The 288,358-nt window shown below is 45.5% G+C and overlaps 3 protein-coding genes across 10 annotated transcripts; 1 reads left to right on the plus strand and 2 right to left on the minus strand.

Annotated features, from left to right (window-relative positions):
• Positions 1 to 4,548: 4,548 nt before the first annotated feature.
• On the minus strand, positions 4,549 to 46,563 carry CASP7 (caspase 7). Its single transcript, XM_005888653.3, has 7 exons — positions 46,436 to 46,563; positions 38,911 to 39,020; positions 13,357 to 13,493; positions 12,625 to 12,753; positions 9,680 to 9,855; positions 8,998 to 9,127; positions 4,549 to 6,379 (listed from the first exon to the last, which is right to left on the minus strand). The coding sequence occupies exons 2-7, from the start codon at positions 39,018 to 39,020 to the stop codon at positions 6,156 to 6,158; spliced, it is 906 nt and encodes a 301-aa protein (XP_005888715.1). The 5' UTR covers positions 46,436 to 46,563; the 3' UTR covers positions 4,549 to 6,155.
• A 9,346-nt stretch (positions 46,564 to 55,909) lies between these two features.
• NRAP (nebulin related anchoring protein) lies at positions 55,910 to 131,571 on the plus strand. Of its 8 annotated transcripts, none has more exons than XM_070363471.1 (42): positions 55,911 to 56,160; positions 56,454 to 56,548; positions 57,112 to 57,199; positions 61,421 to 61,525; positions 62,846 to 62,950; positions 64,757 to 64,861; positions 65,560 to 65,664; positions 66,833 to 66,940; positions 67,235 to 67,339; positions 71,752 to 71,859; positions 72,850 to 72,966; positions 75,630 to 75,734; positions 77,180 to 77,287; positions 78,854 to 78,958; positions 83,439 to 83,537; positions 85,097 to 85,201; positions 86,213 to 86,320; positions 86,585 to 86,686; positions 88,054 to 88,251; positions 88,840 to 88,944; positions 91,600 to 91,698; positions 93,003 to 93,107; positions 94,948 to 95,055; positions 96,758 to 97,069; positions 98,179 to 98,283; positions 101,292 to 101,390; positions 103,610 to 103,714; positions 104,809 to 104,916; positions 105,465 to 105,578; positions 107,255 to 107,452; positions 109,391 to 109,495; positions 110,745 to 110,843; positions 112,992 to 113,096; positions 113,440 to 113,547; positions 114,415 to 114,726; positions 121,606 to 121,710; positions 122,498 to 122,596; positions 123,839 to 123,943; positions 127,522 to 127,629; positions 129,393 to 129,704; positions 130,655 to 130,786; positions 131,321 to 131,571. In XM_070363471.1, exons 1-42 carry the CDS (start codon positions 56,089 to 56,091, stop codon positions 131,423 to 131,425), a joined length of 5,196 nt encoding a protein of 1,731 aa, XP_070219572.1. In that variant the 5' UTR covers positions 55,911 to 56,088; the 3' UTR covers positions 131,426 to 131,571. The 8 variants fall into 8 exon arrangements, 6 of the variants coding, with proteins under 6 accessions (XP_070219573.1, XP_070219576.1, XP_070219572.1 ...); XM_005888655.2 differs by having other exon boundaries at positions 71,755 to 71,859; XM_070363472.1 differs by lacking the exon at positions 122,498 to 122,596 and having other exon boundaries at positions 55,910 to 56,160.
• A 423-nt stretch (positions 131,572 to 131,994) lies between these two features.
• HABP2 (hyaluronan binding protein 2) lies at positions 131,995 to 148,940 on the minus strand. Its single transcript, XM_005888654.2, has 11 exons — positions 145,452 to 148,940; positions 143,876 to 143,983; positions 142,349 to 142,465; positions 141,191 to 141,310; positions 140,512 to 140,683; positions 139,225 to 139,322; positions 137,054 to 137,309; positions 136,516 to 136,658; positions 135,541 to 135,675; positions 134,413 to 134,558; positions 131,995 to 132,159 (listed from the first exon to the last, which is right to left on the minus strand). Exons 1-11 carry the CDS (start codon positions 145,570 to 145,572, stop codon positions 131,995 to 131,997), a joined length of 1,581 nt encoding a protein of 526 aa, XP_005888716.2. The 5' UTR covers positions 145,573 to 148,940.
• Between the last annotated feature and the right edge of the window lie 139,418 nt (positions 148,941 to 288,358).

The raw sequence follows: 288,358 nt of genomic DNA on the forward strand, positions 1-288,358 counted from the left end.
ATTGGAAAAACTAATGCTGAAGCTGAAGCTCCAATACACTGGCCACCTGATACGAAGAGCAGACTCATTGGAAAAGATTCTGACGCTGGGAAAGACTGAGGGCAGGAGGAGAAGGGGGCGACAGAGAATGAGATGGTTGGATGGTATCACCAATTCAATGGACAAGTGTTTGAGCAAACTCCAGGAGATATTGAAGGACAGGAAAGCCTGGAGTGCTGCAGTCCATGGGGTCACGCAGAGTCAGACACGACTGAGCAACTGAGTGACTGCTGCTGCACCGACATAAGCAAATCAAAATCTAAGCCTATAAACATCTCAAGTTCAGGAAAGAGAAAGCTAAGGGCAACCAATCACAGCCAACCTGGGTTTAAGCTACAGCCAATCAATAATTTCCTTACTTTGCTTCCACTTTTTCCCTGTAAAAGATTTTCCCCAGCTCCATTTAGGGAGCACTTCTAACCACTTCCCCTTTGGCTTAAATAAATTCCTAAAATTTTAGTTTGCCTCAGTTTATCTTTTAATGGGACTCAGAGCCAAGTTTCTTTCTTTATTTCAAAGGTCTATTTATTATTTATTTACCACCTTTTTTTTTTTGCTGTGGTAGGTCTTTGTTGCAGCACACAAGTTTTCTCTGGAATGCAACTCTCGTTGCGGGGGCACGGACTTCTCACTGTGGTGGCTTCTCTTGTTTCAGAGCATGGACTCTAGGCATGTGGGGTTCAGTAGTTGGAGCATGTGGGCTTGGTAGTTGTGGCACACAGGCTTAGTTGCTCTGTGGCACATGGGGTACTCCTGGACCAGGGATGGATCTGGTGTCCCTTGCATTGCAAGGCAAATTCTCAACCACTGGACTACCAGGGAAGCATCCAGAGCCAAGTTTCTAAATACTGATGGTTAAAAGCACCTCTGCTAATGCTGGCTCATAAGAAAGAATTTGATGCTGTGAGCACTGATATGCCTCAAACAACTGAAGCTGGAACTAGCAACTTATTTTATTTTGTTTTTATTCTTTGGCTGTGCTGCACAGCTTGTGGGATCTCAGTTCCCCTGCCAGGGACTGAACTTAAGGCCACAGCAGTGAAAGCATGGAGTTGCAAACCACTAGGCCAGCTGGCAACTCCCTGGAACTAGCAGTTTAGGCCAAACCTATCAGACTGTTTCTACCTCCCTTTCTACCAAATTCCTTCTGAACCTCATGCCATCTACCTGGATCTGGCCATCAAAGCTCAAGAAATGCCTGGCTTGTATTCCTGCTTTTATAAGCCCAAGTGCCTTCCAAATGTAAATCCTTTGACACAGGTTGGCTTTAAATGCTTAAAACAAATTTATTAGAAAATTGTACTGTCATTAATATTTATATAAACCAAACTTCACGCTAAAGTCAACTCATCATATCTGGCTTTTGGCTTTTCAGGTGTTGATCATGTACTTTTAGACGGTTAGACAAGCATGAACTTGCAAGCTAATGGTGTTTCCATGTCCACACCAATACTGTGGCGCTGGCTGGGACCTTCCAAATGTGTGCTTGGTGTGTCTGTGCTAATGATTTATGAATCAGAATTATTTACTATCTGACCCAAAACAAAGTACTGAAATATATCAAGGGTGATCTATGGCCTGAGGGCACACTGGCAGGGAGAGGCAATTATTCTCTCAACTGGGAGGACAGGTGGGAAGAGAAAGGATCTGTGGTTTCAGTGCACAACAATCTGTGCCTGTGACAAAACCATGCAAAGAATGGCTCCCTTAATCCCATTCAGTCTATGAAAGACATTTTAAAGCCTGCAATTCACATTCTCAAACATTTTGAGAACGTGTAAACAATCTTATTGTATCATTCAGCAGAAGGCTCACTTAAAATGGAGATGGGCATAGAAAGTATACCATGGAGATTAATGGCATCATATAATTTTACAAGAAGATTTTGCTGAAGATTAAAACATGCTTGAAACATGTCTTCTGTGAAAGCTCCAAAACATGTTATGTTCTTTCATGAATTCTTTTTAGGCATATGGTGCTAGAGAAGACTCTTGGGAGTCCCTTGGACTACAAGGAGACCAAACCAGTCAATCCTAAAAGAAATCATCTGTGAGCCAGGACATTAAAATACACTTGCTCCTTGGAAGGAAAGCTATGACAAACCTAGACAGCATATTAAAAAGTAAAGACATCACTTTCCTGACAAATGTCTGTATACTCAAAGCTATGGTTTTTCCAATAGTCATGTATGGATGTAAGAGCTGGACTATGAAGAATGCTGAGCGCCACAGAATTGATGCTTTCAAATTGTGGTGCTGGAGAAGACTCTTGAGAGTCCCTTAGACAGCAAGGAGATCAAATCAGTCAATCCTAAAGGAAAGTGAAAGTGAAAGTGGCTCAGTCATGTCTGACTCTTTGTGACCCCATGGGGTTCTCCAGGCCACAATACTGGAGAGAGTAGCCGTTCCCTGAAATCAACCCTTAATATTCATTGGAAAGACTGATGCTGAAGCTGAAGTTCCAATACTTTGGCCACCTGATGCAAAGAGCCAACTCATTGGAAAAGTCCCTGATGCTGGGAAAGACTGAAGGCAAAAGGAGAAGTGGGCAGCAGAGGATGAGGCGGTTAGATAGCATCACTGACTCATTGGATGTGAATATGAGCAACCTCTGGGAGACAGTGGAGGACAGAGTAGCCTGGTGTGCTGCAGTCCATGGGGTCACAAAGAGCCAGACACGACTTAGTGACTGAACAACAGAAAAGTATTATGAAGCTCCAGCTTCAGTGCACAGGGGAAGCAAAACGTGTAAACAAGTGGTCCTTGCCGTCAAACCTGAGTTTCTCAAACTGCCACATGCATGTGGATCCCCTGGGGCTCTGGTTAAAATGCAGGTTCTTGCTGAACATGTCTGAAGCAGGGCCTGGGATTCTGCATTTCTGACAAGCCCCCAGGGCATGTGGATGTTGCGGGGCACAGACCTTGTATTTACAAGGCAAAAACATTTATAAGGCAAAACAGTGTAAAAGAACCTTTTGACTTTGCATATTTTTGCAAAGAGCTCTGAAGTTCTTTGCAGAACTCTGAAGGATAACTTTCCTTCGGACATGCGTGCTACTTGGGGCTACTGGTAGCCCCTTTGTGTCCCTGCCTAAAGACACAGATGCATTGCTGCTGCTTTAATTTGGTGACCACCACAGCTTCTCACCTGTCCAGACATCTGATGGAAAAGAACCTGCCAGATGGAAAGCCAGACAGAAGGGTGTGTTCCTAGGAAGTCAAGAGGCAATCCGTGGTGCCCAGAGTATCTAGTCCAAAGATTTCGGGTGATGCACTGCAAGGCTGGACAAGAGAAAGGATTTGTCAACCAGTGTCCATGTCCTTTCAGTGAACATTATCTTCTTTCTCGGTTTCCTTGAGGTCTTAAACCGTGCTGAATACACTGCATCCTAGTAGAGAGACCTATTTTGGGCAATTTACAAATATAATCAGCTTATGATGGTTTATGGAAGTTTGCTCAGAGGAAAAAGCTCAGGGCAGAGCCTAAAGCTGGTACTTAAAATAGGCCAGTGGCATCTTGAGAAAAAGCAAACAGAAACCCAGACTTGAGCCCATGATGCCAAGGGAAGCATCTTCCTCATAGACGTCAGCACTCTGCTTGGTATTTTTGCAAGGAGGAAGCTTGGACTCTAAGTAACAATAACCAGGAATGTGTATTCACCAGGATTGAGTTCTCCTTTAGAGTAATTTTTCATCAGAATTTCAGATTATAAAAAGATCAAAAAGTTTAAGAACGGAGATGGGTATGAACACATAAACAACTTGGGATAGGATTTCTGATCTTGGTAAATGAGAGCATCTGCCCCATGATGTACTCCAAGACAAAGGCTATTTTCTAACAGTGATTTATATCTTGGGACTAAGGAGCATGAGGTAATATTCATAATTTATAAACTTAATACCTATGACTGCTCAGAGAACTAAAAAACAAAAAATTAATGCTGACATTAATGCTGATCACGTCTGCCTATTTAATGAAGATTACAAGGCAAATAACTAGAGTGCCATGATTTTTACTTCAAATTACAATGCACTTGGGCATATTCTAAGATAGGGAACTTTAATAGGATGGCCTATTTCCCAAAGAACAGCCAGTGAATTCTGAGAACAGTGGGGTAGATGCTTGTTGATTTTTTTGATTCATGATCACCACTTATGTTTTGAACATTTGGTATATTTTAGATGGCAGGAAACCAGGGGCAAGTCTAAGAAACTGGCCTTAAATTAGTTCTTTCGTTGAAAGAAGATACTTTTACACGATCTGATTTTGTTGCCAAATTAATAAATGCCGGTCCATCACAAATAGCTTTACAGGTTCATTAACCGTTTATGTGAAAATTTTCAGCTTCCTAAGTGATGATTTACTTGTTGTTTTATTAGTGTCCTAGCTTCAAAAGAAATCATGAATTACGTTCTGTGTTGAGGTCAAGTCATAGAGTCAGTTCTTATCCTGTTTTCTCATTTTCCAACTGCCATAAAAAACAAAACAAAACTTCAAAAGGAAAGCAAATGAGCAGATTAGGAATTAACCACATTTTAATCAATAAATATAAACACTTGTTAACAAGTTACTAGGCAAAATAAAACAGTAATTTATCAAGAATTCAAAAGAGAACACCACCTTGAAAACACAGGGCAAACATTTTCACCATAAACCTTTCTCCATTTAGAGAATTAGAGGTCACAAAAATTTACTCTGAATAAAGCTTGGAATAACCTAAAAAGTTCCAGGTAGATTATAAAGCTAAAACAGATGATTTTGCACATAGTAGGTAACGCACAGATTGTCTGACAACTCAATGAATAAATTACTGAATGGATGAATCGCTGAACACAGGGAATAGAATTCCTTCTGTTCACATTGTGAACCAGGCCCATAACCATTTCTCGTTCCTTCTCTGCCTCACTATGCCTGGCTATGCTCTGTATTGCAGGAAATCACATTTCCAAGGACCCTTGCCAGATGGCTTCCAGGTAGAGCTGGAAGGGTAAGGTGTTGAAGGAAGATTACAGGGCAGGAGGAGAGGTGGAAAAAATGAGGAATTCTTCCAGGTCTGACTCATCTGGTGTTGTTTCATGGTGGGCAGTGGCTTTGTCCCTGCCATTGCTTCATTTCCTGCAACTCCTGGGCGGTCTAGCTCCCACCAGGCAGCCCCACCATGGTTCCAGCTCCTGTGCAGGATCCCAGTTTCTGGACTTAAGGAACCGCACCTCCTCATAAGCCTATGTGACAACGCACGTGCATGTTAGGTCACCTCTGTCGTGTCTGACTCTGTGACTCTATGGCCTATAGCCCACCAGGCTCCTCTGTTCATGGGATTCTCCAGGCAAGAGTACTGGAGTGGGTTGCCATGCCCTCCTCCAGGGGATCTTCCTGACTCAGGGATTGAACCCGAGTCTCTTACCTTTCCTGCGTTGGCAGGCGCATTCTTCATCACTAGTGCCACCTGGGTTACAGCTTCCTTTCATTTATCTTCTCTTTCATCATCTACGTATGTCAATTTCCTCTATTAAATTCTCTCTACTGAAATACCTAGAATGGTTTCCGTTTTCTTGACTGGATCCCGACTGCTACATATTAGAATCATTTTATTTTTTCCTGCCTCTTAACATATCTGGGAATTTTTGCACAAGAATCTTCCCTAAGTCAATGAAAAATTCACTCAAACTGCATTCGATATTCCACTTTCTGCAATATAGGCGAATGAATATCCCTTTGGCTGTTTTTTGTCAAGACTCTCTTTGCCACTACGAATATGACTCTGACAGTCTTCCAAAGTCACCACCAGTTATGGTGGACACAGTCAAAAGTCACTTGCAGAGGTCATTTTTGTTGTATGTACTAAGTGCGACAACAAGGAGAAAGACAGACAAAATGAATCTTAAGAGAAAAAGTCATCAAATGGATAACAATGTAAAAAAAAAAAAGTCTCTGAAAATTCAGAGACCGTAAGACAGCACCAGAGAGTTTCTTTCCCATTGAATCAATAATTTTCCTGAAATTAAAATCTTTTAGAATTTCTGGATCTTTTAAGAGCATTACAAAAAAAATTTCTGATTCATCAACAAATGATCCATAGTTTCTCAGCTGGAATGCACCCCTGGAATGAATTATCTTCAGAAGTAGAGTTCCTTGGTGAGCATGGAGACCACACATGGAATCTGCTTCTTCTCGTGGAAGCGTGGGTCATCAGACTGGGATTCAAAGTGCCTGGCCACCCTGTCATTCACCCGGGTGAGGATCTGCAAGATCTCCAGGCTCTTCCCATGCTCATTCAGGATGGAGCAGAGGGCCTGCACAAACCAGGAGCCACTCCCTGGGTTCCTCCATGAATAATAGCCTTCAATGGGAGAAGAGAAAGGAGATGATGTCAGCTGACCTGGCTGCTGCTTTGCTCACTACCCAGAAGGAGCTGTCTGTGATTGGGGCCTTCACATGCGCTCTTCTGAAATAACATCAGTGCCCACTTACCCATACTGGATATGTGTTCTCCAAACTCTGTACTCCAGGGAATCATTCTAAAACACAAATCTCATGTTGTCCCTGAGAAATGGAATATTTCCTGCCATATCAGTAAACGAGGATGTCACAGCCATCAGTGACTGCAGCTCTCCAATGTGAGCTGGTGAGCCCAAAGGGCACTCAGGAAGGAGAAGAATACCTGTGATCCGGCAGCCGGCAGACTGCAGCCACTCCCGATGGTGAGCCTCAAGGGAGCTCAGGTTGTGAAAAACACAGGATACTGGCCCCAGTAGTTGATGCATATGAAAGCAGTGATTTCAGGCAGTTCAGACTCTTGCCTCTTCCCATACATAGAGAAGCACTACATTAATTTGGGTTATCTGGTTTTCTTTAATTAACAATAACCTTTTGATGTTCAAACTACCTGCCCTTTTGTTGCAAAACTTCTATATAACCTGGCTCCTTCCCTTGTCTCCTTGGAGTTCTCCCAAGATTACTTGAGATGCTATCTCCTGGGCTTAAGTCCTAAAAATTTCCATGTAATAAAACATAACTCTCAAGTTTTAGGTTGTGAATATTTTTTAAGTCAACATCCCTCTCTTACCTAAAACAGCTCCTTCTATATAAGGGTGAAATTTAGGCTGCTTAGCCCTATCTAGGTTTGAACCTTGTTCATGCCCAGTCCTGCAGTCCATGGGGTCGTGAACAGTTGGACACAACTTGGCTAATGAACAACAACAACAGCATGCCAGTCATATCCTGTGCTATGGCCTCTCTCCCCTCCCTGGGCCACGTCAGTGAAGAGGCAGTGGTCTACAAGCTAGGGTAGCAGCTCTCATCAGAAGCCACAATGCCTGGCACCTTGATCTCAACCTCCAGAACTGTGAAAAATGAACTTCTGCTCCTCAGCCTGTGGACTTACATTAGAGCTGCCTGAAAAGACTAACACACCCTGTGGTCCGGCTCTTGAGTTTTACCAATGCACTGAGCCACCTGCCCCGGGCACTCTGTCTGATAAGCCATTTCAACCTTCCTCCTGTTATTTGATTTTTTAAGACTCGGTTACAGAATTTCTTTCTTCGGAAGCCTCTCTCACCTGCCTCCCTAGAATTCACCCTTAGATCCACCCTTCTTCCTTCAGTTCTGCCAGGACCTGGCTTAGGGCCCCTCCAACTCGACTGACAGGTTGGATTGCACAACTACATGCTCCCATGACTCTGCCTTCCTCTCAAGGGCAGGAACCAAATTTCTTTTTTACAGGATTCTTAAAACTTGTGAAGTTTCCATTCTCACAAAATCCCATTTGTACATCTTTCCAGAGCTGGTTTTCCAAACACAACAGCCAACTTACTGTAACCAGTACTTCTATACCAAGCACTTGACAAACTACTACCGCAGATGGGAGAATTCTGAGTGATGGTTTTTAACCCCAAACAATGGAACTTCACTGAACTTGCTCAGGCAAACCCAAGCAAGAGGGAGGCTTGGTTGCTGCTGACATTTCTGGTGCTTGTTTACAGGCTACTGTATAAAGGAATCCTGGTCTGAGCTAAATGACTCTATTATGTATGAAAATCTCTATATGACCCTGGGCAGGTCACTTAAACTTACTCAAGCTCAATTTTTTTTTTTTTTCTATCTGTAAAATGAGGACAGAAGTAACACCCCTCCTAACTACTACAGAATTATTTCAGGGTAAAAGACATGAAAAACACTCAGTAAATAGGTGCCATAGACACGCTTGTTCTTACAATTACCAATAATAATAACAATCATAAATGAGAGAATTCAGCTTTCTTTTGGAGAGAAAAGTGACAATATCCCCATGGTAAGCAGAACAGTGGCCCTCAGAAATGCTCATGGCATAAAGTAGGGGTCCTCAGGATCTAATGCCTGATGACCTGAGGTGGAGCTGATGTAATAATAATAGAAATAAAGTGCACAATACATGCAATGTGCTTGAATCATCTGGAAACTGTCCATCCCCACCCTGGTCCATGGAAAACCTATTTTCCATGAATCATGTCCCTGGTGCCGAAAAGGCTGGGAACTGCTGCCCTAGAGCACTTCACAGATGGGGCTGAGGTCAAGGAAACAAGATAGAGAAATTACCCTGGGATTATCCAGACAGGACTAATCTAACCACAGGAGCCCTTATAAGAGGGTCAGAAAGAACGTTAAGGATGGAAGGAGAGTCAGGTATGAGGCTGCTGGCTTTGAAGCTGGAGGAAGGGGGCCACAGGCCAAGGGATGCAGGCAGTTCTAACCATGCTGGGAAAGCAAGGCTGTGGATTTGCGCCCCCTACAGTCTCTAGAAGGAACTGCTGCCCATTCTGGAATTCTGACCAGTGGAACTGTAAGGTAATACATTTGTGTGTGTTCAGCCACCATGTTCGCCGCAATTTATCACTGCAGCAATAGGAAACTAACAGAGCTCCAAGTCTCCATTTCAAAGGTGGGATGCATGGTGTGGTTAGCAGACAAGGGACTTGATACCTGGAACTGTGGAATAGGCAAAGAGAAAGTCGGCTTCAACTGGGATCTTATAACGGGGATTAGCATCAGTGTCATTGATAGGTCCCGAGTCGGCCTGGATCCCGTCATCGAGCTCTGTTCCCCGGCAAGCCTAAAATCAAAGCAGAGATGGCTGCATGAAGCTGAAAATAGGAACATGTGTGCTATTCACAGCTGTATCCCACTGCAGTCTTAGAACTGTGCTTGGCATGTACCAGCAACACAACGATGTCCAAGATAATCTGAAGATGTGTTGAATTAGCAAGCAGAGCAACTAAAAAGACTATAATGTCTTAAACTAAGATAATTTGTGATCTAATGCAAATACAGATGCCAAGCATTAGAGGTAGAAAAATACAACCTAAATTTGCATACCCCAATGGAAACAGCATGTAGATTTGTAAAAAATGATACAAGCCAAGTCACTCTGTAATCTTTTTTCATTTCTATTGACTTCGTTTTTTTAAATTATTTTAATACTTAAAGAAAATTAATGTATTTGTCTGTGCTGGGTCTTAATTGCAGCTTAGTTGCACTTAATTATGACACGTGGGATCCAGTTCCCCGACCAGGGATTGAACCTGGGCCCCCGGCACTGGGAGAGCAGAGTCTTAGCCACTGGACTACCAGGGAAGTCTCTCTATAGACTCTGAAAAGGGATTACCTGAATGAAGAAGAGTTTGGGTTTCTCTAACAGGGTTTTGCATCGATCCCCCCTAAAATGGGCTGTCAAGTCCTTTATTGCTGTCTTGCCATCTGTTCCATAAATTAAATTTTCTTCTCCATGGCTTAATAAGATGCAGGCGAAGCAGGCTGAATTTCTGTGGTCTTCTTCAGAAGCTGCAAGCCATCGATACATTGAAAAGTTAAAATATGACTCCTGGGTGTGGGACCTCAGACGTTCTATTCCCTTCCAGTCTGGCGGCTGCCACTGACGAAGAGGGACAGGCAGAGGGTGGAGGAGCACCCTGTATGACACTGAGGAGAGGTTAGAGGGAGAATTCTAGAATTCCCACTGAGTCTGAAACCAGAACAAGGCTGCCTCATGTGGAAGAGAATCCCACAGGCAAGCGGGCTTCAGGCAGCTTCTGGGACAGCATATTGGGCTGCTGAAGGCTGGGGCCTTGGTTAGGTCTGTGACACTGGGCAAGCTGCTTAACCATTTTGTGTCTTGGTTTTCTTGTCTGTAAAATGGAGCTACCCATTAAATGGGTTGGTATTTGCAAAGCAGACCACATGAGTATCAAGCAAGTATTTGTTAAAGAAAATAAAACACACTAAGTGAAACAAGACTCTGACTAAAGAAGAGAGGCCCTATGATTTCACGTATATGAGGTTCCTAGGGTAATCAGGTTCACAAGGCAGAAAGCAGAATGGTGGTTACCAGGGGCTGAGGGGAGGGGAAACGGGGCCTTAGGGTTTAATGGGGACAGAGTTTCAGTTGTGCAAGATGAAAAGAGTTCTTCTGGAGGTAGGTGGTGGTGGTTGCCAAACAAGGTGAATGCATTACTTTTACTGAAAAGAAAAGAAAGAGTTAGTCGCTCAGTCGTGCCCGACTCTTTGAGATCCCATGAACTGTAGCCCACCAGGTTCCTCTGTCCATGGGATTCTCCAGGCAAGAATACTGGAGTGGGTTGCCATGCCCTCCTCCAGGGGATCTTCCTGACCGGGATCAAATGTGGATCTCTTACATCTCTCCTGCATTGGCAGGCGGGTTCTTTACGACTAGCGCCACCAGGGAAGGCCCAGTAAGTTGGCTTAGCTTGATCTCATCTACGGTTCTATGGTTCTAACTAACTAGCTAGCTAGAAACTATGCACTATAACCTTTCTTCTGCTCTTCATCCGTGATGAGAGAAGAGTAAGATTCAGAATTTCTTAATTCCATGGCAGTCAAGTGGTTAGGACTCCATGCTCTCACTGCTGAGGGCCTGAGTTTGATTCCTGGTTGGGGAGCTAAAATTCCACAAGCTGCGATGTGGCCAAAAAAATAATAGTAGTAAAAGAATTTCCTGAACACCTACTGCAGCAGTGATCTAGGTACTTTGCCCAAGTTACCTTACTTAATCTCTACAAGAGCCCCTTGAAGTAGGCCTCATTCATTTTTATTTCACTGATAAAAAATGGCATCTCAGAGACATCCTAGAACTTTGCCCTGTCAAGAAAAATCACCACATTGCTATTTTGATAGGACGATAAACGAGAATTCTGTGATCCTGATGTGACCTGGGCTCAGGTGGAATAATCTGCTTTTTAAAAAATATTTGTTTTTATTTGCTGATTTGGCTGAGTGGAATCCTAGTAGCAGCATATGGGAGCTTCGACCTCCCTTGTGGAGTGTGGAAGCTTTCTAATTGTGGCATAAGAAGTCTTAGTTGTGCCATGTAAATTCTCTGACCAGGGATCGAACCTGGGCCCCCTGCATTGGGAGCATGTGGTCTTAGCCACCTGGCCTCCAGGGAAGTCCCAGTATAACTCACTTTTCATAAGAACAGAAACCACCATTGGGAAAAGTCCTTACATCTGTATAGGGCATTACCCTTCTCAAATCATGCTCACAAGCTTTCCCTCAGCTAATGCTAATTGCAACCCCAAGAAGTAGGACTTACTGTATCATGATCCACATTTCAGGAAAGCAAAAAACCAGGAGGGCACAGATACCCTGCCTTGCTCACCCTTGGACTGCTCAAACTTGGACTAGACCCCAAATGTGTACTCGTGATTTCCAGTCTGCTCTACCACGTGGCCTACTAGGGTACCGAAGGTCGGCTCGTAAGATCCTTGTTTGAAGAAGTAAGGAAAAGATGCCTGGTTTTTAAAAATGTAAGAGATGGGTACTTAAGAGAGAGTGTTATAAAGTGGGGAGAGGGACCTTTTTCTTGTTTAGCTGCGCATCTGAGAAAAGCATCAGTAGTTGAAACTTTCTACCCTCTGCCCATGGGTCACTGTCTAACAGGTTGGGAGGGTGTTACTTTCAATTATTTGCCCTAAATGTGAGAATATCATAGGTAGCTTCCACTAGATAGGTGTGGGATAATAGAAAACATAATTGTTCTGGAATTAGTTAATGCTTGAGTTTTGGTCCTGCTCCTCCTAACTGTGCCTTCAGTATGACCCTTATTCTCTCTCTAAACCTCTGTCCCTACATTTATGAAATGGGCACGATGATGTTGTTGGCCAACACGGCAGGGGTTCCATTAAAGATCTAAAGAAACAATTCTGTGAACATGTTGTGTAAGAATTAAGGTAGTTCTGAAGTGTATGGGGATTATTATTCTCTATCTGCCACCAGTGAAAATTTATACTTAAACTCTGTTCTGGACAGAAAGGTAAGATTTGCTACTTTATTAGCCTTTTGAAATTGAGACTGTTGTGTAGCTACAGAACCTATTGCTGTGAGGTAAGCTGCTTTCCTCCTTTGAGGGGGAAATCTAAGTTTACCAAGAGAGACAGGTGTCCTGGAGACAGGTATGCAGTCGCCTGGAGGAAGGAAAGGCCTCCCATGCTGAGATCCCTCCCCCCGTCACGTGAAGGCAGCTTCTCAGACCAGGTGGGGCTGGCTCCACTGGGGAGCAGGAAGATGAATGAAGGAGCAGGGGCAGGAGTGTACCTTTTTTCAGCAGATCTTGCATCTTGGCACAAGAGCAGTCATTATAGACACTCACATCGAAACCCAGGCTCCGGAAGCACTTGAAAAGAGCCTCTGCATCTTTGTCTGTGCCGTTGCGGACACCCATTCCTGTGGGAATCAAGCACCGAGTTCACCAATGGGCGCCACATGCACAGAAGGTGAGTACCACCGCCCCCCTCCCCACCAAAAGGTAAGCCCCTTCATGAGGCTTGTACTCGTGCTCAGTCATGTCCGACTCTTTGCTACCCCATGGTCTGCAGCCCACCAGGCTCCTCTGTCCATGAGGACTCTCCAGGCAAGAATACTGGAGTGGATTGCCGTTTCCTCCTCCAGGGGATCTTCCCCACCCAGGGATCAAAGCTGCGTCTCCTGTGGCTCCTGCATTGGCAGGTGGATTCTTTAGCGCTAGCACCACCTGGGAAGCCCATCACCTGGCTCAGCCGACGCCAAGCAGCCCGCCCCCACCTTCATCCTCTGAGTCCTTTGGTCCAAGCCCCACATCTGCTAACCCACATGATGGGAATCTCAGACTGAAAGTTCCCAGTTTCCCCTCATCCCTCTCTCCTGGACACGTGCCACCGCCTGTGCAGGGGCTGTCTGCCATAGCAGGTAGACACAGAGGCCTTCTGACGAACGTCTGATACCAGTCTGAATGAAGCTGAAGGAACTGGAAGGGAACAGGAGAGCTGAGCCCATACCCCCAGCACCCACCTGTTATTCTGTCGAAGTTCTTGTTGTTTATGATGATGCATTTGCCCACCTTCTCAAAATTCATGTTATACTGATACGTAGGCACTCGGTCCCGGGGGATGTTGACTGATTTCCCTGAGTCATTTTTCTTCTTCTTACTGGGAAAATATAAAGCCAGTCAAGGGCTATCGAAGATGTCAAGACAGTAATGACCTCTTGATTTTACTACTAGCATAAAAGGCATGCCTAAGAACGCTGCAATGTCTGTGGGGAAAAAAAAGACCTGGGGTGGACAGATTGTTCTGTTTAACTGTCGTATTTAAAGTGAGCAGGATCTCCTGCTTAATTTCATTAGATGCTACAGAAATGCCAACTAAAATCATAATGTGATACCAGTACGCTCCTTACAAGTGCTACAGGGTATCGGTGACTATGCCTTAGAGTACGACAGGGTGTTCAGCACCTGGAGTTACTATTCGATGCTGGGGGAGCCCACTTTGTACATCCCTCTGTGGAAACTGGCAGAATCTACCAAAACTGAACTTAAACATATCCTTTGAGAGACCCAGTCCACTGCTGGGTATCCAGCCCAAAGGAGAGCAGATGTTTACCTAAGGACAGAGCCACGCGTGTGCACAGCAGTACTGTTTAGTAACAGCCCCAAACAGGGAGTAATCCAAATGTCCATTTACAGTAGAATGGATTAACTGTGGAATATTCGTACAGCGCAACACTACAGATATGGAGATGTGGGCTCAGACCACTGCAATCAAGCAAATATTACAATAAAGTGAGTCAGATTTTTCTTTTTTTGGTTTCCCAGTGTATATAAAAGTTATGTTTACACTACACTGTAGTCTACTGTGTGCAACAGCATTATTTCTTAAAAAAAAAATGTAGGTGTACCTTTATTAAAAATACTTTATTGCTGACTTCCCTGGTGGTCTAATGGCTAAGACTCTCCCAAATGCTGGGGGCCTGGGTCTGATCCCTGGTCAGGGAAGTAGATCCCACATGCCACAACAGAAGATCCTGCATGCCACCATGAAGACTGAAGACACCACATGCTGCAGCTAACACTTGGCACCGCCAAATAAACTAATACATAATTTAAAAAACTGCTAAAAAATTCTAACCATCATCTGACAACATAGGGTTTGTCACAAGCCTTCAATATGTAAAAAAAAAATTCATGATCTGTGATGCATGATGAATAGAGTGCATTAAAACACATGCCTACAATAATGAGATGAATAAACTATGACAACACAGAGCCATGCGGACGCATCTCAGATAACACTGAGTGAAAGAACCTAGACACAAAAGGGTACGTAAGTGTGTGCACTTCTCCATATGGATCTTATCATTCAATCAACATTTCCATGAAAGGGGGAAAAAGGAATAGTAACTTAAAATGGAAAGTAGGCCCCTTCCAATCTCCAGACCCTGACCGTCCAGTTTCTAAGAGTCAGGCACACAGGCACTGAAGCTGGAACCTGGGGCATTGTTGAGAGGGTAGAGGGAAAAAACATCAGATTGAGTGGGGAGCTGCATCGCTAGTCACCCACCTGAATGTAAATTCCATGAGAGAAAAAAATATATATATATATATTCTGAAAATAAAATCTCTTCTGAAAAATTGCAGAATTCCCAATACCTAGAACAATGCCTGGCTTGTAAGTTGCTCAATAAATATTTTGCTGTAAGCTACAGATCAATATTCTTCATGAATACAGATGCAAAAATCCTTGATGAAATCTTAGAAGCCAATTCTGCAAATCTATAAATAGGATTATACACCATGACCAAGTATGATTGATCCCATGAACACAAGGTTCATGGGATCCAATTTAACATCCAAAAATCAATCTATATAATCCATCATATTAACAGAATAAAGGACAAAACCTATGTGATAGACTCAGTTGGTGCAAAAAAGCATTTGACAAAACCCAATACCCTGCTGAGTTAAATTCACCCACTCCAGTCCATTTTAGTTCGCTGATTCTTAAAATGTCAGTGTTCACTCTTGCTGTTTCCTGTTTGGCCACTTCCAATTGACCTTGATTCATATCCTGAACATTCTAGGTTCCTATGCAATATTGCTCTTTACAGCATCAGACTTTACTTCCATCATCAGTCACATCTACAACTGGGTATTGTTTTTGCTTTGGCTCCGTCTCTTCATTCTGGAGTTATTTCTCCACTGATCTCAAGTAGCATATTGGGCACCTGCCAACCTGGGGAGTTCATCTTTCAGTGTCCTATCTTTTTGCCTTTTCATACTGTTCATGGAGTTCTCAAGGCAAGAATACTGAAGTGGTGTGCCATTCCCTTCTCCAGTGGACCATGTTTTGTCAGAACTCTCCACCATGACCTGTCTATCTTCGGTGGCCCTAAATGGCATGGCTCATAGTTTCATTGAGTTAGACAAGGCTGTGGTCCATGTGATCAGTTTGATTAGTTTTCTGTGACTGTGGTTTTCATTCTGTCTGCCCTCTGATGGAGAAGGATAAGAGGCTTATGGAAGCTTCGTAATGGGAGAGACTAACTGAGGGGGAAACTGGGTCTTATTTTGATGCAGGATCATGCACAGCAAATCTTTAATCCAATTTTCTGTTGATGGGTGGAGCTGTGTTAGGTAAGAATCCTTTAGAAGAAATGGAGTAGCCCTCATAATCAACAAAAGAGTACAAAATGCAGTACTTGGATGCAATGTCAAAAATGACAGAATGATCTCTGTTCCTTTCTAAGGCAAACCATTCAATATCACAGTAATCCAAGTCTATGCCCCGACCAGTAATGCTGAAGAAGCTGAAGTTAAACAGTTCTATGAAGACCTACAAGACCTTCTAGGGCTAATACCCAAAGAAGATGTCCTTTTCATTGTAGGGGACTGGAACACAAAAGTAGGAAGTCAAGAAACACCTGGAGTAACAGGCAAATTTGGCTTTGGAGTACAAAATGAAGCAGGGCAAAGCTAATAGAGTTTTGCCAAGAGAACACACTGGTCATAGCAAACACCCTCTTCCAACAACACAAGAGAAGACTTTACACATGGACATCACCAGGTAGTCAATAAACAAATCAGACTGATTATATTCTTTGCAGCCAAAGATGGAGAAGCTCTATATAGTCAGCAAAAACAAGACTGGAAGCCGACAGTGGCTCAGATCATGAACTCCTTATTGCCAAATTTAGACTTATATTGAATAAAGTAGGGAAAACCACTAGACCATTCAGGTATGATCTAAATCAAATCCCTTATGATTATACAGTGGAAGTGAGAAATAGATTTAAGGGCCTAGATCTGATAGACAGAGTGCCAGAAGAACTATGGATGGAAGTTTGTGACACTGTACAGGAGACAGTGATCAAGACCATCCCCAAGAAAAAGAAATGCAAAAAGACAAAATGGTTGTTTGAGGAGGCCTTACAAATAGCTGAGAAAAGAAGAGAAGTGAAAGGCAAAGGAGAAAAGGAAAGATATACCCATTTGAATGCACAGTTCCAAAGAAGAGCAAGGAGAGATAAGAAAGTCTTCCTCAGTGATCAATGCAAAGAAATAGAGGAAAACAATAGAGTGGGAAAGACTAGAGATCTCTTCAAGATAATTAGAGATACTAAGGGAACATTTCATGCAAAGATGGGCTCGATAAAGGACAGAAATGGTATGAACTTAACAGAAACAGAAGACATTAAGGTGAGGTGGCAAGAATACACAGAAGAACTGTACAAAAAAGATGTTCATGAACCAGATAACCACGATGGTGTGATCACTCACCTAGAACCAGACATCCTGGAATGAGAAGTCAAATGGGCCTTAGGAAGCATCACTACGAACAAAGCTGAAGGTGATGGAATTCCAATTGAGCTATTTAAAATCCTAAAAGATGATGCTGTGCAATTGCTGCACTCAATATGCCAGCAAATCTGGAAAACTCAGCAGTGACCACAGGACTGGAAAAGGTCAGTTTTCTTTCCAATCCCAAAGAAAGTCAACAAAGAATGCTCAAACTACTGTACAATTGCACTCATCTCACATGCTAGCAAAGTAATGCTCAAAATTCTCCAAGCCAGGCTTCAACAGTACGTGAACTGTGAAATTCCAGATGTTCAAGTTGGATTTAGAAAAGGCAGAGGAACCAGAGATCAAATTGCCAACATCCTCTGGATCATCGAAAAAGCCAAAGAGTTACAGAAAAACATCTACTTCTGCTTTATTGACTACATTAACGTCTTTGACTCTGTGGATCACAACAAACTGGAAAACTCTTAAAGATATGGGAATACCAGATCACTCTACCTGCCTCCTAAGAAATCTGTATGCAGGTCAAGAAGCAACAGTTAGAACTGGACATGGAACAAGAGACTGGTATGTCAAGGCTGTATGTTGTCACCCTGCTTATTTAATTTATATGCAGAGTACATCATGAGAAATGCCAGGCTGGATGAAGCACAAGCTGGAATCAAGACTGCCGGGAGAAATATCAATAACCTCAGATACGCAGATGACATCACCTTATGGCAGAAAACAAAGAACTAAAGAGCCTCTCAATGAAAGTGAAAGAGGAGAGTGAAAATGTTGGCTTAAAACTCAACATTCAGAAAACTAAGATCATGGCATCTGGTCCCATCACTTCATGGTAAATAGATGCGGAAACAATGGAAACAGTGACAGACTTCCAACCAGTCAATCCCAAAGGAAATTAGTCCTGAATGTTCATTGGAAGGACTGATACTGAAGCTGAAACTCCAATACTTTTGCCACCTGATGTGAAGAGCTGACTCACTGGAAAAGACCCTGATGCTGGAAAGATTGAAGGCGGGAGGAGAAGGGGATGACAGAGGATGAGATGGTTGGATGGCATCACCGACTCAATGGATATGAGTTTGAGCAAGCTCTGGTAGATGGTGATAGACAGGGAAGCCTGGCTTGCTGCAGTCCATGGGGTCTCAAAAGAGTTGGACATGACTGAGAGACTAAACTAAACCAAACACCCTGCTATGAGAAAAATCATAATTAGACTAGGATTACAATGGCACTAACTCAGCCTGCAAAGGGCATCTATGAAAAACCCACTGCTAATATCATATTTGATGAAATAAAATTTATATTTTTAGGCAGGGCAAGAAAAAATTAAACACAAACTCTGTTTGTTTGGGCTTCCCCTCCCTTCCTAATGTGCAGTAAGCCTCTGCATTATACATTAACCAGGGCTCTTCTAGGATGCGGAGAAGGCAATGGCACCCTGTACTCCAGTACTCCTGCCTGGAAAATCCCATGGACGGAGGAGCCTGGTAGGCTGCAGTCCATAGGGTCGGTAAGAGTCGAACACGACTGAGTGACTTCGCTTTTACGCATTGGAGAAGGAAATGGCAACCCACTCCAGTGTTCTTGCCTGGAGAATCCCAGGGGCGATGGAGCCTGGTGGGCTGCCGTCTATGGGGTCGCACAGAGTTGGACACGACTGAAGCGACTTAGCAGCAGCAGCGGCAGCTTCTAGGATGGGACTGCCTGCTCAGCTGCAAAGATCAGTACTTCTTTTTTCTTCTGATGCTAGCAATGTATATAATATTCTCTCCTGATTCTGCAGGGGGTCATGGTGACTTGCTGCTGGCTTGCTTTGTGCTTACCTGGGACTGTGTGTCTTTGGTGAACTTCATGTGAAATACCAGTGTGTCTTTTTTTTTTTTTAATTAAGTTATTTATGTGGCTGCTTTGGGTCTTAGTCGTGGCACGTGGAATCTTTGTTGAGGCAGGTGGGCTCAGTATTTGTAGGGTAAGGGTTTAGATGCTCCACGGCATACGGGACTTTAGTTCCTCAACTAGGGATTGAACTCGTGTCCTCTGAATCGCAAGGTGAATTCCTCATCGCTGGACTACCAAAATCCCCAGTATGCAATTTTGATGTATGATCCTATGTCTCAAAAATGTTTATAATTATGCCTTTCACTTCTAACAGGTGGAGCAGTTCTCAGAGCTTTCTGTGAATCTGCTTCCTAGAGTACAATTCTCAAGTTTCAAAACTCCTGTTTTTTCTGACTTGATAGTTAACTGAATTTTCATGACATACTTAATGATAAAAGGCTGAAAGCTTCCCGCTTGAGATCAGGAAAAAGTCAAATGTATCCACTCCTGCCACTTCTACTAAATATGGCAAGAAAGGTTTTAGTTGGGACAGTCAGGATTAAAAAAGTGTCATATGAATGAATGAATCAGGTTTTGTTTGCTCATTTGGCAGACATGGAAACTGAGGTCCACAGAGAGGAAGGGAGTTGTCCAAGGTCACCCAGTTAGTGATCGGCAGAGTGGGACCATCCCAGGTCTCCTCCTTCATGTCAGAGTTCCAGAGCCCTATGCCCTTGAGTATTTGTTAGAGTGATGTATCCACCACCCTCCCAAAGCTCTGATCAAAAGTTGGAAGAAGGAGCTTCTTTGGTGGTTAAGTGGTTAAGACATCACCTTTAATGCAGGGGGTGAGGTTTCGATTCCTGGTCAGGGATCTAAGCTCCCACATGCCTTGCAGCCAAAACCCCAGACATAAAACAGAAGCAATGCTGTAGCAAATGCAATAAAGACTTTAAAAATGGTTCATATTAAAACCAATTTTTTTTAAAAAGTTGGGATAAGTAAAATGAAAGTGAAAGCTGAGCTTGTTTCCTGGTCCAAGGGTCCTTTACTCTGGGTCTTCACTCAATGTTACCCGAGTTTATCAGAATCTGAAAGGAGGTGGCCTTTCCCCTCCTACCTTGGCCCACATTACAGATGAGCTGTGTAAGTTCAACATTCAGATTCCTTATTGCTGTTTTCAGCTTCAGCGTGACTTTATCTTCTACTTTTATAAGGTCAAATTTCTTCTGTCATATCATTTTATTTCTAAAAGAGAAATGTCCTCGGTCTGGTCTCCTACCTTCTAAGACTCCCCTTCTCCTTTGTTTCCTGTCTGTTTACAGGGGTGACGCCAATCTTCCTTCATCCTGCTTCCCCCAGGGCTTTCCTGGTGGCTCAGTGGTAAAGAATCTGTCTTCAATGCAGGAGACGTGCCTTCAATACCTCGGTCGGGAAGATTCTCCGGAGAAGGAAATGGCAATCCACTCCAGTAATCTTGCCTGGAGAATCCCATGAACAGAGGGGCGTGGTGGGCTAGAGTCCATAGCGTCGCAAAGAGTTGGACACGACTGAACGACTAAACAATTTCCCCCAGAGAGGCAGCACAAAAGAGCCCTGGACTTGGGGTCAGACAGAGGTCTGCACTGTCCCGTGTGCCCTGGGTCGGTGAGTCTCTGCTTTCACAGAGCATCAGCTTCCTCTCTTGAATTCCCTGGGGCCTCTGTGACTGTCACAAAACAGTGGGGAGTTTCGGTGACAGCAGGTCTTCCCGTGGCGTCTTCTCCCGCTCTAAGGCCTCCATAAAAGCTCAGAGATGAGTGTCAGCAAAAGTGTTTCTGTCCTGGTCAAGGACACCCCGTTTGGGGAGGAGCAGCATTGGTTTCCTTATTGCCACTGTGTCAATGACCTCCACAGATGGTGTTCTCTGTGCAAGTTAAAATATCTACACCGTATTTCACACGTTTACAGAATCTCTGGTCTTCAACTGACACCTCTGAGGTAGAAGGATGGGGTATAATCACACCCATTTTATACATAATAATAACAATAATTGGCATCTGTCAGTATTTCTCATGGGCTGCTATCTTGATAAAATTCTCATATCTGCATTTTCTCACTGACTCCTGACAGGTCTTTAGCTAATTTATGGCCCCAGTCCATGGGGTCGCAAAACAGTTGGACACAACCTAGCAACTAAACAACAAAGACCCTAACAAGAGGAGCATTAAGTCTGACATGCTGGAGGCCAAGTTTAAGACCTTTAAGAGATAAAATTTTACTTTTGTTTTCTAAAATATAGATTATTTTCAAGCAATCTGTACAATGATATCCAAATAATAAACAAGCTGTGATATCTTTAGGCTGCCATTAACCCAACCTCAGGGGTGATAAATCAAACTACACCAGCAAGTATCTTTTATAAGAAAAACAGGCTCTGGGGATTCCCTGGCCATCCAGGGGTTAGGACTCTGCACTATCCATGCTGAAGGTGAGGGGTTTGATCCCTGGTCAGACAACTGAGATCCTGTAAGCCACAGCACAGCCAAAGAGGTAAAAACAAAGAAAAACAAGTTCAGCTAAAAATTACATAAAGAAAAGGACTCAGTTTCTATCAGAACAGAATTTGGAAAATAAACTGCTTTAAAAATAGGAACACAAAAGTATGCATGTAAAGATATACAACTTAAAGAAAATACTTTCCATGGTTCTAAAAAGTACCTTAAAAATGAATATGAATGTGATTCTGATCCTGATTAAATATCTTAAGGGAGGTTAAGGACAACTTCCCTTTCTTACTCTTTCCCCAAAAAGAAGGCTGAGCGCCAAAGAATTGTTGCTTTCCAATTGTGGTGCTAGAGAAGACTCTTGGACTTGGAGAGTCCCTTGGACTGCAAGGAGATCAAACCAGTCAATCCTAAAGGAAATAACCCTGAATACTCATTGGAAGGACTGATGCTGAGGCCGAAGCTCCAATAATCTGGCTACCTAATGCAAACAGCTGACTCATTGGAAAAGACCCTGATGCTGGGAAATATTGAAGGCAAAAGGAGAAGAGGGAAGCAGAGGATGAAATGATTGGATAGCATCACTGATTCAATGGACATGAACTTGGGCAAACTCCAGGAGACAGTGAGGGCCAGGGAGTGCTGCAGTCCACGGGGTCACAAAGAGTCAGAGACGACTTAGCGACTGAACAAGAACAACAACATTCTTCCCCTAAACTGAAATCTCATTTTCAAAATGAACTTCATATCTGCTTCCTCCTTCTGGATTTGAGCGTCCGTATTCATTTTTCCTTCTAACCTAAATAGGTTTTTGTTAAAAAACCTATTTTGAAACCCAGGTCTTTCTCTACCAAAGATGTGGATCAAAGAGTGATAATCAACTTAATCCCATCGAGTTCATCTTGCTAAGAGGCACCAGGGAAGTCCCGCTAAGAGGCACAGGTTTTGAGAAAACTCCACCTGTAGCTTAAGTCTGGGGAAGCAAACCCTGATGATTAGACTATGTAACAAGAGACAAGTAAGAGGAAGAACCGATAGTCGAGAAGTCACCAGGGGAAAAGAGCCAGGAAGAAACCAATTGGACCTGACTTTCCTGGTGGTCCAGTGGCTAAGAATCCACCTGCCAATGCAAAGGACATGGGTTCGATCCCTCCTCGGGGAAGATTTCACATGCCGCCTTGGAGAAACTAAGCCCGTGTGCCATGACTACTGAGCCTGCACACCTAGAGCCTGTGCTCTGCAACAAGAGAAGCCATGCAGTGAGAAGCCCTTGCCCTGCAACTAGAGAGAAGCCCTCACTTGACACAATCAGAGAAAGTCTTCATATAGCAATGAAGACCCAGCCCAGCCAAAAGCAACAAAAAGCAAAAACCAAAATAATAAAAAACAAAACCCAAGTGGACTGAAGACTGTTGCCTGTGGATGTATTCTGCAAGAAAGAGTCCAAGAGACTAGAGTCCACCACGTACTAGTTGGGAGGCTTCAGGCTCCCTCTTCCTAGGGATTATCTAGCTCCCTTCCACCCCATTGTCCTTCTTGTGCCATCTCTCCCACTCTGTCAGTTACTGCTGCCAGGCTGCGGCAGAGACATGAATTGAGCACAGCCTCACACGTAGGAAGGGGACTGACTCTTGAGAGGGGCTTATGTTCGGAAGCCCCAGTCGCTGATTCCGCAGGACACAGGACAATCATTGTGCTTAAGTCTTTCTTTTGTGTCTGACACCTAACATTGTTTGGAAATACTTTTGGACAAGTTCTCTTCCATTTTTTTTTCCCCTCCACTGTTCCCATTTCCAATTTTGAAACTTAATAATAGCAAGCCGCCTTGAAAAGACCTGGCTGGCAGACCTAAGTTTATTCACTTAGCCACTCCCTCTTATAATAACCATCAGGGCAAGTATCAAGATCCAATTCGGTCTCTACTTCCTGGATGGACTCTAAAAGAGAGGGTCTTGAATCCAAATCAAACAGTATTGTTAAAAAATAATGGGGAGGCTCTCCCTGTCTTGCTGTGGCATAATTGCCAATAAGTAGCGTTAAGCGAAGAGCAAAACAAAGCAGTAGAGGAGTGGGAACACTGTGCCACCTGCCAGGAAAAATGAGTACCTAGCTTGGATTTGCATAAAGAGACTCCTGCAGGATGATACAAAGGACAAATCCACAAATTCTGGGACTGGACTGCTTGGGTTTGAAACTCTGCTCCAGCACATTGCTGAATGATAGTGGGCAAGTTACTTAACCTAACCTCTCTGTGCTTCAGTTTCCTCATTTGTAAAAAGAACAATAACAGCCTCTGCCCCAAAGCTAGTAAACAAGTTAATACCCACAAAGCACTTAGAACTGTGTTTGGCATGTAGTAAGCTGTAAATAAATGTCATTATTATTACTCATGTTTCCCCATCTATTTCCCATGAAGTGATGGGACCATATGCCATGATCTTAGTTTTCTGAATGTTGAGCTTTAAGCCAACTTTTTGGATGGGGAAACAGTGGAAACAGTGTCAGACTTTATTTTTGGGGGCTCCAAAATCCCTGCAGATGGTGACTGCAGCCATGAAATTAAAAGATGCTTACTCCTTGGAAGGAAAGTTATGATCAACCTAGATAGCATATTAAAAAGCAGAGAGATTACTTTGCCAACAAATGTCCATCTAGTCAAAGCTATGGGTTTTCCAGTGGTCATGTATGGATGTGAGAGTTGGACTGTGAAGAAAGCTGAGTGCCAAAGAACTGATGCTTTTGAACTGTGGTGTTGGAGAAGACTCTTGAGAGTCTCTTGGACTGCAAGGAGGTCCAACCAGTCCATCCTAAAGGAGATCAGTCCTGGGTGTTCATTGGAAGGAATGATGCTAAAGCTGAAGCTCCAGTACTTTGGTCACCTCATGCGAAGAGTTGACTCATTGGAAAAGACCCTGATGCTGGGAGGGATTGGGGGCAGGAGGAGAAGGGGATGACAGAGGATGAGATGGCTGGATGGCATTACCAACTCAATGGACATGAGTTTGAGTGAACTCCAGGAGTTGGTGATGGACAGGGAGGCCTGGCGTGCTGCGATTCACGGGGTCGCAAAGAGTCAGACACGACTGAGCAACTGAACTGAACTGAACTGATTACTCATGTTATTTATCACATGCATGCCTGTCAAGTCTCTTTAGTCATATCTGACTCTTTGAGACCCTATGGACCAGAGCCTGCCAGGCTCCTCTGTCAATGGGATTCTCCAAGCAGAAGTATGGAGTCGGTTGCCACGCCCTCCTCCAGGGGATCTTCCCGATCCAGGGATGCAAACTGAGTCTCTTACCTCTCCGTCTCCTGCAATGGCAGGTGGGCTCTTTACCACTAGTGCCACCTGGGAAGTCCATGTTATTTATTAAGTAGCATCAAAAGTGATTACCTGTGTTCTAGAGGCCAAGGGTAAGATAGTAGGAAGGAGGAAGAATTTTGACTGTATATCTCTTTTTGTATCTATGAATAAGTTACCTATTCAAAGATTTTTAAAAGTTATTACTTAATAGTTAAAAATCACTTGCTGCAAATGAATTTCAAGATTGGGTCTGTTTTGAACATTACTTTTTTGAAACTTTTGGATTCATACTTTTTTTGTGCAATTGTTGAGAGATGTCCCTGAATACCCCATTTTTCTGTTTTCTACTGCAATTTCACCTCTTTCCCTAACTTTTAAAACTTCTTCCTCCTCTATGTGTCAATAGTAACAATAATAATAAATACAGTTCTACTAAGTACCACTTTTTGAACACTTGCTGCTTTACATATTATATCTCATGTAATCTTTACAATAACTCTTTGAGGCATTAACCCCATAACTCATAGAACAGATTGCATTAACTTGTCCAAGATCACAAAGCTAGACAGTGGCAGTGCCCATATTTATTCTGCGGTCTAACACCTTATTCCAGCGTTTCTCTGTTAAAACAGATTCCCAGGCTTCGCCCTAGATCCAGGCTCTGATCCCCAGGCCTGGGTGTTTTCTTGGAGACACTCACACCCTCAGAAGCCTGAGGGCCTCAGCACTAGTCTGGGCCCTTTTGACCCTGACCTTTCACTCCTGTCTCTGCTCTTGCTTTAAGACACCTGGTTACTTCCAGAGCCAGTGGAAGCAGATGTCCCAGTCCTGAGGGGTAGACCAGTCCATCTCCCTCCTAAACAAGGTAGGAAGCACCAGCTCGTCCACCCTATCAAATGCCACTCTTCACAGGGCTGCAGCCTTTGGGCCCCTTAGCTCTGGGCCAGATCACACGAGATATGCCTTGGGGAGCACGGCCTTGTGGAAGGCACCCTGGGTCAGCAGCATGGCTATATTTAGGGTCACGTGTGGGATTTATGGCTCTCCACGAAATCTGCAAGGTAACAGAGGTGACAGCTGAGCTGAACATTAAACCGAAATTAACAGCAACAACCAAGACACTTTCAGGAAACGCCTCTTTGCAAGCAAGGTCATCCTGATGTGCCCTTGTTTGCACAACGTTTGAGCGAGTCTCCAGCACTGCCTTGGTGGCCCCATAACTCATATCAGCACAGTGTAGGGAGGGGAGTTCTGCCATCCCAGCGTTAGCAGCTCATAAAGTTACTGTCTGGAGATCAATGGCCAGAGCCAAGCAGATTGTTAGATAAACAACTGCTGTTGGACAGAATCATAAGACCCTCAAAAGCTCCAAAGAGATGGTACTAATCCATCAGCCAAGTGCACAGAGATGAAGGTGGTCTGGTCCACACCTCAGCACTGCAGGGTCTCCAAAGCTGAGGGGCCGGGGAGGGAACAAACAGGGTGATAAGAAGCTTTCAAGGATCCAGATTAAAAACTTCAGCTGATGATCCTCCCCCGAAGATGAGATTTTCTAAAAGTGGCTGTTCTTGTCCTCTCAGGTTTATCTAGCTTTTCTGCAGGAGCTGCTACCATATGTGAAAACTGCTATTACAGAGACCCCAAGAGGTGGACACGACGCACACTTTGTTCCAGTCCAGGTCAATGGAAACCAGCCCTTCTCTTGAATCTGACAAATGGCATAAATGGTGGAGGAACCACTTCAGATATCCCCCAAGTCACCAGGAACAAGGATCACTGATATATTTTTAAATTTTATTTTTTTGAACTATAGTCGATTTACAATGTTGTGCAGCAAAGTGATTCAGATACACATATCTGAATATACATATATTTTTCACATGTTCTTCCATCATGGTTTACCACACGATACTGAATACAGTCCCCTGTGCTCTACAGTAGGGCCTTGTTGTTCCATTAATATTCTTTAATAGTGTTTAATGCTTTAACGAAGTCTGTTAATAATCATTACCAACATTTGTTCTACAAAGTACAATGAGAGGTATGGAAGGATCTAACAAATAAAGACCAGCCATGGTACTTTTAAAGCCAGATTCTATGCCTTCCCATTCTACCCTCCCCAGGCCCCATTCTGTCCCCTCCCTTTGCTGATTTTGTGCTGATAAACTTAGTCTCTAACTTGACCTTTCTACATTCTGAACACACTGGCCAAGATTACTGCGCTGAGGAGAAACACCGGATTCTGGTTTTGAACCCTGCTGTTAAGTTCAAGGCTCTGATAAACCATTGAATTAAAAGTTCCAAAATCCTCTTAAAAGCTCATGTGTTACACAATTGGCTGCAGATTTAAAAAAAAAACAAATCTGACCACAAAATCACCATGCTTAATTGTGGCCAGACAAGCAAGATCACAAGAGCCACGAAGGCCTAGCAGAAGGACTGACTTAGGAAGTGCGTTCAAGTGTGCACTCAGATACAATGAGCAGCTAATTTACAGAAGCTGGCTGGCTGACTATGGTGCTTCCCCACCATCCTTCATGTTGCCTGCTGTTGTAGTTCCTCGCTCATATGAGGAAGGACCACTATCTTCAACTCCCAGATGCATTCCGGTAAGCTCAAATCTCTGCTAGAACACAGCTAATGCCAGCACTGATTATCAGGAAGGAACTAGATAATTCTAACCTCTTAGATTGAGAGCCATTTTTCAGAACCTCAAATTTCACAGTGCACAGCCAACTCAGTCATTTCAGCAACATCAAGAGGCAAAGAATTACAACCAAGCTCCGATGGTTATTTATACAAAAAGACTTCCTTGAAGAATCCACAGTCACTCGTACCAGAAAACATTATAGGATAAAAATACTGTGCCTACTTTACAAAGAAGTAAAAAACCTCAGAAGGCGCACAATAAATTTTTATAATACACTCGGCACAAGTATTATTTTCCCCATCACCAGAGTGAATAAATACAGGTTTTATCTTCTTACAGATCCCCTAGGCTGCTCAAAATGTGAATTATACCTTTCTATATTTGGAAGGGAATATATAAGCACCCAAACCCGCTCCTATTTATTTTCTAAAGTGTCTCCATGAATAGGATTCCCAGTAGCTCTGTTTGCAGACATTCATCAGCACCAAAGTAAACACACCACCAGGCACACAATTCCCAAGGGCTGCTTCGATCGGAACCAGAGCTCTGGTTTTCATAGCTGCTTTGTCTAAATATTTTTGCGATGATTCATTCATGGTTTCAAGATTTAAGGAGAGGGCATCCCCAGGTTGGGACACACCAAGGCACAGAACAAGACCAACAGGAAGGAAAAGAGTGAAGGTGGTACCTCATGTCTCCATCCGAAAGCACCCCCCTCTGCATCAGAACTACACTTCGCCCTGCGATGACCGGCAGCGAGTTTCCTTCTTCCCTGAAATAATAAAAACTCAACATGCTCGGAGCTCAGCAGGGGCAGGAGACTGGCACAGTCCGCCCGGCCCTGAAGGCCTGTGACTGAATCAGCAGTGAACTGCACGCTGGACTTTTCCATAGGACCATTCACACTGGGGCTGGGAACATCACACTGGCCTCCCCCTTCTCTGCTGACCGGCAGAAATGCCCAGGCTCCACGTGGCTGCCTCCTCCCCATTCCCGGACGGCTCCCTAGAGAAAAAGTGACTTTCTAGGAACTTGGGGTCCCAAGGGAAAACCCACACACTTCCACGAAGATGCAGCCAGCAGCACCATTTTTAAGAGTGAAAAACTAGAAACGATGGGACAATGGCCGAGCAGGGGACAGAGGATAGGGAGAATAAAATACTACACAGCTATTTAAAGTGATGAGCATGCAGATGCAGGCAACCCACCGAAGTGTCAAATGCACAAAAAGGTGGCAAAACAGCACACACAGGAACTGCGAAAAGGTGTAAAATTTTATGTAAGTGAACGAAAGTAGGAAGTGAGTGTGTGTTCAGTCAGAGTTCAAATTCATTAAGGTTATTTTTTTTCCTTATCAAGATACTCAAGATAGTACTGTAAGTAATAAAACAAAAGACCACAGATGTATACCAAGCCCCTTAATTTTCAATTAAGGCATATAATCATTTTTCAAGGGTCCTGAAAAAAGCAAATGGTTCAGGAAATGACTATAATTTTCCCCTTTCACTCCTCCAAATGCAATGAGGAAGAGGCGAACACATAAAAACCCAGATTATTAAGCAAACAGCTCAGCAGTGCTGTTCTCAATTTCCTGGTTCAAGGTCACAGTCAATGAAAGGTGTGAAGCTGATGAAGTCGAGTTACAACATCTGCTCTCCTGGGCAAACCTCCTAATCACTTGCCATCCTCAGATTTGTGAAGGAGAGGAAACTGGCTCCATTCCTTCTCAGAAACTACATTTGCAAAAATACACTTCCATTGGGAAACAAAGTCAGTTTAAAGTCAGGCTAAGGAGAAGAATTACCAGCCTCCATATTTCCAACTTCCTCCTTGAAAAAAGAATAGAGACCTCTGGCAATACAAACTGATAAATGACTTAATCATTCAGGGGAAATAAAGGACTGAATTCTCTTTAAATAGCCTAGAACAAAGTGGGAGACACAATGGTATCTGTATTGTGGCTGCAGGCTCCAGAACTGAGAACAGCTCAGACACTTCGTTTTGATTCTCTTACAAGCACTTCATCTACCTCTTCCACTTTCAGCCGCGGAGTTTACAGAGTCATCTTAACAGCTGTAGGCCAGACAGAAAGCCCTAAGCACCAGCGAGCTGGGGTTTGATCATGCTAGGCCATAATGCACATTTCTTACTGTGACTACAAGCTCCCTTGAGAAACAATGGGTCTTATTCTCATAGTATTTTTCTATTACTGGACTTCTATGCTAACGGCGTTTGAAAAGTTCTATTACTATTTACCTGCCTTTCTCACCTTTTAAAAAACCTTTTATTTTGTATTGGGGTATAGCCAATGAACAACGCTGTTCAGGTGACCAGCGAAGGGGCTTGGCCACACATATACATGTATCCATTCTCTCCCAAACTCCTTTCTCACTTTCTCTGTTAACTTTATAGCTTCATTATTTCTCTTCTAGAAGAGCAATCATCTATACATGTAGAAGTTATGGCTTCAGAGTTTTAGACTGCCTGATCATGTTTCAGAGGTGTGGCTCGCTGCTCCTGAAACGGTCACGTGGCCCCCTTTATCAGAAAGCCCATCGCTAGCCCTGTTGAAATGCTGTCTGTATACCATCCCTCAGCTGAAGTGAAGCAGAAAGGGAGCAGTTTCAATGAAGAATTAAATTTGCTGACCCACTTGGGTGGAAGAAAAAAACCGCCCCGCTGGTGGATTAATATGGTTGAATAGCTCGATGTCACTGCACTTGTGGACGGTACTTGATGCAGTGCCCCCAAGTCAGACCCGGGTCTTGGTCTTACTGGGTGACTGTGAACAGAGGACTTAACCTCTCTGGTCTTCACTTTCTTTGATCATTACAGAAGGGGACCTGGATAAATTACCTTTCAAGGAGTTCTCTGGTTTGAAATTACGGTTCTAAGATTTCTCCCTCATCATGTCCTTTAATTCTCATAAACAACCCAGTGGGTGGTATTGATATTTCTCCCACACAGATGAGGAAACTGAGGCTCAAGAAAGCCAAAACATTTGCTCTAGTTGCTCAACTAGAGTGGGACTCAGGGCCAGGATCTGAACCTGAGTTGTCCAACTCTACACCAGCACGGCTGTCATTTTAAGCAATACCATCACTGCTTCAACTACATCATTAAACCATGATTACTCTTTATATAAAAAATGGGGAGACAGGCCTCCAGGATTCCAGGGTCTGAACTTGAAGGCTACCTTTACTGAAAATGTAAACTGCCTGGCTATATTTTAAAGTTCTTTTTCTCTTAGGGTGCTTGGACCTGGTCTCTTTCAATCAATGAGTATGACTGAATGACTTTTGCTTAATTAGGGACACAGTCTTTGGAATGAGTTAATGTCTGCTTTGTCCCTTCTTTTCTCCAATTCGCACACCCCCCCTCCAAATGAACAGGCAGGCCACCTGGATCTTTCTTATAACCACACAAATAACACTTTTTTAAAACAAAATAGGGACCTGTTTACATATAACACTTACTGGTGGAGCAACTCAAGCTGCAGCCCAGGAGAAAGAAGAATTACAACCAAGTGCTATTTATGAAACACACTCCAGGAAGGACAAAAGTTGGACCACAGAGATGACACAGAGGGGAAAGCCCATGGGATCTGAGCCAGAGCCTCAAAGTAGGGAATTTATCAAGCTTCGAAAACAAGCCTTTTCTCCTGCCCTCCTCACTCAGGAACTGGAAGGATAAACACACCCCTTGGCAGGGACACCCCTGGCTCCACCAAGGCCCCGGGGAAATTTGAGAGCCTGTGCAATCTGTTTTCTGCGTTTTTTATTTCCTTTAATAGTGACCTTGGGCAGAGCTCAGAAAGGAGTCTCTGATTTCTCAGCTGCAGTGTTGCTGGGAGGGGGTATCTTCCAGGCTACTGGACAGGGCTTGGTTTTGTATCTGCCATGGCTTCCAGTGGTGCCACTGGGACAAAACTCACCCTGTTCAAGGGCCTCCACTGAGACCTGTGCTGCGTGGCCTGGCCTGACCATCACTCCCCTGTGGCTTTGTGCCCCACCCCCACTCCCCACCAGGCAGGCTCTTCCCGTCCCCTGATAACCCACTGTCTATTCTGACAAGTCCATCCTCCTCCAGCTTGCCCCCATCCTTCCTCTCCCAGCCTCATGCAGCTCCCAATACTCTACAATTCTGTGAACAGCTATTCCCGGTTACCAACTATTTTAGCTGGGCCTAGATATTCATTAAGAACTTGAGTTTATACCCAGAGCAGGGACCACATCATTAACACGGATGGCAGGTAACCTGGGCTAGGACCTAGGGTTACTGTTAATATCAAGAGAGATCCTTCTTCCAGTGCTCAGATGACACGAAGTCTTGTTCAAAAATGATGGCTCATAATGAACATAGATGGCACACACACAGTTGTCCCTTCGTATCTGAGGGCGATTGGTTCTGGAATCCCTGAGGATACCAAAGTCCTTGGATGCTCAAGTACGGTGTTTAAAATGGGGTAGTATTTGCATATAGGGCTTCCCAGGTGGCAACAGTGGTAAAGAACCTGCCTGCCAAAGCAAGAGACCTAAGAGATGGGGATTCAGTCCCCGGTTGGGAAGATCCCCTGGAGAAGGGAATAGCAACCCACTCCAGTATTCTTGCCTGGAGAATCCTATGGACGGAGGAACCTGATGGGCTACAGTCCAGGAGGTTGCAAAGAGTCCAACATGACTGAAGCGACTTAGCACCGTGTGCATATAATATAGGCATATCCTCCCTTATACTTTAAATTATCCTTAGATTACTTACATAATACTTGAAACAATGTAAATGCTGTGTGAATAGTTGCTGGTACTCTGCAAATCCATTTTGCTTTTTGAACCTTTCTGAAACCCCCTCTCCCAAATTTTTAATCCACAGTTGGTTAGATTCACAGGTACAGAACAGAGAGCACACAGCACTTACTTCTTCTAACTCATTTAAAACAATTTTTAATGGAACTTTTTCTATTTTTATTTAAAAAAATTATTGGAATATAGTTACTAAGTCCAAGCATTTTACTAATTTAAATTTTACATTCTAAATATTTTTACTTTGAGGTTCTCTGTCTTTTCCAAGTGTACTTCAGTAATCAGATAAGTAGAAGACATTTTAATAAAGTTTTGTGTTTTAAGAAATACGAAATAAGGAACAGTCTGGTTTACTCTGGAAAAGAAATGGCAACCTACTCCAGTACTCTTGCCTGGAAAATGCCATGGACAGAGGAACCTGGTAGGCTACCGTCCATGGTGCTGCAAAGAATCGAATACAATTGAGGGACTTCACTTACTCAGGGCCCAAAGAAATGGGCTTCCCTGATGGTTCAAGAGACCTGGGTTCGATCCCTGGGTCGGGAAGATTCCCCTGGAGAAGGAAATGGCAACCCACTCCAGTGCTCTTGCCTGGAAAATCCCATGGACAGAGGAGCCTGGCAGGCTGTAGTCCATAGGGTGGCAAAGAGTCAGACATGACAGAGCATGAATGCAATGAAATGGAAATAAAACGATGCTGTCATGCCATCTAGTGGCAGTGAGACAAAAAACCAAGACAAGTCTAAGGGCCTGGGACCACCTAGATCACTGCGTCCATCCCACCCAGACTTCTGGGGAGAAAAGAGAGGTCTTTTTGTTTCCCGGAGTCCTTGGGGTTTCCAGTGGAGGGTGAGGGTCCTCAATCAGAGACAGATGGGGTGCTACTGCCCCTGCCACTGCCTTCAGCTCAGTTCAGTCACTCAGTCGTGTCCGACTCTGTGACTCCATGGACTGCAGAACGCCAGTCTTCCCTGTACATCACCAACTCCTGGAGCTTGCTCAAACTCATGTCCATCCAGTCCACTGCTTTACCTTCCTGCAATTCTGACACCTAGAGAAGGGAGCTGGGGATGGGCCAGGAGGGAAGATGCCTGCCATCAGCTGCAGGGAGCACCCAGGGCAGCAGCAACACTCCCACACCACAGGCTGCACCCACCCCTCTGGCGTGAGGGATGCAAAGTTCCCCACACTCTGCAGAGGGAACCACGGAGGGGCTGCCACACACCTGCCAGACTTGCAGGAAACAACCAGTATCTAGGGCTGCGTTCACCCCAGTTACCGAATTACAACCCCAGTCAGAATCCATAAAGCACAGACGGTAAGTGTGGGTGTCCATGGGCCAGGTGTGGTAAGGGACACTCCCTCTTTGCTTCATATTATCCTGTCTTAATCACACTTGGAGTTTCACCCCATCATATACGAGGTCTCTGACACCATCCAAGTTTCTCACGAGGTTTTGGTCAGCAAAGCCACAGGCAGCAGGCACGGTCTGAAGCAGGAAGCACTGAAAGGCAGCAAATGCTGCCTCGGTGCTATCACCGTGACACTGGAGATAGAAAGGGCTTTACCCCTTTGCTGAGCTAGAGGGCTCAGTGGGCACGAGCCACCTTCAACACTCCCTGGGATCCAGGTTCACTTTCCTCTTGTCAATCTCTTCTCTGGCTTCTCCTTCCATTCGGTCAAAGTTTGACAACTTCTATCTCTCAGAAGCTCTGGAGGCCTCCGTCCCGCTCCATCTACACCATCCACTCTGCCTGGGGAACTCCTAACCTGCTTCCTCTCCCCACAAACCCCTCTTCAGAGCATCCCCCTCCGTGCTGCAGCTTGGGTGATCTTGTGGGTTTCTGTAGGTATTATCGATCAAGTCACTCTATGGCTTAAACCCTTTAGTGACCTCCCCATCCTTAGAACCAATTCCAGATCCTTTCTGTGACCTGTAGACAAGTCCTTCTAAAATCCGGCTCGGCCAATCTCTCCCCATCTCTGCTCTGCCCACTCCTGACACCATCACACTTCAGTTACTGGTTCCATGTGTGGTTTCCCTACCAGAGTGTGAGTGTCTGAGGCAGAGACCACACTGATCATGTTGGTCTGCTTGCCAGCTGCAAACCCAGGGCCAAACACAGGACCTGGCACGTAAAGGCGGCGACTGAGAGTGGTGGTCAGAGTGTGAATGTCTGAGGCAGAGACCACACTAGCATGTGGGTCTGCTTGCCCGCTGCAAACCCAGGGCCAAACACAGGACCTGGCACAAACAGGTGGCAACTGAGAGTGGTGGTTGAGAGCTCATGAGTAAAGGTTGAGAGGCAGGTGAGTAAAGGTTCAAATCCTGGCTCTGCCACTAGTCAACTATGGGACTTGCTGCAAGGGACTTACGTTCTCTCAGTCACTCTGCAAATATTTACTGAATGGGACTTCCCTGGTGGCTCGGTGGATAAGAATCTGTCTGCCAATGCAGGGGACACTGGTTCGATCCCTGGTCCAGGAAGATTCCACATGTGGTGGAGTAACAGAGCTCATGTGCCACAACTACTGGAGCCCACGCGCCTAGAGTCTGCGCTCCACAACAGCAGAAGCCACTGCAATGAGAAACCCACACACTGCAACCAGAACTACCTCCCAATGGAGACCCAGCACAGCCAAAAGTAAGTAATACATTTTAAAAAAATGAATGAACAAATGAAATAATCAATTACTGACCGAAATGATATCTCAAGTGGTTAATTTTAAAGATACTTTACTAGATGAAAGAAACTTCTATCCTATTAAAGTTAAATAACAAAAAAAAATCAAACAAAAAAAGGGAGGAAAAATCTAAATTTTAAGCGTTTGTCACACATTTTACTTGAATTTTAACTGACTCTTTGGTAGGTGACTGGTGTTTATCTAACATGGGTACAGGTCAGATCTGACTGAAGGCAGAGAAAATAAACAATATTTCACAACCTGGATGAAGACAACATTAAATTGACATTTAATGTAGCTTGAATACTGTTTAGTAAGTCAACAATTATGGATGCAATTCATATAACTAAAATAGGCAGTTCAGAAGATGGAATTTAATTTAAATATTTTTCAAGGGTACTTACTGTTTATTTTGATAATATGAAGGCTGACGTTAATATCAGCCACACTATAAAAAAGGTAAGATCCCCTGGAGTAAGGGAATGGCTACCCACTCCAGTATTCTTGCCTGGAGAACTCCATGGATAGAGGAGCCTGGTGGGCTACAGTCCATGGGGTTGCAAAAAGTCTGACCACGACTGAGAAACTAATACATAAAAAAGGTGTAGTGGGCCAGAATATAGGTTATATCCAGGCTTATTTACCTTTCCAAAGAATTTAGGGGGGTAAAAAACCCCAGCATCAAAGACCACACCTATTTTGTGCCAGATGATGGGTCTTCTAGGCAGTGGTCTCCAACCAGGATGCTCGAAGACTTTCCGAGGGATGCAGACAAGACATTTTTAAGTGAATGAATTGCCAGATCCGCAGTTTCCATTTGTATTTTTCCTAAAACTGGTCTGCTTGAGTATGCTACCACCTCCCCTTTACGAACTCCCATCTTGCCAACAGAAGAAAAGGGTGGACTTCTCACCTACCCTGAATCTTAGATGACCTAGAAACTGCCACATGATCTGACAAAGGGCCAAACATCAGTGTCCATGTGTCTCCCTGGCTCGCATTGAGGTGTGCTGAAGTAGGAGGCAGGGGCTCGTTATTAATACTTATACAAGAGTCTGATCAGGGTGAAGGATGGCATTAGAAATAGGGCTGTTTGGGGCCACACTGGACTGTTTAGATCCAATTATATATCAAAAAATATTTAAAAATACACATGATAAGATGAAATGAGAGTGGGTGACTCTCATTTAAGGATTTTAACACCCTGATTATTCCCAAAGACGCTATCACTTCTGAGCTAGAGTCCTGGGAGAACAAAGTAAACACTTAATCACAAATAAGTGAATAAATAAAGCCCAGCACCGGGCTTTGTGCCTTTTCCTTCCTTCCTTATTTCCATTTGGTTTTGGGTGACTGTTGGAGAACAATGTCAACAACTCAGGTGGAGAATAGAGAAGGAGAGCAGTTCATGAGGAGAAAGGACCAGTTTTCAAAAATAAATAAACAGCATCCAGGGTAAAAGCATCTCACCAAAACGATACTGACTAATATTTATTAATGCAATTTTAATTATCTTCTATCTATTGGAGCATTTTGGGTTAAACAAGTTGCCTTTAAGTAAAAAAGAAACAGGTTGAATTAATAGTTATTTGAGGAGTTTTGATCAAGTCTTTTTGGTGTACTTCCCAGAAACTGAAAAAAATTAAAGGTCTCAAGGGTTGAATAACAATTTATTTTGTAAGTCAGATACTTTCCAATTCTTTATTTTCAATACAACTGAAGAAAGAGCTAATTGAGCTGTCGTGTTCGGCACAGAACTCAGAAAGAACTGAAAGAATTAAGTGACATTATCACAAAACTGCTGCCATCCCATGTACTTATTCACAGTTTCTCAGCATGTCTATCTCTAAAAATGAAAAACAGGAAAAAATGATGATACGAAACTCTTTCTTATTCTAGCAAAAAGTATTATTTGTCCATTTAATCACAAACTAGCTTTTCAAATGCCCTCCCCTCCCATATTTGATCATTATTTCTATGAAAAATTATTTAACAGCACTAACAATTTATCAACATTTATTTGTTCTGATCAACTGTCAATAAAAAACAATAACTTAGTTTAGGAGAAATTTCTTTCAATACTCATAAAACCTGGAAAAATGTCTCATACTCATAAATACTCATAAAACTCATAAATACTCATAAAACATACTCAATACTCATAAAACCTGAAAAAATATATATGTTAAAGAAATGTATGATGAGGTGATACTCATAAAATCATAAATCATAAAATCATAAAATCATAAATCATAAAATCACAAATCATAAAATCATAAAATCATAAATCATAAAATCATAAAAATACTCAAATACTCATAAAACTCATAAATACTCATAAAACATACTCAATACTCATAAAACCTGAAAAAATATATATGTTAAAGAAATGTATGATGAGGTGATCAATAAAAGACTTTCAAGCAACTAAATCTATTACATCAGAATAAAATACTGTGGACAGAGACAATAAAAAAAAGGGTTCGAGGGGAAAAAAAAGAAATATAAAAATTCTAGATGTTACAGGACAGCTTGTTCACGAACCTTTCTAATGGGTTAAATTACTAAAGAATTAGACTCCATACACTCAAAGGGATGATTTTTAAATGTTAGTCTTGAGAACACCCTTTTCATTTTCATAATTTCTGGGAAGTATAACAAAAGGCTTTACTAAGACTTCTGAAATGACTATTACATGATTCCAGTTTCTCTTTTACTTAGAGGCAATCTACTTAACCTGAATACTCGAGAGAGACGGGAAAACAGAAATACTATTACATCCTTTGCAAATATTTTGACAAGAAATTTATATGTCACCTTAAAGTGTATGGGGAGGTGTGTGTCTTAGTTTTACATTATTTGGGGGGGGTATGTGAGCAGAAACATTTGAAGGCCACTGCATTGGGGAATGGTTCAGCCTGGACCACCTGACCTCATGACTTTGAAAAGTTTTTAGCAATCGGAGCTGTATTTTCTGGTCGTCTCATGGGATACCTTTGGCCCTAAATGGCAACCAGTGCCAATGGAATGCAGATCTAGGATGCTGAGGTCTTCCCACTTTTCTGAGCCTTGTTTGGGATGATGTGACCCAAGGCTCTCTGTGGGATGTTGCAGGGAGCTAGAATGCCCCTTGTCACCAGCAATTCCCTTCTGGAGCACTGCTGGGGAGCACTCCCTAACCTCAGACTTTATCCCCCTCACTGTCTCTCCAACGTGGGGCTTGGTTTAGGAGCTAGCAAGAAGGCTGATGCTTCTGACCACAGACCATCCCTGCCTCTTGCCAGGGAGCCCCACTCACTGCCCTTCCACGACCAATGTTAAGGAGGGCAGGTAAGGGGCTCCTCCACTTCCCTGCAGCCCTACTTTTAAGTAGAAAGCACAGCAGAGGTGCTAAGTGAGCAGTGCTGGTGCTACTTGGATTCTAATCTCAGCTCTACCAGTTATTCACTGCCATCGCAAAGGCAGGCTACTAAACCTCATAATGTCTCAGTTTACTTACCTGTTAAGTGATGCTAACAACAAAACCATCTCCTGGGGTTGTGAGGATTACATGCAATACTAAGCTGGCATACAAAAGCTTAATAAAGAAAGCTGTTATTATTAAATGTAAAGCTCAGGATTTAAGAAGTGAAAAAAGGAAAAGGAAACGGTAGGAATCAGCAGGGTGCAACCCTAAAATCGCCTATCCCATGGTCCCCAGTTCGGCCTTTCAGCCAAGCCTGGTCCCAACTGGCAGCAGTAATAATCCATGCTTTTTCTCAAAGGAGGCTGGCTGTAATTTACCTCTGATGGGGAGCTGGTGTCCCCCACACCTGGGCCTACCCTGGAGATAGGGGAGTGCACAGGGGGACCCCAGTGTTGTCATACACAGCAGCAGGATTCTGCACAAATCTCCCATGCACAGCACAGGCTTCCTCCCCGAAGGCCCCCCTTCTGCCTGGGTGAGTGGAGATGACAGAGGCGTGACAGGCTGAAGTGACCCAGGGTTCCTCTTTAACTCAGCGAGAAAGGAAACTTACCTGAAGATCGATGAGACAAAAGAGGACCGGTCTGGCTTTGCATCAACTGTATCATTGTTTGCGGGATCCTCAGCCCCCTGCTCCACAATATGGCCTTGTTCGTCTGCCATCTGGAAGGAAAAAAAAACAACCAGAAAATTGGTACCCAGTGGCATCACTGGCCTCATGATGTTTTAAATAACACTCATTCAGTGACACAGTTTTTATTTAAGCCTAGAGATGATCAGTATTGCCTATCTGGGCTCCAGGGCTGCCATACCAATAACTCATTCAAGTGCTCGAGTGCCAGCTCTACTTCAGGCTTCCCTCCAGAGTCTGGATACACAGCTGCAAAGAAAGCAAAGTCCTTGTCCCTCTGGGAGCTTCTAATCCAGCATCCATGATTTTGTTAAATGTTCACTGTGTAGGAGAAACTGTGGAAGGTTCATCAAGGTCTGTAATAACAAGAAACTCCTCCTGAATTCCTGACAGGTTGTAAGATGTTCATCCTTTGCCTGGCATCCCTCAAGCCCAGTTCAAAAAACAGGGACTTCACTGGTGGCTCCTTGGTTAAGAATCCGCCTTCCAATGCAGGGGACACGGGTTTGATCCCTGGTCCAGGAAGATACCACATGCTGCAGAGCAGCTAAGCCTGTGCCCCACAACTATTGAGCCTGTGCTCTAGAGCCTGGAGAGCCTAGGTGCCGAAAATACTTTAGCTCACATGCCCTAGAACCTGTGCTCTGCAACAAAAGAAGCCATTGCAATCAGAAGCCTGCTGCCACAACTAGACAAGACCTGTGAGCAGCAATGAAGACCCAGTTCAGCCAAAAAATAAATAAATAAAACAGCGGCAACCTGGAGTATAAAGCTCTCTGTTTCAGATGATTTTACATAGTTCTACCAAACAAATTTTCACCAACTTATTTTTCTGCTCAAGAATCTTCACAAGATCCCTACAATCTAAAAGTACAAATCTTAAACTGAACTCCTTGGCTCTTCAATATCTAGTACTGGTTTACTAGTTGCTCAGTCGTGTCTCACTCCTTGGGATCATATGGACTGTAGCCCGCCAGACTCCTCTGTCCATGGAATTTTCCAGGCAAGAATACTGGAGTGGCTTGCCATTTCCTTCTCCAGGGGATTTTCCTGACCCAGGAATCAAACCCAAGCCTCTTGTGTCTCCTGCACGGGCAGGCAGACTCTACCACTGAGCCACCTGGGAAGCTCATCTCTTACTAGAGTAGATGACAAACTATGGCCTACCATCTGTTTTCTTCATTTGGGGATTCTCTAAGTTTTATTTGTTCTTCCTTTTTCTAATTTTGTAAGGTTGAAGCTAAAGTTACTGATTTGTGACCTTCTTTCCTACATACACGTGTTCAGTGCTAAAAATCTCACACTACATACTCACCACCTGTTTTTGTAAATAAAGTTTAATTGGAACACAGTCACATCCATTCATTTACATATTGTCGGTAGCTATTTTCCCACCACAACCACAATTGAATGAATGTGACAGACATCATGTGGCCTGAAGTGCCTAAAATATTACCACCTGGCCCTTTAAAAAAAGATTCACTAACCCCTGATGTAGGATAATTACTAGCCAACAGGATCCCCTGGGACTTCCTAGGTGGCTCAAGAGGTAAATAATCCACCTGCCAAAGCAGGAGACAAGGGGCTTGATCCCTGGGTTGGGAAAATTCCCTGGAGGAGGAAATGGAAACCCATTCCAGTATCCTTGCCTGGGAAATCCCAGGGACCGAGGAGCCTGGTGAGCTATAGTCCCTGGACTGGCATAGAGTCAGACACAACTAAGCAACCAGACAATAGAATCTCCTACTCACCTACTACTTCCCTTACTTTAAGTAGCAAAATTAACAATAATAAAAATTAAAACTCACATTTATTATTTGCCGAGCTAATCGCTTTCTAAGTATTATCTTATTTAATACTTTCCCAAATGATGTCGGGATGTCCCTGGTGATGCCAGTGGTAAAGAACCTGCCTACCAATGCAGGAGACATAAGAGATGGGGGTTGGATCCCTGGATTGAGAAGATCCCCTGGAGGAGGGCATGGCAACCTACCCCAGTACTCCTGCCTGGAAAATTCCATGGACAGAGGAGCCTGGTGGGGCTACAGTCCATAGGGTCATAAAGTGTCAGATACGACAGAAGCAACTTAGCACACGTGCATACAAATACTATTAGATCAGCCCTAGGATCACTGCCTTTGACATATGAGGAACAAGAGGTTAGAAAAAGTCAGTAACTGGCCCCAGGCTAAGTAACTAGTAAACCAAACTCGGAACTGAAGCCAGCAACAACACTCAGAGCCCAGCCCTCACCAACATATCATTCAGCCTCCCAGGCTCTGAGCATCCCTGGGCCCATCATGTTCCATCAGGGCTTATGGTTCTTTCAGTCTGGAAGTCATCACCCAAACCTTTGCTGGACAAGCCATCTTTGGCCAGATGGCTAGTTGTCCATCTTCAGAATTCGGTTCAATGGTACCTCTGCTGGGAGGTCCTCCCTGATTACATCTACCTCCCCAGCTCCTTCCCTTCCCCAGTCCCTTTACAGTCCTTGTATTTGTCTTGATTATCAGCACTCTACTTATTGCTTGACATTGTCAAACATGACAATGTAAGTTCATCCTGATAGAGGCAGCTGGCACTCATAAAGTATTTGCTAAACAAATATTAATTGAATGGGAAGTTGGAAGAAACAAACACCCCCAAGGAAGAGAATTAGCTAAAAGTGACACAGCTGGTCAGAAACAGAGCCTGTACTAGAGTTCTTTCTCCTAAACCAAATCCTGGGTCCTTTCCTGTAAAGGGCGTGGCCTTTTGTAACAAAGCGAAACCTCCCCAGACTCTGGTTTCAGTCTCAGCGATCGTGGGGTCACAGGTGGCAGCTGCAGGTCTGTACTCCTATCAGCCTCACCCCCAGAAATTTTCACCCAGTTGGAAAATAAGAAGGTATCTATCTGACTGTGCCCCAGAGCACAAGCAATGACTTTTGGAGGGGGCAGAAGGAATCTAGATGGGGGGAGGCGTCCAAGATGGCAAAGCGCTGACCCTGTAGCCCTGAGTGGTATTATCCTGTCACCTTGCAGCTTATTTAGGGGTCAGCTGGACAGTGAGAAGTGACAGGGAGAGTGAGTTCCGTGACCAGATCTCTACAAGGACAGTGAGAAGTCTGATGGCCATCTTGTTTCTCAACACATAATGAACACCCAACCATAGACAGCAAGCTGTTTCCGATTGGGAGGCAGTTAAGATTTTTCAGATTAGGACCCAAACCGTTTCTCAAAAACAGAGATAACCCATATCAAGAGGAAATGGATGTTAAGTATCAGCTCAGTTCAGTTCAGTTCAGTCGCTCAGTTGTGTCCGACTCTTTGTGACCCCATGAATCGCACCAGGCCAGGCCTCCCTGTCCATCACCAACTCCTGGAGTTCACTCAGACTCATGTCCATCGAGTTGGTGATGCCATCCAACCATCTCATCCTTTGTTGTCCCCTTCTCCTAATGCCCCCAATCCCTCCCAGCATCAGAGTCTTTTCCAATGAGTCAACTCTTCGCATGAGGTGGCCAAAGTACTGGAGTTTCAGCTTTAGCATCATTCCTTCCAAAGAAATCCCAGGGCTGATCTCCTTCAGAATGGACTGGTTGGATCTCCTTGCAGTCCAAGGGACTCTCAAGAGTCTTCTCCAACACCACAATTCAAAAGCATGTTAAGTATGCTGCTGCTGCTGCTAAGTCGCTTCAGTCGTGTCTGACTCTGTGCGACCCCATGGACTGCAGCCTACCAGACTCCTCCATCCATGGGATTTTCCAGGCAACAGTACTGGAGTGGGGTGTCATTGCCTTCTCCGATGTTAAGTATAGACATGTAGAAAACACAATCATTTTTATTTCATCTCCTTCACACAGACTTAGTTACTTGTGGATCATTATTAGTAAAGCAAGGAGATATTTTCGAAATTAACAAGTTAATGTTATACAAAATCCACCAGAAAAAGATAACTTTGACATGTGGTGTTGAAGCCTTAAGTCTTTTGTCCTAGAGACTGTCAAACAGAGTGAAGTAAGTCAGAAAGAATCACATATTAATGCTAAGGCTAATCTTAAAGAATGAACCTAGGATATATGATTGATGATAAAACAACGCGACCATTATATAGACCATTATATCTATGTATCAATATATGGATACAAGTTCCCGGAAGTTCAATGCACCAGGTGCGTACTAGGAGTCCAGGAGGCACCTGACCTGGCCCTGCCTTGCTGAGAGACAGGCATCGACGCATTGCATGAACGTTGACAACCATGATCAGGGCCACTTGTGGTCAGAGCAAGGACCTGACCAAGCCCCAAAGGAATTAGGGAAGCTTCTCTTGACCTGGTATTCCTGGTGGTTCAGATGGTGAAGAGTCGGCCTGCAGTGCAGGAGACCCGGGTTCATTCCCTGGGTCGGGAAGATCCCCTGGAGAAGGAAATGGCAACCCACTGCAGTATTCTCGCCTGAAGAATCCCATGGACAGAAGAGCCTGGCGGACTATAGCTCATGGGGTCGCCAAGAGTTGGACACGACTGAACGAATAACACTTTCACACTTTTACTCTTGACCTGAGGTCTGAAAAGCGGAAGCAGAGAGGGTGGAAGTGAGGGAGGCAGCGAAATGCATGCCTATCAAGCATCCAACACGCTCCATCGACAGAGGGGAGCAACGTAGACCCCTCATCCCTCCCTGACACTTGAAAGGGGCTTTGGATGTAAGTGACAGGCTGATTTCCACAGCTCAGAGGGAGGAAGATCTCCAGAGCTTTCTTTGCAAACAGTAAGCCAGAAGCGTCTTCTGTTTGACACCTATAGCATTTTTCTGGCCTGAGGCTGAACACTGTCTAGGGGGGCACTGAGAGACCCTTCTAAACGTTTAGAACATGTGTCTAAAATGAGGCAGTGAGCTGGAGCTTCATTCTTGTATCTGTAAGGCTAAACATTCAGTGACTGTCTTATTCCTCTGAGGCTGGCCTTAATTTCTGGTGGATGCAAAGTTCACCCAGAGTGAACTGGGTGACCGAGTGGGGTGCCTGCTCTTGGTCCCATCATTTCAGTTAAGCCAAGGCTTGGTGTTGACCTTTTATTTACTCTTCTCTTTGAATCCCAAGATAATCCAGGCCTATCTCGGTCTGCTAACTGGAGAGAGCATGTCTGGCGTCGTTTTCTTGTATTCATTCCTGCTATAAGGCTAAGGCTGCAAAGACTAGTCAGTCATTTGGGGGAATATATAGCTTATTCAATTGTCAAACATATCTATCTTCTTTTTAATAAATTAATATTTAATACACATACAGCATTAGCAATGCCAGGCACTCAGTTATTATTATTACTCTTACTATTATCCACTAGGACTCTTATTTGTCATTTGAGAAGTTATCTTAATCATTTTTTTTCTTTTTTTTTTTGTCTCGGTCATAGAAAAGTGCCAGGTATACAACAGGCACTCAATAAATATTTCTTTATTAACATCACAACTGAAATGTACTTAAACATTTTAAATCCTTCAGGGCCCTGACTAAATTGTTGACATGGGACAGACAACGGAATCAAAGGGACTCAGGAAGGTGGCTGAGAGCCTAGTCATGGTGAACTGCAGGCCAGGGGTGTAAATCAGCACCTCCACCTATATTAGCCACGGGACCTTGAACAAAGCCCTGGAGGAGGGCATGGCAACCCACTCCAGTATTCTTGCCTAAAGAATCCCATGGACAGAAAAGCCTGGTGGGCTACGGTCCATAGGATTGCAAAGAGTCAGACACGACTGAAGCCACTTAGCACACATGCACACGCTTGAACAAAGTACTCAATGTCTTCAAGCCTCAGTTTCCTCATCTGTAAAATGGGAAAACAGTGATGCCTAAGTCACACATGGCTGTGAGGATGAATGGAACAATGCATGTAAGATGCTAAATGTTCTAATTTCACCGTGTCTAAATGTTCAATAAATACTCCCTATTATCACCACTGTCTGGAGAACTCAAGACTAAGACAACACTCTCCTGTCAACTCTCACTGGTATATAAAAAGAATAGAAACATGTATATGCATGGCTGAGTCTGTTTACTGTTCACCTGAATCTATCACAACATTGTTAATTGGCTATACCCCAATACAAAATGTTTTGGTGTTAAAAAAATTTTTTTTAATTAAAAAAGAAAGAATGCTACAAAGCATGAAAAAAAATCACATTAATATTTTAAACAGCTTTTGTGAAGACTGAAAAAAAAGTTACCCTAGTGATTATTTCTACACAGGTTTAAGTGACTCATACATATGTAGTAAGAAATCCACATATGATAAGAATTTCCAGCTATTATCTGGGAATAGCTGGTAAGAATTCCCAGCTATTATCTGAATTTTATTGCAGCTGTTTCCCATGAAAAGTGACATAATACAACTTGTGCCTCACCCTAGCCCCAATGAAGACAATTTTTCTAAAAGGCTCAAAGAGAAGGCACCTAGAGTACCTCCACCGCTCACCTCCAGCACCTGTGCGGGGAGAAGGGGGTGGTTTCTGCTGGGCCCTGAAGTACTCTACTGTCCCCTGATGCTCACAGCACTGCCAGGAAGCTGGAGCCTATTACAGAAGAAACTTCGGTTTTTTCAGAGAGGTTAAATAACCTGCCCAAAGCCACACAGCTAACAGGAGGCGGAAGTCGACTATGAAACCAGGCAGTGGCTGGCGACCTAGATGGCCATCAGGCTCCAAGACCCTGAAGGAATAAAATGGCCTGTAAGTAAACAAAGGTTAGGGCCACGTCCTTGGCCAGCCCAGGAGTTCAAGGGAAAAGGCCCAGCGATTACTCAAAATCACTCGCAAGTAATTTTACTGCCCCATAAAAGGCAAACTTGCATACAAGGGTTAAAGGTTGCAGACGGAGAGTCCTGCCTTTCTCCACTTCCTCAAGGAATCAAGAGCCCCGCAGGATGACAGCGGCTTAAGTTTACCTGTAGTGTGCTAAGCCCAGACAGAGGCACTGCTGTGCACTGCAATCACCTCATTCAGCCTCTCGGCCCACCACCATACCCATTTCACAGACAGGCACAGAGAGGGTCAAGGCCCCACAGCTGACAGGCGGGACGCTGGGACTGGAACCCTGGGCTGTCAGACACGGGAAGCCCCCTGTGTTAGCCAGACGAGAGAACAAACCCCTCCCGCCCTCCCAGGTACCACCACCCCACTTCTCGCCCTCCCAGGTCCATCCCTCCTTCTTTTCCGAAGCCCGAATAGCACCGAGTGTCCCGAGCCCGGGGGCTAGAAGGAAAGAGAGGACTGAGCAAAGTAGGTGATGCTGGGGGTGGGGAGAGCCTTCTTTCCCAAGTTTTACTGCTGTGCCCGAAGGGACCCAACCCCCGACGACCGCGCTCGGAACAACACCGAGAGGGCAGCCGGGCGGAAAGGGAGGAAAGCGGGAGAAGGAAGGGCGGCGGCCCACGGGAGATACGCCCGGCGGAGACGGGGGCCGAAGTTACCTTTCCCACGGCGACCGGACGGCTGGAGATGGCGTACGTCTCCGTCGCTCCGCTGCAAGGGTCTGCGGCGGCTTGAACGAAATCGAAACTAAAAGCTCCAGCGTAACCGGGGGAGGAGTCGCCCGGGGCTGGACCCGGACCGGGCGGGGCTGCGTGCGCCGCCTCCGACTCCGGACCCCGCGGTCCGTACCGTCGGCCGCGCTCAGGATCCCCGCGCCTCCGCGCGCCCTATCCGGGAGAGCGCACCCAGCCGCGCTGGCCCTGCGTCGCGCGCGCAGTCCCCGGAGAGCGCCCGGGGCACAGCTGGCGAGCATGCGGGGCAAAGTTTGCAGAGCTCTATAGGGATCCCGCCGCCGCGCGCGCAGTTCCTCCGAGAAATTTTTGCAGAATCGATCGCGCTCCCAGTGACCCGAAGAGCGCGCTCTGCAAATCCGCCGCACGCAGTGTCCCCAGCTGTGCTGAACTGAGAGCACGCCCGGCCGACTTCCCAGGGGCGCCGGATCATGGGGCGCTCGTCAGAGTCCCCGCTTCTGCCCTTTCGCTGCTGCCCTCGGTTTACAGCTCGACTTCGGCCTCCGCATCAGCTCCGGGACCCAGTCCCCAAAGCCCGAAGGCTGCTGCCCAGCCAGATCCTGACCCCACTGTGTGCGGGTCGGGCCCCTCGGGGGACTGGGCGCCCGCATCTGCACGAGTTTACCAAGGGCAGGCGGTGGGAGCCGCTGTGGTCTCCAGCTGCCATAACTTGGTTACACTCCGCGGCGCGCCTTTCTGCAGAGCGCGTTCCCACAGCCCAACACCTCCTGCTGGCCTGGATGTAGCTCCAGAATCATTCCTGGACTGTCTATTGAGCGCCACCACGTGTCAGCCACTGGGTGCGTGCGTGCCTGCTGAGTCGCTCAGTTGTGTCCGACTCTTTGCGACCGCATGAACTGTAACCTGCCAGGCTCCTGTGTCTATGGTATTCTGCAGGCAAAGATCCTGGTTCGGGTTCCCGTTCCCTCCTCTAGGGGGGGATCTTCCCGACCCAGGGATCTAACCCCCGTGTCTTTGGTCTTCGGCATTGGTAGCCATGTTGTTTACCGCTAGTGCCACCTGGGAAGCCCAGCCACCGGGTGTGTGGCCGTAAGTTAGTCTAAAACGGGAGAGACATTGTAGTTGCCCCAATACCACTTCACCCCTCACCCACGCGTGCCCCCACATTTGTCTTTCTTCAACCTGGAGACCAGCGGAGGTCTCCAAGGCCTCGCTCTCCGAGACTTCTCACCGGACTGGCTAATGAACACAGGCGCGCTGAGGTGTAAATAGCTGAGGAGAAATTACAGTTTTCTTCACACCAGAGACATTTGCTATGAAACTATAAACGCCTTGAGTGAAAGGAGTGAACCTTGAGGATGTGACGTCAGGCAAGAACGGGCATCTCCTCTTTGCTCTCCTCTGGGCCTGAGACTTCAATATGCTCCATAAAATCTCACCAGGTAAGGACACTTTATTGGTTTAAGAAACACTGGCCCCAGGCAAGTGTAAGTGAATAATTATAATTTAATAAGTTCTGCCAGAATCCTGAATTCATGAATATTTTAAACAGGCCATTATACTATTTATACTATGGCTGTGCTATACTGAACGTCTGTGCACTGGTCCGCCAATTCATGTGTTGAAACTTAATCCCCAGAGTGATGACGTTAGGAGGTGGGGCCGTTGAGAAGTGCTTAAATCTTGAAAGTGGAGCCCTGCGGTTCTTGCCCTTGTAAAGCTGGCCTGACAGAGCTTCCTGGCCTTTGCCACCAAGTGAGGACACAGAGAGAAATTGCAGTCTGTAACCCAAAGAAGGCTTTGACTAGAACCCAACCATAATGGCACTCTGTTCTTGGTCTTCTAGCCTCCAGTACTGTGAGGAATAAATTTCTGTTGTTCGTAAGCTATTCAGCCTGTGGTATTTTGTTACAGCAACTGAGACTAAGACAGGCTGTCCTATTCTTTCTTTAATACCCATATTTCTGAAATGTCAGGGCCAACTAAGTCATTGTAGACCCAAAGATAAAATACTTTTTGAAGGAATTCAATTGTGAATCACTTGAGAAATGAAAAATCCTTTAGTAAGGCAAATACATCACTCTTTAATTAATCTGATTTATACAATTAAATTTTTTCAAGTTATAATACCATAAAATACCTGAAATACCATAAAACAGTGATAGATGTGGAGGATGCTTCACAACTAATCCCTCTGCTCATGTTATAGATAAAGAATCTGAGGTGCAGAGAGATTGCCCACAACACAAGCTTGCTAGTGACAGAACCAGGATCAGGATGCTTATAAAAATAATAAATTTTCCATCCACAAGAATTATGTCATAATTATATCATTAAAACGTGTTGCACACAGGAATTCACTGCTGACTCAGATAGAAAGATGATTTGAAGCAAAACTTCCCTTTTTAAGTTCTGTAGTGTGGTCTGATATGGCAACTCTGAAAGTATTGCTCCAAGGATAGATTATTACAACACCGACAAATAAAACTACAGATATGTGAAAGGGAAGAAACAGTTTAAATTTTTTCCCTCCCTGGCGAGGCAGCAAAAGAGACACAGATGTAAAGAACAGTCTTTTGGACTCTGTGGGAGAAGGCAAGGGTGGGATGATTTGAGAGAATAGTGTTGAAACATGTATATTATCATATGTGAAATAGATCTCCAGTCCAGGTTTGATGCGTGAGACAGGGTGCTCAAGGCTGGTGCACTGGGATGACCCTGATGGACGGGATGGGGAGGGAGGTGGGAGTGGGGTTCAGGATGGGGAACACATGTATACCCATGGCTGACATGTCAATGTACAGCAAAAACCACTACAATATTGTAAAGTAATTAGCCTCCAATTAAAATTAATTAATTAATTTTAAAAATCGACATTCAAAAAAAAAAAAAAAAAAATTTCCCTCTCTGATAATTGTACTGACCTGTTAGATCCAAATGCTATTTTCTTCTAACAGTATTTCCTGTGTTTCTCTAGCTTTGGCCCATGTCACTGTTTTCTGCTTCCTTTCCAAACTCACATGATTAGAGCTAAGTCTTTCTCTTCACCCCAGAAAAATCCCCAACTCCATTATTCAGAAGTCTTTACAAGAGCTGACCTCATGGGTGCTCCTGAGTTGATCCCTCTGGACTTTGCCTCTGGCCCTCTGCTCTAGTCACCAGGATGCGGCTGCTAATCCTGCTGAGCCCAACAGTCCCACCTTCATCCTGCTGGGTACCACACCTCCATGAGATACAATCAGCGACTGCTTCTCTTGCTGTTCACAGAACAGCTCAGGCCAGGCCATGACTTCGTACAAGGATACATGACTTCGCCACTGAAGGATAATCCCTTGAGTAACAGAAATGCCCATCTTAGGACTCACAGGCCCAAACCCAGACTCTGGCTGAGGCACCAGCAGGCTTCTGCAAAGGGACAGAGGTGTGGGTCAGGGTTCAGGCTGAATTCCCTGACAAGAATAATTGATGCTATTAACCACTGCCTGTAAGCCCTCTGTTCTGTGAAAATGGAACTGGGTTTTTAAATAATTTTCCTTTGCCTGTGGTCCTAGATTCAACTTTGCCAGTTGGGGACAGTAGAGAAAGATTGTTGTTATTAAGTCGTCAAGTCATGTCCGACTGTTTGCAAGCCCATGGACTGCAGAACACCAGGCTTCCCTGTCCCTCACCTCTCCCAGAATTTGCCCAAGTTCATGTCTGTTGAGTTGGTAATGCCATCCAACCAGTGATGCCATCCCTTCATGGATCACTGCCTTGTCATGGCTTGTGTAACTCGGTGAAGCTATGAGTTGTGATGTGCAGGGCCATCCAGGACAGACGGGTCTTAGTGGGAAGTTCTGACAAAACGTGACCCCTTGGAGGAGGGAATGCAAACCACCCCAGTACACTTGCCGTGAGAACCCCGTGAACTGTATAAAAAGGCAAAAAGTGAGAGACTGCAGGAGTTAAAGGTTTTGTTCCCTGGCTCTGGTGTGTCTGGCATACTTTGGAGGAATCGGGCTCCTACAACAGGGATGCATGCCTTCTAGGTTCCTATCACACACCTGGCTTCCCCAGCGCCCGGCTGGGCCTGCTGGGCACCAGTACCCGGCAATTAGCAACTTCCCTGGCACCCCCTTCAGGCATCCTTCCATTGAGATACTTCCCCACGAGCAGCTCTCTCTGGCACTAGAGGACAGATCACTAGCAAGTTCCACTGGCATAGTCCCCAAACTTCTCTGTATCTAGTAAGCCATTAACATGCTCTCTCCAATAAAGTTTGGATCACAGCTCTGGGGTGGGAAGAAGGCACCCACCTTCTGGGGTGGGTCTCTTCCTTAGGCCTTCTAGGGGTAATGGCAAGTTGTTGTTCAAAGTCGCTCAGTCGTGTCCGACTCTTTGCAACCCCATGGATTGCAGCATGCCAGGCTTCCCTGTCCTTCATCATCTCAAACTCATGAGTTTGAGTCAAACTCGTGTTTGCTCAAACTCATGTCCGTTGAGTCGGTGATGCCATCCAACCATCTTGTCCTCTGTTGTCCCCTTCTCCTGCCTTCAATATTTCCCAGCATCAGGGTCTTTTCTAATGAATTGGCTCTTCACATCAGGTGGCCAAAGTATTGGAGCTTCAGCTTTAACCTCAGTCTTCCAATGAATATTCAGGATTGATTTCCTTTAGGATTGACTGATTTGACCTCCTTGCAGTCCAAGGGACTTAATGGCAAGTTAAGTTGTATTATATTGTTGGGCTTCCCTAGTGGCTCGGGGGGTAAAGAATCTGCCTGCAGTTCAGACCCCGGTTCAATCCCTGGGTCGGGAAGATCCCCTGGAGAAGGGCATTACAACCCACTCCAGTATTCTTGCCTAGAAAATTCCATGGACAGAGGAGCCTGACAGGCTATATGGAATGAATTGTTTTTTTTGCCTCCAACTTCATACTTTGAAATCAACTCTGCCTCTGTCTAACCCCATGTGATCACCCCCAGGCACCTGAAAACACCAAGGGATGAGGGTGAGAGTGGGGTTGGAGTTCTGACCTGGGAAAGCCTGACAGCTAGAGGCAAGCCCTTGCTTCTTGAATTCTCCACCCCAAGTGTTGGTCACACGTTGCACGGTGCAGAGAAGAGGAAGGAGGGAACAGAATTGACACCAGCAGCCGGAAAAGAAGACCGTGGGAGTTCATGGTGTATTTCATGTAAACACTTTCCTTCCTCCTTCTCAAGTTGCCTTGAGTGACTGACCTTGCGGTACCCTGTGCGCATCCCTTCGGCTCATCAATAGCTCCTTGTGTGGCACCAGGACCCCCTTAAGTTCCTGCAGCATCAGCCCCCTGCTTCTATGCCTCTGGGCTTTCTCTGAATCTGTAGAAGTCTGTTCAGCTTGTGCAGACAGGTGTACTCTAGAGGTGGAGGGAGTTAATGCCCCTGAGATGCAGCCAATGGGAGATGAGAGTTGGGTGGATAAGTATCCCAGCCTCTGTCCTTCAGTGGGATGGTTTGGGGAAATATTCTACACAACGCCTCAGAGGATCCCTAACAATATTGAGCCTCAGTTGCCCAGTGGTAATTAGCTCAGGATGCGCCCTTTATTGACTCTTCTTTCTCTGCTCACTCACCTCAGACCCTCATTCTTACCTTGTAAGATCATCTCCCAAATATACCACCTACAGCCAAATCCTCACCTCATGCTCTGCTTGTGGGAGAAGCTGAACTAAGGTAGGCACGCACACACCCCACCATGGGAGGAACAAGCCCAGTCTAACTAGACTGGCGATGACAGACAGAGGCTTGATACTTTCTTTTTACTTCTCTTTGGTCATCTCTTCATAATCTCAAAACCATTTTACATCCATGGCCCTGCAGGGCATTGGAAATGGTTCAGAGCTAGGAGGAATTACCTCATAATCTCAATGACAGAACCAGGGTTCAAAAAGATCTTGACTGGCTGAAGCAATGGGGCTGCCATCAATAGGATACAATTTAAAAGAAACAAGTGCTATGGTAAAGTTGAAAAGAATCGATTGTTCATGTACTGAACATGATAGTCACTAATGTGAAATGAAATGTGGGGTTTTTCATTGATCACAATCTCCCTGTGAGTCAAGACTTAAAAAAAAGAAGCAATATGGGACACTGTTGACAGAAGCATCTAAATCAGAGCTTAACAGGCCTCTACTTGAGCTGACTCTGGCTCACCACCACCAAGCCCAAGTCCTGGACTTTCTGCTGATAGGCCAACACCACACACCTCTCAGGTGCCTCTTTCCATCCACTTAGCCTCACCTGTCTTAAGACTTATGCCAGTCCAGCCTTGGCAGTGGCCGCTAGCTCTATGTCGGTTTAGCCAACAGTGTCTTTGATCTGCTGTTGCCCTTGCGTTTTTCCCTGTTGCTATTGAGACATAGGATGCTGTGGGATTCCCTGGGCACATGCACAGCATGGATGTCTAAGGGAGTTAACACCCAGTGGGACCAGACATTAGTCAGTGGTGGGCAGGGCCAGTAGGTACTTCCTTCCCACTTCCTTCCTTTAGCAGACATTCCTGAGTAGCAGTGGCTTATGTGGCTTCTTGGAAAGTAGAGACCAAGAGATCCAACGTCCAAAGCTTCTGTGGGAAAGGATGTTGACTCTCCCCTCCACTTCCTGCCTTCTTACTTCTGCCCCCTGGATCACACTTCTGAATAAAGTGCTCTCATGGAAGCCTTTGCCCCAGGTTCTATTTTGTGGGAAATCCAGACTAACACATGTTGTCTGAACGGATCCCAGGGGCCAGAGGAGCACCCTTGTTCATTGGCTAAGATGTGGAGGGTCTGATGTAATCGCTGTCAGAAAGGGGAGGGGCTCTGCCTGATGTGAGAGGGTTAGAATGCACACAGGGAAGCCCATCCACGAGGTCTGTAAAGCAGATGAGGGCTGTGTGTCTCTGGCACCAGCAATGCATGTTCATTTCGGTCTTTAAACTGTCCCACTTACAGTTCTATGGGGTTGTTTCTTCTCACAATTTCTGATACATAATAAGCACCTTTCAAAAGCAGAAGTGATGGTACAAGTCAGATTTAGCATCTTGCGTTTGGGTCATCCTTGTTTTCACAACTTATAGCAGTGATGCAATCACAGCCTTAGAGAAGCGTTAGGTCATTTTTCTTTAAAGGAAATCTGGCTGCGATTCCGCATCCCTCTGGATTGGGGCAGAGTTCTTTCTCAGTGATTATTGAGACTTCCAGCCCATGTCCAGGTATAGCTGGAGAAATCCCACACAGAGCAAAATATCTGGGGAAAGTGTAGGTCTTTTTGTAAAAGGTATTATTTGGCCGGGTCTTGGTTGTGGCACACGAAATCTGTATTGCAGCATCTTTACTTGTGGCATGTGGACACTTGGTTGTGAGATGTGAGATCTAGTTCCTCGACCAGGGGTCGAACCCAGACCCCCTGCATTGGGAGCGCAGAGTCGTAGCCCCTGGACCACCGGGGAAGTCCCTAACCTGTAGGTCTTAGTTCTTTGCCTTTACTGTTCCCTTTTGTTCAGGCCGTGTTGTATCACATTTCAGCCTGAGTCTTCCTGAGTCTGGGCCCCTACTCAAAGTCTCCTTCTGGTGCTGAGAGGGCAGCTCTGCGCCCGCTCTCTCTCTGTGAGGACCTCACGGCACCCTCTCCTAAGCGTCATGGGGACGCTGTTCTTCTTCACCTGCTCTGTGGCCTCCTCCTCCCGTGGTTCTCCTGTCACAACACAGAAACACTACTGGGTTCTCTCTGTCTTCCCCGAGGTCCCCCCAGCAGTTTCCTCAGAGCCTTTTCTCGAGGTGGAAAGTCACTAATTGGTACCCTGCTGATTAACTACTGCCCATGACCCTGTTTTATTGTTTTATTCCCAGTGTTTTTCAAAAGAGGGAATTTCAGGTGCAGATGCAGATAGCTGGCTTTTCTGGAAGAGTCAGAATATTTGTCCCTGCTGGCTACTGATTCCCTCATCACAAGCTGGCTGGGGTGGAGAGGTGGTTCAGATGGGGCCTGTGACCTGTGGCTTCACCTCGGTCCCAGCAGGCATGTTGGCATCAGTGTTGATTTCTTTGATTTGATAAATATTTGTTGAGCATGTTTTCTGTATCAGACCTTGTTCTCTGCATCAGGAATACAGAAAGGACAACATGGACCAAGGACCCCATTTTGATGAAATATCTTGATGGAGGAGACAGATAATTTTTAAAAGCAGATATACTAATATTTAAGGTGTCAGGTGGTGGTAACTGCTGTGAAGAACATAAAGCAGGAAGAGGGTTGTAGAAGAAAGACAGTGAGCTGAGGGGTGGGGACAAATGTGTTGCCATTTTTTGTAAGCTGTTTCTGAAAGGTCTGTATTCAGTGACATTTAGGCAAAGAGGGGCTTCACAAAGCCAAGAAAAGAAACTGACTTCACGCTGCTCCCTGGGAATCAAGGGACTAAGCAAGACCTGGAAGGCAAGAACTTTTGGGACCCGCCTAAGATAACAGAGGTCAGCACTCAGAGAGTTCTCATCTGCCCTTATTTTTGCATCCTTGCAGAAGCTAAACCTGAATTGATATCTTAATAAATTTTCCGTCCTACTCTTATAAAGATTTTAATCTATTTAAAAACATTTCATTGAAGTACTGTTGGTTTACAATATTGTGTTAATTTCTGCTGTACAGCAGAGTGACTCAGTTATACATATGTATATTCTTGTTCGTATTCTTTTCCATTATGGTTTGTCACAGGGTTTTGAATACAGTTCCCTGTGCCATACCGTAGGATCCTGTTGTTTATCCGTCCTATCTATAACAGTTTGCCTCTGCTAATCCCAAACTCCCAAGCCTTCCCACCCCCATCCAGCTCTCCCTTGGCAACCGCAAGTCTGTTCTCTATGTCTGAGTCGTTTTTGTTTCAGGTACATTCATTTGTGTCCTGTTTTAGATTCCCCATATAAGTGATATATCATATGGTATTTGTCTTTCTCTGTCTGACTTACTTTCAGTCATCTCTAGATCCATGCATGTTGCTAGAAATAGCCTTATTTCATTCTTTTTTATGGTTGGATGATATTAAACATTTTTAAGAGATAAGGCTAAATTTCAAATATGGTATTTACCCTCTATGGAGTGAGTAAATCTTTTTTCATTTTCCTCGGAGGGGTGAGTTGGACCTTCTGCTTTAGTCACAGGCCTCACAGAGAGAGCTTTTCTCATTTAGTCGTCGTATGAGGGTGTGGGGTATACCTTTGGCTTCTTTTCTTGGGTTATGATCACAGCTAGTGTTAAACTACTGCATGCTGCCTGATCATACACAAGGATTTGGTCATCCACATAAACATGATGCTGTTGTGAGTTCACTTTTCTATTTAGAGAAACATGTCAGCTAGAAATACCTCCACCTTATTACCCAGACGCATGCGTGCCGAGCAAGTCTCCAAAATAGCCCTTTGAGTAAGTGGCAGCTTTAAAAACCATCCAGCCACCGACTTCAAACCAGAACGTCAGCAGAGGAGAGTGGAAGTTGGATACTGAACGGTCAAGGTGCCCACAGGAATTTAATAGGAGTCAGGACTTTGGAGGCTTGAACAACCAGACGGTGGCTTCTCTTTGGATTTCTTGCCTGTTACCGATCTTGGTCTTCTCTCTTCAGACTTCACGATGAATGTGCAGGCTTGTTCTAGGTGTGGGTACGGGGTGTACCCTGCTGAGAAGATCAACTGTCTAGACCAGGTCAGTAGACATTTTTTGGCCTTTGCAAATTGTCACAAACTTGGGAAATATATCTTGTCACATATGGACATGTGGGTTTTTCTGAGCCACCAAGATATAATGTTTTCCCCACTCTTCTTCAGTTCTACCAATTTCTAGCTACATCTCCTGTATTGTCTCAAAAATTTGTAGCCGAGTATGAGTTTTATCATCATTTTATCCCTAAAGCTCATTTTTTTTTTGCCCTGAAATATATGATTCCTGAGAATGAAAGAAAAGGTAATTTTGCTCAATCTTTTCTATTTGGTTTCTAGATATGGCACAAAGCTTGTTTTCACTGTGAAGTTTGCAAAATGATGCTATCAGTGAATAACTTTGTGAGTCACCAGAAAAAGCCATACTGTCACGCGTAAGTGTTTGATGTCCTTCCCCACCACCTCTTGAATTATATTTGGTTTTTTTTTTTTTTTTAAATAAGTAACCAACCAGAGGTTCAAATTGCGCACTCCAGGGTTAAATCCAAGAACCCAAGAAATGTCTTCTCAAAAGTTTTTACTTACATACAGTCATTAAAGAGATCTGACACAGGATTTTATGCAATGGACAGAAAGTTGAAAATTTCAGATTTCTTACAAGTGAAAAACAAAATATATCCTCTATAACCCCATGTCAAATTATTAAAGATTATGCAGAACAGTATAATTGATGTGGCTATGCAGAAAGCTTTAAAATGTTTTCTTTTAAATAATTTCAGGTAAATAATTTCAGTTAAATTTGGTGTTTACGTTAAATAGGTTGAATTTATTTGATTTGCTTTTCTTTCTTTACGACTTATTGCCTGGAAACTCTTGAATTTAATTATTACGTCTTATATTTTTTTGATGTAAAAAGTGACTCTTCCTTTAAGAATAGTCACTCAGTCGTCTTGGATAAAGTACATTTCTAATTCTGATTTATATCTACTTTTTGTAGCCATAACCCCAAGAACAACACTTTTACAAGTGTCTATTACACTCCATTAAATCTAAATGTGCGGAAACCTCCAGAGGCCATTTGTGGGGTAAGTTACTTAATTTTGAATTTCAAAATAGTATTTAAAGAAAATTGCTTAGCTCAGGCGTTTCTTAGTTTTTAAGTGTCTCTGTAAATATGGAGAAAATGGGCAGATTTACATCTAGGCAGAAAATGGGCAGGTTTACACCTAGGCATGTTTAAGTAACAAATATTGCTATTTGTCCTACCACAACATAGACGCCCATCCAGGATAATCCAGCTTGAATATCTGAGATCTTGTATCCATTTTAATCTCCTTGTGTCTGTCCATTCTGTACACATTGATATAGCAGGCCATACGTACACCAGGTGCTTAATACATAAAACAAATCATATATAGTTGGAAAATATCACAAAGCCCTTTTCTTTGCCCATTGTATTTGGGTACAGACATGGAAACCTCTAGTTCCACACTCTTAAATCTCTCTGCATTCGGTAGTGTTTAAGATCTCTTACCCTGTGGGTAGGGGTAGGTCCGAGATATTTTGATCTGGAGCTAATGTTTGGGTAGGCCAGGAGGCCATATTGATTAACCAACCTGTTTTGAAAAACTAACAGTAGAGTTTTGTCAGGTAACTATTGACCAGACGCTTGCATTTATTAAAATGATGAATCATTTCACTTGCCTCCCCCGGGCCCCATAGCAAGTTGCTTAGGGGATGGAACTAGCAGCTTTCTAAAATTAGAGAATGACACAGGAGGTGGAAGGCTCTCTAGTAATCTGCCTTCCTCATGTTACCTCACCCTATCCTGACTCTCCTGCCTGCCCAGGCCACGTCCTCCTCAAGAAGACGGTTTAGCTTGAGCTTATCCTGATCATGGCTTTCTACACATAGTTGCCAACTAGCTTATTTCACTAAGTGCTTTGCTCCAATTGTGAGTTTATTTATTTATTTTTTAACAAGTTTAGGTAACATTTACTGTGTAATTGCTTAACTAACTTAATACATTACAATCCAATAAAGTAAATACTATTATTGTCCCATTCTACTGGTGCAGAAACTGAGGCTTGGAGAGTTGTTCCTATATCTAGCATTGACTTCTAACAACTGAGAAGCCTGAAGAGTTCTCAAGCCATCCATTACTGAGAAGGCGGATTCTTTTACGATTTTGCTTTCATCTGTTTTTGCTTGTTTGTGTGGGTTTTGTTGTTTGTGTTTGTCTCTTAATGTCTAACTCAAAATTGACTGTACTGAACTTAACTCTCAGTTCGACAGAGTGCCAGGCATGTTGCAAGGCCCTTTATCTGTATAATCTCACTTGTTCTTCACAAAACCCTCTGCAGTATTACATTATAGCTGGAGAGGCTGAGGCTCACAGAAGTTAAGGAACTTGCCCAGTTTTTCCCGGCCAGTTGAATGTATACAAACCCAGATCTCTATTACTCTAGGACCCACATCCTGAACTGCTCAGTCAGCCTACTCCCACGTACCTAGGGTGTGGCAAAATCTTACAACAGATCAGGCAGTACTTCCTTCCTTTGAAGTGGTGGCGAATTCACTTTTTTGTAACTTGTATGACAGGCCGGACCTGGAGCGAGATTATGGCTGGTTCTATTTCCAGCCACAGGCAGTGACGTGAGCTTCCCAGGAAGTCTGTGTGTGTGTGTTAGTTCACATCTATGTGAATATGTGTGTATGTGTGTAAATATGTGTGTTTGCATATGGGGAGTGTATATATGTGTGTATGTAGGTGTAAATATGTGTGCACGTGTATACATGTGTGTATACATGGTGTATATACATGTGCGTATATACATGAATGTGTATATACATGCCTGTGTGCACATTTGTGTATGTGTGTGGTATGTGTATATGTGTATATGTGTGTTATCTCTGTGTGTATATGGTGGATGTGTGTTTACGTGCATGTGTATATACTCGCATATGTGTGTACATGCATATGCGTGCATGCGTGTACACACACGTGTGTGTCTGTGTGTGTATGCATATATGTGTATACGTGTGCGTGTGTGCGTGTGCATGTGTACAGAACAACTGACTGCTGAGACCCCTTTCTCCTCCTTTCCCACCAGGGGAAAAATCAAGTGGACACTCATGTCCCTTCTAGGCCCCAGATCTTACAACCCCACTGGGGAATGTTGTGGGTTGCATTCTTACTCCCTTTTCTTCTCTGGGAGACTTTGCCAACTGAATAAAAAACAGATTCATAGTGCATGTGCTAAAATTAAAAAAGGAAAGAAAGGGATTCTTCAGTTACGGCGATAAAGGTGAAATGGCATTTGAAGCTGGTCAACATTTTTCTGTTTTTTTAAATATCACTCTTCGAAAAATAATGCATAAATAAATATTCAGTAAGACAGAATTTCCTGTTTGGTAGGTGTGAATGGAACTTTTAGCAGAACAGAACATCTAGATTCTCTCCTATTCAGAGAATGAACTTTAACCCTTAATGCTTTCTTATTCCACAAATAACATTTATGGCTTTTTTCCTCTTCCTATTTCCTCCAAATAGTCATGAGCCCTGTGAAAGGTCTCTAGAGAGGCAGGCACCCCCGCCTTCCCCTCACTGCCTATACTGTGGGAGAAGGGCAGAAAATACAGATTCCTGTGTACTTTGGTCACGTGATTCTGATTCCTTTAGTCAGTGGCTGTAAAGGAGGGCGATTTTGCCCCCTAGGGGATATTTGGTGACGTCTGAGGGACTTTTTCTGGTCAAAACTGGGACGGTAAGAATACTGGTGACATCTGGTGGATAGAGACCACCCATCTTGCTCAGCATCCTGCCATGAGCTAGACAGGGTGCCCCCAACAAGAAATGAACTGGCCCCAAATGTCAGTGGAGCTGCTTACATGAAACTTTGCCATGAGTTTATGTAGTGTTTAGGTAATTTCTCAATAGCCAAGGGAAAAGGCATGTAAAGATTTCTCAATTTATGTACTTAAAAATATACATGTTAGTGCTGCATTAAGCAAGCCCAGACAAAGTGCCCTTGACAGGGAACTAAAATTCCCGGGTTCTAAACCTGGCTTTGCTAACCTGCTGAATGATTTCAATAAGTTCGCTTCTCTTCTCTGAGCTTCTTTCCTCATCTGTAAAATCAATGATTTAAATTTCAACTTGTTTAAGTTGCAGATTTCTGGGTTCCATCTTGGATCTCAAACATTATGATATCTGGGTTTGAACCTGAGCCCTGATATTTTCTTTTGTGGTTAGTTCTTCTTATGTTGCCCTTAAGAAATCTTTGCCTATTCCGAAATCATGAAGATATGGTTAGATGTCAGTTCTCTTCAAATTGATTGACGCAGTCAATGCAGTCCCAGCCAAGATTCTGGTGTTTTTCATAAAAATAGACAAACTGATTCTAAAACTGATATGAGCATACAGTGATTCTAGAATGGCCAAGAAATCTTGAAGAACAAAATCAAAGGACTTAGGTTACCAGGTTTCTAGGCTCCTCTGTCCATGAAATTCTCCAGGCAAGAATATTGAAGTTCCCTTCTGCAGAGGATCTTCCCCATCCAAGGATCGAATCCAGGTCTCCTACATGGCAGGCGGATTCTTTACCATCTGAGCCACCAGGGTACCTCTTCTAGTTGTTAACTCAGTGTAGTATTGGCAGTACTGTAGAATTGACAGCTCAGTGGAGAACAATACAAGGTTAAGAAATAGAGGTGCACATATGTGGTTACTGGAGTTACAACAAGAGCACCACTGCAATTCAGAGTAGCAGGAATCATCTTTAAATAAATGGTACCCGAGTGACTGGACACTTACGTAGAAGAAATGGACTTGATACCTACCTCATACCTATACATAAACATTAATACAGGGTGTGTTATGGATCAAGATGTAAAAGGTGGAATCATAAAGCATAGGAGAACACCTACATGAATTTGAGGAGCCAGCATTGAACAAGCTCCCTGAGTGTTGCACAGGCTAGTTAGGAACCACTGCTCTCATGTCTGGTGTTTTCTAAGCTGAATACTTGGTACTGTGTGATAAGCTTGTAGAGACATTGTCTTTTTATTTGCCCTGCAAAATAGAGCTTTGCACACAGTAGGTGCTATCCACGTGCCACTTGGCTGGTGGTACAGATGAAGCCGGTGGTGACTCTTGACAGTACAGTGTGGCTTTGTTGTACAGTTAGGATGCTCTGTAGTTGAGACGTAGGACCCGCTCCCCCCGCCCCCAATTTCGTTCTGTGTTGTTTGTTACCTTTCTCATTTCTGATGGAAACATTACTGACGACGTCTTCACTGTGCAGATCGGTGGCCAGGAGGATGGTGAACGGTTTAAGTCGGTTTTTCACTGGGACATGAAATCCAAGGATGAGGCCGCCGCACCTAACAGGCAACCACAGGTGGATGAGGTGAGGCGAGAGTTATAAACAGGTTTGGAAGCAGAGAAAGGAATGACACATTGTGCAGGTGACATGTGTAGTCAGCATTACTTCGAGAGGGAATTGGTTAAGCTTTCTTTTATCCATCTTATCCTTCCAGCGGTCTACAGAAGACCTCCATGGTCTGTTTCCCACATTTTCACAATACTTGGTATTACCAGACAAAAGTGTTGACAACCTGTATCTTGTTTTTTTCTGTTTAAACTTTCCTGATTGCGAGTATAGTTGAGCGTATTTTCACATATGAATGATCTGACTTTCCAGATCGCCAAAGCATGGTTCTACCCAACCTGTCCAGCTTGCTGTACCTTCAGCCCCCTTGGCTCCCTATCTCTTCCCCCCAGTTCCAGTCAAACCCATTTCCTCATGGTCTTTCACACAAAGTCTATCATTGCCCTCATGCTTTTATTCATGGTAGTCCCCACTCTTAGAATTTATTCAACATGTGTGTTTTTATTTTTTGCCTTTTTAAAATCAGCATGCCTTTATTGAGTATTATATGCCAGGCACTATTCCAGGCTGCTGGAATACATCAGTGCACAAAACAGACGAAAATCTCTGCCTTCGTGGAACAGACCTCCTTGAGCAGATGCTTTTTCTTGTCTCTTTGCATCATCTGGTAACTGACCTCACCCCTGGAGGTCCAGCTCAAATTCCTGTCCAAATCAGGGCCCTCACATGGAGATTGCTTTCTCAAAACTCTCACTGTGTTTATCTTCAATACAGTACCTTTAAGCACCAAGCGTTTTCTAATTGCTAATTGTTTCATATATTAGTTTTATCTCCCTAGAAAAACCACACATATCTTAAAAGAAGAATTTTGTCTTCTTTTTTTTTCTTTTTTGATAATCTTTTCCTAGTGCTAATTGCTTAATCTAGCACTTGGCACACAACAGGTAGCAGATTTTTGAAGCTTGGCTGAATAATGCTGATTAAGCTCAGATAGGTGGCTTGTCCACAGCAACTCCCCACTGCCCCATCTTGGTGCAATAATGTGCAAAAAAATGTTAAGTTACATTTGGAACTCTGCTGTGATATCAGTCAATCTCTGAAAGTTTTGGTTATTTAGGAGATGAGGTTATTTTCTAGTTTGGAAAAAATGAACATTCTGGCTAGCTGAGACCTGCCATTTATCAGGAGGAGTTTATCATTTTAAGAGAATTTCTGTCTTCTCTATCTTATGTTGACGGTGTGGGTGGGTGTTGCTGGAAGGGTCGGGTAGGTAGGGTGATCTTGCCAAGCAAGTGTGTGGGCTGTGTGTTTGTATGCACTTGTGTTTCTCCTCTCCAGAGAGCCTATTGGAGTGGATACAGGGAAGGGGACGCCTGGTGCCCAGGAGCTCTTCCAGACCCTGAAATCGTAAGGATGGTGGAGGCACGAAAGTCACTGGGTGAGGTAAGGGGCCTAGAAGATTACTTTAGCAGTTAGCTTGAATGTTCATTAAGATTGTGATAGAATACTGGTCCTCGCCCAAACATTCCCATGTCCTAGTCCCTGGAACCTGTGAATATGCTACTATGCATGGCCAAAGGTATGATGAAGGTAGGGATTTTTTTAACAGAATATAGCTGCTTTGCTTCCCAGGTAGCTCAGTGGTAAAGAATCCACCTGTCAATGCAGGAGAGGCTGGAGACAAGGGAGACACGGATTTGACCCTTGGGTTGGGAAGATCCCCTGGAGGAGGAAATGGCAGCCCACTGCAGTATTCTGGCCTGGAAAATCCCATGGACAGAGGAGCCTGATGGGCTACAGTCCATCGGGTTGCGAAGAGTTGGACACGACTGAGCAACAGAACAAACGTACATATATGTGATTTACAGCGTTGTGTTAGTTTCTGACGTACAGCAGAGTGATTCATTTATATGTATACATACATAGGCGCGTATATTCTTTTTCATGTTCTTTTCCATTATAATTAATTACAAGATAATGAATATAGTTCTCTGTGCTAGCCAGTGGGACCTTGCTGTTTATTTTATATATAGTAGTTTGTATCTGCTAAACTCAAGCTCCTAATTAAGGTAAGGATCTTGAGATAGGAAGATTATCCTGGATGATTAACATGGACCAAATGTGATCATAAGGGTGCTTATAAGGAGGGAGGCAGGAGAGTCAGAGTCAGAGAAAAGATGATGCGACAACAGAAACAGAGGTCAAAACTGTTTAGGGCTGTAAACCAAGAACTGTGGACAGCCTCTTGAAGCTGGAAAAGGCAAAGAAATGGATTTCCTACCAGAGCCTTCAGAATCAGCCCTGATGCCCTATTTTAGATTTTGGAACTGTCACACCATAAGAGAGATCTTAGTAGGTTTTCATTGTAGGAAAGACAATTTTACCCCAGGCTATGGAATTCCTTAATGATTTGCATGCTGTATCCTCTAGTCCTCTCCCTAAACCCAGGGCACCTGTCTTTTGAAGAAACCACTTTGGAAAATATTGTTAGTCTTGAGTAAGTTTTCTTTAGCACATGGAAAGAAAGCAACTGAAGCATAGTTGCTAAGGTGCTGTGTTTTGTTAGGAAAGCAGACTAGCAAAGATATTCAAAAGTAAGGAGGAGAAAAGAACAGATATTTCACTCCCAGTGCTGTAGAAATGTGTCTGGTGGTGGTTGAGTCGTTAAGTTGTGTCCAACTCTGTGACCCTATGAACTGGAGAGCCTGCCATGGACTGCGGGCCCATGGACTGAGGAGCCTGCCAGGCTTCTCAGTCCATAAGGACTTTCCAGGCAAGAATAGTGGAGTGGGTTGCCATTTCCTTCTCCAGGGGATCTTCCTGACCCAGGGATCTAACGTAGGTGCCCTGCACTGCAGGCAGATTCTTTACCGACTGAGCTACCAGGGAAGCCCAGAACTGTGTCTAGCGGATGAGTCGCTGAAAGGTCTCCTGCGGAATAATTGCTGCATTATCTTACAAGCCTTTGAGTCAAGGGGCCTCCCTTGGGTTGTGCCAGGTTCCACAGAGTTTAATATAAACAATGAAAGGGAAACTCTTTGACCTAGGAAATATGATTTCTTTAGCCTTGAAGGTGTTAATTTAAATCACCAAGTGAATAATTTTCAAATTTATTCCAGGAGACCAAAATATTTTCCTAGTACCATATACATCCAGTTGCATCGGTTCTGATGATGCTTGCTGTTGCAGTTTATTCATTCCCATTGGAGATCCTGTTGGTTCTCATGCTGACATTGGTCTCACCAACAGGAGTATCCAGAAGACTATGAGCAACAGAGAGGAAAAGGGAGTTTTCCAGCCATGATCACACCTGCTTATCAAAGGGCCAAGATCGCCAACCAGCTGGCCAGCCAAGTGAGTGCCTTACTGCTAACTCACCATTGATTACACTAATTTTTGTCATTAGTGAATCCCTGGGATTCAGGTAAAATCCAACAGGAGAGTTCTTTGGGGGCAGTAGGTACCCTGAGTACAATATTATGAAGAAGACTGTGTTCTTATCTTTTGTATATCAGTCATTCTCTATGCCTGTGCCTCCTCTATCAATGGAGAGAAGACCATGTCACTCACCCCGAAACTGAACCAAATAATATTTCGAGGTTAAGCATCAAGGACACTGATTTTTATTAAGAGGATGGCAGATCCTACTGAAGAACAGCATAGCTGGTTGATTTAGAGCTCAGATTCTGGAGCCAGCTGTATTGGGATTCGAATCCTGGCTCTCTTGCTTCATATCTGTGGGACCCTGCACGAATTACTTAACCTCTGTGTTCCCCAGCTGCTCATCTGTAAAATGGGGCAAATCATAGTCCTGCCTCATGTGATTGTTACGGAGACAAATGAATATTTGTTCAAGTTTAGCAGTTCCTGGCACTCTCTTGGACTGAACACATGTGCGTGTTTTTGGAGAGGAGCCCATAAAGCAGGCCAGAAAGACTTGCCATAGGTTTGCCTTGAGTGTTGCCCAGTGGTGTAGCTTTAGGACAGCTGCAGGGAGAGGTCCTACAAAAGCTGCTGGGTGTTACCTTGACTTCGTGCTGTCTCTTCGCCAGGTGGAGTACAAGAGAGGGCATGATGAGCGCATCTCCAGGTTCAGCACGGTGGCGGATACCCCCGAGCTGCTCCGGGCCAAGGCTGGTGGACAGCTTCAAAGTGATGTAAGAAATGATAGAAGCCAGGGATTTCCCTGGTGGTCTAGTGGATGGGACTCCATGTTTCCACTGCAGGGGGGCCTGGGTTCAATCCCTGGTCTGGGAACTAGGATCTCCCATACCATTTGTGTGTTAGTCGCTCAGTCACATCTGACTCTTTGCGACCCCACAGGTTGCTGCCCGCCAGGCTCCTCTGTCCATGGAATTTCCCCAGGCAAGAATCCTGGGGTGGGTTGCCATTCCTTTCTCCAGAGGATCTTCCTGACCCAGGGATCAAACCTGGGTCTCCCACATTGCAGGCAGATTCTTCACTGTCTGAGCCACCAGGGAAGTCTATGGAGTCCCATGCCATGTGGAGTGGCCAAAAAGAAAAGAAAGCAATGATGGTGGCCAGATGCTGTGATTCTTCTTTAAGGTTCCCCACTCTTTCCTAACGTGGAGAAGGGTGGTCAGGTCAGATTCAGCAGCTAGCACAGGCCACGTGAAAACTCTTCCTTAGAAAACTCAGACGGTAAAGTGTCTGCCTACGATGCAGGAGACACAGGTTCGATCCCTGGGTCAGGCAGATCCTCTGGAGAAGGAAATGGCAACCCGCTCCAGTACTCTTGCCTGGAAAATCCCGTGGACGGAGAAGCCCGGTAGGCTACAGTTCATGGGGCCGCAAAGAGTTGGACACAACTGAGCGACTTCACTCCCTTCACTTCACTTCAGTAACAAACCAGATATTTCTGATTAACCTGAAAGAATTCTCTCCTTGTCACTGCAAATTACAGAATAGAACTTCCGAAGAATTTGTACCATTTGCCTTTTCAATTCCAGTTGCTCCACAGCATAATAAGACTGAAAACTTAGTGTTGTTCTGATTGGGAAGCTTAAGCACGAATCCAGGTTCAGCTTAACGAGTGGCTTCTGCTTGCCTTGGTTGGCCTGCAGCAGGTACTCACAAGTATGTGTTGAATTCTGGCCTGAGCATCTCCATGTATCAGACACTGAGCTGGGTGTTGGGAATAAAATGGTAAACAAGAGTCTATCAAGCGCTAAACCTACTACGTTGCCTAAGAGATCTGATGGGAGATGTGCAGGTGTTATGGGAGCCCTTAGAGGGGCTTCTCACTCAGATTGCCCGGTAGATGGTGGGAATGTGGTATGTGATTCAAAATATTTCTTTTTTCAGGTGAGATACACAGAGGCCTATGAACAGCAGAGAGGGAAAGGCAGTTTCCCTGCTATGATCACACCTGCTTATCAGATAGCCAAAAGAGCCAACGAGCTGGCAAGTGATGTAAGTGTCCCAGGCTATGTTGTCACAGGAGGGGAGGAGTCAGGAAGTTACCCAGACCTGGCAAGTCCAGCTTCCTGCCTTCTTTTGTGTGCACTGTGGATCCAAGAAAGAACTTTCCTTCCAAGTTTTCAGTCAGTTTTACTAGAACAATGATCAGGCACTTTTATGTCTAAGACACACTCCCTAGACTCGAGCAGAAAAAGAGCATTCCGTAGACATTCATTTTGACTCTTCTAACCCGTGTGCATAAGAGGCTAAATTTACCAGGTGTATCCTTCTCTCCCCTCCACATAGGTGAGATACCATCAACAATATCAAAGAGAAATGAAGGGAATGGCTGGCCCTGCTGCTGGAGCTGAGGGCCCGTTGCCAAAGGAATACATGGACCAGTATGGCCAGGTATGTGATAAAGTGACTTCCTGGGAGACTACCCTTTTGGATGGTCAGGTCTCAGTTTGGCAACCCTCTAGCCCATGACACACCCTGTGACAGTTTAATCAGGGGTTGGGCTGTCGTCTATATTTGCCCTATTTATGGAAAGTGGATTTCAAAGCCAGAAAATAGCAGGCAAACAGTTACACAGGTTTCAACTTGACTCACTTAGGAAAACAAATTCTAAATACTTTATCTTTCTTTAAAAAAAAAACAAAAACTAAAGGACCTATATCAGCATGGTGTGTTTGCTAGGAGTAAAGCATCCTCATCTATTCATTGAAGAAAAATCCTGAGGACTCAGACTGGCTGTGTTTAGCCTGTCACTGCGTAGTAGCACCAAAGGGATCAATGCATGTCTTGAAAAATATTTCGCTGAGTAGCAGGATTCTTTTTCTTAGAAAGTGAATTTCTTATCTAGGTTGCCAGATAAAGCAATATGCCAGAGGGAAAAAAAGGCATATTGCTTTATGCCTTTTTTTCTCAATTTCATTCTTCAATGAACTACATCTTGACAAGATGTAAAAAGATTGAGTGACAATTACAAGCTAATTTCATTTGCACATCCCTCTGTATTTTCTGGTACTAGACAGCTATTGTAAGGGGGAAATGGAACATTATGTTTTCATGGTTGTAAGTAAAGAATGTTGGAAGACCAAATATGTGTTCTGGAAGAGTACATTCAATTGGCCTTAGTTGATATTTTTTTTCTTAATTTGACAGTTGTTTAAATTTTCTGGCACTGAGTAGACTTTACAACACATGTGACTTATTTGACATATATAATTTATAAAAGGAAGCAAATAACTGATTTCTCTTCTTCAGAAAACTGAGATGCTTATCAGTTCAGTTCAGTTCAGTCGCTCAGTCGTGTCCAACTCTTTGCGACCCCATGAACTGCAGCACGCCAGGCCTCCCTGTCCATCACCAACTCCTGGAGTTTACTCAAACTCATGTCCACTGAGTCGGTGATGCCATCCAACCATGTCATCCTCTGTTGTCCCCTTCTCCTCCTGCCCTCAATCTTTCCTGACCATTGTGGGGTATATTCATGTGAAACTTTGAATGAATATAAAGATAGGTTTTGGTCCCTTTGCAAAATGTCTATCTGAACACAAATGTCTGATTTTGAGTTTATAAGGCAATTTTATTAAATTCCACAATAATTGTTAGTCAAATGGTTTCTAGTGCTTAAAGCTCAGTGAAGATATTTGTTATAATTGTATTTATTTATTTATTTTTGGCTGTGCTGCATCTTTGTTGTGGTGCAGGCTCTTCTCTAGCTGCGGCGAGCGGGAGCTGCTCTCTAGTTGCAGCGTGAGGTTTCTCCTTGCATTAGTCTCCCTGGTTGTGGAGAGCAGGCTCTAGCGCGTGCAGCTCCGGTCGTTGCGGCATGCGGCTGCTGCTAAGTCGCGTCAGTCATGTCCGACTCTGTGCGACCCCATAGACGGCAGCCCACCAGGCTCCCCCGTCCCTGGGATTCTCCAGGCAAGAGCACTGGAGTGGGTTGCCATTTCCTTCTCCAATGCATGAAAGTGAAAAGTAAAAGTGAAGTCACTCAGTGGTGTCTGACTCTTAGCGACCCCATGGACTGCAGCCTACCAGGCTCCTCCGTCCATGGGATTTCCCAGGCAAGAGTACTGGAGTGGGGTGCCATTGCCTTCTCCATGCGGCATGTGGACTCTAGAGCAAAGGCTCAATAGTCGTAATGCATGGGCTTACTTGCTTTGCGGCATGTGGGATCTTCCTGAATCAGGGATTGAACTCATGTCTCCTGCATTGACAGGGAGATTCCTTACCACTGAGCCCCCAGGGAAACCCCAAAATATGTTTTTATTGGTTTAATGTTGTAAATATGTTGCTCAGATGGTCTGGACAACTTTTCAAAGTCAGTTTTAAAAATACTTGGCTTCCATATTCAGCAGAAAATATTTTGTTCTATATTTGGGCCGTCCTATCTGCCACTGTTACCACACACATATAATTTCTTATATGTATCTAGGCCTTTCTATACACAGTGATGAAATTCCTAGTGCCAGAGTGGAGCCTTGATTATTAGGGCATTTTGCTTGAAGTTCCAATCATGATAATGGGCTTCCCAGGTGGCGCTACTGGTAAAGAATTCATCTGCCAATGCAGGAGATATAAGAGACGTGGGTTCAATGCCTGGGTTGGGAAGATCCCTTGGAATAGGAAATAGCACCCCAGTCCAGTGAACTTGCCTGGAAAATTCCATGGGCAGGGGAGCCTGGTGGGCTACAGTCATTGGGGCTGCAAAGTGTCGGATATGACTGAGCGACTGAGCACACGGCATACGGAATCCTGATAATAACAGATAAAAGAATCAAAGTAGGTCTGGTTTGATAGCACCACCAGCAGCTGTCGGTCAAGAGGACTCCATCCCCTGTGGCATTTCACTGATATACGTGACACATCAGGGTGAGATCAGGGGGGAGTGAGAGAGAAACAGGCAGTCAGAGGAACTATAAATATCTGTAATGCCTAAATGACAAAGCAATTCATTCTTTTTAATGCGTATTTTTTAGGTTAATGGACTTTACCATGTAATCTATTATTTGTCATCTTCCCAATAGGATTAAGGGTCTCAAAAAGATTTACATACTAAAAAAAAAAAGATTTACATGCACAACATATATTCATATAAACAGAGACGTTAAAATAAAGCTGCAAACCAACTCCAAATCATAAAGCAGAAAGGGCAAAAGGAGGCTACCAAAGAATTTGAGTCTTTGTTATTATTATTTTTTTAGCTTAACTTTTTTCACTTAGTTCATGTGGCCCAGAACCTTCTGGCAACCAACCAAAAAGGAGCTCTTAGGCTAAGCAGTTGTCATTACTGGGTAGAAAGGAACCCTGGGCATTCTAATTTTACCCAACTGTTTCATATAAGACAGTAGTGTGCCAGACTCTGAACCGTGTTGCTGGAACCAGGCAGCCCCACCGCGGAGGAGGCCAGAGTGAGATGGAGTCATGAGCCCGAGGGGACACACTAAGGGTTGTTTCAGATCTGTGGGAGCACAGATTAGGAAGCAGCCGCTTCTGCCTGGGGCAGGCCCGGGAATGAGGGAGGAGCTCCCCGGAGAGAAGGTAGCATCTGACGGACTTTTGAAGTACATCCGGTTCCTGATTGCCAGGGAAGGTGTACACCAGTGACGTGAGGCTTCCCAGGTGGCGCTAGTGGTAAAGATCCTGCTTGCTAGTGAAGGAGACCTAAGAGCCTTGGATTCGATCCTGGGTCGGGAAGATCCCATCGAGGCAGGCTGGCAACCCACTCCAATACTCTTGCCTGGAGAATCCCATGGACAGAGGAGCCTGGTGGGCTAAGTCCGTAGGGTCGCAAAGAGCTGGACATGACTGAAGCGACTTAGCACATGAGGACAGTTCCATGAGAAGGAAGGTACTCCTTTATGGGAGTGGCTGGATGATGTGGTGGGGAGGAAGGAAGAAATCAAGACTCAGGTTGTAATACTTAGTTTGAAATAAACATTTGGTCCCAGTTGAGATCATCTTATGGAAATCTGAAATCTTTTCCTCCCAATATCAAAAATTTAAATCGTTATATAACCTTCCTTTATTGGTAAATGAAATGAATCCATCACTGGGGGAGGCAGTTTGTGGGATATCAGTGCCTCTCTGCATAGATCTGCCAACAGGTCAGAGAACAGTAGCATTCAAGACCCCTGGAAGACAGAGGGACTTTCCTGGTGTCTTTTAAGAGATGATTACTCCACGGGCCTAGGAGACTCATACAGTTTCTTAACTTATCTGATGGAAACGATGATGCCAATGATAATCACTTCCGTTTACTTAGTGCTGACCCCAGTAAGTGTGCTGGACAATAGTAGGTGGGTCTGCCTCCAGAGTCCACCAGCTCAGTAACCACGTGTGCTGCTCTTAGGGCTGAACACAGGAGGGTTCAGTGTGGACCGGCCTTCATGGGAACAGGAAATGTAAGAACAAGAGATGTAGGAGAGATCATTGCTAATCCCCTCCCCATTCCAGGGGTAGAGCATTACTGATTAAAGTTTTTTAAAATTCACTAATTATTTGGCTGCACTGAGTCTTTGTTGCTGCTCAAGGGCTTTCTGTGTTGGCAGTGAGCGGCAGGGGCTGCTCTCTAGCTGTTGTGCGTGAGCTCCTCATCGTGGTGGCTTCTCTCGTTGCAGAGCACAGTCTCTAGTGCACTTGGGCTTCGGGAGTTGCTGCACTCAGCCTCAGGAGTTGTGACACACAGGCTTAGTTGCCCCCGCAACATGTGGGAGCCTACGTCCCAGGCCAGGAAGAGAACCCGTGTCTCCAGATTCTTAATTGCTAGACCACCAGGGAAGTCCCCTGATTAAAATTTTCGATTGCCCCAGCAGGGTTACTCAGAAGAGTATGGCGAGCACAGAGGAAAGGGCAGCTTCCCGGCCATGATCACCCCAGCTTATCAGAACGCCAAGAAAGCCAACGAACTCGCTAGTGATGTAAGTACCTCATTGGGACAACCCACAGAGCCACAAAAGCAGAGGAAAAATTAAACTCTGGAGACTGTGCTTCCTGAAACCTACACCCAGTTTAATTTTTCAGAGCAGAGTCAAAGCACAATGTTAACCTTCAATTCCTATCCAAATTTCTGACGTCTGCTTTTTGGGTTCATACTGTTAGGTCACATTTGTCTGCTTTAAAGGAGATTGACATGGACAAACCACATAACTTGCTTGAGGTCAGCTGAAGCAAGCGCTGATACCAGTCTAGCCAGATCAGGTGGAGTTAGGAGAGTCTTTGCAAAATAACCCACTTTAGAAATTGAGCACTCAAGAGGAATAGCTGATTAAAATAAATAGTATGATTATCAAATTGGCTGTAACCCAGTTGATAAAATAATTTTTATTTGCAGAATGTTAGCCAGTTGGCCATCCTTGAAAGATAAGCTATTGTTACCCTTGGTAAAGTCATTACACTTGGTAAAGCAACAGGCACACTGCAGATCTTTCACCAACTTGAACTTGATCAATCATCAGAGGCCCAGCATTCATCTCATACCCCCTTTGCCCTTCTCCTTTACTTTGTTCCTACTCAGTTATCACCCATTTCCCTAGAAAAGTGCACTTTGGCCTGAAAGGGGAAATAAAGGACACATTCATCACTCGAGACTGGATGAGAAATGGTCTTTAAAACCAAAGGCAGAATGGGTTTCTGGATGATACTTCTAGGTATGATCATTGTGAGACCTTTCTTTATGTAGAACTGGAATGTAAAGTGTAAAAAATGTGAAAGGGGGCAGTAATATTTTAATCTAAAAGGGAGTGAGTGGTTTAGGGACTTAGTGGAGGAAAAACCCATGTGATTTTTTTTTTTCCTCCAGAAAATTGTATTAAATAAATGTTGACATGAAATGTGGAGTAGATGTGTAGTAACTTCTCTCCTGGAGAATGAAACAACAACTCTGGTTGTTCTTCGTGTGCTTCTTTCAGATAAAATACAGGCAGGACTTCAATAAGATGAAGGGCGCTGCACATTATCATTCCCTCCCAGCCCAGGACAACTTGGTTCTGAAGCGGGCTCAGAGCGTGAACAAGCTCGTGAGTGAGGTATGTACGGGGACGGTCCCATCTGTGTGCTGTCACTTCCTTTGGTTCCGACAGACAGTGAAGGGGTGACCCCAGAATGAAAAATTCTGTCTTAACGCCACATGAACTACACACGTGTTACCAGTTTCCAAAGAATGAATAGGTAGTCAAAAGCAATTCATAACAGAGCATAGAACCAAACTAATTAAATCTTTCTCTGATGGTTCAGAAGTTTCCTCCTGAAATTCTCACAGGGCTGTGGATAGTCCAGAGTTCCCAGTAGTAGATTTCTAGTTGCCAGAATTTGGATGAACCAACTTTTATAACCATATATCATTCTTACAGAGTGGACATCAAAGATGAGGGGTGTTTTGAACATGGAACCTCCCTCATTCTCTTATTTTTGTAGTCAAGTTTCCAAGAAGCTCTGTGTGCTGTATGAATTCCTCTTGCCTTAGAGGCAGACCTGACGGCCAGAGACTGTGTTTTGTTTGGCCTGCCAAGGGGTTAGGATTTTTAGAATTGCCAGGGCAATTTGCAAGGGAATATCCCCTCTAGTTCCCCATATCCTTTTTATTGTTCTTGAGTTTCTTAAAGCAGCTTCTTCCCTGTTTGCATCACCTATCAGGACCCTGAAGGCATTTGAGTTGTCAGCCTCTTGCCAGGCCATGCATAGGACTCATCTAACAAGTTGTCTGCAACTCAAAAAAGGATGTGCAAATATCCTAAAAGATTTTTCTTCTCTTCCCTGTCAGTCCTTTATCCCAAAAAGTGCCTTAGCCTGTAATGCTGCTCAGAATCACAAGAGTGTACATTTCCTGGGCATCATCAGAAACTTCAGATACTTAAAAATAGTGGATAGGTGCCAAGCCCACGGAACCTGCATTTTAAAAAAATTGTATATTTGGCTGTGCCAGGTCTTAGTTGCTGCATATGGGATCTGGTTCCCTGACCAGGGATCGAACCCAAGCCCCTTGCCTGGAATGGGGAGGCTTAGCCGTGGGACCACCATGGAAGCCCAGAACCTGCATTTTAAACAGATTGTCCATGTGATTCTTATGCTCTAGGCCAGAGTTCAGCAAACTATGGTCTGAGTAACAAATCTGGCCCACAGCCTATTTTTAGAAATGAAGTCTTATTGAAATACATCGTGTATCTGCTTTTGAACGATACGGGCAGAATAGATAGATGGTACATCGTGCAGGGCTTCCCAGGTGGCACACAGGGTCGCAAAGAGTTGGACATGACTGAAGTGACTCAGTGCACACACACATACACACACACACACACATACACACGTCCTACCAAGACTCAAATGTTTACTATCTGCTCATTTACAGAAAAAGTTTGCTGAATCTTGCGTTTTGACTCATGGAACATTAGATCTAGGTGGGGTCTTTGCAGTCTTTTGTCTCTGGCTTTGTCATAGACCTGGAAAAGTCAAGTGTCTTATTGTGGTTCTGATAGACTTCTAGGGGCAGAACCAGAACCAGACCCAGGAATAACACTGTTACCATTTTGGCCTTTTTCTACGTGAAAGTGAAAGTGTTAATTGCTCATTTGTGTCCAACTCTTTTCGGACCCTATGGGCTGTAGCTCACCAGGCTACCCCATTCATGGGATTTTCCAGGCAAGAATATTGGAGTGGGTTGCCATTTCCTTCTCCAGGAATCTTTTCAACCCAGGGGTTGAACCCAGGTCTTTTGCATTACAGGCAGACTCTTTACGATCTGAGCCACCAGGGAAGCCCTTTTCTATGTGAATGTACTATAAACAAATATATGAATATAAAAACATTTTTTATAGAGTTAGAATTCAACTGTGTGTACAGTTTTATGTGCTTTTCTTCATTTTATATCATATTATAAGCATTATGATGCATCTTGCAAACTTTAAGAGGCATATTCCCACCAAATGTTTTATAAGGTATGATAATAAATTGTATTTCCTTTGGTAAACATCACAAGGGAACCTTCCATTTCTTTTTGCCATTATGCTTCTCTAGTAAGACAAACCAGCCCTGCCTCTATTAATGGTAACTAGCCTTCAGCTGCCTTCTCCAATTACCTGGAATGACTTGGAGTCTATTTAATAATGACCTCACATCTTACATACAACGACCCAGAGGAGCTCAGCTAGCCATTTAAAATTAGAACGCACTCCTGTGTTTATGTGTGGTCTCATTTATTATGTTCTTTGGTAAAGTAACTTTTTTGGTTAAATTCTACTGAAGTATATATACAGAGAAGTGCATATATCTTAAGTGTTCAATAGGAAGAATTTCCACAAGTGGACTCATCTTTGTAATAAGCAATCAGATCAAAAAACAGAACATGACCAGAAGAAGTCCTGATATCCCCCCAGACACCTGTCTTCAGAAGTAACCACTGTCCTGATTTCTAAGGCTGTTTTGCCTTTTTTTTTTGAGCTATGTAAGAATCTTAAAAAGTATTTACTCTTGAAAGGGACTATATATTTTTTAATATTCAGAACCAAACTGATTGTTTGCTTATTAACTATTTGAAAGGAAAACATGTATTGTTGACCTACAGTAGCCTATGCCTGGTATTTCAAAATCTTCAGTTGAAAGTTTTCTAAAAATATCCTAAGTTGAGCCCTGGTGACATTTTCAAGAGTGACTTTGGGTTTGGTTCTCCTGTGCATCTGGTGTTTTGGTTTCCAAGGTGGAGTATAAGAAGGATCTGGAAAGTAGTAAAGGTCATAGTATCAACTACTGTGAAACGCCTCAATTCAGGAATGTGTGCAAGATTTCAAAATTCACCAGCGATGTGAGTTTTTAATGCCTAAGCCTTTGTTTGGCCTTTTTTTTTTTAATGACCTGAATTTCTTGGTCTCTTAAGAGACCATGTATGTGAATGCATCTGGATGTCTTGGAGAAGCATGGCTTCTTGGGCACAGATACTATGAGTGTTGATAGAGATTGCCTGCTGGGGCTGGTCCATGGAGTGTTAAATCCCCAGCATGCACTTGACCCTGAATCCTCAGGGCTGCATCTGCCCTCTTGCCTCCTTCATGTAAAACAGTATCCAGATCCTAGGGCAAATGCTGGTGAGGAAGCCTAGCTGAGCATGCAGCGTTCCCTCTCAACTTGACTTTGTGCTTCTTAAATTAGTACATAATTTCAGTTATCCTGCACGGTCACCTGGGGGGCCAGGTGTTATTTCCCCATCTTACAGCTGAGCAGATGTATGCTGGCGTGGCATTTGCAAATTTGGAAATTCTCAAAGTCTGGGGATGTATCCTTGAGAACAAAGACTGGTTTATATGATTGTACTTCTACTTAGTTGCTTATCGTAGTAAAATCTGAAATCACGTGGGACTTTGTAAGGCTTAGTAAGGAATTTTTTTTTTTTTTTTGCATACATGCCATAGTTGAGCGCACCAGCTTTGGAGCTGACGGGCCTGGTTCCATAATTGGCTAAGTGGCCGACTTTGGGCAAGTTGCTTAAGTTCATGGAGCCATTTGCCTGTCTGTAAAATGGGGATGATAATAAATCCTTCCTGCTCATAGAGTGTTTGTGAAGATTAACTGAGATAAATAGAACTATATCTGATGTAGAGTCATAGTATTCTGTTAAAATACTCTCAGTGCCTGGAAACTCAATGGCCTCCCAAGGTAGGTGATTTTAATGTAGCTTTATTAGAAAGTACTCAGATTTTTCTGACTTCTTGTCTTCTTGTTTTGTTCTTTGTAAGCTGCATTTGGGACATAATATAGTTACTTAACATGGTCACGGCAATAACCAATGTGTCATGTAAAAGGTGCAGAATTTGGCAAAGCCCGGGTTTTATTCTTCATGTATCTAGAAGGAGTGGTAATAGCATGCAGTGCAGGGCTTGGGGCATGGGGTTGCATGCAGCCCCTGTGTGATCAGTGCTTGTCCTTGGAAAGCTCCACATTCATGTGATAGGTTTTCACATTGGAAAAATCTGGTATGTTTACAACTGAAAATGTTAAAAAAAAAAATCAGGTCTGTTATGTGCTGTCTATGCATCAGATCCTGTGTTTGCTTGTATGCTTGTTTTATCCCAACTTCTTGAATTCTAATTTTTTTTTTGGTTTGTCTTATTTTTAATTCGCTGACCCACTGAATACATAAATAGGCTCTATTTAATCATTTATATGTTGGATTTAGTGCATTAAGATGAGTCGTTTGTCTTCCACGAGTTGGGGAGAGAATGCTTTTGTTGAAGGTTTTGTGTTCCCATGTAGAATAAATATAAAGAAAACTACCAGAACCGCATGAGAGGCCGCTATGAAGGAGTCGGGATGGACAAACGGATGCTCCATGCTCTGAAAGTTGGAAGCCTGGCAAGCAATGTGAGTCCTGTTGTGAAGGGCCTGCATGTCCTTGGGGTCTATTGGGGTGGAGGGAGAAAGGCCACGAGGAATTCAGCCAATTCTTTCCCAACCTCCCCTTTTAAAAAGTCAGTGTTTTGTTGTGTAAAGACTGACCTCAAAGAGTTTCTAAATGTTAATCAATACAACCAACGCTAGGTAAAAAATCCTTGAAAATTTTCAAAAGCTTCCATGTATTAATCTCAGCTTTCTCTGCTTTGAAGAGTACTTAGATCTATTGTAATTGATCCAGTGTAACAAAAACTTTCAGTTTCTGAGAGATAAAGAGAAATGGATGAGCGTGATTCTCATTTGAAATGCTTCAGATTTCCAAAGTGTTTATGATTTATTTGAAACTGGTTGGTTGGTTGACTGATTTATTCATTTGTTCCATCTTAATGTTCATTGTAGATTTCCTGTGTCCAGGCACTGCTCAATGTAGTGGGATAACAAGATAGATTAGGTCCCTCTTTTTGCTAAAGCATGTGATCTATTATCTCTGTCTTTGTCCATTTAGTTTCAGTTCAGTCACTCAGTCGTATCCGACTCTTTTCGACCCCATGAATCACAGCACGCCAGGCCTCCCTGTCCATCACCAGCTCCCGGAGTTCACTCAGACTCATGTGCATCGAGTTGGTGATGCCATCCAGCCATCTCATCCTCTTTCATCCCCTTCTCCTCCTGCCCCCAATCCCTCCCAGCATCAGGGTCTTTTCCAATGAGTCAACTCTTTGCATGAGGTGGCCAAAGTACTGGAGTTTCAGCTTTAGCATCATTCCTCCAATGAACACCCAGGACTGATCTCCTTTAGAATGGACTGGTTGGATCTCCTTGCAGTCCAAGGGACTCTCAAGAGTCTTCTCCAACACCACAGTTCAAAAGCATCAATTCTTTGGCACTCAGCTTTCTTCACAGTCCAACTTTCACATCCATGCATGACCACTGGAAAAATCATAGCCTTGACTAGACGTACCTTTGTTGGCAAAGTAATATCTCTGCTTTTTAATATGCTGTCTAGGTTGGCCATAACTTTCCTTCATTCAGTTTACACGTTTGCAAATGCCAGAGTGTACATCTTGGAAGTAAAGGACACTAAGAAGAAGCTGATCTCATTATTAAAACATACACATGTCAAATTTCATCTGCCTGAGAAAGTCAAATTTGACCTTTAGAAAAAAATTTCAAGTACTCTGAAGACTCTTGAATTTTCATTTATTTTCTGGGCATTAGCCAAGAAGCTCTTTTATTGTATACTTGTATGCAAATGCTTCTTCTTTAACAAAAAAATCTACAAGGGACTCCATGGTTAATAAGAAAGATAAAATAAATGTGCTACAGATAAAGTTAGCTAATTTTGGGTTAATTAAGAAGAAGAATTCAAATTAATTAAAGGCAAAAGTGTGAATGTAATTTAATTTTCCTTGGAGGTGATGAAACTGAATTAATTTTGTTTCTGGTTATTTAAAGAATATTTTTATGACATTCAAACAAAGTCACAAGAAAGTGGGGGCTAATTGCTCTTTTTTTGGTCTTTTCTTTGTGTTTCAGATTGCCTACAAGGCTGATTACAAACACGATGTTGTCGACTACAACTACCCGGCCACTCTTACCCCTTCCTATCAAACAACAGTGAAACTGGCTCCCTTGAAAGACGTGAGTCCTTCCCCAGTAGACCTGTATTCCTCATCACTTCCCTCCAATGGAGTGATTCTTAGCGAGACAGAAAGAAACAGGATACAGCAGTTCTTAGGCGATACAAGGGACTGAGAAACAGTAACTCTTTTCTAACACGACATTCATATATTCATGTCTGGAAACTCTTGGATTTCCAACATAAGGCAGAGACAACCCTGGTTTCGTCTTGGAAACGTCTTAGAATTTGGGAACTATATCTGCTGCTGGGCACATTTAAAGTAATTATTTGCTAGCAGTGATGAGGTTTATTTTTTTTTTTTAAGTTTTATGTTTGAGGACCAGAGGAAGTAAACTGAAATAGCTATAAGTTGAGAGGAAATGGCAGCATTGGCTTAATTATTTTCTCCAGGAGCACTTAATTATTTTCCCCAGGAGAAATATGTGTGTAATTTTTAAATTTAATTTTATATAATATTAAATAAAATAATTTAAGATTAAGTAAAATAACTTAATTTTATTATGTAATATTATAGCAGTGATTTGATTTATTTATAGTTTGGTTTATCTCCAATGAAATATGTATAATTAATTAATTTCATTGTTTTCTAATTGCAAGAATTTTACTACATGTTGATTACAGAAAATTTAGAAAATACAGAAATGTACAAGGGAAACAGTAGAAGTTATCTGCTGTTTTAAAAAGTATATAAGGTGGTTTAGAACTGAGTTGTCAGTGAGAGTCACGGACTCTTCAGTCAGTCATGGACCTCCCTGGTGGTCCAGTGTTTAAGACTTCACCTTCCAATGCAGGAGATGAGGTTTGGATCCCTGGTCAGGAAGCTAAGATCCTACATGCCTCATGGCCGAAAAACCAAAACATGAAACAGAAACTATATTGTAACAAATTCAATAAAGACTTTAAAAAGGGTCCACATCAAAAAAAAATCTTAAAAAAATAATTTAGTATGTTATTCAACTTGTGCCCATTGAGTGCTCAGGGCTACTTTCCTTCACATTCTTCTGGAGTCAGCACAGCTCCAGCAGTTGACTTGGTCTGTGCTGTTGGTAGATAGGTCTTTGCAGCTGTTTCCCTTTTGCTCCGAGTAGGAGCAGTGGCAAGTTCAGCTGGGCATCTCCAGCATCTAACACAGATACAGGACAACAAAGGCCAGTCAGTGGCAAATGACAGCTTGATGGATGAAAGGGACTTTTCAGACATGTGAAAAAGCCGGGGATGGGAAGTAGAATATAAAGAGCCCCCATTTTGCTTCTCCCTTTCCCAGAAAGTTTGGTTGCATTGACTTACTCATTTCACCTTAATGAAATTCAAGTTTAAACTTGGCTACAAAAGCCAGGTTTCTTTTTTTGGCTGCATACATTACCTGAGTAACGAGAAATCAAGAGCATCTCATAAAATCTGAGTGAGTTCTTTCACAGTGGGCTTCTGAGTGAGTTCTTTCTTTGAGTGGGCTTCCATAGTAGCTCAGTCAATAAAGAATCCGCCTGCAATGCAGGAGGCTGGGGTTCAATCCCTGGGTCAGGAAGATCACCTGGAGAAGGAAGTGGCAACCCACTCCAGTATTCTTGCTTGGGAAATCCCATGGACAGAGGAGCCTGGCGGGCTGCAGTCCATGGGGTTGCATAGAGTCGGACATGACTGAGGAACTAACACTTTCACTTTGACAGTAGAATTCTAGAAACAATGCTTAGTAACACAAATGAAATGAGAGAGGGTCCTACAACTATTATATAGGGTCATGTTATATGTTATAACATGTTATATGTTACAACATGACTTGCTATTACATTTGCCTATATAAGACAGTGGATCAAACCAGGCATCTGCAATAGAGTCAGCTCAACCTGGAGAAGTCTGAGAGATGAATTAAACTAGACTGGATTAGAAACATTAATTGGAAGCAGAGGTAGATTCTGCACTGGCAGCCCGTGAGCCAGATCCAGGTTGCAGAGGTATTTGGTGTGGCCACATAGTGTTAAGAAACTTGTTTTTGAAACGATATGTAGAAATTGTGAGTTCACACAGGAACTGTGGCCCTAGTTCCTGCGTCGCAGCAGTTGATGGGGACCGAGTGCCCACTTCTTCTATCACCTTCACCTGCTTTACTTTTTTTATTTTCCTGGCTCCTGTGTGAAAATTTTTACCGCCCTTAATGTAGGACTTTAGTTTTCAGGAAGTTTGGGAATCCATTTATATTTGAGGTCTCTCTTTCTGTCTGGTAGTCTTAAAGTTGGTCAGGTATCCCTGAAATCAAATAAACAAGCATGGGCCCTTAATTAGAGAGCATTCCTTTCAGATGGATTTTAAAAACACTAATAGCATTAAAATGAGACTCTACCCTCAGCAAAGGGACCTTTCAGAAAGTAGACTGAAGCATTGACCAAGCATCTGTGATGTTGCAAAGATATAATTAATCATGGAGAGTGTTAATTATGTCCTGCAGAGGAAAGTAATTGTGCTCTGCAACATACTTAATGCAGAATTATCAGGAAGGAATGTGCCATTTAAAAAACAGAGTTTTGTGACATTTTATCATGCATAATTCTGAATTCTATTAGACTCTATTATGAGATGATAATTTTCCCTCTGACTTAGTGCGTTAGGAAGCTACTATAGTGTAATCTCATTAATATTTGACATTGAAATGACTTCATATTTCCTAGTTTTTCTACATACCCCAGGTCCAAAACTCAGAATGTAAAAAATCTTTTCTCCTTGAATTGTTAACTAAATAGAATGAAGCAATGCTGTCCCTTTTCTCCAAATCCCAACAAAAGATTCTGTAGTCTAGTACTTGGAACACTCTGTTCTTAGATCTTGTTCTAGAAGCTAATTTATAAGTCTTTTTGATTTTTGTTTTGTTTGTTTTCTAATTTGTCATAATACATCTCCTTCTGTAAGCAGAGATAGCTCTGGTTATAGGGAACCCCTGACTCATCTATAAGATAACAGGTAACAGTTCCAAGCACACCAGCATTGGCAAAACCACAGTTATAGTATGCAGTCTGGGAGCCACTTTGGGAGGCCGACTGCTGGGATTTGAACTCTAGCTCTGATACCAGGGACTTTCCTGTTGGCTCAGACAGTAAAGAATCTTCCTGCAATGCGGGAGACCGGGATTCAACCCCTGGTGGGGAAGATACCCGAGGAGAAGGGAATAGCTATCCGCTCTAGTATTTTTGCCTGGAAAATTCCATGAACAGAGGAGCCTGATGGGCTACGGTTCATGGCATCTCAAAGAGTCAAACATGACTGAGTGACTAACACTTACTTTCTGACACCGGCTGGTGACCTTGAGCAAGTCACTTCAGGGCTCTGTGCTTCAGTTCACATGTTGTAAGGTGGGGATAACAGTGCTCCCCACAGGGTGGTTGGGAAGATTGAATGTGTAAATAAACGTAAAGCACTTGCAGTAGTGGCAGGCACATAGTAAGTGCTATTTTTCAGTCGTAATTGTTGTTTAGCTCCTGTTGGAACAGGCAAGAATGGAGTGAGTCCAAGCAAGAGATGCCATCTCAAGCTTTTCACTGGGTCTGTTTCCCTTGGGTCAGTGGGTTTTAAAATACTGAACTGTTTCTCAACATTTAAAATTGTAAGAATTTATATAATAATATGGGTTTCTGGTTTCTTTGGGATAACTGGACTGTCTGGCTACTCTGAGTCCCATTTGATCAAGATCACCATCTCTCAGAGCTGAGCGGTAGCTCTGCCCTTTGCCACAGCCCCCACCACTCCTCATTACTCCCCAACAATGAGGCCAAACACTGAGCCAAGACAAGTGCCATCCAGCTAGTGGTCTGTGACTCACAGGGGTGAGCTGTCACCCAGGGAGGTGTCAACAGGAGGTGACGGCAGGTGGGTAGGATGACAAAGACATCAGACTCTTGTTTAGACAGACAGGATATAGTAGAACAGTGCAAGGCTGCCCCCTGTGAGGGCAGAGCCCCCTGCTGTGGGATCATGGTCGAGGCAGTAGGTGGAGTGTGGACAGAGACGTAAGAGCTAGTGGGAGGCTAGAAAGTGGGGTGTGGAGGCCTAAAGAAGCTGCCATACTGTACAGGATCCTGGGTGGGGCCCTGGGCTTTGGGCAATTAAACAGAGGCATGAAGACCATGTGTGAGATGTTTGATGGTAATCTGACTGCTACTAACAGATCCAGAACCTAATTGACTAAAGGGCCTAGCTTGGAGATGGTAGGTTTTAAAATTCCTTTCTCTGATTGGCAATGTGGATGATCACCCTTTCTTCCATTCCCTGGCCATTCAGTTGAACTCTTTTTATGAGCCGCTTATTCAGTCACTCACTCTTCAGGGGACTGTTTCTCCATCTATGGGCTTGGAGTCTCTGTTGGTCTCCAACTGGAATCTTCGGGTTTTGCTTTGGTCATTTGAGAATCATGGCTCTATATGCCTGGGGGGAGGGAGCTAAGGAAATCTTAAAGCAAAGTACAGGTGACACCTTGTACCTCTCTGCATCCAGGTCAACTACAGGCAAAGCATCGACAAGCTGAAGTACAGCTCTGTGACCAACACGCCTCAGATTGTTCAAGCCAAAATCAATGCCCAGCAACTGAGTCGTGTAAGTGACACCCTCTCCACCCGGCTAGATGTGGGGGACTTGCAGTTGCTTTGCAGGGTTCTGGATATCTGGTTCCCCAAAGATTTGACTTCCATTGATGGTGTCATATGTCCTGTTACAAGCACGAGATGGTTCTTTTTAAAAGTTACTATTTTTAATATTTGTTTATGTTTGGCTGCGCTGGGTCTTCCTTGCGCTGTGCGTGCAGCCTTTCTATAGCTGCGGCAGTCAGGGGCTCCTCTCTAGCTGTGATGCTTGAGCTTCTCATTGCGGTAGCTTTTCTAGTTTCGGAGCATGGACCCTAGAGTAGTTGTGATGTGCCAGCTTAGTTGGTCATGTGCCAGCATGTGGGATCCGCCCAGACCAGGGATCAAACCCATGTCCGTTGCTTTGACAGGCGGATTCTTAATCACTGGACCTCTAGGAGAGTCCAGAAATCACTCTCTTTGATTTAAACTTTATTTTATAAATTTCAAATACATTCAGAAGTATAAAGAACAGCATAATGAACCCCCAGGCAGCCGTCACTCAGCTTCAGTGAATTAACTCGTAGCCAGTCTTGCTTCAGTATGCACATCCACTGCCCACCTCCATATTATTTTGAAGGAAATCCTAGGTATTGTATAATTTAATCTACAGATATTTTAGTATGAATCTCTAAAATGTAAAAATAATTTTAAACATATTTATACAACTTTGATATAGCACACCAAAAAAACCAACAAAAATTCTTAACATCACCAATGTCCAGGTGGGATTCAGCATTCCAGTTGTCTCATAGGGTTATTTTTTTTTTTTCGCAGTTTGTCTGAATCAAGCTCCAGATAAGGTCCACACTTTGTGATTGGTTGATATGTCTTCAAGACTATTTTGATCTTTACGTTTTCCTCTTTATCTCTTTTCTTGCAAGTTGTTTGTTGAAGAAACTGAACTGGTTATCCTATAAAGTTTCCCACATCTGAGCTTTGCTGACTGTATCCCAGTGTGATTGCACATGTGTTCTTCTGGCCTCCAGTGCCTACAAAATAATAGTTGGATCTCTAGGTTTGGTCAGGCTCAGGTTTAATTTGGGGGCAAGACTGCTTTTCATATGATGCTGTGTTCTTCCGTTGGGAATCATAAAATGTCTGGTTGGCTGTTTGTGTGTGTGGTTTAAGATGGTCTGTTTCCAATGTGGGCAGACATTTGATAATTACTCTTTGAGTATCTAACTGCACATAGCGAGAGGTTTGGCATTGCAGTAAGTTTAAAAAAATGAGTTTCATACCCTCAAGTGCTTCAGAGGCCAGCGGGTGAGGTAGCCACAGGGAAGTCTTTTGCAAGCTTGTAACTGTGAGCATGCCTTTGAGTTGTTTGACTTTTCATTTGGCATCTTCCGTCTGTTAATTTAAAACATTCGTAAAATTACAGGCTTCCTTGTGAAATGCCTTTTCCAGAAATTCCTTCTCGGCTACGGGCCTACAAAAAGAGACTGAGAAAGAGCGCATTCTCTCCAAAGTTCTCCTTCTGTCATGTCAAAACCATGTGCTTACCCTGCGGGTTTATTTGAAATCCAACAGGTGAATTACCGTGCTGACTATGAGAAAAACAAGTTGAATTATACGTTGCCCCAGGATGTCCCTCAGCTGGTGAAGGCTAGAACCAACGCGGAATTGTTTAGTGAGGTGAGCAAGGAGCATGGGTGAGAACGCTGTGGGGGCTATAAACAGATGTGAAAATGAAGGGACAAGGCTGGTCCAGCAAACAGGGCCCAGGGACTCCTCTGTTCATGGAGAGGTTCATCAGAGGCACCCATCAGGTTGTAATTTTGAATGTTGCTGCCTCATGGCATGTGGTAGTTCATGAGAATAAACTGATCACAGCAATTGAATTCCCAGTGTTTGTGCATGTGTATGGTGTATGCTGGAACACACACATACACACACTCATACACACTCATCATCATCCCCATCATCATCCTGATGACTCCTAGCTGGTGCTTTGCTGTGTGAGTAAAGTTTAAGTTTGAAGAAGACAAAACTTAATCACCAGATTCTCCCAGGAGTCACAATGAGGCTATGACTAGGCTTCTTATTCTAGATGGGAATTGTAGGGCAGGAGAAAGGAAAGAGGAACTAACCTGGGAGGTGGTGGTTTAGTCGCTAAGTCATGTCCCACTCTTGGGACCCTGTGGACTGTAGCCCACCAGGCTCTTCTGTCCATGGAATTCCCCAAGCGGGAATACTGGAGTAGGTTGCTATGCCCCTTCTCCAGGGGATCTTTCCCACCCAGGAATTGAACCCACATCTCTTATGTCTCCTGCATTGGTAGGCTGGTTCTTTACCACTAGCGCCACGAGGAAAGCCCCTTAGACAGATATATGATATTATTTTTGCAAATGGTAAACTGAGGACCAAAAAAGTGAAGTAGTTTGTCCAAGGTCACATGATCAGGCAGCGACAGTGCTGGGATGAACCCGTGGGTCTTCTCATTGCCCTGTCCCATCATTGCCCCACACGGCCCTGCAGCGAGGGAATCCACAGTGTTAACAATTGTTGTTATCACTTCAGTAGTAACAGCCAAGATTCTGCTCTGTAAACAGATGAAGGTGCCAACTTTGTAATTTAAAAAACTTCTGTTCAACTTTTGGCAAGACTGGACAGTGATTCCCATTCACCTGTGATTCTGTTTGTCAGGTTAAGTACAGAGAAGGCTGGGAGAAGACAAAGGGGAAAGGATTTGAGATGAAGCTGGATGCCATGTCTCTGCTGGCTGCCAAAGCTTCCGGAGAGCTTGCAAGCAATGTAGGTTTCTCTCGTTAACTCAGAAATGCATAAAAAACAGTTCCAGTAAAACATCAATGGTCCCGCAGAAAAGAATAATGACTGTTAATATTGTAAACATTGCTACGCATTAATCTTCTACTGGGTTTGAGAGGTGTTGGGAGGTGTTTTTTCAGAATAGTTCTCCTTGCACTTGTCACTTGGACATGGTCCCCCTTGCACTAACCACAGTCCCTCCAATGGCAAAGTTTATCTCTCACAGTTGACTTTCCTCTTTCTCTCCAGATTAAATACAAAGAGGAGTATGAAAAAGCAAAAGGCAAAGTCCTAGGAACCACAGACTCAAGGCTGCTGCACTCCCTTCAGGTTGCCAAGATGAGCAGTGAGGTAAAATCTTTTCTACTCCTCAACCCCCTCATTTAGGGCTGTGTTGCTGTGAAAGTTTTTCCCAGCCTGCTTCACCTGAAACTGTCATTTTTCCACTTCCGCTTGTAATTTCTTTCCTGGCTTATGTGGGAAATGTTTTCTTCCTTTATCTTGGCAAAGACTACTATTCTTTTAAAGGAGATGAGAAGTGTGTGGTCTCTAAGGGTGACCGGCATCTGCTGTTCGTGGTACAGGATGTTCGTCCACATCTATTCACTCTGAAATGTTTACTGAACAACTACTCTGCGCGAGATATTGTGTGAGACACGGGGGCTGTAAGAGTAAACAGCACATAACTGGTGTCTCTCTAATGGAGTTTAAGTGCATTGGGAGCATTAGACAGGAAGCATTCTGTTTATTGAGGTGGTGAGGCTGGCTTATGATGCTTTGGGAGTGCAGTCAGTTATGATTACCTGTTGAGTCATGGAGGAACCAGGGCTTGAACAGAATAAGAGAATTGCATCTTATAACCATTTTGGATGTGCCCTATGGAACAAGCCCTCTAATGTCCTCAGTCATGAAGTATACAGAGACGCTGAGCATTTGGCTTCAGTTTAGACAGAGAACAACACTGGTTTTGCATACTCGGAGCAAATGGGGCCAAAAAAGATGGCCTTGCCCTAAGTCATATTGTCGTCAGTGGTAGTGGCTGAGGAATAGAGAATTTGACCTAGAAGTTAAGAACTCTTACCTTACTCCAAACTTACTCCTAGACTTTTTCTGCTGTACCACACTTCCTCACCATCACACCATCATCACCACCGTCACACTATCACCACCATCATCACCACCATCATCACCACCATCCAGCCTCATTGACCCCCTCATTGCCAACATTTATCAGGTGTTTGCTGTATACCATCCCTGCACTAAGTGGGTTTCGGCTACTGTTTTGTTTACTTTTCACAATAGGCCTCCAAGGAAAATGAGCCTTTAGAGAGGTGATGTGACTTCCCAGAGGCCACCTAGCTGGCAAAGTTCAGATCAGATTTGAACTCAAGCTTGGCTGACCCTGGAGCCCAAACTTTGCTATATTTGCCTCTCAAAGCTTCCACAGAAACCATGGATCGAGTGTTTTCTTCCTAGAGCAGCTGAGTGAAAAGAGTTAGGACGCATTTCTCACAGAGGCAAAGTAGTGTGAAACCTCGGTTCCCAGGTGCCACCACCTGGCAGAGCCAGGACTTGGGTCTCACCCTCTGGACAGACAGGTGGCATTGCCCAGAGTGCCAGTTCCTCATGGAAGCCTGGGCTTCTTTCCTGCATTTGTTTCCACGTCAGTCCCGCCAAGGCAGGCTTCCAGTAATAGAGTGTGTTTTGGTGCCTTCAAGGTTGAATACAAGAAAGGCTTTGAAAAGAGTAAGACCCACTTTCACCTGCCCATGGACATGGTCAACATCAGGCATGCTAAGAAGGCCCAAGCTCTGGCCAGTGACCTGGACTACAGGAAAAGACTGCACGAATACACCGTGCTGCCCGAAGATATGAAGACTCTCTGGGCCAAGAAAGCCTACGGGCTCCAGAGCGAGGTGAGCTTTGACTCTTTGCCTGCTCTCCCCATGCAGCTCTTGCAGCTGATATGGTGACATTTTCAGAGTGATTTAGAACTTGTCCATGAGTCTGTTAGGTGACTCAGGACCAGGAAGAACTGCTGGAGGTGTGCCAGGCCCAGGGGGATGGATGGGGAGGTAGAGATGGAGATGGAGTTAGAATCAAGACAGTGGAGACCAGAGGGTGGAGGGTTGAGACTCAGAGCTATTGTGAAAGTCAAGGTGTGTTGGTAATGGGATGAGCAAAGAGGAAAGCAAGTGCGAAAGTGGTAAAGCTGATAAACGTTGTAAAGTACATCTAGGAAGTATAGCAGGTTGGCAGATAAAGTCCTTAGGCCAAAAGTCTGAAAAGCCCTCCTTTTTGGTGAAGGTGCTGGTGGTTCAGAACTAAGGAAGAATAGCCTCGTCTGGTTACAGGGTGGGCAGTGGCTTCACCCCCGAGCAGAGTTCTGCCTGATTATGATGAAGGGCTGAGAAAACGCAAGAGTGAGCACTTTCCTAAGTCTCCGTTAACTTCTCCCAGTCTGCATCCATGTGTCTGATTAAGCTTGGTCTTCCTCTTTGCAGCTGCAGTACAAGGCTGACCTGGCGTGGATGAAAGGGGTCGGGTGGCTGACTGAGGGCAGTCTCAACTTGGAACAGGCCAAGAAGGCTGGACAGCTGGTCAGCGAGGTAACCTGAGCCCAAGCCCCTGGCTTCTTGTCCTTCTCAGCCCAAGTGACCCCAGAGAGCCATCTTTCCCTCTGAATTCTCCTCAACCCCCAGGCTTAGTTTTTGAGTGAGACTCAAGGGAGTACTTCTTCATTTTGCACGTGTAGCTCACCCTGAATTAGCTTTCTACACCCTTACGCTTCCTGGGACGTTGTTGTAGGAAGCCGACCGATTTAAGTAGTACTTGCATCGATGAGTCAGAATGGTTGTGATATACAGTTAGGACATAGGAAATGTGTTTGTTGTGTAAGGAGTGTGTGATTACTTCTGAATCAGAGGATCTGGTATTTAGAGGTCAGTATTCTCATCATGCTTTTTGGGAAAAAAAACAAAAAACAAAAACCACCTGATGCTGGTAAAGATTGAAGGTAGGAGGAGAAGGGAACAACAGAGGATGAGATGGTTGGATGGCATCACCGATTCAATGGACATGAGTTTGAGCAAATTCCAGGAGACGGTGAAGGACAGGGAAGCCTGGCGTGCTGCGTGCAGTCCATGGGTTCTCAGAGTCGGACTAAGCGACTGAACAACAGTTCTCACCATGTCGTGCCGTAAACTCACTGTAGACTTTAGGCAAGTCATTCAACCTTTCCAATCCTCCTTCTCTCTTATACAAATGAGAAGGTTGGCTAGGATCCTCCCCAAATCCCTGTGGCTCCAAGCCTGTGCTTCTCTTTACTCCGTGTACAGCTGGTGTCGGCAGCAGGCAGAGGAGGACTTTTGGAGGACATTTCATTTGCAAATGTGACTATTTCAGGAACCCCGTTTGGGATCTTCAAAGGGGGTTCTTATTTTGGTGCCAGGAAGGCTGAGTCGGCATTTTTCTTGCATATGGTAATCGTAGTGCTGGTAACAGCTGCCGTTTATAGGCTGATAATAATTATGCAGCCAGTGCTGTCCTTCATTGATGACTGTGAGTGTATTACACACCCATGGTTCATTTATCACTCAGATTTTATTACTCCTCTGTGAGTAGACACTAGTATTATTATATTCACATCCCCATTTTACATAGGTGGAAGGTAAGACAGAGTTACATTTCCAGAAGTGGCAGAGCTGGGATCTGTACTTAGTGTTTTGGTCCAATGCATCAGCTCTGGACAATTAAGCAATATTGGATTCCCGAAGCACCTTTTCTGATTTATCCTTATTTATCCACTGCACTCATCCTTCTCTCAGACAGACACATTCAAGGTTAGGGTGTTTGAATAAGGAAGGTAGAGAGAAGAGAATACCCTTGAGGGTTCCCATCACTTAACTTCTTTGAGACCAATTGAAATCCGAGTGGTACAAGCCGAGCCCCATTTGTCTTGGACAGGTGTGTGGTAAGGGGACCTTATGCCTTAGGCATGCCTGATCCCATCTCACTCATGTACTGACTCATTGTTAAGCTCCTCAAGGGCCAAGAAGATACCTTTTCCTTTGCCTTTCTCATAGCCCTGCTCTGCCCTGGGCAGGGTGGGTTCTTGGCTCCTCACTCGGCACTTCTGATTTGACCAATGCAGAGACTGGGACACACAGGGATTTCCAACCATGGAAAGGCAATGTGACTTCCTTTAATTATGTGGTGAAGGGGTTTTCCCATTCAACATGCTCCAATGAGAAAGGGAAAGTACAAGTCTCTTTGGAATATTTTTTGTAGAATTTCTTTTCTTCCTCATGGGAGGAAGTTCAAAACTTTCAATATTCCAATCCTTATTTGTGCTTCAATTGGTATCAGCAATCCTCTTGCTGATGGCACTGGGGGCTCTGCTCACCTGTGATCTCCCCACAAGTTTTTGTTCAATAGGCCATTCTCAGATCTTCCCTTCCCATCAGCTTTGGCAACTCCAATGGAAAAGCCAGAGGAAGTAAACCTCCAGGAAGGACAAGAAGGCCCCGTGGGGGAACAGAATTAGCACATGTAATTTTTGCCAGTGGCTTTGTGGGTGTGAGATGGGGACACGAGGAAGACAAGCCCTCAGTAATCTGGAACACGGAGAGCTGTGAGGGCAGAACCCACCTGGCCACCTGCCTTCTGGATGTGGCTCCTGGCCTTTCCTTTCACAATACTTCCTGGAACATCCTGACAGCACTGTGAATAACAGTGACTGCGAGCACAGTGATCACTTACTCTGTCCAAGGACTCCCCTCGTGGGAAGGGAGGCTTTGAAGCCTTTGCACCACCCGCAGTAAAGCAGCTTGTATTGTTTCCCACATTGTACAGTCCAAGCCTGAGCAGCCCAGGGGATCCAAGGGTCTGCCCAAGGCCATGAAGCCAGAAAGAGGTTGGGGAGATTTGGACCTCAGGTTTCATGGCTATCAAGTCCAAGTTCCCTCCACTCAGCTCTCCTATGTCAGATCTAAGTTTACAAAATGGATCCATCCCAGGGCTCACGGTGACACACAGGGTTCACTGAAGTGAAGATTCAAATCCCCATTCAGTAGAAGCGACTAAAACAAGCTCACCAGGCTGAAAGTCTCAGGTCTGAGTGGTCCTCTTTAAGCTAAAGGAATAGCTGGACCATCCCCCTTGGGAAAATTCTTGGGTCACAGAAAGTATGTGGGTGTTTGCATGTATGTGATGGTGGGAACAGCCCGATCTAATGCTACTGAGTCTCTTTTCTTTGGAAACAGAAAAACTACAGGCAGAGGGTGGATGAGCTGAAGTTCACCAGTGTGGCCGACAGCTCCCAGATGGAGCATGCCAAGAAGAGCCAGGAACTGCAGAGCGGGGTGAGTCCTGGGCTGCCCTTTCTCCTGCGACCTGCTGTGTCACGGGCCTGGACACCTCCAGGACCACAGCAGGTGCTGCCCAGGCACAAGCCAGGAGCCAAAGAGCCTTCCCTTTAAATAGGCTGGAGCCTGCTTTCCACGGGCTTCCAGGCCTCCCTACCGTACTCACCGTATTTCTCCTCTGTTTGTTAAGGACAGACGTCAGCTGACATTGTTCTTTTTCAGTTTTTACGCTAGTTCCTTCTTCTTTCTTTCTCCTTCTCTCCCTCATCAAGGACTCCAGAATTCTGGAGCCTGTAGAGAGTTATCTTAGAGGAGGATAGCATTTGCTTGTGAGATGGTGCACTTCATGCCCACTTGCACTCAAATGTGGAAGGTAGAAAACTGAAACACCGCATATGTTATTTACACGTTAGGGATCAACAGCTGAGCAGGCGTAGTGCTACCATCTGGCCAGGACGTCCCTCGCTCTCCTTTCTAAAGGTTCAGATACATCTGCCAGGAAGGATGCAATAAACATAATTCGGAGTCAGCAGAAATCCACTGCATGCAAACAGGCTGGGAAGTGGGAGAGAAGGGAAGAGAAAAAGAGCAGGAGTGATTCAGTTTCCATGGAGAAGATGTTCACTCATGCTGCCTTTTTGGTCACTGTTCGCTTTCCAGGTGTCACTACCTGTGGATGTGCTAGGTTTGATCTTGAGGTGCAGGAGGCAGGAGATACTTCTTATTTTTCACACTTGGGGAGTCCATGTTCATCTTAGCCCTCTAGTGGGTCATTTGTGTGGCCATAGACACTGTGGATGGGAACAGCTTGGGGAAGTTGATGCCTCCTGGGAAAATGGGGCTTCCCTGATGGCTCAGATGGTGAAGAATCTGCCTGCAATACAGGAAACTCAGGTTCGAGGGTCAGAAAGATCCCCTGGAGAAGGGAATGGCAATCCAATCCAGTATGCTTGCCTGGAGAATCCCATGGATGGAGGAGTCTGGCAGGCTATAGTCCATGGGGTCACAAAGAGTCAGACACCACTGAGCGACTAACATTTTCACTTTCTTTAAGGGAAAATGAGAACCTTAGAGGGGTTCTCAGATTGGTCCCTTGGCCACGTTTTCCTCCCAGCGGCTCACTGCTGCTGCTCATTCCCTAGTCATCTATTCTGCCTTAAGCCTCATTTCCTGCATGCTGCCAGCCAGCATCTGGCCTTATTGATCTTGTAATGGATTTTCCATGTAAGACCAGAAGAACCGAGCAGCCAGCCACCTCCTCCTTTGCCTTCTGCTCCTGACCCAGTGTTCTCTCCCAACAGGTGGCCTACAAGGCAGAGCATGAGCAGTCCGTCCATCAGTACAGCATTAGCAAAGACGAGCCTCTCTTCCTACAGGCCCGAGCCAACGCTGCCAATCTCAGCGAGGTACAGTCGGGGGTGGCAGGGAGGGGAGGCGTGCTGAGGGCTCTACTTTCCTGTATGTAGGCACCTGATCTGTAAAGCCCACCAGCTGTATCAGTGTGTCTGTGTCCACTGAGGCTGCCTGTATACATCTGGTCGTTGTAAACTCACCAGTATTAGTGGGCGGGAGGGGCTTCCCTGGTGGCTCAGTGGTAAAGAATATGCCTGCCAAACAGGAGATGCTGGTTCAGTCCCTGAGTCAGGAAGATTCCCTGGAGGAAGAAATGACAACCCACTCTAGTATTCTTGCCTGGAAAATCCCAGGGACAGAGAAGCCTGGTGGGTTACAGTCTTTGAGGTTACAAAAGAGTCGGATGCCATTGAGTGATGGAGCATGCACACATGCACGCGTGTGTGCGTGCAGACAACCTTTGGTAGGAATGAGCATCAGCTATATGGTGGAGTAGGAGGCAGTGGTTATTCTGGGGTTGGAGTTGAAACAACATAAGAATAGTGATAGAGAAGGGAGTGAAAAAGAGCTCAGAAATTGGCTCCAAACTCTCTGGGTTTTTAGCACTTACTAGGTATGCAACCGGAGAAGGCAATGGCACACCACTCCAGTACTCTTGCCTGGAAAACCCCATGGACGGAGGAGCCTGGTAGGCTGCAGTCCATGGGGTCGCTGAGAGTCAGACATGACTGAGCGACTTCACTTTCACTTTTCACTTTCATGCATTGGAGAAGGAAATGGCAACCCACTCCAGTGTTCTTGCCTGGAGAATCCCAGGGACAGGGGAGCCTGCTGCGCTGCCGTCTCTGGGGTCGCACAGAGTCGGACACGACTGAAGCGACTTAGCAGCAGCAGCAGGTATGCAACCGTGGGCAATTTCTTTGCTCTCAGTGGTCCCACTGGCAAATGAAGGCACGCTTATTTCCCTCTACACTGGGTTGCCCCGAAGTCTCAGTGAGCTGATATACGGCAAGCACAGGGAGGAGCATGCTCAGAGCAGTTATTCCTTAGGCACAAAAGCTTGCGGAGTTCCAACTTTTCTTCTCTTTCTTCTAAGGAAGGGCCTTTCTTGGCTCTTCTGCTGGTCTCCCAGGTCTTTGGGGTCCTGATGCAGGTATTTGGGAGAGGAGGGGAGAATGGGAAGGAGAAACAGAAGCTAAATTGATTCACACACAGAAAGAGAGGGAGCCTTAGATGGTGAAGAATCTGCCTGCAATGCAGAAGACCTGGGTTCAATCCCTGGTTTGGGAAGATGTCTTGGAGAAGGAAATGTATACCCACTCCAGTATTCTTGCCTGAAGAACCTCATGGACAGAGGAGCCTAGTGGGCTATAGTCCATGGGGTCGCAAAGAGTCGGACACCACTGAGCCACTTTCACTTTCCAGAAGAAAGAACTTGAAATCTGGAGGTGGGGGCAGGACAGGAAGTGGGAGGAGCAAAGGAAAGACCCACATGCACTAGAGGTTGGGCTCAGAAAGAGAAAGGGGTGCACCAGGAACAGCTGCTGGGCTGGTGGGGTGTGCAGACAGAGGCGGGGAGCAGACTCTTCAGAAGTGCTGCAGTGTGTTGCGCGGTGTCATTCCACCTATGACCTGTCACTAGACTTCCATGAAGACTCTTAGTATTTTCCAGGGCTTCTGGAGTTCAGTGTCTGCTTCTTTCAGCCAAATTCCTGTAAGGCAAGAGGCCAAAAGGTGGAACAAGAAGGCCTGGTTATATTCAGGCTATAAATTTCTCTGGGTCTCAGGGTTTCTATGGAAGGATGTAATGGGTGTTTGCCTCCTGGAGAAGCTGTTATAGAGTCTAAAGGAAGTCCTCTCACTTCAGGATGATCTCTTTTCTCCTACCCTTAGAAACTGTATAAGAGTAGCTGGGAAAACCAGAAGGCGAAAGCGTTTGATCTGCGTCTTGACTCCTTGGCCTTCCTGGCAGCCAAAGCCAAGAGGGACCTGGCCAGTGAGGTAAGTCAGTCCCCAGTTTGCACTCGGCATCATGAATCCTGACATCTATATCTGGGAGATTCCGAAAGTGTCCTGGCAGGTTTTTAGTCTCTCTGAGCCTCAGGATTCTAATCTGTAAAATGGAGATAAGTATGACCATCTTGAAGTGAGATAATCGTGTAAGTGTCAAGCACACTGCCTGCCGCACACTTGTTTTTGGTAAGTGGTAACTGGTGTTATCACTAGTAGTAGCGTGAGTAGTAATCCAAACCACTTATTTTACAGGTAAACTGATGCCCAGAGACATTCCATGACTTTCTAGGGATGTGGAGGCCTGCTGAGGTTAGAGTACAGACTCAGGTGTTGGAATGACTCGGGGTAAAATCCCCGCTCCATCACCAAATAGCTTGTGACTTGGGGTAGGCTGTCCCACCTTTCAAAATCTCAGTGAACACACGGGTAAATTGATAATTGCAAAACGGTTATGAGGAAAGGGGATGCACTGACGTGGGTTAAGTGTTTTGTAGTCCAGTGCTGTCTACTACGAGTCCGATGTGAGATAAGGAGCTTAGGCCAGATTGCCTGACATTGGCGGCTCAGACGGTAAAGAATCTGCTTGCAATGCAGGAGACCTGGGGAGCAGCTTTCACTTTCACTGCTTCCTTCATCAAGAAAGTCTTGCTTCCAAAAAAACCCCCAAATATATATATATATATATATATGTGTGTGTGTGTGTGTGTGTGTGTACATTCTGTATCTATTGTGTATGTATATGTAATAATATATATATATACACACAAAAATATACCCATAAATGTGTATAGATATCAGCTGAACTAAACAATGGCTTGGCAATGTGGTTGATGTACATTATGACACAAGCCCTTTGTCTCATCACAAACCAGCACTTGTCTATAGATGCACTTTTGAGTGGCACAGATTTATACCATCCCGGGCTCATTGCAAATGTTCAATGAGCCAAGGATCACTATCTGCCAATAAATTGTGGCGGATAGTGATCCTGTTGTTCTTCTTGGCAGATTTGAGAGTAGAGCCCATGTCTCCTGATGACCTCAGTAATGATGATGTTGAAATGATGCCACACACCAGCATCCTGCTACAGTTTTCAAAGCATTTCCATATTTATTCTTTCTTCAGATCCTCATAAATCTAGATCTAGTGTTTCTTTTTCAGGCCAGTGTGTTCCTTTTGCTCCCCGTAACTCCTAAATATTTACACGTACCTCAGTTGTCTTTCGTTTGAACATCTTTCTGAAATAGCAGTTGTGTTTTAGGTATTCTGTGTCTTTTTCATTTCATGATGACTTTCCATACTATTCTTGCTGTTATCAAAAAAGATTACAAAATGGCTTTCATGAAAGCAACAGGCCACTTAAAAACAAACCCAGGAAGAGTAATCTCAAATAATATAGAGACAAGGTGGACTTTCCCCAGGAAATGGGGAGAAGACTGTTTGATAGCTGAACTTTCAGTTTAGTTCTGAGGTTCTGGCAGTACAGGTGTAAAGGGAAATAATGGGTTGTAATTTTTTTTTTCAATATTTGATGAAAGGAAATATATCAGTTGTTCAAAGGAGGCACAATTTCTATGACACTAATTCTGATAGGTCCTGTTGTATAACTTTAACTTTCTTGTGTGACTTGATGCTTAATTCCTTTAGGAGATATCTGCTAAGGAACCCCTGCTCTCTTTCTTTTGTTTAGGTGAAGTACAAAGAAGATTATGAAAAATCCAGAGGGAAGCTCATTGGAGCTCAGGGTGCCCAGGGGGATTCGCAAATGAGCCACTCGCTGCAAATGTCCAAGCTCCAGAGTGAACTGGAATACAAGAAGGGCTTCGAGGACACCAAGTCTCAGTGCCACGTCCCCCTGGACATGATCCACCTCGTGCATGCCCGCAAGGCTCAGCACTTAGCCACAGACATAGGCTACAAGACGGCATCCCATCACTTTACAGCTTTGCCCACAGACATGAAGGTGGAATGGGCCAAGAAGGCTTACGGTTTACAGAGTGATGTAAGCTCCTTGTGTGTGTGTGTGCGCGTGTGTGCACTAGTGTCTCCCAAACCCTTCAGGACATAGTCTATACTTTGAGATACCTGTTTCTGGATCCCTCAGGGGAAACATTTAAGCTTCCTAGTGCCTTAATTTTACTCAAAACTATGTCCATTTTAAATTCGGTACTACCAAACAGAAAATTATACAGCTTCCTTTTTCTTCTTGGCATTCTGATGGACATAGGTTATCTATGTTTCTCCTAATTGCTGGGTTGGCGAGGGGATGTATATGTGACATTCTTAACTGTGACCTGCCCGTGGAGAGAGCATTCCTGGTACTCAGGCCCAGGTCAGTCGTCCCATGTTTAGAAAGGGCAGCTTGCTAGTCCTCCACAACCCTTCTCCGCCTTCCCCGTCGTGTTCTTTCGTCTTCGGTTGACTGGCGAACTGAAAAGACAGGTCAGCGACAGTCAGACTGTCACCCCTGGAGGTGGGCTGGGGGGAGTGCAGACACACCCTTCCAGGTAGAGCTCTTTTAGGATGGAGAGGTGATCTGCTAGTTTCAGAGATGTGTCCATATAAATGATTTTCCATTAAAACTATTACTCCTTCCATGGCAAAGAAAGAAATGAGAAATCCCTCCCCTGCTGCCCTGCGCTGAGGTTCTTAAGAAGGAATTGGCACCGTGGGAAGTCTCGCATGTCTTGTGAAATTCCCTCAGATAGCTCCCCACCCGGGTTCCGTTGTGGATTCTCATTTTCTTCTCCCCTGCGTGTCATTTTAAACAAGAAACCGGGGAAAGCAGACAATAAGGCCGCGCTTCTTCCTGAGGTTGCCGTGGACCTGTAATGAGGGATGCGACTGATGGGGGCCCCCCTCCGTCCAGCTTCACCCCCAGCAGTGTCGGGTGGGGCTAAAGCCACCATCCGCGGGTCGGCTCCAATTAAGGGAGAAATTAATTTACATTTTGGAGCCCTACCTGTGACTGTGCAGAAATGGATAAGACAAAAGTGGCATCTAATTTGACTCAGCTGGCACCAAGGTGGCATTGGGGAGCCATTAATAGCCCTTTAAATGTCTGCACACCAACAATGGCCTGCCTTTTTTTCCCCCTTTCTCCTTTGTCAGAACCAATACAGGGCAGATGTGAAGTGGATGAAAGGGACGGGCTGGGTCGCCACCGGGTCATTAAATGTGGAGCAGGCGAAGAAGGCAGGAGAACTCATTAGCGAGGTGAGATTCCCTGACAGCGTGCAGCGGGCCTGGCTGCATTAGGCGTGCGGCATTTCTGTATAAAATTAAAATAATTTCCACTCAAAAGGCAAAGAAAAAGGCAAAGCTACATGAAAGGCCTCCAAACCCGGACTAGGGCCGGTAATTAGAGGAAAACCACATACCAAACACACCCCAGTAGGGGCCCAGAGAGCCCTGGCAAAAACAAAGTGGGTGACAAATGATATTATGAATAATAATGACAATCAAACAGAGCTCGATTGCTACCCACCAACTTACCTTTTTAATGAAGCAACACGGGAGAGATGATAAAAAGACACATTTATCGCACCCAGAAAGCCCTTTGGTGACTTCACGCACATTTTCTTCCTCTTTCTTTCCGAGGCAGGCAGTGTAAACAGTTTTTGAATATTCACGTGGTGTCGAACATGTGACACGGTTCTTTTTTTGTTGGAGGGTCTCATTTCTGTTTGAAATTCACTGCTGTCTACTTGCAGCCACCCTGGCTGGACTCACAGGCTTCTGAAAGGAACCCTTTCCTCCCTTTCTAGGACAGTATCCCTGAGCAGATCTTTTAAAGACTAGGTCAGCGTTTCTTGACGTTGGCCCTGTGGACATTTTGATTCGTTGTTGTGGGGCTCTCCTGGGCCTGGCAGGGCTTTTGGCGGCATCGCTGGCCTCTAAGCATTAGACGCTCACGGCACTCTTTCCCAGTCGTGACAACCAAATATGCCTCCAGACACTGTTGCAAGGTGGAGTGACTGCCCCGGCTGGACACATCAGAGTCATCTTTGTCTCACATTCACAGAGAGGCTGCACACCCTCGATGAGCCAAATCCACTCTGTAATGTCTGCTTCGGAAGGCACTTGCTCAGCAGCCTGGTCTTTCTGGATGTTCCTTTGTGAGGAGGAGACATAATGACTATAGGCCCTGGAGACTTCAACCTTGACAGTGTTTTGGTCCCAGTTCAGTTCAGTTCAGTCGTGTCCGACTCTTTGCGACCCCATGAATCGCAGCACGCCAGGCCTCCCTGTCCATCACCAACTCCCAGAGTTCACTCAGACTCACGTCCATCGAGTCAGTGATGCCGTCCAGCCATCTCATCCTCTGTCGTCCCCTTCTCCTCCTGCCCCCAGTCCCTCCCAGCATCAGAGTCTTTTCCAATGAGTCAACTCTTCGCGTGAGTGTGCCCTCCTCCAGGGGATCTTTCCCACCCAGGAATCAAACCAGCGTCTCTTGTGTCTCCCAGCACCACCTGGGAAGCCCAATGTGTCACAGAGCTGATTTCAAAAATGGCCTTGCTCTGATTGACCTAAGTTTTAGAAATGTTAGTGGACATTCAAGGCTCAGAAGACCTTGGGAGTTCTGTAGAGATTGTACTGCCCTGAGTATTAAATAATTCAGTCTTATTAAGGAGAAGCTCCCTTAGGAGGGTGAACATGAGAAACTTAACACATTTAGAATTGAAGATTCATGCTCCCAAACTCTCCATATTGGACCCACTCATAAAAATAAAGGCCGTTGTACACATGATTTAGACTTTGAGATGATTCCTTCGTGTATTTAAGTCTGGAAGACAAGGGATCTTTTTTGGAACCATCCTTCCTATAGTGGTCTTAATTTTCCAACCCATTTTGCAAACTTATTTAACAAACTTGCTTGTCTTCCGTGCTTTGTGTGTGCTCAGTTACTCAGTTGTGTCCAACTCTTTGCGACCCCATGGACTGTAACCCACCAGGCTCCTCTGTCCATGGCGTAGGAAATGGAGCATGTTGCCGTTTCCTATTCCAGGGGACTCTCCATGCTTTATACAGGTCTTCAGACTTTAGGAAGGACATCTTTCAGCAACTTTTCCCAACCATCTCATTCCAGTTTGGCATGTTTCCAGTTTAGTGTCAAATTGAATTGATTTCTTAGTTTTCAGATGGAATGCCAGGCTCTGTGAAAGAGCCACAGATGCACACACATGTGTCATTTAAACCAGGAGTTAGCAAACTTTTTAATAAAGGACCTGATGGTAGATATTTTTGGTTTTGTGGGCCACCCCGCTTCTGTTATAACTACTCACCTCTACCATTGTAGCCAGATACAGCCATAGATAAACATGTAAATGAATGAGCACAAGTGTGTTCTAATAAAACTTTATTTACAAAACAAATGATGGACCAAATTCAGCTGGACATTTAACTGTCTTCTTAAGATAACCCAGTATACAAATATCCAACCTAAAGGAAGTGTTTCTAAAATAATTGTTTGATTGGATAAAGGATATACTTCATAATTCCATTAAGAAAGCAACTGTTTTACTCTCCTGGAACTGTACTTTGATTGAAAAAAAAAAAAAAACAGGAATTAATTTAAGCATGATTGTCAGAATATTTCAAACTTGGGTATCTCAGACTTTGTTAGCACTTGTATTTCTTGTAACCCTTATTGTTTGTTCCAGTCTCTTTCAAATTGTCTGATGATTCCTTTCAATAAGAGCACTCTTTTTCTTGTTATTATAACATTTATAGAATTATTGCATGTGTTAACCGGTTTGTGCAGTCACTGACTGTTAAAGTAAGGGTTTTGACTGTGATAACCTCTTCCAAGTTCTTTTGTGGAAGGAACTTAGAAAGCTTCAACGATAAATGTAGCTATGAATGTTCTTTCCTGCTTGGGAGACCCAAACTAAGGTATGTAAACAACTGCAAGACAGTATCTGACGGCTACATAAAGAATCCTTTCCTAAGTGTGTGTCCTACAGTATTTTACCCATATAATCTAATTTTGAGATGTTTTCTTTGCACCAGGTAGAAATACTTTAATGTTAATTGACATGAGGTTATTCTTAAATTGAAACAAATATTAACCTGAAGGCACCTAGGCTATAAAGATGGAGGAAACCGAATAATAATTATGTTCACAAATTCACTCTAATCTCAAGCAACCTATGATTTTCTCTTTCAAATGGCATGAAAGAGCAGCACAAAATTCACAGCTTTGATCTTTTTCTGCTCAACAGAAGAAGTACCGGCAGCATCCAGATGCTTTGAAGTTTACCAGTATTAAAGACACTCCGGAGATGGTCCAGGCCAGAATTAGTTATACCCAAGCAGTGGATGTAAGTGATAATGTATATACATTATGACTCTAAGAGTGGGCTCTTCTTTCAACCCTGCGATTGAAGCTGAGGGGTTCTTGGCTTGCTCCTTCTGTTGTTCTAAGGATGAAGGAGCTTCTTATCCTTTGCTGAGACTCACCTTAGCAGGGGTGCTTCTTCATCAGGATGCAAATGGGGTGTTACCACTGCTCTTAGCTGCCAAGTGGGGCTCCACCACCCCAATGCCCCCAGCTTTCATTCCTTCCCATTTGCATGTCTCCAGGATTTGTCTGTGGTTAAGGCCTTTTCCCCTTCTTTTTGTTTTGAAACACTGTTTTCAGAAATGGGACTTTGAGGCAAAATTCTTGATTATTGGAATACTTAGGAATTGGAATGCTTAGGGTTTCTTGGGACCCAGGGCAGGAATTTTGGCTTTCTGAATTCCCCTAAAGACTTTGAAAGTGATTTGGATCTGATTTATGTACATTAGACTAACTTTCAAGCCATTTCCCATCTTCCCTTTATAAAGTGAAACCAAAATCTGGCCTTTTGCCCTCTCAGCGCAGAGTTCCTTGGAGACTGGGAAGAATGACAAGGTCCTCTAAAAATTCACGTTAAGGCAGGATTAGCCCTGTTTGGCTGATTCTCCTGAGAGGGGCCCCTGGGTCATTGCGCAGGACAGACAGGCCTTTAAAATATCTTCAGACCTCTTAACTTGCCACGAGGGAAATTGACAAACCTTGGTAGGGAGGAGTTGCCAAATGTCTCCGTTGCTTCCCAATTGAAGAAATTACTCCTGTTGTGCCGTATTCGAAAGACATTCTGAGGTGGCTCGAGTGCCTATCTGAATATGTTATGGGATGGTTTACAGACTTATGGGTTTAGAAATTTATTATGTCTTGACAATCAGCCCGTCAGAAGCGAATTTAATTCTGAGAAACATAGATGGTCAAACAAGAACTTGTGTAGGAAGAGAAAAAAGATAACCTGCATTTTCCTTATCCTAACCAACTCTAGGGGGCAGTGCTGTGATACGTAGAAACTTGGACACGTCTAATAAGATTTGGGATGGAAAAGCCTGGTTTAGAAACTTTCTCCGGTGGTGGATGCCAACTCCATGTGTCACTGCTAACTGCTAGAATTATCATAAGCCCAGATCAGAGATCTGGATGGACAGAGCCCCAGACCCACCCAACCCACTGGGAAGAGGTTTATTAATTAGCATAAGAATCCTTGAGGTGGCAGGGATGAGGGGAGGATGGAGGTAAGCCCAGGGAAAATCTCAGCTGTGGAAGAACCATTCTCTCTTGTGCCTGCTGTATTTTGAGGTCCTCTCCTTGTTGTTATTGTTCAGCCACTCAGTCGTGTCAGCTCTTTGCCACCCCATGGACTCCACACACCAGGCTTCCCTGTCTTGCCCTATCTTCTGGAGTTTGCTCAAAGTCATGTCCATTGAGTTTGCTCAAAGTCATGTCCATTGAGTCTGTGATGCCATCCAACCATCTCATCCTCAGCCGCATGTCCTCTTCTCAGTTCAGTTCAGTTCAGTTCAGTCGCTCAGTCGTGTCCGACTGTTTGCGACCCCATGAATCGCAGCATGCCAGGCCTCCCTGTCCATCACCAACTCCCGGAGTTCACTCAGACTCACGTCCATTGAGTCAGTGATGCCATCCAGCCATCTCATCCTCTGTCGTCCCCTTCTCCTCCTGCCCCCAATCCCTCCCAGAGTCTTTTCCAATGAGTCAACTCTTCACATGAGGTGGCCAAAGTACTGGAGTTTCAGCTTTAGCATCATTCCTTCCAAAGAAATCCCAGGGCTGATCTCCTTCAGAATGGACTGGTTGGATCTCCTTGCAGTCCAAGGGACTCTCAAGAGTCTTCTCCAATACCACAGTTCAAAAGCTAGCTCATAGTTAATAACGAAATTCCTAGAGATTAACCAGACCTCGTTCTCTCATTTGACACCCATCTCAGCAGTGTGCTCCAAGGGGAGTGTTCACTGAGAGGGCAAGTTTCAGCCTGTCATGTTCTGGGATGGGAAGAACTTGGGAGGGAGTGACGTGCATGTCATCCGCACAGGTGAGGATCACTGTGCCGTCCAGGAGGAGGCAGGACACCCAAGATCCTGTCTCCACGGGGAGGGAACAGCGGCAGTGCCTTTGTCTCCTGGAGGGTAACCTGGCCGATGGTTGCGTGGGGGAGGCTTCTGGGTTTAATGCAAAATCTCTCTGCATCCACAGAGGTTGTACCGAGAGCAAGGAGAAAACCTAAAGCATCACTACACGCAGACCACTGACCTCCCTGAAGTCCTGCTGGCCAAGCTGAATGCCATGAATATCAGCGAGGTGAGGCTGGGGAATATCAGGAGGGGAAAGGGAAAGTGTTTGTCTTTCTGTTGTGTCCGACTCTTTGCGACCCCACGGACTGTAATGCACGAGGCTTCTCAGTGCATGGGATTCTCCAGGCAAGAATACTGGAGTGGGTAACCATTCCCTTCTCCAAGAGATCTTTCCAACCCAGGGATCGAACCTGGGTCTCCTGCATTACAGGCAGATTCTTTACCATGTGAGCCACCAGGGAAGCCCTGATGGAGGGGGCGTTGGTTTTAATTACGGGAGATCCCGGACTTGCACAATGGCACTGCACCTGTGCTTGGACGCATCCTGCGCTCCAGCTCTCGGTTTAATGCTCTGCTGTCACCGAATATGCGAGTTTCCTGAACAAGGGGCCCCATGTTTTCCTTTCCACTGGACCCTGCACACTGTGGCTGGTCGTGCAGAAGAGCCAAGCACATTGATAAGGATGAGACTGGGAAAACTTCCTTCGTACAAAGGGCATTTATACTGAGGGGCTGGAATATAGGTGAAGCCCTATTTTCTACACGAAGCTATATTCTATAGCCTCAGAATATAGGTGAAGACATCCAGCCAAAGAGAGACTTGGGAGACTGAGCTCTTTCCTTCCCTCATCCCTGTCAGCAACCCTTGCCTCTTCTTCAGTGGAGACAGTCGAATCCCCTTGATTCTCCGTCAGGAGCTGTGCACCTACAGCCTCATGCCTCCTTCCAATCAGCTTGCTGTTCAGAACAATCTGGTTCTGACTCCAGAGCTCTTGCCTTTTAAACCCCACCCCCAGCCCCACGGCACCCCCTCCAAGGCTGGACACGAGACAGGTTCCAGCTCTCGGTTGATTTTTGCTGAACCACAGGGATCTCTTAATTGGGGGCTGCTGCTGCTGCTAAGTCGCTTCAGTCGTCTTAGCGACCCCATGGACTATAGCCCACCAGGCTCCTCCGTCCATGGGATTTTCCAGGCAAGAGTACTGGAGTAGGGTGCCATTGCGTCTCCTAATTGGGGGCAGCACTCCACAAGAAACCAGATTCTCATTTTGATCGTGGGAATTTAGGAAAGGTCTTTATTGGTGCCCATCTTCTCAACAGACACGTTATAAGGAATCCTGGAGCAAACTTCGAGACGGTGGCTATAAGCTGAGACTGGATGCCATTCCATTCCAGGCAGCAAAGGCTTCTGGCGAAATTATAAGTGATGTGAGCTTCCACCCACAGTCCTGTGACAATGTTTAATACTCCCCCATTTGTATTCCTTTTGCCCCTAACCCCTGCCTTCTTTTGCCTGTAGCTAATACCCTTTCCTATCCCCAACTGACTGTGTCAGGGCAATCAGATAACGACCGGTGAGAAAGAACATGCCTTACAACAACAACAAAAATCCCCTAGCCGGGTACAAAGCTGATGCTGGCCTATAACTATGGACCCCGGGCAGATGAAACGCACCCTCCGCCAAGCGCTTTCCTAAAGCCAGTCCATGTGAAGAGACTGGTGACAATGCACCCACCTTCCTCCCAGCCTGGGCCGCCCAAGCACTCTCATGTCCTGCCATTTCATATCCCAGCCCTTTAGTCATTGGGAGGCTTGCATATGAAAGAACCGGCCTTTTGACGACTCCCGCGCCTTTTCTTTTAACTCACCCAGTTACTGTCAAAAGAACAAAACATTTTTTTGCCCAATACCCACCTCTTCCATTCCGTGTCCCTTGTCCCTGAGCTGTTACTCTCTCCCGCTCTCTTTCCCTTTAGTACAAATACAAAGAGGCATTTGAGAAAATGAAAGGGCAGATGCTCGGCTCCCGGAGCTTGGAAGATGATATCAGCCTTGCGCATTCAGTGTACGCGAGCTCTCTGCAGAGCCAAGTAAGTGGGAGAGAACTCAGTGGAGCCTGGACCCCCAAACCTAATGATGACGCACAGCCCACAGATGTCCTTCGTCCTTCTGGTTGTGGATTTTGGCTCTGTCCCGGCTAGCTGGGTGGCATGGTCAGGACCCTTGGCCCCTCTGGGCTTCAGCTTCTTCCTCTGTCAAGTGAGAGATTGAGCATTCTTTGATTCTTTCATTCTATGATTTTGACCAGCAGCCACAAATGGAGGCCTGTGGGTTGGATTTTGGACTGCAGAGGTATTTTGTTGGGTCTGCAGAGAAGATTAATTGCAGACTTTTCAAAATGGGAAACTTGGCATGAAAGTTTTAAAGTTCTGTGCAGAAGCCAGGCCTGGATTCCTCAAGGCTACCATTGAAGTTGATTACTTAGAGCCCCGTTTAGAAGGGATCTGTGCCCTCCTGGTCATGCAGCCCAGCCCTGCTCACCCACTTCCTCCTTCACTCAGTTATGCTACCTGACTGGCTCCTGGTGACATCTGAGTTTGCACCCCTTGACTTTGATCCTCTGAGTGCTGGCACACACGTGTGTGGTATCCCCTTGCACATATGTGAGTTGGCTAATGGGTGGGATGAAATCTAATACTGTCCGACATGTAGTAGAGGACTAAACACTATAACACGCAGTGTCTCATTTAATCATAAACTTATTTCTAGGAACATCATTTGTTCATCCTGGTTACTGATAAGGAAACCTAGGCCCTGAGTGTCTCAGTCCCTTGCTCAAGGTCGGCTGCAAAGGGGCAGAGCTGCACATGGAGCCAGCTGTCCATCGCATGCTCTCTCCACAGCTTCACATGTTCTCTGGCTCAGTTTCCCTGTTTCTAACATTTCTTTCCACTTTCCATACCGGGGTGGGATTGGACCTGAATTGTCCGTGACTGTATTCTAGGGGTTGGGGGAGGATGAGCAGAAGTGCAGGTGGGTGGTTAGGGAGGAGTGGGCAGAGCTTGGAGGGCAGTGGGAAGGCTGGAGGAAGAAGAGATGGCGATTATGCATCTGACTCCCCAGAAAGCCCAGAATGAGCTTCGAGGATCTTCAAACAGCTCCTCTGAGGACTGGGGTGGAGCTTGAGGTCTACAAACAGGCCTCCCCCTTCCCGTTGCAGGATGCATGTTGGGCTCTTGGGAACTCATCCCTCAAAACTGGCTTTTCAAGCATCCGCCCACTGCTCTCGGTTCCCAGATTTACTAGGATGTCATTGTTTAATGCTTGAAGACGCTCTCCATCGGCTAGCATACGAGGAGAAACCCTGGTGTCTCAGTCTGAACTTGAGAGGATGATAAGAATTGCTGGGGAGCAGGAGGCAGCTCAGCTATGCCTCCTCTTGCTTTTCGAAAGAGAGACAATCTCGACTTGAACTAGGGAACCACTGACATTTTATCTGCCCCTTGAACTTCTGTATTTTCCCCAAGTCGGGGAACCCTGAGCCTGGGTCATCCCAATCAATGACCCCCAAGAGCTGAGAGTGGCGAGTGGCAGGACCTAGAGATGAGTCCTGTTTATTAAGCCAGTGCCCATAAGAACGGAGGACCGGCCCTTCTAAGAACACCCCTCGGGGCTCACCTGGGACAGTCCCAGCACATTGCTCTCCCTCATGGCCCTGATGCAAACGGCGGCTTTGAAATAACTGTCGATCTGTCTGCCCATCTAGGTGAATTACAAGAAAGACTTTGAACACTCAAAGGCGCAGTTCCATCTGCCGTTGGACATGGTAACCCTGGTGCATGCCAAGAAGGCTCAGACCCTGGCCAGCGACCAGGACTACAGACACCCGCTCCCCCAGTACACGTCCTTGGCTGAGGACCTGAGGCTCAGCTGCGCCAAGAGAGCTCACAAGTTGCAGAGTGAGGTAAGGGGACCTGCCTCTCTCGTCGAGCTCTTTTCCTCTTAAATTTGACCGTGAGGCAGTGACCCACAAGCTCCTGTTGGCTCGGTGGGGGCTCCAGAGATGAAGAATCCTATATCTGGGGTTTCTTTTGAAGCATTGCTGCCGTTGTTCCTGCCTTGCTCTTCAGAAGCACAGTCACATAAATCTATTAGTAATGGTATCAATTTATTGAGTGTGTTAAGTGTGTGTTTAGTCGCTCAGTCGTGTCCGACTTTGCCACCCCATGGACTTAACTTTCCCCTATGGAGTCCGCCAGGCTCCTCTATCCTTGGAATTCTCCAGGCAAGGATACGGAGTGGGTTGCCATTTCCTTCTCCAACTTATTGAGTATTTCTGCTGAATTCTAGGCGTTGCATTTACAAGCACTGTCTCTTTTAATACTCAAAATAACTCAATAGTTTTTATCCCCATTTTACAGAGAAACTATAGTGAGTCTCAAAGAAGTGAAATAGCTCATGCGAGATCACAGAACTATAACTGAGAAAGGGGTGCTGAGATTCGAGGCTCACGGTTAGCATGTTCAGGAGTTGTCAGTGGTGTTGTCTCTGGTCCAGTTTGGGCTGGGGGTTCCTCTAGGAGCCTCGTATGTGGGTCACCCGTCTTCTGAAGAGGCCTGAGGTCTGCCAGGAGAGGTGCTCAGAGCCCCTTTGGAACTAACCCAATTCAGGCAGAGGAGAGTGTTGGGCGGTTGTTGTTCAGTCGCTCAGTCATGTCGGACTCTGTGACCCCATGGACTGCAGCATGCCAGCCTTCCCTGTCTTCACCATCTCCCGGAGTTTGCTCAAACTCATGTCCATTGAGCCAGTGAGACAGAGGGCAGGGAAATCAGGGCCCCAGAGACCATCCCTGGGCCCTCCCAAGGGATCTCCAGAGGCCTTCACACTCCCTACAAGTGCGTTTCTAGCTCATCCTGCCCATTTTCTTAAGCAGACAGGCCTGGGAGCATCGGGAAGTGTTGAAGAACTTCCTCACTTACCGGAGGTATCTCCCAACAGGCAGCAACATCCTTTTTGGTGCTCATCTTATCCCCCAGCTTGCTGCATTTCCATTGCTGGGAGATTTGCAAGTAAGGGGCCTGAGTTGGAAATAAAACAAGCTCTCCCCCACCCCCCCCACCCCACCCCCCAAAAAAAACCCTGCTTTCTGGTTTGGCAGAGCCTGAGAGCTGAGTGGCGCTCAGATCTGGGTTGCTGTCGTCTGATGGAATTTTCTGCCCGTGTGCGGCGTTTACTGAGTGACATAAACTGTCAGGAACCCAGGAGCAGCTGGAGGAACTAGCAAGCCGCCACGCTCAGCTAAGGGGCCCGTTTGTCACTTGCGCAGAGCCCTGACTGTCCCTGCCTCCCATTGCCTTAGCAATTGGAAGGAGGCATGCCCAGGGGGTGCCTTGGTGGCTGAAGGGGAGTGAATTTGAGGCCCTCTTTAAACTGTCAGCCCAGACCCTTCAGGTACACACCCCTGCCCCCACCCCAACAGACTCAGGGCTTTGTCAGATTATTCTGGATTCATTTATTAGTTCTTTCTTAACCCATGATTAATTCATGCCACCCTCTGCTGCTGGGGTTTGTTTTGAAGACCTATTAAATCATTTCCACATTTGCCCCAAGACAGCTGACTTTCTAACCACAATCCGCTCCAGCGATTATTTTTTGATAGCCCACATGAAAATAAAAATCTGCTGAGCACCCCTCTAACAGCTACAGAGACGAGTGACAGCAGAATTATTTTCTTCTGACCTACATTTTTGTTTCCCTAATGAGCATTTACTCAGAAGCCTGTGTGCGTTCGCTGAGTATTATGTGTCTGGAGAGGCTGGTTTGGCCTTGAGTTCTAATTACGATGCTGTCTGTTGTGGGTCCTTCCTTGTTCCACAAGTTTGGTTTTTCTGATTCCTTGTAGAATTTGTACCGGTCGGACCTGAACTTTATGCGGGGTGTTGCCTGCGTCATTCCAGGCACGTTAGAGATTGAAGGGAGAAAGAGAGCATCTGAACTCATCAGTGAGGTAACTGGGGGCCCAGGATGGGGTGGGGGTGTCAAGTATATTCCACAGTAGAGATTAAACTACTATCAGTGTGTCTTATTAAAGCCAATTAGATGCTACACTGTTAGCCATGGTGACTCACCCAGCCTCTCCCCTTACTCTCTTCTCCATTCAGACAGGGTGGTACGTAAGATAACTTTGCAGATTCCGGGTCAGGTCCTGTATTAATACCATACGAGAATTATTCACTGGTTCGTAAGATGTACTTTCCCAGAATCCATTTGAAGAGTGGCTTGTGAAAAGACAGCAGGCTTTGGAGACACAGATGGTGATTCATTTGCTGTGTGACCTCAAGCCAGTCACCTGCCCTCTCTGAGCCTCAATATCTTAATCAGTCAAATGGGAATACTGAGACCTGTCTCATTTAGTTTTTGAGAGGATCAATAGTCATCTAAGCACTGTGCTTCTTTGTTGGCTGTGTATGAAATCGTTGCTGTGAGCCTGGTGATAATTTCTTGGTAAAAAGATAGAAGTCTAGAATTCTAAGCTTTTTGAACTCCTGAGGAATCTTGCCCGCCTCTAGGAGGGCTCTGGGACTTTCGTTCCCAGTAGACTGGCATAATGGAAGGCATTGGAAGTGAAAGGCGGTCAGCGTCCAGCCTGGGTGCCTCAGAATGGCTTATGCGTTGATTGATTAGAAGCTCTGAGCAAGCAGAATGGGCCTCACTGTGGGAGTCGAGATTTAACTTTGTGCTTTGCTTTTCCAATGAAATCTCTAAAGCAGGTGGTTTCTAAACTTCTTGGTGCATCAGAATCCCCTTTGGAAACTTAAAAAAAAAATTACAGAGGCCTGAGGCTACTGCCGATTTATTGAATCCCATTTCCTAGGGTGGTGTGCAGGCATGTGGGTTATTTTAAGCTGAACGATTGTTTCCCATGTACCCTCAAAGCTGAGGAATCCAGGGTCTTCAGTGAGCAAAGGAAATTTGAGAGCAAAACATGAATTTCAATAGTCATGTTCATATTCATGGCAAAGGACTAGCTCTCCCTTTCTTGTTAATAAGCATCCGATTCCATCTGTCCTCCTCCTCTCTGTTTGTTCGTCTCACTGAGTTCTGAGGTCACAAGAGCAGGTGATGGACTGGATTCTGGGTCATAGACTGGCGAGCTTCGCAAAATGAGGGTTTATTACTAGTGCTTAAAGAGCTGATTCTTCCTCTGGTTTTGCACCTCACCTTGTCCTCTTATTCCCTCCTGTGTGTGACTTCAGAGTAAATATCGTCAGCATCCCCAGTCGCTCAAGTACACAGCCGTGACAGACACACCCAGCCTCACTCATGCAAAACTCAGCAACCAGATTACAAACGAGGTAAAACCTTCAGATGACTTCGGGATGGGCTTTTTAAAAAACTGCTAGATTGTTTAAAAAAAAAAAGTATGAATATTTGTGGGACGAGGGAGATGGGGAGCAGGGGAAAGCATGCATGTTTGCATGGAAAGAAAGGAATATCATTAGATGAAACTGAAATAGTTTCCAGAAGGAAAAAAGGCCCAGTAGAAAGCCTGTGGCCTTGCCACCCCCCACCCCAACCCCAAATGCATTTACAGACTGACAGCATCAGTATCCCCTGGGAGCTTGTTAGAAATGCCGAACCTCAGGCCCCACCCAAGAGCCATCGAATCCACGAGGTCATTTAAGACCCTCACGGGTTTGCTTTGCACATGAAAGTTTGAGAAGTGCTGGTCTGTCATTTTCTGTCCTAGCTGGGAAGATATTGGCTAACCCTTCTTCCATCATCATTCCGACGATGTGATGGGAAGGATTTGTGGTTGTCCAGGGACGGTGATTGATACAGTGTGAAGTCTGCCAGCTTTCTTGGTTCTCTGCCTTCCCATCTTCTTGCTCACCACTTACCCAATTCTCACTGTAATATTCGAGCAGAGGGGGCCCAGGGGAGAGACTCTTAATTCCCTCAAATCATCGTTCCAGCTCTACCTCTTCGAAGTGGTTCTCTGACATGTTTGAAATAGCAAGTGAGCTTGGCAGAGAATGAAATGAGTTTTTCAGATTCTCCCTTCTGACCCTAGCTTTTGAAAGTCAGTTGAGATTTGGGTATTTATATATTAGTTTCCACTCTTACCCCAAGATTGGGTTAAGAAGACCCAAAGGGCTGTGTGCAACGTTATCAATTTAAGATTCCCACCGAACCTATCTTGCCTGCTTTGTGATCGGTCTGGCCTCAGAGAACTCGGCAACCGCAGGCCATGTCTAATTACAAGAGCATGTGTTTTCATGCCGGCTGAGGCCCTGCACGGGAGCACTGGTGTGTTTGCCCGTGGGAGGATCCTGGGACTTTAGTGAAGGATGCAGACGGGGTTTGGGAACCTCCTTTCCAACCAGCAGAACGGCTCCTAAATTTCCCAGATATTAACATTGTCTTTATACGTGTCCTCAGCAAAAAAAAAAAAAAAAATATATATATATATATATTTATATACACACAATGGAAAGAACTGTAACAGTATTCCTAAAGGTGTTGCCCTCCCCCCCAATTATTGAGCAAAGTAGAGGGCAGGGAAAAATACCTTTTCTTTGACTCACCTTGGGTTCTCGGCTGGGGCTCTGTAACAAAAGACAGATGAACAAGGGAAAAGCATTCACATTTATTTAGGATGAGCTTTAGGGGATGCAGGAGTCTTCGTAAGGAAATGGAGATCAGGAGGAACTGTTAAACCTGAGCGTTTTTATTCCAGGTTTGATGAGGAATGTAAGATCGTGGGCAGGTGTCGTAGAACAAAAAGGGATGAGCTGAGGCTAGGAAATTGGGGGACACTGAGCGAGGTCTGCTTGTTCAGATGCCTCTCGGGTTCCTCGGGGTTCAGAGATCAGATGCCCCTTTCTCCCTCCACCAGAGGGAGGGCAGCTCCCCCAGGAGGCATGTGACCTGCTTCGGGGGGAAGGTCAGAGAGAGGGCTTCCATCTCCTGCTACTTCCAGATTCCTTTTGCTTAAAATATGCATTACGCTAAGGTACCCTATTTGGAGGTAACATGTCCTGAACCCCGTCACAAGCAACTTGCAATTTTTTTACGCATTCCTTTCATAGCACTCAATTTGACTCATGAAAGACTATCTTTCCTTCAAGTTTTTAAAAAATTTTGATGTGGATCATTTTAAATCTTTATTGAATTTCTTACAGTATTGCTTGCTTTTTTTAAAAATTTTATATTTTTGGTTTTTTGGCCATGAGGCACGTGGGATCCTAGCTCTCCAACCAAGGACTGAACCCACACCCTCTGCATTGGAAGGCAAAGTCTTAAACACTGGCCCTCCAGGGAAATCCCATGAAAGATTACCTTTATTGAAAGAAATATCTTCCCCAAGCTGAGGGTGTGTCCATGACATAGCGAATGGCCTTTTACAAACGTATTTATTTCCCAGTTGCAAAGGAAGGACCTCCAGTCCTGCAGAAATGCACAGCATTTACCTTCTTGTTTTTTTTCCCCCTTCTGCCCAGCGCCTCTATAAAGCAGCAGGGGAAGATGCGAGACACCAGTACACAATGACCCTGGGCCTGCCCGAGTTTGTCCGAGCGAAAACAAACGCGGCCAATCTGAGTGACGTAAGCCTTTCCCATCGCTGAGGTTGAGATGATCTCCAAGGCCAAGTCTCTGTCTGTGATGGGACATAACAGTGACCCTGCTGGCATTCGCAGAAACTTTCAGCCATGTATCTGGTCGACATGCATGTTAAACATACCTTTTCCCAGATGTGTTGATATGTATGTGTCAGAGCCCACTTCCGGGAGGGTGCTAATGAGATTTTCTTTGCCAAGTCGAAAGCTTTTGCTTGTCAGAAATCTGTTCTGCGACACTACATGACAAATGAAGTGGGTAGCCTTTGTTCATGGAGTCGTGTAATTTTTTTGTTTGTTTTCTTAAGATCTACATGTGTTCCTACCATAGGCAAAATACAAGGAGTCTTGGAGGAATCTCCATGCTCAAGGCTACAAGCTAACAATAGATGCTCTGCCCTTCCAGGCGGCTCGAGTCTCTGGAGACATAGCCAGTGATGTGAGTTGAATGATACGACCTTCCATTCTGCCTAATTTCTGTTAACTTCATGTAAAACAATGTCTACGGCTGGTTTCCCTGAATTAAAGCAGATCTTTCACCATGTGAAACAGGATGTCATCTGCGGAATATATTAGTTATGAATGAGATTCTTTGATGGAGAGAGGGAAAGAAAGGCCCTGGTAATCAGAAGCAAAATGCAGGCAAAGATCTCCAGCAGAAAGGAGATTACATTTTATTTCTAATTGTAGCATCTAGGCAACCATCCCCCTGTAATGTGTGAACTGTCTGTTTTCTAACTCCACCCAGATTTAGAAAGAGAATTTGCAGTAGAAATTGTAGTGTGGCCGTAGCTCAGTCCCCTCTTGACTCTCTGTAGCTTCCTGCATCGGCGGTAGGGTTTGCAGCTGTGTTTCAGCCACTTGACTCATAGCGTCCATAGCTTTGGGACATGAAGGTGACTTTCTCTTTCCCACAAACAAATCGCAGAAAATGTAGACTTCAAATAAATGTATCCTGTCTTTTGGGTTTGATGTTTTGCCAAGTGTGAAGGGATAAAGCACAACTTTCTCTTTCACCCTTTTTGATAAATTCCTTTTGGCCATAGAACTCGTAAGGGGAGCGGGCCCTTGCTTTGGTTCTAAGAATCTAGTTTTAATTAGATGGGAGGAAGGGAGCACTGTTTTAATTGTTCCTCCCCCAGGGCGGGGGAAGCAGGCTCTCCGGCCAGCCTCACTGTGCCATTTCTTATAATCATCCCCGTCTCGTGTAAGAATAGGTGATTTTCTTAGTGACCGCGAGGAAGAGGCACAGCCAGAACATCAGTGGGCCAAACGCCGGCCCCTGACCGCCTGGTTCTCCTTCCAGTTTCTCTACAGACATGACTTTGTGAAGGAGCGAGGACGGCTGATCGGGGCCCAGAGCGTGAGTGACGACCCCCGGCTCCAGCACTGTCAGCGGGTGGGCCAGCTGCAGAGCGAGCTTCAGTACAGGAGGCAGGCGGCGGGCAGCAGAGCGCAGTGCCACCTGCCCATGGACATGGTGCCACTGGTCCACGCCCGGAAGGCCCAGGCCCTGGCCAGCGACCTTGACTACAGGACACAGTGCCACGCGTTCACAGCGCTGCCCGAGGACCTGAGGATGGCCTGGGCCAAGAAGGCCCATGCCCTGCAGAGTGAGGTAGGGGGTCTGTGGATCACACATCAGTCCCCGACTTCTTCCTCCCACCAGGCCTGGGTGCACATCTCTGCCTCTTCCTTAGCCCTTCAGATCCCTTCATCAGCCCCCACCCCTCATCAATGACTTGCTTGGTCTGTATCATCTAGGTTGGGATTATTCAGCCAACAGATATTTACTGAGCACCTGCCATGCCACAGGCATCCCTCAAGGCCCTGGAATATAGCAGTCAGCAAAAAAGCTCAAAAGTTCCTGGTGTCAGGGAGCTTCCGGTCTGTGGGAAGATGCAGCTGTGTGGTGTGTCAGATGGAGACAGAGCAGGGAAGTGGGGTGTGTGTCAAAGTGTGAAAGTGTTAGCTCGGTCACGTCTGACTCTTTGCGACCCCATGGACTGTGGCCCACCAGGCTCCTCTGTCCATGGGAAGTCACCAAGCAAGAATACTGGAGTGGGTTGCCATGCCCTTCTCCAGGGCATCTTCCTGACCCAGGGATCAAACCTGGGTCTCCCCTGTTGCAGGCAGATTCTTTACCATCTGAGCCAGCAGGGATGGCCAGGTAAGCATATGTGTGCAACATAAAAAAATGAGGGACAGGGTCACTCTCATCCTCTGTCACCCCCTTCTCCTCCTGCCTTCAATCTTTCCCAGCAGCAGGGTCTCTTCCAATGAGTCAGCTCTTCCTATCAGGTGGCCTAAGTATTGGAGCTTCACCTCCAGCATCAGTCCTTCTGATGAATATTCAGGGTTGTTTTCCTTTAGGACTGACTGACTTGATCCCCTTGCAGTCCAAGGAGGATGAGATGGTTAGTGGCATCGCCAATTCAGTGGATATGAATTTTGAGCAAACTCTGGGGGATAGAGACATACAGGGACAGGGACAAGGACAGCACTGGCGTGCTGCAGTCCATGGGATCGCAAAGAGTCGGACACGACTCGCGACTGAACAATGACAAAGACAGGGTCACTCTCGCTGCAGAGGTGACATTTGAGCAAAGACCCTGGGTGGCAGCAGCCTCAGCATATCTGGGACTGGACTGAAGCGAGTGCCTGAGTGTGTGAGTGAGGAGGATGCCCCAGGGGATGGGATGGGGGTCAGAGAAAGAGACCCAGGGCCCGACTGTGTGCACTGGGGATGTCCCTGAGGCGAGGTGGAGAGTTGTGCCCAGAGCTGCCGTTCACCAGAGCTGACTGCTCACCAGTACGGCACCCTCGCTTCAACACTTAGGGGTGAGAGCCTTGCTTGCTCCTCCTGTTGCACAGATGAGGTCACGTGAGGGGCTGAGGCAGGCCTGGCTCCAGAACCCATGCTCTCAACCATGCCACCCTCCTGGAGCAGGGGAGTCACGCTTCCTATGATGCAGGTGTGAATGCTTAGGCCCAGAGAGGGGACGTCCCATGCGGGGGCATTAAGTCCCGCCCTTAGTGGACGTCTCCAGACTCAGTTCCTCTGAAGTCAGTTCCAGGCCACTCCAAGTTTCGGCTCCTTCAGAAGGGCCAGGGTGGTGATGAAAATGTGGTCGCGGTCAGCACTTCCAGGCCACGTGCCCATGGCAGGCTCTGCACCATGCTTGCTTATGTGTATCATCTCCCCCAGCCCCACAGCTCCCCCGGGAAGAAGGTGAGGTTTCAGAGCAGGTCTCATGAGACTGTAGTCACATGAACCCTTGTCGTCCATATCGGGGTTTCCAAACTTGGGCACCTTTGACACTTGGGGCTGGATGCTTTGCTGTGTGGGCCAGTCTTGTGCGTTGCAGCATCCCTGGCCTCTACCCTCAAGATGCCATCAGCACCCCTCGATGTGACAATCAGAAATGTCTCCATATATTGCCCAATGCACCTGGGGGATAAAACTGTACTGAGAACTCTGTTCTCAGTTGAGGACTGTCTATATGATGCACTGCGCTGAGCACACACAGTGCATGGTCCATAGGAACATGCCAGAGGCTGTGAGCTGTTAGGATTGTTTTCCACCAAGCCTCCTGATTCTGGGGGCCTTAGGGCAGTGACTGCTCCGAGTTTAGTTATGTGGCACAGGCAGAGTGTTGAAAACACCCAGTTGATGATTAATTATGACAACAATGATGCAATGATTTAATGAATGCCGTGATCATCTAATTATGAATCAAGATTTGCTGGGACTGTAGTACTGAGTGGGTACCAGCCAGGGGAGCGTGGAGCAGGGCATGCATATGCTGAAGCACAGCCCAGGACCCACCCTGAGGTCCCTAAGAAGAGGTTCTTAGTTTGACTCAGAGTACAGCCCAGGACCCTTCTGTCGGTGGCCTCTTCCGGGGAGAAAATAAACCTCCTGGGACAGGACAGGCCACTGTGGGAAGATTAGGGGCTCGGCTAGAAGCCCAGCTTCGTCCGTCAGCAGCCACTTGGCTTTCTAGGCCTTCATGTTTCTAGAAAAGCAAAGATGTTTGGTTTATTGGTGATCTCAGATTTCAGGATTCATAGATAAATGTTTTTTTAAATGCTGACATCATCATAGTATCAGACTATTTTACTATGTAAGGAAAAAGACCAAAAACCAACTCTTACCTCAAGCTACCATTTATATCACTGTTACTTCTGAAAAGAAAGGATATTTTAACACACACACACACACACACACACACAAATAAGAACAACAAGAAAAAAAGAGAGTCCTTCCCAAGAAACACTTGTTGGCAATCATAGACTTATACTTTACCAAATGCGATATGTTTTGTGCTGAGAATTTATTGCCTGATTTACGAATGACCATGTTGGGCTTCATGCGTTGTTTTGAAACTTCAGGTTTGTTAAACTGGGTGGTCTTGGGCTCCAAGATCCTGTGAACAGCAGACCCCCAGAATGTCCATCTGGTCTGGAGGCTTGTTCTCTTGCAGTCATCACTGAAAATCCAATTCCACGTGGTTATGTTCCAGTAAAAAGGAAACAAAGGCTTCTTGTGAGCTCATGCAGTTCAGCAGAGTTCCGGGCAGGAACAGCAGCTCCGGTAGCCATCAGTCGTTCTCCTTACCTCTCCCATCCAGGCCGGAAAGCAAGCTGTGGGTCTCGGTGCTCACCCTTGGCAGGAGGGTCCTCAAGGCTGTGACTGCTGAAGTCTTGGAAAAGTCGTGCTTACCTCAGGGATGCGTCTGAGACACGTGCTCCGCCCAGGCTGTGCTCCACCACCAGGGGGTGCTAGTTCAGTCACCTCTTCAGTCAGTCAGTTCAGTTGCTCAGTCGTGTCCGACTGTTTGCGACCCCGTGAATTGCAGCACGCCAGGCCTCCCTGTCCATCGCCAACTCCTGGAGTTCACTCAAACTCACGTCCATGGAGTCGGTGATGCCATCCAGCCATCTCATCCTCTGTCATCCCCTTCTCCTCCTGCCCCCAATCGCTCCCAGCATCAGAGTCTTTTCCAGTGAGTCAGCTCTTCGCATGAGGTGGCCAAAGTACTGGAGTTTCAGCTTTAGCATCATTCCTTCCAAAGGACACCCAGGACTGATCTCCTTTAGAATGGACTGGTTGGATCTCCTTGCAGTCCAAGGGACTCTCAAGAGTCCTCTCCAACACCACAGTTCAAAAGCATCAATTCCTCGGCACTCAGCTTTCTTCACAGTCCAGCTCTCACATCCATACATGACCACTGGGAAAACCATAGCCTTGACTAGATGGACCTTTGTTGGCAAAGTAATATCTCTGCTTTTCAATATGCTATCTAGGTTGGTCATAACTTTCCTTCCAAGGAGAAAGCATCTTTTAATTTCATGGCTGCAGTCACCATCTGCAGTGATTTTGGAGCCCCCAAAAATTAAGTCTGACACTGTTTCCACTGTTTCCCCATCTATTTCCCATGAAGTGATGGGACCAGATGCCATGATCTTTGTTTTCTGAATGTTGAGCTTTAAGCCAACCTTTTCATTCTCCACTTTCACTTTCATCAAGAGGCTTTTTAGTTCCTCTTTACTTTGTGCCATAAGGGTGGTGTCATCTGCATATCTGAGGTGATTGATATTTCTCCCGGCAATCTTGATTCCAGCTTCTGCCTCTTCCAGCCCAGCATTTCTTGGTCCTTTCCAAATCTGCCACTCCATGCTCCTCTCTGCGAGCTCACATAAGGGCTGCAGGCATCCTGCAAAGCACATGAAGGGACCGTCAAGGGGACAGTCTTGGCCCCAGCCTTTATGGCTGCAAGGCCTCAGGAGACTCCTTAAGCTTCCCCGGCTTCCGTTTCCCCATCAGAAATAACAGCAATGACAGTAACAATACCTAAGAAGTACGGAATGCTTATCTCAGGCTAGGCATTTATTTAAATATTTTGCATGAACGATCTCATGTAGTATCTAGGTAGGTACTGTAAGTACTTCCATTTTTACAGATGTGGTAACTAACACATCTATAAATTTTCAGGAATTTGCTCAGGGTCATAAGCTGCCAGGGAAATGACTTGCTCAAGACCATATGTCTTGTTAAGAGGCAAAGCCCGGCTCTGGGCTCCTGACTCTGGAGTTAGCGCTATCTGGCTCCCCCTGGTGGCTAGATTAGGAACCCAGGCGCTCTGGCTCTTGAGGGTTCTCTTAAGAACCACCTGCACAGGGTCCCAAAGGACAGCAGCTGGTGACTTATCTGAGAATCTGAGCATTTAACCCCCCAGATTGTTCTATAGTTGGGAATTTTGAGAATGGCACAAGGACTGAATGAAGTAATGAAAGTGAAAATGAAAGTTGCTCAGTCGTGTCTGACCCATGGATTCTAGCCTACCAGGCTCCTCTGTCCATGGAATATTCCAGGCAAGAGTACTGGAGTGGGTTGCCATTTCCTTCTCCAGGGGATCTTCCCCACCCAGGAATCGAACCCAGGTCTCCCACATTGCAGGCAGACGTTTTACCGTCTGAGCCACCAGGGAAGCCCCAAATGAGTCTGAAGCAAACCACACCCTTTGCAAGATAGTTGTTATAGTGATTCTTATTATTAATATGACAAATATACCCCTTCCCCTGACCACCTCCTGGGTGCACCTCCTGGTTATGTAATTCCTGTTAGAGCTCAAGGGTTACAAGCTACAGCTTTTGGGTCTCCAGAATGGGGGGCACCAGGAATCTCACGTGTGACTCTGAAGGTGGCATCCAGGCCTTCATATGTACAAGGGCAAGTAGTGAGGCTGCCACCTGGGGAAGCAAGGTACAGCTGGGCAGCCTGAGAAGATCTCTTATTATCTTAGAATCCTTCTTGGAAACCATCTTTGGGCCGATTCTCCTTGACTACCCTCCTTGCTCCTCCTCCCCTCTTTTATGGTGAGGTCTCGGGCAGGCGTGTTGTTTTTAGGGTCTGCGTGAATAGTCAAAGCGGGGCTGGGAGCAGAAATATCAATAGACAATCCATTTATAAGCGAGTCGGAGGCGCAGTCAGATCTTTGGGGAACCTGCGTCTTGCCTTCTGACTCACCTGCGCTCGCACTGTTCAGCTCAACAAAAGGCAAGTTGAAAGCATGCGCCCCCACTTCATCTCACTTATGAAAGGAGCAAGGCCCGGCTGTGAAGAGGCCCTGTAGGATTATTCTCTCTAACTTAGAAATTTATCCAATTTTCTCTGTTCTTTATCAGAGTGGAAGGCAAAAGCTTTGCTGGTGTAGACTGAAAGATCGCGGTATAAAAAGCAATTTCACTGACATGGGGTTTTGAAATGTGCTCCCAAACCCGAGTGATGTCCCCCTTCAGCAGTTGGAAAGCAGAGTGGGATTTGCACAGGGGCCTTAGCCAGCAGACAGTAGATCAGAAACAGACCCTCTTTGAGGCCAGCTGTGAGGAGCACTGTGATTCCTGAAATGAAAGAAAGCTAAAAAGGCCGAAAGGCTGATTTCAGGAGCGGGTATTTTGCGTTACCGCAGAGCTTGTATCTAAATTAGAGAAATGCCAGCAACTTCGTTTAGTTCCAAATTTCACATTTCCTTAGAGAGTCCTTTTTCTTCCTTAAAAATGCCTAATTTCCATATGGAGAGGAAGAAAAGCTTTTTCAGAGACTGTCTCAATGTAGGTAATGGTGGGCAGATCAAGGAATGGTAATAAGATTAAACATTTCAGGAGATTCCTAATCAGGCCCATTGTCTTAAAACCCCACTTACTGTTTTCTTCCTGGAATTGATGCTGTGGTTCTGATCTTCCAAGTCCTTAAGAGGAGGAAAATGGCTAAAGTTTAAGCCTATTGTGCAATGTAGGCAAATCCTGAGTAACCAGAGGAGGAGGGGTAAACTGAGGCATGGAAATGTTAAGGCGGTTTACACACCATTCCCCAGTTGTAGCCAGGTTTGTTGCAGTTTTGAGAGTCCTGCAAAGAACTGCCCCTTCCCCACCACTGCAAAGAAAAAAACAAATCTAACACACAGAATATCTTTTACCCCTCAGGACTCTCAGGTGTTTTCATGAGAACAGAGGATTGTCATGACCTTCAGGTATCACAGAGAGAAACTGAGTCACATTTTGGTACAGTGATTTGCCCTGAGTCACAGCAGGTTTGATCCAGAGCTCAAAGCCCTTTGATCCGCTGAAAGTGTGTAAAACGTTTCTGTTTAGGCAGGCGGTCAATCGCCTCACTGCCAGAATGAAACCAAATAATCAAGGCTGATGTGTGGGCTGGGGTGTCTATCTCAGATCTTTCTTAAGGGATCATTCCCATAGGTCACAACCTTCTGCTTGGAATCCAGCCAGTTTACATGTGGGACCTGCTTGTATCTTACATGTGATCCGTTACTTAATTCTGGGCAGAATGCACAAACTCAAATAGTTTGCCTTGGCGACATGCAGAACTCACCCAAATGAAGATATTGAAATGTTGTGATGAAGCATTTTTATGGATGCCACAATGGTTTGCAGCCCTTTCCTGATAAAAGCCAGTGTTTTTTTCTTCTCACAGCTGCGCTACAAGTCGGACCTGATGGGCATGAAGGGGACAGGATGGCTGGCGCTGAGTTCCCCACAGATAGAAAGTGCAAAGAAGGCCGGAGAACTCATCAGTGAGGTATCATTAACCTGACTCTACCACAAACACACCCTGGCGTTTATCTCCTCCTGACAAGGGAACTTGCAGATGGATTGGAGAGCCTGGGAGCGCCCATGACACTGGACTCCTGATTTCTTTCTGGGGCTATTTGCAATCAAATCCCAAAACAGAACAAGATTTGGCTCCCAGTGAATTCACTTGCTGGCGAGTTAAAGGCTTGTTCCAATCATTAGAGGATGACCAACAAATGTTCTATGTACAATTATGATCTAACCTGACCCATTATTTTCATGGAGATAAGGAGAGGGTTTGCCACCCGTCTCCTGAGTTTACTCAGTTCAATGTCCTAGGGTTATCTGACTTCAGAGGGTGTTAAAAGTTGCCCAGAGATGGTTACATTAACTGAACTCCCCCCGCCCCCATGTTGATGACCCAGAGTTTCTTGCCCTGGGAACTCCTTGCGAGCATAGCACTGCCTTCTTTAGTTCCTTAATAACAGAATCTACTTGAATAGGGTCTGGGCAGGGCTGACCTAAGGCTGAATCCTTCCATCTACTGAATTCCTTTTCTTGTGATGAGCTTTGGCATTTTGCAGCCTCTCTTTTCAAGAATGTAAATACCTGTAAAATGGTCCTTATCACAGAGGCAGCTTGAATCTCTTCTGTATGCTGGTGAGGTGGCCACAAAGAAGAGAGATTTCTTTCCCAAGCATGTCATTGGTACATCTGGTACTAGGGTAAAGCGGCATCTGGAAAAATGCACGGTGTTTGATTGTTTCTTGAGAGTCTTGGTCTTTCTCTTACAGACCAAATACCGTGAAAAACCAGACACCATCAAGTTTACCACAGTGGTTGACTCCCCAGACCTAGTTCATGCCAAGAACAGCTACATGCATTGCAATGAGGTGGGTGTTTTCTGCTCACTCATCCCAGGCTTAATAGGGGGTAGGGCTGCACAGTGGCCAGTGCTTAAGATGTAAGTGCAAACCTTCTGTCCCTTACCTAGGCGATCTTGGGTCAGTTTTCTAATGTCTTTTAGCCATGGTTCCCTTATTTGAAATAAAGATAATGATAGCAACCATTTCATAAGATGGAGTGAATTAAATGAGGATGAAGTAAATAAAACTTCATGAAGCTTTTAGCAAGTATTTAGAATATAGTAAGTCCTCAGTAAATGTCCCTAGTTTGACTCATAATCATCACAATAGTAATACTAAGTATTGTTGATGGACCCTTACCAAACACTAGGTCATATATATCTTAATTGTCCATAGATGATAATGGAATTAAATCTTAACATAAGCCAATTAGGAAAAAAAGCAGCTATATAAAGAACTTCTTTCTACTGTATAATTTAGCCCCATTTCCTCTCTCCTGTATTAATTTTGAAGAATAGGAAATTACATATTTTCTTCTCTGAAATCCTCCAGGGATTGGATTTTTGCACACTGACAAAGCTGCCCCCTGCTCACAGAGTCCAAGTGCGGTACTGACCAGTTCATGTTTGAAAACACAAACTGAATTTGGGAAAGGGTTGGAATGTTAAATATTTTATTTCCTCTCTAAAACTGGATGAGACTCAACCACCTCCTAAAATTATTTGCAGTTTTTAGATCACTGCCCTAAAAATAGCCATTAAGAGAAAGCTTGATTTCTAAAATTGTGTCTTCTTGGGACACAGGGTAGACTATGAAAACTTTAAATTTCTTAAGAGATATTAAGGTGCTTAAGGTTTTTTAGCTGCTATGTCTTTTATTATTTTTATTAATGTTTAGTAACAAAGGCATTGAGGCGTCTTGTTACTAGTAAAAAGCTTGAGCAAATGCCTGATTGCAAAGATTCTCTGAAATATCCACCCATCTTTTACTGTTTGTGAAACATAGGTACAGCAACCCAGGATGATGGTTTGTGACCCTTTTGGAGCAAAACTTGATGAATATTTTTAAATACTTAAAACCAGCTCCTCACCACCTGACCCTGGCCACTCGGGCACCTCCCTTCCTGGGTGGCGTCTGGAGGGATGCTCTCCGAGTGCAGGATAGCTTCTGCACCCTGGGGTGGGAGGGGCAGGAAAGGGCATCAGCCCCTCTTCACCTTGACTGCAGCAAGTGCGGTTTCCCATTTACCGTGAGCCTTCTTCCCTGCAGCGCCTGTACCGGTCGGGGGATGCGGAATCCCGACACAGGTACACCCTGGTGCCCGACCACCCCGATTTCACCAGAGCCCGCCTCAACGCCCTGAATCTGAGCGACGTAAGTGAACCAGCCGCTCATGTGGTGTGTGCCCGCTTCTGTAATGTGATGTGTGCCCAAATGGGATTTTTTTTTTTTTAGAAAGAATTCCTAGGAAGGGAGCTGGGAACAGAAAGCACCCTAGACTGAGAGTAGGATAAATGGCATGTATAACTTTGAGCCACTTTTCTCGCTAGGCCTCAGTCTCCCCAGCTGCAAAATGGGGATGGAGCTGTGCTAGCTGACTCCTGTGGTTCTGTCAGCTCTAGCATCTCAGTGCTGGGCATGACTCCAAAGACCTCAGTCAGGTGCTGGGCTCCAGTCAGAGGAGTGGTGCCCTGGCTCTGCCTGCTCTGCTTGTTCCCCAGACTCCTCTCCTTAGCCATTCAGAGCCTTGTAAGTTTGGAGACCGAGTGGCGCTTTCTTTGCTTTCTGCAGGTTAGAAAGACGCTGCAATTGTAGTCCATGGGATCCAAACACAATCCGCTCCTTTGTGCCTGAGGCTGTGGCCCCCGACACGTCTGTTCCCTTGGATGTGTGCCCTTTGCATGCATCTCCAAGATGCTGTTTCCTCAGCCCGGGCTTGTTGTTGGCAGGGGTCGGAGGCCCCTGGTCGTAATAGAATAGGCGGCCGCTCTGCCGGCAAAGCTGTGATCCTGGGATAACAGGCACCGAGGCGGCAGAATCAAAAGACACTGTCAGATCAGAATAACACAGGCTGAGTGTGTCGGCCTGGGGCCGCGCGGGGCCTCCCAGAGTCCGGCCATTCTTCCCGCCCTGGCCCGGCCATTGTGTCCTGGGGCTCCGTGCAGATCAACAGCTGCTGCTGCTCACCCCAGAGGTAGCCGCCTCGCAGGGGTCGGCAAGAGGCGCCTTCTAGTTAGCGTGTGTGTTAGTTTGTTGCGTTTGTAAAGCCCTGTGGGATCCCACGCGGTGAATGTGCTGCTGCTTTGTAAATATGAGTTATTATGACCATTTGATGCTTTTGAGGGATGCGCAGGTGATAATTTTAGAACAGCAGCTCTGGTGGGCTGACCTCCATCTGGGGAAGCGGGACCTCCCCCTCAGCGGAGCTCGGACAAAACATCCATCTCATTAATGTTTCAAGGATAGGGGAAGGCCAGGCCTCCATGTGAGGAGCTCCTGGAGGCCCATCGCCCTGGACACTGGGATAGAAGTGCCAGTCCTTCGGGGGCCCGACTTAAGGAGGACAGCCACCCCGGGCTGGTGGCAGAGGCATCCTTCCTTCCACAAGGGGTGCCCGTCTGCAGAGTCCCGGAGCTGAAATTAGCCGCCAGGGCACGCGGGTATGGAGGACTCATGAACCTCTTTTGAAAGAGCACTTCTTCGGGGGCGTGTAGGATACGCACAATTGGATCAAGTGCTCTGTGAGGAAGATGTGGAGGGAAAGTGACCTTCCTGGGCAAAGAAAGCCATTGAGATGTGTAAGGCAGCCGAAATAACTAAAAATCAAATGACTCTAATGTGTGAGGATGAGGGCAAAGCTGTGCCCACTGTGATAAAGAAGAGGAACGCCCAGGGTTCCAAATCAAAGAGCCTGCGGAATCTAAAGACTCCCAGTGGCAAGGCAAAAACCTCAACAGAATTAAAAAAAAAAAAAAAAAAAAAAAAACTCAGGGAGGAAGCGATGACAATCAAGCAAATAGTATACAGAGAGAAGCGGGGTGGGGAGACAGGGAGCCAGCGCCTCGGGCAGAACCCCAATCTGGGCCTGCCCTTGAGTTGACTCCCATGCAGTGCGGTGGTAAAGAATCCGCCTGCCAATGCAGGAGGCATAAGAGACGAGGGCGGGTTCAATCCCTGGGTTGGGACGATCCCCTGGAGGAGGAAATGGCAACCCGCTCCTGTATTCTTGCCTGGAGAATCCCATGGACAGAGGAGCCTGGGGGGCTACAGCCCATTGGGTGGCAAAGAGTTGGCCAGGACTGAGTGCCTGCACCATACTTACACTTGAGTTGACCCCCAGTTACAGAGACTCGGAGGCTGGGGTGCCTTGACACCAAAGCAGGGTGACCTTGGAGTTCGATGCTGTGAAAAGATTGGTGTTGTTTCCTAGCCCAGATCTGGTGGAGAATCTCACTAGGAAGGCGCTGACAGACCCCTTTCCAAGGAACGATAAGGGTTTTGACTCTCCTTCCTAGTCTAATTAATTTGTACGACCATCAAAACAAGGAAACGCAATGCTAGAGGGGCTGGTTGTCTGTCATGATCTGAATTCCACCTCACCTTCTACATATCTCTCAGTCCTTCCCCGCTAAACTCAATGACAACCCAGGAAATCTAATCCTTTGGGCCCTGTCTGTGATCTGCTAATGAAGTGATGACCTTAGCGATGATTAGTTCTCTATTTCTAGGTACATCAACAGAGTAGGCATTTGGCTTCTGGTTTGTAATGTTGGGACTGGAAGAAGTGATGAAGGTAAAGGTGATGATGAGCAGCAGGACTTAACAAACAATGAGCTCCACCACGCTTGGCTCAAGCTTTCTGTGGTCCCCTCTAGTTCCAGGCTCGGTTGTGGGGTGGCGTGAGGGCACTCTGCTTTTTTCTCTGCCACTCTTCCTCCGCTTAATCCCCCCAATCCCCTGTAGAACAGAGTCTCAGCCTTGACCTCTATTCCCAAGTGACAAAAGTAAGGTTCTTAAGGGCCCCCTGACCTGCCGTGGCTCTGAGATGCGTGAGCGACCGAAACGGTCTGGGGCTGTCACTTTGTCATCTGCTGGCGATGCGCCTCACCTGCTGTCTCCCTTCTCTGCGACAGAATAAAGGACAGCCTTCCGCTGGGATCTCCAGATGACTCCTTTCATGGAGCCATTCCCTTATCTTGAAAAAAAAAATATATGAGCTACATGAAGGCACGGGCGGTTTTGATGCCTCCGTAGGTGATGTGGGTCTACCTGAGGACTAAGAGGATGTGATTACAGACTCCCGGAGGGTGTGCAAGAACAACTTGAAAGGCGGAGAAATAAAAGAAGACGATGTGAAATGCAGGGGTCAGGAACTCGGTCAGGTTCCTGACAATCAATTTAATTCAGGTGAAGGCTCTCCTCTCGGTGCAGACTCCAGGAGGGCATGGGGGCTGCAGCACGCTTCACAGGGATAATGTGACGTGGCATCAAGGTGGCCCAGGGGCCCCCAGGAATTGAGGGGAGCCCGTGAACATGAGGGTACCAGGACCCAAGGAATAGGACCAACAGCATGTGGGGAGAAACAGGGTTCTTTAACTTTGCATTCTGGCAGCTGGAAGCTGCAAACTTGAGGTGCTGGAGTGAAAGCAAAGACAGGAAGAAGGAGGACAGGGGCATCTGGTACCCACAGGGTGTAGCAAATCAGCCAGACCCCGAGACCCACAAGAGCAGGGCCTGATGCTCAGGCTTTGGCTGGGCGTTTAGAGCCAAAGCCCTTCATGGCCAGAGCTGAGGAGGTCCTCAGGGTGGCCGTGGGGCCATGGGCTCTGCCATCTGGGCGCCAGCAAGACAGAGGGTACCTGTATAGGAATTACTCCCTCTGAGAACTAGCAGACATGGAGGCATGGAGCTGCCCATTCGCCTCTCACTCATTTCTTTGTTTCCCCAACTAGAAAGTCTACAGACACTCCTGGGAGCAGACCCGGGCTGGCGGCTACGACTTCAGGCTGGATGCCATCCCATTCCAGACGGCACGGGCATCGAGGGAAATCGCCAGTGATGTAAGACCTCACGTTCCCTCCCTGCCTCTGTCTCTGATAGGTGTCACTCTGGTTTCCCCAGTTCTGTTGAAAGGCAGACCACTGGGAACCAAAGCTGAGAAAGTATTTCAAGTGAAAGGAATAAAAGTTGGCCTCAGTTTCTAGCATCTCAGCCAGAAATTTGGAATTAGGGAAGGTTTTATTCCTATTTCCTCTCCTTCAAGAGAGGCGTTCTTAAATGTTGATGCATGTGGACAGAAACTAGAAATCAGTTAGCAGAGGACTGATTTGTTGACCTTCAATAAAGGGACCTTTTTTTCAAAGCTGAAGTGCACTATGGAATAGAAAGAGATTGGGTTTCCCGCCTAGATTGACTTGAGTTCAGATCCTGCCTCAGTTGCTTAGGAGTTGGCTCTGTGGTCTTGAGCAAGTTGCTTAAATCCTCTGAACTAAAATTTCTCCTATGAAATAGAGATCTAATATTTGTCTCTATTGGTGACAGGATTGATGTAGAGAGAGTGAAAGTTGCTCAGTCGTATCCAACTCTTTGCCACTCCATGAACTATACAGTCCATGGAATTCTCCAGGCTAGAATACTGGAGTGGATAGCTTTTCCCTTTTCCAGGGGATCTTCCCAACCCAGGGATAGAACCGCGGTCTCATGCATTGCAGGCAGATTTTCTACCAGCTGAGCCAGCAGGGAAGCCCGGGATTGATGTAGGAATGTAACCAAAATGGTTCAGTGTCATGTACAGAGCAAGGGGACAAAGCATGGCAGCTGTTATTATCGAAGAGGAAGACATCACTAACTAGATAGGAAGACATTACTAACTAGATATATGATCATTCATGAACAACTTGTCACTGGTTCAAAGTGAAACAAATATAGAAACCAAGCATTTAGCAACACTTAGCAATGAGATATTCTGGCCTCCAAGCCTGAGATGGGTGGACTCCTCTGGCTGAGCAGAATAGAGGCCGGTTTGGGTTTATCAAATGCACCTGGTACTTTTTACATACTAATCACAGGCTTCCCAGGTGGCGCTAGCGGTAAAGAACCCGAGTGCCAATGCAGGAGACATAAGAGATGCGGTTCGATCCCTGGGTGGGGAAGATCCTCTGGAGGAGGGCACGGCAACCCACTCCAGTATTTTTGCCTGGGGAATCCCATGGACAGAGGAGCCTGGCGGCTACAGTCCATGGGGTCACACAGAGTCAGACACGACTGAAGTGATTTCACACACATGCAATCACAGGCAGAAGGACTACATATTGGACTTCGATGGATTGGAAATTTTAAAAAAGAAAGTGACTCAGTCCCGTTTTTCACTATATATGGTTTGAGGAGCACTGAGTTGGGTCCCTGAAAGCTGGAAAGAATCAAAGGATGAGTGGCTGCTGATAGAATGGGTGCACTCCTTAGCTGTTGGATTAACTGTTACCACAGCAATACCGTCACCTGCCGCTGGGTGGACGTGAGCCTGTGCAGGACATGAAGCTCAGCCCTTCTCGCTGAATCCTCTCAAGATCCCGTGGGGTGGAGGTTCCCGCACCCATTTTCACACCCATTTTACCAAGTGGGGAGACCAAAGCTCAGAGAGACTCAGTAACTGACCCGAGGCCACACAGCTAAAGGAAACAGAGGGAAACCCGGATCCCAGGCCTACTTGAATCCAAAGCGGTGCCCTTGACCCACTGCTGAACTTCCTGCTGAGAATCCCGAGGGCCGGCCCTGGAGGGAAGGGGGGCGCCCATGACCACCTCTCTGCTCCTCTGCCCTGCAGTTCCTGTACAAAGAGGCCTTCCTACGGGACCGGGGCCTGCAGATAGGGTACCGCAGCATCAACGACGACCCGAGGACGAAGCATTTCCTCAGCGTCGGCAGACTCCAGAGTGACAACGAGTACAAGAAGGACTTCGCCAAGAGTCGGTCCCAGTTCCACAGCCGCCCAGACCAGCCCGGCTTCCTCCAGGCCAAGAGGAGCCAGCAGCTGGCCAGCGACGTGCACTACAGGCAGCCCCTGCCCCAGCCCACCTGCGACCCGGAGCAGCTGGGCCTGAAACACGCGCAGAAGGCCCACCGGCTGCAGAGCGATGTGAGCTGCCCTCCCCTCAGGCCTAGGCCCTGCCTCTGGTTCTCTTCATCAGAGGTGTCCATAATCCCACGTCCCGTGTTACCCTCAGGGAGGAGCTGGGCTGCGATAGAACCTAGGAGACCTGAGATGATAGTACCAGAAGAAATCACAAGAATCCCAGTGTATCGAGTCCTTCCTGTGGGCCAGGCTCCGTGCCAAATGCTTTCCATGCCGTGCCTCGTGGCTCTCACAGCCAGCTGGTTTACAGATGGGGAACTGGAGGCTTAGAGCCATGAAGTCACTTACTCAGGATCCCATGGCAATCAGTAGCAGGTCTGGAATCTGAGCCCCATATGGCTTAATGTGAGAGCCCAAGGTCTTGATTGCTGTGCCTTAGTCTTCCCAGGGCTTTCCAGGTGGCGCCAGTGGTAAAGAACCTGCTTGCCTGTACAGGAGATGTGAGAGACACAGGTTCGATCACTGGGTCAGGAAGATTCCCTGGAGAAGGGCATGGCAACCCACTCTAGTATTCTTGCCTGGGAAATCCCATGGACAGAGAAGCCTGATGGGCTACAGTCCGGCAAAGAGTCAGACATAACTGAAGCGACTTGGCACGTACACACTCTTTCCAAGGGATCTTAGTAGTCAGCAGCCTGGGCCCTTTATCTCTGAGAGGCGACTGAAGCCCCTAAATGGGAAATGACTTCCTTAAGGTTACAGAGCAGGTCTAGATAGGAGCTCAGCCTTGAACCCTCACTGCAGCCCCCTTGAGTAGAGCAGTGCAGAGGACAGCGCTATGCTGGCCTGACCCCCAGCACAGCGCATCCGCAGTGCCAAGGAGCTCCTGCGTAAGGCGGCTTGGCTCCCACGTCCTGCTTTCACTAACAACATAGTCCCCCGGGCAGCCTTTCTAAGCCTCTGCACTCTAGGCCCTGCTGACCTATTCCTCTTGCCTCCCTCGTTCCCCCAAGGTCAAGTACAAATCAGACTTGAACCTGACCAGAGGTATTGGCTGGACACCTCCTGGCTCCTACAAAGTGGAAATGGCTCGGCGGGCTGCAGAACTGGCCAACGCGAGGGGCCTGGGTCTCCAAGGGGCTTATGTAAGTAGCGGGCTGGCAGGCAAGGCCACGGGGGAAAGGCGAACTCAGTTGTTTCTTTTCAAACTTTATTTTTGGCCAAAGGTTAGCTGGCTCTAAAGATGCGTGCATTGCAGCTCAGGCAAGGTGCCTAATTTCATGGGTCTGAGATGACCAGGCGGATGACACCTGGGTTAACTTCCTGCGGGGTTTTCTCTGAAGTCACAGCCATTAGTTCTTCGGAGGCGAGCGTGCCGGGGCTACATCAATCCTGGCCACGCGGGCCAGGCTGTGCTGACTGCTTGCTCGTTACATGCGCGGAAGGGGTCAGAGCTGCGCTGTCTACCACAGTCTGGGTTTTGAACCCTACTTTGTTCAGAAGAAAGGCGCCCCGTCTAAATGAGAGATGGGCTCTGCTGCTTTCTTTTTCTTGCCGTGAGGTTCCTTTTTCTTGGGGAGGATGGAAGAGGGAGAAAGGAAGGAGAGGGCGAGCTTTTTAGACAGCTTGTCTTGTGGGAGCTTCCGCTTCACTCAGGGAGGTGTGTTTGGTTTCTGCAGGGGGGGCCGGAGGCTGTGGAGCCCAGAGATGATCAGAGCGGGTTTGTAAACCCAGATGCCACCGAGATTCTGCACGTCAAAAGGAGGAAGGCCCCACTGTTCTGAGTGGGCGGCGTCCACCCTTGGTTCTTGGGAGAGAAGCTGGAGAGGAGATCTGCACGCCAGAGACATGGCTTCAGTCGGAGCCAGCTGTGAAAACGGCGCCCCTGCCCTAGCCCTCCCTTATTAAAATAACAGCTCCCTGAAAATGGGTGGAGAATGTTGTGTTTGGTCCTCTAACACCTAGCAGTGGGTGGCTCGCCCTGTCGTGCACCTTGAGTGTCTGAGGAGTAAAGACGTAAAGGTGACCCCCACCGATGCTGAGCCGTCTGAAGGCTCTCACTTGCCAGTGTCCCAAGTGAAGGCAGGCTGTGAACACTGATTTTCTAGAAGCTACGGTTGTTGGAAGGGAAGCAAACGTCATGCACTTGAGCTTGATTCTCTCATTTCTGGGTTTCCCAGGAGGGAGCCTGAGGAAGCGGGGGCCATGCCGGTCCCTGGTGCCCTGGGCTGGGCAGCAGTGGTCTCTGCTGAGAGCCTGTGTGCTCAGAGGCTCCGGGGGCGTCCATTGCTGCCCACAGGGCCTCGCCTTGTCTGGGTGTTCACAGGACAGGCTGTGAGCCTCACAAGACACCTCAGAAGCTAGCCTCCTTCTCCATGGTGGCTTTGATCCACGTTAGGAATTTGGTCACTTGGGTGTAGACGCCTGGCCTCTTCCCACACTCCAGGCCCCAGCTCACGATCCCATAGATGTAGGAGGTGCCGTCCTTCTCACAGGTCAGAGGGCCTCCGGAGTCGCCCTATGGGAAAAGATGCAAGGGTCCACTCTGTGGTTCAGTATATACTCAGACACCCCCACCTCCTGTGAGGGGATGCTGGGGGGTGAGGGGTGGGATTGTTGGCCAGCCCTGGGGAAAGTGGCAACAAGGTTCTTCCTATGCCTCATATGATGCAGTGCTCCGAAGGGAGAGAAGCAGATACCAACCTGTGTCCTAAGTCAGAGAGGGCTTGGCAGAGAAGCCATGGGGCCAGGCCCAGGTCATACCCTGACTTCCTAACCCACCGTGACTCAGTGATGCAGGTATTACTAGGGGGCTCTCGACTTCTCATTCCATCCTGGGATCTAGCAGGGGCTGGAGGGATGCCCTGTTTGGATAGAGCACCTTCCAGGGCCTGCAGGGCACACACTGGCCAGGAAGGATGGGGTTCAGAGGCAGCATGGCCATGACGTTCAGCATGGTCTGTGGGCTGAGATTTACCAGTCTCCAAGCCAGGCTGTCCATCTGCTGGCCTGTGGGGCCTCCATTCTCACACTGTAAACCATAGGTGGCCACAGAACCCACCCGAGGGTTCTTGTGAGGACTAAGGTTTGTAAGGCTTATGGGACAGTGCATGGTTCACATTAAACCCCCAATTAGAGTGGAGAGGAGGAAGATGGTGAGGAGGGCAGGAATGAGAAGGACAGCTCACATACACACACACACACGTATGTGCTCCCACTTACACACCTGGTAGGATATTTAATGAATTATTTCTTTCAATCTTAGCCACAATCTCCCAATTTTATGGATACCCTAGTTCCATTTTATAGATTAGACACTTAATGTTGGCTAATTATTTGAGGGCAGCAGATTGAATGTTTGTGTCCTCCCTGCCCTGCTCAAATTCCTGTGTTAAAGCCTAATGTTTTATCAGAAGATAGGGCTTTGGGGAGGTAATTAGGTTGGGAGGGTGGGGACCATGCACAGGATTAGTGCCCTTGTCGAAACCTTGTGGCTCAGTTGGTATAGAGTCCACTTGCAACGCAGGAAGCCCAGATTTGATCCCTGGGTCAGGAAGATCCCCTGGAGAAGGAAATGGCAACCGACTCCAGTATTCTTGCTTGAGACATCCCATGGACAGAAAAGCCTGATGGGCTACAGTCCTTGGGGTTGCAAAGAGTCAGACACAACTGAGTGACCAAGCACGCATGCAGAAGGGACCTAGAGAGCTCTCTCTCTTTCTGCCACATGAGGACACCATGAGAAGTTGGCAGTCAGAGAGGGTCCCACTGGAACCATGCTGGCACCCTGATCTCAGTCTTCCAGCCTCCAGGACTGTGAGAAACGTCTGTTGTTTAGCCACCCAGTCTAGGTCACTTATATAGAAGCCCAGGCTGACTAAGCCATTCAGTGACTGACAGGTCACAAAGTAAAGGACAGAAGCAGGTTTCAAACCTTTGACTGTCTTTTTAAAATCCTGCAATATGTTTCCTTATCCATCTTCTAGGGACTCAGGGAAAATCACTCCCATCTGCCCATACCCTTCCTTTAAGTAGGTAGATACCTGCGGCTCCTTGGAAAAGGACAGAGGGTCACAGGAGAGCCACAGACCCTGAGAGTGACCATGATTTCCCATCCCAAAGTAGGCTCGAGGCTGCAGATCACTGTTGAGTTTCTTTGTAGGGAGGAGCTCAGGTTTGAGGGTGCCCATGCTTGCCCCCCAAAGTCCTGTCTGAGGGTGGGTGTCAGGCAGGATCTAAATTGGCTCTGGCCACAGGGGAGCCACTCAGCCAATTAGTGTATTAGGGGTAAATCTCCTTCCCCCTTCACACACACACATTTAAATCCTAATGGTGACTCAATATTGTGAATTCTCTGGCCCCTCATCTTTCTCTTTCTAACCACTGGTCTTTGCAAATGTCCCTGCTTATTGGGATTTGCAGACAAGCTGCCCAGCACTGAGGGCAGAAACACCCTCTTCACATTTTAACACAGAGGAGCAAGTTCTTGCTCTGCACTTTCCACCCAGGAGCTGTGGACCAAGATAATTTCTCTAAGCATCTGTACAATGGCGACAGTGACATCCTTCACCAGACTGGTCAGAATCAAATTCAACAACAGCGAGCAGAGTGACTGCTAGGTATTGATGCTGAGCCCTCAGAGGACAGATGTGCCCACCTTGACCGAATGGCAAGTGGGTCTCTGCCCCTCCTCCCTGCCCGGGGCTCTAAGTGCCCTCTGTGCCCCTGTGTGAGGCCCTGCTTTCTCCAAATGCCACGTGGAGTCTCTGACCTGGCAGGAGTCTTGTCCAGGCTTCTGGAGGTTTCCTGCACAAATCATGTTGTCATCGATCGAGTGGTCATAGAGTTGGCGGGAGTTGCATATTGTGTTACTGATCAGCTTGACCTTGGCATCCAGGAGGTGGCGGGACCCTTCTCCTGAGGGGCAGAGAAAAGATGTTGCCACTGTAGAGACCAGGGTGGAACCTGCCCCACCAGAAATCAGCAGTGGTCAGAAGAGGGCCACCTGCCCCAAGTTCAGGCAGTAGGGGTTTTTCTAGGAGATGGGGAGAGAAGCCTACTTGAAATGATCCTTGCCTTCCATTATTAAGAACAAGATTGGAAGGGAGGGAAATCTATTTTGAGTATTTGAGAGACACTTAAGATACTACTCCTGAATTTCCATATTACAGGGCACATGCATTGGAAGGACTGATGCTGAAGCTGAAATTCCAGTACTTTGGCCACCTGATGGGAACAGCCAACTCATTGGAAAAGACTCTGATGCTGGGAAAGGAGGAAGGCAAAAGGAAAAGAGGGCAGCAGAGGATGAGAAGGTTGGATAGCATCATCTGCTCAATGGACATGAATTTGAACAAACTCTGGGAGATAGTGAAGGACAGGGAAGCCTGACATGCTGCAGTCCATGGGGTCGCAAAGAGCTGGACACGACTTAGTTACTGAACAATAACAATATAATCTTGTCAGTACTATATCTACCTAGGAAAGGAGGAAATTCTCCATGGATGCAAGATCAATACCTGGTGAAAGTCAAGGAGTTAGGGGCTAGGGCCAAGGACAGATATGGAGATCAGAGGAGACTGTGAAGGTGATGAGATTTAACTAGAGCTAGAAAGATGGTCAGGAAGATACCCTGGAGTGGGAAATGGCAACCCACTCCAGTGTTCTTGCCTGGAAAATCCCACAGACATTGAAGCCTGGTAGGCTACTGTCCATGGGGTTGCAAAGAGTCTGACATGACTGAGCACATACACAGAAAGCTGGGGCAATCTCTTTCTTTTGATAAGTCATTTTGAATGTAACTCTGATTTCTAGTCCTGGAGGGCAGTTGAATGTGACCCTTTCCTGTCTGGTGGATGTAAGTCACCTGAGTGGCAGGAGAATGCATGGCCACACTCACCTGTTTCTGTGACACCCCAGCCGGAGATATAGCACTCAGTCCCAGAGAGAAAGGGACCGTCGGGCAAACAGACAGTTTTCACATATTTGGATTCCAGGGCACAATGACCATCCACTGGCTTTAGCTTGAGCAAGGCTAGGTAGAGAGAGGGGAAATGGGTGATGAAACCCTCTCTGTCAAAGAAGCATTAGCTTCAGCTCGATTGGAAGGTGGTTGTAGGAAAACCCTACTCCCAATACCCCAAATTCTTCTGTCATCATTTCATGCTTTTAACCTTCACCTGGGGAGGAGTCATAACACTTCAGGCTGAGAGTAATGCTAAGGAACAATAACTGAGTTTGAAATCATTTTGAATACCATTTTGGAAAAACAGGCTTTAAGTGGGGGGAAAGATGTTGAGGACAGAAGAGCCTAGTCGGCTCCCGTCCAAAGGGTCGCACAGAGTCGGACACGACTGAAGCAACTTAGCATGCGTGCACAGTGTTGAGAAGGGAGAGTGAGAAGTGTGTGAATGAAGAAATACAGAACTAAGGAGCAAGAAGCATAAGTACATCATTGCCTACCAGGTGCCAGATGTACATGGGACATATGTACATCATGTCACTTAGCACACAGGGGAAGTGAACAGCTGGACATCAGTGTCCCTGTTTCACAGAAGAGGGAATTGAGACTTAGAAGGGTGAAACCGGTTAGGAAGTGGGGGAGTAGGGATTCAAGACTGAGCTCTGCACAGCACACCGTTCTTTGCATCGGATGTTCCTTCCCCTCAGTTTAAAAGTTTGTGCACATTTATCTGCAACACTAACATAGACCTTTCAGAACTAAAACGCCCTGGAAGAAATGCTCTACCTTACAGGGTCTATGAAAGACCTGCGCAGAGCACCTTCCAAAACCAAGCCTCAACTTTCTGTCAGTAGAGAAATCCACCCAGGACAAGAGAAGCAGGAAAGCCACAATAGAAGAGAAGAGACTTGCCAATATCGTTGTAGGGAATGTCGTCTATTTCAATATAGTGGCTGTACTTGAAAATCTTCTGCACCCCAAAGCTCTGCTCATGGAATTCCGTCTTCGTCAGGTCCTGGTCTCCAAGTACCACTTTCAGATATTTGGTTTTTATCCTGTAAGAGGAAAGTATAATGATCAGGAACTAGTCCTGGAATTTGAGAGGCTGGAGCCACACCCGTGAGCTGTGACCTTTGACAGATGACCTGACTTCTCGCCCGGTGGCATCCTCATCTGTAATCATGGTCTTGCTCACAGAGCTCTCCTGCCGGTCATTCAGCAGTCAGTTTTGAGGCTTGACTGTCATAACACATGTAATGCATGTGGTAAGCATTCTACACACGGGAGCTTTCTTCTGTTGTCTGGTTTTAAGGAGACACACTTTTGCCCTTGGAGCTAGGTTAGACCCCCTAGTCCTGCCAGAGTTGTCAAGATGCTGATCAGATGGGAAGGGGACAGCACCCCCTGGGGATTCTGGCCACCCTGGCCTCTGCTCGCAGCAGGCGCTTACTCAGTGCAGTGGGCAGCAGTCAGCACCCAGCACGGGTGGATCAGCGCCCCCCCACAGTAGTGGCCCTGGGGCATGGAGACGGTCAGTCGTAGGGAGGTCTGCAGGGATGCCTGCCACGGGTGCTTGCCGGCCGTGCTCTTAAAGCCTCCAAAGATCCTCTTGACCTTCTTCTCTGCTATCTCCGTCCTCCCGCAGGACCCAAACTCAGGAAACTTGGTCAAGGGCTCAGTGGGTCTTCCCTCTGGGTTGGCAACGTCTGTAAAACACAGAGAAATAAATCACACTTCCACCCTCCCTCTGGGGTCTCAGAAGGACCTTATCAGAGATATGGCTCTGCCTTAGAAGCTGAGCTACTGTCCAGAACTAAGAGACCGTACTGGTGCATACAGGATGAGCACGTGCAATTAACATTTGTTGGCAGAATTCCCTGATGGTCCAGTGGTTAAGACTCCGTGCTCTCACTGCTAAAGGCCCAGATTCAATCCCTGGTCGAGGACGGAAGATCCCACAAGTCCACTCGGTATAGTGAAAAAAAAAGAACACCTGCATGCTTATACATACCCTTAAAAATTTGTTGAGCACATTGATTAACACAAAGCAAGTCTATAGAATTAATGATGAAGATACTGCTTTTTCCTTCTTATTTTGATGTGCATACAAACACATAGAAATGTGTATGATTTGTATATGGAATCTAAAAAATACAACGAATTAGAGAATATAACAAAAAAGAAGCAGACTCGGATATAGAGTATGAACTAGTGCTTAGCAGTGGGGAGACAGGGAGGAGAGGCAAGACAGGGATTAAAAGGGACAAACTATTAGGTATACAATAAACTACAGGGGGTTATTTTGTTGTACAACGGGTGGAATATAGTCCATATTTAAAATAACTATAAATATAGTTCAACATTTAGAAATTGTGAATCCTTCTAGTATATACCTGTAACTCACATTAACACTGTATAGCAAGAGGATTTCAACAAAACATGCAAATAAGTATCAGTTAGAAATCCATCTCTGGTAGTTTAGTTGCTAAGTTGTGTCCAACTCCTTGGACTGTAGCCCACCAAGTTCCCCTGTCCATGGGATTTTCCAGGCAAGAATACTGGAGTGGGTTGCCATTTCCTTCTCCAGGGGATCTTCCAGACCCAGGAATCAAACAGGTCTCATGCATTGCAGGCAGATTCTTTACTGACCTCCAGTTATGTATTTAACTATGTTAATGCACACATAGATTTTTGAAGGCTTTTTTGGTGCCTAGGGGAAGATACCCAGATGACAGAGTTGGGTAGATGAGACATTTGCACAGATTATTGTCAATCAAAGGAAAGAGCAATAAGAGTTGTAGGGTGGTGCCCAGTCCATTTCATGAGGTTTGTAAGGAGTGAAAGGTAGCGCTTCACTTGGTAGGTCATGGAGGACTTTCTGGAGGAGTGATTGAAAGTCACAGTTGCTCAGTCATGTCTGACTCTTTGTGACCCCACAGACTATAGCCAACCAAGATCCTCGGTCCATGGAATTCTCCAGGCAAGAATTCTAGAGTGGGTAGCCACTCCCTTCTCCAGGGGATCTTCCTGACCAAGGGACTGAACGCAGCTCTCCTGCACTGCAGGTGGATTCTTTACCATTTGAGCCAGGAGGAGTGATTACTTGGGGTGATTCTCAAAGAATGGTTAGATATGGACAAGAGCGAACGTGGGACAGAGCAAAGGCACAAAAATGAAACTGTTCAGGGAAGCAATTCCACTGATCAGGGCAGGAGGGTGCATAGCTTCAGATGTGGGTAGAGAAGTGGACCAAGGCAGACTTTTAGAAAGACCGTGAAGCTGGAACTCAGTCCATGTTGTATCCTGAGAGGCTGTGGAGGCTCAGCCAATGTTTGATCCCCACTGTACACTGAAGGCCTGGCACAGCGCCTGGCATACGGCACGCAAGCAGCCAGTATTTGCTGAGTGCACTGACTGGGAGCCAGGAGGCCTGAGTTTGCAAAGCTGTCCAGGTCTGCTCGGCCTGGGAGCAGAGGGTCGGGGAGCTGGGTTGCCACCAGGTTGGCAAATGGTGAAGCAGGTGTGGAGGGAGAGTAAGGGTCGGGGAGAGAGAGAGTTCCAGGAACTTCTGTGGATCTACAACCTCCCCACTCCCAGACCTCCAGATAGCCACAGTCTTACCTAGGGCAGAGCAGGCAGGGACATCACAGTACTCCCATTTCACCTTCACATTGTTTACTTTAATGAAACACCAGGGCTTTTTGTCTCCATCTGGGTTTCTAAAAAACAAACAACAAAGTAAGCCGGGGTTGAGGCTTGGTGAACCCACTGGACTTCATTAAAGGACCTTTGGGTAAAAGAATATCAAGTTCTTACACCCTCTGCCCCCCCATACCCAGAGCTAACTTCCATTCCATTCCTCCAACAGGTTAGCAAATCTTGGCATATAAGCGTGGTTATAGCTCTGGGACCAAGTTAACTTCTGGAGGGGAATCTCAATAACCAGAAAGTAGTTCACAAACATTATGCCAGATCCACAAGACACAAATTGTTTTGCAGGAAAATAAATGATATCCCTATTAAAGACCCTTCTTTGTTAGGAACATGAAATAAATACAGAAACAGGGCGAGAGAAAGGCTCCTTTGCCCAAAGTTTCAAATTTTGAGCCTGAGAATTCTCTGAGAGAGGCTACCCTGCAGACAATCCCATGGAAGGAACAGCTCAAGATCAACGAAAGTGGAAGGGAACTTGTGTGTTGTACAAGGGAAATCCTTCTGCTTAATGGAACCAGTTGAAAGCCATACACAAAATCCCCGTTTCTATATGGAGACCGTATAGAATGTCCTTGGCCTTGGTCAGACAATGAGCAGAGGGAGGAAGGCAACAGAATGGTCTGGAGGCAGCAGATGGGGAAGAAGGTAACTAGTCATCACCAGGGATGGAAATAACATTATTCTTTTCTGGGAAAGCCTGCACATCCTTGTGGCAGAGACTGTAAGGCTCACCAAACCTTTCGTTTCCTCCTCTGATGTTCCGTTTCTCCCTTGAAGTTTGTGTGGGACCATGTGACTATTTCTGGTCAATGAAATACGTGTGCTGAAATGATGTGTCACTTCTAGGTTGAGGAGGTAAAAATCTCATCCTCCATATTCCAGGCTCTCCTTGCCCTCCCTGGATATTTGAGTAACTCTGTGGAGTTACCCAACCTACATGACACATGCAGTGTGAGTGAGAAATAAACACTGATGTTTTCAAGCCACTGGGGCTTGGGGTTGTTCATTACAGCAGCATAACCTAATCTATACTGAGTTGGAAAATCTTCCTATTGATAGTAAGCTGATGAGTTTCAGTGTTCCATTTCAAAATCTCTAAGCTGACTCAGGAAAACTAGGAGCAAGGTGAAGGGACAAGCAAATCCTCACCCTGACAAGTAGCCAAGGCTGAGCAGAGACGTAGGTGAGTTTTACCTGCAGAAATTGTGCTCCCCAATCCCGTGGGCCTCAGCGTCCTCCATAAACATGTTGTACTTCTCCTGCAAGAGGAGGTGGGAGTTCCAGTAAAGGCACGTGTGCTGGTGGATGGTCTTACTCACTCTCCCTCGGTAAGAGTAGCCGTCGTCAACGTAGCAGTCATCAGGACCTCGGAGAGAGCAGGCAAGGATGTGAGAGCTGAGGCCAACGCGTGCCGCACCCGGAAAGGACTTGTCAGCTGTATCAGGTGTGAGAGGACTGGCCTAGATACAGATCACCCTGAGATTCCACCACAGGTCCCAGAAAGAAGGTGGCTTGCAAATGTTCCACCTTCAACCCAGTTTAAAAACACAATCTCATGGGGGTTGGGGATGGGAACTGAATTCTTTAATTTTGGCTCAAACAAGAACTGGTGCACTGAGGGGCATTGAGGTAGGTGCATTGAGGACTGAGGATGCCCAGATGTATTTGACTTGCCTACATATATCCCCGTTGATTACATCCTTTACATGGAGCAGGACACACCCTATGCCCTTTGGTTGGAAGGCTGAGGCAATAGCAGCGCTTGGGAATCTTGACTTGAATCCTGTTCTGCCAAGTCCCCAACAGATAAAGGATTCCAGAGGCCTCCTGTGTGGCTCTGAGATTCTGGAGAAGTGGTGGTAGAGACCCATACCTATTTCACAGAGCTTCCCCTTGAACTGGTCAGGACAGGCACAGGTGAACTTGGACCTCCGCCTCTGCCGGGAGCAGGTGCCACCGTTTTGGCAGGGATTTGGCCTGCACACAGGAACCACTGTGAACACAGGGAGTGGGTCCAGGAAGACTCTTTAGGAGGAGTTGCAGCTACATCTGAGCTGATGAGGAGATGTTGGTGGCACCTTTCTGGTGTCCATCCTTTCACAGAAGGTGGGTCACCAAAGGGGAAAGAGACCCACTGGCATGCTAGTAAACATACACACACACCCTAAGGATGTAAACAAACGTGGGTGAGACAGTATGACAGAGGCCAGCAAAAGTGAGTATATAAGCAGACACGTCGTTCAGTGAAAAACAGCAAGATGCATGGACTGAGCAGGAATTTGGGGCCAGTCTGAGCTAGACTGAAACTTAGCTCTGCCCCTTGATAGCTGTGTAACCATGAGCAAGTTAGCTAACCTCTCTGAACTTCAATTTCTTCATCTGTAAAACTCTTTCTTGTAGTGTTTTTGGGAGAATGTGAGAGAGAATGTAAGTCTCCTGGGACAATGCCTGACTCGCAGCAGTGGATAAATATACATGACCCGTTCTAGGAACAGACTCGGAGAAGGCAATGGCACCCCACTCCAGTACTCTTGCCCAGAAAATCCCATGGATGGAGGAGCCTGGTAGGTTGCAGTCGATGGGATCACTACGAGTCGGACACGAACTACGAGTCAGACACGAACTGAGCGACTTCACTTTCACTTTTCACTTCCATGCATTGGAGGAGGAAATGGCAACCCACTCCAGTGTTCTTGCCTAGAGAATCCCAGGGATGGGGGAGCCTGGTGGGTTGTCGTCTATGGGGTCGCACAGAGTCAGACACAACTGAAACGACTTAGCAGCAGCAGCAGGAATAGACTGGGGCTTACTTCCTAGCAGCGGATTTCAAGATGATTTTTTTTATGGGAAGGCACACAGACTGGTCAATTCCCACTGGACTCTCCAGGGATAGTGAATATTAAAAAGTCTTCGTTAAAAGGGCCATCAAAACTTTGGGTTGGTATCTGGACTTCACACAGTAGGATACTGACATCCTAGGCATAAGTCAGGGTAGAGAGAGCTTAGCATAGAATAGGCTTCCAGAACTTACCTCTGGAGCAGTCTGAGCCCCTGTAAGGGTGTTTGCAGGCACAGCGGTGGTAAGGAGGACTCTGAGTAATGAGACAGTCTCCCCGGCCACAGGGGTTGGTTTTGCACTTGTTTTGCACTGTGGGAGACCAATAGAGAAGTTTTGCCAGGTACAGGATGTTATTTGGGGCACATTTTACATTGAAAGGTACTTGCACAGTACAATATTTAGGAGGTGGTCCTGGGAGAGGTGGTGATGGTGACTGGTAGAGCATGTGCCCTTGTCCATGGTTCTGAAACACCATGCTACCACCCCCCCGCCCCCATCCCTCACACTCCCCCCTACCCCAAGAAAATTTCCCTCATCCTTGGGTCATGGATGATTGCTTCCCAGTTCCTTAAGAGTTCCTACTGCTCATAGCCTTTATTATTCTATCTTTATGAGCACTTTGATAATTTTAAAACTTCAACAAATCCAAATGGATCTGCAATTTGAGCTTCTCCACTTTATGCTGATTTTATGTTCCATTTACAATTTTGTCACTCTTCCAAGAAGTGGAGGATAAGCTCAGATACTGTGCTTGTGCCTGATTTCCCAAACCATCCTGAAGCATTTATTTAGACTTTGTGGTGTTGAAAATGATAGGACGGACTTCCCTGGTGGCCTAGGGGCTAAGATTCCATGCTTCCAGTACAGGGGGCCTGGGTTTGATTCCTGGATGGGGAACTAGATCCCACATGCTACAGTTAAGAGTTTGAATGCCACAACCAAAGATCTCACGTGCCCCAACTAAGACCCAGCACAACCAAATAAATAAATGAATATTTTTTTAAGAAAATGGTAGGAATAATTGAAAAGGGCACAGAGAAAAGAAGTCAACCTCAAAACCCTCACTGTCTCCCCCACCCCAGTTATATGGTCACTAGATAGGATGGAATCCAGGTTTTCTCTAAGGGTATAATTGGCCCAAAAGAATTCTATTCCCAATACCTTATCACCTCATGCTATGCCCACAAGAGGTCACTAAAGGCAGACACAGCTTTTATCAGAGTCTTCATGAGTGAGGATGGCAGGAAGAGAGAATCAGGCCCCTGCTGGAATCAGGCCCCAGATCTCTAATTCCTGCTCTTCTCCCAACTAGATGTGTGACCGTGTACAAGTCCTCTGTGTACTCTGGTCTCCCTTTCTCTAACAGGATTGGGCCTTATGTGCCCTGAGCACCTTCCTGCTCCCCTATTTGAGAACACTGTTCTGTTGAAGTTGGTCTAAACACTCTCAACAACAGTAATAACAAGCCCTGATCAGGATCCAGTTTTTATCTCCTCAGTGTTCTCATCTGTGGAATGGACATATTAGTCCAATCTAACACGTGGGGATGAGGACTCAGGAAGATGTTGCCTTGACCGGGCTGAGGAATCCTTTATGCATAATATAATATGTGTGGTTTTCAGCCTTTCCATGGGATTTCTGAGAGCCTTCATTAACCCCCTAGAAAGTGCCTGTTATTCAACTTGGAGGAAAGAGTGGATCTGGTGAAGGTACACTCACCATTCTGACATCTGTTTCCAGAGAAAGGGTCCGGACAGCGGCACGTGAAGGTGGCCCCACTGACGAGGCAGTCCCCACCATTTGTACAGGGGTTGGACAGGCATGGGTCTAAAGCACATGAGCAGAAGTCAAGGTTTGCAATGAAAAGCAGGCAAGACACCCCACTTCGCTCATGGGATTTCTGCCTCCTGCCCCCAAATAAAAGAGGAACTACAGAGCCAGTTATCAGGGAAAGGGGGAAACATGCTTTGCCCTTAAAGATCCAGGAACACTGCCATCACAAGGGCAGAGGGAGGGATTCGGGTTAGTAAGAGGAGAGGCGAGAAGGAATCGTGCCTGTCTCCCTCGGCCTGGCTTTGGATGGGGCCTTTCTCCTGGAGTAACTCCCCTTTCCCATCATCACTGTCTCTCTCCTCCCAGTCTCGCTGGGAGTGCCACGGGGTCTGTCTCTGATGCTGAAGGCATTTCACAAGCCTGAAGACCTCCCCTACTCCCAGTGCCCAGGGGTGGAGGTCAGGAGCGGGGAACGAAAACCCACCCCTAATGAAACACCAGCCTTCTGAACATCAGGAAAGAAGACCAAAGGCAAGAGGGGGACAGAAGAATTGACGGCGAGGAGGAAATGACCCAGTGGCCTTCATCTTTCTTCAACTACTTGTTCAGTTAGATTTTGTCATATTTCATCTGTGCCTTTGGCTTTTCATGGCTGTCTGAATGGATCTTCCCTTGGGGAATTCTTTATCCTTCTGTTCACACACATTGTTCTTTGGTTCAGGAACTAGGATCCCTGGGCCTGGCTCTTGTTTTGATGGTCCCTTCTGATGTTCCCCTGATGCCCCGGATCTTGGCCCTGCCTTCCAGGCCACTTCGCAGTTACACAGCTTTTATTCCAGCTGCTAAGTGCTTTCCATTCCTTCTCCTGGTTTAGTCACGTGCCTGTGCTTAGGCCCCGCTTCTCATTTTCCTTTCTGTCCCTTTGCGTGGGTTAAGAAGCCATGGAAACAAAAACAAAGGTGGCCGAAGCACATGTGTGAATACACGCATGCACACGCACAACCTAACAACCGTGCAAAGCTTCCAAAGAGCGGAAAGAGAAAGGAAGACACAGCGCAGCTGAAGGGGAAGTCCCAATGCCAGCTGTGCATTAGCTACAGTCTGCTGCCTGACGCTAACCGAAATTCTTCTGCATAATTAGGACCCGCATGTCATGAAAGCTCTGGGAATGACTTTGAACATGACTAACCCACAGGGTCGGGAGACCTGAATGACGATGCACTAACTTGCTGTGTGATCTTGGCTAAGTCAGCTCCCCTCGGCCTCACTTGCTTCCCCTGTCATTTGAGGATGGAAGAGATGGTCTCAAACAACCTCTCCAGTTTTCACAGTATATGATTCTAACTGAAAAAAAAAAAAAAAAACAACCCAAAAAGCCACTCTAAATAACTTTTTCCAAAACCTATTTTATGATCCCATTCAGCGAGGAGGTGGTGAGCCCTTGCATGTGGTCATATGTAAACTCCCTGCTGGGTGGGCTGCTCTCCTTTCGGGAGGGCCCCCAAACAGCTTTGGTACCCACCATCCTCTTCGTAGTACCAGTCAGGGTTGTCAGAATAGGCAGAGGTACTGCTGGCGTTCTCTTCCTGGTTATTATACTCTTGGCTGTACTCATACTGGTCAGGAGTCCAATCTACAGACATGGGAACAGGACAGAAGAAACCCTAATTGTTAGACTTAAAGAAGCCACCATTTTATTTCACTGAAAACCCCATTTTCTGAAGATTTCTAGGTCCTAAAAGAGGCTTCCTGTGTCTTTTCAGCTCCTGACACTAATAGGGTGTATAGAAGGGGTCAAGCATTGTGAATTTTCATTTGAGGGGGTTGTTATGACCCAGTGATCCAGTACTGGCACTTGGCAAGGTCAAGAGTACGTGATTGGAAATGGGAAGAAGATGTCAAGTTCTGGCTTTTCGCTAACCATGACCTGGGACACAAGCCAACTGTGTTCTCGGTGCCTCAGTTTCCTCACCTGTAACAGGAAGATGACTGGGGTCTAGGAATCCTCCAAGTTGCTATACAGATCTGCCCAGGGTCAGATCCAGGGGCACTTGGATGCCTTGTTGGGTGGTTCTATGAATGAAATTTCTCAGTGGGACTTTACCAGTCACTTCAGCTCAATCAAGTCAAAGAAATTTGTCACCTCCCTTTCGGTCACAGCATCAAACTGCTCCCAAGTTATTTCTATAGAGTCATCATAACCGTTAATATTTACTGAGTCTTTACTGTGTACCAGGCTCGGTACTAAGCATTTTACATGAACCATCCCATTTCATTCTCCTGAAAATCTAGGAAGTGTATTATTATCTCTACTTTAAACCACACACTAATAGATGTAGCTTATGAACAAAGGCAGCTTATCTCCGCACAACCCCTAAAGTGCACACTCTCCACTTCTTCAGCAGGCCTCTCACACTGCCTCAGAGAATTCACACTTGCCCTTGTCAAAGGGGTCCAGTCATTCCCACTGCACATCCAGCCTGTTAATTAGGAATCACCCAAGAACAACCTTGAGAAGGTTCACAGATCCTGCCCACTGAGAGAAAGGGCCGTGTGTGGCCTTGGCCATGGTGGTAAATCTCACACTAGACCAGTCCACTGGGGAAAGCAGGTGTGTGTAAGGCTGGACCCAAGCTCTTTGTTGTCCGGGGCTTTGGAAGATGTTGGTAGCTCTGCAACTGACAGAGAGAAGTTTGGGATTTAGGAGAAGTAGGGTTGACTTTGCTCTCGCCAGCTGGTAGGAGTGTGGCAAGCCGGCAAGCTGAAGCTGCAAGAAAGCCCTCCGGAGATGCATATGATAATGACGTAGGGGCAAATGCAGATAGCCGACTTGAAAGGGCACTCCCACAGAGCCAGCTGATGGCTCGGAGGATGCCACTTTACCTAAGCCTGATTATCAATCACATTATCTTACTGGTCTCTCAGTCATTCCCTGATAGTCTTTATCGCTCTAGCCTTTGAAAAATCGACTTTTGCACAATGGCTGTTTTATATTTCCCATTAAAATGGAACTATCTTTTTATTTCCTTTTTGAATACGCCAACTCTGGTTCCTTGCCAAAGTTTCACCTCATTTATCACACTGTCAAGTCAAGACTCCCTTTGCTTCCTCATTATTTCGCTCGAGCCGCTTTTCCCCACTATGAAAATGCTCCCAGAGGAGGCCACCTTCCCAGGCAAGAGGATCTAGGTTGAAGATAAGGCCATTGTCTTCCTGGGGCAAATCAAGTTTCTTTCCAGCTAGCTTAATAAAGTAGAGAAAGAGAGGGAGAGTGTGAAGGGAAAAAAATGTTTTTCTGAATTTGACATGAAAGATTTCAAACTGACATTTTTCAGAGACAATGGGTTTGGTAATGAGATGATGGCCCCATTTCTTTCTTTCTTTTTTCTTTGGAGAATTGATTTTTGTTTTCCAACAGGTGTTTAGAGATCAGCACCTTCGAATTGCTCCTGTAATTTCTCCCATCACTCCCACAAGTTGAGGGTCAGACTGGCTGATCTTGGTTAGACCATTGCAGATATTTGGAAATGAGGGGAGGTTTTTATAGATAGATGGAATGGTATGATTTTTCCAGATGACGAGGGATGGATGAAATGTGTGCTGGAGGGCTTTGACTTGAATCCAGCTCTATTTACAAGGCCTCCTCACCCCTCAGTGAAGCTAAGGAGGGAATGAAACACGTAGATATTGATTATCATCCTGCTAAGCAAGGCAGTGTGTGTGTGTGTGCTCACTCGGATCCGACTCTTTGTGACCCCAGGGACTGTAGCAGCCAGGCTCCTCTGTCCATGGGATTTCCCAAGCAAGAATACTGGAGTGGGTTGCCATTTCCTTCTCCAGGGGGTCTTTATGACCCAGGGATCAAGCCCACGTCTCCAGTATTGCAGGCAGATTCTTTACTGCTGAGCCACCAGGGAAGTTAAGCTGGGGGCAGGGGTTGGGGGACACAAAGTAGATTTTTTACTATATTGGGGTCAGCATCCCTGACCCTCACATTGTTCAAGGGCCGACTATATCATGTAGTAATAACAAACAGACCCACATAGCTTGATTAATATTCAGTTGCTGGTGGGATACAAATTCTAGATACTAGAACTCCTCAATGGCTCAGCTGATTGCAGAATTTTAGGTTGCATGGCTCAATCTCAGAGGGCATAGCTCTTGTACTTCATATTTAACATGGTCTATCTGATTTGTTTCCTCCAACTGCATAGTTGGCTTCTTAAGAGTAAGAGCCATGTCGGTTCCTCTCTTTCGCTCCACAGTGCCCAACACAGAGCCCTATTAGCCCCTGACATATGTATTTGATAGATCAAGCTTTCCCTCGGGGGCCAAGCCTCCCTTCCTTCTGATCAGCCGACACACGGTGGGCACACGGCTCTGCCAGCAAAGATGGTGTCTGTCTGGTTTAGAGTAAACAGAGAATTCAGGAGAGAAACTGTGAGACTTGGGTCATAGATATTTGGTGAAGACAGTGCCTGATGAGCTTGACAGCAGTATAGACATTTGTCCAAGGGCTTACCTGGGGAGAGAGGGATTGCATGCAGCCCGACATGAAATTTGGTTCCATTGGCAGATTTTAAAAAATCACTCCAGGTTCAAATACAGATTATCAGAAACTTTCTCTAGTCTACAGAAAAGGAGAAAGCTTTGAGGGAAGAATGGGGCAGCTGTCAGAAGTATTTCATATCAGGTATAAAAAGAAACCCTTGTGGATTTGTCTAATTATCAGAGTCTGCTTTTAGAATTTATCAGGAAGAATGGTAAGAGTATCTTAACTCCAATAATCCAAATAAGAGGTTATTACACACTCACTATTTTCTATGTATTGGTGACTATACTAAATAAATGTGATTTCACACAATCTGTTTAACCTTAACAAAACAAAACCCTAATGGCATAGGTCTTCTTATTTCTATTTCACAGAAAAGGAAAAGTTAGGGCAGAAGGAGATGATATCAGAACCCCAGTCTACCTGACTCCAGTCTAGTTTGCTTTTTATGAGCCCGGGAGCCTCTTGTGGGTTTGTGTTTCCTGAAAGTCCATGGGTTTTAGCTTCTAGGAAGTAACATGCATTGGGAAATCTCCTTTGGCACGTGCTCCAGGTCCCTGGACTGGGATTATCGTGGTCCCTACAGAAAAACTCCAGAGTTCCTAGGATGGGGCTCTGCAGCTGTTTGGGTTAAAGAGCTCGCCAGATGTGTGGAACGGAGTAGAAATCCCTGGAACGCTGTCCCTGTTGGCACCATCCATCACTGTGGCACAAACCATTCCTCCGAGGGCCGCCCCCAAACCCCAGCCCTGTCAGCCTGCATTTGACGCTTCCAATCGGCTGACAGGGCAAGCCCAGCAGAGACCCTTGCTGGCAGGTGGCAGGACAGCTGATGGATGCGCTCAGCCTGTGTTGCTGGGCCCAGTCTAGCCGGCTTTGAAGAGGCATTTCCATAGGCTTGTGGGCTGTTGTGTCACCTGCTTTGGGGAGATGGGCAGAGTCTGTGTTGTTTGATGGCCACCTCCTCTGCCACCCGTTGGGGACTGTGTCCTGGCCCCGTCTGTGCCAGCCAGGCCGTCACCACGCACTGACTCCAGCAGGATCAACCACAGCAGCAGCTTGCCCATGGACATGAGCACAGTGTATCTCTGGCCCCACATTGTCTAAAGATGGCGGGGAATCTGACAAAATTCCATCAAAGTATAACCCTCAGATGAAATTAAATCAGACACAAACAGAGGAGTCTTTAGAACCTAACCTGTTCTTTGCAGACAGACCCAGTCACGACATCTCACCTCATTCCACAGCCACAGGCTGACCGAACACCTTGAGAGGGACTCGGAAAACTGTGGGTGGCCTGCTCCAAGGTCCCTTCTTCTACTCACTGAACTCTCAGAAGCCATTGGCAGAGTTCTTATAAAGTCCAGAAGCTCAGCATGTTAAATTCCACTCTTTCCACTCCCTATTGCTGTTGTTTAGTCGTAAGTCGTGGCCGACTCTTTGAGAGCCCGTGGACTGCAGCACGCCAGGCTTCCCTGTCCTTCCCTGTCTCCTGGAGTTTGCTCAAACTCATGTCCATTAAGTGGTTTTTCAGCCTGTGCTTGAATACCACCAGGGATGGAGAACACACTATTTTCCAAGAGCCCCAAAGCCCACTGAGATTTTTTTTGAGAACTCTGATGATCTACTATTTGCAGATTAAATCTGACACTATAGTTTCCAATCTGTTTAATTAAAACTGAGAGCTTTGTGGACGCAAAGTCCCTTTTCTGTGACGTCTGTTCAGCAGAACCACTGCATATAGTCCACGTTCTTTACGCTGTTCACTGCACAATCCAGGGCATCGTAAACATAGAGTCATTGTAGATGTCTTTTGCAACTTTCTGGCAGGTGGCAGTAAAGTGTGTTGAGGTAGATATCCCTCTTAATTCCCACAAAGGCTACCTCATGGACTAAGGGTGGGGCTGCTCTTCAAATACATGGAGAGTGAGGTCCCTTGAGACTTCAACGTCCTGTTTCTTCTTCTGTGTGACCACACAGTTCTGCAGCTGTGTCTCCTGGACACCCAGACTACAGCAGCCCATTCAGTGGTGCCTGAGAAGTTTTGTGCAGAAGGCTGGGGTGGGGGCAGCTCATCCCATCTCTGGACTTTGGACCTTCCCTGGATTCCACATGTGGACACTGCTGGTCTGGCCATCCAAGGGAGCCCTCCCTGAAATACGATCCTTCCAAGGAATTACATGTTGTTGAATTCAACACTCTCTTGTGCTTTGAGCAAAGACCCCGATCCTTTCAAACCCCAGCATGCCACACTCATGTATATTTCTTACCAGTTTCACAAATGTTCCCTAAGCACATGGGGTGGGATAAGGTCGCTTGCCTTGAGCTGGCACAAGTCTGTCTGCCCATGTAGGGCTTTGCTGCCAGAGAATATTGACTGTCAAGCTGAATTTGACCCAGTGCCATCTTTGCTCCAAAGAGACCCTTGATCCAAAGCTGAGACATGACTGTAGTCTCCTTGTGCCTGGCTCATGTCCTCTGCGGGTGACCAACATGGGGCACTACCAGTGGGGGATGCGTTCTACCCCCCAAGTGAAGTAGTGAGTGGAGTTAACTCCCTTGGGTCTCAGAGCAGCAAAAACAGACTCGGACCTGGAGACAGAGACCCACAGGGGACCAGATGGCAGGAAGGAGCAGCTGTGCTCAGCCCAGGGTACCAGACAGAGGAAACAGGATAGGGAGAAGGTGAGAGGCGGCAGGTGTGTCTGTGAGAGAAGAGCTTGTGTGAAAGAACACTGAGGAAACAAAGCCTGTGGAGGAGCATCCCAGTGGGGCTGCTGGTGGGAGGCCATCAGCAGGGATGGGCCAGCCTGGAGCCTGCCTACATGACACCACCCTTTCCACAGAGAGATGCCGGCCTGCCACTGATGGAGTGGAGAGAGTAGGGTAGCCCAGGGCTGCATCCCTGGAGCCATTGCTCAAGACATCCTCCCTTTGCCAAGGCAAAGTGTCTCATCTCAGCATTAGTAGGCTGTGTGACCTGGGGCAGGTTACTTCCCCTCTCTGAGCCTGTTTCCTTCTCTGAGAAATGAAGGGGTTTAACCACTTCAGCAGTTTTTCTCTTGGAGTCCTGAGGCAACATCAGTCAACTCAAAATTGTGTGAAACACTGTTTGTGGACACATAAACACCCAGGAGTATATTTCTTTGGGGAAATCCTCAAAGGGGTCCAAGCCACTTCCGAAACATTGGACCCCTGGGGGCACACGCACACTCACATCCCTTTTCTCCATCCCAGAACCAGCCTGTGGGGTGAGCAGCCCCAGGGCAGTCTGCACACTCACCTGGGTCCGGCTCTGTGAGAAAAGACAGCAGGGAGAGCTGAAAGAGAAAATGACAGAGAGAGGAGCAAGGTTGAGTTCTCTGAGCTGGTTGGGCTCTTTCCTGAGCTCCCGTGAGCTGAAAGGGGCTGTTTTGGGGTCATAGCCAGGGCATAGCAGCACTAGGTACTTTCTGATGGCTGGGGGCATGGGAGTGTGGACTGGAGAGAGTGGTAGGGCCTATTTGACCACGCTCCCCACTCTTTCTGTGCTGGTTGAGCATCCGAAACATCCCTCTTCTCCTCAGTATGGATGCAGAGTGCTTGCACTTACCTGTTCCCAGGGTGAAACCTGGCTGCCCAGGTACCGACTGTTTTCTTAGTTACAGCGATCACCATGTATTGTGTGTCTCCTCTGCCTGACTATACACTGCTGCATTTAACTCTTACAACAACCCTATGAAGAGGTTGCATTAGCACCTTCACAGGTGAGGAAATTGAGTTTCAGAGGTCACACAGCTGTGAGAGGATTCACATTTATGCCCATGTCTAGGTGATTGCCTTAGACTTCTCTGGTGGCTCAGAGGGTAAAGAATCTGCCTGCAATGCAGCAGACCTAGATTCAGTCCCTGGGTTGGAAAGATTCCCTGGAGAAGGGAATGGCGACCCACTCCAGTATTCCTGCCTGGGAAACCCCAAGGACAGAGGAGCCTGGTGGGCTACAGTCCATGGGGTTGTAAAGAGTTGGACACAACTGAGCGACTGTCACACAACAGCTCTTTAAGGTTGGAGATGGACAGATGTTTAAACTCTCCAGTTGCTCCTCATTGTTCTTGGAACAAAATAGGAACACCTGCCATGACCTATGAACCTCATCCCAGACCCTTTTCTCCAAATGTTGTTTCTCTCCTGATGCTCCAACTAGACCTGGGTTCAAAATGGCACCAGCCGAGCTCTTCCCTCCTTGGGGCTTTTGCACTTGTTCCTTCTGCCTAGATAGCTTGCCCCACCATTCCTCCCTTGCCTCCATGTCAGCTTGAATGTCATCCTCTCTGCATCTTTCCTGCCTCCCCCATCAGTATGACACACCCCAGTGGTTTTGTCTCTGCACCCATTCATTTCCTCCATGGTGCCCATTACTGCTTATAATTTTATATGTGTTTATTTGCATGTTATCTGTTGCTCACATCAAACTCTGATTCTCTAGAAAATCAAGGCTCTTTCTGTTTCACCACTGATGTATTTAGCCATTATCCAGCAGTGTTTGGCATATGGCGTGCCTCAACATAGGTTTGCTGAAAAAATAGATAATGGTAGGAATAGTGTTTGCGTTGTTCTTAAAATGATGTCAGTCAGTCAGTTCAGTCGCTCAGTCATGTCCGACTCTTTGTGACCCCATGGGCTGCAACATGCCAGGCTTCCCTGTCCATCACCAGCTCCCAGAGCTTGCTCAAACTCATGTCCATCAAGTCCGTGATGCCATCCAACCATCTCATCCTCTGTTGTCCCCTTTGTTTTTAAAAGGCAGTACATCAAAAAAAAGAGAAAGTGTTATTTATTTAATAGGTGGAATATTTCCTTTCAGTTAAATCAGAGATCAGCAAAAAAAAAAAAAAAAGCTCTGAAGCCGAAGCCAGATTGTGTTTTTGCCAATAAAGTTTTATTGGAACATGGCCCCTCCCACCTGCTTGTATACTGACTTTAACTCTTTCCATGCTATAATGGGAGGACAGTTGTGACAGAAACAGTATAGTCCCAAATATTTCCTGTCTGGAACTTTACAAGGAAGGTTTGCTGACCTCTGTCTTAGGAAACAGGAGCTCCGTCTTCTGACAGGCTTCCCTTTGGTTCTCAGTGGCCAGGAAGCTGCTGTCAGTATGATGTATTTTCCTGGTACCCAGTCTAGGCAGTTTCGTATATTTGCTTCCTCCACCTCCAGCAGAAGCTTCAGTTTTCTGTTTCACTGTAGCGCCTTCAGTCATTTTTGGGTAAAATGGTAAGAAGAAAGAATGCATTCGACATGGTGTACGAAGGGCACAACAGTCTAGACAAAAATGCTTATCCTGAATCTGCTCATGAAGAACATGACAGACAGAAAGCGTGGGCTTTCTGCAAAACAGCTAGCCTCAACTCTGCAAGCCTGTCAGTGTCATAAAAGATGAAAAAGATGGGAAGATTGTTCCCTATTAATGAGACTAGAGAGACCTGACAACCAAATGCAGCGAAGGATCCTTGATTGGATCCTAGATTTAAAAAAAAAAAAAAGCCCTGAAGAATATCATTGGGACTATCTGGAAATTTGAATATAGACCTAGGTTAGACAGTATTATTGTGTCAATGCTGAGTTTCTTGAGTGTGATAATGGAAGTGTGGTTTTATAGAAAATGCCTTTGTTCTAAGAAGGTCCTGAAGCAGGGAGTGGGATGGCTGCAATTTAGTTGCGAAGGATCCAGCAAAGCAACCAACTAACCAACCAACCAGCCAAAGCAAATGTGTGTACATAAAATCAGGGCAGAAAGCAACATGGCAAACGATCAGTGTTGCATCTGTCTGGGTGAAAAATATTCACTGTATTATTCTTTTCACTTTTCTAGAGGTTTGACAAATTATAAAATAAAAAGCTGGGGAGGAGAAAGGATGCAGAAACAGAGGTCATTTGCTGCCCGGAGTGCGCCTGTTTTGGAGAGGTGAGAGCAGGTCGGCAGAGGAATGGCAGGCTCAGGGCTCAGGGTGTTTCTGGCCCTGGGGAGTGTCTGATGTTGATACCTCCGGGCTTGGGTGCCAGGTAGGTGCCAGAGAAGAGGAATGAGGGGACCCTGGAACAAATGTTACCCCCTCCTTCAATCTTATCCTCGTCACAGCCTGTCAGCTCAGCCTTGATCCAGTCCTTTGTCTGTCTCTTCATCCCTCCATGAAGCTGTCTGGAGGCCAGGGCCTGTCCCTCTCTACCGGCCTTCATCCAGGCCTGCAGGACTTATGCCAGGCCAGAGCCCCACATTTTAACTGGAAACTGGAGCCTGAGGGACAGCTGGGTGCTGCACTGCTCGTGGCCAGCAGGTGGCAGACGTGCCCTTCGCAGGAGTTGGAACCGGAGCTGGAGCTCAAATGGAAACTAAACAAAAAGAAAGCAGGACCTTCCCAAGCTGGGGGCCCTTCAGATCCCTCGGGCTCTGGGAGTCTGAAACAGCTGCCTCCCAGCTGTGCACCCTGGGCTGATGTCAAGGGGTCCCAGGGGTCCGAAGCAGGCCCACTTATTTCGTGAATCACTGGATCCACCCACAGAAAAGAGGCTGTGGTGGAAACGTGGATACTGGCAGTCACACCACCAGGCTGGACCAAACCAGAAAGGCCACAAGAATCGCCAGTTGTTTGCGCCATACACCTGGATCCTGTGGCTCACCTGGGTGATGGCAGGGCATGGGGATTGTGAATAGACAGCATCTACCTACTTTCATCCCTATAATCCATTCTGTTCCTACAGAGAGAGACAGGGAAAGGATAAGAATTCTTATTCCTGGGACTTGTAAATCCAAAGAGGAAGATCACTGGTGCAAAACAAGGAGAATGGGGAGAAGGAGGGGGACAACTATGATCTCAGTTCACATTTATTAATACCTGACAGTTGCCAAGGACTGTGCTAAATGTTTTATGTGCATTTTGTCCCTTTTATTGCACATAATCTTCGATAATTGGAGTACTATAATTATGTCCATTGCAGACGTTAAGTTACCGAAAGTAACTCAGCTAGTAAATGCTGGAGCCAGAGTAGAATGGAGCCAGTCTTATGCCAGAGCCATTGTGTGAGGGATGAGGGACCCACCGCATGCAAGCATGATAATGAAGGAAGTAGGAGAGCCACCCAATCCTAAGAGAGGCAGGGCACTCTCTGGTGAAGAGATTGGGCCCCTGTCTTTGGAAAGTTTTTGCAGGTCCTACCCAGACTAGCTCAGGCCTGGCAGACACAGAAAGGGCCGCTAGGCTCCAGGGGCATCCAGGGTAGGGACAAAAGTCAGCTGGAGCCTCAGCCAGTTCACTGTGACAAACATGTTTCAGCAAACATCTCCACCCAGATCGAAAGGCGCACAAGCTACTGCCTGCTTCTTCCGTCATGTGTATCCCCAGTCTCACCATGGCTGAGTGCTCACAAACTGCCCAGCTCCTCTGAGAGGGCTAGGAATAGCTACTTCTGGCACGTGGGAAGGTAGACGTTTTGCAGTAGATTCATTGAGACCCCTTGAGATCCAACTGCTGGTCCATCTCTAATCAGGCTTTCACGATGGATCCATGCCTCAGGACTTTGGCCTTCCCCAGTTGGAAGGACTGATGCTGAAGCTTAAACTCCAATATTTTGGCCACCTAATGTGAAGAACTGAGTCATTGGAAAAGACCCAGATGCTGGGAAAGATTGAAGGCAGGAGGAGAAGGGGATGACAGAGGATGAGATGGTTGAATGGCATCACTGACTCAATGGACATGAATTTGAGCAAGCTCCAGGTGTTGGTGATGGACAGGGAAGCCTGGTGTGCTGCAGTCCACGGGGTCACAAAGAGATACGACTGAGCGACTGAACTGAACTGAACTAAACTGAGTTAGAAGCAAATTACTAGCAATGTTAACATCTCACCCCCTTACCCAGTCACCAGTGAGCATAATATGGTGTCTTCTAGGCTAAGGATAGTTTTGGGGGGAAGGCGGCTGGGGGGAGGGGGGCGCAGAGAGAGGGATCCTGTGACTTACAGCATAATCTTCTTGGGGGTGGAGGGCATTGTGGTCTAATCTCTTCTGTCCTATCTTTAATCTAGTGATTATTTCAACACAGGCTCTTCCTCTACTTTTGACAATTCTAAACCTTCTAGAAAACAAAACAAAAAAGCAGAGACTAAAAGTCTGTGTTGATGGTCTCTAGGAATTAACTATTAGGACATTTTCTCAGAAGGCAGAATGCTAAAGAATTGATGTTTTTGAACTGTGCTGCTGGAGAAGACTCCTGAGAGTCCCTTAGATAGCAAGGAGATCAAACCAGTCAATCTTAAGGAAGATCAACCCTGAATATTCACTGGAAGGACTGATGCTGAAGCTGAAGCTCCAGTATTTTGGTCATCTGATGCAAAGAGCCGACTCACTGAGAAGACCCTATGCTGGGAAAGATCAGGGGCAGAAGGAGAAGAGGGTATCAGAGGATGAGATGGCAGGACAGCATCACTGGTGCAGTGAACATGAACTAGGGCAAACTCTGGGAGATGGGGAGGAACAGGAGGCCTGGTGTGCTGCTCCATGGTGTCGCAAAGTCAGACTCAACTGGACGACTGAACAGCAAGAACAACACAATATGTTCTCAAAGGACTGGGAAGCTGTAGAGCAAAGAGCTGGGGCTAGACCTGACCTCTGGGGCTAGAACCTTGGCTTAGAATGAGCCAATAGCGGAACAACCTTTCACCTGGTAGGTAAGATTGGAACTCATACCCCAGCCATCTCTTTCTCTTTGGATGTTCTTCCAAGCCCTGGTGGTAGACCAGATGTCACTACACACCAGGGAAGGATTTGCATTGCTCCTAAAGGCAGCTGGAGAGAACTGCATTGTGGCCATGTGAAGCTGCAGGGCTGGAAAGCGAGCCACGAGCAGGAGTGCACAACACAGCAGGGCCTGTCCCCACTGCTGGACCAAGCGCTCAGTGTTGGGGTAAGAGGTGGAGGTGACAGAGGACAGGGGTTGCCAGTATTCCAGTCACCATTCCAGCTGCTGCTTCCTTCATACCATCCATCTGCTCTGGCCCCTGCCGCAAACATAAGCTATGTCCTGAGATGAACAATTATGCAAAGCCTCAGCTATTTTTAAAAAATTGTAAAATATATGCACCATACCACTGTTTCATTTTAACCATTTTTAAGTATACCATTAAGTGGCATTAATTACATTCACAGTATTATGTAACCATCACCACTATCTATAGCCAAAACTTTTTCATCATTCCTAACATATAAACTCTGTATCCATTAAATAATAACTCTCGGGCTCCCCTGATGGTCCAGTGCTGAAGAATCCACCTTGAAATACATGGGACACCAGTTCCAGCCCTGGTCTGGAAAGATTCCACATGCTTTGGCATAAATGGGCCCAGGAGCCACAACTATTGAAGCCTTTGCAGCTATAGTCTATGTTCTGCAGCAAGAGAAGCCACCACAACGAGAAGCCCAAGTACTACAGCCAGAGAAGCCCCCAGTCGCCACGACTAGAGAAACCCCGTGCACAGCAACGAAGACCCAGCACAGCCAAAAAATAAGTAAATAAATAAAAAATTTAAAAATAACTCTCTTCCTTCCTCCTCCAAGCCCTCAGTAACCTTTATTGTACTTTGTCACTATGAATTTACCTAGTCTAGGCACCTCGTATAAGTAGGCAATGGCAACCCACTCCAGTACTCTTGCCTGGAAAATCCCATGGATGGAGGAGCCTGGTAGGCTGCAGTCCATGGGGTTGCTAGGATTCGGACACAACTCAGCGACTTCACTTTCACTTTTCACTTTCATGCATTGGAGAAGGAAATGGCAACCCACTCCAGTGTTCTTGCCTGGAGAATCCCAGGGACGGGGGAGCTTGGTGGGCTGCTGTCTATGGGGTCGCACAGAGTCAGACATGACTGAAGCGACTTAGCAGCAGCATGTAAGTAGAATCATACAATACGTGTCTTTCTATGACTGGCTTTATGTCACCACTATTCATGTTTTCAAGGTTCATCCATGTTGTAGCATATATCAAAATTTTTTCCTTTTTATAGCTAAATAGTATTCCATGGCATATCATGGTTTATCCATTCATCTGCTGATGGACACTTGGGTTGTGATATCCTTTGCCTATATGAATAAGGCTGCTATGAACATTGGTGTACACGTAGCTGTTTGAGTCCCTAATTTCCATTCTTTGGGGTTGATATTAGAAGTGGAGTTGCTAGATCACGTTGTAATTCTATGTTTAACTTTTTAAGAAACCACCATGCTCTTCCACAGTGGCTGCACCATTTATTTCCACCAGCAATAAATGAGAGCTCTGATTTTTTCACATCCTCACCAATACTTGTTATTTTTCATTTTCAAAGGGTTCTAGGCATCCTGATAGGTGTGAAGTGGTGCCGCTCCGTCCTTTGTGGTCAAAGGAAATCTCATCCTTGCTTTAGCACATGAACTATCCATCCATTGCACATGCGCACTGCTATCCTAGCAGTGGCTTCACTGTGGCTTTGCTTTCATCTGGAGCTGGAGGGAAGGAGGGAAGGTTCTAATGGGAAAATTCGAGGCCAAAGGAGAAGCAGCATCCAGTGGTCCCTCTGGGTGGTCTCCTTCTTGGGACACTGGGCAAAGCTGTTTATAGGACCACAGTGATGAGCCAGGAGGTGAAGGGGAGCTGGCCCAGACCCTTTACATGCAAAGGAGGAAGCTCAGGCCCAGTGGGATGACGCACTCCTGTAAGGACATGAGGGGATTGGGCTGGGGAGGAAGTCAAGGCTGGATCCCTTCACTCTGAGGCAGTCACCTGTGCCCGACCCAGGGCCACCTACACCACCTCTGCTCAGTTAGCTGCGGACTGGACTGCACAGCATTTGCAATCGGTTGCTCTTCACATAAGCACTTGGTGAGAGATACTGGTGCAAATGGGTTATCGCAGGAGCTTGCAGGGAGGGAGCCAAAAGATCAGGCATGAGACCATCCAGTATGAGGAGGTTGGAGAAAAACACATTTCTGGATGCGATCATGCTCTTGGGAGCCCACTGAAATGGCAAATGAATGAACAAAAGAGTGGGTTGGCCTTGTGTCTGAGGCCCACCACATGGGCACAAGCCCCAATATTCCCCTCCTCCGCCAGTCAGTTCTCAGGAAAAGCCCGGGGCTTCCCAGGGAGGTGGACTTCCCTGGTGACTCAGATGATAAAGAATCCACCTGCAATGCAGAACTGTTTTTGATCCCTGGGTTGGGAAGATCCCCTGGGAAGGGAATGGCAACCCACTCCAGTAATCTTGCCTGGAGAATTCCATGGACAGAAGAACTTGGCGGGCAGGTTATAGTCCACCGGGTCATAAAGAGTCAGTCGCAACTGAGCAACTGTCTCTCTCACTTTTTTCACTTTCCCAGGAAACTAACTTCCCACAAATGGGAAACAGTTCCATCCCCGAAGCTGTCTTTACGTCTGTGTTTTCCCTGGTGTGGCATGTGAACTGCTGCTGGTATCCAAGTTGATTCGGGTGGTGCCTGGCCAGGGGAGACATCACGTCAAAACACAGCGTGAGAAAGCCATTTCCTTCTCAGTTTTACTGTAAGCTCTCCCAATCCCATAACAAAGACAGACTGGGGTGGTGCTGGTAAGTCCTTCTCCTCCAAAGTGAAGTATTAGTTGCTCAGTCATGTCTGCCTCTTTGTGAGATCATGGACTGTAGCCCACCAGGCTCCTCTGTCCATGGAATTCTCCAGGCAAGAATACTGGAGTGGGTTGCCATTTCCTTCTCCAGGGGATCTTCCCAACCCAGGGATCAAACCCAGGTCTATCTCATTGCAGGTAGATTCTTTACCATCTGAGCCACTCTTCCTAATCTTCCCTCCTACCAAGAAGAAAGCAGAGTTCCGCGTGGAGTTTTAGAATGACAGCTGCAGCCAGTTGGAATTCAATATCATTGTTTCCTTTTCTTTGATTTTCCAATTTATAGTAGTGACAGTTTCCTTTCAAAATAAATCTATTTAGGTTGACAGAAAGTATTAAGAAACTAGTCTGGGCTTTGGCAAAATTTCTGAAGATGGATTCATTCATGACTAAAGTTTTGAAAGCCCTGAGCTAACGGGCTAGCCATCTAGCAAGACTTGATCCCTCTCGTGTTGCAAAGAAAAGCTTCAGGGATTGTTGGAGAAGCTTCCAGGTGGGACTGACTTTTCCTCCTGCCTGAAGCTGGAATCTGAGGCCACTGTCCCTCTGGACACGTTCCATTCCACATTGAAGGTCTCAGTCGTTTCAGGGTAGTGCCTGTCACAGCAACCTCTAACACAGAGGTTATGAATTTGGGACCAGCATCAAGCCATCCTGGGTTTGAATCCCAGCTCTGTAACCTCACGGGGCAGCCGTCTGTGCAGATTATTTAATTTCTTTAAAGCTTAGTTTGTTATCTGTTAAATGAGGATGACAGCAGTCCTTACCTCATGGAGCTGTGGGGAAGCTATACATGAGGTAATAAATATAAAGCACACAATATCTGACATATAGAAAAGACTTAATAAGCTTAATAAATACTTGCTACAGTGATTATTAGCCATTGTTGTCAATATGTTAAAAAATTTTTTTTTTTCAAATTATGAAGTGATTGAGGAGAGCTCACTCAGCAGCACAAACTCTTCCTGGAATTTGTTCGTTGGGTCACAAGCACGTCACACCAACCCCCTCCCCCCATTTTTCCTGGGATCTTTGCCAAGTCCTAAGCCAGGAAACCTTGTTATATTAATTATGAAGAAAAAGCATGTTTTATTTAAAATCCCGGCTGCCGAATATTCTGCCATGCTGTTTCTTTCTCTGTGACAGCAGAATTGCTTTTGCATTTAGGAAACTCTAATGAATTGAAAATATAAATATATCTGTGCCTACACACATACGATTTCCTGCAACCTGATTTCCCTAAATAACAGCGTACACTACCAAAGCTAATGAGTTGGACTTGTGCTTAGGATCAGGTTTTTTTAATATCTATAGGTACATGCAGTGCAAATCAGTACTTATCTTTTCCATAAGACTTTGAATAGGTTACACAGCATGAAGGAGGGATGTCTCCTATGCCTGAAAGAGACCCTGACATTCTGGAGCACTGAGGCTTTGAAAAGGGCGGTTTGTGTCTTCTCGTCAAAGCCCTTGTTTGGTCCTGGGGGCCATGCGGTTATGGATTCTTGAATTAATCAGACAAGGAGCCCTGTAACTTGACCACCCGAAATTGACTCTAATATTTCGGCATCCACAGTGTTTCTGAACAATAATCAGACAAGCATGCTCTCTGTGTTTCTTTCCTTGTTTGTCTCTCTCTTTCCAAGGTGGAACTGGACAGGTAATGTACACCCATCGAACAGAGACAGTGTCAAAAGTAGAGCATGCTGGGACCTGGGGGGCCTGGGGTCTTCAGTTTCTAATACCAGAAGCCGTAGTTCCTTGTCCCCTCGGTGTTATATAAGAATGGAAGCCTGTGTTACTAGAAAGTCTGATTTTCAGGAAAAGCTGGGGTCTGTATTATTATATGAGGTGTCCTGATTCTCAAATGTCACCAGCAATTGAAAGGAAATGAAAACAGTCTTCAGGTTGAACTTTTACCTGACAAACAAAACACGGGCTGTGAGCAACATGCATCCCAAGCCACAGATTTGCAACCTCTTGTCTGTGCAGATATTTTTGTGACTCTCCACCTAGGAGGATTCTGGAGCCCTAGAGTTCTTGAGTTTAAATTCTATAGGGTTTAAAAAGCTAAGAAATGGGAGCAAACACGCATTTTAATTGCAAGGCCCCCTGCTGAGGATGAGCTGAGATAAACAGGGCAAGCCTGACAAGCCTCATCCTCTAGCTTCTGACCCTGGAAGAAGTCAAAGTGCATTACAGCTGAGCCCAGGAGCACCCCAAGTCACCCTCAGAACCGCAGCAGGAAAAGACGTCAAAGCCCTAGGGACAGGGCACATAGTCAAGCAAACCTCCCGTGATGGGTGAGGAGTCACAGAGCTGAGTCTCAATTCTGGCTGGGAAGTTAGGTCACCATCTTTGGGCTGGCTTCTCCTTCAGAAAATGGGAATAACAATATGAGATGTCCTGGGGATTTTGTTGTTTAGTCGCTAAGTTGTGTCCAACTCTTTTGCACCCCCGTGGACTGTAGCCCACCAGGCTCCTCTGTCCATGGAATTTCCCAGGCAAGAATACTGGAGTGGGTTGCCATTTCCTACTCCAGGCAATCTTCCCGACCCAGGGATTGAACTTGATTGTCCTGCATTGGCAGGCATTCTGCACCACTGAGCCACCAGGGAAGCCCCTGTGCTGGGGACAGGTGTTCAACACTGACAGGTAAGGAAAAAACAAATCTAGACCAGACCAGGAAGGCACTATGAAGGATTCCCTGGAATCTATGGCAATATTTGACCACGCTTTTTTGGGATCATGATACCTGAATATAAACCTAAGTTACAGATGAGCCCACAGAGAAGTCATCATAATGTTTGTGGTATAATCTGAATGCATAGGCAGATTTCCGGGCATCTCTCCAGTGGGCAGCAATGGGAGACCTGTGACTGCTTTTGTTTAAACTTTCAGAGGCACAAGGAATCTGTGCCTGACGCTTGACCCAGCAACGGGCCCCTGGTCTAAAAGCCCCCCATCCCTATAGGAAGGATCATACCCCTAAGGCCATATGTTGTTGTTTAGTCGCCAAGTCGTGTCTGGCTCTTTGTGTGTGTGTGTGTGTGTGTGTGTGTGTGTGTGTGTTTTGTGTCTGACTCTTTTGCGACCTCATGGACTGTAGCCTCGCCATGTTCCTCTGTCTATGGGATTTCCCATGCAAGAATACCGGAGTGGATTGCCATTCCCTTCTTCAGGGGATCTTCCTGACCCAGGGGATGAACCCAGGTCTCCTGCATTGCAGGCAGATTCTTTACCATCCGAATCACCAGGGAAGCCCCCCTAAAATTAGTTACTCAGTTGTGTCTGACTCTTTGTGACCTCTTGGACTGTAGCCCACCAGGCTCCTCTGTCCAAGGAATTCTCCAGGCAAGAATACTGGAGGCTGTATGGACTAAAGAAATCTCATCCTCAGCCAGGGCCCCAGGCAAGAGACCATATCCAGACAGATGGAAACCAGCCATAGTCTGAGACTCAGCTCTGCCACCTCCTAGTTTGAGAACACGTTCCTCAGTTTCCTGCTCGGCAAAGTGGGAGCAATAACAGTACTTCTTTCTTTTCTTTTTAAACTTTTTACTTTGTGTTGGAGTATAGCTGATTAACAATGCTGTGATAGTTTCAGGTGGACAGCCAAGAGACTCAGCCAAGCATGTACATATACCCATCCCCCCCACATTCCCCTCCCGTCCAGTCTGCCACATATCATTGAGCAGAGTTCCCTGTGCTATACAGTAGGGACTTGGTTATCCATTTTAAATATACCGGTGTGTACATGTCCATCCCAAACTCCCTAACTATCCCTTCTCCCCATTCTTCCCCCTGGCAACCATAAGTTCATATTCTAAGTCTGTGAGCCTATTGTTGTTTGGTAAAAAAGTTTATTTGTATCATTTCTTTTTAGATTCCGTGTATAAAAGCTGTAACATGCTATTTACCCTTCTCTGTTTGGCTTATTTCACTCAGTATGACAATCTCTAGATCTATCCATGTTGCTGCAAATGGCATTATTTTGTTCTTTCTTCTGGAGAACTCAAAAGCCAATGCCTCAAAAGCACAGCGCACAGCACACAGGATTTCTCATTAAATGGCAGTTTGTTATTACTACCTACGTTGGGGCAGGAGAAGCCACCCTGTCCATCCGGCTACGTGGTTCCTTCCTTCCTGGTGATGTCTCAAGCTCTCTAAACATCCGAGTGAGTTGGCCACTTTCCCCTGTATCTCTGTGTATTGGCCTATGGAATGCAAGCCACTCTCCCAGTCACCTGTCTGGCATGCATCTGAAGTAAGAAAACATTCCAAAGCCCTGAATCCTCTCTTTGGAATTGACTAAGCTCGTTGCCTAAAGGCTAGTTCTCATATTTTCTCTTTTATCCATTATTGACTTACAATTTCATTGCTAACCCTAAAAATTCACTAGGGCTTGCAAAATAAGAATTTGGGGAGACTGTTATCTTTTGCTGAACTTCAAACAGACTGCATCCACTCTCTTCCTTGCCTGCAAATTTTAGGATTTAATTTCTTCTGAGTGGTACTTTCCCTGGGCCCTTTGTGAGTCTAATAATTTCCATCGCTTTTTTCTAGACCTGTGCTATTTCTGTAGGGTCTTAGCCTCAGACATTCAACAGCAATCAGTGATGTAGAGGGTTTGATAACGACTGATCATTGCAGCCACACCACACACACACACACATATACACAAGTTATCATTGGGAAAGAAAATTCTTTCCAAGATGAGTCATTGGCAGCTTAATATGGTACTAAGGTAGGTGTCTGTGTACAGTTTACGAAAAGGGGAGGAGAAGCTGCTGTTTTTAAGGCATGCTAATCAGAAAGCCTAGAATCTAATCTGCTTCCTGCAGGTAAAGCTCTATGGAGTGAAACTGGAAATAAAATGCAAAGCTATTTAATATGATGACTGTTATTTCAGTTCTCATCCGTTTCTTGTACGTTACTCACCACCCCCCTCCACCCTAACAAAGGTGAGCCTTCTTTGATTTTTATAAAGAACTCGTGTTCACTTTGGAAATTTCAAGGGAAAAGAGCTCACATTTATTGAATGTGAGCATGCATTGCCCCGCTTAATCAGTCACGACCCTTCCCAAATCTGGGGGAGATTATCAGTTGATTTGCAGTAGAGGAAACTGAGGTTCACAGAGATGATGTTATTTGCACAAGGTTCCACACCCAGAATGTGGCGAAGCTGAGATTCAAACCCTGGCTTCCAAGCCCACACTCCCACCTCAGACCACCTCCAGCATGGAACTTGAGAGGTGTGAGGTCTGGTGAGGACCCCCCTCATATGCCCACAGAGACCCAGCTAACAGTCTTGGACTAAAGGGCACGAAACAGGAGCAGACACCACCATACCTCATCTGCTCCCTAATGTCTTGAGTCCCCCATGTGAGAGCCCCTGATGTAACTTTCCTTCTCCACTTACCACGACCTCCTGGGCCCCTGCGCACCTCTGTGCCCTGTTAACTACAGCTACAATCACAGGTTGATGCAAGAAAAAGTCCTGCTTGTGAAGCTTCTCTCCAAATTCGATCCACCTAAGTAAAGCTGTTGCCAGCAAGATTCTCCTCTAGGGTCAAAGTAGGGGGATTCTTACCCTATTGTCCCCCAAAGAAGCTGGAGAACTGGGTATGCGTGTCAGCATGTACAGAGAAAGAGTTGGTAGCTTTCAGTGGCTTCCCAAAGGGATCTCTGGGTTCATATCAGACAAAACATGCTGCCTTAGTGGATTTTTTGGCTCCGATTCCCTTAGTTGGAAGTTGTTCATGGAGACTGCTCCAAGATGACTCAAGTCAATTGCATGGCTTCATGGAACTGGCCACTTAATAGCAACCAACATGAAAGACCTGCTTTAGAGCTCGAAATCAGGACATATTCGACCTGGCAACACCAGTCTTTCACAGCTAAAGTTTCTCATTGCTCCTGGCCCAGTGGGTTTGGTCTTCCTAATAACCTCAGAGCCTCTCAACACCAGATATTTGAAAAGAACACTTACCCCGAAGGCTGTCTTTCCCGCCAGAACCATTAACAGCAGAACATGGAGATCAGACATTCTGGCAAACATCTTTGTAGTTTAAGAACTCTTGTTTTGCTCTAAATACAATTTCTTTTGTTGTCTCTGCCTTTGGGGGGGAGGGGGGAATGTCAGTCTCCCAGGATTCAGGAACAAATGAAGAGGATGCAAATTATTAACTAGGCATCAAATACTGTTTAATGTTTAATGTTTTGCAAACCAACTATCTTGATTAAACAAATGGTAACTTTGGGGCTGGGCTGAGTCATGGGGTTGGTTTCTTTTCTGGAGAGAAAGTCTCCAAAGAAAGCAGCAGAGATAAAGTGCCCCTGGCTCCTGGGGGTGGGGGCGGGATTGCCAAGGGTTCAGTGCAGAAGGCCCCACAGTTCACTAGCATCTCAGTTGCAGGATAAAAGCCTGGCCAGAGTGAGGCTCCTGCCACAGGCCTCTGACATTGCTGACTCGATCAGAATGTTAATAGAGATCTGATTCATCAAATCGCTAACAGAATTAAGGCATGGATAGGCTCCTAATAACATCACGCTTTATATTCATGAAAGATAAATTAAAGGATGCAAAACTGCTATTGACAAACATTGATTCTAGGCCCTTTGAAGCATTGCCCACGATTGCTTGTTGGCTTCAAAGTTTTCTTTTAAATTTCGTTACATAAGGCTTTAACTTTTTAATTATTTTTTTTCCCTTTCATTAGAGTCTTTCTTTGATCAAGAGAGGGGGAAAAGTGCCCACGGTGCTCATATCTGGGGCCAATTGTTTCTTACAGTCTTTTTTACCTACACTGATTGCAGGTAGCGCTATAAAAGCAACAGTTGCCTATGAAGCGTGGGTGCTCATGGATACAATTGATCTCTTTAGTAGGATCGTTGTGAGCTTCTACAAACACCTAGCTGCCCACAATAACCTCTGCAAGGGCTCCAGGAATCCTCTCATCTGAGCCCTAAATCCAGGGTCTAAAATCCTGCTGATGACCAAGGCAGGTGCTCAGCTGGCTCACCTGTTCGCCCATCTGCCATCCCTACTTGGACATGCACTTAGATACCTGTGTGGCTGCTTCCACCTTCAGAAGCTGGGTTGCTGGTCATGGAGGGCCCCACACGTTGTAGCCCAGGAGAAGACCAAAGTCAGTGCCCCAGTCGCCAGAGAGATGGTCCTTGGAGAACAAACCATCGAAAAAGAGCAAACCACCAGAAAGACGGTCCTTGAAGAGTAAACCATCAAAAAAGAGCAAATTACAAAAAAAAGACAAACCATAATTTGTCTTCTGTTCACTTATTTTTTCTCCACTCTATTTTAGGCAGACAGCAATTCATTCCTGGTCAACATTCATCGAATCCCTATAAGATAAGCACAGTTTCCTGGGAAAGATCTTTAATCTTCCCTTATTAGTCCCCAATCTCCCTTGCTTACTCAGTTGTGTCCGACTCTTTGATCCTACGGGCTGTAGCCCGCTAGGCTCCTTTGCCCATGAAATTTCCAGGCAAGAATACTGAAGTGGGCTGCCGTTTCCTATTCCAGGTGATCTTCCTGACCCACGGATTGAACCGTGTTTCCTGAGTCTGCTGCATTGCAGGCAGATTCTTTACTGCTAAGCCACTGGAGAAGCCCCAGCCTTATTCCACTCCTAACTCTCATCCTGACTCTAATGCTGATCACTCTTTAGCAGATTCATTTAGGTACCCATCTAGTTAATCCAACTTTCCAATTTCAGCCCAAACATTTCTTCTTTTAAAAAATATTTTATTATTTTTTTCTACCTAATTTTACTTATTTATTTTTGGCTGTCCTGGGTCTTCATTGATTTACGCGAGTTTTCTCTAGTTGCAGTGAGCAGGGGCTACTCTTTGTAATGGTGTGCCGGCTTCTATTGTGGTGGCTTCTCTTGTTGCGGAGCACAGATTCTAGACACTTAGGGCTTCAGTATTTGCAGCATGGGGGCTCAGTCACTGTGGCACACGGGCTTTGTTGCTCTGCAGTGGAATCCTCCTGAATCAGGGATCAAACCTGTGTCCCCTGCACCACCAGGAGGATTCTTATCTACTGTGCCACCAGGGCTGTCCCAAACATTATTTCCTCAAAAGCCCTACATGAGTTTTTCTTTCACAACACTTATCAAAGCTGCAATTCATACTTATATTACTCTTTCATTAATATTTGTTTCCCTACGGCCCCCACTGGACTGAAAACTCGTGTGGTAGGCACTCTGTTTTATTCATTATTGGATTCTTGGTGGGGATGCCTGGCACTTGCCTGGCTCGTGATAGGCATTCAGTAGATACACCATGAATGAATGAGGAAAGGAATAACCACTTTCTTACAGTGGTTAAGTGACAGCTGGACACTTTTTAACCCAGGCACCATAGATAGCATAGCCAACTCAACGTGAAAAGGAAAACTGGGTATGAAAAAAAAAGCCAAAGCATTGGTACACTTGTAAACATCCTTCAGTTTATTCATGGACACTACATGAATATTCATTGGTTACCTAGTGATGATCTGCTGTGAGCAAGCGTTGGCCACACTGGGACAGAAGAGTCGGACATGAACTTTGCTCTTAAGGAAGTTTCTTGCTGGTTAAGGGAGAGTTAGGCAGACCGTGAAAGGGTAAGCAAGTTAATTTTAATAAGTGGAAGAAAAGAATAAGTCTAGAAAAGAATGAAACAAGGTGATCAGACAGAAATCTTTGTGAGTGGGAGTCTTCCATAGACTGTGAGGTGGCGATGGTAGAGACAGTGGCTAAGTGGGGTGTAGACAGCGTTACTGGTTATCTGGTCATGGAGCAAGGGTCAAAGAGGCAGTGTGCACAAAGGGGTTGCTGCTTTCCAGACTCAGAGCTGGAGCCTTCGTAGTATCAGCTCAGACTGTGAAAGGCGGAAATGGAAATTTCAGACAAGTCAAATCACTGAATCACCCACGTGACGTATGCTTTTCTTTTAACCTCCACAGCCTCATGTGAACTAGCGACCTTCTGACTTTGTGGAGAGATTCCCAGAAAACAAACCAGAAGCTTCTCTTCCTGTGTCAACAGGAAGTGACCTGGTGAGTCTGTTGTTCACCTTTATAGACAGAATCTGGATTCATTTCCCTGACATGCACTCTTCCTTTTATCTCAAGCAAAAAGTGAACAATTGTGCTCTTTGTGTAATAACCGCAGGCCTCCCACGTATTGTCTCAGTTCCCTAAAGTTTTGTTATCACAACAGTGTGAAACCGAATAAACTTCTGCTTGTAGCCCTGAAAGAGAGAATTCTCTAAAAGATGCTTAATCCTTTTAATTTGGTGGGACAAAAGGACTAGTTTATCATGTGATATGGCTTTATCGGGGGAGTTGAATCAAACATATCTGGGATCTCTGTTTTTTAAGTCCAAACACATGAGACTTCACCTCTCATCCCGGCGGAGGTTTCAGATGTGATCAAGTCAATCTATTCTCTAGCGCTCTGGGTGCTGTTTTCTCACGTGTAGGGTTACGTGTTGCTGGTGAGAATGTCTGTCCTGCCCCGGGAGGCCTTGGGACTCTGGTTCTCTAGCAGGCTGATTCTTCCACCCTAAGGGAAGTATCCCTCATAAAATGCCCTTGCTGGAGACCCAGCCTTTGATGGACTGGGTTACATGACATCTGTTGGGCCTGGACTAACCTGCTTCATGTTTATTATTTACAAGTAACAGCTCTTCCGGCTAGGCCTTCAGTATGGGGAGGTAGTGGGCATCGGGGGTAAAGAGCAGCAGCCCAGACTTGAAATTGACGTGAGCTCTGGCTCAGCCACGTCTCTGCTTTGGACAGTGGGCCAATCATTTCCTCTCTCCGAGTCTCAGTTTCCTCATCTGTGAAATAGGGATGCCGTGGTTCCTCCCTCATGGCATCACCATGAAATATACATGAGAGAATAAAGGTAAGGCATTAAATGCAGTGTCTGGCATAGAGCCAGAGAAGGCAATGGCATCCCACTCCAGTGCTCTTGCCTGGAAAATCCCATGGACAGAGGAGCCTGGTGGGCTGCAGTCCATGGGGTCACTAGGAGTTGGACACGACTGAGCGACTTCACTTTCACTTTTCACTTTCATGCATTGGAGGAGGAAATGGCAACCCACTCCAGAATTCTTGCCTGGAGAATCCCAGGGATGGGGGAGCCTGGTGGGCTGCCGTCTATGGGGTCGCACAGAGTCGGACACGACTGAAGCGACTTAGCAGCAGTAGCAGCAGCACCTGGCATAGAGCAGACTTTGCAAAACACACTGGCTTTAGTATCAGAAGTCTTTTCATAGGATGCTACTTGCTGAGCCCCCAGACCCTCAGAGATGAAAGGACCTGTGTTCAGTGAATCTAATCCCCAACCCAGGGACAGAATGACTGTATCCTTGGGGTGACTCTTGTCTTACTGTTCTCTCTAGAACAGGGGTCAAAAAACTTCTAAAAGTGCTAGATAGTAAAAATCTTAGTTTTTTTCTAGACTTCCAGTTTATGTTGTGAATCTTCAGTTCTGCCATTTTTACACAGAAGCAGCTGCAGCTAACACATCCAGCACTCCACATCCACAGTTCCATATCCACAGATTCCACCAACCACAGATCAAAAATATTTTTTTTTTTTGTTTGGTCATTTTAAAGTATTTTTTTTCTAATTTTATTTTATTTTTAAACTTTACATAATTGTATTAGTTTTGCCAAATATCAAAATGAATCCGCCACAGGTATACATGTGTTCCCCATCCCGAACCCTCCTCCCTCCTCCCTCCCCATACCATCCCTCTGGGCCGTCCCAGTGCACCAGCCCCAAGCATCCAGCATCGTGCATCGAACCTGGACTGGCAACTCGTTTCCTACATGATATTTTACATGTTTCATTGCCATTCTCCCAAATCTTCCCACCCTCTCCCTCTCCCACAGAGTCCATAAGACTGTTCTATACATCAGTGTCTCTTTTGCTGTCTCGTACACCGGGTTATTGTTACCATCTTTCTAAATTCCATATATATGCGTTAGTATACTGTATTTATGTTTTTCCTTCTATTTTAAAAAATATTCTAGACAATTCCAAAAAGCAAAATTTGAATTTGCTGCTTGCTAGCAATGATCAATATTTACATAGCATCTACAATTATTTAGTTTGCACAAGTTCCGAGAGTTGGTGATGGACAGGTAAGCCTGGCATGCTGCAGTCCATGGGGTTGCAAATAGCTGGACACGACTAAGCGACTGAACTGACTGACTGACAACTAATTATATAGCATATTCTTTGTATTAACCACTGAAATGGTTGGATGGCATTACTGATTCAATGAATATGAATTTGGGAAAACTCTAGGAGACGGTGAAGGACAGGGAAGCCTGGTGTGCTGCAGTCCACAGGTCATGAAAAGTCAAACTGAACAACAACATTTATATTAGATATTATAAACAATCTAGAGATGATTTAGAGTATACAGGAGGATACGTGTAGGTTTTATGTAACTACTACACCATTTTTTATAGGATACTCAATTGCACTCATCTCACACGCTAGTAAAGTAATGCTCAAAATTCTCCAAGCCAGGCTTCAGCAATACGTGAACCGTGAACTTCCAGATGTGCAAGCTGGTTTTAGAAAAGGCAGAGGAACCAGAGACCAAATTGCCAACATCCGCTGGATCATGGAAAAAGCAAGAGAGTTCCAGAAAAACATCTATTTCTGCTTTATTGACTATGCCAAAGCCTTTGACTGTGTGGATCACAATAAACTGTGGAAAATTCTTCAAGAGATGGGAATACCAGACCACCTGACCTGCCTCTTGAGAAATTTGTATGCAGGTCAGGAAGCAATAGTTAGAACTGGACATGGAACAACAGATTGGTTCCAAATGGGAAAAAGAGTACGTCAAGGCTGTATATTGTCATGCTGCTTATTTAACTTCTATGCAGAGTACATCATGAGAAACGCTGGGCTGGAAGAAGCACAAGCTGGAATCAAGATTGCCAGGAGAAATCTCAATAACCTCAGATATGCAGATGACACCACCCTTATGGCAGAAAGTGAAGAGGAACTAAAAAGCCTCTTGATTAAAGTGAAAGAGGAGAGTGAAAAAGTTGGATTAAAGCTCAACATTCAGAAAACGAAGATCATGGCATCTGGTTCCATCACTTCATGGGAAATAGATGGGGAAACAGTGTCAGACTTTATTTTGGGGGGCTCCAAAATCACTGCAGATGGTGACTGCAGCCATGAAATTAAAAGACGCTTACTCCATGGAAGGAAAGTTATGACCAACCTAGATAGTATATTCAAAAGCAGAGACATTACTTTGCCAACAAAGGTCCGTCTAGTCAAGGCTATGGGTTTTCCTGTGGTCATGTATGGATGTGAGAGTTGGACTGTGAAGAAAGCTGAGCACCGAAGAACTGATGCTTTTGAACTGTGGTGTTGGAGAAGACTCTTGAGAGTCCCTTGGACTGCAAGGAGATCCAACCAGTCCATTCTGAAGGAGCTCAGCCCTGGGATTTCTTTGGAAGGAATGATGCTAAAGCTGAAACTCCAGTACTTTGGCCACCTCATGCGAAGAGTTGACTCATTGGAAAAGACTCTGATGCTGGGAGGGATTAGGGGGCAGGAGGAGAAAGGGATGACAGAGGATGAGATGGCTGGATGGCATCACTGACTCGATGGACGTGAGTCTCAGTGAACTCTGGGAGTTGGTGATGGACAGGGAGGCCTGGCATGCTGTGATTCATGGGGTTGCAAAGAGTCGGACACGACTGAGTGACTGAACTGAACTGAACTGACCATCTATGGATTTTGTTATCCACAGAGGGTCCTAAAACCAATCCTCCCCAGACACTGAGGGATGACAGTACTAATACCAACAGCAAGACTATGTTTCAATAAAACTGTATTTACAAAAAAGAGCACCATAGTTTGTGGACTACAACTCTAGGAGAGAGTCCTGAAGATGTAGCCAGAGCACTGCACAACTGGAGGGGCCCTGGCAAACAATGGAGACACTTTGGTAAACGTGGGAGGGGACCCCAGGCTGATGACACTGCTGTTCTCAGTGTTTGGTGGTGGTGGTTTAGTCACTAAGTCATGTTCGACTCTTGCAACCCCATTGACTGTAGCCTGCCAGGCTCCTCTGTCCATGGGATTCTCCAGGCAAGAATACTGGAGTGGGTTGCCATTTCCTTCTCCAGGGGATCTTTCCAACCCAGGAATTGAACCCGGGTCTCCTTCATCGAAGGCAGAATTTTTACCAACTGGACTACAAGGGAAGTCAGTGTTTACTCAGAAATTATTCTTCCCAAATCCCGGAATCATCAGAACTTCTTTGTGGGATGGGAGGACCTAAGATCATTTGTCATTCCTTCTATAAGAATTTATTGAGCACCTACTATGTGCCAGGTGACAGACCAGGTGCCAGCTTTATGGAGTTACATTCCCAGGACTATCCCCACTCAGAGTCACATGGCTGATCTTTGGCTACATTCTTCAGGTCATCTCTAATCATAGACAACATCCTGCAGGGACATGTCACTGCTTCTTCTCGTTGTTCCCAAAGACATCTGCCTGACTCATTCACTTCCAGGGGCACTCTCTTTTGGGGGGAAGGGGGATGGCTTGTTAACTTGTCATGGGGCAGTAACCTTCCCCTAGTCTGCCTCACGCCCCCTAGCATGGTCTAGTATGTTCAGATCATTGTAAACTTGTTGATACCACATACACACTCCATTCTCTGGCCTGAAAGATACTAGGGTGCTGCCCACCTTGTTTGTGAAAAGAAACCAGCATTTATGGAGCAATTTCTGGGTTACAGGTACTTTTACTATCTTGAGCTCATACAGTCTGTGTAACTACCCTGCAAGGTGATTTGGTCCATTTTGCAAATAAAGAAACTTGAGAGATTCAGAGAGGTTAAACGCATTGCCCAAGGTCACAGAGCTTGAGGCAGAGCCAGGTCTGAAGCTCTTCCTGCTCTACTGCATGGACTGGAGACTCTCGGGGTGGTGGTTTTGCCCTTAACCCCGAGCCACATTGGAACTTACTGACGAAAACAGCAAGTCTAAAAGTAAAGGTTGCCCATTGCCTCACCAATTTCCATGTCCACGTCTTCCTTACAATTACTTATTCTTAGGGATGTCACTGTTGCCACCAGCAATATCAGCCATTTGTTTTAGGTTGGGTTTCCTGGGAAACAGAGATGTTGAGATTTGTGGGCAGGGAATTTGTTGGGAAGTACTCTTAGGACCAACACCCATGAGGAGGGAGGGAGGCAGAGGGAAAGGTTGGGCTGTAAGGCACTCACAACAGAGACCCATTTCATGAAATGTTCTAGAGCTGAGATGGTCTCCAGTGTTGTCCTGCCATGAGCCAAGGGGACTGGGACTTTGTACTGGGACCATCTTGTCATGGAATGGGGGCTAACCCTGGGAGATAGGGCTGAGCTTGGGCAAGGCAACCCTGGTTAAGAGTAACTCTCGGAGAAGAACTCAGCTGAGAGCCCCTGGCAGCCAATATCTGGCCTCTGAGAGAAAGGGGGCTTCATTTGGGAACTGGGGATCTGGTGGTACCCTCTAGAACACCCACTTCAACCACTAAATGGGAATTTACCTCACATCCCTTAATCCAAATATCCAATTCAGGAAACCTGAATGGCCCAGTCAAGTTCTGAATGAAGTTCCCTAGTCAACACTCGGTCTAGTCAGAGATGGCTGGAGCCACAAACATGGGCAGACTGATCCGGATCCGTGGGATAGACAGTGACAGATGTTTAGTTGAGCTAATCAATATCAAGGAGAAAACCAGAATGCTATTATAGGAACCATAAACTCTACATAGTTATTAAGCAAGCCAAGTTACAAATTTATAGCTAAGCTCCCCATTGGCCAAAGGAAATTGAAAGCCCTGATCATTTGGCATGATTTTCATGATACTTAAATCAATTTTATAAGAAAAATTTTAAAAAATTCCCAAGACCAATTCCAGGTCAAATTTTTTGTCTTTTATAAACCTTATGATCTGATGAACACAAGTGGGAGTTAAGTAAACGGGATGGGGAAACTCATGGTCTCTCTGATGATTCGAATTCCACGTGGTCCGTCAGCATCACCCATGAAGGGCCTCTGTCTATCAGGCCAAACCAAGAGTCTGGATGAACCCATGACATAGATTTGCTTCTTTTTCTCAGAAGCAGGTGTTGAGTCTCTAGCAGATAGTAGGTGCCCAAGAAATGCCAGTTGGAGGACAGGAAGAATCAACAGCTTTTTCCAATCCTCTCCATTTTAGAAAATGGCATCAGTGTACACATGACTTTTCAAGTTGGAAATCAACATTTGTCTCTTCTTCTTCTTCCTCAATCCCAAAAGGTCAGCATGTTTCTACCTCCAGAATGCATCTCAAAGCCTTCTAGCACCGCCCACCCTAGTCTAAGCATGTGTGATCTCCTGCCTAATCTCTTGCAAAAGCCCCTTTACTGCTTTTTCTGTTTTCACTCCTGCTTCCTCTTAAATTCATTTTCCACCATATAATAGTATGTCTTGTAGAAAACGGATTCCCAGGTGGCACAGTGGTAAAGAATCTGCCGCCACTGCAGGAGATGCTAGACTAGGGTTTGATTCCTGGGTTGAGAAGATCCCCTGGAGTAGGAAATGGCAACCCACTCAAGCATTCTTCCCTGGAAAATTCGGTGGACAGAAGAGCCTGGTGGGATACAGTCCATGGGGTCACAAAAGTTGGACCCGACTGAGCACATATGCACCACCGTTGTAGAAAAGCCTAATCCAGATTACATCATGCCCCTGCTTAAAACTCTTGGATATTTTCTTTTTGCCCTTAGAATGAAAGCCAACATTCTTTTTTTTTTTTTTTTTTTGAAAGCCAACATTCTTATTGAGATAGATACTGTTTGATCTGGCCTCATTGTGGGTTCTTCTCAGACACACAGTATTCTCCATTCATCTCAGACACACAGTATTCTCCAGAAGACCATGCATCTGTCACGTTTACTGCCCTAATTTATCCTCTGGCCCACAGTCTGGTATGGAGTGTCAATATTTATTCGTTGGCTGAATGGATGAATGAAGAGACAGTGGGCAGCCATGCTAGATCAGGTGCCAGAAGCCTCTCTTTCGGCAAGGGCTCACCATGGACTCCAAATCCAGAGCTCCTTCCCTCTTGCCAGAGGGATCCCTGGTCTTTGGCTGTTGGTAGTTCTGGCTCCTGTGATCTATAAGGTTTGGAAAAATGTAAAACCACTGAGATGCAGTACAACTGTATAACCTCCAAACACAATGCAACCCATTATGTATTAAACACCTCAAGGTCTTCACACAACAACTGATCTATTTGTGCTTCTTTCCTTTCTTTAGTCTTTCAGTGAGGCTTCGATCTATCCTCTTTCATTTTAAATCTCCTCTGCTCAGTGGTTGTCTATGGCAGAGAGTGTGTTTTTTCCCCCAATCTCTCCCATTCCATCAACCAGTTTTACAGAAACACAGTATGCCCCTTGACTCTCCAGCCTTACAAAGAGCTATCACCTGGGCTGTGTAATGCTTCTTACTCTAAGTGCATCTTTGATTTATTAGACATTTTTTAATAAAATTCTGCATACATTTTGTATGTTGGAAGGTTTCTCTACCCTTCAACATAACAGACAACCTGAAAGAGAGGTGGGATCTTGATATATGGGTGTTCTTTTCTGTATAGACTTGCCAGTATTCTGAATAGAGGGTGCAGTTATATTTTGAAAATCCTTTTCTCTTTAGGGGAAGGCAGATCTCTGAACACTTCTCCAAAATGTATATCTTCTAGACCCTGCCTGACATTGACATCTTTCTGAAGCACATTTTCTTTCTTTTTTTTTAATTTAGTGTGAAAGTGAAAGTCACTCAGTTGTGTCCGACTCTTTGTGACCACATGGACTATATAGTCCATGGAATTCTCCAGGCCAGGATGCTGGAGTGGGTAGCCTTTCCCTTCTCCAGGGGATCTTCCCAACCCAGGGATTGAATGTCGGTCTCCCACATTGCGGGCGGATCCTTTACCAGCTGAGCCGAACTGGATTTCTCAGCCCAACCCTCAAATCCACACTTCATGGAGCCAGAGAGCCATCTTCTAAAATGCTGATCTGGTTGTGTCACTAACCCGCTTAGAACTCATCAATGGTGCCTAACTGGCTGCAGGACAAAGTCCAGGATGAGTCACGTGACACAGGACGCCCTGCTAAACTGATCTCTGGCGACTGGCTTTCTCCTGGCCTTACTGGTTCTATTCCCAACTACCATCCCCCTTCCCTCATATCCATCCTAAACACGCATCCTAAGCTCCAGCCTCAGAAGCGCCCATGTCTTCATTTATTTACAATTGTGATTCCCTGGCCAGAAGAGTCTCCACACCTCTGGTGCCTGGAAAACTGTACCCTTTTCTCTTTTAAATCTCAGCTTGACAGATCTCCTAGGGGAAGCTGTCTTCCCCTATAAGTTGGAATCCGCTGCTACCCTGAGGATTCCTGTGGCATCTTGAAGTTTATGACCTTAAGACCCTGGTGTGTTACTCTTAGGGCTTCCCAGGTGGGTCAGTGTTAAAGAATCCCAATGCAGGAGACGCAGGAGACACAGTTCCATTCCTGAATCAGGAAGATCCCCCTGGAGGAGGAAATGGCAACCCACTCCAGTATCCTTGCCTGGGAGTCCATGGACACAGTCTGGAGGATGGCAGTCCGTGGGGTCGCAGAGTCAGATGCGACTGAGCATGAGCACACGTTACTCTTGGGGACACAGGAGCTGAGCCTGTGATTCTCTCACTTTTGCATTTCCAATGTACGGCATACAGCAGTTGCTCAATAATTGTTTTCTGAATTAAGTTAATGTGTTTTTGTCACTTTAAGGGCATGGGAGCTCACAAGGATTTAGGAACAGGGACAAGAAAGGGAAAAGAGAGATGAAGGCAGGCTTAGAAAGAGGCAATGGTGCTCTTGGAGATGCTAGGGCCCCAGATCCAGTCTGAGTCTGTTACATCCCTGAGTAATCGGAAGCAACAGCAAGTGAATACAAGAAGCTTGTGTCAACGGGCCCATGGAAACCGGGCTCCACTGTCATTACGCATGCTCCTGCTGGTTTTGGCTCCAGCCTGAACCCTCCCACTGGCTCCCACAGAGATCTCTGCTGAGTCCCTCTAGAGGGCTGATGCTCCCCTGCATGAACAGTGGAGCTGGGGGTTGGGTTTTGGATCCCAATAACTTCTTTTTATCACCCAGTGATCTGATATTGTTTGGTTATTCAACCAGTTGGGGCCAATAAGGGGTTAGATAATATACGGAAGCTCTTTGTACAGTAAGTGCTCGATAAATGCAGCTATTATTTCTCAGGCTACCTTAGAGCAAGAAATTTAACAATCATAAATGAATGCACATATTACAAGAGAAAATTATTAAAGTTATTTGTATAACATCCTAATGGTTCTTTTCTGAGGCTGGTCATCTGAATCCTTCACTTGGCAATATGTGCTCACAGAAATCACAAAACAATAATAATAAATATGAATTTGTTTATAGAAAAAAACCATACATTTTCTAAAAACAAACTCATTTTCTGGTTGGATTTGGGATTTTGTGATCACATTGAGGCCAACGGATACCAGAGGTCTCTGGACCTCCTTCTAGGTGGTTTTCCCCCCAGCCCTTTCTAATAAAATCAGTTCTCTGGTATGTTCTTCTATCTTTAAAACATTTACACTGGAAATGGCACCAGCCCCACGGACGGAAATACTTGCACAGAGCTATCAAAAGTTTTCCCTATTCTAAGAAATTATTGACTCATCAATGACATTTTGATCAACTAGTCAATTCTTCATTTTACACTCAAGCAGTAGAATCCTGGAAGCTGACTCACACTGGCTCTCAAGTCGGCTGTCAACATCTCTTTCCAATTCTGCATTCAGTAACATCACATTGGTAGCTTAAAATCAGCCATGTAGAAATAGATCACAGAAGTTGGCAAATGCTATAAATCAGGGCTTCTCCCCCACACTCAAGAGTCAGCTAGTAAAAATTTACCAGCATATCATGGATCCAATGGAAATGAGAAATAGAAAGATAAAGTGACTCCCTCAAAGTCACACAGCACAGTAGTTTAGAAGATAAATTGTTAATAAGGACTTTTTGGGGCATGTAAGACTTAAATTTGGCTTCTAAGATAAATAAATAGAATAGAATAGAAAGATAGACAAAATAATGCCCCCCCCAAAGATGTCCATGCCCTAACCCCACAGAATTTGTGAATATGTTACCTTGTATGGCAAAAGGCTCTTTGCAGATATGTGTAAGGGTTTGGACCTTGAGGTGCTGAGATTATTTTGGATTATCTGGGTTTACCCAATTTCTTAAAGACATGAGTCCTAAAAAGCAGAGAACATTTCTTCGCTGGGTCAGAGGGATGAAGCAGAAGAAAAAGGAGAGATTCAAAGTGTGAAGAATCCCGTGGTTGCCTAGTGGTTATGAGTCGGGCTCTAACTGCTGTGACCCAGGTTCAATCCCTGGTTGGGAAACTAAGATCCTGCACGCTGCAGGGATGGGCCAAAAAAAAAAAAAAAATGCCCAAAGTTGTAAGAGAGATCAGATGTCTAAGATGGAGAAAGTTGGGACTTCCTTCGTGGTCCAGTGGTTAAGACTTTGCCTTCCAGTGCAGGGGGTATAGGTTGACAGATTCCTGGTCAGGGAGCTAAGATCTCATATGCCTTGTGGCCAGAAAACCAAAACATGAAACAGAAGCAATACTATAGCAAAATCAAAAAGTTTTAAAATGGTCCACATAAAAAAAATCTTTTTAAAAAAGGGGAGGAGGGAGAGAAAGGCCATGTGTCAAGAATACGGGTGGCCTCTAGAAGCTGAGAAACGACCCTCAGCTGACAGCTAGCAAAGAAAGTAGGAATCAGCAAGGAACATAGCCCTGCTGATAGCTTAAAGGTAGCCCTTGGCGACCCATGTTGGGTATCTGGCCTACAGAAGAACGAAGGAATAAATTTGTGTGTTTAAGCCACAAACTGTTATGGCAGCAATAGAAAACTGATAGTGAGGCTAACATTTAGTTGCTAAAGGAAAAGTAGGGAAGTATGGATACCCAAGGTAAGGAGGCAGGAGGGCAGCACGTTTTCAAGGAATGAGAGTAGATGACTTGTCTGCATGGAGGCTTCCAGGAGAATCAGAGTGGGAAGAGACTTTGGCAGGTCCAGGGCTCTGTGTGGCCCTTCAGGAACAGCTGGCAAGTGGCAAGGACAGAGACAAGGAACGGCAGTAACAGGACGAGTCTGGGGCTACTAATGCAGATGCCTGCAGAGGCCAGGCAGGAAATCGGAAATGAATGGAATGGAGGGTGTGTAAGGAAAACAGCCTGAGGATGGCGATGGATATTAGCTTCAAGGTGGGAAGCAAAATGGTTGGTGGAGACTAGGGGAACAGGGGGAGCCCCACCCAGGGTCAGCATCCTAGGGCAGCAGGACTGTGGGCCTGGTGTGGCCAGAGAGTTTCAAGAGAAGCCAGAAATCCTGAGTTCTTCTGATTTCTAAATGTTGACAACCATTTCAATGATTTTTTAAATTAATTAATTTATTTTAATTGGAGGCTAATTACTTTACAATGTTGTAGTGGTTTTTGCCATGCATTGACATTTCAGTAATTTTTTTAAACCTGTGTTGGTCCTGGTTGTCTGTGTCCCATTAAAGCACACCTACAGGCCAGCTCTTGACCTCTGTCTCCCGCTCCCAGCTTCTTCTCCTCCTGGTTTTTGGATCCTGTGCTGATTCCCAATTTGGATTGAGTAAGCTTCCGGGAAGATTACACAATTCTGTAGTGGGAGGGCTCAAGGTGGGCAGAGTCTGGACTTCCTGCTAGTACTGGCCCAGCTGTTTCATTATAAAAATCACAAGAGCTCATCCTTCCCCTCCCATCCCCTTTCTGTCCACAAAAACGGAAAACAAAAGTGAACATGTTTTGCTGTCTCGATGGCTGGCTTGCTCAAAGCTTGCTGACTCCATCTCAGACCCTGGTCTTTGATGCTGAGGAAGAACAGGCCCAGCTGTGGGTCTTCTTTTCGGGTTGATGGAATGGCTGCGGTCCTTCCCACTCCCTCACTGTTTTGCCCAGGATCTGCTCGGACTTGCCTGGAGCCTTGGGGAGGGGTGGGGGAGAAGGAGGGCAATTATTTGGATTTGTTGTCAGAAACCAATTTATGCTGCATTTATCTGAACAGGATTCAATATTTTGTCTTCCCCAGAGCCACCATTTATTTATTTATTTGGGGGGGTAATTGATTCTTCATACTTTTCTTGTGCTACCTGATGGAGTGCTGCTGAGGAAGCAGTTTTAAGTGGTGAAGTACACAGAGATGAAATAATGAAACCAGGCATGGGGGAGAGGCTGCCCTGGGGCATTTCCTGAAGGAACAGACCTTTGTTCCTGACATGGGCCCCTTCAACCACTTCTCAATGCAACCCTGCTCTTGATGGAAGGGGGAGCTCAAGCTGACTTTTTCAGGGCTGGATGGTGCGGTGGTTGGGTGCTCTGGTTCTGGGTGAGACTGACCTGCCTGCCGTTCTGAATTCACTTGTTAGGACTTGAATGATGTTAAATTCATCAAGCCCTAGGAGCCTCAGCTTCTTACCTTACAGGGTTTGGGGAAGATGAACTAGGGTAGGTTATGTAAAGGGTCTTGCTGTGACTCCTTGAGGTGTTATATTTACGAGCTTGCAGCCCAGACTGCACGCACCCCAAGTGTGGAGACACGCCCAGTGCACACTGCCTGCGGATGCGCCTGTTCTCACGCCCGTTCCTTGGGGCTCCCCTGCTTCAGTGTCCAGGAAGGTGACTACATTGATAGCTCTCTTGCCCTCTGGCTTCTGGGCAGGTTTGGCCACAGGGTGGTGGTTGGAGGTGGGGAGGTAAAGGTGGGTTGTTTTTATTGTTCAGTCTCCAAGTTGTGTATGACTTTTTGTGACCCCATGGACTGCAGCACATCAGGCTTCCCTGTCCTTCACTATCTCCTGGGGTTTGCTCAAATTCATGTCCATTGAGTTGGTGATGCCATCCAACCATCTCATCCTCTGTCACCCGCTTCTCCTCCTGCCCTCAATCTTTCCCAGCATTGGGATCTTTTCCACTGAGTGAGCTCTTCACATCAGGTGGCCAAGGTATTGGAGTTTCAGCTTCAGCATCAGTCCTTCCAATGGATATTCAGGACTGATTTCCTGTAGAATTCACCAGTTCGATCTCCTTGCAGTCCAAGGGACTCTCAAGAGTTTTCTCTAACACTACAGTTCAAAAGCATTAATTCTTTGGAGCTCAGCCTTCTTTATGGTCCAACTCTCACATCTGTACTTGACTACTGGAAAAACCATAGCTTTGACTTTGCAGACCTTTGTCAGCAGTCATGTCTCTGCTTTTAATACGCTAATACATCTAGGTTTGTCATAGCTTTTCTTCCAAGGAGCATTTCACAGCTGCAGTCACCATCCACACTGATTTTGGAGCCCAAGAAAATGAAATCTGCCACTGTTTCCATTTTTTCCCCATCTATTTGCCATGCTAAGTGCTTTACATATATTTTAATCTTATTTCATCCTCTCAGGGCCCCTGCGAAGAGGAGGCTACCATCATTAGTCCCATTTTACAGATGAGAATACTGAGTTTCAGGTTAAACTGCCTGCCATCCATCTCACCACTGGTCACCAGTGTCACCAGGATGTAAACTAACATAGTTTGACTTTAGAGCCTTTGCTCACCAAGGAATGAGCCAACTGAGGGCTGGCTCAAGTCTTACTTCATTAGCAAACCATGACCCTAACTGCCAGGCCAGCAGGCTGACAGCAGCCCACACTGGGCCTTGACAAGAAACACTTCCTGCACTATAGCTCCAAGGAGGGGAGAGTGGCCTCGAAAAGCTGCAGCTGTTAAAGTTTTGACAGACACCACTAGCTGGGCCCAAGAAAGGCTCTGCAGCTTTGATGGGTGACAAGATCCCATCCAGGCAGCTCCCGGAGATGGCTTTGCTCTGAACAGATAACTCAATATAAAGGAGAGGAAAAAGTGGAGGGGTGGAGGGAGGGAGAGAGGCAGGGAGAGGGGGCGGGGGAGAAAGTCCCCGATTTCACAGAGCCCAGCCCCGACCAGACACTCTCTGATGACCAGGGGAAAGGCTTTGAAAAGTGGAGGGGCAGCGCCTCAAACCCCGTTCCCTGAAAGTGGGGGTGGATCCTGGCAGAAATCACATGGGGACCCCTGCTGTGGAGCCAGGGAGCCCGGGAAAGTTCAGGTGATAAAAAAAAAAAAAAAAATGTTAATAGAGGACTGAAATGCATTTGGCTGCAATTCAAGTCTTCCGATTCCCAGTTTGAAATCCGGGGGAAAGAAGGCAGTCAGGCTGCTGCCCCTCCCACCCAGAGGACTCCACTCCCTCTGGGGCAATGCCACTCAAGACTGGCACACCTTTTGTTGATCTGTGATGTGAGAGCCGCCATATTAAATGTGGCCAAGCAGACACCTTGGTTTGAATGGCTCTTCTGTCAAGCATCCTCCTTCCTCCTATATCCTTGAATCACTTGCTGGCCACAGATGAAAACATTTGAAGGCCATATGGACTCCTTGCCCCAAGAAAGACAGGATGTCCATATGGTTGATGAAGAGGAACCCATTGATACCTCCAGTCCACTCTCCAGAAAGGATATTGCAAGGTACAAAAATGGGATCACATTGCTTCTCTGCTGAAATCTTCACGCCTTCCTCATGCACTTAGATTACAATCCAGTCCTCACTTGTCTAACCAGGTCCTACATGGCCAGCCTGAGCCTTCTGGAAACCCCATCTCAGACCATTCTCCCCTTTGCTCACAAAGCTCCAGCGGAAGGGCCTCCTCTCAGTTCCTTGATCACACTCTGCTCCTCATCACTGCCACAGGGCCTTTGCACATTCACTTTCCTTTTCTTGGGGCCCCCCTTCAGGCTGCTCTTTATGAACCTGGCTCCTTTGTATGCTCTGGCTCAGCTTAGATGCCTGGTGGCATTTCTCTTTAGAGAAGAAAAGGTCCATGAGTTTCAATCTCAACATCCTTTAGGGCAGCAGTCCCCAGCATTTTTAGCACCAGGGACCAGTTTTGTGGAAGATAATTTTTCCACAGACTGGGAGGGGTGGTGGTGAGGGGAATGATTTCAGAGTGATTCAAACCCATTACATTTATTTTGCACTTTATTTCTATTAGTACTGCATCAGCTTCACCTCAGATCCTCAGGCATTTTATCCTGGAGGGTGGGGATGCCCGCTTTATGGTACTTTCACAGTATGCGGTTTGTTTATTTGTTGGCCTCTTAAGCCCCTGTCCCAAAGTCCAGGGGCATTGTGTGTCTTTTACGCATCTTTGTCCAGAGTGTCCAAGCAGAGGTGGTTGCTCAGTGAATACTGGTTGAATCCATGACTGAAGAGGGCAGGAAGCAGAGAGCTGCTTCCTGAAGCGAAGGGGGACTTCCCGACTAGCCTGTAGGTGACTATTCCTGGAGGGAATGGGGACGAAAGGCCGACTCTTAGGAGCTGGCTGTCGAAGAGGGAAGATCCTGAAAGAGGGTCCACATGGGCAAGAAGAGGTCTGCACTACTGTGCCTCCCTGGCTTCCTCTGGCAGATGTGTGTCAGCAAAAGCAGAGGTAGACCTTGATCCTTTCATTTTATCTGGGCCAGTTTTTAGACCTGGGTCCACCAGCTCCCCACACACGTCACTCTCTCTTTTTAACTTCCCTGTGGAAGTAAACCCAACAAAACTGTGACAATTCCACCCAGCCAACCAACTATTTTGAGATCATGTAGATGAAGACACAGCAAAGGAACCAATGAAACAGAAAAGAAAGACCCTGAAGCAAATACAGACATAGACATGTGTGTCTAAATATTAATAGTTGCTGTTATTTAGTCCCTAAGTCATGTCCAAAACGTTTGTTATCCCATGGACTGTATCCCACCAGATTCCTCTGTCCATGGGATTTTCCAGGCAAAACACTAGAGTAGGTTGCCATTTCCTTCTCCTGGGGATCTTCCTGACCCCGAGACTGAACCCAGGTCTCCTGCTTGGCAGGCAGTTTCTTTACCACTGATCCACCAGAGAAGCTCCATGTAAATAGTACATATTTTTAAACAATGTACATTTAGACAATTTAAACCAATGTATTATTTAGATAAATGTGACAAATAGAGGAAACAAGAATTTTCATTTAGTTTGGAGAAAAGGAAGAGGGAGGGATGAGTGTGTCCTGAGAGAAAAAAACCCAACCCTCATCTATCTGAGTAGGAGATCAACAGATTCATAATCCATAAAACAAGAAGTGGTGGTGGTGGAAGCAGAGCATCTGGAGAAGGTCATCAGAAGAACTAAAAGCAGAAGAAAAATTTTAAAATTAAAAAGAAGTTGCCTCTGAGCTTGAGAGAGGAAGGTTGTATTTCATAAGCCATTGAGTGCTATTTTTTTTTTAGTTGTATCCAAGTCACTCTGATACATGACATGATACACTTTTTTAAAATTAAAAAACGTTTGTGTGTGTTTCAGTGGCTTTGATAAACATTCAAAAATATTTTATACTTTCTAAAATATTCATATATTTAGTTTTTCAAAAGATAAAGACAGGTAAAATTGCAGAGGGGAAGGGGAACTAGGTCAGATGGAATGTGCTGGAAACCGAGTTAAGCCTGTATAACTCTCCATCAGTGTACTTCTCCCGGTTCCCAGGCTAGCTGCACAGATCATTGCCTCTTCTGTGTGTTCCACACCGCCTCCCATCCCACTCTCTCCTAGTACTCCTGGGCAAATCTCAGATCGGGGACAGGGGTGCAAGCCCTTCCTCACCATAAGGCTCTGGGAAGGGAGTTAATTACAAGAAGCCCAGGACCCTGAACCAGGTCTGAATGGACCTGCCCTGAGACTCCTAAACCCCCATCAGCAGACGTCCTTCCTTGTGTGCCCGATTCCTGGAGGAGAAAGGACAGGGGAACATCTCAGGGTACCTTCCCCGAATGGCCCTTGAGGTGACACTGGTTCTCTCCTTCCTACAGCCCTGCCCAGACCTGCAGACCAGGTTCCCATCTCTCAGCGTCTGTGTGGGGCTCCTGGGTGGGTCTGAATCCCACTTGGCAGTCCTCAAAGCCTCACACAGAAAGGGGTAAGGGGAAAACGGCTGTTTTTCTTGTAGCCAAGAGCCATCTCCCTCCGCTCTGACTGTGATTCTCCTCCTATTCTTTCTTGATTTGGGGCCAGGTCACCTGTGCCATCCTTGGAACCCTTCTCCCCCTCAGCCTCGTTCTGCAGGGTCGTCTGTGAGCTGGTCATGTCCCATTCATGCTCCTGAGAACCGGGGTTGGCAGGCTCCTACCTGCAGACTTGACAGTTCAGCCTATATGGGAATGACTGTGAACTCTTGTGACTGTTATTTTAAGTCAGCCATGCCTCCAAATGTGTGCTGTTCCCTTGGAAGCACTCAGCTTTCTCTTGCAGGTCCCAGGGCACCACTCCTTCCTTTCGGGTCAGATGCCATCCACGCTGTTGGGACTCCCCTTCAGACGCTTCATCCTGTTAGCCCCTCTGATGGCAACCTTCAGCCTTCAAGCAGGGCTTAGATTTCTTTGGAACTGAAATGGCCAGGGTCTTGGGATCAGAAGCCAGGCACACTGCAAGAGGCGGCTTGCTCATGCGCGTGTTAAGATCCTCTGTGAATGTCCTGCTCAAAGCCAGCCCGCCCTGCCCCTGGGTCTTGGCAGAACCCAGTGCTTGTGCTTTGAATGGTGTGCAATCAGGCAGGTCGGTGGCCCCCAGGCTGGGAAGGAAAGACACCTTGTTAGTGCAACAGAGCATTCAAGCACCACACTCAGGGAGGCTGCTCTTTTTCCTCTTCCTCCTGCGCTGCCCCAACGGTCCAAAGGAAACGCCATCCTCTATTTGTCCCCTGTGGGCGCATCTCACTGTCCTCTGGCTGCAGGAAAAGGACGGTCTTGTTTCCACAAACGGCTCAATGCTGGGCTTTGCCAGGGGGGCTCTCTCTTATCTCTGCTCTCCTTTCTCACAAAGAATTGCAGGGCAGGTTTCAGTTTGGGGATTAATCTCACCCAAGTACGGAATCTCCTTCTCTGCATGGAGAATGCTCTCCACGCTGTTGTTTATCTGTCCCCCTCCCACCCCCCTCCCTGTTTCATCCTAATCTTTGGAGCTTAAAAAGGCTTAAAGTGCTTCTCAGGCTTGGAATCATTCTTGGGAAGCAACTATTGATGAGCTAAACAGAACTGACTTCGAAACTTATTGTGTGAACTTTCCTCCGTGACTATGTGGCCGGATGTGGAGCGAAAAGGGAAGGCATGGGCTCTCCCTCCTATTGTCTTATGCTGTGGGATATCTTCTTTCTGGGGAAAGACTGGCCATCGGAAAAGTTCAAACATGGAACCTTGAACCTGCTATGGAGGCAGCGATGCAGAGGGCCCCCCCTTGGCCCTTTACGTGGGAGGAGGAGTTAGTTCCCTTCATATCATCCTTCTGCTTCTTGTTTTATCAGTTCACAGCAAAACGGCATATCAGAGTAGAACCCTAACATCCAAGTGGCCCCTTGCTGTGTGAAAACTGCTTTCATATGGATCGTTTTGTCACTCACCACAATGCAATGGCATAAGCACAATGATTCCCATTTGACAGATGAGAAGACTGAGGCTTGGAGAAGGGAAATGACTTACCCAGAGTATCTCAGTTACTAAGCTGTAGTGTTAGGATCAAACCCACAGTTCTGAAACCACAGTCCTTTTGCTGTGCATTCCCGGTCCAGCTGCTTCCCATAGCCATGAGTGAAGCTGCAAAATGGATGATGATTGGTGATTTGAGCAAGGTGTGAGTCCTTCATGGTATTACTAATAGAAGAAGAAAGGTTTGTGCTGCTGCTGCTGCTGCTGCTGCTAAGTCGCGTCAGTCGTGTCCAACTCTGTGCGGCCCCATAGACGGCAGCCCACCAGGCTTCGCCGTCCCAGGGATTCTCCAGGAAAGAACACTGGAGTGGGTTGCCATTTCCTTCTCCAGTGAGAAGTGGAGAAACTCGAAAGTGAAAACTGAAGGTGAAGTTGCTCAGTTGTGTCCGACTCTTCACGACCCCATGGACTGCAGCCTACCAGACTCCTCCGTCCATGGAATTTTCCAGGTAAGAGTACTGGAGTGGGTTGCCATTGCCTTCTCCAAAATGTCCATGGGTCATTCCTAAATCAAGTCAGTTGGAGACTTCATGCAATATGATAGGAAAGAAATGTCCCAGAAGAAGGTATCTCTGAGCTGAGACAAACACTCAAAATGAACACAGAATTTACCTTATCAAGTTGGGGAATTAGAATCCAGTGACCTTAAAATGATCCTAAAACCTGGGCTTCCCAGCTAGTGCAGTGGTAAGAATCCACCTGCCAATGTGGGAAACACAAGAGACGCAGTTTCAATCCCTGGGTCAGGAAGATCCCCTGGAGAACGAAATGGCAACCTGCTCCAGTATTCTTGCTTGGAGAATTCCATGGGCAGTAGCCTGGTGAGTTACAGTCCATGAAGTTGCAGATAGTCAGAAATGACTGAGTGACTGAATACACACAGCACTCGACCTTAAAATCTACCATCTAGAGCATGTTAGAGCTGACCCACCCATGGGAAGGGGGAGCAGAAAATTAAGGGCAAAGTCAAGTGATTGAGAGCGTGCTGACTGTTCCTGGGGGGAGCAGAGGCTGAAGTGTCTTGCTAATTCCATGCCTTTCTCCTCACCTTGCGTGAGTAGACCGGCTGAGCTGAAGGAGCAAAGAGATTGTCTGCCTTAGCTGCTCCATCAGTGCTGATTTTAGAGGCAAACCGCAATCGCCAGTTTTGAGGTAGAAACCTTTGCTGCTGACACTAGCGTTTGAATCTTCTACTCACATTGTTGAGAGAACAGTTCATGTTTGATGCTTCCTTTAAAATCTTTTTCTATTCCCTCGCTGTGGAAGGACAAAATTGGCAAGAGGTGGAAAGGAGGAATTTAGTCATAAGAAGAGATGCATGCATGGAAATCTGTGGTTATTGTCCTGAGTTCTCAGGGTCCCTGGCTGTCTTGTCTAATTCACCTGAGAAGCATGATATTTACTCAGGGACTCCTGGAAGACCCAGTGGTGTCCTAATGAAATAATAATGGGGCATATCCTTCTCCCCAGCATTTTCTACCGGGAAGATATACTGTCATCCCAGATGGGGATTCAGTTCAGTTCAGTTCAGTCACTCAGTCGTATCTGACTCTTTGTGACCCCATGAATTGCAGCATGCCAGGCCTCCCTGTCCATCACCAGCTCCCGGAATTTACCCAAAGAGACGAGGATTAGGTCTAATAAATTGCACTTCAGAATGCAGGATGCACACAAAACGGCAGGGCTGCGTCCTTGGGCAGATGACCCTGAGCACAGAAAATTCATCTTCCTGGGGGCAGACACACAGCAGGCACCAAGCAACAGGAAGTAGCCTGGAGTGTGTCCCCCACCCAGAAGTGGTTCTTGGAGCTGAGAAGGAAATACCGACAGTGATGCAGGGGAGTGACTGTGTGTGGGGGTTGTGCAGGAGGGGGCACTCAGATGCCGCATTTGTGGGTCCCTGTCCTCTTCCTAAGAGAATATTGCCCATTCCTGGGTCTACCTGGCTTTCCCAGCCTCAGCACTGTTGATGTCATAGGTCAGATCATCCTAGGCTGGGACGGAGGGGCTGTCTTGTGTAGTTTAGGATGTTCGGCATTCTCCCTGCCCTCTGCCCACTAGATTCCATTAGCACAAAAAACGTCTCTAGACAAAACATCCCAGGATGGAGGACAAATTGCCCCCAGTTGAGAACCACTGGTCTATTCTAGGAGGGATGGAGTGGCTGCTATGTCACCAGAACAGAGAATGGCTTCCAGGCTCACTCAGAGTCCACTGGGACCCCAGCTCCTTCCTCATCCACCTATCCCGCCTCACCCAACATTTCTTCCCCTGCTCACCCCACGCTTGCTGGTCCTCGTGTGCCCCAGCTGTTCCCTTGTTAGGGACTGTATGTTTTCCCTTTCTCCTGCCGGAAATGCTCTTTGCACCTCCCCCTCCCCAGTATCCACATGGCTCATTTCCTCCCCTATTTGGGTCTCTGCTCAAATGTCACTCACTTGGAGACACCTTCTCCCTGACCTTTCACCTTGAAGAGCATCCCACTCCCATCACACTCTGAGTTCTTATTCCTCATTCTGACTTATTCTCCCCATGGTACCCCTCCCCATTCTGTACGTGCTGCCCATCTTCCTCATCAGAATTCATGCTTCTTGAGGACAGGACCTTATCCGCTAGATCAACTGCTGAAGTCCCGGCTTCTCCAATAGGGCCTGGCCACCTCAGATGCTCAGAAACCCATTAACTGAAAGAGGACAGAGTCTGTGCCCATATTGGTCACCAACGTGAACTCAGAGCCCACATGATGTTAAAGAAGGCTGTTGAGCTATGATTAATGACTTCTCAGATGGTGTCCTCTCTTACAGATGTGACATGGGGATAAATGGAAATCAGAAATAATCAAGCAAGATGCATATACTAGGTGTCCGCCTGGGCTCAACTCTGCATGGGGCTAAGAGCTTGGCTTGGGATTAGACTGACCTGGATTCAAATATCTGCTGTGGGATTTCATGAAAAAGCCACACACTGGCTTTGGGACCTTTGGTAACTCTTCACTTCTCCAGGCATCAGTTGGACAGTGGGGATATGGGTATCCCCCCCTGGCCAGGTTGTTTGGAGGAGAACATGAGCGGATGCTGACAAATGATTGGTCCACCCTACTGAGACGGATCTGCCTCCAGTCTGGGCCTCCATGAGGTGCTGCCTGCCCACTCAAAGCAGATGCAGGCAGGGCCTGGTGCCCCATTTCCATGATCCAGTGTGGTTTGAGTACGTTGGCTGATGGTGGGAATGAGGTGCTAAGAAGCAATGGAGCTACACTTTCAGCCTAGGCAAGTCCCACCCAGCACATCAGCCCAGAACTTCCCAGGGATGAGCAGAGAAGGGGGGCTGGTTGAATTCAGGGTTCAGGGTCATCGGCAGTTCCCTTGGTGGGGGGACCTGAGTGGTGCCTGCTGCCACTTTCCTCCTCCCAAGCCCTCAGGGAGGTCACCTGGCCAATGTCATCCCAGTGTGGGCAGCAGGGAGAGATCCCGTGGTTCTGTGAGCTTCCAAACAGCAGTCCAGAGCTGTATGGGCCTCCAGCCCAGGACCTGACCTCTGCTGTCTTCCAGAGCTTCCCTGGGAGCTGTGTCCATTTGGGCTTTGTATGCGTAGTTCACAGCAGGATGTGACCTGAGACACCTTTCCACATTTCTGTGTCTAGCATTTCCCCCTGCAGTTTGACCCAAGACCCTAAATCACAATCATACCTTTATACCAGTGGCTGCAAGAGAATATTGTTACAAATACTATTCTTAGGGTGTCCCCTAGCCAGGAAGGAACCCTTTTGTTCCTACTGAAGCTGAGAGTCTGAGAGCATCATTCCCTTCCCCTCACTCCAGCCTTGCCTCCCCTCCTCCATGCTTCCTGAGAGCAGATGCAGAGATGGGAACACAGGTAAAGCCCCCGGGTTACACTTTCAACAAGGAGTCATTTACCATACCCTTTGGCTACCACACTCCCCGCTGCCTTCCCAGATGCCCATGAGTTGGGAGGAGGATGATATCACAGGGAACTTTAAGCTTTCCTATTAAAAATTGGGCTTCCCAGGTGGCTCAGTGGGTAAAGAAACTGCCTGCAACGCAGGAGACACAGGAGAGTTGGGAAGTTTCCCTGGAGGAGGGCCTGGCAACCCACTACAGCATTCTTGCCTGGAGAATCCCATGACAGAGGAGCCTGGCGGCTACAGTCTAGGGAGTCGTGAGGAGTCGGACATGACTGAAGGGACTGAGCATGCTTTAAAAATTGAGACGATCATATGAGTAAATATAGGAGGTGGAGAAAATGTGTCCTATTTAGGCCTGGGAAAGGAACAAAGAAAAAAAAGGGAAAGGAGCCTGAGAGGAGTCCAGCAGCTTCCTGAGGGTGACTCACTATCGGGAACATCTGATGGAAAGACTCTTTGTCCTGCAGACTGGCACCGGGCAGAACATTCCACCGAGGTGGGCTCAGGCCTGGGCAAGCTGCACTTCTGGGCAATTTCTACGCCGGCAGAGTCTTTCCGCAGAAGACTGGGCCCTTCCCCTCCATCCAGTGTGAAGCCCCACCTGGGACACAGCTTTTGATATAACACAGTGGTTACGAGTACAGGCTCTGAAGTCGGGATTCCTGGGTTCAAATCATTCTTCTGCCACTCAGTAACTGCAAGCCCTCAGAGGAGTTTGTTAATGTGTCTGGGCCTCAGTGATCCATCTATACAATGGAGATGCCATAGTGAGCATGGAGCGAGTTATTACTAGCACGTGGTTCAGCTTCCAGCAACATTAGTTGCTCAGTAAATGTCAGGTAGCATTATTTTACTGTGAATTTAACCCTCCAACAACAAATTGCCTTTCTACCTTACATTCCCACCTGTGAACTAGGACTTTTCAGAACCTCACAGAGTTTTAGTCTGCTGCTGGCCATCAGTGGTAGGAATTCTCCAAGGTCTCCTCAGGGACAGGCCCGGGGTCAAGTAAGGACTCTGTCTTCGCTTACTGGCCTAGGGTCAAGGACATTCCTTTGGGGTTGGTAGGGCATCCCCACCCATGGGTCAGGGGCCATAGCACAAGTCCAGCTGACCCCTCAGGAACACCTGTGCTGTGCAGACATGGGTGGAAACGAGAGCAGATAGAAGAGCCCTCAGGACCCCACTGGGGCACAAGCCCAGGGAACATGACTTGTGAACTGTGGAACTCCTACAGACTTCCCGAAGCCTCTCCCACTGTGTCACTTCCTGGACAATGCAATGGATGAAGAAATACACCCTCCTGGTTCCTATTAGCGTGGGGTGTCTTTGTCCCCTTGGAGGACTTCCCGGGAATCATATCAGAAGCAAAAAGAATAGCTGCTTGTTTAAAATCGGTTCCTGAGAAAAGTTAGGTGATAAGCTAAAAAGATAATTCTCGTACATTCCGTGCTTATTACATGTCAAGCACTGGACCAAATCTTCATACACATCATTTCATTTGATTATCACAACAGCACTATGAACTAGGTCCTCTATTATCATCTCCATCTTATAGAGGAGGGAGCCAAGGTTCAGAGAGGTTAAGTATCTTGTCCAAGGTCACACAGCTAGGAAGTGGTGAGGCTGAGGTTCAATTCCAGGTCTGTTTGACCTTTGAGCCCAAGTGACTTTATTTCACATTAGGAAACGGAGTCTCCTAATAAAGGAATTGTCCCTCTGACCTCTCTTCTGATTACTGGAGTATTTCAGTTAAATATATACTTTCTTTCTTAGCAACGGGGACATTCAGGGTCCTGTGTATGAGACTTACTGTTCCGTATTACCAAAGAACACTTTATTCCTCCTCATTTTAGGTGATATTGTGAAAAGGACACTTGACCCAGATACGCAGTATCTTTTGGAATAAACCGGATTGCTACAAATCCCTCTTAATTAAGCCATGACCTTTACCCAGTTTATCTTCTTCCTGAATGAATGCTCTCATTTTCTGCCCAAACTGCTTTGAGTAAAAACGAGGCTGGACCTGTAAAGCATTAACCTTTTCCTCTCTTCCTTTCTAATATCTGCCGCTCTGGTTCCCATCTCTCATTTCCAGTTGCCCACAGGAAATTGCCACTGGCAGTCCTGAAGGCCCCTCCAACTCCACCCCTCACCCCAAACAAAGCACATCCTCTCCTCTGTGCCCACCCCTACTCCTGCTGGAGGTGTCATTGTTCTCCCAGCCTGCAGAATTCAAGGTCAGTGAAGCAGCTTTGCTGGCACCACTTCCTTCATTCCTGATGTAGCAGAAGTCACCAAGCTCACAAAGGCTGCCTTCCCAGCATCCCGGGCCTTTGTCTCCATCAGCACCTTGTCCTGAGTTCCAGACTTCCTCACCTCCTCTCAGGACCCAGGCCCATTCACAATCTGCCTGGCATGAGCTGCCAGAGAGGCCTTGCCTCCAAGGGACGTGATCACATACACTTGCCCAGCAACCTTCTGAGAGTCCCTTTGCCAACTGTGGCAGTCTGCTCAGAGTCCCAGGGAGCAGACCCTCTGTGCCCCCTCTTTCCTATCAGATCTATCTTCTCACTCATAATTTAGCTCACTTCACGCTCTCTGGCGAAGATGCCCTTCCCCTCCCTCTCTACGTCTGTCAAGTCCTGGAAAAGTCCGTTAGACTCCATTTCCCACTCAGCTTAATTGTTGTAACTGCCTAGAGCTCTGTAATGAGAACTCTGAGGTCATATAGATGTTCTATGTGTGTGTGTGAGAGAGAGAGCGAGAGTGGGTATATGTGTGTGTGTGCGCGTGCATGCGTGCCTGCATGCACTATGATTGATTAGCACTGTCTGCCATGAGTGTGAAAGCCCAAATGATCAATTAGTGATGTCTGCCACAGGAAAGAAGGGAGAAATGGAAACCAGTGGACTCTGGCTAGGCTTTCATGGTGGACCAGCAGTAAAGAATCTACCTACAATGCAGGAGACACAGGAGACACAGGTTTGATCCCTGGGTTGGGAAGATCCCCTGGAGGAGGGCATGACAAACCATTACTCCAGTATTCTTGCATGGAGAATCCTATGGACAGAGGAGCCTGGTAGGCTGTAGTCCATGGGGTCCCAAAGAGTCGGACACGACTGAAGCAACTTGGCACACACAGACTCTGGCTAGAGCCAGATGATACCCTGCCGATTCCATGCAGCCTTGTTACAAGGCAACCCTATTCGTCATCTTGCAATCAATGCACTATCGTATTAATAAACACCTTATTACAAAGGGCTCTGGGAATTAAAAACAGTAAGGAGATGTGCCCTTGAGAAGGCTATGATTAGGAGTATATTTATCCGACTCTTTATTACATCCCACCCTGTTCTCTATCTGCACGAGACAATTACAAATCTTATCTATAACAATAATGGCTAACACTTACGGGGATCACTCTGTGCCAGGCCCCATGCTGAGGTCTTGCCGCACATCGTCTCAATTAATCATCTTGACTCTGTGAAGGAGGAACTCTTATTGGCCCATTTTGTAGACTAGGAAATGTCTAAAGTGGTGAAGTAACTTGTTCCAGGTTACCTAGGCAGTAAGTGGTGGGACCAGCATATACACCCAGGGCTGTCTGGTCTCGAAGCTTGACTGGTAGGTTGACAGGTATTTTTATGATTTTTTATGAGTGTACAGTGTTCCATAGTGTCACCCTGAACTACTCACCTTTGGTGAAGGTATTATGAATAGACTGCCAGGTCTTTGAGGGCAGAAATCTGCCACACACGCTGTGTCATTTCCTTTCCTTCAACAGCCAGTTACTTGACACAGTGCTAAACCAGAGCTGGTGGACACTTGGAGTCTCTGATGCTCACTTTAAGGCCAATCAAGCCCATTGGAAGTGCTTCCCTGATAGCTCAGTTGGTAAAGAATCCTCTGCAATGCAGGAGACCCTGGTTCAATTCCTAGGTCGGGAAAATCTGCTGGAGAAGGTATTATAGGCTACCCACTCCAGTATTCTTGGGCTTCCCTTGTGGCTCAGCTGGTAAAAAATCCACCTGCAATGCAGGAGACCTTGGTTCAGTCCCTGGGTTGGGAAGATCCCCTGGAGAAGGGAAAGGCTACCCACTCCAGTATTCTGGCCTGGAGAATGCCATGGACTGTATACCCCATAGGGTCCCAAAGAGTTGGATACGACTGAGCGACTTTCACTTTTCACTTTCACAAGCCCTGTTAGTTATCTATCTAGCATTATCTTAACACATTTTCAAGCCATTGGAAGGAGGATCACAGACACATACAGGGTATGTGTGACTGGATCAAAAAGGCTCTGCTGCTGCTGCTGCGTCACTTCAGTCGTGTCCGACTCTTTGTGAACCCATGGACTGCAGCCTACCAGGCTTCTCCGTCCATGGGATTCTCCAGGCAAGAACACTGGAGTGGGTTGCCATTTCCTTCTCCAATGCATGAAAGTGGAAAGTGAAAGTGAAGCCGCTCAGTTGTGTCCGACTCTTAGCGACCCCATGGACTGCAGCCTACCAGGCTCCTCCATCCATGGGATTTTCAGGCAACAGTACTGGAGTCGGGTGCCATTGCCTTCTTGGAATCCAAAAAACACAGTGTTAGAGGAAACAAAAATATCTCCCTCTCTGTGGCTGCAGTGCAATCTTTTTCAGATGTGACAGCAACATTTTGGCCACAAGAGGGCAGTAAAGACAAGGCTACCAGGACCAAATCGCACCAGATTCCATCCAGGCCTCAGAAGCAAGTGGAGACCGTGGTCGCAATTGTTTCTTCTACTGATATTACGGCCACTGTCATAAATCTTCAGCTGAGATGTACTGCACAGCTGATGAGAAGAGCTAACTTACGGGTTCTCTGCAGTTTCCAACAGAAACTAAGCTAAATGGGTTTGTATTCATGAATGTATTCGTGCCACCTGCATTTATTGAGCACCTACTGTATTCCAAGTACTGTGGTGCTGCTGAGGATGACAGAGAAGTAAACTGAGAATTCTCCTGCAGGCTCCTAAAAGGCACCTGCAACCTCAGAGGAGACACTCACGTCTTCCTGGAAGGGCCTGGGGTGAATGGCATCTCAGGAGGTGACATGGGCGTTGGGCCTTAAAGGAAGTCTAGGATTCCCCCATATAGAGAAGCCTGGGGAGAGGGCATCTCAGGCAAAGGGAACAGGAGAATGGGAACTGCTCAAGTCCCTGGCCTGGAAGTGAATTTTTTTTACTACTTTCCAGGGGTTGGAATTTGATGGTTATCTTTATATGAAGATTCCTGAGATTTTCCCGTCTCTTTTGGTCAGGTTTGTAAACACAGACAGAAGTGGAGCTACAAGCTCCAGCTAAAGGGTAGCGGTGGGAGCCATCTTTTCTAGAAAGTTCCGATGGTTATATTCTTCCTGAGCACGTTTGTGGGAGCTCCTAGCAAAGGCTTCACAGATCTTCCTCTGGAACAAACCCACAGGGACAAGGTGGGGACCCCTTGGTGCACTTCCCACCCACACTTAGAGACGGCTGAGGGCCCGGGTCTTAGCATGGAGAAGCGGCCACAGTCCAGGCCCCGAGCAGCTGGATTTCCCAATCTGCTCTTCCTTCATGAGCTCTTTTTCCAAAATGGTGTTTCAACCCCTCCCCCTTTTCTCCTGCTTTAGGCAGATTCTGTGTCAAATAACAGCTGCCCTGGCAGTTGATCTGAGCCTCTGGGTATAAGGTGGGGTAGGAGGTCATGAGGTCTCTGAGGTTAGCCCTGAGCTCAAATCTAGGTCATGTCCACACCATGGCTATGTGAGCTTGGACTTGAGGCTCAGCCTTTCTGGGACTCCATTTCTTTATCTGAGAAATGAGAATCAGAGTCCTTTGCTCACAGGCTTATGCTGAGCAGTCACAGAGGTAAATGTGAGCTGCAGTCCCAAGTGAGGGTCTGGGCTCTGGACCCCAGGATGCCTGAGCATCGTGAAGGCAGTGACTGGGCATGTCAGGGTGTCGGGAACACCTGGGCAAGGGCCATAGCTTAATCTGCTCAGGGATTCTCCTGGGGAAGATGGGTGCCTTCCCTCCCAGCATGGGGCGCCTCAGTGAGGAAAGCACGCCCAGAGACTGTCGGGGGAGGCTGAACAGTTGTCTCCACCAGTGCTGACCCTTAGTCCAGGGAAGCTGGGAGCACAGGGGCTAAAATGGATGCTGGAGGGAGGGTGATGGGGGAGCTGATGCCAGGGGGCAGTCATGGCCCCCACAACCCAGAGTTGTTCCTTCTCAAGGGGATCCCAAGAGAGGGCAGGGCTGGGTGAGAGCAGGGATTGTGTCAATCACAGTGTCAGGGCTGTACCTATGTCAAGAAAAGGGGACCTCAGCCCAGAAACTATGCAATGGCACCCCACTCCAGTACTCTTGCCCGGAAAATCCCATGGGCGGAGGAGCCTGGTAGGCTGCAGTCCATGGGGTCGCTAGGAGTCGAACACAACTGAGCGACTTCACTTTCACTTTTCACTTTCATGCATTGGAGGAGGAAATGGCAACCCACTCCAGTGTTCTTGCCTGGAGAATCCCAGGGATGGGGGAGCCTGGTGGGCTGCCGTCTATGGGGTCACACAGAGTCGGACATGACTGAAGTGACTTAGCAACCTAGAAACTAGAAAGCCTGGGTGCCAGGCACAGAGGGTGCCAGGGCCTGGGGAGAGTGTAAAAGTTGTGAGGCAATGGAGAGAAAGGCCCTGTGTGTCTTTCCTCATCACCATCATCACCATAACAATATTATAACTAATAATAGTAAAGGAGTAACTTGAATTTACTGAGCTCCTACCACACTTCAGTACTTTCCATACATGAAATCCTCACAACAGTATTTCCACGTATTTGTCATTATTACTCACATTTGCAGATGAAGACTGAGGCTCAGAGTCTAAGGAACTTTCCAACTTGCTAAAAAAAGCAGCAAAAGCCAGGATTCCAATCCCGGTGCACCTGACTTCAAAGTTCAGCCTCTTTCCACTTCCCCACTGCTTCTCTGAAAGAATGAGTCACTCTTGATTCAAAGGACAAAGACCCCATGCAAATATCCTTCAACAATTTGGTTACTCTGAGTTAAAATGCATGGAACTCAAAGGCAGATTGGGAAAATCAGCTGATGTTTAAGGGATGAGGAGGGAAAAAAACAGAACCCTGGGTGCAAAAAAAAAAAAAAAAAAAGCTGTGGGAGGTACCCCACAGACCTGAGACCAGCCAGTCCTGTGCCTTTCTGTTCTCTCACCCACTCCCATCCTAGCACCCAACAGAGTGGGCCAGATTTTGCAATGACCCTTCCCCATCTTCAGACTTGCCTGGGGAGGGAACATTCTGCTCTCTGCAGGGCTGGGACTTCAGCTCCTGCCCCACTGGAAGTCAGCAACTGAAAGCCAGGCAGAGCCTGTTTCAAGTCCAAAGAGTGGCTGTGTGGCCTCCTCGGCATGTCTCCTAATTTCTCCGGGCCTCAGTTGTCTTGTCTGTGAGATGGGCTAATACCTGACTTGTGCACGTGTAAGATGCCCTCAGTTATAAAATGCTCCATGATCTTATGTACCACTGCAGAAAGATTTCTAAAAGTGTTGCCAGTTAAACTCTGAGTCAATACTGAGATGGCATGAACACTCAGACACATCCAAATTGTGGTGATACAAAAATATGCAATGGATGTTTGTTTTAGAATTGATGACAGAGGGCGATGGTCCCCACATCCAACTCTCAGCACAGTGCCTGGCGCGAAGCCATCATCCTGTGAATGGAAGCCAGATGGGGCTGCATTTGCTGTATTGTCTCTTGTTTATAGTGTCCCCGCCAGAACTCCCTCCACCCTCAGGGGTATCTCCCCAGTGCCCCGCCCCGGTGAGCACCCCTGGACACCTTCCTGCTTCACTCCCTGCTTCTCCCTCCCCGCTTCCTCTCCTCCCAGGAGCAGCTTCTCCCCAGGCAAGAACGTGGGCTCAAGTCCCTTCAGAAATGGAGAGGGAAAAAAAATACGATTTTAAAAGTTCTCGGGGAAGCTTTCTTTTTCTCTATTTTTGGTGAGCCTGTCAGACTCCTACCTGTTCTTTGAAAGTTAGAGCATTAGCTGGGTCGGCAGGGGAGCCCAGTGCACTGCAGAGCTTCTGCTCTTGGGCAAAACTTTTCTTCCTGCTGCGGCGAGACCGCAATCCTTGGTTCCGTCCCCTGCTCTCCTCCGCTGGCTCTCTGGATAGTGGGGCTGATTCCTGTCTTGAGAGGCATTCACAGTCTGCCTGAAGGGGCGGAAGTCAAGTTTGGCAGTTATCCAGCTTTTTGCAGCCCACAGAGCTGCAATTGAGGACCCACCAAGCCTATACTCTATCCTCGGGGCTTGCACAGGAGCTGGTCGTCCGTCCATTGGTCCATCACAAGCCCAACTCCTCCTGGCTTTGGTCTGTTGGCTTTGGACCCCTTGCTTCCCCTTGGCCAGAAATCAGGCAGGAGGGAGGGGCAGAGATCCGCAGGGATGCTCCTGCAAAGGAGGGACACCCACTCCCCACACAGGTGGGTGGACTCAGCTCAGTCTTGTCACCTGAGCTTTGCCAATAGCGTTCATCTGGGCCTTGCCCACACGTGCATCTCCCCTGTGGGTACCACGCACACCTCAGAGTCGGGAGATGCCCGCCTGCCTCTCTGAGAGCCTTTGGTTTCTTTCTCCTGAGACCACCGTGGGCAAGGGATTACCACATGTTGAGCTATGCTCCCCGTGTGTGGGTGGACAGAGACCCTTCCCTACTGCCCTGGAAACACTGTTCAAGAGACATGGAATGTTCTAGAGCCACATTAACAGCTCCCAAGCCATGAGGATCCCAGAGAGGGGAGTCCTAGTTGTCTTATTTAAAAACAAAAAAAAGAGCTGTATTTTTGCTTTTTGTTTGCCCACTGATGTTCCTTCTTTAGGAGACAAGGAGGAAGAAGTGGGTTTATACTGAAAGAAGGCTGATGCCAAGTCCCCGAGCAGTTGAGGAACCCAGCAGGGCACTCAACACTCAGCTAGAGCAGCCAGCCTATGGTCCTGGAAGCAGGCCTGGCTGTGAAAGTGAAAGTTGCTCAGTTTTGTCCAACTCTTTGCGACCCCATGGACTATACAATTCATGGAATTCTCCAGGCCAGAACACAGGAGTGGGTAACCTTTCTTTTCTCCAGGGGAGCTTCCCAACCCAGGGATCGAACCCAGGTCTCCCACATTGCAGGCAGATTCCTTACCAGCTGAGCCACAAGGGAAGTCCTGCCAAGGGGGCTGGAAAGGCAAGAACTGGCTGACCTCAAATTCTGAAGACTGAGAAGGAGTCAATGGAGAAACGGTAGCTTAAATTAGAAGAGACTGAGATACAGAGAATGAACTTTTCCTTTTCTGTCACGTGGGTCTTAGCGTACAGGTCAAATTGCCTTCTTGTCTTTCTGAAATCCCCAAACCTCTGAAAACAGAAAGCCTCACCTTTTTCCCCTAAATTTTTGGCACAAAAACTCAGTGAGTGGTGAAGTCTGACCTGCACTAATAAGAAGTAATGTGTAACTTACTTATCCCACCAAAGGTGAAAATAGGCATGTGTTTGATCAAAGTGTGGTACTGCTGATCCTATGGGGGCATCATGGACTGTATACCGTATTATTCTTTTTCTAAAATCTGAGAGGAAAAGGCTTAATTTTGAACACAACAGACCCCGAGAATTTTTGGCTAAGGGCCTGAGGACCTGCAATATCTTCCGCAAAAGATTATTCTAGAAATCAAATAAGATAACACAGGTAAAGCACTTACCATAGAATTTGGCATCTAGTAGGAAGGTCACTGGCCCCTGGCCCCAAATGGTATCCCTAACATGTTTGGAGCTTGGACAGAAAGAGAGCTGGACATCCTTTTGAAAAGGGACATTTTCCCTGAGGGAGCAATAGGGACTTCCCTTAACACCAGGATCTCCCTTGATCCCCCAAATCATATTTCTCCCAGTGAATCAAGGTAACTACCCGACTAAGTCAGTTTCCAGAAAGAACATTGTATTATACATGGCTTTCTCCCCCAGCTGCTTTAAGTTGCAATACTCCCTGTTGGTTATGAAGTTGAAAAATACATTCACATCTGTCCTTGATCTGGTAAGTCAAGAACGTGAAAACTCAGAAACACAAAGACATTCTTCCACGCTCCTTCTAAAGGGGCAGTTTCCATCAAGAGTAAGAACTGTTTTACATATGTTTTTGATGCTGAAACTATAACATTTGACTTTCTTCTCCTGCCCCAAAGTGTTAACCAAATAAATAAGAATTAGATGATGTTTGCGTAAACTCCGATACATGACCTAAGATTCTTGTTTCTCTTCTGACTTCGGCATAAGGCTTAGCTACTTAATCCTTACACTTTAAAGCACATGTCCTACTTATTTACTTATTTTATCAAATCCATTTATGTGGCGAATAACCTCTTCAAATATACAAGCAAGGAGGTTGTTTTGTAGTCTTACCAGAGTGGAATGAACACTGGAGCTTTGTGGCTGTCTAGGGGTGGGGCCACTTCACTTATTATCTGGATCAATATAGGTTCTTTTCTGTCTTCATTGCCTTGGTCCCCTGACTTCTAGCCACTGGCCACCAGGGGGAATGGGCACTGGGTGACCAATGGACTTCACTTGTCTGAGACTGAAAGGTTTTCTAGGCATGGAACTTTCAGCTGTAAAACTGAACAAATTCTGGATAAACAGGGACCAAGTGGTTTCCTGGGTATGGGTGAGAGGATGGGTGTGTCAAAGTAAGCTACCTCTTCCACTGGCTTGGAATGCCTGTGCTGTCTTTATTTCTGAAGAGGTGCACGAACACCTGGTCACACAAGCAGGGGATGGAAGGCAATGGAAGCTTCAGGGTAAAAGGACTTTGGCAGAAAGCTACTGTGAGTTGTGCAAGAGCAGGGCCCAGCCCAGTCTCATCCCAACAGATACCAGCCACGAGGGGCCATGGGACGGGACACATCTCTGGAGAGCTTGGTGAAGACCTGGTTTGTCACAGGGAGGAGAAGCCCACAGGACACACCTCTCCCACAATGCCAGGAGGGAACAGAAGTTCTCCCACCACAAACAAACAACAACAACAACAAAAACAAATGCAACAATGAATGATGACTCTGCCTCCCAGAGGAGGGCTGAAGAATGGGTAAGGAAAGTCCATAACAAAATTGAGGTTACATTCTGAAAAGGCAAAAATTCATCCCAAAGAGTTCATCTCAGACTGTTTTGAATCACAGACACTAAGAATATCCAGTATGAGGTTTTTATTTCTTGGTGGTGAGAAAGATCTCTGTGCTAGATCAAGTTGACATTATTTAGAGGGGAAAGGTTACATTCTTGAGTCTTAGAGAATAAGTGTGGAAGCCCCTCCCCCACTGGCTTGATCATTATGACAACTTCTGTTACTTTTAAGATAAGGTCCAGATCTCTATCACAGATGCTGGATGACATCGTCCCTGCTTTGTCCCTTTCCAATCACATCTGGTACCTTCGCCTGCCCTCCTTCTGCATGCCCAGTGCACTGGCCTGCTTCCCATCCCCCACTCCCAGATTTCATCCTGTTTCAGGGCCTTTGCACCCCTCCTGATCCTTCTTCCTGAATACCTCCCTTACTTCTTTTCCTAGATCACTCTAATTTTCCTTCTTCATCCCACATTAAATGTCTTTTCCTTGGGGATGCAATTCATGACCTCTGAGATTAAGCATTTCTGCATCCCCAGGACCTGGCACAATGTGGAGCACAAAGTTGGTATAAGTTAAGAACTCCAATAGTTCATTCCTCCTTAGAAGGGATGAATAAACTGGCAAAAACTTCCTCAGAGTCAACTTTTTTTTTGAATTCTGGAAATTAATCAAAAGCATGAAACAATAAATAGAATTGTGGTTGGTTGTTTTGATCTGTCAAGCTTCCTGGAGGAGTATTGCCATTATCTTGCCTAACTCAGAACTCTCCCAGTGCTAAGATGGTTATCCAAAGGGCATTTGTGAAAGATATTTAAGGACACGTGCTAGTTCCTACTGGCTGGACAGTGTACAACAGCTGGGGCAAACAACACACTAACCAAAAATTGGAGAGAAAAAGCTGGAGGGTAAGATACTTTGAGAAATAAGGGCTTTGAAAAGCTCTGGCGTTTTCTTGAGCGTGTTGCAGGCCGCAGGCATACCAAGTGGTGGATGCATGCTCAGGAAAGAACCGAGAAGTCACTAAGGTCTTATAGTTGGCTGACCTTAAGTTGTTGCACAAATAGGAAGAAAAGGTTAAGGCAGAGTTGTCAGCTGCTTACCTGAGTGTTGAAGGCTTGCCCCAGTGGATATCAGAACTCATCTACAAAGACTGAGAGTTGTTTTGTTGTTCTAGACATCTGAAGACATCTCTTTCTACCCTCTGGCTGATTACTAAGCCAATGAAATAGAGACTTCAGTGATCACAGTTGACAAAGAATACAGACTTTACAAAATTAGTTAAGAAAAGTCATTAAACAATTACAACACGTAGAAATCCATAAACTGTGGGAAGGAAGATAATCTAATTTCCAGAATTGCCATGTTAAAATGTTCAATGTCCGGTTTTCAACAAAAAAAATTATGAGGCATGCAAAGAAACAAAATGTATGGTTCATGCACAGAAAGAAAAACAATCAATAGAAACTCCCTGGGAAAACCTAGATGTTTGGTTTACTAGACCAAGACTCCATATCAAATATTTTAAATATGTTAAGAAAGCTAAAGAAAATCATGAGAATGATGCATCACCAAATAGAGAATATCAATTAAGAGATAGAAATTATAAAAGGGAATCAAGTGGAAATTCTCAAGTTGAAAATTACAATATTAGAAATTAATAATTCACTTGTTTTAGTTGCTAAGACGTGTCCAACTCTTTGTGAACTCTTGGACTGTAGCCAGGCAGGCTCCTCTCTCCATGGGATCTCCCAGGCAAGAATACTGGAGTGGGCTACCATTTCCTTCTCCAGGGGATCTTCCTGATCCAGGAATCGAACCCACACTTCCTGCATTGGCAGGCAGGCTCTTTACTGCTGAGCCACCGGGGAAGTGAGTCATGTGTTATCATTGTGTTATATTTATATCAGAAGGATTCTGGAAGATGTGTGTGTGTGTCTTTATCTGATGGGCTAAAAAAAAAAAAAATTCACTAGGTGGGCTCACTAGCACAGTTAAGCAGACAGAAGAAAGAATCAGCAAATTTGAAAATGGATTAACTATCCAATATGAGGTGCAAAAAGAAAAAATAAGGAAGGAAAATTAACAGCCTAAGAGGACACGACTGAGTGACTGAACTGAACTGAAGAGACCTACAGGACACCATGAAGAATACCAACATATGTATAATGGGAGTTTCAGGAATGAAGAGAGAGAAAGGGAGGTATGTGGAATATTTGAAGAAATAACAAAACTCAAAATGTTGATGAAAACTTTAATCTACTCACCCAAGAAGCTCAATAAACTCCAAGAAGGATAAATATAAAAAAGATTCACACAGACATAAAGTAAAATCAAACTCTGTATAATTTAAGACCAAAAAAGCTTTCTTGAAAGTGGCAAAAGAGATGTGACTTGCCCTGTACAGTTCAGTTCAGTCGCTCAGTCGTGTCCAACTCTTTGCGACCCCATGAACCGCAGCACACCAGGCCTCCCTGTCCATCACCAACTCCCAGAGTTCACCCAAACCCACTTCCATTGATTTGGTGATGCCATCCAACCATCTCATCCTCTGTCATCCCCTTCTCCTCCTGCCCTCAATCCCTCCCAGCATCAGGGTCTTTTCAAATGAGTCAGCTCTTTACATCAGGTACCAAAGTATTGGAGTTTCAGCTTCAACATCAGTCCTTCCAATGAACACCCAGGACTGATCTCCTTTAGGATGGACTGGCTGGATCTCCTTGCAGTCCAAGGGACTCTCAAGAATCTTCTCCAACACCACAGTTCAAAAGTATCAATTCTTCAGTGCTCAGCTTTCTTTATAGTCCAACTCTCACATCCATACATGACTACTGGAAAAACCACAGCCTTGACTAGATGGACCTATGTTGACAAGTAATGTCTCTGCTTTTTAATATGCTGTCAGTGATCCTCAATTAGATTAATAGCTAATTTCTCTTCAGAAACCATGGAGGCCAGAAAGCAGTGGGATGACATATTCAAAATGTTGAAATGATAAAAACACCAACCAAGACTTCTATATCTTACAAAACTATTCTTCAAATATAAAGGAGAAATTAAGACATTCCCAGATGAACAAAAATGGAGAGAATTAGTAGCTGGTTGATCTTCCTTACAAGAAATGCTGAAGGGAGTCTTTCAGAAATAACTCAAATTCACCTAAAGAAATAAAGGACATTGTTAAAGGTAACTACATAGATAAATATTAAACACAGCATTAGTCTCTTTTTGGTTTGTTTCCTTTTTCCTATATGCTTTAAAAGACATCTTCCTAAAACAGTAATTATAAATCTAAGTTGATGGGCACACAAAGTATAAAGGTGTAATTTGTGACAATAACCACATGAAGAGGGGACAATCTTATAGGAGCAGTTTTTGAACACTATCAAAACTAAGTTGGTATTAATCTGAACTAGATTGTTATAAATTAAGATGTTAATTATAATATCCAGATCAACCACTAAGAAAATAAAAATATATGACAAAAGCAATAAGGGAATTAAAGTAGTACCCTATAAAATATCTATTTAACACAAAAGAAAGTAGTAATGGTGAAATTGAAGCCAAAAAAAGGAAAAAAAGATATGACGTGTAGAAAAGCAAAATGAAATGAGTAAGCCCTTCCTTATAAGTAATTACATTAAAAGAAAATGAATTAAACTCTATTCAAATGGCAGGAATAGGTGGAATGGATTAAAAAGAACATGGTCCAACTATATACCATCTACAAGAGACTCACTGTAGGTGCTGCTGTGGTTTAAATTTCAAGGGGAAGACAGTGACTGAGGCTGCCTATTCAAGTCTCTTTCTGTCAAACAATATTCCTTCTTCTCTGACAACTTGGGAGAGTGGAATCCAGGGAAATTATTGATATTCTGCCAAAAGCCTAGAAACCACTTTCTGCTAGGCTAGATCAAAAATGAAAATAACACATAAATGGAAACTCTGAAGGTTACTCTCAGCCAGTTGATAGTGGGCAATGACTATATCACCTGCATCTTCTACTTTTAATACTTAATCATGTCCTTCAGTAATATCCATGGGCCATATGTGTGGCCTTTTAGTAGCAAAGAAGGGGCTGGTACTCTTATACATGTCCCAAGAGCATCTACCTTACAATGTGGCTTGAGAGGAGATTTGGGCCACCTGGTCTATATGAGGGTTTGAACTGAAATTTTATTCAACATTTTTTTTTTTAGCACCTATCATTATGCTAAGTTTTGAGGCTGCAGTGTGAATGAATCCACGTCGCCTGTCTCATGGAGCTTCTTTGTTAAGGTAGGGTGAAGGGATAGACAGTAAACAAGGAAACAAGAATATATGAGTCACATGGCAATGTATGCTTTGTAGACAAATCTCTTAAGGGAAGGGAGTGAGGCTGGGGGAGAGGAACTTGTCGCTACTTTATACAGGGTATTCAGGGACCCAGTAAGTACCTCTGAGTAGAGACTTGTGACACAAGTGAGTGGGAGCCACGGAGATATCTGGGGGGATATTGTTTCAGGTAGAGGGAAGAATGAGTGGGAAGGTCTTGGGGTAGGAGCTAGTCCTGTTTGAGGAATGACAGGAAAGCGGTGTGTATGGATCAGAGTGAGCAAGAGGTAGAGTGGTAGAAGGTGAGATCAATGAAGACCAGACCACAGAGAGTCTTGCAGACAAGTCTAAGATCATTAACTTGAACTTGTATCATGGTGTAGGTGGGGTCTCTTTCATGAGGGCTAGAAGATATTTGGGGTCTAGAAACAGGACCAGACTCAATGAACCTGGCTGCCACAAAATCATTTACCACCTGGACATGAAACCCCTTGGGTGCATGGAGGGTCTATCATAGACTAAGGCCGGGCAGGTCCTGGTCTATGTGCCAGATGCTCCAAAGAGAAAGAGCAGAGCAGCAGCTGGGCTACCCCAGATTCACCTGATTCCCTGCTGCTGCTGCTGCTAAGTTGCTTCAGTTGTGTCCGACTCTGTGAGACCCCACAGACGGCAGCCCACCAGGCTTCACCATCCCTGGGATTCTCCAAGCAAGAACACTGGAGTGGGTTGCCATTTCCTTCTCCAAAGCATAAAAGTGAAAAGTGAAAGTGAAGTCATTCAGTTGTGTCCGACTCCCAGCGACCCCATGGACTGCAGCCTACCAGGCTCCTCCGTCCATGGGATTTTCCAGGCAAGAGTACTGGAGTGGGGTGCCATTGCCTGATTCCCTGGTCATTCTGAAATCATGAGGAAGCAAGCCAATCTTGAGAGCAGATTCTAGAGTGAGCTGTCCACTGAAAACAAGCAACTCTCCCTCCCTGGTGTGTCTTCCTCCTGCTCCCATCTCCCTCCTTCCAGAAGGTTCCTTCTGGGTTTGTGTTGTCTCTGTGTGCCCATGTGTGGCACATATTATACAGCCTTCCTGACTCTGTTGAATGTTCCTGGTACAGCAGTATGAGAGAGAAGGCTGAAGACACATTCAAAGTCTTGGGGCACAGCTGCTGAGTCACTTAAAAACAAAACAAAACAGGCTTTTAACAAGCCTTTGTATCAGGGCATAGGTGGGGGCTCTTTCTTGAGGGCTAGAAGATATTTGGGGTCTAGAAAGAGGACCTCATTCAACTTCCACACTTGAAAGATTCCCATCACTTTGAATCAATCACCCTGAAATCCTAGTTCTCCCAGCATCCATCCAGATGAGTTAGTGACTGCCCTCTACTGATTCCACCATGGTCCACACAGGGTTAATTCAAATTTGCCTGTGTTTCCCTAACCGGTGAAAAGTTGGAAGCATTTCTGTTTTATTTCTGTTCCTCTACTTAATGGTTTTTCTAAGCCACTCATTTTTCAAGAAGTAATTCCTTTGTCCTTTAGGAAGGATAAAGTCGTTTTTTATCTCATTGTGTTTATCCCAAACCCTTATCACCAAGGGCTTTGTAAGTTATGCCTGCTATTCCTTAGCTTCCGGGTATAATTAGTGCCCATTGTAATCATACAACTGACCAATCATGGGCGCCCTCAAGGGGGCCAAGGCTAGAAGGGAGACTATTCATAAAATCATACTTAATATAGTCTTATCTTGCCAGGGAAAAAAAGCCATCTGTGTGGCATCCCACAACCCAGCACCATGCAGGTTCTCCAGTTCTCCTTGCAGTGACAACTCTCACCAAAGTGTGCAGCCAATGGGCTTAAAAAGAGTCACACACAGGAAGTGACCAGAATGCTTAGGGACTTTGTCAAAGGACAGTTGCCAGGGTGCTGTTAGTGGACAAATGCACCTCACAACTCAGAAAACAGGAAAGAATGAAAATAGAAAAGAAGAGGCAGGCTCCTCTGCATCACTCACCCATGCCAGCCTTGCATAAAGCTGGTTTCTCCCCCTCCTAAAGACTTTCCTTGAAACTGCTGCAAAAAAGCATTGCCAGGAAAGTTAATGAGTCCCACCCCATCCTCCTCTCCTATTCCCTCCCAAAGAAGCAAACAGGCTTATTTACATAGGTCAGCATCTGAAGGTAATTAAAAATGTAATCTTATATTTGCAGCAAGCTCTCTCATCTCTAGTAAATTCCCATTACCGAATCATACTAGGTGGCGTGGTGGTAAAGAATTTGCCTCCCCATGCAGGAGACACAAGAGATGTGGGTTTGATCCCTGGGTCAGGAAGACCCCTTGGAGTAGGAAATGGCAACCCACTCCAGTATTCTTGCCTGGAAAATCCATGGACAGAGGAGCCTGACAGCTTACAGTCCATGGGATTGCAAAGACTTGGACATCACTGAGCGAATGAGCACGCATGCAAATTATACTACTGCCCAACATCTGGAGTCGCACAGAGTCGGACACAACTGAAGCGACTTAGCAGCAGCAGCACCAGCAGCCAACACTGGAGTGCACTTTAAGCTTCTTTTTTCCATCTTTTCACTCGGGTGATGGATTGAGATCCTCATTGCAATCTGCCCCCACTGGGTGGGTAGAAAAAGAGCCAATATCCCCCTTTTACAGATAGGAAAACTGTAGTAGAGAGGGATCCCATGACTCATCTAAGTTCAGTGAAGCCAGGTGTTCCTGTTTCGAGTGGAGTTATTTGGCCCATATTGGGAAGATGATAAGGAATGGTTTGTTCTGGTGCAGTGATTGCTTTGCTCAACTCAGTTTCCATGTGTGCTAACTTAGGCTCCAAAATGTTCCAAAAAAGAAAGGAAAATGCTACTGCAGAGGATTTTATGTAGAATTTTATGCTGAATTTTGGAGCTAGAAGTTGACTTAAAGCACATGGAGACCACTTCTCACATCATGGACAGGAATCTGTGCCCAGAGGGGGCCGTGTCAGCCAAGTGACTCGCAAGGAAGGGGCAGTTCCAGCCTGGGAGAGGGGCTCCCAACTGGTAGAAGACCGATCCAGCATCTTCTGACGGATTCAGAAATTACTTCCAAGTCTTTCTCCTATATTGCCTTTCTACTCATTGTCAGGGGTTAGCATTGTGGAAACAGGTGGTCCAGTGAGTTTTCGAGCTATTTGGGTTGTAAATGGAGTTCAGTATCGTAAAACCAAACGAACACTAGAAAGTGGCATAATGTAGTGAGCTGGGCACTCTACTCGGAAGAGACACATCTTTTCTGACTTAAGTTCTGTTAATAATTCACTTAGGGAAGGGGTTGGAGGTCTTGTTCCCCATCTGCCACTAACTGGCTGTCTGATTCCAATTTCTCTCCATTTTCTCATCTGTGTAAGAGGGAAGGGATACATTGGATGAGTTGGTCAGGAAGGGCACTTCTGCCTTGAGAAAAATGTTGGTTTTAGGGCACATACGTAGTACTGTCTCTCCCCATCCTGCCAGGGGAAGATCATCTTGGAATTAGTGAATAAATTAGAAGGACATGTCTGATCTCAACTGGACCTCTGCAGGAACTTGCATTTCACTTACAGTGTACTTGTGTTCCAGGGGGTATCAAACCAAGGTGGGTGTGTATGAGAAGGCTTCAGTTCCACAGCTGTTTTTGTTCAAATGTAATGGTACTCGTTCTAATAGGATTTGATCTATACACGTGAACACTGAGCTTTCCTTAATAAACATCTTCTGTTCCCACAGTCCAGGGGCTCTTTCTTCCAGCAAATCCAGGACTGACTTATTGTGGAGATGACTGCCAGGTGACAACACTGGGACACCTTCAGAGGAGGGGGTCGGTGGTGACTCCAAACCTCACCAGGGATCCCGGCTTGCCACGGCCTCCACATCCAGTGACAACAGAAAAGGACGCGCACAGAAAGGAGTGGTCAGCGTTTTGCTGACTGCCCTTCCTTCTTCAAGCCCATTAGAGAAGTCCGACCGCAGGTCCGTAGAGAGGGCACCTCCACCGCTAATGCCCCGCCACTCAGGGAGCAGGACAGGGAGGCAGTGGGGAGGCCCCCCCTCTTCTTCCACCACCGGAGCCCAAAGCCATCCTCCATCATGCCTTCTTTTCCAGTCTGCATCTGCACATCAACCCCCATCCCTGGTCCCTGACACACAATACTGAATAAATATGCCTGGCCCGGGTCCATGTGGGAATTCTGGAGAGTTACGATTGTTATTTCCAGGAATGCACAGACACCAGCAAAAATTCATTTCCCAGACGCATGGCTATTTTGAGAACCAAATCTCCTGCTCTGTAGCAATCAAATTGGGGGCTTTTCAAGTCTTGCTTTACAATAGAAACCTGTTCTGCCTTCAGCTGCCTTTTACCTACAAGAATTCAATAAGAGAGAGAGAAGCCATTAGAGTTTCCTTCCCCATCTCCGCTTTGGCGCGACATATATTCCTGGCCAACTTTCTCGACTCTACATCTTAGTAAATTCTTCCTGACAATAGTTAGTGACAAGCATGTCAGAAGCAACAAACTCCGTCATCTATAGGGCTTATCAATAATTTAGTCTCTTCCCCCTCGTGAGAGCCTGTGTGTTTTGCAATAATGAAATATATGATTTTAAAAATAAATAATAGGCTGTTGTCAGCCCGATTGTAGCTGCAAGTTATGAATGTGATTGATTGATTGAACATTTGACTTCATCCGCTCGAGCAGGATCAAAGAGAGACTCTTCCACCCGCCTAAGGCCACTAGCAATTTATTTAGAGACTGTGTTCGTATCCCAGCAGGTAGCAATATCGGACTGAGGTACACAGAAAATCAGCTCTTTGAAATTTTTTCCAAGTCCGAGGGAAGCAACAAATGAGATTTTTTTTTTCTTAGTTCATTAAATCATTAACCACTTAATCACTAAAAGAAGACATGATAAGCATTCCCTTTAGCTGGGTTACCCAGGACAAAAAGAAATGAGGCTTTGCTGAGATCTAGTGTTGGAAGGTGGGCCCTTTTTACACAACGTGACAGTCTCTAATTTTTATTTATATGGCGCTGTATTTTTTTTCTTCATCTTAACTAATCAGCATGGCAACAGCCACAATGACATCCAGAAGTGACAGGTGTCTGAATTGCAATGAGGTGTCTACACAGCTGCCAGCACGGGGACGGAAAAGACAAAGGTATGGAGGGGATGTTTGTAAAACAAATAACTGCAACTGCTAGCAGGTGGATGGAAAAGGGGGGAAAAAAGAAAAGAAAATGGGGCATAGGAAATTGCTGGAGGTGTGGAATGTGGCCCCTCACTTCAGCCAAGGAAGAGATCCTCCTGAGTTTGGGTACCCAGCTGGCAGGGAAAGGCTGTCCCTTCTTTCTCAAGGGGTCAACTCTTGGTCCCTCACACAACAACTTCCCTGATATTTTAAAACCCTGCAACCCAGAGCTCTCCCCACGAGCTGGGGAGCTGTGCAGCATTCCGATGAGCGGGGCTGGGGCTGGTAAAGGGCCTGTGTCTGGTCCTAAGCAGGGTGCCGGGAAGAAAGGAGACAGGATGTGAAGGCCCGAGGACATCCACCCACAGAGGGACAGGCCCATCTTAATAAGAACGGGTTGCGGTCTTCGTTGTTCTAGCAGGGGAATGGAAGAAAGGGAACAGGCTTTCCTTCCCGGCTCCCCTAGTCCTCTGCTGTCTGACCTCAGGCAAGGCAATTTAATAATCATCCAAGTGCTTTTGACTTCATAGGGCCTTTCATCCACGGATCTCAAAGCACTTCACAAATACCAATTCATTAACCTTCACAACCTGCCCTGGGGGACAGAGGGTGGGCACATTTCCCTTGTGGTGGGAACACGCAGCTGGAGGCATGGAGAAAAGCAGTTTTTCCTTCAAGGTCACTTGAAAGTTGACCAGGAAACTCCGGAGTGAGATCCAGAGCAGCTGGCATCAGCACCCAATACTACGGATGCTGGAGCCTCAGTTTACCCTCCTTTGTGCCATTGGGCTGGACCCACACCTCTGATGCTCCTCATAGAGAATAGAGGAACAACAGCTTCAGGGAGGACAGGACAAACCGCACGGCTCGCTGCCGGCTGGGCATTAGCTGTTTTCACATGCTACGTCGCATTCATTTCCTAGAGGATCCTGTGAAGTTCTACAAGCCCTGTTTCACAGGGGAGAAAATTGTGGCTCAGAGATGCAAAGAATTCACTCAAGGTCACCTAACTCATAAGTAGTAGAGTGACCATCTGTTTGTAGTAGTAATAATAATACATAGATATTCACTTGAGAGGAATCTTGAGAGTCCCTTGAACTTCGAGGAGATCAAGCCAGTCATTCCTAAAGGAAATCAACCCTGAATATTCACTGGAAGGACTGATGCTGAAGTTGAAGCTCTGATACTTTGGCCACCTGATGCGAAGAGCTGACTCATTGAAAAGACCCTGAAGCTGGGAAAGATTGAGGGCAGGAGGAGAAGGGGATGACAGGATGAAATGGTTGGATGGTGTCACTGACTCAATGGACATGAGTTTGAGCAAACTCCAGGAGATGGTGAAGGACAGGGAAGCCATGGGGTTGCAAAGAGTTGGACACAACTTAGCGACTGAACAACAGCATAGATATTCACAGTCACTTTCCCGAGGCCACCTCTAAGAACTTTGTTTTTGTTTATGAGCCTTCCTGGGTCTATGATCCACTCATCAATTGAGCCTCTGAGCTGTAACAGGAAATGTTCAGGCCAGTAATGGCAAAAGCCTGGCTCAGTTTAGAGAGCTAGAGAGTGAGGAGACAAAGAGTGGCTCTGAAGAGGGAGAGGGAGATGGGGAAGGTGAGAGGGACAGCTTGGTATGGGTTTAGAGAGAGATTTTAGGGGAATGAGCTTGGCATATAGGATGCTTGGCATTGAGGATGGGAAGCAGCTGCTGTACATGTGTGAACCAATTATGGAGAGACACACAAAAAGAATTTTAAGAAGTTTTGCTTTGCAAATGTGATGTTGTTTATTAAGGAACTATAATGTAGATTTGAACTACTTCTCAGTCGCTTTTGGGTGCCAGACGGATGCTCCCTAAGTGCAATGCTAGGCAGAAGCCAGCTGATGCTCAGTTTGGTGCTGTGAGTTACACATTCGTCAGTTGCATATCTCTGCTCTTTTCATGCCTCATCACCTGGCATCCCTCCCACCTCCGCTGAGCTTTTGTGCTCCCATGGTATTCAAAACGGGTGTTGACCACATGCTATTCATCCCTTCTTGTAACTGTTTTGTGATAAACACTGCTTCCTGTGATGAGCCGGGGTGAGGCTTGGCAGAACAAGAGGCATAACTGATTCTACCATCTAAGTGATCTAGCACGCATGCCAAGAGGCAATCAATATGTGCAAGGTGTATTAGTCAGGGTAGATTAACTGTCATAACAAACAGCTCCATTCAGTTCAGTTCAGTTCGGTCGCTCGGTCTGTCCGACTCTTTGCGACCCCATGAATCACAGCATGCCAGGCCTCCCTGTCTATCACCAACTCCCAGAGTTCACTCAAACTCATGTCCATCGAGTTGGTCGTTAGGTTGACATAATGAAAGATGATTTCCCACTCACATGATGTCCCCTGTTGTTGTCCCTGATCAGCTGTTCTCCTGGGCAGGTCACCTCCAAGCAAGACTCTGGGGGTAAGCTTCTACAGTTCTGATATTCCCCCATCCTCTGGGGGCTGTGGAGCCCTGCACATCCAGTTGCAAGAATGGCAGAAAAATGGAGGGTGAAGAAGGGTACAAGGGCCCGAGTCAGACCTGCAAGTGTCATATATGTCACTCTGCCAATCATATGGTCCTGCCAAAATGTCAGGGAGGTCGAGACATGTTGTCTAGCTGTGTGTCCAGAAGGAAAAGGAAATTTGGTTTAATAAGCATAGAAGTGTCTCCAGGCTTCCCAGGTGGCACTGGTGGTAAAGAACCCATTTGCCAGTGTAAGAGACATAAGACACGTGGGTTCGATCCCTGGGTCAGGAAGATTCCCTGGAGGAGAGCATGGCAACCCACTCCAGTATCCATGCCTGAAGAATCCCATGGACAGAGGAGCCTGGCAGATTGTAGTCCATAAGATTGAAAGAGACATGACTGAAGCAAGTTAGCATGCATACACGCACACACACAGGAAAGTCTCTGCCACTCAGGGTCCTCCACCTCAACACCAGGTATTCCCTCATCAGTCAAACTTGGAGCTTTGCTAGAGATGCTCTGGCGGGCAGTCGGGCATCAAGTTTGCAGGAACCATGTGATTCTCTTTTCCCCCACATAGGTTAATGAGTAAGCTAGAATTCTCCAGAGGGCAGCAAAGCTTGTTTGGGGAATTTTGAAAATGGATGAGGACAATCAGAAGGTGTCTGATATTTTCTGGTTGAAGGGAAGACATGTCCGATTTAATAAATGCCTTTAAACTGACATTGACCAAGACATCCTTCTCTTTATTCTGTAAAAAAGAAAAAACAGGAAAACAAAAAACTCCACTGCACATCATGTGCAAAAACCTGGCAGAAAGGAGCTGATCACCTGGACACCAACGGTGAGTGCTGACAAGTGCTAACACTCCAGTTTTCTATCTCCAGAGTCCATCCAGCCAAGGTTGACTGTGCTTTCTTGGAACATCAGTCAATCTTAGGCAAAAGAGAATGATTTGTCCTTCATTTTCAGAGAACAGCCTCCGTTCTCCTTCTGTGTACAGTCATGGCCTCAGCAGTAAAGCTGGTAGGAAGCTTCATTCCTCCGATTCCCTGGAGAAGCTATGCTTTCTGGGTCACTATGACAATCCTTAAACATGCAGTTTTATTTTGAAACACAACTGTGCACACTTCTCATACACTCCAGGAGTTTAATAACGGCAAAAACCTCTTAGAACACGGTCTGTTTCTTTTCATTTCCCCTGAAAATACCAACCTCTGGTTGTCCCAGAAAACCAAGGTGAAAATATTCCAAAGAAATATCTCACTCATCCTTTCCTGAGTTCTTTTCTCTGCTGCCTTCAATTCCCTTTCCCTTTCTATCTGTAGAGACAAAAGAGAAAATTCTGTAACCACTGGCCTCGGTCCAGGAATACAGAAGAAAATGAAGCAAGGCAAGCAACAGAGAAAAGTGAACAGAAGAACAAGCTGAAATGAAGCTGCTTGATGATCGTATAGTGCCAGCCTGGCAGGAGTGTGCTTTGACTTCTTTTCCTCTTTTTCTTTAACATCCAGTTTGGGGTCAAAATTCTTAAAATAAAATCGAGGATGGTTAAAAGTGATTGAAAATCCCTACATGGAAATGACTTGCCCATCAATATGTATCCTGGATCTTTAAAGAAGTTATCTGGTTTGACTCAGTAATTCTGCTGCCGAGATTCCATCCAAAGCTATGACTTAGCTTGGTGTCTTCTAGCAGCAGAGCCTGAGACAAGGATTTGGTGCAAGTGGGTGGTTTCCTTGGGAGGTGACCCCAGGAAGCATGGTAAAGGAGTGAGGATTGTGGGAAACAGGTATGAAAAGGTTTACCTTAAAATGTTATTTTACCAGTAAAAGAGGGTCTGTTCAGGAATAGCAGAGGAATTGCAATATGAGACAAGAAAAGCTATCCCATGGACAGAGGAGCCTGGCGGATATGACTGAGTGACTAAGCACAAACCCACACAAGCTAACCCAAAAGCCATAGGCAAGTCCAACGAACAAAGGAGAAGAATGCTGTTTTATAGAGAAAAAATAGGAAGTTGGGGGGGGTTGTTTTGAGAGAAAGTCTGTTGGAGAAAAGCAGGAGTTCAAGGTGATGATGGTTTCTCGTTGACTGAGTTGTTGGGGTAGCCAACGTCTTGGAAGAGATGCAACGCACATCTTTTCCTGTTGGGATCTGTAACTGACAATTCCTGTAATTGACATTGAGTGGTACCACATGAGAGCTCCACCTTCTGGCTTCCTGACTCTATTTTCACAGGAGGAAAGATAATGTTAATAAGCTGGCCACTGTGGGTAGCTGGGGCTCAACCCTATGGGAATCATCTGACAGACTGTGTATAACACACCCTTCTTTGGTCACCTGGATGAGCAAGGAAGCTGAAATTCCCAACCCCACTGGTTGACAGTCACTTAGGGACATCAAGGCTAGGATAAGCGTACTCCCATGGTCAGAGAATAAGTTCAGGTAAGTGATACAGGAAGCCAGCAGATGGACCTGGGAGAGTCTTCAGGTACCTCCGGGAAAGCCCTAGGGGTGGAATGCTGACAGTATCTGTTATGGATAATAATCTTCGTATAGAAAAAAATAAACATACCAGAATTGCAGCATTATCTATAGTGGTGAAACAGTAAAGGAGACTTTAATGTTTACGTTAGAGCATTAGTGGGAGGGTTCAATGAGTTCTGGTATACCCACTCCATGAAATACTCCTCACTGTTGTTTTGTTCAGGAATATTACTGTCTGCCAGGCTCTGCACTAGGTCCTAGGGTCACTACGATGAGAAAGACAGACCCTGTCCTTACTCTTCAGAAGGGTATGGTCTCATTTGTTTAAATAGGATTTGGAAAAAACATGAATGCATGTCTGAGTTATACACTAATATTCTGGAATCAGGATTGTATATACAGCTTGACCTTAATTCTGTTTTTTTAAAATGCATAGAATAAAGACTGGAGGCAAATACACCTGATTGTTAATAGTGATTTTCTTCGAGTGATGAGCGTTTCTTTGCTTCTTGCATTTCTCTTTTCACCAAATTTTCTATAATAAGAATGTCTTCTTCTCATAATGGAGAAAATAATAAACTTTATTTGAAAAGAAGAGGGAAAAAATTCACCTGCCAAGCAGAAGAGAACTCAAAGCTGGCCCTTCTCACCTTCTCCCTATGCCCAGCTTTTGTGTGTGTCTAACATTTCTGGTTTCCTGCTACAGCTGGAACCAGCATCTAATGCGCAGTAATTTGTAATTTGGGGTGCCTTCTCAGGCATGACTGGGGCTTGAAGGTAGCAAGCATTTCCTGATAAAATGAGAAGTTCAAGGGCATCGCAAAGAGAACAAGGATATCTGCTCCTTTTGCTGCTGCTAAGTCGCTTCAGTCGTGTCCGACTCTGTGCGACCCCATAGACGGCAGCCCACCAGGCTCCCCCGTCCCTGGGATTCTCCAGGCAAGAACACTGGAGTGGGTTGCCATTTCCTTCTCCAACACATGAAAGTGAAAAGTGAAAGTGAAGTCGTTCAGTCGTGTCCGACTCCTAGTGACCCCATGGACTGCAGCCCACCAGGCCCCTCCATCCATGGGATTTTCCTGGCAAGAGTACTGAGGTGGGGTGCCATTGTCTACTCCTTTTACTTTTCTTCAATTAACTCATGGAAATATGAAGTCCACAGCCACACTGTCCACACGGGTTCCTCTGAACACTGATTAGCTTTGACGCCGTCTTCAACAGTTTGCTGGGGACTTCAGCATTGCCAAATTTCCTGCTACTGTTAGAAACTCACCATCTCGCTAGAGGGAGGGGACCTCCATGGTGGGGAATTTTCTTGCCAATCATCTCTCTGATAGATTCGTGAGACTTGGAGCTGAAAGATATGACCTAAATACAAAGTGTTCTCGTCAAATGCTTTGAAAATGTACAATAAGCTAGGCTTAAAGGAGCAGACATATGAGTATATTCAATGTAATTTCATGTATTGGAATAGTTGCAATTGGCAAAGTTCATCTTGAAATATTTTCCATGCAATTTAAAAGGGTTAAATATCTTGGAAATCCCCTCCCTAGACTCCCCCAAACCCTTTAACTCTAAGTTATTTCTGGGAGATGGAAATATTTTAGTTCTTAAGCTTCTCATTAATGCTGGATTTGGCTTCAAATCCAGGCTGCAGTGATGCGCAAATCCAGGGAACTCTATTCCAACAGGACTGTCCCTTGGAGCTTTGTTTACCCAAATTAAAACATATTTATTTTAAAAACAAATAAAGTAAAATTTATTTATTTATTTTTAAATTTTTTTGTATTTATTTATTTATTTTTGCCCCAATACTTTACAATATTGTATTGGTTTTGCCATGCTTTGACATGAATCCACCAAGGGTGTACATGCGTCCCCCATCCTGAACCCTCCTCCCACCTCCCTCCCCATACCATCCCTCTGGGTCATCCCAGTGCACCAGCCCCAAGCATCCTGTATCCTGCATTGAACCTGGACTGGTGACTCATTTCACATATGATAATATACATGTTTCAATGCCATTCTCCCAAATCATCCCACCCTCGCCCTCTCCCACAGAGTCCAAAAGACTGTTCTATACATCTGTGTCTCTTTTGCTGTCTCGCATACAGGGTTATCGTTACTATCTTTAAAATAAGTTTAGGAAAGGCCAGTTCAGTGGTGTTCAACAGGATTTTTTACTCTAGGCCTTTTTACTTCCTGGTCTTGAAGTGCATCATGTATCTTTATGAATCTCCAGGAGGCTCAACTACTAAGCCCATGTGCCTCAGCTACTGAAGGCTGAGTGTCCTAGAACCTGTGCTCCGCAATAAGAGAAGCCAGCACGATGCGGAGCCCTCGCAGTGCAACCAGAGATAGCCCCTGCTCGCTGCAGCTAGAGAACGCCTGCATGCAGCAGTGAAGACCCAGCACAGCCAAAAGTTAAATACATAGGTAAAATTATATATATATGTATGTATGTATGTATATAAAAGATCTGCTCACTGGGAATAAGGCAAGAATTGGGTACAGGAAGTAAAGCATCAAGGCCAGATAACAAACCTGATTTACAGAGCACTTAGTCCAAGTTCCCTGAAAATACTTTTTTCTGGGACTGGTTTCTTAGTATAGAACTGAGATCAGGACTGTAAGGCCGCTCAGAGGAGGACTGTGGACCCTAGGAGAAAGACAGTCAGCCTGCCAGATCTTGTGGTTCTCTCAAAGCCCTCCAGTGCCCACCCACTCACACAGTAGGTGCTCATTCATATCTGTTGCATAATCACTGTATTTGCTAGAGGGATGTGACCAACTTGATTCCAGGAGCGACCGAACAATAACACACCGAGACTTTGCTTTAGTCAGTTTAGTTTGTTCTTCTCAGAGCAAATGAACAAAAACCAAAACAAAGCAAAAAAGAAAATCAGACAAGGTTGTGTTCTGAAAGACACTGAACAAATACACTTGAGTTCTTAACACAAGAAAAATCAATAACTTTGCCAGTGTCTGAGCCTTGGCGTTGACTTGGAAACCCTGAAATCCTGCTGGCCGGAGGGTCTCCAGAGTCCAGGGGCTGAGCACGCAGGCTCCAGCATCCCGAGCGGCCGAGCCAGTGTGAAATCATTTCCTTCTTGGAGCGCGGGGCCATCGCTGCAGGTATTAACGCGCCTTCTGAGCCCTCTGCCTCCTGGCTAGTGTAGTGAGTGGATAAAGGAAAGAGGAGGCAAGTCGGGCAGCTGTGGGGCTTGGGGTTTTGGAGAGCAGGTTTGGGAAAATCACAGGGGAGTTCAACAAGCCGGGAGGCTGGCCAAGAGCTAAGCAGATGCTTGGCTGAGCAGCAGCATCACCTGGGGACCTTTTATTAAAATGATTAGTAGTATTTAAATTATTGTTTAATGACAGGTTCCTAGGTCCCACCCTAGAGTAGATTCACAGTCTTCATCTTAACATCCTCGTCTGGAGATTCCATGATGAAAAAACCTTGCAGCAGTCAATTTATGTTTCAGTCTCAGAGACTTGATTGTTCTGAGCGATCTCCAACCTTTTGCAGCTCACCCAGGGGTCTCAGGCTCCAGAGAATTCTCCCCAAGCAGTCCTCTTGGAGGAGCAAGCTCGTAGCATTGGGGAGGACACATGGCATTTTTAGGACATAGAGTGTGAAAAAGAAGAGCTAGAGAATTCTCAAAGACTCTTCTCGTGGTTGCAGCCACGTGTCTGTCAGTTCATCTTGGAAAGCATTCCCTTTCAAAAATCATTACAAAGAGTGGAGAGAAGTGTGCCCTTCTGTCTGTTTAAAAGCATGTCAAGATTCTTCCTTTCAGCACTTCAGCTCCTATGAAGAAAAAGTGGACCCTTTGGGTGTCTTGTTAACAAATGAAGGGCCAGTCGGTCCTTGTAGCTTGAGGGACAGTGCATGGCTGTCCAGCCCTCTCCTCTCTGGCTGTGCCTGCTCTGAGTGAGAATAACTCTCAATATGGGGGCTCCTATAGTAAGGATTTTATACAAAATGTCTCATTTACTTCCCCTGACTACCTTACAAAATGGGTCAAGGGTTGGCAAACAATGGTCAGTCACCTATTTTTTTTCCTTAATATTTACTTTTACTTATTTATTTGGCTGCACTGAGTCTTATCTGTGGCATGTGGGATCCAGTTCTCCGACCAGGGATTGAACCCAGGCCCCCTGCATTGGGAGTTCAAGTCCCAGTCACGGAACCACCAGGGAAGTCCCTCAGTCACCTGTTTTTGTAAATACAAACATATTGTACTATCGGTCATATGCTCAGTCGTGTCTGACTCTGTGACCCCATGGAGTGTAGCCTGCCAGGCTCCTCTGTCCATGGGATTTCCCAGGCAAGAATACTGGAGGGAGTTCCCATTTCCTTCTCCAGGAGATCTCCCTGACCCAGGGATTGAACCGAGGTCTCCTGCATTACAGGCAGATTCTTTGCCAACTGAGCCACCAGGGAAGCCCATATTGGACTATAGCCAGCGCCATTCATTAATGTATCATCTGTGGCTGCTTTTGCTCTACAAGGACAGAGGAGAGCAGTTGTGACAAAAACCCTATGCCTTAAAAAGTCTAAAATATTTGCTGTGTTGCCCTCTACAGAAAATGTGGGTTGACCTCTAAAATGGGTCATTGGTACCACTTTACAGATGGGGAAACAGAGGCACAAAAGGTCAATGTGTTGCCTAAAATCATTTAGGTTATAAATAAGTGTCAGAGATGTCTCTGGCCCCAGAGAAACTATACCTGTGCTTCTCCCCACTCTACACTCTTCTTACTCTATCATGTTGATGAATTCCTGCTCAATGTGTCAGGCAAGAGGGACATGTTTATTTGATCTAACAAAATGTCTTCTGCTGACGATCACACAGACAGGTCTGCAGAAAATTCTGGAGTCCCATAGAGGTGGTCATCCAGCCCACCCACTCCTCTCCCAGCCCCTAACATCAGGGTCCAACCTGCCCAGGGTTTATCAGAGGGATCATCATCCAATATGGAGAGAGGTTTTTCAAGTTCAGGAGAGTGGCTCAAGGATTTGCTGATTAAAGAACTAGAGAAAAGAGGACTTCACTGTGGTCCAGTGCTTAAGATTCTGTGCATTCACTGCAGGGGGTACAAATTCTATCCTGCGTCTGGAACTAAGATCCTGCATGCTGCATGTGCAGCCAAAAATAAATAAATAAATAAATAGAACTAGGGAGGAACCAGGTATGTGTGTTAGTTGCTCAGGAATGTCCAACTGTTTGCAATCCCATGGACCGTAGCCCACCAGGCTCCTCTGTCCATGGGAGTCTCCAGGCAAGACCACTGGAGTAGGTTGTCATTTCCTTCTCCAGCAGATCTTCCCAACCCAGGGATCGAACCCAGGTCTCCCACATTGCAGGCAGATTCTTTATCATCTGAGCCACCAGGGAAGGCCCCAGAACCAGGTAACCTCAAGCCAAGAACAACAGCTGCCCTTGCCTGAGTGACACCGCCAGGGGAGCTGAACCCTAGCCCTATCTCTGGAGACAGGCGCATGTTCGTCTTATCTGCCATTCTGCCCCTGCTGATGTCTTTCTGCTTAGCCTTGGCTTGACTTGCCTGCTGGTATTGCTCATAGTCACACTGCCTCGCTGTCCAGAGTTCCCATCCGGTCCTGGTTTCTGCCTGTCTGACCTTGGCTCACACTTGACCCTGTAGGTAAACAGGCCATGCCTCAATAGTGGTCTACAGCTCCTAAGGGATGTCAAAGCTGAAGCTCTGTATCTTGGGGAGAAAACCCAGTGTTTCCATACATATTTTGAAACCAAACCAATTCCAAGAATAGAATGAAAAGTGAAACCAGTGGAAAAGATTGCTCAGTCAAAAGCCACCAGAATTTCCAAACACGTAGAAATGGTTATATCAATTAATGGCAAATCTATACAATGGAATATTATGCAGCCATTTAAAATGATATCAACAAAGATTTTAAAATAACATTATGCAGCAGAGACAGAACCAGCCTCACTGGTGTGGGACATATGCAGTTAAACAGGGACCTATGTTTATAAGGGCCCCACACTTGTTTAATTCTCCATGGCCACCATCTTGAAATTCTTCATAAATTTTGGACAAAGAGGGCCCACATTTTCACTTTGCACTGAGCCTAGAAGTTATGCAGTTGATCCTAAGTAGACATATCTCCCAGAATTTAGTGTCACCTATCTCTTAGTAATAGAACTTCCCCAATCCAAATCACATCACTCTGACTAATGTTTCATGTGAGAATGACTTTCCAGTATTTCTTGGGAATTTTTTATGTTTTTCCAAATTCTGAAAAAAAAATTAGTAAAGAAATTGGGATAACGTGAAAAAATACAGTAATGCTCCTGCAAGAACTGAAGCTTAATAATCAACATAGAGACATTTGTCTGAATCCTCCTGTGTTATGACAAAAGCAAGAGCAGAAACTCGAACAAGTTAGGACTGACATTTCTGGGAACCAGAACGGGAACACGTAGGAGAGAACTGCCTATGATGTAATCAGTCAGTCACACTGGCAGTTCTTGTTCTGTTTTAAATGTATATATGGGGTGTCCCTGGTGGCTCAGTGGTAAAGAGTTCGCCTGCCAACGCAGGAGACTTGGGTTCAATCCATGATTGCGGAAGGTCCAACATGTCACGGAGCAACCAAACCTGTGACCACAATTTTTGAGCCTGTGCTCTAGAGCCTGGGAGTCACGAGTACTGAGCCCATGTGCCACAGCTACTGAAGCCTGTGTGCCTTAGAGCCCATGCTCTGCAGCAAGGGAAGCCGCCACAGTGAGAAGCCCGGGCATCGCAACTAGTGAGGGGCCCTCGCTCACTGCAGCTAGAGAAGACCCTGCACAGCACCAAAGACTCAGCACAGCCAAAAAATAAATAAACTAAAAAAATAATAGAACACCTTAAGACATTTTAAATGTATACATGGCCATGACTGCTACTAATGGCAAGTCATTCTTGCAAAGTATAATATATATTAAAGGTTATTATATAATAAATAAATATTATTTTATGTGCAATGCACTTTATATACATATCTTGTTAGTGATGTTCTCAGAAATAACAAGTTTGGGGGGCAAAATAAGCCCTTAAAGGGGCAGTATTGACATATGATTCTATATAGGGCTTTAACTGCTGGAAATTTAATTGCTACATTATTTAAATATTACCCGATAGAGTTCACTGGTATTTTCCAATGTTTAATTTTTTATGACAGGCTATAATTGCTTGTAGGGCTTCCCACGTGGTGCTAGTGGTAAAGAACACGCCTGCCAATGCAGAAGATGTAAAGATGCGGGTTCAGTCCCTGGGTTGGGAAGATCCTCTGGAGGAGTGCATGCAACCCCCGAGTATTCTTGCCTGGAGAATCCCCAAGGACAGAGGAGCCTGGCGGGCTACAGCCCACAGGGTCACAAAGAGCTGGACACAACTGAAGGAACTGAGCAGGCATGCACACACAGTTGTTTGTAAATTCACTGAATCAGTATTTCTTATTTAGCAAGCTACTATTTTTAGATATCCACAGTAATGAGTAAAAACTATGAAGAAAGTTGGAAGACCTTTAAGAATAATATAATTTCAGGAGCTTCCAGGCATTCCAGCTTCTCATTTGTAAACCCTGAAGATTCATGTCCTTTGGGTAGTGGAAAACATCGCTTCTATACATAACCGTTCAACTAGAGACTACAATTTCCAGCTTCCTTTGCAGCTAGTTATAGTTATGTTCTGTTTTGGCCAATAAAATGTAAGCCCATATGAAGGGTGCATCTGCTGGATCAAGTTTTTGTGAGGAAGTTGCTTGCCCTCCATTCTCTCTTTCCTCTTCTCCCTGGCCTGGAAATGATGAAAACTGGAGAAGCCACCTGGGACTGGGATATGGAGACTGTGTGTTCAAGAAGAAAGAGCTGCCCATCCAGTTTGTTCCACGGATGACCTTGTAGAACAGAACTATCTACCCATGATAGCCTATCTTTAGATTGTTAAATGAGAGATGAATAAATCTTGTTTTAAAGTGTAAATATATATATATATGTAAATATATTAAAAATATATTTACATATATATTAAAGTCTGTATATGAAAGTCTCTTTTTTTTATAGCAGTTTAGCTCATACAAACACGTGTGTGCGCGCTAAGTTGCTTTAGTTGTTTCGGACTCTTTGCGACCCCATGGACCATATCCCACCAGGTTCCTTTGTCCAGGGAATTTCCCAGGCAAGAATACTGGAATGGGTTGCCATTTATTCCTCCAGGAGATCTTCCAGATCCAGAGATTGAACCTGGGTCTCCTGCATTGCAGGTGGATTCTTTACAGGTGGAAAGCATAAGCATATAAGCTTATGCTGCAAAGCTACTTGACAAAGCATCACACACAATTGTATATTATGTTATATCACACTGGAGCTGCAAAGAGTTGGACACATCTTAGCAACTGAACAACAATAACACTATTCTATGTATTATATTATACATAATTGTGTATGTAGTTCCAGAATGCCCCATGGATACAAAAATCTGCAGATGCTCAAGTCCCTTTTATAAAATGCCCTGGCATTTGCATACAACCTACACAAATCTTCCTGTATACTTTAAATCATCCCTAGATTACTTATAACACCTCATATAAATACTATATAAGTGGTCATAAACCACAATATAAATGCTATGTAAATGTTGGCAGCATGCAGCAAATTCAAGTTTTGCTTTTTGGAACTTTCTGGATTGAAAATATATATATTTTAGACTTGCAGTTGGTTGAATCATGCATAGATGCATAACCAATAGATACAGAGGGCTGACTATATACATAATATAATCTCAATCGCTAAAAAACACACAAATAAAATGCCTGGGAGAAAATATGTCAAAAGCCTGGCAAAAAAAAAAAAAAAAAAAGAGAGAGAGATGAAAGAAGCCAAACCAGACATTATTTCAGAAAGAACTAGGTAATGTTATCTCTATAATTGGGCTTCCCTGTGGCTCAGCTTGTAAAGAATCCACCTGCAATGTGGGAGACCTGAGTTCGATCCTTGGGTTGGGAAGATTCCCTGGAGAAGAAAAGGCTACTCACTCCAGTATTCTGGCCTGGAGAATTCCTTGGGCTGTATAGTCCATGGGGTCACAAAGAGTCAGACACAACTAAGCCACTTTTTTCTCCACTTTCAGCTCTATAACTGGGGCTTCCCCGGTGACTCACTGGTTAAGAATCTCCCTCAGTGCAGTAGTCACAGGAGATGCAGGTGTGATCCCTGGGTTGGGAGGAGGGCATGTCCCTGGAAAAGGGCATAGCAACCCACTCCAGCATTCTTGCCTGGAGAATTCCATGGACAGTGGAGCCTGGCAGACTACAGGCCAGAGACTCACAAAGAGTTGGACACGACTGAAGCGACTTAGCACACATCTCTACAGTCATTAAACTAATACTCATTGAGCAGGACTTATGTTTCAGGCAGGGAACTAGAACAGACAGCAAGAAAGATATATTCTCTGTATAAATATATATCAGATATATTCTCTGTATAAAATTTAGGGTAAAACTAGAAAGGAAGGTATATAATTAGTACATAATTACCATCTTGAATGATATGAAGAATTTATTCTTTCCTTTCTATGAGTCTTTCTTCATGGGAATGGGAATATTGGTGAGATGTGGGGTTTTGGATAACCTCAGCCTCTCCTTCAAGGACTAATCCCTGCCTAATGCCTATAGAAGTTGAGCTTTCTCTGGGAGGTGGCCCACCCCTCCAGGAATCCTTCAAGGCTAATGATGGGCAGGAGAATTCAAGGGTTTCCATTCACATTCCTGCCGCTCCTCTTGAGAAAGCTCCATCCAGCTTCTCCAGCCCTGGGCTAAAGAAAACTGGAATGTATCCCAGCCTCATTACACTCTCTGTGTCAAGGGAGCCCTCCTTATCTGAGAACACAGGGTTGGCTATTGGGTTGCCATCTTGGGAAAACCAAGAACATCTCTTTGGTTTGAGTTTGGGGGATAAGCAAAGAAAGCTGAACAAACACGTAAGTGGAAATTTGGCTCTTGTCTTATACAGTAGCTATAATTTTCATAGCCTTAAAAAAGTGAGAAACTCAAGTGTTCTGTCATTAAACATGCTGTAAGAGGCTGTTGTAAGTCAGTGAGAGGCGGTCAGCTTGCTGTTGGGTAACAGTGTTTACAGAAGCCTTTACCTGCCTATCTGTCCATCTACCTGCCTGGTGAACACATCTGGCTCTGCCAGCCACTGCAGAGCATTTCTGTCCACATACCTGTCAGATTCCATTTTTCACCAGAAGCTTCATTAAGAAATAGAAGCTGAGCATTCTTAGAGGCACTTTAAACCACTGAAAATAATGAAGGAGAAGTCAATGCAATTAGCCAAGCCCTTGGCAGTGGGATTTGAATAGCAAAGGAACTAATTATGTGCCCCGGGCACCCACACATTGTACTCGCCACATCATCAGGCCACAACAAAGAATGTCTCAAAGCTGTGCATCTCACAGCGCCAGAGTGAGACAAAAGTTACCTTGGTGAATTCCTTTCCTTCCCCATAAAGAAGGCTGAATCTTGCAAGACAGAGTCTGCTCTTGTTTACCCACTATCATTCACCCCTTCTTCCTTTCTATCAGAAGCAAGATTTTACCCAGATTGGCAATGTACCCAGATTAAAGAACACGCTTCCTCATCTCCTTTGCAATTATAAATGGTCAATGAAATGTTAGTGGAAGTCAAACGAGTCTTCTGAGAAAGCTGTCCTTTTCCTTTTTCTCTTTCTACCTGGAATATGGATGTAAAAAGTGGAGTTTCAGCAGTCATCTTGATACCATGAGGCAATTGGAAATGGAATTCATCATCTTGAGATGGAAGAGTAGAAAGACTGAAGGAAATTGGCTGCCTGATGACCATGAAGCTCCCGTGGGATTCGCAGGCTCTACACTTCATGTTGCATGACAGAAAAATAAATCTAATTATTTATTGAGTGTGTTAATCACTCAGTCATGCCTGACTCTTTGCAACCCTGTGGACTGTAGCCTGTCACGCTCCTCTGTCCATGGGATTCTCCAGGCAAGAATACTGGAGTGGGATGCCATTCCCTTCTCCAGGGGATCTTCCCAACCCAGGGATCAAACCCAGTTCTCCCGCATTGCAGGCAGATTCTTTACCATCTGAGCTGCCAGGGAAGCCATAGTTATGTATGACAACTATTAATTCAGTTATCAGTTTCTAGGAAGAATTTTAATTTTAACACATACAACATACATTCAATTTCTACCTTTTCCACAAGTTTTTTCAAGAGCCCCTAGAAAAATTCAATCATTGACTGAGGCATTTACTTAATGCCCACTGTCAGCCCAACTCCGTGGTCCACATGGGGGAACGGAAAGGTAAGCATGCGTGGTCCCTGATGCTAGGAGCACAGTTCCCCACTTCCCCATTAGAATTAGCTGTTCTCGCCCACTGAACTTTGAGTCATTGTCAGAGTTGCCTTGCACGAAAGGAATTGTGTAAGCTGCTGGAAGGCAGAGAACCTGCTTTGTTCATTTTGATATCTTCCTCCCACAGTCTCTGGCCCAACTCCTTCCCCTTAGGAACCCAACGTCCCGGGCAGGGCTATATAAAGGTTGAGCCTTCAGCCCAGCCCAGCTTGTTTCAGCAACTGCCTGCATCTGACCATCACTGTATTAAGAGTGGCCCTGTTCCGACTCAGGGTTTACTAACGATGCTCGTCTCTCTCCAACCATGTGCCCTGAGGCTCAGATCTCCATTTCATCCTCACCATTCTCCTCAGATACAGTGCAGAGGAAGATGGGACTGCCTTTCAATTCCAACTCTGCCTCTCTAGCCTGACTTTGTTTCGGATATGGCCTTGTCAGTTCAGCTGGGCCCCAGCCCCACCAGGCAAGGAATATCCTTTGCGTCCTCCACCCAATCACATGTATTCAGGGTGAAGAAACCATCAAATCTGCCAGGCAGTAGCCCCATCCTATCAACTGGTCTAAAGTAGGATCATCTCTGAAGATCAAGGGTTTCATTGAAGGGGAGCCAGTGAGCACCCGCCCTCCCCCATGATATATCCCTGGGGGTCATTTTTAGCAATGGAATTTTGGGGCAAATACAGCATTTGTTTCTCTCCAGCCTTCTCAGGCTCTCCAATGTGCCAATTCCCAAGCCCATCATGACTGAGGCAGGCCCTCTTTCAGATCCTTACTCTGGTCATCTGGTAAGGTAGTGGGGTTGGGTAGGGGGGCATCAGTTCTTGCTGTCCAAGCCCAGATTATGTTGGAGGGCAGCGTGGTCTGCATACCAACTCCATTCCTTTCCACCTCTGGGACTGTGGACAAATTACTTAGTCACACAGTGTCAGTTTTCTCACCTGTCAAACGGGAACAACACATTGACCTTACAGACTTGTTACAAAGATTAAAGAAGTCAACGTACAAAAGCCCTGTTCCTAGGACAGAGTGAACTTTCAATCAACAATAACTGTCATCATCAGTGTTAGTAAAACCTGGCATCACCTGTTGTTAGAAATGTCTCATAACTTAGTAAACATTAAACACTATTGCTGTTCAGTCACTCAGTTGTGTCTGACTCTTGGCAATCCCCATGAACTGCAGCACGCCAGGCTTCCCTCTCCTTCACTATTTCCTGCAGTTTGCTCAAACTCTTGTCCATTGAGTCAGTGATGCCATCCAACTATCTCATCCTCTGGTGACCCCTCCTTCTCATGCCCTCAATCTTTCCTAGCATCAGGGTCTTTTCCAATGAGTTGGCTCTTCACATCAGGTGGCCAAAGTATTGGAGTTTCAGCTTCAGCATCAGACCTTTCAGTGCATATTCAGGGTTGATTTCCTTTAGGATTAACTGGCTTGATCTCCTTGCTGTCCAAGGGACTCTCAAGAATCTTTTCCAGTACCACAATTTGAAACCTTCAATTCTTCGGCACTCAGCCTTCTTTATAGTCCAACTCTCATATGTGTACATGACTACTGGAAAAACCATAGTCTGACTAGATGGACCTTTATCAGCAAAGTGATGTCTCTGCTTTTTAATGCACTGTCTAGGTTTGTCACAACTTTTCTTTCAAGGAGCAAGGGTCTTTTAATTTCATGGCTGCAATCACCATCCGCAGTGATTTTGGAGCCCAAGAAAATAAAGTCTGTCACTGTTTCCACTTTTCCCCCATCTATTTGCCATTAAGTGATGGGATCACTTCATGCCATGATCTTCGTTTTTTGAACACTGAAAACATTAAATGTAATTAAGGTTATAATGGGGCTTCCTTCATAGCTCAGTTGGTAAAGAATCTGCCTGCAGTGCAGGAAACCCAGGTTTGATCCCTGGGTTGGGAAGATCCCCTGGAGAAGGAAATGGCAACCCACTTCAGTATTCTTGCCAGGAGAATTCCATGGACAGAGGAGCCTGGCAGGCTACAGTCCATGGGGTTGAAAGAGTCAGACACGACTTAGCGACTAAACCAAACCAACCAAGGTTATAATATTGGTGAAGAATCTCAATTAGATTTTTTTGGGGGGATTAGCTAATTTTTTAAAGTGACCGCCTCCCTTATTTTTCTCAACTCTCTTCTTTATTTCCCATTCTTCTCTCTAGGGATATTTTTTGTCCCTGAGGTCATAAGGAAACAACCCCACTGCAGTCTAAGCTCTCATTCTAACATCCTTGCTCTGAAGCATCTTTCTTTCTCCCTCTCCATTGCATTTTTTTTTTTTTTTTCCTTTTGTGAAGTTTACAGTAAAGGGTCAAATTACCTGCCCATTTTCTTCCCAGGACGCTCCCATCCATGGCGTGTCTGAGGTGTGGTGAGACAGGCAGAAACATAAAGACGCATGTGGGAATAAATGTGTGAATGTATTTAGACTTTATTTGGGGAAACTGGGCTTTTGCCGTCATCCAAGTTCAACAGAGATGGCTGTGCAGACCAAACAGTGGTTAGTCGTTGACACCAAAAACCATTTGCAGCCCAAATTAGACACAACAAATCAGAGAAGGAATTTTTAAAAATCCTAACCTTGCAACCCACCCCTCACCCAAGACTACTTCAGGCATCAGAAATGAAGGAAAATATGCATAGCAAGAGGCGGCTCAGGAGGCCAGAGAGGATTCCTGGGACTGTGCAGGTGAAAAGCACATTTGTGAAAGGAGAGCACATCTGGGGGGCTGGGAATGGAAAAGCTGGGAGGGTTTGTGAGATGAGGCCCTTGGTCCCGTCTCCCCTTTATTCCCAGTGTGAGAAACTGTCCAAGCTGAGGGCTGGGTCATCCCTATGCCAGGGCTATTGGTAATAAAGCAGAAAAACTCAGGGATTCTGGCTGACACCTAGCAGGCAAGAGTCTGCAAAATTCAGACAGGAACATATGTCAGTGGAGTGGGTGGCTTAAGACCAAAGGGCTGGAGGGCCCTGTGGTGAACCAGACCACAGGCCCTGCAGGAGAAGAGAGTGTCTCCCAGGGGGCGCTGTCTATGCAGCCCTGCCCGGTGGTTGCTGTGAAGAAATATAGGCCGAGAGTGGCCAGATCTTCAGATGTTTTAAGAGATGCTATAAAAGATCCTGATTTTCAAATGCTTGGCAACTGATTCAACGCACTTTACAACACTGTGTACAGACTGAAGAAAACAAATCTGTCGGCTGGATCTGGCTTGCAGGGCAGCCAGCTTCTGAATTCTGGGTGGGGGCTGACTTTTATCTCATCTCTGAAGCGCGGGGGTTTTGGGGGCTGGGTTGACAGCCCACATGTATCCACGTTCGCTCTTCTGCCCAGATCGTCCCACTGCTAAATTAATCTAGCCTAAGAACTCCTTTGCAGCACTGAGAGAAGCAAAGCTACAAAATCAAAGTACAAACCCAGACAAAAACCTTCCAGGTAGAAGCCTCAAAGATTGAGCTTTACTTTTATTTTTTTATGTATTTTGTCATGTCCCGGAATGCTTGGCCATTTTAAAATCACAGGTGGAATGAGAGTCACGATCCTCTGTAGCTCCTGGGGACCGGACAGCTTGGAGAAGGAAGGGAGAAATGAAAGATGCTAAGTGATGGCACCCAAGACCGCCCAGGAGGCTGGGGGTGGGGGTGGGGGTGCTAGTCAGGAGCCAAACTATTTCCTCCTCCTCGTCCAGCTTTTAGTTTGAAGCCTGTATTCCCAAGCCACCCCCTGGAACTTGGAATATCCAGACAATGGCTCTGGTAGATTGCTTGGGGAGCAAAGTTTGAAGGGAAGAGCACCAGGAGTAGGTGGAAAGAGTGAGGTCAGAGGGTCCCCTGTTGGCAGGGCAGAGGGGAAACCCCTGTCCCCCCCGCAGGTCACGGTGGCCCCACTGTCTTTTGCATCGACCAAGCAAGGACTGTCCACAAGAACCCGAATGTAAAAAAAAAAAAAAAACAGCCAATGCATCTTAGGGCAAGGACTCAAGTCAGAAAACAGACTCTGCACAAAAATCTCTAATTCCAGGCAAGTGCTGTAACAACCCAGCCAGCCAGGACTTCTAAAGGTTGACGTCCTCCTCTTCCTGCCCTGTACGCCTTCACCACTGCCGCACATCTGGGGAAAGGGAAGAAGAAGAAGGCAAAAAGCAAAAATACAACAAACAACAGAAACAAAACCCAAAACCACAGAAAGGCGAGGTACGGGGTCTCTAGCCTATGATTAAGCTCTAAAGGGCTGGCAGCTCATTGCCACAGCCCCGCACCCGCCTGGCGTTTCCCCCGCAGACACCAAAGTACCTCTCTCACCTACCAGCACACACGAACCTTTCACTTTGTTCCCTAGAGCTCAGACACTGGGGCTGCTCGGAAAGATCTGGGAGCTCGCAGAGCATTGTGGGTACTGACATGCAAATGAGGCGCGCAACCAAGCGTGTCCCACATTGCTTCAGAGGACCTGAATTTTTTATGGCTTGTATGTGCTTTTTGATGTTTTCATTGTCTCCCAGCATAACTGATATGCATTCCGATTCTGACAACTAGAAGTTGTCTTTTTTTTTTTCTTTTCTTTTCCTGGAGCTGGTCTTCTCCACCTTAAAAAAACAAAACAAAAAAAAAAAAAAAAAAAAAAAGTGGGGGTGGGGGATAAAAAAACAAATCCACCACCGTAACAAACCGAGGTTACTTTAAGGAGTGAAATATTTTAAGCAATTGAACCACAGATGCAACCGGGAAAGGAAAACATGTTGATTTTCTTAAATTCCTTGGAGGAAAACAACTCCAGCTTGTCTACCTCATTTAAAGGGACAACTTCCAAGGAGAGCAGAGTAGGGAGAGAGTCACTTTTTTTTTTTTTAATTTGCTGGCGGTCAGTCGTGAAGAGCCCGTTTCTGTTATGAAATTCACCCTTCCCATCTGTTTGCACTTGCTCTTAATTAGGTTGGGGAAGTTCATTTGGAAAAAGTGAGAGCCTTGTTGGACACACTTCCCTACACACACACACACACACACACACACACACACACACATACTCCAAGTACTAAGTGAACTTTTAAGGGAACCATTTTCATTTTATAGTCATTTGCCCTTAGAGGATCCAGAACACCATAACCCAGGCCAAATACCTCAGGCTCAGTGGTTTTTCTGGTTTGGCTGAGGCAAGGAATAGCTGAACAAATCACAAGAAAGTCATTTCTCAGAGAGTCCTGTCAGTGTCCGCCCCCACCTCCCATCTCAGATCACACGGGTGATGGGCTGGATGGCAGAAAGCCTTTCTGAACCTAGACGTGGGACCTTCAAAGCACTCTATCCTTACCTGCACAAAAAGCAGACAGAGCACATCTTGTAAATGTGAGTACAATGGCAATGTCTGTAAAAATATAACATACCTTGTGTTTTGCTCGCCATTCTCATCCAAGGTCTTGCAACTCGTTCCAGCCTCCATATCCCTGTTGTATCCAGACGCAGTATCATTTTCTCCTTTTGGTCCCATTCTCTTCTGTCCATTGGCTTTGGATGACTCAGCCAGTAAAAGCTAACCACCCACTCACCAGAGGTCCCAGTCCCCACCCTCCTTCAGTTCAGTCGCTCAGCTGTGTCCGACTCTTTGCGACCCCATGAACCACAGCATGCCAGGCCTCCCTGTCCATCCCCAACTCCCGGAGTTTATCCAAACTCATGTCCATTGAGCTGGTGATGCCATCCAACCATCTCATTCTCTGTCATCCCCTTCTCCTCCTGCCCTCAATCTTTCTCAGCATCAATGTCTTCTAAAATGAGTCAGCTCTTCACATCAGGTGCCAAAGTATTGGAGTTTCAGCTTCAGCATCAGTCCTTCCAATGAACAACCAGGACTGATCTCCTTTAGGATGGACTGGTTGGATCTCCTTGCAGTCCAAGGGACTCTCAAGAGTCTTCTCCAGAGGGAAGGCGCCAAGATGGCGGAGGAGTAGGACGGGGAAAACACTTTCTCCCCCACAAATTCATCAAAAGAGCATTTAAACGCCGAGTAAATTCCACAAAACAACTTCTGAATGCCGGCAGAGGACATCAGGCACCCAGAAAAGCAACCCAATTCCTCGAAAGGAGGTAGGAAAAAATATTAAAGACAATAAAAGAGACAAAAGAGGGAGGGACGGAGTTCCGTCCCGGGAAAGGAGTCTTAAAAAGAGAGAAGTTTCCAAACACCAGGAAACCTTCTCACTGCGAATCCGTGCGAGCTTTGGAAGCACAGAGGACAACATAACAGGGAGAAAAAATAAATAAATAATTAAAACTCGCAGATTGCGAGCCCTACGGTAACTCCTCCACGGCGGAGAAGCAGCGCAGACGCCTGCATCCGCCATTAGCAAGCGGGGCTGGGCAGGGAGGCGCGGCACGGGCTGCATCGCTTAGAGTAAGAATCTGGCCCGAATACCCTGAGCGCTATCTGAGCAAAATAATTTGGGCTAGCAAACCAGACTGTGGGATATCTACCATGCGAAAAGCCAGCCCTAACCTAAGACACCGCCAGCCAGCAGACGGAACAAAGGACTAAACAGAGGTAGCCGGCTGCAAACCTTCCCCCCTCCGCTGACAGGCAGCCAGAGCCGAAGGGGGCAATCGCAGCCCCAGAGAGACATTATCTATAAAACTGGCTTCTTTGCTAACTAAAACTTATTGGGGTCTGGGACGGTCAACATCTGCCTGAGAAGGTGCGCGGTTTTACACCCAGATAACCAAGTGGCGGGAGGCGATAAGTCGCAGCATTGGCGCCGCCAAACACCTCATCACCTGAGCTGCTCGGACCTGGGAAGAGCACAAAACGCAGCCCCAGCTGAGTCTGCGCCTCTGAGGACTACCTGAGTGCCTGAACCTGAGCGGCTTGGACCTGGGAGGTGCATGCAACCCAGGGCCAGCCTCGGATTGTTCCCGGCGGAACAACCTAGAGCCTGAGCAGTGTGGGCAGGAGGCTACACGCGCGCCGTGAGCGGGCAGACCCAGTGTGGCTGAGGCACTCGAGCGCACGCCAGTGTCATTTGTTAGCAGCATCCCTCCCTCCCTCCCCATATAGCGACTGAACAAAGAGAAGAAATACAGCTCCACCCACCAGAACACCGACACAAGCTTCCCTAACCAGGAAATCTTGACAAGCCACCTCTACATACCCACACACAGCGAGGAAACGCATACAGTAAAGAGAACTCCACAAACTGCCAGAATACAGAAAGGACTCCCAAACTCAGCACTTTAAACAAGATGAAGAGACAGAGGAATACCCAGCAGATAAAGGAACAGGATAAATGCCCACCAAACCAAACAAAAGAGGAAGAGATAGGGAATCTACCTGATAAAGAATTCCAAATAATGATAGTGAAATTGATCCAAAATCTTGAAATCAAAATGGAATCACAGATAAATAGCCTGGAGACAAGGATTGAGAAGATGCAAGAAAGGTTTAACAAGGACCTAGAAGAAATAAAAAGAGTCAATATATAATGAATAATGCAATAAATGAAATTAAAAACACTCTGGAGCCAACAAATAGTAGAATAACAGAGGCAGAAGATAGGATTAGTGAATTAGAAGATAGAATGGCAGAAATAAATGAATCAGAGAGGATAAAAAAAAAAACGAATTAAAAGAAATGAGGACAATCTCAGAGACCTCCAGGACAATATTAAACGCTACAACATTCGAATCATAGGGGTTCCAGAAGAAGAAGACAAAAAGAAAGACCATGAGAAAATACTTGAGGAGATAATAGTTGAAAACTTCCCTAAAATGGGGAAGGAAATAATCACCCAAGTCCAAGAAATCCAGAGAGTCCCAAACAGGATAAACCCAAGGAGAAACACCCCAAGACACATATTAATCAAATTAACAAAGATCAAACACAAAGAACAAATATTAAAAGCAGCAAGGGTAAAACAACAAATAACACACAAGGGAATTCCCATAAGGATAACAGCTGATCTTTCAATAGAAACTCTTCAAGCCAGGAGGGAATGGCAAGACATACTTAAAATGATGAAAGAAAATAACCTACAGCCCAGATTATTGTACCCAGCAAGGATCTCATTCAAGTATGAAGGAGAAATCAAAAGCTTTTCAGACAAGCAAAAGCTGAGAGAATTCTGCACCACCAAACCAGCTCTCCAACAAATACTAAAGGATATTCTCTAGACAGGAAACACAAAAATGGTGTATAAACTCGAACCTAAAACAATAAAGTAAATGGCAACGGGATCATACTTATTAGTAATTACCTTAAACGTAAATGGGTTGAATGCCCCAACCAAAAAGACAAAGACTGGCTGAATGGATACAAAAACAAGACCCCTACATATGTTGTCTACAAGAGACCCACCTCAAAACAGGGGACACATACAGACTGAAAGTGAAGGGCTGGAAAAAGATTTTCCATGCAAATTGGGACCAAAAGAAAGCAGCAGTCACAATACTCGTATCAGATAAATTAGACTTTAAAACAAAGGCTGTGAAAAGAGACAAAGAAGGTCACTACATAATGATCAAAGGATCAATCCAAGAAGAAGATATAACAATTATAAATATATATCCACCCAACATGGGAGCACCGCAGTATGTAAGACAAATCCTAACAAGTATGAAAGGAGAAATTAACAATAACACAATAATAGTGGGAGACTTTAATACCCCACTCACACTTATGGATAGATCAACTAAACAGAAAATTAACAAGGAAAAAAAAAAAAAACATGTATCTATAAAGCTCACTAAAGCAAAGCACAGTAAAATGAGGTATGGCAATAAAAGGCATTAAATTTATCAAATAAAAAAAATAAATAAATAAAGTGCTGAAAAATAAAAAAATAAATTAAAAAAAAAAAAAAAAAAGAGTCTTCTCCAATACCACAGTTCAAAAGCATCAATTCTTCGGCACTTAGCTTTCTTCACAGTCCAACTCTCACATCCATATGTGACTACTGGAAAAACCATAGCCTTGACTAGACAGACTTTTGTTGACAAAGTAATGTCTCTGCTTTTTAATATGCTGTCTAGGTTGGTCATAACATTCCTTCCAAGGAATAAGCGTCTTTTAATTTCATGGCTGCAGTCACCATCTGCAGTGATTTTGGAGCCACCAAAAATAAAGTCAGCCACTGTTTCCACTGTTTCCCCATCTATTTGCCACGAAGTGATGGGACCAGATGCCATGATCTTCGTTTTCTGAATGTTGAGCTTTAATCCAACTTTTTCACTCTCCTCTTTCACTTTCATCAAGAGGCTCTTTAGTTCCTCTTCACTTTCTGCCATAAGGGTGGTGTCATCTGCGTATCTGAGGTTATTGATATTTCTCCTGGCAATCTTGATTCCAGCTTGTGCTTCTTCCAGCCCAGCATTTCTCATGATGTACTCTGCATAGAAGTTAAATAAGCAGGGTGACAATATACAGCCTTGACGTACTCCTTTTCCTATTTGGAACCAGTCTGTTGTTCCATGTCCAGTTCTAACCGTTGCTTTCTGACCTGCATACAGGTTTCTCAAAAGGCAGGTCAGGTGCTGTGGTATTCCCATCTCTTTCAGAATTTTCCACAGTTTATTGTGATCCACACAGTCAAAGGCTTTGGCATAGTCAATAAAGCAGAAATAGATGTTTTTTCTGGAACTCTCTTGCTTTTTCAACAATCCAGAGAATGTTGGCAATTTGATCTCTGATTCCTCTGCCTTTTCTAAAACCAGCTTGAACATCTGGAAGTTCACGGTTCATGTATCGCTGAAGCCTGGCTTGGAGAATTTTGAGCATTACTTTACTAGTGTGTGAGATGAGTAAAATTGTGCAGTAGTTTGAGCATTCTTTGGCATTGCTTTTCTTTGGGATTGGAATGAAAATGGACCTTTTACAGTCCTGTGGCCACTTTAAGTTTTTCAAATTTGCTGGCATATTGAGTGCAGCCCTCCCTCCTTAGCTTGGACAATTTAGACCCAGTTGCTCTTTCCTATCTTTCCTTGACACTTCCTCCCACAACCAGGGGAGGGTGGGGGTAGGGGAAGGGCAGTGAAGGAGGAGGGTACAGGTTCCAAAGCCAGAGCTGCTGAGGCCAAAGGTCAGCAGCTCTGACCTTTGACCTCAAGGTCAAAACTGCTCCTCAGACAACTTCTATTAATATGTCCATTCTCAGCTCCCAGCAGCCCATCTTAGGCACCGTCAGTTTTGCAAAATAATTATAAACGAAAGTACTTCATTATTTATTCGGCAGTTTCACACATATTGTGTCTGATTTTCACTAAAGGCCTAAGAGGTAGGTATCAGCATATCCATTTCACAGGTGATAAAACTGAGGCTGTGAGAGGGCACATGACTTCCCCAACTATTCAGTGTCCAAAGTCTGCTGTTGCTGCTGCTAAGTCGCTTCAGTCGTGTCCGACTCTGTGCGACCCCATAGACGGCAGCCCACCAGGCTCCCCCATCTCTGGGATTCTCCAGGCAAGAACACTAGAGTGGGTTGCCATTTCCTTCTCCAATGCAAGAAAGTGAAAAGTGAAAGTGAAGTTGCTCAGTCGTGTCCTACTATTAGTGATCCCATGGTCTGCAGCCTACCAAAGTCTAGTGATCTTCAAAAGAGATCGGTCTCATCCCTTTATCTTTTTCAAATCACTTCCACAAACAGGATGACCCTGTCAGATGGAGGTGAATAATAATCCTGTTTTACAAACGTGTGATCGAGTGGCATAAACCCTTGCAGTCCCATGTCCCATGGCAGTTCTGTTCTCTTCTTCCAGAACCTTCTTTGGAAGACCACAACAACTGTGGTGATTAAAAGGGAGTCTGATTCTCCCATAGCATAAGCTCCCAGAGGCGAAAGGGAGGTCAGGTAGGAATCTGAAGGAGCCGTGTTAACCTTTTCAATTACAAAAGCCTACAAGGACTTAATTCACCAAACCACCCTCAAGACCACAAGAATTTATGATCTTTCTAAATATACCCAAACGAGTCTCCGGAAGTATCTCAGGTAGCCAGAATCCAGCTCCATAAAGCATATAAAGACATTTAAAATAGCAGTAAATGTTTCCACCCTTCTGTTTTTCTAATGACTGAATGCACCCCAAATAGAAATGTTGGCAGTCAACTCTTTAATAACGCTATTTACATTTAACTTATCAGGGTATAAATAGAAGCACAGTAGGCATACATACCAGGCCTTGGTTTATGTGTTTTCAACTTGAGAGCTGGCCAGTCCTTATTTTGTACTGACAATAAAAATACAGAGAGACACAAGTGTTCTCACTTCATCCTCAGCTTCCAGCTCTGGTGCCCTTCAGTATATTCAGTTTTCTCTGGAGCATCTCAGAGGAGAGAGTCTTCAAATGGACTTAGCTTTCCAAATCATGAATGAGAGGGGGATTTCTTGTGAAACACTTTGTAGTGGTGGCTGCAGTAGAATTCTAGAAAAAAATCAACTGGCACGAATTAGGGTGGACACAAAAAGAAACAATATTTCCTAACTGCACATCCCCCACCCAACAATGCACCATCACACTGTTTAGATTTCAGGTTCTTGAAGGAAATGTATTTCTTTTGACATTTAATAATGTCTGTTGACATGCAGCATCCCTGCTAGGGCTTTTCATTTTTTTATTAAATGATGTAAGTTCTGTAACTGATACCAGTTGTCATCAAACATCTTAAAGCCAATCAGGCCTCGAGTCATCAATATTTATTGTCCCTGGTGGGGGAGAGGCTGTTTTCAGTTTGGGGCAGATGGGTTTAATTTTTAAGTGGAATAGTTAAAGCAGATGCACCTAGTATAAAATATCAGACCGGCAAGGATCTGCCGACATGGTACAATTGAGATGTTCACGCAGCTGAAAGGAAGAGGATGGGGGAAGAGAAGGAGAGAAAGGGAGGAGAGAGGAAGAAAGAGGAGGGAGCAGGCACAGATGAGAGACCGGGAAAGAGTGGACGTGGGGAAAGGAATAAAGAAAGGAGAGAGAAAAAAGGAAAAAAGGTGTGGATTCTCATCAGATGTATGGCGTGTACACAAACAAAAATTTCTGTTCTAGTGAAGTCTATCAAAAAAGGGAGACTTCTCTGCTGGTCCAGTGACCATGACTCCACAATCCCAATGCAGTGGGCCCAGGATGGATACCTAGTCAGGCAACTAGATCCCACATGCTGCAACTGAAGATCCCTCACCCTGCAATGAAGATAGAAGCTCCCATGTGCCACAACCAGGACCTGGCACAGCCAAATCAATCAATCCATCAATATGTAATATGACTTAAAGAAAAAAAAAAGGACTCAGGGCCTTGGAAGGAGACACCATGCTCTGCAAGGGCAGGCTGAGCACTACAGTGCAAAAGGAATTAGAGAAAGTGAAAGGGAAATATAAGAATGAAAGTAAAAGAGAGAAGGTGAAAAGCAAGGCAAAAAGGAAACTAAATAAGATATAATGTGAGAGAAAGTGCAAGACACAAACGAGAAGGTGAAAAATGAGTGAAAAAAAAATGATGAGGGATGGAGAGATCTGTAGAGAGAGAAGGTGAAAGAGGAGTGAGCCAGAGGCAGGGTCAGGAGATGCTAGTGGGTCTGACAGCTGGTACCAGTCTGGGAAGAGAGGGGACCAGGACACAGGCCAGCATCCTAAGGGCAGGGTGGGATGGGGCAGGAGCTTGGGTAGGCCTTGGCAAGCTAGTCACAACCAGAGCTGGGGGAGTGCATCAGTTTATCTGTGGCACCTTCGTCTGTCCTGCCTGTGTCCTCTTCCCCACTGGAAGTCTCTGTCTTATGTGTCTGGCTTCTGGAATGTTTTCACACTCTACCTCGGGAAAGGCTCTGAGTATATCATTCACACTGAGGCATAAATGACCAATAAAGCTTAATAGGATACTCCTGGCTGGTTCAAGTTTTACTTACTTGATTTTAGTGCTAATGGCAAATACACAGACCAGTGTCAGCCCGTGTGTGTTAGTTGCTCGGTCGTGTCCGACTCTTTTCGACCCCTTGGAGTATAGCCTGCCAGGCTCCTCTGTCCATGGAATTCTCCAGGCAAGAATGCTGGAGTGGGTTGCCATTCCCTTCTCCAGGGAGTCTTCCTCATCCAGGGATCAAACCTGGGTTTTCCGTGTTGCAGGCAGATTCTTCACCATCTGAGCCACCAGGAAGCTCTCAATGTTGGCCAGGTAAGGAAAATTTCAGATGTGAAGCTGGCGGCCGAGCCTCATCCCATAGACAAGTCTATCCTGCCTCCTGAATGTTCTGTTGGAAGCACAATTTTTAGACCCAGATTTCTTTTTTTGGTGGGTTAGGGGTTGCTCCAATACTTTGGCCACCTGATGCAAAGAGCTGACTCATTGGAAAAGACCCTGATGCTAGGAAAGATTGAAGGTAGGAGGAGAAGAGGGCAAGAGAGGAGGAGATGATTGGATGGCATCACCGACTCAGTGGACATGAGATTGAGCAAACTCCAGGAGATGGTGAAGGACAGGAAGGCTTGACGTGCTGCAGTCCATGGGGTTGCCAAGAGTCAGACACGACTTAGTGACTGAACAACAGCGGATGGGAGTGATAGAAATGTGCTAAGCCTTGAGCCTAGATGGCGCTAGACTAACCTTGGGAATGCAGTCCTGAGCTGCTGAACAGAGGGGCCAGAAAGTGGGATCTCCAGGGAACAGAGGATGAAGAACGTTGTCCCTCATCCTGGGACTTGGGGACTCTTGCAGAGACCGGGGCCTGGGGGGAGGAGGGGTCAGGAATGGACTCCTTGCCCTCAGTGTCCTTGAACGCCCAATTTCTGCCCACGCTCGCTTCTGTGCTGACGTCAAAGTCAGAGGGAAGAAAGGAAGAAGGAAGGAAAAACCTTAACAAAGAGAGCTTCCAAAAAAGCTCCTGGTGAAAAAGAAATAGGTCAAACCTCAAAGCAGCTCAGCACACTCTTCCTAGTGGTTCAGCCCACCACTTGCGTTTTGAAATTACAGGCCTTCGTATTTATGTAACCTGGCCTGTGATGTAGGCGGGGGCAGGGTGCCCTCCCACCGTGTGGATAAGGATTCTGAGGCAGGGAGAGTCCCCACACAGGGTCCCAGAGAATGTTCAAAGCACCAGAGGAGCCAGACCCAAAGACCTCACTCGTATCTGCTATCTTCCTTCCCTCCTCGGAAGAATGAGAGGCTGGGGCGGGTATTAATGTTGCAGTCTCCTGTAACTGACCTCTATTTCTCCCACCCTATCTTGTACATTTCTGAGTAGAAAGATGCTGTATTCTCTAGCTCTCTCCTGAATTTTCCCATCTGGTCTGGACAAGTGTCGGAGCCTGAACGGCACCCTGGTTTCTTCTGTTGATGTGCACCCAAGCCACCCCTGGTAGCTCACTGACAGCTCACCTTGCATAACTTGAAATGGCTGCGTGCCATTCCCTGTCCAAGCACCTCGCTAGCAACCCAGAACCCCCTGGAGATATTGTTACTTAGTCGCTCAGTCGTGTCCGACTCTTTGTGACCCCATAGACTGCAGCACACCAAGCTCCTCTGTCCGTGGATTTCCCATGCAAGAACACTGGAGTGGGTTGCCATTTTCTTCTATCCAGGGAATCTTCCCAACCCAGGGATTAAAGCTGCGTCTCCTGAATTATCAGGCAGATTCTTTACCACTGAGCCACCAGGGAAGCCCCATTGCAGATATTATGGTCCTTGTATTTGTAGAGAATTGAGCTGATTGGAAGGTTCCTGTTTCCCCTTATCCTCACTAACGTTTTGTCTTTTCTTCTGACTTTTCTAATTGTTGCCAGCCGGCATCTCACTGCTTTTTAATTTGCATCTGTCTTATTACTGATGAGGTTGAAGAGTTCTCCATAAATTTATTGGCCATTTAACTTTACCTTCTAAGAGCGGCCCATATCGCCCCATTATATTTTCTGTCTTTGTCTTGTGAGTTTCCAGTGTCGTATTCTGGAGTCTATTCCTTTGTTAGTTTTAGACAGTATTCATGATTTCTTCCCGGTCTGTCACCCATCAGTTAATTATGGCTCCAGTGGCCGTGTTTGAACAGATATTTTAAATTTTGATGTAGTCAAGTTCACCGATTTTTGCCATGTGGTTTATGCTTTTGCTGTCTTATTGAAGAAAGCGTTACCACCCTAAGGTCAAAAAGATATTCTTTTATATATTCTTCTATTGAATACACAGCATTTTCCTTTCACATGGAGGTCTTTTTTGAGTTTATTTTTGAATGTGGTTTGAATTAGAGTCCAACTTTATTTATGTTCATCCAGTGAGCCAGTTACCCCAACAGAATCTATTAAATAATTCACTTTTTTTCCTCTACTGAATCCTTGTGCCTGTTTATCATATATCATCAGTCTCTTTCTGGGTTTTCTTCTTTATTCTATTCATCCGTTTGTCCGTTCTTACACGAATACCCCATAATCTATAGTACCATGTCTTCATGGAATGTCTTGATATCTAAAAGAGCAAAATTTTCTTTCTTTTTATTTTTCAAAATTATCTTAGCTATTTGTATAGCTTTATTTGTCTTAATTTCAGAAGATTTATAAAGGTCAAAAAAAAGGTAACATTTTATTGAGTAGAATTTTAGGAATTGATGTGGAGAGGACTAATATTTAAGTTGCTCTATGTATAAATATGTTCTTTGTCTCTATTCAGTATTATTTTATTTAAATTGTTTTCTCTGTAAAGATCTTGAGTATTTTTAGGTGGATCTCTAGATACTCCTGGTAATAGAGGGTGATAGTAGACTGTTATGAATTGTGACATGGGTTCTATTACATTTTTCTAGTAGATTATCTCTGATATAATGGAACCCCAATGATTTTTTTATTTTAACTTTTTAAATCCTCAACTTTACTTGCACAAAAATTTACAGACAATAAGACATACCCACTTTGACTATAGGCTTTAATGAGTTTTAACTAGTGTGTACACTGATGTAATCCCCTCCACAATCAAAATATAGAACATTTCTGTCACCTGACAAAGCCTCCTCTTGCTCCTTTGTAATCAATCCACTCTCTAGTCACCCAAGGCAACCACTGATTCTCTTTCTATCTCTATAGGTTAGAATTGGCTTTTTAAGAATTTTACTTCCTAATTTTTCTTTAGTTGTACATGGAAATAAATTGATTTTTGTCTATTGACCTTGTATCATGAAATACTGTTAAATTAGTATATTAGTTCTAGTTTCATGTTTGTAGACTCTTGGAATTTTCTGCATAGACAATCAGATAAATTCTCTCAATAAAGATCATTTCACTTCTTCTTTTCCAATCTTCATCCCTTCAATTTAAAAGTTTCTTCCCTATATTATTGCACTGCCTGGGACCACCAGTACAATACTGAACAGACACGGTGAGAACAGACATCTTTGCTTGTTTCCAACCTTAAGAAAGAAGTTTTGCTTTTCACACTAAAGTATGATGTTAGCTCTAGGTATTTCTTACAGATAATTTTGTCAGTTTGAGAAAGTTCTTCCTTATTCCTAATTAGTTCAGAGTTATTATCTTAGATGGATATTGAATTTTATCAAATGTCTTTTCTATATCTACTAAGATGACCGTCTAAGGTTTCTCCTCTATTTGATCAATAAGGTGAATTGTGTTTGTTGGTTTTTTCTTTTTTCTTTTTTTTGCATCTCTGAGATAAACCCTGCTTGGACACAATGTATTCTCCATTGTATACATTATTGGTTTAGATTTACTAAACCTTGTTAATGATTTTTGCAGGTATTTTATGAAAACTATAAACTCTGTAACTTTTTTCTTTTAATTTCTTTTACTTTTTTGTCTTGTTCTGATATTCAGGTAATGCCAACTTTATGAGTTAGGAAGTGTTCCCTCTTGGTCTATTTTCTGAAATAAAAAAAATTAAGATTGATGTTGTTTCTTCCTTAAATGTTTGATAGACTTTACCAGTAAAGACATCTGAGCCAGGATTTTTCTTGTGGGAAAGTTTTTTTTTTTTTCTCAAGCTGGTTTTATTTTTATTTTTTTATTTATTTTAAATTTTTAAAAGAAAATCCATCCTGAACCCTCCTCCCTCCTCCCTCCCCATACCATCCCTCTGGGTCGTCCCAGTGCACCAGTCCCAAGCATCCAGCATTGTGCATTGAACCTGGACTGGCATCTCGTTTCATACATGACATTTCACATGTTTCAATGCCATTCTCCCAAATCTTACCACCCTCTCCCTCTCCCACAGAGTCCATAAGCCTGTTCTATACATCAGTGTCTCTTTTGCTGTCTCGTATACAGGGTTATCGTTACCATCTTTCTAAATTCCATATATATGCGTTAGTATACTGTATTGGTGTTTGTCCTTCTGGCTTACTTCACTCTGTATAATAGGCTCCAGTTTCAAAGATCTCAACGTAAGACCAGAAACTATAAAACTCCTAGAGGAGAACATAGGCAAAACACTCTCTGACATACATCACAGCAGGATCCTTTATGACCCACCTCCCAGAATATTGGAAATAAAAGCAAAAATAAACAAATGGGACCTAATTAAACTTAAAAGCTTCTGCACATCAAAGGAAACTATTAGCAAGGTGAAAAGACAGCCTTCAGAATGGGAGAAAATAATAGCAAATGAAGCAACCGACAAACAACTAATCTCAAAAATATACAAGCAACTCCTACAGCTCAACTCCAGAAAAATAAATGACCCAATCAAAAAATGGGCCAAAGAGCTAAATAGACATTTCTCCAAAGAAGACATACAGATGGCTAACAAACACATGAAAAGATGCTCAACATCACTCATTATCAGAGAAATGCAAATCAAAACCACTATGAGGTACCATTTCACACCAGTCAGAATGGCTGCGATCCAAAAGTCTACAAATAATAAATGCTGGAGAGGGTGTGGAGAAAAGGGAACCCTCTTACACTGTTGGTGGGAATGCAAACTAGTACAGCCACTATGGAGAACAGTGTGGAGATTCCTTAAAAAACTGGAAATAGAACTGCCTTATGATCCAGCAATCCCACTGCTGGGCATACACACTGAGGAAACCAGAAGGGAAAGAGACACATGTACCCCAATGTTCATTGCAGCACTGTTTATAATAGCCAGGACATGGAAGCAACCTAGATGTCCATCAGCAGATGAATGGATAAGAAAGCTATGGTACATATACACAATGGAGTATTACTCAGCCATTAAAAAGAATACATTTGAATCAGTTCTAATGAAGTGGATGAAACTGGAGCCTATTGTGGGAAAGTTTTTAATTACTAATTTATTTTAAAAACTGATTTAAGAGCTTCCCTGGTGGCTCAAACAGTAAAGAATCTGCCTGCAATGCAGGAGACCCAGGTTCAATCCCTGGGTTGGGAAGATCCCCTCGAGAAGGGAACAGCAACCCATTCCAGTATTCTTGCCTGGAGAATCCCATGGACAGAGGAGCAAGAGTCGGGCATGACTGAGCCACTCAGCACACACATACAGTAGGTTCTCATTAGTTATCTATTTTAATAGGGATACATGTCAATCTCAGTCTCCCAATTCATTCCACCCCCTTCCCCCCTTAACCAGGTTTGTTTTCTACATTTGTGACTCTTGTTTCTCTTTGCAAATAAATTCATCCATACCATTACTTTTAGATTCCACATAGAAGTGATGATATATGATTATTTATCTTTCTCTTTCTGACTTACTTCATTCTGTATGACAATTTCTAGGCCCATCCATGTCACTGCGAATGGCATTATTTCATTCCTTTTTATGGCATGGAGTTCTTTCTCTGTCTGACCTCCTTCCTCTCTGGTTCTCTGGCCACAAGTTCCAGTCTCCTCAGCCACATCAAACTCTGACCTCTTTCTTCCCAGCTCAGTGAGGCAGCCATGAGCTGCTTGAGGAAGTGCCCTCAAGATGGGGGTTGGTACTCCAAGTGCCGGCTGTCACTCAGGTCAACTTGAGAAGTGCCCTCTTTGGCCTGTATTCCAGAATATTCTTCCAGGCAGGTCAGGGATTGAAAGATTTGCCTCATTTGTTTGCCTTTTTTGAAAGATCACAGTCCTGTGTTGCCTGTTGTTCAATACCTGAAAACAGCTGCTTCATATATTTTAACCTATTTTCTAGTTATTTACGGAAGGATGGTAAGTCCTGTCCCAGGCCTTCAACATACGTGGACCATACACAGAAGTCAGGGGCTTCCCTGACCTGCAATGCAGGAGACCCATTTTGATTCCTGGGTTGGGAAGATCTGCTAGAGAAGGGATAGGCTACCCACTCAGTATTCTTGGGCTTCCCTTGTGGCTCAGCTGGTAAAGAATCTGCCTGCAATGCTGGACAGCTGGGTTCAATCCCTAGGTTAGGAAGATCCCCTTGGAGAAGGGAAAGGCTACCCAGAGTCGCAAGGAGTCAGACACAACTGAGCGACTTTCAAGCAGAAGTCAGAGATAAATTTTTTTCATTGAGGTATATAAATACTCTTGTATCTAGCAATCTTGCCAGGGGCTTATGAGTCTTAAGAGTTTTTTTTTCTCTATTGATTCTGTTGGATTCACTGTGAAAATGATCATTTACAAATAAGTATAATTTTTTTAAAAATTTCAATTTCCACGTTCTAATTTTCTTATTGTTGTATTAGACAGAACATCCTATAGTATATTGTTTAAAAGCATAGAGCATATATTTATCTCATTAACAATCTTATGAATCTAAGGAAACTTACCTGAATTTTTTTCATTGAGTTTAGATTTTGCTCCTGTGTATGTATTGAGCATTTATCAATTTAAGGAAAGCTTTTTTAAAGTACCTTTCCTCTGAGTTAAAAAAATCATAATTAGATGCTGAACCTTATGAAAATCATATTCTGAATATACTGAGATAACCATGTAATCTTTCTTTAGTACATGAAATACGGTGAATTTCATTACTCTATTGTCTGGAGTTAAGCTATACTTTGTCATTATTTATTTTTAACTATGCTATTGAATTTGGCTCTAATTGTGATATTTTTCTAGCATACTCCTCTCATAAAATGTGTTAGATAGCTGTCCCTCCTGATTTCTGAAACACCTTGTGTGAGGTAGGATTATCCCTTACTTTGATGATTTAATAGAACTTTCTTCTAAAATTGATATTGCAGTTTACAGTGGAAACATGGTTGATCACCATGTCTATGGTTGATACTTGAGCAACATAAGGTTTAGGGGTGCCAACCCTTTGTGGACTCAAAAATCCACAAATAACTTTACAGTTGGTCATCCATATTGTGGTTCCATCCATGTACATAACCGTGGGTCAGTGATGTAGTACTACAGTACACATTTAGTGAAAATAATCCACCAATTTGTGGACTTGCACTGTTTGAACCCATGTTGTTCAAGAATCAACTGTATTCCTTTATGAGCTATTTCTATTCAATATTTCTATTTGTCTTATCCTAGTTTTGGCTTTTTTTTTTCCTGACAATTTATCCATTTTACTCAGTTTTCCAGTCTTTTGGCATATAGCTGTTCTCATATATTTTATTGTTATCCTCTGATTTTTCACTGCATCTATAGGTATCTCCAGAGAAGGCAATGGCACCCCACTCCAGTACTCTTGCCTGGAAAATCCCATGGATGGAGGAGCCTGGTGGGCTGCGGCCCATGGGGTCGCTAAGAGTCGGACATGACTGAGCGACTTCACTTTCACCTTTCACTTTCATGCATTGGAGAAGGAAAAGGCAACCCACTCCAGTACTCTTGCCTGGAGAATCCCAGGGACGAAGGAGCCTGGTAGGCTGCCGTCTATGGGGTCTCACAGAGTCGGACACGACTGAAGCAACTTAGCAGCAGCAGCAGCATAGGTATCTCATGAGAAACGCTGGGCTGGAAGAAGCAGAAGCTGGAATCAAGATTGCCGGGAGAAATATCAATAACCTCAGATATGCAGATGACACCACCCTTATGGCAGAAAGTGAAGAGGAACTAAAAAGCCTCTTGATGAAAGTGAAAGTGGAGAGTGAAAAAGTTGGCTTAAAGCTCAACATTCAGAAAATGAAGATCATGGCATCCGGTTCCACCACTTCATGGGAAATAGATGGGGAAACAGTGGAAACAGTGTCAGACTTTATTTTTTGGGGCTCCAAAATCACTGCAGATGGTGACTGCAGCCATGAAATTAAAAGACACTTACTCCTTGGAAGGAAAGTTATGACCAACCTAGATAGCATATTCAAAAGCAGAGACATTACTTTGCCAACAAAGGTCCGCCTAGTAAAGGCTATGGTTTTTCCTGTGGTCATGTATGGATGTGAGAATTGGACTGTGAAGAAGGCTGAGCGCTGAAGAATTGATGCTTTTGAACTGTGGTGTTGGAGAAGACTCTTGAGAGTCCCTTGGACTGCAAGGAGATGCAACCAGTCCATTCTGAAGGAGATCAGCCCTGGGATTTCTTTGGAAGGAATGATGCTGAAGCTGAAACTCCAGTACTTTGGCCACCTCATGCGAAGAGTTGACTCATTGGAAAAGACTCTGATGCTGGGAGGGATTGGGGGCAGGAGGGGAAGGGGACAACAGAGGATGAGATGGCTGGATGGCATCACTGACTCGATGGACGTGAGTCTGAGTGAACTCTGGGAGTTGGTGATGGACAGGGAGGCCTGGCATGCTGCGACTCGTGGGGTCGCAAAGAGTCGGACATGACTGAGTGACTGATCTGATCTGATCTGAAGAACACACACATGCATACATACAAATATGAGTAAGTAAAACTGTAAAATTCTAAATAAAATCAGTATACTGTATTATTGTCAATAACCTGGTTGTGCCTTGCACTGTGGTTTTGTAAAATGTTACCTTTGGGGGGAAAAGTACATGAAATTTCTCTATATTATTTCTTATGATTGTATGTAAATTTACAATTCTCTCAACCAAAATTTCAGTTAAAAAATCAGTTTTACCAGATGTTTGTCTCATCTCATTAATCTTTTCAAAATGCTAACTTCTGGTCTTGTTAGTCTTGTCAATGCTTTTCTGTTCTCTGTTTTATTAATTTCTAGCCTATTTTTATTATTTCTTTCCATCATGCCTTTTTGAAGTTTCTGTTTTGCTGTTGAAAACATATGAAAGTTTAGATCTCAAAGCTTAGATGATTTGTTTTCAGGTTTGCTTTTTTTTTTTTTCCTGGACAAATGTATTTAAAGCCATATGTTCCTTCTTTCATCTGTTGCACAAATTATGGTATACAGTGTTTGCATTTGGCTTTAAGTACTTAAGAACTTCCCTCACGATTTTCTCTTCAACCCAAGAGTAATTAAATAGTACACTTTTTAGTTACACAGTGGATGTAATTTTTAAAGCTAATAGTTTGGTATTGGTTTCTTCTTTTCCTGACAATAAGAAAACATTGTCTGATGCTAATTCTTTAGCATTTATTGAGGTTTCTTTAATGGCTAAGTCAATAGCTAAGTTTTTGTGCATGTTCTATGTGAACTCAAAAAATGATGTATATTCTGTATTAAATACATTATTCTATAAACATCTATTAATGTGAGTTTACTAATTGTGTGTATTTCTGGACCTTGTTTCTTATTTATTTATGTTTTTGGTTTTTACTTTTGATCCAATCTGGAATCATTGTTTTTTTTTAATCAGTGAATTTAACCTATTTACAGTTACTATTGGGTTTCCCAGGTGGCGCTAGTGGTAAAGAACCTACCGGCCTGTGCAAGAGACATAAGAGACTCAGGTTCAATCCTTGGGTCAGGAAGATCCCCTGGAGGCGGGCATGGCAACCCACTCCAGTATTCTTGCCTGGAGAATCCCATGGATAGAGGAGCCTGGCGGGCTACAGTCCATAGAGTCACAAAGAGTCAGACAGGACTGAAGTGACTTGGCATGCAAGCATGCACCGTTACTATTATACTAAGGCAAATTTTTGCCACTTTATTTATCCATTTCCATTTACCATACTGTCTTAGGTCAAGTTTTCTAGAAGCAGAGCCTGAAACAGCGATTTTTTTCAAGAGATGTCTTAGCAGAGAGCTCCCAGGAGAAGGAGGAACACAGAACAGGGCAGGGGCAGAGGACTAAGACTGTATTTTCAGCTGGAGCTGAGCCTCCGCTGAGTAGGATGGCAGACCACCCTGGCTAGCCTGGAGTCTGCCTTGATGCTGACCTGCTTCCTCCAGCAGCTGCTGGTGGGCACTGCTGTACCTCCCAGAGGAGATAAAGACCTGTGGTCTGCCTGGGACCATGTGAAAAAGAGAAAAGGGCAAACCTTAAAGGCTCTCCCACATCCAGGAAGCTGACCCTGTTTTATTTTGGAGGTTCCTGCTCTTCAACCTGGAGACCCATCATCTTCTTTCTGCTTAGAGGTTGATTCCACATGTCTTCCCTCTCATTTTGCAGTTTCATCCACCTTCCTCTGGTCTCCATGGCACCTGCAGGGCTGGGGTCAGGCAAGGGCACAGCAGCCTCTGTCCATTTACCATCGTGTGCTGCTGAGCTTCCACTCACTTTCTCTGTCACAGGCTTCTCTGAGGACCCAGGTCCACTTTGATGAGTGAGTTGGAGGTTAACCTGAGTGACAACCGGCACTTGGAGTACCAATCCCCATCTTTTCCAGTACTGTCGGTTCTCCCACCCTCTAGGATGAGTCCTTTCCCAGGAGGGCCCCTATCTTTCAGATGGATAGATTCCTGCTAGGGAGTCCTCAGATCCCTGGGACTGGTTCCCACATGCTTACATCTTTGGAGGAAAGCAGTTCAAACTCCAGCTGAGACTCCCCTTTCGTTGTATATTATACACGACTTGAACCGGACCAAACTCTGTCAAGTGGCTGCTAGTGAAAGAAGAACATATAAAGGTAGACACAAAACACTTACAAATAAAATTAGGAAGATTACAAGTCATACACAAGGAGAGGTAAAGAATTCTTTGAGGAAAGATATTTGTATTCAAGCTTTGACTTTACCTGGCAACTAAGGTAAACCAGATAGGCACTGGGCCACATTCAATTGGGGATTAACCCTGGATGGATCATTTGGAAAATCAACAGCAAACATTTCTAATTTAAAAAGTCCTCTTTTTCAAAGCCAACATATCTTTAAACAAGTTGGTCAGCTTCTTCCTCACTTCTTTGTTCTGGCTGATTTTTTTCTTCAAACTTGCTTGACAAGTGAAAAAATAATCATGTTCCAGACCAAGTCAATAGCTTTCTTTGCTTTGCCTTTTGCTTCCATTTAGTCATTGGATTTAGAAAAATATTTTAAAGATGTGTCTTCATTGTCCCCTCACCAAGCTTTCGTGGGTTCTGGGAGAGAGGTGCAGGATTGGGTTCAAATAGTGCGTGTCTGTGTGTGCGTGTGCGTGTGCGTGTGTGTGTGTGTGTGTGTGTGTGTGTTTTCTGTCCCCTCCCCAAACAGTTCATGTCATACCTCGAAGCCTTGTGCTGGGGTTTTTTGTTATAAACTATCCCCACTTCACAAGTAGCCTCAAGCAACAATTAGTCCTGCATGTAATTTCTGAATCAAATGGTGGGTTTGGGTGAGAACTGTGCAAGCAGTTTGGAAGCAGATGTAGCCCGAGGTGAAGTCACTCTCCATGTTTAATGGGAGGCAGGAAGTGGGTGGAGGGGAAGAGGGGACGCACAGCCTGGTGTCTGACCCAGGGCTCTGAATGAGCCACCGGAGAATGGAGATCACCATGAGGTGGGCAGAATAATGGCCTCTCATCCCCCCAAGCCTGTGAACACCTTATCCGACAGGGCAAAGGAGACACTGCCGATGGGATTAAGGTGGAGGACCTTGCGATGGGGAGGTTAGCCTAGATTATCTGGGTGGGTGCCACTAGTCCTTAAAACTGAAGACCCTTTCCTGGCAGTGGACAGAGAGAGGTGCGCCCGACAGAAGGGTCAGCAAGATTTAATGCCGCTGCCTTTGAAGGTGGAGGAGGGGACCATGAGCCAAGGCAGGCAGTGGCCTCTGGAAGCTGGAACGGGCCAAGAAGTGGATTTTACCCTTGACCGACCAGGAGGAAGGAAGTCCTGCTGACACCTCGATTTAAGCCCAGTGAAACCCATGTCTGACCCTTGTAAAATACTAAATTTGTGTTGTTTTCAGTCACCGAGTTAGTGGTACTTTCATAGCATCACAAAAGATGAATACAGCCTGCCTCCAAAGATGCCTCTTACTGCCCTAACGTTTGGCCACACCACTGAACTCTCCATGAGCCTCGATGCTTTCATCAGTAAAATGGGGACAGAGTCACTTTTTACCATCCAAAACAGTCCAGGCCTGACCAGCACTCAGGGAGAGGGAAGTCAGCTAAACTATAACATACAAATGTGTGCCTCTGCCCTGTTTCTGAGCAGCCAGCAAGCACCAGCAAGTCCCCTTCCCACCCACGTTTCTGCAAGACAAATTCCACATCCCCTTGCACTCAGGAAGTGGCCTGTAGCTTTTTAGCCAGGCCCTACATGCCAGTTTTCCCAGTGGTCATGTATGGATGTGAGAGTTGGACTGTGAAGAAAGCTGAGCGCCGAAGAATTGATGCTTTTGAACTGTGGTGTTGGAGCAGACTCTTGAGAGTCCCTTGGACTGCAAGGAGATCCAACCAGTCCATTCTGAAGGAGATCAGCCCTGGGTGTTCTTTGGAAGGAATGATGCTAAAGCTGAAACTCCAGTACTTTGGCCACCTCATGCGAAGGGTTGACTCATTGGAAGAGACTCTGATGCTGGGAGGGATTGAGGGCAGGAGGAGAAGGGGACGACAGAGGATGAGATGGCTGGATGGCATCACCAACTCAATGGATGTGAGTTTGAGTGAACTCCGGGAGTTGGTGATGGACAGGGAGGCCTGGTGTGCAGTTCACGGGGTCGCAAAGAGTTGGACACGACTGAGCGACTGAACTGAACTGAACTGAACTGAACATGCCAGTTTAAGGCTTACCAGGTGGCACTAGTGGAAAAGAACCCACCTGCAATGCAGAAGATATAAGGGACGCAGGTTCAGTCACTGGGTCGGGAAGATCCCCTGGAGGAGGAAATGGCTACCCACTCCAGTATTCTGGCCTGGGGAATCCCATAGACAGAGAAGCCTGGTGGGCTACAGCCCATAGCATCGCAGAGTCTGACATGACTGAAGCGATTTAGTATGCACTTGCCTGTTTCAACTTAGCTCTGCAGAAAGGACTCTGCTGTCAATTTCACAGCCCCTTACTGCCCTTTGATGCTAACCCCTCGACTCAGCGCTCAGCAGCCTCTATTACCACTCCCCACTCGTCTTGGGGAGCATTCGTGACCTTGCACCCAGAACTCCTTTCCATCAAAATTTATCTGTCCTGTGTCCCACCCCCTTCCCTCAGAGGCTTGCTCTCGACAGATCTGAAAACTTCCAGGAGAGTGGGGAGGTGGCAAAGATCATTATTTTCCCCTTGACAGCTTTGCCCAAGGCTGGCCCTGCAGCGGATAATCCACCCAGAGCAAGTTGGAGGCACAAGCTGCTTCATGCTTTTTGTGATGCAAACGTGCACAATCTATGTGACCCTTGTTTGGAGTAACATCTTCTAGGAATCAGCTCAAAGCACCCAGTCAAGGCTGTGCTTCTCCCTTTCAGGAGGCCAGAAGGTTGGGGGTGGGATCCGCTGTCTCAACAGCATCCTCTTGGAATCAGCAAGAAGCTTTTCCACCTGGAGTCCGCGGGGGCTCTTGCCAGGGTCGCTGATCAACAAGACCTTTCAGATTCAGGCTGAATCTTTCTGTGGAAACTCCAACCAGCTTTCAAAAGCTGAGCCTAAGTACCCATGCCCACCATGGACGAGGATCCTGGACAGAGTCATAAAGCAGCTCTGGTAGATGAAGCTGCTTCAGACATAGCCACCCTCCATGACCTGAACTCTGAGCCGAGCCCAGGGAAATGCGGGACACACGGGGGTCTCTCCTTACCAACTCTAGGGGTAGGGTCCGCTTCTAAGAAAAGAATTTGAAAAAGCTCCTAGGAGCTCTAAAGTGCATTCTGGTTGTGCTCATTTCCGAAGGCAAAACTCCAAATCCCCAAATGATAGGCAAACACGACTTGGTCACCACCCCGGAGCAGGGGGAGGAAGGTCAAGATGGAAACGTGAACTTTGAGGCGCCTTCCAGGAGCTGGTTGTTGAAGCTGGCCCGAGAGCATCTTGCTCTGGCCTGAAGGTGCCACAAGATGGCAGCATTTCTGAATGTTTCAGACCCACCCAGGGGCCGCCTCTCAGGGCGCTGGGGTGCCTTGGCGCCTGGTCAGGAGCGCAACCTCCCTCGTGTTCAGGAGGATTAAGAGTCCCGGCCTGGGCTGCTCAGTCCTCAGCCAGAGACGGGAGAGAAGAGGGGCAGGGCAGAAGGGCTGGAGCTCCGTGGTGAGCATTCAGCTGTTTCAACAAAATCAGCGTTGAACCCAAGTGCCTGTTGGCCAGTGGCCACTTTGGATGTTGGCTGGTTTGTCTTAGTTTGTCTGAAAAAGTAAATGCTTATTTGGCCAGATGTTGTGCGGAGGTCAAGGAACTTTGCAGCACTTGAGAAAATACATCCCCCTCACCCTCCTTCTAAGCCTCAGTTTATATGCTCTGGGGGATTTTTTTCAGCACGGCCTGGCATCCGTGCCAGCTTTTGGATTCCCACCCCGCCCCCACCAGACTGGATGCTGGCAGCAATCAATTGGGGTGAAAGAGTGGACAGCTTTTTGCTATTAAGATCCTTCCTGGTATTTGTCTGATTCTTTATTCATTCATTCATTCATTCATTCAATGAGGCACTTTTCAATAAATATGTATTCGGCACCTACTATGAGCCAAGTGTTCTATTGTGTCCTGAGGATACAAGAATGACCGTTCTACGACCATAGAACTTGCATCTAGTTGCAGGGCGAGGATAGTGTGTGTGTGTGTGTGTGTGTGTATTAGTCATTCAGTCATGTCCAACTCTTTATGACCCCATGGACTCTGTATATGGGATTCTCCAGGCAAGAATACTGGAGTGGGTTGCCATGCCCTCCTCCAGGGGATCTTCCCAACCCAGGGACTGAACCCAGGTCTCCTGCATTGCAGGCAGATTCTTTACTGTCTGGGGGGAGTTAATTAATCACAATTATAAAAACTGCTCTGCAGGCAAAGTGCAGAGTATTCTGGCAGGGACTCTGGAAGGCTCTGCTCTTTACTAGCAGTCGACCTTGGATGAGTTAGAGAGGGCCTCTGTATAGTTCCTGAGATTTTGCATGAGGTGGTGGTGAGGATTAAAGAATTAACGCATGTGACTGTCTGGCATATGGTAAATGCCAAATGAGGGCTCTTACTTCTGCCGTGCAGCCCTCACCAGCAGGGTGTGCTTTTCATGCGTACTCTTCACACACGCAGCAGATGGTGGCATCTTTGACTTAACCTCTCCAAGTTTCAGTTTCCTCATCTGTAAAAAGAAATAATAATGCTGACATCATCATGCAACTGTTGTGAGGATTAAATGAGGTGTGGAAACAGGGTAAGTATTTAGCTTGGTACCTGGTACCTGTTATTATTATTAGATGTAGAAGGCATGATATCAAAGCTACATGTAAAGATTTAAATCTGCATTTCAGAGTCACATGTATAGCCCCAAGGTGCCCATTAAGGCGTGTGTTTGGCTAATTAATGGCCCCTTTTCATCTGGTAACTGCCTCCTCTTCACACCACCTGAAGGGGCTGTTGAGAAAGCTGATGCTGATGGCCTGGCAGTGTGCCCATGCTCAGCTTTCAGGATCAGGTTGGTGCCCATCTGTATGCAGCAGAGAAAGATCTGTCCAAGCTGCTGGCCAGTCAGATCAGCAAAACTGGCTGAGGTGGGAGGAGGAAAGACCACGCCCTTTGTGGAGTGACCCAGAGTGACAGCTACTGGCCATGATATGTCACCTCATGTCCTGCTCAGGCAGCCCTAGAAGATAGACACCTATTTCAGCATCCCTATTTTATAGATTAGGACATGGAGGCCAAAGTCATATGTCAAGCATGTACTGGAGCTGGACTCACACAGGGTCAGCCTGACTGCAGATCCTGAAGGCTGTCTGAGAGCTTTAATGGAATCTCTAGAAAGTCACCACTTAGCTTGTTGACAAGAGCCACTTAAATGCTAGTTGAATTGGGCCAAGGGGCCAATTCGGTCCAAACGAGCCATCCATCGGCTCCCATGTGGACAAACACGGCCTGCTAGAAAATGATTAAATGGTGACTCCACCAGCTTGTGTGATGCTATGAGCTTCCTTCCAGCCCACCCGCAGATGCCCCTGGGTGAGCAGCCTTAGGTGGGCAGATTGCTATCTGTGGACGGGTCGTTCCTGAGAACAGAGCTGTTCTGACAGTATGTGTCTCGTCTGACGTCCAGGAAGAAGGTCTCATGGTCTCAAGACAACCCCGGGTGGAGTCAACCCTGTTCAGACCCCCGAGGAAAAGGCTATTTTTTAGGTTCCCATGGGAGAAGGGAAACAGCAATGTCTCTAAATACTGCCCTCCACCTAACTGGGATGGCAGTGACATCGAGCAACCCGCAGGACCAGGGACGGTGAACGCAGGCCAGAGGACGGATGCAGCCCACACACAGGTGCTACTGCTGACTCTTCTTGCCACCTTGGTTTTCAGGACATCCGGGCAGAATAATGATGCAAGTGCTTCTCAGACACAGGAAATTTCAAGTGTTGCCACCAGAATGTTTGGTGATTGAGGGTCTGGGTCCGATGAGGTGTCACAACGGACACGCTGTCACACAACAGCTTTTTCATTTCTCAACACTCGTTTTGTCAAGCTATAGGGGCTTCCCTGGTAGCTCAGCAGTAAAGAATCCGCCTGCCAATACAGGAGACGGCTTCGATCCCTAGGTCAGAAGTTCTCCTAGAGAAGAAAACGGCAACCCACTCCAGTATTGTTGCCTGGAAAATCCCATGGACAGAGGAGCCTGGCAGGCTACCAGTCCACGGGGTCACGAAAGAGTCAGACACGGCTTAGCAGCTAAACAACAAAAACAAAAGTGAAGAGCAGGTATTTATCCCAGCCCAGGATCCATTCCCCTTCTTCTCAGAATAACATCCTGGGTTTTCTCATGGGGGCCACCCCTTCCCTCTGTCCAGTCTTCTGGTTTGAATGGGACTGACTCCTTTCACCAATTCTGGGGGTGTGCACGTGACCACAGCTGACCAATCCCCATGCTTTATGCCCTGGAGAAGTGATTGTTCCCTAGATGTGTCTTCAGCCAGACCAAAAGAGAGTCAGTCCTCCAGTTTCACTGGAATCTGGGGACAGCACACTCTTTTTCTCAGGAGTTGTTAGGCTGATTGCCCATCAGCCTGGTTCTGCTGGTGGCTATGTTACTGCCACCTGAGATGAAGCCAGCCTTCAGGAAAGCAGAGGGAAGAGATGAGACTGAGATTCCTGTGACATCTTCTGAGTGCCTGGATTCAGCGATGGTCTTTTCCAGTTAGCGAGTTAATACACTTCTTTCGGAGCTTTTGCAAGTTCGAGTTGAGTTATCGTCTCTGAGACCTGAAACATCCTGTCTGATGGAACATTTCCAAAATATACCAGTGAGTTGGATGCTGAGAACACAATGAAAATTTCATTGGAGTTTGACACTTAATAGCAATTGTGATTGTTTTGTGATATTAAAGATGTAAAAGATGTGATATGCCTATATTATGTCACAGAGAAAACAAACAAAATAAACAAATACACGCTACAACATTATCTAATAAATCCCTGCTTCTCTGGAGGCAGAAAGGTCTGAGTTTGAATTCTAGCTCTGCCAATTATCTTTGGCGACTGTCATAACTGTCATAAGCCTCATTCCCCTCACCTGCAATGTGGTGTTAATGAGAGTAGCTACATCACTGGATCATCATGGAGGACTATCTGAAATAGTAAGAATATCCATCCTTACAGCAGTTCTGTGAGAGAGGAACTCAGGGGCAGAAATTGTTCAAGGTCAATAACTAGCTCAAGATCAGCCAACTAGTAAGTGGCAGAGCTGGGGTTTGGACCTGGGCAGAAGAGCTCAGGGCTTCCACCCTTGACCACCATGTTTATGAACTCTTGAGCTAAGAGAGGTTGAGTCACTTGCCCAAGGTCGCATTTCCTAACGTGGTACACAAAGTGCTTTTCAAGTGAGCGGATCCGTAGTAAATCTCAACAGATGTTAAGGAGAACACAGAGAGAGGAGAGTGTTAAGCAGCTGGTTACATTTTAGGGCAGGGTCATGTCTGCAGTAATGAAGAGAAAATGCAGAGTAGGATTTAGGATACCCAGTTTTAGACTCTACTCTGTTGCAAACCATAACACATGACCTTATCAACACATAACACTTGCTTCTCTGGTCTTTGGCTTCTCATCTGTAGATGGGAGGATCAGAATTATCGCCCTCCAAAAGCTTGTCCACAGCAACCATCTACTGGTCCAGGGTTTGGAGCCATTTGTCACAATCAAGGTGAGTGAGGCTACAAGAACTAGATATGGAGAGATGGCTAGATTAGAAGAGCCCATCTCCTGTGGGTCAGTCTAAAGGCTGGGGTTCAGGACTTCGTCTCCATGCTCTACACTGCTTCCAGCTTGGGTCTTCTCTCCCAAGTTTTCCACCTTTTTCTAATCTACTGTGTTTCCAAGATCAAGGGAAAAAAATGTGACCAACATAGTCCTTCTCTGCACTAGAGTGAAGAAAGCCCAGACTAGGCCCTCAGCCTCCTCACGTATCAGACTCATGATCAACTCCTAACCTTTTCACTGGAATTGTTTTAAAGGCTTTTTATCACATCTGAAAATGCTTCCCAAATGGCAACAAACTCTTTCGGGGGGAAAAAGAGTGTTCTTGATGAGTTAAGTGTAAATGAATCAAAACCATATGGATTAAATTTCCCCTGAAATACACTCAGGATTGATCATTCAGGACAAATGCTTTGGGACAACACAGGCTTTTTGGGTGGGAGGGGTGGAGAGCATAGGATCCAACTTGGAACTTCTACTCTGCTCCTAACAACACCTCCCCAAAGTCCCAGGCCCCCCTAACTCACTCTCAGTGTTTAACAAATGAAGTGATCATCTGAGCCCGGGACTTAATGAAACTTTTGTTACCTGAAGAACCAAGGGCATCTCATTTTAGCCGTTCTTGCTGTGAGAGTCTCTATGAACAGGTGGTAAACTTGTTGAAGGTGGTAAACAACCTTGAACAAACAAGTCAACTTGTTTACTCAGTCAAAGAACATTTACTGAGCCCCCAGTTTGTGTCCGAAACTGCAGAGTAGGAACTTACTTGGCAGTCCAGTGGTTGAGACTCTGCGCTTCCACTGTGGGGGATATGTGTTCAATACCTGGTTGGGGAACTAGGACCCCACAAACCACGTGGAACAGCCAAAAAGAGGGAAAAAAGGAAACTGCAAAGTAGTGAGAAGCAAAGAGAAATGAGACCACCCTAGCTGCTCTGTCTCATCCACCTGCTTCATGACACCATTTGCCCTGCTGCTGCTTCTCAGTGGGTCTCTCTTGCTCTTGATGCCACCAAGCTCTGTGCTGAGAAGGTTTTCAGACCAATTTGGTAGTATTTTCTCAAGGCTTTGGTTGTGGCTGGGATGTACTGGATGGCAGTTTATCTACTCTGATGCACACTTGTTCATCAGACACTGTTCACAAGACATCTCTCTTACGGAGACACCAAGGCAGACTCCTAAAGGTTCATCTTGTTTGTCCCCTTCCAACCCTACCACCAGCACAATCCGCCTAGGCCTCAAATCTGACCACATCACCCTACTGTTCCGAGAGTCAGAGCTCCTGTGCATCCACTCAGTTAAATGCAAGCTCCCCAGCCTGGCAGACAAGGCCCTACGGACTGCTCCTTCCTTGCACTGATGCTTCTTCAGTCTTCTCTCTCCACTTTGTACTTCACACTCTGGCAACACCAAAGTGCCTGTAGCCCTCGCTGCCATGTGCCCCGTGATTTCCCATCTCTGTCTCCTTGTTCATCCAGAATCTTCTACCATTCTTTGCTGCACTAATTCAAGCTCTTGGCCAAATTCCTGAACCCTCCTCCGAGGAACACTGGCTCAGTGAGATGCTGAATATTTGGCTCCATGAAATAAAGGATCTCATGGTCAGAAATGTATGGAAAGTACTGAGTTAGCAGAGGTGAAGTGGGCTTTCTATTATTTTGCAGACCTTCTCAGAGCCTTGACTCTGCTTTGCTCAGAGTGCTAACATGCACTGAGGATCTTCAGGATCAAACCACATTTGATCACAGGATCCTGTTTGTCTCAAATACTTATTGCCATCTGTCGTTTCTGGAAACGTAGTTAAGGAAAACTATCCCGGAAGTAACTGATTCTACAACTTTGAACAGACAAGTTAATTTGTACATTCAAAGAACATTTATTATTGTGTCAACCTGATAAAAATGGAGGCTATGAGCAAGCTTAAAGCCTTATCTGACAAAAGACTATTTTCTAGAATATATTTTAAAAAATCTCAAATCACAACTGCAAAAACCTACATAATCCAATTATAAAATGGGCAAAAAAGATGAACAGACATTTCACCAAAGAGGTTATCCAGATGGCAAATAAAAACACATGAAGAAAATATTTAATATTTTCCATTAGGGAATTGCAAATTAAAACTACAGTGAGACATCACTGTAGACCTACCAGAATGGCTAAAATTTTAAAAATGACAACATCAAAAGCTGGAGAGGATGTAGAGAAACTGGATCATTTATCCATTGCTGGATATATAATATATATATATATGGATATATATACTATATATCCATTGCTGGAATATAAAAGGGTACCTCCACTTTGGGAAATAGTTGAAAGTTTTTTATACAACTATTCATGCAATCACCACATGACCCAGCAGTTGTACTCTCGGGCATTTGTCCCAGAAAAAATGAAAACCTACATTCACAAAAAAACCTCCATGTGAAAGGGGCTTATTTATTAAGCCCCAAACCTGGAAACAGACCAGATGCCTTTGAATGAGTGAACAGTTTGTTTAAATTGTGGTACATTCATACCATGGAGTACTACTCAGCAAGAAAAAGGGACTATTAATAAACACAACAGCTTGGATTGAATCTCCAGGGAATTATGTGGAGTTAAGAAAGTCAATCCCCAAAGGTCATATACTATATGGTTCCATTTATATAAAGTTTTTGAAACGACAAAATTATAGAAGTAGAGAATACATTAGTGGTTGCTAGAGATTTGCATGAGGGGTAGAGGGCAAGAGGGAGGTGAATGGATGTGGTTATAAAAGGGCAAAAGAGAGATCCTTGGGGCGGTAGAAATGTTCTGTATCTTGACTGTGGTTGTGGTTATGGAAACACACATGTGATGAAATTGAATAGAACTTTGTGTAGAGTTTCCGTTTTGCAGGATGAAGAGTTCTGGAGATGGATTGCATGACAACATCAACACGTTTTATACTGAGATGTGCACTTAAAACGGAGAAGGCAATGGCACCCCACTCTAGTAGGAGTGGAAAATCCCTGGAAAATCCCATGGATGGAGGAGCCCGGTGCGCTGCAGTCCATGGGGTCGCACAGAGTCGGACACGACTGAAGTGACTTAGCAGCAGCAGCAGCAGCAGTGTACTTAAAAATTGTTAAGTTGGTAAATTTTATATGATGTGTATTTTACTAAATGAAAAAAAATTTTTTAATGCATGGAACTAAATACACACACATACTAGAGCATAAGTGAAACTGGAGAAATTTGAATAAGATCTCTAAATACATCCATCTCAATATCTTAGATGTGACTTTGTACTATAATTTTACAAGATGTTACCATGGGAGGAAACCAGGTAAAGAATACATGAAATTTCTCTATATTAATATTTTTTTTACAACTGCATGAAGGTCTACAGTTATATTAAAATAAAAAGTTTATTTTAAAAATCTGCTGTCTCAAACTAAACAACCTCTACCAACTTTTATATCATCTTCTAAGGACATTGCTATTTTTGCTCTTGTATAAATGTCTGGTGTACTTTTTTAAATAAATTAATTTTTTATTGAAGGCTAGTTGATTTACAATGCTGTGTTAGTTTTTGGTGTGCACCAAAGTGATTCAGTTATGTATACATATATATATTATTTTTCAGATTCTTTTGCATTATAGGTTATTACAAGATATTGAATATAGTTCCCAGTAGGACCTAGTTATTTATCTATTTTATATATAAAAGTGTGTGTTAATCCTAAAATCCTAATTTATCCCTCCCCTCCCACCTTTCCCCTTTGGTAACCATAAGTTTGTTTTTAAAGTCTGTGAATCTGTTTTGTAAATAAGTTCATCTGTATCATTTTTTTTACTTCCACATAGAAGTGATACTATAAGATATTTGTCTTTCCCTATCTGACTTCATTTAGTATGATAATCTCTAGATCCATCCATGTTGTTGCAAATGGCATTATTCATTCTTTTTTATGGCTCGTTAATACTCCATTGTGTATATATATACATATATGTATTTATGTATACCACATCTTCTTTATCCACTCATCTGTCAATGGCCATCATTTAGGTTGCTTCCATGCCTTGGCTATTGCAAAAAGTGCTGCCATAAACATTGGGGTACACGTGTCTTTCTGAATTAGAGTTTTCTCCAGATACGTTTCCAGGAGTGGGCTTTCTGGATCACATGGTAAGTCTATTTCTAATTTTTAAAGGAACCTCCATACTGTTCTCCACAATGGCTGTACCACTTGACATTCCCATCAACAGTGTAGGAGGGTTTCCTTTTCTCCATACCCTTCTCTGGTGCCCTTTTTTAAATCGCATATTGTGTGTTCTTACTCTTAGAGTCCACAGGGTACATTTCATACAAGTTAATGTATGTTACATGAATTCACAATGATTTTTTAAAACTACACACATATACACGCATTACCACATAGTGGGCAATATTAGCACATAGCATTAGATCCAAGACCGTAAGAAGGGAAGCACAAAGTGGAAAACAAAATAGCATATTCCTTGAACTTGACTGTGATTCTGCTTGATGGAGTGGGAAGCAGGGGGGTAGGGGGTGGGGAGAAGGAGGCAATGTGAGACTCCCAGAGTTATCTTGTCATGTAAGATGGCTGAGGAGTCAACTTGGCATTCCTTACAGGAAGCAGCCAGTTCCAACTTGAAATTTCAGAGGCACTCAAACTGAAATCCATGAGGAGTGTTTTGCAGTTGGAAAGAAGGCACACCAAAGTGAATTGGTAGTGACTTTTATTTTCCCAAGGAAAAGAAAAGTGGGGGAGAGAGGATTGAGCCAAGCCAGAGGCAACCTGAGAGTTTAGGAAGTCTGTCCCCAAGGTAGGGCGTTATACTCCTGGGAGACTGAACATACAGACAGACAACAGCCAGACCAGACATGAAAATGGAGCTTTGACCCACAATCTGCAGCACCCGTTCATCTAGGACAAACAGCCCAGGAAGCCAGCCTGCAATGAATCAGACTTGTGGGAAGCCAGATTGCTATCTCCAGTGATAATCCTGGAAGCTAAACAATAACTTCTGTGACAGTCTGCCTTAGATAATCAGGATTTGATTAGTAACTGATGGCTTCCCTCATTTTTGACTCTGTTTCCAACTCAGGACCAACCAGAGAAAGCCAAATATGCATGCTTCACTCATCACATAGGATAGGATGCCCCGCCTTCTATTTATCTGCCTTCAGCACACCCAGGCTAACAGCCTCCAACCAGGGCACATGTGAAGCTTCCTTATTTTCCCATTTTAAAGCTCATCCAACCCTCTGCCAGCTTTGGAGCCTCTGTCAAAACACAAGTGATGGTGGCTGACACCCTCTCTATAGCAAGCTCTGAAGTCTTTGCTTTTCTCATTTGGTTAGTCTTCGCTTATTTTCACACATCTTTCTAAATATTTGTGGAATAAACAATTCCAAGCAACCAATGGTATCACCTACTCTCCCCACATCTGTTTCCAGTGGCACCAGCTGGTAAACGGGTAACTGACAGGTGCTCCCACTTCTCTGCTTTACAGCCAGAGGTCCCTTTGCAGGCTCCATCCTGGGTGTGCCATGATGGGTTCCCGAGGTCTTGAGCAGGCCTGACAGGGGACTCTAAGATGCACTGGTTGGGCCTGAGTGTTTTTTTATGGCTGGCATCCATTCTGATTGCTTGAGGCCCCTGACTCAATACAGCACTGTGTTTCTTACTCATAAAACTGCAGTGGGCTGGTTTCTAATCCCAGCACTGGCCAGCGGGGCAAGCCACACCCCTCCCTGGTCCTACCTCTGCTGCTGTAATACGAGGATGGGGCTCATTAATGTCTTCGATCCCCACTGAATCTAATCCAGCTGAACCTCTTCTCCATTGCCACACAGCCCTCACAGGTTGGACATTATAGAAATCTCAAAAGGATCACCAGTGGGCTTACCCTTGCAGAAGGAGGGTGAACCAGGCTAGTGGCATTTGTACTGCTTGGCCAGAGAGAGGCAAATCCAGGATGGAATCAAGGCCCTGTTTTCCTACACTCGACCTGCTGTTCCATTTAAGCCCCACCAACTTTTGAGTTCCTGCACCCTTGGTTATAATTCACGCCCACAGACTTGATTCCCCGGGGAACAGGTTTTTAAATGTTGAATGAATCCAGAGTTCACATCTGTTGCCTGAATGCGACATGGTGTAAGACTTTTTTTTTTTTTTTTCTTTTGGTAGCATCGCCCCTCCTTTAGAAAGTCACTCTCATTGAGTGGCTTAAAAACAAAACAAAACAAAATCCTCACTCCCACTCAGAGGCCTCAGTCCTGGGGAGCCAGAGCAGAGGAGAGATTGTCACCTCCCAAGTTCAGCAATAAAAATGACTTTCTCCTTTCAGCTGCTGTTCCCTGATGTGACTGTGATCAGTATCAAATGCTCGGTAGCAAGGATTTCTATGTAGCCTCCTCAGCTAAAATAGATTGAACCTGCCCGCTGCTCTTTGTGTGGGAACAATGGATGTGACAATGAGGAGCTGCTATATTGTTCATGCCTGAATAGTCCCGATTCCAGATATTTGTTGTTGGCCCTGTAGATTACCCGCAAAGAATGTCCAGCTCCCCCGGCTGAGAAAGGTTATGCTACCTTTGAGCAGTCCAGGCTGCTCCATGGTAATGAATCAATAGGGGCCTGCAATTAACGAAGTCTCATTGCAAAATGGTAGGGAGTCCCCTTGTGAAATAGGGTCTGTTTTTACCTCCAGCTTAATTGCACAGCCTAGGATATCTCCAGTTTGAATGTGTCAACTTTGTGTGTGAGCCAGGGTTAGCGGGGCTGGCAGGAAAGGGCAAAGGGTGAAAAGCAAGGTGGCTTTGGGGGCTTACTTGGGCAAGCTCCGGGAGAAATGAAACCCATATGTGTGGTTATTAGCATGTGACTTGGAACCAGGCAAACAACAGAGGCAGGCTGGAAGGGCAAGAACATCCTCTGAGTTTCCCAGCCCCAATTTTTCAATTTGGGCAAAATCTGAATCACTAGGGATTCCTGCTATGCGGCTGCAGACTGAATCTTTGGCTCATGGCTACTGCATGGTGGTGCTGGTGGGAAAAAGAAAAACCCTCACAGACTTTGGATCCAGCACATCTGAATCTCAGTCATTGCTCTACTGTTTACCAGCTGTGTGAACTTAGGCAAACTGCTTAACCTCTCTGAGCATCCTCTGTCTCCTCTGTCAAACGGGGGTATATCATCACCTTCCTGCAGGGCTCCCATAAAAAAAAGCACATTCCCCTAGTGGGCATTTGGGCTTGCCTGGTGGCTCAGATGGTAGAGAATCTGCCTGCACTGCAGGAGACCTAGGTTCAATCCCTGGATTGGGACGATCCCCTAGGGAAGTAAAAGGCTACACACTCCAGTATTCTTGATTGGAGAATTCCATGGACAGAGGAGCCTGGTGGGCTACAGTCCAGGAGTCAAAGAGTTGGACATGATTCAGTGACTTTCACTTAACTTCGGTGGGCATTCAATAAACGGGTGAGACAAATATTGCTAGTTTCTCTATATCTATCCTCCCTTTCTTCCTTACAAACAGAATCTCAAGTTTCTTTGGAGCAGCAGTATTCAACTGAGAAAATCTCAATTTCTCAGTGTCCCTTGAGGTTGGAGTGGCCAATTTACATTGTTCTGGTCAATCAAAAGTGGACGTCCGTTGGATGGGGCTTCCTGGAAAGCTAATTTTTTTTCTTGATTAAAAAACAGACAGACTTCACAAAGTTTTTCCCTTTTTCCCTATCCTTTCCTTCTTTTCTGGAAAGCAGTCACAATGGCTGGAAGTGTGGGAGCCTTCTTGTAAACATGAGGACAAGTTGGGAATGACACGGAAGAATAGAGGTGAAGAGAAGGATTGAGGAGGCACTGAAGCAGCTGTATTGGGTCTTGCTCAGGACTTCTGGTCCAGTGAGAACAATAAATCCTTGTTCACTTAAGTCCCATTTCTTGAAATTTCTCTTTCATGCAGCTGAGAACAATCGCTAGGCAGGCAAAACAAACCCTTGGAAACTTTCTAGGAGACTGACAAAAGGAAGGAGAAATACACTGGCAGACAAGCCACCCAGTCTCTGTTTTATCATGACCTCACCACCGTTTCCTGTATCTGCCATCCATGTACTCGAGCTTCATATTTACATAAGTTTCCTTGCGTGCTGAGTGCTAAGTTGCTTCAGTTGTGTCTGACTCTTTGCGGCAATGTGGACTGTAGCCCACCAGGCTCCTCCGTCCGTGGAATTCTCCAGGCAAGAATACCAGAGTGGGTTGCCGTGCCCTCCTCCAGGGGATCTTCCCTACCCAGGGATCAAACCCACATCTCTTGAGGCTCCTGCATTGCAGGCAGATTCTTTATGGCTGAACCACCAGGGAGCCCCATAAGCTTCCTTGCTTACTATTAAATCAAGGCTTCTGGGAAAATGGAGCTAAATTAAGGGAGATCAGAAGCAGAGATAGTCATGGTACTGTATAAAAATACCTGTTTGCATCACATAAGATAGTGGAGTTAGTCAACTCCAAGAAAAAAGGCAGTTTCTAAATGAAAAAAACTGCCATGGCCACCCTGCTGAGCACAGGAAGTAAACATGGGAACCAGTAGGTCCCCAATAATAATGGCAATAAGATTTTAAAAGCTTCATCCCTAATAAAGAAGCCTTTGCTGAATTCTCACCGCCTGAACAAAGAGCCAAGAATACTGGGCTCATCCAAAGAGACTTAACAAAAAGTTGGGGGCAGTATAGACATGTCTTAGTCGGATTGGGATGGGGCCCCTTGACTCAGAGGGAGAGCTAAGAGGGAGCCTTCTGGTGACCTTTGAAGGTCAAGCCACTGGCCTACCGCTCTGGGCAGTGTAGTTTAGAGGCTACTTCTCTAGCAAAAGAGTGGAGTAAAATGAGTCGCAAATGAGCTAATCACCATTAATGTTTCAGCTGAAACTGCCAGTCTGACATCCCTCCTAATGGCTGACAAATGTCAGGGTGACTTGTGTGCTTTTTTTGTTAATTGAATTGGTTAATTAGGTCCCAGAGGCCTAGCTGCTAATTATGAGCTACAGCCGAATATGAACTTAAGAAAAAAAAGATGCAAGGAAGTTAAAACAAAAGAGAAAACACACATACACACACACACACACACACACACACACACACGATTCCTTTGTATTCTTTACAATCTGTACTATTACCTTCCCTTAATTTTTGACCTGCCACATGTTACTACTTTCTTGATGTGCTCAAAACAATTTTAAAAGAGAGCAAGGAAAACTCCAATTCTGCCTCTTTCCATGAGGAGCATCTGCTCAATCAGTATTTCGTTCATTAATTTTCTGCCAATTAGCAAGAAAAAAAAAAAAGACAGGCAAAGGGGAGAAAGAGTCCAGATTTCTAGCCTAACGCATTACCTTGTGAAGATGGTGTCTGCAGAAGGGACATGTTGTCTCCTGTTTGGGGAAAGAGACTGCAAGGGTCTACCAGACCCAGCAGACTTGTCGATGTTTAAGAAAACTTTCCCAGAATTTTCTAGAACAGGCTCCAGATGCAGAGCAATCTATCCTGTCCCGTTCAGGAATATCTTTAAAGGTAAATAAAGTGCCTTGTAACTCATGGAGGACCTGAGAAATTTAGTGCTGAAGGCGAGAGAAGTAGCTCTCCACTCTCGCCCACAAATTCCTGGCATTGTCTTTGTTTTTTTGCATCCAATTAGGGGAGAACATTAAAGGAAGTTGAAAGTTCCGGCTTCCTGACTCCAGTTCACACTACTCCTGGGAGCTGGCAGACCCCAAATATCTGATAAGCTAGTCCAGCATCCTTTGGCTGGTGGGGGGGAGGAGGAGAAACAGGGCTGAAGGCACACTGAGCTGGGGAGGGAAAGGGGAGGAACTCAAAGAACCTTTGTGGCAGAATAAGAGTCTTCCAGCCCCTGAGGTTCTGGCAAAGATATCTGGATGGGGAGAAGCTGCCCAGGACTGCACTCTCAGCCTCATTCTTGGATTGGCAGAGCCTGGGAAAGCATGTGGCCAGGAGCTTGAGGACTTGAAGAATGTGTTTGACCCAGACACTGCTTGGAGCATCTTCCCTGGCAGATTCAGGTGCATTTGACTCACATTCCCCATCCTACAATCTGCCCTCCAATTTCAGCTGCCAAGTCCAGAGCACTCCTCCCAGTTTCTTCCAGTTCCCAGCCTTCGCCCTGTTATATCCTGTGCATCTGCTCCTGGGGGTGATCCCTCAGGATGGCACCAAGCCAGTTTCCAGGCTCCTCTGTTCATAGAATTCTCCAGGCAGGAATACTGGAGTGGGTAGTCATTCCCTTCCCTAGGGGATCTTCCTGACCCAGGGATTGAACCTGGGTCTCCTATGTTGCAACAGATTCTTCACTGTCTGAGCCACCAGGGAAGCTCCTTAACACTTGCCCCATTCCACAGTCTGCCCTCCAGGCTCAGCCGCAAGTCCAGAGTGTGTGTGTGTGTTCAGTACCTCAGTCATGTCTGACTCTAAGTTCAGAGCACTCCTCCCAGTTTCTTCTAGTTCCCAGCCTTTGCCCTGTGCATCTGCTCCCAGGGGTGATGCCTCAGGATGGCTCCAAGCCAGTTTTTGGCCCCTTGATATTCCCAAGTCCTCGGATCAGAAAGGCTCTAGCTTCCCTGAAGACTTGAGAGGGAGGAGCCACACCCAGCACAGAACCTCTGCCTTCTGCAAGGCTCTCCTTCCAAAGCCCCAGCACCTTTTTAAACTCCTCTCCGATCTTCTAAGGTCATGGGATTGTAAACTGCCTCACCCACTTCAGGTGGACAATCACTGAGACGTGTGCAAGAAAAGTTCAACATTTGAAAAAAAAGCTGCATGTTTTACACATGAGTTTCTGCATTTTTACTAGCAAGAGCTTGTGTGTGCATGTGTGCGTGTGTGTGCGTGCGCGCGCGCGCGTGTGTGTGTGTGTGTGTGTGTGTGTATGTGCCAGCATTACAACAGCATTGACTCTCTGGGTTCATCCTGAGCAAAGCATCTCTGAAGGGTTTTCAGAAAATCATGGTAAAAATCTATGGGGACCTTTGGTGAGCTTGATTTTGCTGGGAGGACAGGAGATTAGTTGACCATGGAGCACCCTGGTCAGGACCGTGCAGGACTTTCATCAGCTGAAAGGGATGATCAAATTCCACATCCTGACTTTGATACTTGCTACTTGGGCGACCTTAGCCTAGCCGCTTCATCTTTGAGATGCATGTTTTCAACTCTGAAATGCAAATAATAAGAGTGCCCGTCTCCTAGGGCTGCTGGGGGGAGTAAAGGAGAGAAGGGGTGAGAGCTGTGAGCACTGCACACCCAGGAAACACCAGCAACCACACTTGGTTTCCTCTCTCACTCTATCCTTTCAAAGCCTAACATCCGCATAAACATGGCAACACCAGGAACTTACCATCAGTGTCTTTTACTTCATTTGCTTTGCTTACCACAAGCTTCTCACATGGCTTGGATGGTAAAGAATATGCCTGCAATGCAGGAGGTCCAGGTTCTATCCCTGGCTTGGGAAGATCCCCTGGAGAAGGGCATGGCTTACCCATTCCAGAATTCTTGCCTGGAGAATTCCATGGACAGAGGAGCCTGGTGGGCTACAGTCCAGAGGAGCGCAAAGAATCAGACATGACTGAGCATCTAACACTTCCACTTCACTTTCTTCTTCTGTCTTATCATCAGATGAAAGGGAAGATCATTTGACTACCCTAAAACATAGGGTGATTAAATGTGGCCAAGGAGTGCCCAGGACAAAGGAGGTTCTGGGACATGGGCCTTTCAGGACTCAGAGGAGGAACAGCCCAGGCAAACCAGGATGAGTCGGTCACCCCCTAGAAGGGAGAATTTTAATTGTTTGTTTAGGAGAATCACTGTGGTTGGGGGAGGTCATGATGCCAAACCAGCCAGCAAGTTAACAAACTCAGTAAAAACCTGGGGCTGCTCAGTGCATCAGCAGATGTTAAGTGTGTACATGTGGCTTGGCCGGGTGCTGATGGCAGAGGTCACAGAAACACAGCATTGCTTATCGCACAGGATCAAGGCTGTAGAACTCATGCCCTTGGAAGTTGAAGTCCCGTGTGGGAACTTATTAGAAAGGAAGTCGTGAGTTAACCAAGCTGCTCCCCACAGGTTACATTATGGAACATACATACAAATATATATATGCATATATATACATGCTCTATAATGTATATATTAATATATATGTTCCATAATATATTGGCTTCCCTGATAGCTCAGTTGGTAAAGAATCTGCCTACAATGCAGGAGATCCCGGTTCGATTCCTGGGTCGGGAAGATCCGCTGGAAAAGGGATAGGCTACCCACCCCATTATTCTTGAGCTTCCCTTCTGACTCAGCTGGTAAAGAATCTGCCTGAAATTCTGGAGACCTGGGTTCAATCCCTGGGTTAGGAAGATCCCCTGGAGAAGGGAAAGGCTACCCACTCCAGTATTCTGGCCTGGAGAATTCCATAGACTGTATAGTCCATGGGATACCAAAGAGTCAGACACGTAACTATATATATATATATAGGGGTGTGTGTGTGTGTGTGTGTGTGTGTGTAGTGACAGAGAGAGGAGGAGATTTTTTTTTCCTTTATTTTGATACTTGAAGTTTCAAAAAATATTTTATTTACTTATTTTAAATAAATTAAAAGACACTCCTTGGAAGAAAATTTATGACAAACCTAGACAGCATATTAAAAAGCAGAGACATTACTCTGCTAACAAAGGTGTATAGTCAAAGCTATGGTTTTTCTAATAGTCATGTATGGATGTGAGATTTGGGCCAGAAAGAAGGCTGAGTGCCACAGAATGGATGCTTTCAAATTGTGGTGCTGGGGAAGACTCTTGAGTCCCTTAGACTACAAAGAGATCAAACCAGTCAATCCTAAAGGAAATCAACCCTGACTATTCATTGGAAGGACTGATGCTGAAGCTGAAACTCCAATACTTTGGCCACATGATATGAAGAGCTGACTCATTAGAAAAGACCCTGATGCTGGGAAAGATAGAAGGCAGGAGGAGAAGGGGATGACAGAGGACAAGAGGATTCGATGGCATCATCGACTCAGTGGACATGAGTCTGAGCAAGCTCTGGGAGATGGTGAAGGACAGGAAAGCCTGATGTGCTACAGTCCATGGGGTCACAAAGAGTCAGGCATGACTAACAACAATGCAAAAAAATTAATTTTTAAGATTGAAGTACAGTTGATTTATAATGTTTCAGGTATATAGCAAAGTGATTCAGTAACGCATATATATGTATATACATTCTTTTTCAGTTTATTTTCCATTGTAGGTTATTACAAGGTATTGAATCTAGTTCCTTATGCTATACAGTAAGTCCTTGTTGTTTATCGATGAGATATTTAGGTGCCAATAAAACAAAAACCGCAGGGGCTCGAGGACACTGCTCACCAGAGGCACGACCTAAGAGATGTCAACCACGTTCTCACATCCTGATGCCAGCTCCTGCAGAGTTGCCTTTCTCAACTTGGGTGATTGCTTTGAAATTAAACAGCCAAGGTTGCCTCTTCCAGATTTGCAAAGGACGATGCAAAAAGAAATGAGGGTTATATCTCTCCACAGAAGGAAAGGGGAAATAAACGTCAGGAAGGAGAACTAATCTGCACTGAGCACCTAAAATATGCTGGTCTAAGGGTCACAGAATATTTTCAGAGAATCTTAAATATTAAAAGAGAATAGTTTTGTGATTCAGATTTAATAACTGAGAAAACCGGGGCTCAAGAAGGAATGTAAGTGTTATAAGCTCACTCAGCTAAGAAGTGGCAGACCTGGAAATTGTAATAATGATAATAATTATTATTAATTAAATTGATAATTATTATTTGGTAAAAATAACCAACATAATGGAGCAACAGTTTATATGTATTATGTGTTTCTTAGGTCTAGGTACCAGACTATACACACTTTTTAATGTTTAATCCCATTTAGTCCTGAAACAGCCTTCCAGGTCAGTATCACTATTAAGCCCATTTATCACGAGTAAATTGAGGATTAGAGAGTTTCTATAAACTGCTGGGGGACATCCAGCCAGTAAGTGGCAGCACTGGAGTTTGAACCCACCTCTGTAAACCAGGCTATAAGACATTTGACCCATCTCAGCTTACAAAAACACTTCTGTGCAGGTTATCACATTTGACTTTTGAGACTAATATTTTCTAGATTTAAAAAGTGAGGTCAAGAGAGCTTCTGATTGGTCCCTACTCATATGGCTTTTAACTGTGGGAGAGTCTGCCAGAAAACTGACCCCTGGTCCCAGTACCCCAAGACAATAGTGGGCCAATGTGTCCACTGGGAAAAGAATATTCTTCCAAAATGCTAGCTTTCTTCTCTCTGCTGCAACAGGAAGCTTCTTAGGTAAACAGATCTGCCCCATAGGAGATCACCGGGTGACTCAGAAAGGGAAAGGAGACGGTCATACTAAGAAAGCAAAGCCGGAAGAGCCTCTGCCATCCCAAGCCTCCTCCCCCAGACAGTGCAGCAAGGCCTGGATCTCGCCTGCACGTGCAGTATTGACCTGGTGATATCGACGCACCCCCTGCAGGGTTGCCTTTCCTTATTGATAACCAATGGCAATGCCTAAAGTTCAAACACTGCTGGGCGGCTTTCATGTTTGTAAACAGTATTGATGCGCATAAATAAGGGCCCATCAGCCTGCAGGATTAGACGGGATGGAGGCAGAACATTTGGGAGCTTAAATCCGGAAGCAGCTAATTAAAACCAGAGCTGGGAAGGAAGCCCGAAAGGGTGCCAGGTGATGTCAATGCCTCCGATCCTGGACACTCCCGTACCCCAACTCAGCCTCTCCCAACTCGGTGGCCAATGATGCTGCCTCCTTCTCCTCAGGATGAAACTGGTCCAAGGCTGACTGCCCTTGGTTTACCCCTCACAGAGCCAGGTGGGCCAGTGACCCTGTGGGAATAGCCGCACTAAGAAAACTAGGTAGTCTGTGGGAGAACATAGACATCTGACATCACGTTTTGACCCAGGATATTCTGATGAAGCCTAGAAAATAAATGCTTAAAATTTCAATTAAAAGTAAATAAATAAAAGATGTAGTTAACAAGGAATGTGTACACAGCAACACTTCCTCTTTGACTCCAAGAGGTCAGTTTTAAGGACAAGATTGGGTTCAGGGAGAGAGGAAGGCTCAAGGTCAGTTGTCCTCATTACTTTTAATTTTTTTTTAAATCCATTTTCTCCCAAAACAATTAAGAAAATGGTCATAGGATCATACATATCGATAATTACCTTAAATGTAAATGGATTAAAGGCACCAACCAAAAGGCATAGGGTGGGCAGATGAAAATATGTGCATGTATGCACTTCCACTTACCACATCACTCTACTTAACCCCTCAGACTGTACATAGTTATTTTATATAGTTAGGTTAATCATGTTTCCACTGTGGCTTGCAATTGTAAGCATCTTTTGTATTTTGTCTGGCTGTTGATTGTGAAAACTGATAAACATCTCTTACTACTGTGATTATGTAACTATTACTTAATACCATTGTATCATGATTGATCAACAGAAAATAATTGAATTCTATATCATCAATAGAAAAACATGTACTCACTTTTTAAAATCCAGATACATATCAGAATTATCTTGGACTTTTTTAAAAAATACAGATGACCAGGTATTGCTTTTTTTCTCTAAAGCTCCAGGTATGTTTCTAATGAGCAGCCATGTTTAGAAACAATTGGACTATATAATGATCTTTTACTTTTATCTAGTTTGTTTCACTTTTTCTATTTTATATTCAGTGCTCCCATTTCACTTAGTTTATGTTCTCCAATTTCTCCCTCTCTTTTTTTTTTCTTTGATGTTCTTTCTTAAGTCTTTATCAAACATAGTAGAAAAGCCTTTGTATACACATATATACAAAAATAATATGTATAATATATATTTTTTAGAAAACTTGTGAATTTTTGTTTAGCTAAAAAATTATGAAATGTGATTTCATTTGTTTGACTTAGTATAAATAGAATGCTAGATTTCTAATTTTAAAAAATAGATACACAATAAGCAATGAAGATTTAGTGTATAGCACAGGGAACTCTAGTCAATATCTTATAATAACTTATAATGGAAAATAATATGAAAGATAATATATGTGTGTATGTATAACTGAATCACTTTGCTGTGTACCTGAAATGTTGTAAGTCAACTATACTTCAATAAAATATATATATTAAGGAAAAAAGGATGTTTTCTGCATTATGATGGATCAATAGCAAAAAGGTCACATTGAAATGTCCCATCTCAAAACAGCTCTGTCCAAACTGCCACCTCACTCTTGGGCAACCTAAATGTGTGAGGGCAGGTGCTAGTTGTCTTGGGATAAAGAATCTCTTGCCAATTGCTCAGGAGAAACACCTTAAGAGCTGTCAACAGCAGGGAGGTAACTCATGTTTTTTTGGTGCCACACTTTCTCCTTTTCACCATCCTTAGCGAGGCTTCATTCAAAGCCAATAAAAATAACAGCTAATATTTATTCAGCACTTACTGTGTGCCAGGCATTATCTTAAGCACTTTACCTACATAAGCTTCTTTAATTTTCATGACAACCCTAAGAGAGGAAGCTGAAGTACAAAGAGATCATGTTATTGCCACAATGACTTTATTTCCCCAAGCAATCTTGGAAGGGAAATAATGTTAGTCCCACTTTTGAGATGAAGAACAGAAGCCTAGGGGTAAAAATGACTTTTCACAGTGAGAGGCAGACACCTACCAGAGCATCGTTTTGAGTGCACCTAGATGCCTTGCTTTTGTAGAGCAGCATGTGGGAGCCATGTTTTGTCCCCAGACACCATTCACCATTATCATGGGCTAGTCACAGCCCAACATGCTTCCAGAAGCATTGTATTGGATTTAAGAAAAGGTAAGGTAAGATAGCCCCAACATTGGGCTATCATGAAGAACAATGCCATCAAATGCTGTAAAGATGTCCTAGGCTATTGCCCGGATGAGAGGAGTTTCCCCTAAAACAGATTCCAAGGCTGCCTTTTTCTTAGCTGGTCCCAGCAAAGGTACCCTCTGCTGGCTCAAGTGACAGGGGATCTGAATTGTGCAAAAGCACCTAAGATTTCTGGGAGCTACAGAGGGAAAGGGGAGGGAGGGTGAGTGCATGTGAGTAAGAAGGATCATGTTCCTGGTTTTAGGTTAGCTCCAGGACTGGAATGCTTAACTCATGTGGTTTTTCAAGATTAATCATAAGTTACAACAAGCTACTTCCCCTTGGGGTATTTCATTTGCATCATTTTCTCTCCCAGAGGGTTGAAGGAAGAAAAAAATATCCGCTGCACAGCTTTGGAAATTAGCTGCTTGTCACTCACTCGCTTGGAATGGGATTTGGATCTCATGGCCTTCGCTCCAGAGCTCTGGACCAGCTCCCCATTAAGCAAGAGGCGTACAGCTGGAAAAGACACTGCTGCCAAGACGCTCAGAGCGAAGAAAGCCAGTTGTGGGCAGCTCAGCAGTAACATGAGCCCCAGCTTCCGAGTGCCATCATTTATCTGCAGGTCCCCAGGCACTTCAAAACTAGGCACTCAGCCTGCCATATGCATTTGAGCTTCAGGAAGGAGCCTGCATGCCCCATTCTCCAAGGAGATGAGAGATCGTGGTTGAATCTTGGGGGAGAGAGTTTTAGGTGAGGTATTCAGGGTCCTTAGCTGTCCAGGTAGGGCAGCTGCCTGGAAACTGACCTGGCTGGGAGGTTGCTGACTGCCTTTCAGAAGGGCAACCCAGGATCCCTTTCTGTATTATACAGACTGGCCAAGTGAACCCAGATTCGAAAGAGTCAGTGTCACGGTGGAGCATGTGGGAGTGGAACATGTTCCCAAGGCACAAAGTCCACACCATCTGAAGGAGGACCTCAGCCAAAATCTGGGAGTGGAGGGTCATCAGAGCCCAAGATACAAGGCTGATAATCAGAGCAGCAAATTCAGAGTGGTGGGAAAACTGGAACAGAAAACCAGGAAGGCAGACAGAAGTGTGTCCCATGGGCACGGCCTGCACCGGGCATGGCCAGGGCCAGACATGGCGAGATCGGTTTAAGGTTGGGCTCCCCCACGGGAGGTCTAGGGTAGCACAGTTCCACAGAAGACCACACCTTCTGGCTAATTAAGACTGAATATGCTGCCTGACTTAGGTGGACTGATTCACGAAGAGAACTGGTGTTGGTATCTGGAGAGATGAACCCAACCAGGTGCCTCCAGGCCTGCCAAGATCCCAAGTGCCACTTCCTGGGGTGCTCACTGAGGTGTTACCACCAAGTGATGAAATGGATCAGAAGTTTAACCAACAAAGTGGCATCCCCAGGAAGCAATATGCTCGACTGTGTAGCCAGAAGGAGCTCTATTTACTTCAGCAAAGCCAATCACTCTAGAAAATCATTCATTACTTTATTACTAAGTGTCTCAACTTCTGATTTCCTTTGCTCACCTAGGACTTATTTCTGATTACGTTTTGACCATTGGTAAACCCAAAATCCTCCAGAAAATTCTTCCTTGGAAAACTGTAACCGTTTTTTTTATTATTATTATTTTTATTTTTAATTGGTGGAAAAAAGTATACTGCTCTAGTCCATGATTGGAATTATTTGATTTTGTACTCAGAGTGGGCTAATCAGGGCTAATATGAAAAAGAGAGCTGTGTGCTAAAATAGGAAGCAGAGACCACCGATAGCAGGCCACTTCAATTATCTTCTAGGAGAGCAAATGTTTCATGCAGGGCAGGAGGTTTAGGTCTTGTGCACAGAGGGTACATGTATGCAATGGAAGTCACATTACTCAGCCATGAGAAGAAGGAAATAAGGCCGCTTATGGCAACTGGATGGACCTAGAGATTGTCGTACTGAATGAAATAAGTCAGACAGAGAAAGTCAAATATCAGATGACATTGCTTATATGTAGAATCTAAAAAATCAAAACAAATAGAGTCACAGATGAAGAAAACAACCTTACAGTCATGGGGGGAAGGGAGAAGGAATCAATTGGGAGATTGGGATTGACATATATGCAGTACCATACATAAAGTAGATAACAAGGAGCTGCTGTAGAGCATGGGGAACTCTACTCAGTACTGTGTTATGACCCATATGGGAAAAGAACCTAAGAAAGCGTGGATGCCTGTACATGCATAGCTGATTCACTTCTCTGTACAGCAGAAACTAGCACAACATTTTAAAATCAACTATACTCCAATTATAAAATTTTTTAAAAGTAAGAAACTAACACAATACTGTAAATCAACTACACTCCAATAAAACATTTTTAAAAATAGAAAATACACTTCATCAGTTAAAAGAGGCTAGGTTTGGGGGAACATACAACCCCATGATGTCTATGGCTTGCAGCCATGAAGGTTTGCTTCTCGTTCAGGCTGTGTGTCCACTCTGAGCTCACTGCCTTTCTGCTCCATGCTGAATGCTCCAGGGGACCCGGGCAGGTGATGAAGCAGCCTCTGGCTGGAACTTGGACAACTTTATGGCAGAAGGAAGAGACATATGGCAGGTCACTCAGAGCTCTTAGAGCTTCTTCTTGGACAGAGCTCACCTTTCACTGGCCCAGGGAAGTCACCTGGCCCAGTATGAAGTTGAGGCAGGAACGTGTAATCCTCCTGCAGAGAGGGGCCGTTGCACGAAGAGGCACTGAATATGAGTTCAACCCACCATGGGAGCATAAGCTTCTAACATATTTCTGAGAGAACCAGCTTTATGTGACTTTGGGTGGTCATTTTATTTCTCTAGCCCTCAGCCTTTTCATTGAGTAAATGGGAATTGTAACACTTACCCTCTCTTCCTTACAGGGCCATGGAGAAAATTAACCACGCGATTAAATATGAAATTGCTTGATGAATGATTCTTAAAACACCCCAGGGACAAAGGGCATACATTGACCATATTTGGGATATAAATTGCAGTTTATGTCAAAAGCAAAGACTGGTGGCCAGTGACAAATCATGTCTTTCCCCTGAGCTGTTGGAAAGGAAGGCAGCCTGGTAGGTGAGTGGGTTCAATAAGGCAGTGCCCATAAGTGTACCCTAGATAGTTGGGAGGACTGGGGAGGGAGAGGCCATCTTGCTGGCACATTAGTCTACTCACTGTAATGGAATTTTTACTTTAAACAACTCTTTTATCCACCTGCCTTCCTGGTGACCTGGTTGCTGCTGCTACTGCTAAGTCACTTCAGTCGTGTCCGACTCTGTGTGACCCCATAGACGGCAGCCCACCAGGCTCCCCCGTTCCTGGGATTCTCCAGGCAAGAACACTAGAGTGGGTTGCCATTTCCTTCTCCAGTGCATGAAAGTGAAAAGTGAAAGTGAAGTCACTGAGTCGTGTCCGACCCTCAGCGATTCCATAGACTGTAGCCCACCAGGCTCCTCTGTCCATGGGATTTTCCAGGCAGGAGTACTGGAGTGGGGTGCCATTGCCTTCTCAGTGACCTGGTTAGTGCAGGTCTAAGCACTGATCCACATTAAAGGGATGTAAATGCAATAGGATGCGTGCATGCTAAGTTGCTTCAGTCGTGTCCACCTCTTTGCAACCCTATGGACTGTAGCCTGCTAGGCTTCTCTGTCCATGGGATTCTCCAGGCAAGAATACTGGAGTGGGTTGCCATGCCCTGTTCCAGGGGATCTTTGTGATCAAATTCAGATCTCCTGCATTGCAGGCAGATTATGGCTGTGCCACTGGGGAAGCAAAATATCATTGGATTGCTACCTGCATTTTGTAGCTAAGGAAACAAGACGTTCAAGGTCACACAATAAGTAAACACACAGCTTCTCCTTTAAGCACTTACATACAGTAATATTTAATCCTTGCAACAACTGTATGAGGCAGGAGCTATAACTATGCCCATTTCACAGATGAGGAAATTGAGGTTCAGAGAGGCTAAATAATTTGCCCGCTGTCCCACAGCTCATTAGTGGCCAGTATTGGGGGAGCCCTGGGGTTGAGCATCCACAGTTGCACATTTTCCTCCCTACAATTTAACATCTCTGAAATTTGGGTGTGTCTTTAATTGACTGTGTATCATAGCTGAGGAATCAGTATTTTTCTTAGTGGTATATAAAATAACGGGGCTTCTTAAAATTGATGACATCTTAGTTAAAATCAATGTAATAAGAGACTTGCTTTCTTCTTGATCCACCCCTCCCCACTTCCCTTCATCACTTTTGAGATTTAAAAGTGATCCTTCCCCCTGGATGGAGGGGAAATCAGACATAGATCCTATCATCATTCTTTCTTCTTTCCTCCAGCCCTCTAGGTGAAAACACAGGAGACGCTGCTGACAAAAGGTGGCCAGCTCGGGAGCAAGGCAGCACTCAGGCTGTGGACTGCTCCTGGGCAAGATGGAGTATTTGGGAGAGAGGGGTGCTATCCAGCCAGCATTTCCAGGAGGTCAGAGCCCCAGCCAGATTCCCACACACAGCACCCGTTTGTGAGCCCCAGTGCTGAGAGCAAGCCCATTCCCTGATGTGCAGAGATGAAGCCAGGAAACCCGAGTAGGAACTCAGGGGCAACTGCAGAAGGCACGTCTAAGGCGCTGCAGTTACTGAACAAGACACGAATCTGTGTCCATTTCTTGGGGGGTAAATACAACCACATGTGGCTGAAACCCTCACATCATTTAGTCTGCGCTGACATGAATCCCCTTGGAAGAGTTAGCATTTGGTTAGGTAAACGTTTCCCCTCTCCCTCCCCTCCTCACCTCCCTCGTTCTCCATCAATATCTTGCAGATGTTGGAACAAGCCGCTGACGGACTTCTTTCCCACATTGGAATGCTGGCCTGGGGAACGATGCCGCAGCGCTTTCTGGCCGCCTGCTACCCTCGGCTACAACGGGCCTCCTACACCCTCTTACTTGCGCATCAAGCCTCTGGCTGCTTGCTGCCAAGTATTAAGTGCTTGTTCCACAAACCTGGTGTAGATTATCACTTTGCCGTATAGATGTATCTAATAGAATTAAATAGTTGGCTCCTGACCAGTAACAGATGTGCTACATATAATGCAATAATAATGAGATTGAAACCACCATGTAATATCGAGGGAAGAGTGGAGGGCGACTTGCATTTCTCTAGTTTGAAAGAAAAGGAAAGCAGAGAGGATGGTCATTTATTTGCACCGAATGAGCTGTATCTCTGTGTTACAAACTCTACGAGGAGTGCCTCTTGCAACCCTGTGCACACCCGTGAAATGAGAGGCAAATAGGGTAGGAAGGGGGGTGGTTTGTGCTAGAGGAGGATTGGTCCAGCTCAATGACCCCTGCCCCTCCTCCCAACCTGGTGCTGCTGGCTTTGGAGGGCTGTACTGGGATCATACTGGGACATGCTCTTGCAGGCTGCTTCAGGTGAGAGATGGCCAGTGGAGCCTGAGCTCGGGAGATCAGCCACGTGGGCAGGATGAAGACAGACGTGTAGACGAGGGGAAAAGGAAGCCAGGCTGCTTGCTGGGCAGGCCCCCAATGTTCCCAAGTAGGGACTGCAGGGCTCTCTCCTGGTGTTTGTGCAGTTCCAGAACCTTCCTCAGAATTGCACAAGCTGGTCTCTGGAGACGCCTGCTTCCCAAGAGTTCTCAACTCTGGTTCCTAGGACTGCTAAAACAGGAGACCTGGGAGAGAGTATGCATACGGCGAAGGGGTAGCCAAGCTCAACGCTGGAGGTCAAAGGGCAACCACAGGGTGGAATTCCTGCTGTACAGCAGTGCTTACTGTGAATTCAGGGCTGCAGTTTTTCTGAGTGTTTTGATCTGTTACTGTATCTTATTCCTGTCTTCTTCAACTCCACTGCCCTCCTTTCCTCTACTCTTCAATATTAATGTCTTTGTCAGTTATCGATGACTAACAAACAATCCCCAAAACTTAAATATATGCTTTATTTATTTATTTGTTTTTCTCACAATTCTCCGTGTCAATTTGGTTGATTTGAGGCAACTCAGGCCTCAATCAGTTATCTTGGCTGGACTTGCTCATGTGCCTGTGATCAGTGGATAGACTGGCAGAGGACTGGCTGGTCTTGGATCGCCTTAGGTCCTCATAGCTCTTACAGTCCTCCAACAGCCTTGCCTGGCTATATTCCTCTGCCAGTGTCGGAGTTGTGACGAGAGAGCTGGTGGAAATAAGCCTGCACTTTCGAACTTCCACTTGCGTCCCATTGGCTTCCCACTGGCCAAGCCAGTGTCACTGCTAAGCTAGAATCTGAGCAGGAAGGGACTGCAAAGTTACAAGTCAAAGGGAGGTCACGCAGTCATTCTACTACAGTATCTGTGACACTTATCAGAGGTTTTCAAGTACACAGATCAGGAAGAGTCAGTGAAACAGGTTAATGACATGCCCTGAAAACTCAAGTCCCATTTCAGTCCATCCGAAGACATGGTCAGAAGGCAGTCAGGCCAGTTTCTGCTGTCTCTACCTGGACTTCCATCTTCTATCTTCCTACAATAGCACTTTGGGACTGCCTGCTGTCTCCCACCCCCCATTCACATACACACTCAAGGACAGACCCCGGTCCAGTTTCTGGGGCCACTTCCTGCCACAGTCCCCAGTCACATAAGGATAGGCGAGATACATAAAGTTAAGGTATGACAGCACAGCACACAGTCCCAGAAAGTTTGGGTCACAGGAGAGGAAAAATCAAGGGGAAAACCAGACTTCATACTGAGAGGCGACCAAACAGTAATTAATATAGGGACTCCCTCATGCCCTGGACCCAGAGGTACAATTGAGATCAACAGAAGATGGTGGTAAATAGGCCCACCTTGTCAGGTGAACAAAATAAAGGGTAGCATAGTCAAGTACTCCTAACAGCACCCAAAGGATCCAGCTAGGAAAGCAAGAGGAAATCTACTTGGCACATAATAATCACTCCATGAAATTTGTAGACTGACTGGCTAGGAAACTATTCTAAGAAACCAACAGACTCTTAAAGATTTAAGAACAAGGAGAGTCATTGAAACCTATTTGTAAGAGTGGAAACAAACCAAATGTTCAACAATAGGGAATGATTAAATAATTTATGGCACATCTATATAAATGGCATATGATGCAGTTACTTAAAATGATGTTTTAAATTAAATTTTTACAACTGGAGGAGAAATTCAACATGTAATTTGAAGTGAAAAGGCAGGTTCCAAAACGATATGCAATCTGATCCCAAGGAGGCATAAAATAAGTGTGGTTTTAACAGTGGTTTATGGGAGATTTTTGTATCTTTATGCTTTTTACATTTTCCAGGTTTTTTGTAATTCCTCTATGTTTGTAAAAATAATTGAGGTTCTGAAAAGAATGTGGATCTTAATTTTGAAACAAGGACCGAGATGTTAACGTCCTCTTGTTCCATCAGGCGTTCTCAGCCCTCTCACCTATGCTCCTATATTTTCATTGGTACCACTTACCACACATTATATGTAGTTGGTGATCCCTCCTCTCTCTTCTTCAACAGAATGTAGACTCTAGGAGGAGGGGTTTTGCTTGTCTTGTTCATGGATGTGTCCCCTGCATTCACCACAGCCTTATGGACTGCAGACACTCAGAAAATATTTGCTGAATGAATGAGTGAGTGAATGAATGAAAGCACTCAGAGGGAATTCCCTTTACCTTCTTTTCTCCTCTACGATGTTCTGAAGCATCAGTATTAGGTGCACCTTGATTTATCCACAGAGAGAAGGGTTAGGAACAATTTTGATTTGCAAATACCCATTGCCTCTGATGTCCATAGATTTCCTACTGGGCTCAGCATAGTACCAAGCACTATGGTGGACAAGGCGGCAGCAGAGCAGATTACAGGACAGGGCATCCATCAGATCAAAGAAGGGAGCTCTAGCACACAGCACAGAGACTCAGTTACACATGGCCACTGCTTCCCACTGATATCTTCAAGAGCCAATGAAACTGCCCTTCCTCTCACATCGTTTGGGAGTCAGCACCAGAAACCCCACATGTGTCCTTCCACACATCTTCTCAAAGCAAATGATGCTCCTGCTCTGCTGTTTTCCGCTGCATGGAACTCTCTTGACTGCATCTCAGCCAGCTCCTTGTCTATTGTACCGGACCAAGAAGCAACTATTCTATTAGTTACTACTAGGTAACTATTCTAATAGTTATTCTATTCTCTTTTTAAAAAATATTTATTGATTGATTTGTTTGTTTATTTGGCTGCCCTGGGTCTTAGGTGCAGCACACAGGATCTTTGTTCTTCCTGGCAGCATGTAGGATTTTTCACTGTGGCATATGGGATCTAGTTCCCTGACCAGGGATTTGAACCCAGGCCCCCTGCACTGGGAGCTCAGAGTCTTAGCCTCTGGACCTCCAGGGAAGTCCCTAATTATTCTATTCTATTCTTCATCTCTGTCTTGTGTCACTCTTTCCCAGGCACATAAAGATAACTTTTATTTCTATTTCTCTCTCCTTGTCTCTTCTCTCTCAGTCCCAAGTTTGAGCTCTCTCTTTCCCTGTAAAGCTATCAACCGCCACTAAAAAGCAAATGAGTCTTATTAGTTGGAGAAGGAAATGGCAACCCACTCCAGTGTTCTTGCCTGGAGAGTCCCAGGGACGGGGGAGCCTGGTGGGCTGCCATCCACGGGGTCACACAGAGTTGGACACAACTGAAGTGACTTAGCAGCAGTGACAGAAAAGGAAAAAGGAAGTGACCAGCAGAATCAGCCAAGGGAGCACATTCATGGTGTTAGGTCCTTGAAAGTGTCCAGTGCTCATTTCAGACGCTGTTCACCATTCTTTAATGAAACCTGCCTTTCCACACCCACCAGTTCTTGAGACAGAGGAAACAAATATTTTCATCTGGAGTGTTGTTTGTCCCTTTTGTTAGAAGTGAGGTTCTCCACTATTTTTTTTTAAACACATGCATGTAGGAACTTCCCTGGATGTCCAACGGTTAAGACCCTGCGCTCCCACTGCAGTGGGGTACAGGTTCAATCCCTGGCTGGGGAACTAAAATCCCACATGCCACATGGAACAGCCAAAAAAAAAAATCCAAAACAAATGAATAAATAAACAAGTTATTTTTTTTTTTACAAATCATTGTTTAAAAAAAACAAGTATGCAGTATTTCACTTTATAATAGCAATGGTTTCTGCTCACTGAACTCTTACTGATGCCCAGACAGTGTGCTAAGGACTGAGTCTGCCTGAATTATTCAGTTACTTCAACAACCCATGAATTCAGTTCAGTTTAGTTCAGCTCAGTCGTGTCCAACTCTTTGCGACCCTATGGACTACAGCATGCTAGGCCTCCCTGTCCATCACCAACTCCCAGAGCTAGTACTATTATTATTCCCCATTTTTCCAGATGAGGAAACTCGAGAGAGTAAGCAACTTGCCTAGTCATCCAGTTAACCTCTTAGACTGATATGGAAGAACAATTGCCGTTCACAACATTCTATGAAGAAATATACAGTTGACTCTTTAATGACACAAGGGGTATGGACCCTGACCTTCCCCCACTCTCCATGCTATTGAAAATCCATGCATGACTTTGACTGTCCCAAAACTTAATAACTAATAGCCTATTGTTGACCTGAAGCCTTCCAACAATATAAACAGTCAATTCACACATATTTTATATATCTACATAAATTTTATGTGTTCATGAAATATCTAGCTTTCTCTTAATTTTTTTCAATATTCCTAGGCTACATGGTTTATCTGTGAATTTTTTCAAATTGTCACAAGTCTCCAAAATTTTTTCCAATATGTTAATTGAAAAAACCCACATATAAGTGAACCCACACAATTCAAACCTGTGTTCTTCAAGGGTCAGCTGTATTCCCACTCCAAAGGACTGACACACACACACACACACACACACACTCCTCAGGAACACAATTTGCTTCTTCTTAGTGGAGAGAAGAGTCAACATGTGTGACACTTTTGTCCCTGTGAAAGATTCAAGTAGGAGGCTTCTGGTAATAGATCAATAATCTGCCTCTGGACTAAGGGGAGGGCTTGTCTTTTCCCAGCCACAGTGATTGGTCCACAGGGTGAATTTGTAACTTAAGCTGGACCAATCAGGTCCTTCCTAGGGTGAAAAAAACAAAACAAAACAAAACAACAATGGAAATTGGAAACAGCCTCCTCTACCTCCTATCTCTTCAGGGACAGGCTGCGAATCTGGGGTTGCTGAAAGCTGAGGAAGAAAGAGGTAACAGCCTATTGAAGGAGAAAAGGCGGCCAAGCAGAGGGTAGCAGAAACTAGGGGAGTGTGATGGTGAGACTGAACTCACTTGTCCCCAAGCTTCTCTTTCCATTTTTTACGCTATTGCCTTCTTTTTACAATTCAGGAAACTGAACTAGGGAGACCGAAGATACTTGTTCAAGGTTAAGATTAAGCTCGTGGAAGAGCCCAAAGCACAAGGCCCTGACCCCCAGAAGAGCACTCCTAAAGACACTCAAATGGCCTGGCGGAGGGAGGGGAGGAACCAACTGAGAAGGGAGAAGCGGAGACGCTTCATGCTTCTGTGAATGCCCACGGCTCAGTCAGCTGTGCTAAGCCCACGCCCCAGCTCCACACCTGCTGCCTGGATGGCTCCGCCGCAACCCAGTGGATGCCTCATTAACGGGATCCACCTGTGGGCACTTTATTTAATTATCGCAATTGGAACAGAGTCAAGTCACTGGAGTTAATGTCCTTCCGCTTTCTGAGAGCTAATTATCACCTGTAGCTTGGCCCCAGGCATGTACAGAAGGGGTCACCTACGGCACTGAAATTGTGTTGCATGAATTGAGAGCGTTCCCTCTCATTTTGGTAGGACAGTTGAGTTAAATATGGCAGGGGGTCAGGAAGCATCTGATCCAGTGCCTGCCTCCAGACATTAGAGCCCATCCATTTCCATCACCAGCCTGGGCATAAAGAAGGGCCCAGAATCCTGGGGCCTGAAAACAACTAAAACTGTCTCTTATGGAGCACTTACTGTGTGCCAAGCCCTCCTCAGCTACAATCACAAGTTCTCACAACAGCTGT

This window comes from Bos mutus, chromosome 26 (assembly GCF_027580195.1).
Source record: "Bos mutus isolate GX-2022 chromosome 26, NWIPB_WYAK_1.1, whole genome shotgun sequence".
Classification (NCBI taxonomy): domain Eukaryota; kingdom Metazoa; phylum Chordata; class Mammalia; order Artiodactyla; family Bovidae; genus Bos; species Bos mutus.

Bases quoted from the DNA above. Each gene is read 5' to 3' on its own strand.
- CASP7 (XM_005888653.3), bottom strand. From the start codon at position 39,020: ATGGCAGACGAACAAGGCCATATTGTGGAGCAGGGGGCTGAGGATCCC. The intron at 12,754-13,356 runs GTGGGTGCTGGG...TGATTCCCACAG, and splicing joins GAACTTCGACAGAATAACAG to GAATGGGTGTCCGCAACGGC. The intron at 9,128-9,679 runs GTAATCCCTTTT...CTTTGATTTTAG, and splicing joins CCAAACTCTTCTTCATTCAG to GCTTGCCGGGGAACAGAGCT.
- NRAP (XM_070363471.1), top strand. From the start codon at position 56,089: ATGAATGTGCAGGCTTGTTCTAGGTGTGGGTACGGGGTGTACCCTGCT. The intron at 109,496-110,744 runs GTAACTGGGGGC...GTGTGACTTCAG, and splicing joins CATCTGAACTCATCAGTGAG to AGTAAATATCGTCAGCATCC. The intron at 122,597-123,838 runs GTGGGTGTTTTC...TCTTCCCTGCAG, and splicing joins GCTACATGCATTGCAATGAG to CGCCTGTACCGGTCGGGGGA.
- HABP2 (XM_005888654.2), bottom strand. From the start codon at position 145,572: ATGTCTGTAGATTGGACTCCTGACCAGTATGAGTACAGCCAAGAGTAT. The intron at 143,984-145,451 runs GTGGGTACCAAA...CATGTGCTTTAG, and splicing joins CTGGTACTACGAAGAGGATG to ACCCATGCCTGTCCAACCCC. The intron at 142,466-143,875 runs GTGAGTGTACCT...GGTCTCCCACAG, and splicing joins TGGAAACAGATGTCAGAATG to TGCAAAACAAGTGCAAAACC.